Raw genomic sequence first — 288,358 nt, forward strand, 5'->3', positions numbered from 1 at the left:
CTCCTCTCTCTCTTGGATAGAGGGCATCCATCCACACTCTCACAATCACTACCAGCCATGATTTCAACCAACGTAGATTCCAAATTAGCATTCACCAAAGCAATAGTGGCTAATTTGCAAGTCATATTCTCTCACCCGAGTGTTCACCACCAGATCAGAGACTGGGTCAGGTTTGGACTTCTTCTTAAGTGCATCTGCATTGTCTCTCACTTGGGCGACAATGGTGTAGCACAACCTTAATAAACTGTTTAGAGCAAAGCTAGTAGTAGTACTTCGAATCTCCAGATCTTTCAATTTAGATGCAATATTACATTTCACACAATCATTATTAGAGCCCAGAGATACATTATCTTGTGTTTCACATTCAGCTGCGCTGTCAACCAGGCCCGTGAGTCAAGGAGAACAGGAAAGTCTATCGGTGGTCACAGTGGGAGGAGTACTAGAGATAGTTCCTACAGACCCTGGAACAGTGGAGGAAGTGACTACAGTCTCATGAACAGAACCTAGGGCCTTCAGCCTCTCCATGTTAGTAATTTGTCCTTCAAGGCTGTAACACAGGTTCAGCAGAGAGTTATTATTAATAAATTCAGTTGAAGTGCATGCCACATCATGGGAAGATATAGAAGCCTCCAACGGTTCCGTATGTATCTGTGCAACCGCCATTTGGTCACCAAAAAAGTCGGTAATCTTCTTATCTTTGGAGACCACTGTTTGTGTACTGGTTTCAGCCTTATCCACATCTTGAATATCATTCCTGCTCTTTTTGCCACCTTTAAGTTTGCTTCTGAGCTTCATAGTAAAGCAAAAGAATACCTATAAAATAGTTCAGTAAAATGTATATTCTGATCATATGAGCACAGTCTGGCTCAGAAAGTTCCACAGACACCAGAAATGGCAAAAGTGGGAATAGAAAACCGGCCTCAGCGCGCCGATTTACATGTGGTCATAAAGGATCCAAGTGGGAGCAACTGGCTGAAAGATCAAAAGAAGATCCACAGTGACCAGTCACGCCCGGGGCCAGGGACAGAGCTACCAATACACACTATCCCCAGCACAAAACTATGGGACAGGGTTAGAGTTTATAGCACGAAAAGAGCAGAGGCAGAGGACCAGCTCACTGCGACTCAATGGTTGTTACTGGCAGTGCGACCCAGACCGTTTCACAAAGGTCGCGGGGGTCACGATGATCACAGTGAATTCGGCAATGGGTCTCAGTCACCGGCTCACGCAGCCCACTTCCTTCATAGCGCAATGTGCAATGCTGGGATGAGCTATAACTAACAGGACACAGGACGAGAGACTGAGCCTGTCAGCACAGCATTCAGCACTTCCGGGAGGATCCGTGTGCAAGCACATCCGCACGTTAAACCGCACCTCAAATATCACAATTACAATTTGTGTACATCGTTCACGACCGTATGGATGGACTTCTAGTAGTCATTAGTCAAAATGTTGTATTCCCCCACAATGGTTTGTAATTCTGTTGCTTGCAATTATTTGAGATGATGTTCAACAATAACTTGAATTCCGGGTTAATCCCTTTATGCTCTACAATATAAACATCATATACCAACTTCATAATTATTACATTCCTGCTTATGCAACCATCTCGCCAATTGTATTATAGAATGTTTTTTTTTCTAATTATATTCTAATTGCCCCATATGCTGCATAGTATTTCACTTATAAATATAGCCAATGGCTATGTAACACCACAAACATTGTTGGTATTATGTTTGCCAGACTAGACCTCCTGCTTCCACTAGTCATCCAATAAAATGAAAGGGTAAGAGCCCTTGAGCTTAATCATTCCTCCTAGCTTTGCATAATGCATGTACCTCACCCATGGTCCAGTGACTCCTAGTTATGCCTATTCAGATTTTGGGAGCATAATTCTCCACACGCGCTCGGTCATAATCGAAACAATCACACTCTGGCTATTACAAATTTGTAATATAGTCCTCCACACCTACAAGGTCATGCTTAAAACATCTTTGTATTACCCTCACGTTTGGTAAACGTATATAGTACTTAGCAGAAGTTACAAAACAAACCAACTGATGATCAGGCCCTGGTGCCCCTGCACTCCCCTGAAATAACAGAGCTTAGTTCTCTTCGTGGCCACGATCCTTGTAAGAATCGCGGCCGCCATTTTGGATGGAAATAAATACAAATCCGGCGGCCGTAAGCCCTGCCCATTGTAAGAGCATACCAAGTTAGATAGGGGTTGTTAATGCCTACGCAACCGTATTAGTAATGTTGCATAAAGCTTAGAATGAGATGAATGTGCCCAACATAGTAATGGAATTTGTAGAAGTGTTTACTATTATTAAACACTATAACAAGTGTGCTTGATCAGCAAAAACTATTATAGTGAATGAGCTGAAAATCGTGCACTTAAATTGCACCAGTTATACATCCGTCATTTTACTCGCATAGATTTATTTTTAAAAATAGTGAAAAAGTGATGATTGGCAATTAGAGAAAGTATACTTTTATCTAATATGATATATCCCTTGTATTGTCAATATATTATATTTGACCTACACATTTAATGCACAGCATCTACTGGTAAGTACTAGAGTACACCATAACTCAGAGACACCGCATACAACCAGTGACTCTGCCCAGAGCCATTGGGAACCCCAGGGTGCACAGAGACAGTCAAGTGAATGAAATATGCGAGATTGATATTATGGACAATGCTCAATGGCAATCTAAACACAGACAAAACCTAATGTTAAATCAATGCTTTAAAAGAATGAAAATATGAATACAGACAAGAAAAAATACAACAACACAATTTGAACAAATACCTATGAACAAACACCTATGCATGAGATGTCAATGTGGGAAGAGCTGAAACAATTGTTACCCTATGTAGATACATTGAACAGAACAAAGTAAATGCTAATGGGAAATCTTGAAAAGGACTGTAAAACTAATAAGTCCTGGTAAAGGGAAGACAGCAGGCAGCTGACATTTGGGGAAATATACCTGGCAGGGGAGTATACTAGGTAATCCATCAAAGTTGTGTAAAGACTTTAGCATTGTGGCAAGATACCTGGCAGGGGAGTCTACAAGGGGTTCTAGGAAGTCTGTAAACAAAGTCCCGAGAGTCAAACGCACCAGGCATTGGAAACTATAAAATAACTCTATCATTCGTGGAAGATACATGGCAGGGGACCAGGGGATCTGAAAAGCCCCATGAGGGGATTCTTGGTATAGGATTATACCAGGCAATCCATCAGAGTTGACAAAGAAAGTTTAACAGTGATACTAATTACCTGGCAGGGAAGTATACCAGGGAATCTGAAAAGTATATGACAGAAGTTCTGATATGCAAATGTACCAAGCCTTTGAATGTCTATGAAGACTCTAAAACCTTTGGGGAAATACCTGACCTGGCATGGGAGTATACCAAGAGGTCTAAAAGGCCTGTAAGAGGATTTCTGGTAGAGGAGTATACTAGCCAATCCTTCTTATGGAATTTATTGAGTGAACAAGAACTTTCTGAATCCATTGTAAATTTCTCAAGGAATTATTGCATAAAGAGACACTCTCGTGAGACAAAGAAACTGTTGTTCAAAAGAGCCACTTTTGCCATCCTACATAACAATCGAAGGGGAAGGGAAACACCCTCTGGATTCAAGGTTTTCTCCTTGTAAAATACTTTTGGATTTATCTTTGTTTTGATTACAAACCTTTTCCACTAAACATAAGTCAGAGACATTCCCTTGCACCCATAGTTGTTTGTTTCTAGTGTGAGGGTCAGTTTAGAATGTGTTGGACACAAGGACGGGCTTTAAGTTGCTAATCAATTGACACAGACTGATTCTTAGTTTTAGCTTCATATGTAGGGAACCTCTTTCTTTAGGATAGTGGTAGAAAGGCGTTTTTCCTACCCATTTATGTTAAATAAAAATAAGAATATTACAACTTTGTGTCTGCCTCTCATTTCTGATGACTCACAGTCGGGTATGAAGGATGTTCCAAGGGCATACCATACAAGTTCAACTGATGAAAAGAAGCAATGAAGAGTGTAAACACGCCCACTCTTAAAGATGGAAGGAGTGTTTTTCGTGAACAACAGATGGACAGAGGGAGTAATAAGCTGTTCAGCAGGGGGCCTGGCAGGAGTTGATGAAGGAGAAGTATGGCACATGAACAAGAACTGTGTTGCGATGCTGGAGACATATGTGTTGAAGTTGACATGGATAGAATCAAAGGAAATCCCAGCAAAGATACAGGCCGTGTCAGAGTATGCTTTTTGTTTCCAAGGATATGGCACCATACCTGTGGGAACTAACAGTTGCTGCAACAAAAGACTATTCAATCTAGATCTTAGTAGGGGAACAACAGCTCTTATGGACATATTCTTAGTCTGTGACCAACAAGCATACATCCATCTCCCACCATCATGGAGAGACACTTGTTCACTAGGATGATCCTTTGCATCGAGACTTCTGAGGTTTCCAGCGTGAAATGGAGAAACTATTTGCACGGCTTACTCAAGGGCGGGCTCTGGACAATGAACTGTTATCACTACAGCAGGGTAATCAAGACTTACTAACATATATCACTTCCTTCAATCATCTGATAGCACAAACTAACTAGCCAGAGGAGAAAAGAACTATGCTTTTTTACCGAGTCTTGCGAGAGGAACTTAAGGACGTATTAGCCCAAGTAGTAAATCCCCCGTAAAGATGTGCTGAATACATTGACCTGACAGTGCAGCTCGATCACAGATTGCATGTTCGGAAGATGGATCGGGCCAAGGCCGAGGGGTGGTTGGTCTACGTGCGACCCCGTGAGAATCAAACCAAATCACACGATCAGTCAGAGCCAATGCAAATCAGAGGCTTGCGGAGCCCACTTACCAAGGCAGAAAGGGAGAAAAGGAGACAGCAGCAGCTTTGTGTGTACTTTGGTAAGGCAGGTCACTATCTCCGAGAATGCCCAGTGAAACCACCCAGGAAATCAGTTGGAGCAACTGACAAGGGTGAAGAAGAAGAACAGGACTCGGGAAACTCCAATGCCCGGCAAGCGCAGGGGTCCAATTGTCGAGCGGTGAAAAGGAACATATACAGACCTCACATCTAGTCATCCCTGTGCTCCTGGTAAATCACAAGCAACCATCGAAAATACATGCTTTGGAGGAATACATTGACAGTGGGGCTGTGGGAAATTACATGGACCAAGATCTGGCTACCCGGATTGGCTTTCCTCTCCGACAGAAGCAGGTTTCAGAAAACGTCACAGCAGTTGATGGATCTCGGCTATCATCCAGCCCAGTGACACATTACACAGAGAAGGTCACGCTTCTGTGTCAGGACGGTCACCAAGAGGACATCACCTTCGATCTCATCGGCACTACTCAGTTCCAGATGATATTGAGAATGCCCTGGCTGGAGACCCACAATCCCAGGATTGACTGGCATAAACGAGTTCTGACCTTTCCCCAAGACTGTGGCGACACCTGTTATAGCAAGGGATTCTCATTAAAAGGTCTTACCAACCCAGGTTCGTCGAAGAAAGAAACCATACTGTGCCTCACCAGTTCACTACCACCTGACTACCTGGATTACCAAGATGTCTTTCAAAAAGAGCAAGCAAACACCCTACCTCTGCACAGACCGTATGACTGCCAAATTGATCTGGTTCCTGGAACTCAAGTTCCTTGCAGCCGGATTTACGCCCTAACAGAACAGGAAAACCAGCATCTAAAAACCTACCTCGATCAGTATCTGGCAAATGGCTTCATTCGTCCGTCCAAGTCGCCTCATCCTCACCCCTCTTTTTTGTGCCTGAAAAGGAGGGAGACCTGCGAACTTGCATTGACTACAGAGCACTTAACCAGATCACAGTAAAAAACAGTACCCGTTACCGCTTATCCCCGAGCTCTTGTATCAAGTCAAAAATGTTCAGATATATACAAAACTAGAATTACGAGGGGCCTACCATCTAGCAAGAGTCAAAAAAGGAGACGAGTGGAAGACGGCCTTTTGCACAAAATATGGCCTTTATGAATATCAGGTTATGCCCTTAGGACTATGCAATGCTCCATCTGTGCTCTTGTCTATATTGATGACATTCTTATCTATTCGACCACAAAGGAGGACCACGTCACCCATGTCCGGGCAGTTTTGGGGAAACTGCGGCAACACCGGCTATATGCCAAACTGGAGAAATGCTTCTTTCATGTGACTCAGGTAGAATTCCTCAGCCTTATTCTCAAACCACGGTACGTACGCATGGACACGCGCAAGGTAGACTCTATCCTTAACTGGCCCTCACCGACATCCATAAAGGGAGTACAGAGTGCACTCGGGTTCGCCAACTTTTATCGCCGGTTCATTCTCGGGTTCTCCCAGATCGTCCACCCAATCACCTCTTTATTACAGAAAAACAAAAAATTTAATTGGTCTGCAGAGGCAGAGAAAGCCTTCCAGGAGCTAAAACAAGCATTTACCACAGCACCAATTCTACGGCATCCTCGACCAGAACTACCATACGTGGTCGAAACTGATGCTTCCAACATAGCAATAGGAGCAGTCCTGTCACAACGAGACCCCGAAACAGGACAGTTGCATCCTGTGGCATCTGGTCTCGCAAGTTTTCAGCCCCTGAATTGAATTATGCAATCACTGATAAACAACTGCTAGCAATTAAGGCAGCGTTCAAAGCCTGGAGACATTATTTTCTTGGAGCTAGACATACAGTCACCGTCGTCATGGACCATCGCAATCTACAATATCTGAAGACCGCTAAAGCGCAATCATCACGCCAACTCCGCTGGGCTCTCTTCTTTGCGGAGTACAACTTCGCATTCACCTATAGTTCCGGAGTATGCAATGGAAAAGTGGACGCCCTGTCTCGCATGAGTGAGGGAGAAGAGGCATTCACTACACCAGACCCTGCGGCCACCATCCCGGAAGGACAAATCCAAAGCATGATTGCCGCAACCACCACTCTAGATAACTTAAAATCTGACCTGCAAAACTCGATGAGTCCACCAGCGCAACAGGAATGGCTAGGGAAGGGAGACAATATACGATCGTGGACAACCTACCATACTACATCACGGATAAGAAATTACAGAATCAAATCATCGCAAACTATCACGATTCATTAGTAGAAGGGCATCTGGGAATAGCCAAAAGCCTAGCTAAAATAAAAAAAAATTACTGGTGGCCAACTTGGCGAGAGGGCATTGTCCAGTTCATCGCAACCTGTGGCACCTGTGCACAACACAAGTCCCAAAAACAAAGTCCTACAGGTCTGCTACGTCCTTTAGAAGTACCCCCAGCACCTTGACAAACGCTATCAATGGATTTCATTACAGACCTTCCCTCCTGTAACAGATACAATACCATCTTAGACGTCATAGATCTGTATTCCAAAATGGGCCACTTTATTCCACTGAAAGGTCTTACAACTGCTTCTACTCTGGCTACCGTGTTTTTGGAACAGATTGTCCGGCTACACGGGTTCCCATTGTCATGATGCCTACCCCGGACATCCAGACCAAGTCCATCAGTCCAGGGAGCAGGCATCCAGACACCTATTGAAAACCCAGCCACCCCGGCTAGGGGCTATCTGGGTTCAGTCCTGGCACCGTAGGCGCCAGGCTCATATATGGGATCAGTCCTGGCGCCATAGGCGCCAGGCTCATATGAAGAAACTTACCTCATGCAGACCATGCTGCAAAGAATCCAAGCCAACGTGAGGCCTGGAAGGAACTACTTTGTTTCAGGGACTATTTTTTACTCGGGTGTGGTCTTGGGGAACTTCTTACCTGGGACTACTTTGGAGGTTATTTAAACCATGCCCGATGAGCAGCACACGCTTCGCGTTATTCTGCATCCTGCAGCGTAATGCTCACCGTGCCTGTCAGTCCAGTCTTCTGCCACGCCCTCCTCGAATCCGGAGCTCCTAGAAAGAAGGGAAATAAGAAGAAAAGGTTAGAGCAAGAACATTACCTTCATTCTTCATCTGATCCTGGATCCTTCGTGCATCCGAACGAGGAAAAAGACTTTATTTTGTGCGCATTGCACCGCCAGCTGCAGCGCTGCGCTATACTTACCAGTCTTCACAGCACCTCCTCGACCCGGCGCTGCTCCATCATTCATCGCCGAACTCCCGGCACCTAAGGGAACGAAGAAAGACAATAAGGTGAGCCGAGAAAACCAACAAAGACAATTTCTATTATTATTATAGACTTACCGATTTACCGCCGGAGATATTATTCTTCTGCAAGCCACATCGTCGTACGTTGCACCTGTAAGGAGAGAGAAAGCAACAGGTCAAGCACTGGCATTTTCTACCGGACAGTGTTGGGTAACACAGACTCTTACCTAAACGCAATCAGCTGCTACGGGACAACATCCTCTCGAATCAAGCTGCAAGACAAAGGAAGGAATTGGACAAGAGTGAATAACAGACATTTTGAACTCTTAAGAACCAAATACTTACGGCTCCTAGCCACTTACCTCAGAGTCAATATTCGTCTGGATCTCACCCAATTCCTTCGGACCAGTGAAGTAACTGGTTATCTATGCGCCCCTGCACTCCACACAGGATGGAGAGCTCATCATTCAAAACCATAAGGCGAGACTGGTGAAATGGAATATCGGAGGTGATTAGAGGGAGACCGGTGGGGGTGTGCTCGCTCAATCCATGGGTGGCTAATTCCTTTTCTCCACTTTCAGGAGAATACTCCTACGGGTCAAGCAGACGTAATTGAGCAGGCCAGTCCAGTCAGTCATCTCTGACCTACAATTCACGTTGGTGGAGGCCGCAGCTATCCAGTTCCGACCGTCGCCCCTGTGGGAGCCAGGTGAGCATAACAGAACGCAAAGCCTCCCAACAAATTCCCACCCGGGCTTTATGGAGACCTCAGAAACTGACCAACTGGCCCAATTATTAGGGGAACTTAGGGCAGAAGTACATTCCGCCCGCCAAGAAACTAATGCTCTCAGGAGAGAACTGATTGTGTCTAAGGAACGCATTGATGATCTTGCTAGGCAACTGCTGCAAAACCAAGCTGGGCAAACACCCTTACCTGGACTCGGGGGGAACCCAACTCCTGCTCCATCAAGCAACCCTGTGCAAATAGTTTTACCTGGAAATATTCCTTTAGCACCACCCGAACGCTTTGCCGGAGACCCAAAAGGGTTCGCCGTATTTATGAACCAATGCCGCTTGCACTTTTTATGTAGATCTGGAGCCTTTCCTAACGATCAAGCCAAAGTAGCCTTTGTACTATCGTATCTCAGTGGCAGCGCAGCTGATTGGTCAATTCCACTAGTTAACCAGGATGACCTTCTTCTTCGGGATTTTCAGGGCTTTCAAACAAGCATGGAAAGACTATTCGCCCGACATTTACAAGGACAGGCCTTGGATAAAGAACTTTTGTCCCTGCGACAGGGTAACCAGGATCTGCTCACCTACATCGCAACCTTTAATAGGTTGGTGGTGGAAACCGGATGGCCTGAGGCAAAACAAATTACGTTATTTCATCGTGGACTCAGAGGAGAACTCAAAGATGTGTTAGCTCAAGTAGTGAATCCACCCCAGGATTGTGCTGAATATATAGACTTGATGGTCCAGTTAGATCACAGACTTCAGAATAGAAAGACTGATCGAGCTAAATTTGAGAATCGGGTATTTATTAAACCCAACGTTACCCCCAAGGGAACAGATGCATCAGAACCCATGCAGATCGGGGGGAGGGGTTATAGGACCCTTGATTCAAAAAGAAAAAGAAAAGAGACGACAATTGCAATTGTGTCTGTACTGTGGAACTTCGGGACATTTTCTGCGAGATTGCCCTGTTAAACCACCTAAGAAGGTGGTAGGAGTTGCGGACAAAAGCCACATAGAGCCTTACTCGGGAAACGACCACGCCCGACAAGCGTAGAGGTCCGCTTGCCGAGCTTAAAAAAGGACACTCAGACCTCGCACCTAATTGTGCCAATGGTCCTTATTGATCCAAGGCAGCCATCACGTATGCACGCAGTGAGAGCATACATTGATAGCGGGGCCATCGGAAACTACATGGACCACGAATTGGCTACAAGGATGAACCTGCCTCTTTGCAAAAAAACCACAACTGATGTCATCACCACTGTCGATGGGACTGAAATTGCCTCTGTGCCAGTAACTCACTCCACTACAGAGGTGAAGCAGTTGGGTCAAGATGGGCATCGAGAAAGCATTGTGTTTGACTTAATCAAGGCCCCGCAGTTCCAAATAATTCTGGGAATGCCGTGGTTGGAAACACACAATCCTTGTATTGAATGGCGAGAGAAGAGAATAACCTTCCCGGATTGTGCACACACCTTTTACCCATAAAAAACCTTGAATAAAGGCTTGGCCACAGTCGTTACTCCAATTGTGCAGTTACCTCAGAAATATCAAGAATTTCAGGATGTTTTTCAGAAAGAACAGGCAAACACATTACAGCCTCACAGATCAAACGATTGCCAGATCGATCCTTTACCCGGTGCACAACCTCCATGCAGTAGGATCTACGCCCTTACGGAGCCCGAAAACCATCATCTACGACAATACCTGGATCAATAGCTTGCTAATGGATTAATTCGTCCATCTAAGTCCCCCACAGCCTCAGCTTTATTCTTCGTGCCCAAAAAGGAAGGTGACCTTAGAACATGTATAGATTACCGCGCATTAAACCAAATTACGATAAAAAACCGATACCCATTGCCTCTGATCCCCGAATTACTGGACCAAGTAAAGGATGCTTGTATCTACACCAAGTTAGATCTCCGAGGGGCATATCATCTGGTACGTGTAAAGAAAGGCGACGAATGGAAGACTGCCTTTCGCACCAAGTATGGATCGTTCGAATATCAGGCGATGCCTTTCGGGTTGTGCAATGCATCGGCAGCCTTCCAGTATTTTATGAATGATGTCCTTCGAGAACTCATTGACGTCTGTGTTGTTGTATACATAGACGATATCCTTGTGTACTCCTCCTCAGAACCAGACCATGTTAAGCACGTTCGTGCCATTCTTGAAAAACTACACCAGCATAAGTTATATGCAAAATTGGAAAAATGCGTTTTTCACTCTACAGAAGTTGAATTCCTTGGATTTATCCTGACCCCAAAAGGAGTTCGAATGGACTCTCGAAAGGTGGACGCAATCCTCAAGTGGCCATCACCTAGTTAAGTTAAAGGAGTACAAAGCATGCTTGGATTTGCTAATTTCTACCGCAGATACATTCCAGAATTCTCACATATTGTACACCCCATCACAGCACTCTTGCGAAAGAATAAGTGCTTCCTATGGACCGAAGAGGCTGAACGGGCCTTCCAAGAACTAAAAAAGAAATTCACGTCTGCACCTGTTTTAAAGCACCCACGCCCTGAATTTCCATATGTAGTTGAAACTGATGCATCCAGTTTAGCCATGGGGGCTGTTCTTTCCCGGAAGGATCCTGAAACCGGCCAACTTCATCCAGTAGCATTCTGGTCAAGAAAATGTTCGGCATCCGAATTAAACTAATCAGTTACCGATAGGAGTTATTGGCCATCAAATCTTCATTCAAGGCTTGGCGGCATTATCTTCTCGGTGCCAGGCATACCATCACTGTAATCACCGATCACAGGAATTTACAATATTTGAAGACAGCCAAGGCCCAATCATCACGTCAACTTAGGTGGGCCTTGTTCTTCGCGGAATTCGATTTCGTGATTAATTATTGACCAGGTTGTAAAAATGGCAAAGCAGATGCCTTATCTCGTATAGGAATGGGAGAAGCATATTCGAACCCTGAACCGGTGCCTATAATTACATAGAAATGAATCCTTGGTATAACTACTTTACAAACTCTAAAAGACATTCATTTAAAGATCAAACAACTTTTCGATCCAGCTGCCTTGCAGGAATGGCTAAAGAAAGGCCAAGATATCCGGAAGATGATTACGACGCCCATTCCACCAGCTTATCAGATTTTTTCAACAAGACCTGGCACAGGAAAGTCAAATCTTCTAGAAGAGTGGAAACAACGCATGGAACAGACTCTAGCCCGTGCCGATTTAAACATTGACGATCTGATAAAGAGACCGCAATCAGTGAAAAAAAGTTTGGATTTTCGTGTTGGATTCAGAATAACGACCAATGTCTTAAGATGGCATCTACACTAGACTCTGGAATAGGCGAACACAAGTTGGGTGTTCCATGTAGCTACCTAACAAACTGTCCGTCTCGACATCACTGTGAACAGTTCTTGCGAATTCGTCTAAATGCCATAAACACCAGGGTGACGCTGTGGCTTTGTCACTCAAAAAAAGTAATTGACAACAAGTGTCGCTTCTACCTGAACGAAATTGAATCATTAGAACATCTTTTAACCAAATGTACGCAGATCACGTCAAAACGGATCCTGTACCTGGGAAATTTTAGACCCACGAGCCCTGAGTCTCGAGACTGGTGGTCACATGCCATGGCTGGCAGTTCTGTGAAACTATGCTGTGCTATAGTTGACTTTGTAGTCTCACTAGAGTTGGAGGCAAATGCTTAACTGTTACAACTTTTGTCTCTTTAACTAAGATGTTAGTGAGCGACTGAGTGCTTCGTACTGGCTGTTTTTTAGGAAGGAATCAACATGATCATCATGTCGTAATAAAAGTCTGATGTCACAGTGATAGCGCTGTGACATATTAGATTGATGTTTCAATAAAACATTTTTTTTAAAAAAGGCCAAGATTATTCAGTCATCGATGAACTACCTTACTTTCAAGGTCGTCTATTCCTACCACAAAAGGAACTACAAGAACTAGTTATCTCCAATTATCACGATGCTTTGATTGAGGGACACCCAGGAATTGCAAAGACAGAGGCCAAAATTAAAAGACAATTCTGGTGGCCCACCTGGCGAAGAGACGTAAAGTCATTTGTGCAATCTTGTGGTATCTGCGCCCAAAACAAGAGTCTGAAGAAGAAACCAGCTGGTCTTTTACAACCTTTGGATATTCCGCCTACACCATGGCACACCTTGTCCCTAGATTTTATTACTGACCTTCCCCCATGTAATGGATTTAACACCATTCTAGTTATAGTGGATCTTATTTCGAAAATGGCTCACTTCATTCATTTAAAAGGATTACCTGCAGCTTCAATTTTGGCCAAGGAATTTCTTGAAAACATTGTCCGAATAAATGGATTTCCTTCTGTGTTGGTCTCTGACTGAGGTAGTCCGTTTATTTCGCAGTTTTGGAGGAAATGCTGTCAATTGGCGCAAATCGACGTGAGGTTATCAACCAGTCATCATCCCCAGACCGATGGTCAAACCGAGAGGACCAACCAGACTCTCGAGCAATACCTACGTTGCATGCTACATCAAACCCAAGGCAATTGGAAGGATATTTTATGGATTTCCGAATACGCATACAACTCTGTACATTCAGGAACCGGACAAAGCCCATTTTATACCATATATGGGCATCATCCTCGGACCTCAGAACTCGACTCGCCCCAACACTTGGAAATGCCCGCAGTGAACCATCTACACGCTACTATTACACAAGCCTTTAAGGAGGCAACTGAACATTTGAAACGAGCAAAAGAAAAATACAAGAAAAATGCAGATCAACATAGAAGTGAAGCCCCACAATACCAGGTTGGGAATCAAGTTTGGCTAGCTACAAGAAACCTACCTCTAAAAGGAACTTGGACCTTTAACCCTAGATATTTGGGACCTTACACCATTAAGGCCATTATCAACCCGGTGTCCGTCAAATTGGAATTACCTTCCAATATGCGAATTCATCCCGTCTTTCACGTTTCACTTCTGAAGCCAGTACAACCCGGATCCAAGTTAACCAAACCACCCGACCCCATCCTAATAGACGGGGAACCCGAATTCGAAGTTAAAAATATTCTGGATTCTAAGATGGTCAAATCACAACTTTTTTATTTAATTGACTGGAAGGGTTACGGGCCACAAGAAAGGTCATGGGAGCCTAGTGACCACGTTCATGCACCTCGATTGGTGGAAAGATTTCATCGGAATTTCCCAGACAAACCAGGACCAAGGGGAAGAACGACCTTAGGAGGGGCCTTGGGGGGGAGTGCTGTCATGATGCCTACCCCCGGACATCCAGACCAAGTCCATCAGTCCAGGGAGCAGGCATCCAGACACCTATTGAAAACCCAGCCACCCCGGCTAGGGGCTATCTGGGTTCAGTCCTGGCGCCATAGGCGCCAGGCTCATATATGGGATCAGTCCTGGTGCCATAGGTGCCAGGCTCATATGAAGAAACTTACCTCATGCAGACCATGCTGCAAAGAATCCAAGCCAACGTGAGGCCTGGAAGGAACTACTTTGTTTCAGGGACTATTTTTTACTTGGGTGTGGTCTTGGGGAACTTCTTACCTGGGACTACTTTGGAGACTATTTAAACCACGCCCGATGAGCAGCACACGCTTCGCGTTATTCTGCATCCTGCAGTGTAACGCTCACCGTGCCTGTCAGTCCAGCATCCAGTCTTCTGCCACGCCCGCCTCGAATCCGGAGCTCCTAGAAAGAAGGAAAATAAGAAGAAAAGGTTAGAGCAAGAACATTACCTTCATTCTTCATCTGATCCTGGATCCTTCGCGCATCCGAACAAGGAAAATACTTTATTTTGTGCGCGTTGGACCGCCAGCTGCAGCGCTGCGCTATACTTACCAGTCTTCACAGCACCTCCTCAACCCGGCGCTGCTCCATCATTTATCGCCGAACGCCCGGCACCTAAGGGAACGAAGAAAGACAATAAGGTGAGCCGAGAAAACCAACAAAGACAATTTCTATTATCATTATAGACTTACCGAGTTACCGCCAGAGATATTATTCTTCTACACGCCACATCATCGTACGCTGCACCTGTAAGGAGAGAGAAAGCAACAGGTCAAGCACTGGCATTTTCTACTGGACAGTGTTGGGTAACACAGACTCTTACCTAAACGCAATCAGCTGCTACGGGACAACATCCTCTCGAATCAAGCTGCAAGGCAAAGGAAGGAATCGGACAAGAGTGAATAACAGACATTTTGAACTCTTAAGAACCAAATACTTACGGCTCCTAGCCACTTACCTCGGAGTCAATATTCGTCTGGAACTCACCCAGTTCCTTCGGACCAGTGAAGTAACTGGTTATCTACGCGCCCCTGCACTCCACGCGGGATGGAGAGCTCATCATTCAAAACCATAAGGTGAGACTGGTGAAAGGGATTATCGGAGGTGATTAGAGGGAAACGGTGGGGGTGTGCTCGCTCAATCCATGGGTGGCTAATTCCTTTTCTCTGCTTTCAGGAGAATACTCCTACGGGTCAAGCAGATGAAATTGAGCAGGCCAGTCCAGTCAGTCATCTCTGCACTACAATTCACGTTGGTGTAGGCCGCAGCTATCCTGTTCCGACCGTCGCCCCTGTGGGAGCCAGGTGAGCGTAACACCCATCGATATTGATATCAGACCGAGGAAGTCAGTTTGTCTCTGCATTCTGGAAAAGGTGTTGTAAAATTGCCAAAATCGACCTCCGGTTATCTACAAGCCACCACCCTCAAACCGATGGCCAGACCTTACGGACTAACCAGACCCTCGAGCAATACATGAGGTGTATGCTGAGACAAAGCGAGGATACCTGGAAGGACATACTTTAGTTAGCAGAATACGCATATAACAACTCCATTCACACCAGTACGGGACAAAGCCCATTCTACATAGTGTACGGTCGACATCCATGGACATCCGTTTTCGACCCACTCGAATCATTAGAAATGCCCGCTGTAACGACCTTACACAAAACGATCACCCAGGTTTTTAAGGAAGCAGCAGAGCATCTTGCCAGAGCCAAAGAGAAACAGAAGCAGTTTGCGGATCGGCACCAAAGTGAAGCTCCCAACTACCAAGTCGGAGACAAGGTTTGGTTAGCATCCTAAAACATCCCCCTGAAAGGACCACGGGCGTTCCGTCCCAGATATCTGGGACCCTACACTATCAAGGCTGTGATCAACCCTGCGGCCATGAAATTAGAATTAACCGCCCACATGCGGATCCACCCAGTGTTTCATGTCTCCCTCCTAAAACCATTAAGACCAGGTACGTGGATCGATACGCCACCGGATCCCGAAATAGGTGAAGTAGAACCAGATTACGAAGTTAAAAGGATCCTAGACTCTAAAATGGTCCGGTCCAAGTTATACTACCTTCTATTGATATTGATATTGATATTTTAGTTCTATCGCCCTCATACACAAGTGTTTCAGAGCGCGACAAGGCAAGGGAAGGGGAACAGAGGAAAAACAAAAACAACGATCTTACTAGGCCCAGTGACATTGCGAACGTGCAAGTGCATGGTAGAGGGGGAGAGGGAGAAGTGCATGGAAGGGGGAACAAAAGGAGAGTGCGGAGCAAGGAGGAAAAAAACCCATAAATAATAATAAATAAATTCATAAATAAAAAGTCGACAAACAGAGGGAGTGCAGCCAGCAAGTGGAAGTGCTGGGTTTAAGGCAGCAGGCTGGGTAGGCCTGATAAGTGCAGGAAGAACAAAACAAAGGGGTGGGGGCTGTATGGGTACAGATACAAACCCCAGTGCAAGGGGTGGCCCGGAGGCAGTGCGTGCGGGTGGCAAGAGGAGCAGGTACCTGGGCCCGGAGGAAAGAGGGTGGCCAGGTGCATGGTGCTGAGGGAGAGTAGAGTCAGCAGGGGCGAGGGGGGGCAAAGGCAGAAGCAAAGAGGAAGGTCTTGAGGTGCTTCTGGAACCAGATATGGTTCTCCTCAAGTTTTAGAGTGGCAGGGAGGCTGTTCCAGAGGGAGGCCCCAGCCGAAGACAGAGATCTGCCCCCAGTTCGTTTCTTTGAGAAACGAATGACCCTGAGGGAGTTAGAGGTAGAGGAGCGGAGGGCTCGAGATAGGAGGTATTTGAGGAGGGATAGCTGAAGGTATGTTGGACCCAGGCCCCAGAAAGCCTTGTGGACAATGCAGAGGGTTTTGAATTTAATCCTTGCATCCACTGGGAGCCAATGGAGAGATTTCAGAGCTGGAGAGATACGATCCCAGGGATTGAGGCCAAGGACAAGTCTTGCAGTCCTGTTCTGGATAAGCTGCAAAGGGCGGAGAGTAGAGGTAGGTAGATTAAGAAAGAGGCTGTTGCAATAGTCCAACTTAGAGAGAACCAGAGCTTGGGATACAGTGAGCTTCTGGGGGAATGAGAGGAAAGGAAGAGTACCTCTGAGGAGGTGCAGTAGGAAGTTTGACTTTTTTGATACATCAGCGATGTGGGCGGAGAAGGAGAGTGTGGAATCAAAGGTGACACCAAGGTTCTTGGCCTCGCAGGTAGGAGGGCCAAGGGAGGCCGGCCAGAGAGTGAGGGGAAAGGAAGGTGACTGGGAAGGTTATGGACTTCAAGATCGGACCTGGGAACCCAGCGAGCATGTCCATGCTCCATGATTAATCAAGCAGTTCCACCGCAATAACCCCACTAAACCAGGGCCAGGGGGGAACCACCCATGAGAGGGGCCTTGAGGGGGAGTGCTGCCATGGCAACAGGCCCCAGAGCACAAAAACCACACCATCTAGCGATGGGGGCAATGGGTCACTTGACTCACTTATGTCCCTTTGGGACCTATAAACACAGGGGCCCCGGCTGGACTCAGTCCTGGTGCCTTTGGCGCCAGGCACATATAGAGATGTGAGCAGGAACACTTTATTTCAGTGCAGGAGTGCTTTTACTTTATTTCAGTGCCAGAGTGCTTTTATTTTACAAGAACTTTCCATGAGCTGAAAGCCTTTATTCCAGAGAACATCCTCATGTGCTGGCTCATCGGGTGTGGCTCCCTAGGCCTGGTCTTCATGTACTGGCTCATCGGGTGTGGCAGGGTGTGGCAGGCAGGCTGAACCTGGTGGGCGTGGCTTCAGAAGCTCAGCTATATAAGCTGCTCCATCCTTAAGGCCAGTGCTTCGCGTTACTGTGCACTCGCATGCAACGTGACGCTCACCGCCGCTTAGACCAGTTTACTTACCTTTGAAACCTGTCGTCCTCCTGCATACTCACCTCCAGGAAACCTGTGCTTCATCGCTTCATCTGCAGACTCATCTCCTGACATCCAGTGATCTTGATCCCGACACCGCAGCACCGCACTCCGCATCCACGAACTCAGACCCTGTGAAGAAGAAGAAAGACAAGGTTAGAACATCCATTCTAGGACCGCGCCGCATTTAAACCCAGTGTGCCCCCTAGTTAACAATTTACCAGCTACTGTACCACTGCAGCTTCAGTCCTCATTCCCTCCGGCTGTTGCCTCGAGCTCCGCAGCTTCTGCCGGGCCGGCAACATCACCTGCAAGGGAAGAAAGCAAAAGAGCAAACATCAAATGTGGAACGGACAGCAATACAAGACAATGGGCCTCATTATGAGTTTGGAGGTAGCCATGCCCTTAATAAGGGCATGGCTGCCTCCAAACTCGGGTCCGGGTTCCCTGAATGGGGAAATACCAGGCCATTCCGACCTTGGAGGGCCCGGTATTTCCCCATTCAGGGAACCCGGACCATTCCAATTCCCATTTCAGCCCCCATAGGGCTCAATGGGAATGGGGAGCGAGCTAACAACGGGCCTGTTAATAACGGGCCCGTTGTTAGCTCCCTGGTCCCCTCACAGGACCCGCAAAGGAAGTCTGGTCCGACCAGACGTCCAGAGCGGGTACCGCAATGGAACCTCGTAATAGGGCGGAATGGGTTTAACAGCACCGGCACCTTTACCAGCGCCGTTAAACCCATTCCGCCCCACCTCGTAATGAGGCCCAATGAACTTTACAATACAACAAAAACAGACGAGGAAAGACAAAGGCAAACAGGAACACTTACCTGAAGTATAGTGGCTTAGTCGCAGCAGGACTGGACTACCACGTGTAAGGGAACAGTGAAGGAACTTGGTCCAGATCATACAAGCGCCCCTGCCAGAAGCGGCAGGATGGAGTGCTCGCCAAAACTAATCAACAGGAGCAGTCCCGAGCAGCATCACCTATTACCACCAGTCACAACATAAGTGCAGAGTGCGAAGTCGGACCCAAGCGACCTCACCCCCGGGAGGGCTGCAACCGTGCCCCAACACCTCCGCAGAGATCAGGTGAGCGTAACACTGTCTAGAAATCAGATTTCATTACATAAACCTTTTGAATTAGTTTATTCACTTAAACTATCCAGGATTTTTAGTTTTCTTTTGTAACTTTGTCTTTAAATAACTCGTAGCATTGACTTGACAAACCGACTGCCTAGTTCATTATTCTTGAAGAAAATCGTGTTCACGAATATTACCTTCAGTTTCCGAATAATTTTCAAGAAATGGTAAATAATTGTGTTTCTCAACTTTGCCTTTTAATTTCATTCTGGTCACGTATCTTAGTAATTAACTTCTTAACTTCCCTTCTGCTCTGCTTTAGGTTTTATATGCGCATCTAAAAACTACCACTACAAACTGAAATCAAAATGGCCACTGGCGCCGTGAAGAGCACTCAAAACGACTACAAAGCTGACTGCTGCCTGTGACTGCGCCTCAGCAACCCAGAGGATTAAAAAGCGGCGTACTGAGCGGGGAAGAAAGATACGTGAAGAAGTATTTTTTCTTTTAAAAATGTAGGGCCTCATTACGAGTTTGGAGGTAGCCATACCCTTAATAAGGGCATGGCTGCCTCCAAACACGGGTCCGGGTCCGTGTTCCCTGAATGGGGAATTACCGGGCCATTCCGACTTTGGAGGGCCCGGTATTTCCCCATTCAGGGAACCCGGACCATCCCCATTCCCATTTGAGCCCCCATAGGGCTCAATGGGAATGGGGAGCATGCTAGCAACGGCCCTGTTAATGACAGGCCCATTGTTAGCATGCTGGTGCCCTAGTGGGACCCGCAAAGGACGTCTGGTCTGTCCAGACATCCAGAGCGGGTCCCGCAAGGGGACCTCGTAATAGGGCGGAATGGGTTTAACGGCACCGGCAGCTCTACCGGCGCTGTTAAACCCATTCTGCCAGGGTCGTAATGAGGCCCGTAGTCTCCTATGCTACGTGGGATGTAAGAACATCCAAAAGTCTTCCTCAGCTGCTTTTTCGCTAACAGGAGTAGTGCAGCAATAATAAACATTAATTATCAGTTGTTAGGGAGAATTCTCTGTTAAGGCTAATTTCCCAAACCTAGTGAGTCCCCCAGCAGCTTTGCTGGATTTTTGGGGTTTATTTTTTTCTTCTGCTAAGAGTGAGACTCTTTTTCTCCCACTCTTAGACATGATTTGAGATAACCTTTGACTTTGAAATGTGTTTTATGGGCTATGGGGTCTTTTACTTCATAGGGTTTCATGTGTTTTTGGTAAGTGTGTTACACAGCACCCCCAGTGCAGTAACACAGGGGTGTCATAGTGACCCCCAAACATAGCCTCCATACCCTGGGACTGAGTACTGTCTCTGAGGGCATGTAAAGTCACCATTGACTTTACTAGTCTTAAATTGTGAACAGAACCAGTAGAAACCATCATATTGTGGAAGTACTGGTAGGAGTAATTAGATTGCCCCTGGGTCTGTTTTTCGAGGGGGCACTGTGCAGTCCCCCCTCGTCGAGTTTCTGGCTGGTGGCAGTGGTTACCACGCAAAATATTCCACCGGAATATTTCCTATGGGATTTCCCATTCATTTTAAACGCACCACTTTTTTGGTGCAATGTTAAAGATACCGCCGGGTTATTTATTTAATATTTATTCCCGGTTGGGTCTTTTTGCCAGGACTCGGTTTTAAAATGGCGTTTGTGTTCGCCTCTGTAACTCCAACCCAAATCGAGCCCTTTGTTCCACTTTTTGGCGGGCTTCTACACAGAAGCCTCCAAAAGTGGTGCCACTCTGTCTGGGTCTACAGGATGTGTGGGAGTGGGGTTACGGCACCCTGGACTGAGTTTCCTCTACAACTCAAGTCGCACTCTTGTGTGATTGGCCCAGTGGTGAGCCGCCCGGCTCACCACTTAGCATGTTTGAGTGACAGCTATGACTGATGAATGGGGGTTTTCTACATAAAAGCACGGCTTTGGGGCCTGGAACTTCAGTAGTCGCCACAGGACCAAAGAATCCGAAGAGGGAGAAGCTGAGCCGACCTGCAACGACGACACCACCGGTGGAGCCCTGCTGAACCGTCTCACCACTTCCCAACGACAGAAAAGATCTTCATTCCGGAGAGTCTTCTTCCTCTGAACTTGTGGGGATAACCAGTTTGCCCTCTTTTCGCCTTCCTGGATCGTCTCGTGGTCGAATCGCCCGTGCCAAGCACCCCGGCGGCTGGATAGCCACGCTTCACCACTACCGCAAATAAAAGGGTAGTACCTTTTAACCGGGAAACACTGCGGCTGGTTTCTTCCCTGGCAGTGCAACGACCTCCAACTTTCCTCCACGTTGAGATCTTCTCTTCCCTTGAACGAAGCACCGACTTGCACCCGCTGCCAGGAACAACTACCCCCGCTGGAGCTTTCTCACCATTTCAGGTACTGTGTCTGGCCTGGTCTCCCTTGCAACAGACTGTTCAAGGTGTCCCGTAAATCCTTGACTTTCTATCCTGGGGTGACTTGGGACCTGCTAACTAACTTTTTCTGAACTGATCTAACCCTTTTTGAACTATCTGCAACAACTCTTTAAAGTACTATTTAACTGTGTGATCTTGGACACATTCCGCCTTGCTCTCTCCCAGAGTGGGCCTGGTCTATGACTTTCTTGCTCCTCAGTAGACTCTGCCTTTTCTGACTTGCTCTGGTTCTCTTAAAGTGTTGGTATTGTGTATTTTCCTAATTCTGCCTTTTTCCCTCCCTTTTTAACTAACTTATTGGAGTGCCATCTTAGGTTAAGCGCTGACCTCTGTCTGTAAATAAGTGGGGTTTTAACTAAGACTTGTTCAATAAGTAATCAGGGATGTATATATATTAATAGTGACTGTGTTTGAACTTGCTTGCCATATTAGTGTTAGTGTATTTTACAAAGTGTGTTTTTAAATAAATAATTATACACTTTTATACCCAAGCTCTGGTCAGTGTTTGCTTGTGCTACTGTATTTTAGTACCTATCTTGTATACTCTATATACTGTCTAATTCTTCTTGAGAGAAGTCTGGCTGCTCAGCCACAGCTACCAGGTAAATCTGGGTGGTACAGACTGCTACCAATTGGGTTTACTGCCAACACCTGTAGTCCTAAGCCTTTTGCAGTGGTCCCTAAGGGAACTGCACAGGTTTCTGCCTAACATCAGTCGCATAAATGACCATTGTTTAAATAGGTGAAATAAAATGTAACACATCCTAATTTTATCTGAGCTTCCAAACTTTGACTTCACTTTAGCTTGCTCAGAGCTGAAGGCTCGCCTAAACGCTGCTCTCCCACCAATTTTAGAAGTTCTTCTCAAACTCCACAGAAAACGTCTTGCAGAATATTTTTTTCAAAGTTTTCTTCAGATTTTGGGCCTCTTTTGCGGAGACCCTGCATACACGTCCTATCTTCTTAAGGGAAATGGATGAAAGGCAGTTTAGAATGGTGAGAACTCAAGATCAGTCCCAAGCATTCTATTTTGGATTTCTGCTGTGATATTCCTCCATCTTGGCCTGGGTTTGAGCCCAAACCACCGTCTTGTGAAAAGTAATCTGCAGATCTCTGCAAAAGACCATTAAGGAAAAAAGGAAACACCTTAATAATTCTGTTATCCTTCCTACCAATCACTGAAAGACTCCTTCCCAGCCTATGTAACGTCGCCCCAAGTCTGAATGTGGCCGCAATCCCTCTATAGTCCCTGACCGTGACAACTCTCAGTGAGTACTTGCTCTACCACCAAAGTCAAAACTGTTGAACTAGGCAATTATGATAAAGCCTCAGGGCCTGATTCAGAGGTCTGTGTAAAAATGGAAATTTGTTGTTCCAACCCGGAACAACACATCTCTTAACTGCACCATATTCTGACAGGGAAAGAATGTGGTGCAGGGGCATGAACGCCTCGACTTTTGCATGAGCCTGATTTACAACTTGACAACAGCCCTAGCAACCATGAGGGATGCAGGGCAGCCACATGGAGGGGATTCTCCTCCCAGCAGCACTGGTTTAGCACGTCAATAAGAGGAGTTAAAATATGACACATCTGAGGTGCCGTTAAACTCCACTGCACACTCTTCCCCTTTATAAACATAGCATTTCTTAGACTGCAGCAGAACTTTTCTAGTTTAATGAAAGTTTTAAAAAACGTTCTTTAATTAGAAAAGTGGCAGTATTGAAAGAAATGCTTGCAATGCCACTGGAGCACATGTTCCCCCACAACGTGTGATTTTAACAGCTTTTGCTGCTGGAAAGCACAACATCTCCCCTCCAATATTTACACCCATCTCAGAATGCTGGTGCTGGAAACTGGAGGGGAGAATGTCTTATTTCCACACACTTTTTATCACGAGCTCAGAATCAGGCCCCCAGACACCCTTGTACAGAACTTGGACAAAGGAACAATTCCAGAGAGATGGACAATCCTAAATAAACCCTTGGCTCTGTGCCATTCTTCTTGCCAATCTTACACTTTCAAATTACATCTTATTTTCCTAATTGTTCTACAACAGCGGCAATACAACTGGCGCAGCAGAATGACATCCTGATGCTGGAAGGTAGAGTGCAGAGAAGCCTTGAAGGTTGAATATGTTCAGGGTCAATTTAGTAGCCTCTGTCTACAGTGGAACAATGAAAGAGAAAAGATTGGGGATTAGAAAAAGTAAGTGGATTAATCACAGGATCACAATTGCCCAATATAGACGCAAGATTAGGAGAAGTGCATGTCATCGAAGATTTACATAGTATCACACAAACAGTATTAACAAGTCTAATATTTAACATCACAATTGCAGGTCAAAGGATTGAGAAGGGCATTGCTTACGGAGCAGTGGAAGTTTACCTGCACGACCATCTCAGATTAACCTGTGATGATTGCTAGCGCCAGTCATGGCCTAAGGCATTAGATGAAGATTCAGGAGTCTAAGGGATGCTGTGGCCCTGAAGGAATGCGTGGAAATGGTCCAAATGGCACTGCAGCATTGAGACGGGAGGTGTTCCTTCAACAGCTAAGCTTCAATGCATCGGACAATGCTGGGCATCTGGGTGAGCTGAAGATAGGATGGGGTGGTCCTTTGAGACATCTGGCAATTGCAAGTTCCAAGAGAATCCAATTGTTATGTGCTCAGCCTTCCCCAAATTAAGAGATATTTGTGGATTGTAATCGCAAACATCATGACATTGCGGCTGAGAGAGCCCCTGCATATCTAATGTACCACCATGGTGAAACCAGGTCCTATTCTGACTGTCGAAGATCCAATTGGCTGGGAAGAAGTTGCCAAAGGTTTAATGCTCAATGTACCGAAAATAATAGTTTCATGGACCTGAAGAAAAGACTTGGACTTGATGTGATTTTCCCGTTATTGACTGTAACTGAAAACCATGACATCTTCTGGCCAGGAGAACTGACATTTGAAATTAATTTAAAAGACGATGTTACATTTAATTGGTTTGCCATTGTTTCCTATCTGTTTGATAATTTATTGGAAATTTTGGTCAACGTTCAGAGACTGTTATAAAGAAGGAACTATATGTATTGCAAGTTACATTTAACATAAAAAGAATGCTATTGAACAGTCACCCTCTGTACTATACTGGATGTGTTGTGACCCTTGTGATGAATCTGATAGTATTGATCACTTCTCTCCCTGAGGGAGCCTCTCCCTATGTGGCCAGGGGACGGCAGCTGCTACCTGATCCTGACCCTGGGGGCGACTATATGAGGGAGGACACTTGGGGAGAGGTGACCATCTGGGGAGAGACATGACATCTTCAGGGGAAAACATGTATCCCCCATTCCGCTTTAGGGATGTTCCCTCCTTTCCTTAAGACTTAATGGCTTACTGCACCACTAATCCTCATCCACGAACCAAATCCAGTATTAATATTCCCCAATATGACAACCGGAGTAATACATTAATTACTAAGATGATGAAGACGGAGCAGTAATGATTACTCCTGAGATAATCCCATGCCAGCTTCCTCAACAGCGCAAGGAATCTTCCATCAACTACTGAGACGAGGAAGAGGCAAAGAACAGTAAAGATCACTAATGCCGGGAAACCTACGCTGCGGTCTAGTCTTTAGAAACTCTTTAATCAGACTGGGAAGCTTAAAACACACACAGCCGACAGCAATCAGCGAGAGCTGCAGATGCTGAGCAGCGCTGTAACCTGCCGGGCACAGGACAGAACGTTGGGCGAGAGACGCTGCAGGAAACACTACCGAAGCTAATCGGACCAGCAGGATACGAAACTGCAGTGCAAAGGACGCGCTGCCCGAGAGGCAAAGGCGGCAGAAAACGAAGACCGGCACAGCAGATGCGCAGATGATGACTAGTCGCCCACCGAGCCCACAACGCAAAGCAAACAGAAGCCGAGAGGCGCTAGTGACACTTGGAGCATCTGGTAAGCCAAAGGAAGCAGAAAGGGGTGCCGGATTGCCTGAAAGTGTGTGCTGCTCCAAAGTAGCTATCCGTAAGCAAACTGAAGTATGTGAAGAAGCTAATGACATCTTCAGGGAAAATCATGAATCCCCCATTCCCCTTTCAAGATGTTCCCTCATTCCTTAAGCCTTAATGGCTTACTGCACCACTCATCCTCATCCATGTACTGCATCCAGTATTAATATTCCCTGATATAAAAACCAGAGTAATACATGAATTACTAAAATGATGAAGACAGAGCAGTAATGATTACTCCTGAGATAATCCCATGCCAGCTTCCTCAACAGTACAAGGAATTCTCCATCAACTACTGAGACGAGGAAGAGATAAAGAACAGTAAGGATCACTAATGCCGGGAAACCTACGCTGCGGTCTAGTCTTTGGAAACTCCTTAACCAGACTAGGAAGCTTAAAAAACACACAGCCGACTGTTAGGCAGAATCCTGTGCAGTTCCCTTAGGGAACACTGCAAAAAGATTAAGACTACAGGAGTAAGCAGTAAACCCAATTGGTAGCAGTCTGCACCATACATATTTACCTGGTAGCTGTGGCTGAGCAGTCAGACCTCTCTCAAGAAAAGTAGGGCAGTATGTAGAGTATACACAATATGTATAAAAAGTATAGTTATTTATTTAAAACACACTTCAAGCAATACACTAGCACTCTCAATGAAAAGTAAGTTAAAACACAGTCAGGTAAAGTATACACACCTCCCTTGATCACTATCAGACAAGTCAGGGTTAAAGCACTACTATTTGTTAAGACAGAAGTGAGCGCTTAACCTAGATGGCATCCAATAGTTAAGTTAAAAAGGGAGAGAAAAAGGCAGAGCATAGAATAAAACAGTTCCCAACACTTTTAAGAGTTCAGAGCAAGGGAGGAAAGGCAGGTTATACTGTAGAGCCAAAGTTCATAGGCCAGGCCCACTTTAAATGGAGCAAAGAAAAATGTGCTCAGAATCACACGGTTTAAAGTGCACTAAAAGTCTTGGTTGAATGTTCAAAAGAGGTTGGAGTGATTCAAACGATATAGTTAGAAGGTCTGGAGCCAACCCAGTATAGAAGCCAAGGATTTAAGGGTCACCTTTAGCAATCTGTAGAAAGGGAGGCCAGGCAGGACACAGTACCTTAAAGAGAAAGGAAGCTCCAGTGGGGGAAGTTGTTCCTGGCAGTGGTTGAAGTTCGTGTATCCAACCAGGGGAAGAGAAGATACCGTCGAGGAGGAAACGTGGAGTCGTTGCACTGCACAGAGATGAAACCAGCCGTGCAGCTCCCGATTAAAAGGTGCAGTCCTTTTATTCGCGGTCAAAAGTGGTGAGCTTGGCTATCCGGCCGTCGGGGTGCTTGGCATGGGCGATTCGACCAAGAGACGTCTTTGGAAGGCAAAAAGGGCGAACTGGTTGATCCTACCAGCTCAAAGGGAGAAGACTCTCCAGCAGACGATCTTCTCTTGTCGTTGGGAAAGTGGTGAGTTTGTTGCAGCAGGGCTGCACCGGTGGTGTCGTCATTGCAGATGCTCAGGTTCTTCCCTCTTCAGATTCTTAGGTCCTGTGGCGACTTGGGTTGCCGACGTAAGGCAGTCCAGGGTGCCTATTCCCCTCCACCCCTCCTGTGAAACCCAGACAGAGTGGCACCACTTGGAGGGCTTCTGTAAAGAAGCCCGCCAGAATAGTGGAACAAAGGGCTCGACCTTGATCAGTGTACAGAGACGGACACAAACGCCATTTTGGAACCGAGTTCTGGCAAAAAGACCCAACCGGGGAATTAATATGAAATAAATAAACTGGTGGTATCTTTAACATTGCACCAAAAAGTGGTGCGTTTAAAATCAATGGGAAAATCCCATAGAGAATATTCCTGTGGAATATTTTGCGTGGTAACCACTGCCACCAGCCAGAAACTCGACAAGGGGGGACTGGACAGTGCCCCCTTGAAAACAGACCCAGGGGCAATTATATTAACCCCTTCCAGTACTTCCACAATATGATGGTTTGTACTGGTTCTGTTCACAATTTTGGACTAGTAAAGCCAATGGTGACTTTACATGCCCTGGGAGACAGTAGTCAGTCCCAGGGTATGGAGTCTATGTTTGGGGGTCACTATGACACCCCTGTGTTACTGCACTAAGGGTGCTGTGTAACACACATAGGAAAAACAGATTATACCCTATGGAGCAAAAAGGCTACCCCAAAGCCCATAAGCACATAACAAGTCAAAGACATACTTCAAATCATGCCTAAGAGTGGGAGGAAAAGAGTCTCACTCTTAGCAGGAGAAAAAAACAAACCCCAAAAATCCAGCAAAGCTGCTGGGGGACTCACTAGGTTTGGGAAATTAGCCTTATAAGAGAATTCTCCCTAACACCGACAGCAATGAGAGAGAGCTGCAGATGCTGAGCTGCGCTGTAACCTGCACGAGCACTGGACGGAACGTTGGGAGAGAGAGTTGCAGGAAACACTACCGAACCTAATGGGATCAGCAGGATAAGAAACCGGAGTGCAAAGGACGCGTTGCCTGAGAGAAAAAAGACAACAGAAACTGTAGACCAGCACTGCAGAGGCGCAGGGGATGCTTAGTCGCCTGCCGAGCCCACAACGTGAAGCGAACAGAAGCCAAGTAGTGCCAGAGACACTTCGAGCAACCGGTAAGCCCAGGGAAGCGGAAAGGGGTACCGGATTGCCTGAAAGTGTGTGCTGCTCAAAGTAGCTATCCGTAAGCAAAGTGAAGTATTTGAAAAAGCTAAGACCCATAAACCTTTTTTTAAAAAGAAAAAATGTATTAATTATATTTGGTTTAAAATCTATAAACAAATATATACAAACCTTTACAATCTGATACAATCAGAATCTTCATATTCCATTTATACAAAAAAAAATAAAATCAGATGTCATTAAAACACACAAAACCCCAGAGACCAAACCCTCTCCCCACATTTAGAGAGGGAAAGTATAACTGTGGGGAGTGCAGGTACCGCCCACCTACATTAGTAGGTGGCTACACCTTACCACCCCTCCACATTTGGATCCCCCTCCCTCTATACCTCTGGATCTTTTAGAACTTTCCCACCTAGCGGAAAACGGTTTTATAGTAGTGGAAGGAATATTCACTTGGAGCCCTAGGTCCCCTAAAATCCCCTCCCGCGATGTAAAATGTTCTTTTACAGAAGAAGGTTTAGGGCCCTCACCTCCTCCACCACTGCAGCTGTCAGTTGGTCTTTATGCCCCGATATCATTCTGTACCACATATTCTCTGTTGTTAACCATTCCCTCCTTTCCACAAATCTTCCTTGCTTTTTTACCCTGAGGGACCATGTCCCTGCGCACTCCATCAACAGGTACCTGAGGGACTGATTTGCTGGGGCCTCACAACCTTTGCAGTATTTTACCGTCTTGGCCCCTTACTTTTGGATTTCTAGAACCTCTACAGTGGGTAGTATGTTAAGCCTGAAGCTAAGAAAGTTATTCCTAATCTTACCATCTGGAAACTTTACCAGATATCGTGGAAGGAACCCTAATTTGTTATCAACGACCAAAAACCTATTCTGTGGGAATGATGTCCTGACTTTAGCGATGGTGTCTATCCAGTCCATTAATTCCAACTCTCGTTTTACCTTCAAGGGGTTTCCAATCAAGGATTCAATATCTAGACCTATTTACGCTAGCTCTGTTTCCACTCTACCTTCTAGGCTCTGAAAGTCACTCGATTTTAAGAGCTCAAAGTGCGCCTTGATATCCACATATAGTGATTCTGGTCTCGGACTAATGATCTCTCTAAAGAGTGACATGGGTGCTCCAGGGTAGATTTAAAGCCCCCTTCCATATTCTGCCCTCCGACTTTGACCAATTAAAGTCCCAGAGTTGTGGTTTGGCTTCTAACCCATACAGTACTATTGGGACAATTTTAGCAGAGTAATACTTTCTCATTGGAATGATAGAGAATCTGCAGTATTTGGAGTGGATTTTTTTTAAGTGGGGAACTAAAGAGAGTTATTTGCTCACAATATCCTGTTTGATTTTATAAGTTGCTGGACTAGAATAGACCTTATTCCCCGGATATACTAGTTCTTCAATTTGTGGGATTATTTGGCCTTCAAGTACCCAGTGTTTAAATTTGATCTTCTTCAAGGGTGCTTAAACACCATGATCTTTGATTTACTTGGGTTTATTTTTAGGCCTTTTTTTTACAGCGTAGTCGCCTAGCCCTTTCAACAATCTCTGTAAACCTATAGCGGTTTTATCTAGCAGGTCGATGACGTCGGCGTATGCCAACCAAAAGATATTTCTACCATTTAATTCCGGGCTGGCTAAGGCCGATGACATCAGATGATCCCCTAAATCCGCTAAAAATAGATTTAAGAATGTGGGCGCTCCCAAACAGCCCTGCCTTACCCCTCTTTCCACTGGTATTGAATTTGATAAATGCCCCTTATTATCTAATCGCACCCTAGCTGTATTTCCCTTGTGAAACTCCATAATCATCGAGAGCAATGTTTCCGGGATCCCTTTCCCCCTTAGCTCGTACCACAGCTTTGACCTATCAATATGATCAAAGGCCTTGGAAAGGTCAATCTAGGCCCCATATAATGGTGTGCCTCTCTTGGCTAGCGTGATTTCACTAAGCAGGTTTCACACAATGCCATTCAGTACCATTGATAGCCCTCTTCTGAAACTTGTCTGAAAACAGGAAAGAACCTTCTCCCCTTTTACCCAGGCCAATAGCTAATTCAACAACAACCTCCTGAAAATGTTACTCTCAATATCAAGGAGGGTGATGGGAGAATAGTTGGCCGGATTTGTCCTGTCGTCGTCCTTGAAAAATGGTATTACCGAAGTAGTTTTCCAGGACGGAGGGAGCTGTCTTTTCCGTAAAATCTCTTTATAGAGTTGTTTTAATATTTTTGCCCAGCAGTGGCTCTTTTTTGAGAACCTGATATGCAAGGCCATTAGGGCCTGCTGCTCTCGAGGATGAGGCCTTCTTTATTATATCCTCAATTTCTGCCTCTGTAACGCTCACCTGGTTCCCACGGAGGCGCGGCGTCGAAGGCGCAGAACTCTGAAGATGGACAGGAAGGGCTCCTCTATCCTGGCTTCCCTGGCTCGTTGGATACCCTCCTGTGCGTGAAAAGGGAGTATTACCAACTGTGGAACAATGTTCAAGCCTCCCACTCCCTTCCAACCCTCCACGATACCTCCTCCACGATTCCCCGTGAAGCCTCACCTTAGGGTTTGGAAGGATGAGCTCTCCATCCTGCTTCTGATGCAGGGGCGCGTTGAAACCCAGTTACTTCACTGGATTGAGGATTGATGGGAGTTCAGGTAAGCTTGACTGTTCAGGTAAGGCGCTGTAAAAGTTCTGTTCAAAAGTTCAAGCTTAATAATAATGTTCGTTGTCTAATTGCAGCAAGCGCTAATGCTTATGTCTTTTTCCCCTTAGGGGCCGGGGTTCAGAGTGCCGGAGATATGGCGCCGACCCGAAGTGAAACAGTTCTGGATGAGCGCTCAGGTAATGTCTTTGCATTCGCTCATTCAATGTCTTTGTCTTTTTTCCCCATAGGGGCCGGGGTCCGGAGATGCCAGGAAGCGGCAGGACCCGAAATGCAGTGGGAATAATCCAACAGGTAAGACTTAAAAGGAAACTGAGCTTTCCTTATTCCTTTTCTCCCTCTCACCTTTGTTCTTGTCTTTTTTCCTCTAGGCGCCGGGGCGTAGCAGAATCCGGAAGATCGCTGCTGAAGATGGAAGCGCCTTGCAAAGGTGAGTAAAATGCAGCGCTGCAGCGATCGAAACGAAATGCCTTTAAAATGATGTCTTCCTTTTCAGGGCCGTTGGAGAAATGACTCCGGGATGCAGATTTAGCAGGTAAGGGCTTTTCTTCTCCTATTCTCTTCCTTTCTCCCCTTGCAGGTGTTCCAGGGTGCTGGCAGGCATGGCTGAAGTTAGGATGCAGGAGCTGACACGGTGAGCGTCCAGCTGCTAGGTGCAGAACAACGCGAAGCACGTGTGGCTGTTCGGGTGGGGTTTAAATAGCCTTGGAAGAAGTTCCTGGTATGTATCCTTCCACCAATCAGGTATGTATCCTTCCCCGACCACACCCGGGTGGTGAAGTAGTCCTACAGGTAAAGTAGTCCCATTCAGGCCTCAAGAGGGCCTGGATGAAGCAGCAAGGTCTGCATCAGGTAAGTGTGCACCCAAGCACTTAAACACATATCCTCTTCTATGAGCCTGGTGCCTAAGGTGCCAGGACTGGGGTCCGCTATGAGCCTGGTGCCTAAGGCGCCAGGACTGAGTCCAAAGGGCCCCGACTTGGGCCCGCTGAGACTTCCCTGGGGAAAATGATGTCTGCCTCTGGGGTTGCTGGGCCCGGCCTGGCTCCTTGGAGGTAGGCATCATGACAGCCTCCTCCAGGCCTAACTCCCACCCATGATCTAACAGCCTACAATCTAGCTCCCCCTGCGGTTTCATGAATATACCTGTAAGATGTTCTACCCATACCCTTTCAGGGACCAGGTTACAAAGCGAACTGTTAGACTGAGGGTCCAGCTCATTTAGTACTGACCAGAGGCTTCTCGATTTTGACTCTAAGGCCAACTTCAACATATGCTCCCCGTCTCGTTGCTGATGAATAGCTTTCTGGCTCTTTGTCCAGGCTTTATATTTATTTCTAATCAACTTTAATTCAGCATTGTAATCTCTTTAGTTTGACTTTAAGGCCTTAAGATTGCAGATATGTTTTCTCAATAACCGCTTTCTTACCCAGATTTCCTCGTCAAAGCTGTGAACATGCTTATAATGTATTTTATCTGCAGGGAATTTTGGGGGAACCAGTGCCCAGATGGCCTTCTCAAACTTGTCCGGTTGACAAAGCTCTCTGACTATATGGTCTGGGATGTTATGCAATTTTCTATTTAACATCTTCCTACCCAGTCCATACTTTACTAGTCTTAGTTTACCCTTTGTCCCAGACAGTGCTTGACTGTGTGTTGACTTTGCGGACAGCAGCAAATCTATGAATGCAAGCTCCAATCTCGAATGGTCACTTCCCCCTTCCTGATTGACATCTAGCCTTGGAGAGTAGGCAAATAGTCACTCACTGACAAAGACATAATCTAAGACGGAGACTGAATTGCCTCTGTGCCAAGTCATGCAGGGGGCCTGTCTCCCTGTGTCACCACGTTTAACATGTTCAGGTCCCAAGCGTTCATAAATTCAACCCAGGCCTTCCCCTTGTTAGATATTTTCTGTAGGCCACCACCGTTAGACCCCTTTCTTTGACATACACACTCAGCATTGAGATCCCCTGCTAACAGACTATTCACTCCTTCCCATTCTGCCTTAATTCTCTCCAATAGATCTGATAATTTGCCCAGGAATATCTGGATCTCAGATAGGGCAAGGTTCCAGTAGATGTTTATCACAATCCATACAGGGTTACCTAGATTAGAAGCTAGATGTTCTTTACAAGTTAGAATGCCTAGTTCGTCTTTAAAAATTGGGGTCACAAGTTTAACAGAGTTACTTTTGAAGGCCATTAGCAACCCCCCGCAGGGCAATCCTTGGCTTTTTGACTGGCTGGTAGGCAGTGGCTCACAAACCCTTCGATCTCTATTGGTTGACTAACCATGTTTCCTGAAATAACAATATGTCAATTTCCCCAACAGATATTCTCTTGTGTCCTTCGCCCTAAAAGTGCTAGAACCCTGTGTATTCCAGCTCACCATGTTGAGCCTCTTTTGACTAAAGGCCCTGAATGCCCATACCCAGGCTTCTGAGCACTTGTGACAGAATATCTGATAAGGCCACCAATGTTTTTTCTTGGCTTAAAGCCTCTTGAGTTTTTCCCACCACCCCCATGCCACATAGTCCATGCGGGCCTCTTCCATCTCGTTCCAGAGAGTCCCCTTGACTGCCATTGGAGTGGGGGAGGTCAACCGGGAAGGTACTAGGAGGGGTATTGAGGACCATTAGACCTTCAGATTCAAGGACTCGAGCAGCCTTTAGAACTGCGGATTGGGCTTTTGTTGAGCTTAGTCCTATTTCCACAATGGACCGGTGGTTCCGAACTGGGAACTTGACGTAGTCAATGTCATTAGTAGAAAACAAAAAGAGACATTTAACTTTTTTGAATGTGGACAAAATCACTGATCTACTCAATGACTTAAATTGGGGTGGTTTGGTTAATATTTTCAACCAAAGTTTTGGTATTTCAAAGCCAGTGGTGCTCTCCTGCAAAATGATCGTACCATTGTTCTGGGAACCCTGGGTCTCTGTAGTTTTGGGACCCTCGGGTCCCCCCTGATTTAACCTCCCATGAGCCACTTCTGAATCTGGAATAGTATTATATTCCCCTTTACCCAAGTTCATAATCAGAGGTGGTGGGGTCTCTTTTTGGCCAACCAGTTGAGAATTTGGCTCATCTTTTTTTGTTCCCACAAATATTGAGGCTAATTTAATGTTTGCTCTACTGTTGTTAATAGTTCCAGCCCCTAACGGCCTGGATGCCCCGGCAAGGCTTTCTTCTTCTGAGTGAATATTGGGGAAAGTTTCCACCCTTTCGCCCCTTGAGCTCTACTGGTGCTATCTGCGCTTGATAGTTCCTCAGTTTGCAGACCAATACTCACTTTCACCACTTCAGGTTTGCTGTTTTGGTCCAATTGGTAGGTTTTTACTTCCCCTTTCTGATTTTGAGCAGGACTATCTGGGTTACTGGCTTCACCTTCTAAGCGGATCTCCAGCTCCTTTCCTGGTGATTTTGGCATTTTTTTTCTTTCCCAGAGCACCTTGTTCATTTCCATTGGTAACATGTTTGTGGTTGTTTTTTTTTTGGTTTTTAGATTTTTTTCTCTTGCTTTTTTGCCCTTCTGTCTTTTTTTTATCTTTCTTCTACCTTTGGTTACTTGGCTCGGTCCAGTTTAGGGCAGATCCATTTAGGGCTTCTGCGGCCTCTTCCCCCAAGGTTTGTTGATTGTCATTTGTGCTCACAACCTGGTCCTCTGATATTTGGACCGTCCTCATTAGTTCTTCTATTATTGATTCCGACAGGGGTGTATCTTCCAACGTTCCATGATTTAGCTCCCCAGTTTCACTCTCTACTTCTCTCAATTGAGGCTTGGCCTGCCAGAGTCTCAAGATTTCCTGTAGATGGTTTCTTGCATTTTTTTCGTCTTTCCCAGTCTTGTAACAAAGGGCTCAAAGGAGCTCAATATTTTCAGTTTGTTTTGTAGCCTCTTTCTTGATCTCCAAAACTGCTGGGGTTAGTGTGACATTAATCACGTTGCTAAAACCAACCATAGATGCGTCACTTTTCGCCATCTCATTGGTTAGTTCCAACAGAATCCCTGCTTGAGATTGAACTTCTCCTCTTAACAAATCAAAGACAGAGACTAGCGAGTTTAGGACATAGTTAAGAGCCTTTAGGGTTGAACCACTTGGGCAGGGAACTTCAGCTAAATCTTCTCCCCGTCCTTCTGAGAGATCTCTATTGTGTGTACCTCCTTCCATATACATTTCTCTTCCAACTTCTTCCTCTCCACTCGTACTGTCTCCATTCCTCCTCAAGGTCAATGTCTAATCGTTGCACTTCTGCCGGTAGATTTCCACTTTCTCTCCCAATTATTGTAACACCACCCCAGTTTAGGTCTGGTTGTTCCTTCAATTCATCCAAGCTTCTGCTTCTTCTTTTCCCAAAGTATTTATTAATTTTCATTTGAATATTCTTGGTGGTCACCGTGTATTCCAGCCCTCTTTTCCAGTGGTTTATCTGCTCATTTTGGCTCTCCTTTTCAGTGTTCTTTTTCTCTGGATACTGTTCTGTAGTATGAATTTGAGCCATAATTATCAGTGAGTTTTGGGCTTGGCTCACTGCTGTGCCACCTGACATGGGTGTCCCTGTTGTAGTTGACTGTGCCACTGGTTCTATGTATGAGCCATCCCATTCTGGCACTTTTGACAACTCTAAATGATCTCTGCGCTTTAATTTCATTATTGGAGCCTTGAGATTAGTGATCTGTAGTTGTTTCTCCCTTCTGTTTGTCCTCAAAGGGGTACTTTTCCCCGAAGTATAAGCCTAAGGGAGGCCTAAATCAAAGGGTAACTCCAAAAGGTGCACCCCCCCTGCCCCTAGGGGTGTCCAATCAGTAACAACACTGTCCGCACAGGCCACAGAGGTCAGCAGTAGCAGAAGAAGAAAACCGCCACCAAACAATCACCGATATGTGTAGAAACCCAGAGGTCCAGAGCAGCAGACCGTAGACAAGGAGCATGGTTCAAATGGTTCAAAGGAGCAAGTCCTGCAGTCACCGTAGCTCCGAACCCAGAGAACTAACTAGGCGTCCTCAATAGAAACGTCTGTTTCAATAGATCCAGACCTTCTCCACTGAGCGCAGTATGTAGTTGTTATTGCTTTCAGAATACTGCCCGAACAATAGTGCAACTACAGTGCGGAACAGGACAGTTCCCAACCAAGTACCCGCTACACAAAAGTCACGGCTCCAAGGAACCTGCCCTGTTGGCAGATTATCCGCATACAGATTTTGTCATAAATTAATAGTCTTTTCCTTAAGCCGGCAGAACCAGCCTACGGTTCCAGGAGCTTACCACTTTAGGCAACGACGGCCAGCCTCTGGTGCAGTCACGATTTGTGGAGGCAGGCAGGGAGTCACCGGAGTCCCGGGAACAGAGGAACACTCTCCAATTCACTCCGCAATACACTCTGCTATGGAGCTTGGTTTTAAAGTTTCACGTTGCACGTTGTCCTCTGCACGCCGTATAGTTGTGATGGAAGAAGGACTTCCTCCATGAGCAGTCCAAACAATCAAGCTAACAGAGTATCACAGGAACACTCTCCAATTCACCCATAAGCTATTCTACGAACGGGTCGTTGAACTCGCACCTTAAAGGGGCAGAGAGAGAAAACCGAGCAACGGTGAACGAACTTGATGGGCAAAAGCCAAATATGTGATAGGGAGAACCATTCAAGAAATTATACCCTAACAATGGGCTGCTATTGTTTCATGCGTAAAAGAGAATTGTAAAGACATGATATGAAAGTACTGGCAGGAGAGTACACCAGGGGAAGAGAATTGTAATTCAGTTATGGTATGGAAGTCCTAGCAGGAGAGTACACCAAGCGAAGAGAAATATTGTATAGATATCCTGGTAGGAGGAAAGTTCCAGGTAAAATGAATAAAAGACTGTAAAGAGGTCCTGGCAGAAGAAGAGACCAGGCCAAATCAAGTATGTGTATTAAGTTGCAAGAGAATCTCGAGGAGGATAGATTCCCTTGAAATTGAAAAGTAAAATAAGAGTAAAGAAGAGCCTGGCAGGGGAGTATACAAGGTGACCTGCGAGTCTGGACCCGCATCCAAATTGTAAAGTGAAAAGGAGAATCCTTAGGAAGTCCCATGCCCTAGAATATTGAACTATTTGAAACCTGATTCTTTGTGTTGAACTGATTTGCTAAAAGGAACCTGGGAAGGCAACAATTTCCCTGAGAACTGTGTGTGCGACCAAGAGGGAGAAGTGAGAAACGTGCATATTGGTAACAGGAACCATTGCCTGGAATTGTGAACATTGTCCACTTGAAACTTTTTGGTTGGAGTTATATCTTTTTCCTTGAATTGGAACATTTGTGCACCTTGAGATCCAGAGAGAATACCCTTTACACCTTAGAGTTACGTTTTAGAGTGTCAGGGCCAGAGAGGATTTTGGAGAAAGGACGTACTTTTACTTTGGACATCTTGACAACAGACAGACCCCTTAGTTTCTTCTCTTGATTTATGCGTCTCATTCCTGGCTCCTCACACACCCCACTAAGATATAACATCTGGATGATTCATATAATGGATAATCCTGACTGCAGTACATGCAGTTACTTTTCTATTCTGTTGGTGGTGCAGCTGCCAGAACAGCGTTGAGAACTCTGTGCATGTACATAATGAAAGGATGCTGCCCATGCTTATTCAAAGCAGTGATGATGAAAACCACATAACCAGAGCGGGAAGTACATAACATTAGGTCTATACAATACTTGGTATGTTATGTTATTGGGCGCTTGTATAGCGCCTTTTTTACCATTGGTATGATCTCAAAGCCCTGTGGGATGAACACACTTTGGGACCGTAGTCGAGGTCAGTGGAGAGAATAGGGTAGTAAATAGTGCTTGGGTGCACTCAGTATGTGTGCAGCAGGGTGGTTTGCGTGGTGTGTGGTTGTGTGAGATCAGTAGATTGTGTGCAGCAAGGCTGATTTGACTTGGGGGTGGCTGCATTCTGCCGGTGGTGGAGCTTGTGTTTGAGATTATGTGTGCAGCTAGGCCGATTTGTTGGTGGGGTATAGCTGCGTTCTATAGACTGTTGAGGTGTTCATGGAGGCGTATAGGTATGTGTGCAGCTAGGCCAAATTAATCGAGGAGTATAGCTGCATTCTATTGTTTGTTGTGTGCAGAGGGGAGAATTAGCATATTGGTATGAGTATCTGCGCGGACTGGAGGGAGTCCCCTGTTCCTGATTGCCTTCCAGTGCCTGCCGAGGTGACCCTAGCTCCCTATTTTGGAGGTTCAGAGCTATAGTTCTCCAAGAGATATTCCTGGTCTAGTGTGGAGTTTGTTCTGTTTACCAAGCTTGAGCGTGTCTTTCCCTGCTTGACAGTGTCATCAGTGATGAGTTGCCCGATTCCGAACCTTTACTGGGCAAAGCGATTGCAGGTCTATGGTCATCCATGTGTCTTGTGATGAAAACGTGTCATGCACACTTAAACAAATAACAGTATATAGTATTAAAATCATGAAAATGCATAATCAGGATCAGGGAAGAAAGGTATGATGAGACCCGGGTTGAAGATAGTAAGTGTCACAGATGCCCTTAACACACCAACTCTCCAAGGCAGTTAAATGTTTTTATTATTAAAGACAGTGCAAAGGGGATCACTAAGGGCCTTCCCTCTCTCTCTCTCTCTCTCTCTCTCTCTCTCATCTAATGTGGGCAGTGCCCTCCCTAGCCCAGGCATCCCCCAACCCCAGGATGGGCTCTAGAGATCGGTGACCCCAAATATAATGTCCACTAGAAGAGATGCCTTCCAGACACTCGGGTCCTGTTTGGTATTTTCCTTTCACGTCCTTGTACTCCTGGCCCTGATGTTGTACTCTCTCTCTCTCTCCTCCTTCTGTCCCACTAATGTTGTCTTGCTACTCCCATTCTCCTCCTCTTTCTACCACTACTCTCCACACTACTACGACTCTCCACTCCACTCACACATTTTCGCAAATTCACTCTCTGTCAACTTCTCATTCACTCTCATTCACCCTATCGCTAACATTCTCACTTGCACGCTTTGCGTGCACATTCACACCCAATCCTTCTCCACTCTCACTCACCCTATCGCTAATATTCTCACTTGCACGCTTTGCATGCACATTCACACCCAATCCTTCTCCACTCTCACTCACCCTATCGCTAATATTCTCACTTGCACGCTTTGCATGTACATTCACACCAATCCTTCTCCACTCTCATTCACTCTATCGCTAATATTCTCACTTGCACGCTTTGCATGCACATTCACACCCAATCCTTCTCCACTCTCACTCACCCCATCGCTAACATTCTCCCTTGCACGCTTTGCATGCACATTCACACCAATCCTTCTCCACTCTCATTCACCCTATCGCTAACATTCTCACTTGCACGCTTTGCATGCACATTCACACCTAATCCTTCTCCACTCTCATTCACCCTATCGCTAACATTCTCCCTTGCACGCTTTGCATGCACATTTACACCCAATCCTTCTCCACTCTCATTCACCCTATCGCTAATATTCTCACTTGCACGCTTTGCATGTACATTCACACCAATCCTTCTCCACTCTCATTCACTCTATCGCTAATATTCTCACTTGCACGCTTTGCATGCACATTCACACCCAATCCTTCTCCACTCTCACTCACCCTATCGCTAATATTCTCACTTGCACGCTTTGCATGCACATTCACACCAATCCTTCTCCACTCTCATTCACCCTATCGCTAATATTCTCACTTGCACGCTTTGCATGCACATTCACACCAATCCTTCTCCACTCTCACTCACCCTATCGCTAATATTCTCACTTGCACGCTTTGCATGCACATTCACACCAATCCTTCTCCACTCTCACTCACCCTATCGCTAATATTCTCACTTGCACGCTTTGCGTGCACATTCACACCAATCCTTCTCCACTCTCATTCACCCTATCGCTAACATTCTCCCTTGCACGCTTTGCATGCACATTCACACCCAATCCTACTCCACTCTCATTCACCCTATCGCTAACATTCTCCCTTGCACGCTTTGCATGTACATTCACACCCAATCCTTCTCCACTCTCATTCACCCTATCGCTAATATTCTCACTTGCACGCTTTGCATGTACATTCACACCCAATCCTTCTCCACTCTCATTCACCCTATCGCTAATATTCTCCCTTGCACGCTTTGCATGTACATTCACACCCAATCCTTCTCCACTCTCATTCACCCTATCGCTAATATTCTCACTTGCACGCTTTGCATGTACATTCACACCCAATCCTTCTCCACTCTCACTCACCCTATCGCTAATATTCTCACTTGCACGCTTTGCATGCACATTCACACCAATCCTTCTCCACTCTCACTCACCCTATCGCTAATATTCTCACTTGCACGCTTTGCATGTACATTCACACCCAATCCTTCTCCACTCTCATTCACCCTGTCGCTAATATTCTCACTTGCACGCTTTGCATGCACATTCACACGCTGTGCCGCTTGCAGGGGCGTTCGGCGGCTGTTGGGCCTGAGGCCGCTGGGCTTGTGGCGAACTCATTTCGTGGCTGTAGGGCGCGGTCTGCGCGGTGCGGGTGTGTATTGGGCAAACCCACCTCTAAAGTCTCGCGGGCTTCGTACAGCACTCCTGCTCGGAGAGGGCGAAGGGCGGGCTCCGGATGATGTTCGGCGCCGTCTCGTGGCTGCTCGAGGTGTGGAATGTGCTGGGAGGCGTAGGCCTGGTAGCTCGCTGGAAAATCGAGCCGGTCGATGTGTAGAGGAGGAATCGGGCCTGGGATCAGGCGCGTGCTGGACAGCGTGGCCGGATGGCTCGCTGAAAATCAAGTCGCGGAAGTGCGATCGACGTGTACAGGAGGAGTCGGGCCTGGGATCAGGCACGTGCGCTGGGCCGGAAGGTGCCCGCGGCGCTGGATTAGAGCAGGACCGGTAAGCCAAGGAGGAGGAGTCGGTGGTCTGGTAAGTCGCCTCGTCGCCAGATGTTAGGCCCGGACTGGGCCTGTGAAAGGAGGACAGACACACCGAGTGGAAGGTAACTCTTTCTTTATTCAGGTACATACATGGACTGGCGTGCTTCTATCCCTTCCCCCTTTATAACATCCCTGCTCCCGTGACGTGTTCCCACGTGGTACGGGCTTTACATCTTAAGGGGGACGCGGTCCCTGTAGCGGTGTTGGACCGTAACACCGTCCTTCCTCCGCTTTGTCTTTTGTTCCTCCTTCTCCTCCCTTGACTTCATCCGAACAAACCGCACCATCGTGTTTCATGGATGCCTTTTTATCCTCCTCCTTCCCCTCCATTGGGTCACTCCCGGAGCTGGTTCCCTGGGCCACCTGCTGTCTTTCTTACCCCCCCCCACGGGTGGCATAACAGTTAAGCATAGACATATAATGCGTGTTAAGCACCGTCCCCCTTTTATGAATGCAGGTCTGCCTTATTCAGGAATGGCGGCCCACTCTGAACAGAGGCAATGTCGGAGTTTGTAATACGCTGAGCATTGTGTTTGCCGCTTTGCTGTGTGGACCTCTCTGCGGCCCCGTTGCAGGGAGATGGAATGTCTGAGGCATGTAGAGCGCTGGGATCGCCGCGTCGCTAGGATGACCTCTCCACGGCCCCGTTGCAGGGAGATGGAATGTCTGAGGCATGTAGAGCGCTGGGATCGCCGCGTCGCTAGGATGACCGCTCTGCGGCCCTGTTGCAGGTGAGCAGAATGCCTGGAGCGCACAGACTGCTGGGATCGCCACTTCTCTGCCAGGCAGCGCCACAGTCCTGCTGAAGGTAAAATGCATGTCTGTGTCGCGTAGAGCACTGAATTATTACTCTGATGTGTGGAATGCCACTCTTGTGAATAAAAAGATTTTTTAGGATGTAAAAAAGTAAATCCCATACACAGCGGGGGTATTTTTCAAGCAGAGAAAATATGTTTTAATCTAAAATATGTTTCTTCTTGTAATCCATACTGGTTTGAACCTAATAGTTCATGCAATTAAAAGGTGTATTTTTACCTGACATTTGCACTTCAGATTAGGCTGTAATAATATTACAGCTCCTTCCTGTGGCCCTGCTCTGCTGGGGCCCCTGATGCAGACATATCCGTGGATCTGTGTGGGGTCATTCTTCATAGGGAGTAAAGGTGGAAGGTCTGCCGCAAATCTGCAAGGCTTAATTACTACGTCAGTGCATTTGTATCTATAATGTATTTTCTTTATATTCTGTTCCATTCATTCTTTGTGTATTTCATCTTTTTCTTATTTCTCTTCTATCTTTCCTTTCTCCCCTCTTGCTTTCCTGGTATTTTTCTTTTTTCAATTACTCTGAAGCTTTCTGGGCCGTTCATTCTTTTGCTCACTCTCTGCACCGCCATTTTGTTTTCTCCACTATCTTCCTTTCAGTTGCCCTCTGTCCCGTTTGCTCGTACTCGCCTCTTGCTTTGGGGCCTTATCTTTATGAGGGCTGGAGCCACTCCTACCCCGTGGCACCTGCAGTATGTGGGGACTTTGCACAGACCTCCCTCTCCCTGGCACCGAGTGGGGCTTGTTCTCTGATAGACGTCCCTTTCACCATGTCGGTCTCTAGACTGTGGCGCAGCACAGGTGTGGCTGCTAAGCGTCCTCTGACAGACCTCCCCTTCTGGCACCGAGTGGGGCTTGTTCTAGACGTCCCTTTCACCATGTTGGTCTCTATAGACTGTGGCGCAGCACAGGATGCTAAGAGGCCTCTGACAGAACTCCCTTACCCAGACACTGAGTGGGTCTGTAGACCGAAGCAATGGCTGCTAAATTCCCTCTGACAGACCTCCAGCAAGATGCGCTTCCATCTGCCAGACGTTTTACAAGGACCCCGTGACTATAGACTGCGGGCACAACTTCTGCGCCGCCATTTTGTTTACTCTATCTTCCTTTCAGTTGCCCTATGTCCCGTTTGCTCGTACTCGCCTCTTGCTTTGGATCATTATCTTTATGAGGGCTGTAACCACTCCTACCCGGTTGTACTTGCAGTATGTGGTGGACTTTGCACTGACGCATCGAGTGGGACTCCATAGTGCAGCTCAGCACAGGAGTGGCTGCTAAGCGTCCTCTGACAGACCCCCCTTTTCCTGACACTGAGTGGGCCTCTAGACTGTAGCTCAGCACAGGAGTGGCTGCTAAGCGTCCTCTGACAGACCTCACCTTCCCTGACACAGAGTGGGTCTCTAGACTGTAGCTCAGCACAGGAGTGGCTGCTAAGCGTCCTCTGACAGCTGACTTCCCCTTCCCTGACACTGAGTGGGGCTCTAGACAGTAGCTCAGCATAGGAGTGGCTGCTAAGCGTCCTCTGACAGCTGACTTCCCCTTCCCTGACACTGAGTGGGTCTCTAGACTGCAGCTCAGCACAGGAGTGGCTGCTAAGCGTCCTCTGACAGACCCCCCTTTCCCTGACACAGAGTAGGACTGCATAGTGCAGCTCAGCACAGCAATGGCGGCTCGTCACCCCTTTACAGACCTCCAGCAAGATGCGCTCTGTTCCATCTGCCAGGAGTTTTACAAGGACCCCGTGATTATAGATTGCGGGCACAACTTCTGCTGCGCCTGTCTCACCAAGTACATGGAACAGCCGGATTTATCCATATCCTGTCCAGAATGCAAACAGAAATTCAACAAGAAGAATCTAAAGTCAAACAAGAGATTGGCAAACATGGTCGCAAACATTGACCGGCTGCAAGAGGATTTTGTGCACCTTCCAGAAGGATGTCTCTGTGGAGAACATGGAGAGGCTGCACGCCTTCCAGAAGGAAGTCTCTGTGGGGAAAATGGAGAGGCTGCACGCCTCCCAGAAGGAAGTCTCTGTGGGGAACATGGAGAGGCTGGACGCCTTCCAGAAGGAAGTCTCTGTGGGGAACATGAAGAGGCTGGACGCCCCCCAGAAGGAAGTCTCTGTGGGGAACATGGAGAGGCTGCACGCCTTCCAGAAGGAAGTCTCTTTGTGGAACATGGAGAGGCTGGACGCCTCCCAGAAGGAAGTCTCTGTGGGGAACATGGAGAGGCTGGACGCCTTCCAGAAGGAAGTCTCTGTGGGGAACATGGAGAGGCTGGACGCCTCCCAGAAGGAAGTCTCTGTGGGGAACATGGAGAGGCTGGACGCCCCCCAGAAGGAAGTCTCTGTGGGGAACACGGAGAGGCTGGATGCCTCCCAGAAGGAAGTCTCTGTGGGGAACATGGAGAGGCCCTGCGGCTCTTCTGTGACACGGATGAGACACTAATCTGCGTGGTGTGCGGGTACTCCCGTGACCACAAGGAACACCGTGTGCGGCCCATCCAGGAGGCCTATGAGGACTACAAGGTAAGAGGGTGGCGAGGGGGAAGCTACAGCAGGGGGCTATTCAACCTGTGGCTCTCCAGATGTTTTGGACCATAACTCCCTCCCTTTGGCCCTAGGCAGCAGAGTCAATGGTAATGCAGGATGGGAAGAGTAGTGCAAGGCATCTGCTGAGCTGGAGGATGCAGGCCCCTTATCTACTGCAAGGGCACAGGTGGGAAGAAGGTCCAGACACAACCTTCTGTGGTAGGGCTGTAGATGCACCTGTTCTGCTCTCTGTATACACAGCGGTGGCCCCTGCTCCTGCCTGCAGGACACTTCAGACTCTTCAAATGAACCCTCTTCTGGGAATCAAGCACCACCAGGAGTGGGGAAATGGTCTCTGCTGTGCCCCCTTAAGCCCCCATAGGAACCGGCCGTGTGTCTGCGGGAGGGGCTATTTCTAATTTTAAGGTGCCACCATCTTATGATGTGCACTCCCCTTATCCCGCGGATGTGGAAAGGGGTGAGAGGGCTTGCATAAGACCTTCATTTATCACACTGAACAAGTCGTTTTACTATTTATTATCTCTATGTTTAATCTAACAATTTGAAAAACCTAACTGGCACATGTTTCCAAACATTCAAATGGTCTCCACCTGGTATATGGGCACTATTTGAATACTTTTTGTCAATTTATAGCGCATTTTGAAATGGTGATGCTACCTTCCAGGAATGAGCTGCAGTTTGACAAAGTGCTCTTAAACAAAGGCCACGTGCACATACCCCCTAAGCACCTTTTACTACTGATAAAGGCATGCAAGGCAAGATTTCCATGCCATTATATTATGCAGAGACGCAGTGTAAACACCTATTGTTGGCCGCATTGAAGAGAAGTCTTTTTACCTTGTCTATGAATGGCATGTTGGGGCAAAGCCATCCCCGCTGTGTCCTTGCAGGGGAACGTTCTGTCATTTGGGGGCAAAGCCTTCACAGTCGTGGTGTTGCAACACCATCATGGATGTACCCTGACAGCAGCAAGACTGCCATTCTTTATTTGTTGGTGTCTATGCAGAACTGACATCATTAGTATTATTATTTGTACTGCCAGTCTGGCAACTGTTTGCTTTTCTGCATGCCCACTGCATGATTATTATTTGAGGAGTTACATGTCTCTAGTTGCCCTTGTTTTTCGCTCTGGCACATCCTTTGGCGGAAGACATTGCGCCCTATGAATGACTAGAAATTACAAAACCGAACAATTCTAAAACTATAATATTTATGTATTTATGTGTTGGCACCTTGCAGTGGCATTGCCACTTGATTTGTCTCTCCTGAAACCCGATTCCATGGATATCCTAGGTGGAACCGGTTGTTAGTCTGCTGCTCCATGAGGGAATAGAGTGCTTGTGATGAGTCTATTGCCTGCAGGATTGTGTGTGGAGTCAGGCACAAGCTTCGCTGCTCCAGGAGGGAATAGAACGCTTGTGGTGAGTCTATTGCCTGCAGGATTGTGTGTGGAGTCGGGCACAAGCTTCGCTGCTCCAGGAGGGAATAGAGCGCTTGTGGTGAGTCTATTGCCTGCAGGATTGTGTGTGGAGTCGGGCACAAGCTTCGCTGCTCCAGGAGGGAATAGAGCGCTTGTGATGAGTCTATTGCATGCAGGATTGTGTGTGGAGTCGGGCACAAGCTTTGCTGTTCCAGGTGGGAATAGAGCGCTTGTGATGAGTCTATTGCATGCAGGATTGTGTGTGGAGTCTGGCACAAGCTTCGCTGCTCCAGGAGTGCTTGTGATGAGTCTACAGAGCGCTTGTGATGAGTCTATTGATTGCAGGATTGTGTGTGGAGTCAAGCACAAGCTTTGCTTGTGATGAGTCTATTGCATGCAGGATTGTGTGTGGAGTCGGGCACAAGCTTTGCTGTTCCAGGTGGGAATAGAGCGCTTGTGATGAGTCTATTGCATGCAGGATTGTGTGTGGGGTCCGGCACAAGCTTCGCTGCTCCAAGAGGGAATAGAGCGCTTGTGGTGAGTCTATTGCCTGCAGGATTGTGTGTGGAGTCGGGCACAAGCTTCGCTGCTCCAGGAGGGAATAGGGCGCTTGTGGTGAGTCTATTGCCTGCAGGATTGTGTGTGGAGTCGGGCACGAGCTTCGCTGCTCCAGGAGGGAATAGAGCGCTTGTGGTGAGTCTATTGCCTGCAGGATTGTGTGTGGAGTCGGGCACAAGCTTCGCTGCTCCAGGAGAGAATAGAGCGCTTGTGGTGAGTCTATTGCCTGCAGGATTGTGTGTGGAGTCAGGCACAAGCTTCACTTGTGATGAGTCTATTGCATGCAGGATTGTGTGTGGAGTCAGGCACAAGCTTCGCTGCTCCAGGAGGGAATGGAGTGCTTGTGATGAGTCTATTGCATGCAGGATTGTGAGTGGAGTCGGGCTCAGGCTTCGCTGCTCCAGGAGGGAATAGAGCGCTTGTGGTGAGTCTATTGCCTGCAGGATTGTGTGTGGAGTCGGGCACAAGCTTCGCTGCTCCAGGAGAGAATAGAGTGCTTGTGATGAATCTATTGCCTGCAGGATTGTGTGTGGAGTCGGGCACTAGCTTCGCTGCTCCAGGAGGGAATAGAGGGCTTGTGATGAGTCTATTGCATGCAGGATTGTGTGTGGAGTAAGACTCAAGCTTCTGTCGTCCCCGTCTTGGAGGTCATGGGTACACCGTTGATAATGGCTGCCCCTTCTCCTTGGCAAGGTCGCCATGAGCAAGTTGTCAAGTTGCTTTTGAATGGTGCGGCACTGCTGGCTGCTCTTCTCTCGCTTATAAGCTATGCATGTCCCACTAATCCACGTTCAACCCCTTAACTCCACTCCTTCTCCTCTTTCAGCCAATGACTTTGCTAGCTTATTCTCCTACAAGATATGCAAGTTATGCTCGGACTTCTTATTGTCTGTAAGACTCTCTCTTGTCTCGCCCCCTCCCCACTGTACCTATCTGACTCAATCTCCCCATACCCTCACCCTCGCAACCTTCACTCACAGCCATCCTTGACATTACTGTCACCGTCCAACCTGTGCTGGTTCTGAATTCTGTTTCTTCACTCTGCTGGCACACCACCACCTTAACTCTTGACCTCGAGGATTCATAGTCGCCCCATTCTATCAGGGTTCAAATGTATATGTTTATCATTTAAGTGTGTTCCACCGCTTCTCCATGTATATCCATATGTATATCCACATGTTCTGGCTCTATCGCCCACTCCGTGACATCCTGTTTCCAAGAAAGATGCCAAAACTGAATGTTGTTTATTTGGTACTTGGTTAATTAGGGGACTATGTACAAATAAGGGCCAAATGCAAAAGGGGAACTTCCCAGAAGAAATAATCAGTAGAATGAGAGCACATGTCATGATGGTCTCCTCCCAAGGAAATGTCTTTTCCTGCTGAGTGGGAGTTTCAGCATCCGGCCCCTGAAGCGAAGGCTTGAGTCTGTGCATTTCCTCAGGGGTTGCTTTGTATCCCCACTTTGATGTTGTTGGTTTATGGGGCTCCCAAAACGTCTTCTTCTGTCATTGAGGGGTTCCCAGGTCTCGTTTCCCAAGACTCACTCTGGCACCAAGTTCTGCAAGTAGACGGGTCCACGGTCACTACCAGCTGAGAGCTGGAGAGAAGTCTCTGGGTTGGACTGGCCACACTCTAGACTATTTTTCTTTTCCCGTCTCTAAGGTAACAGTAACCCCCCTGCTCAGGTCTTGCTTCTCCTTCCACCATCTGGGCCAGCCTAGGGCTGACCTGGCCTGCTGGACCCTTCCTAAGCTCGCTCTCTAGGTCCTGGAGTCAATCTCTCTCTCTTTTTCTCCCTCCATCTTTGCCCTTCTTTGTGGCCTTCCTACCAGCTGTGTGCCACTCTCTCCATCTGACCTGACTGTTTATATGTCAATCTTGGACCTATGGGTGTGCACTAGTCCCTGGTACATATGGTCTTCCTCATCCTCTCCACTTCTGATTTTCACCACTTCCCCTCTGTGTGGAACCCGGCAATGGGCCTCATCATGAGTTGGGTTGTAGCCCTTAAATGCGGCGGTAATGCTTTCACTGCTGCATTGAAGGGTCCGCCCAATCATGAGTTGGGTGTTAAGTGGGAGTTTTACCTCCAGCTTCTTGCTGGAGGTAAACATTTCCCCTTACCGCCTGTTTTCGGCGCTAATTGTGCCAGAGCTAATAGCGCCAGGTAACCCCCATTGGGTCCAAGTGACCCAATGGGGAATTAAAGACAGACCGCTACTCGTGATCCAGCGCTAATAGCGCCGGACCGAGTAACGGTTACGCTATTTGCTTTGGGCGGTATCCCGGCGCAATTACTGCTGGAATACCGCCCAACTCATGATGAGGCCCAATGTCACTCCCTCCAATTCCTAGACTTTCCCAGCGACTGCCTTTTTCTGTTTCCTTTCCACTCTTGAGTTTCCCACCGCCTCCATATGTCCAGTCTCCACTCTTAATGCTGTAATGTTGTCCTGGGGCTCCCCTATTACCACCACGCCCTTCGATTCACACTCTCCTCCTCATGTTATCACCTCCTTTCAGATCCTTCCTTCTTCCCCCACCTACTTCTATTCGCTCTCATTCCCTTATGTTACGACTTCCTCTTGGATCTCTGCTGCTGCCACCACTCCCTCCTGCTCGCTCTCCTTCCCTTATGTACAATTTCCTCTTGGATCTGTACTGCTGCCGCCACCTCCTCCTTCTCACTCTCCTTCCCTTATGAACGACTTCCTCTTGGATCTGTACTGCTGCTGCCACCACCTCCTTCTTCTCCCCCTCCTTCGGTTATGTTACGGCTTCCTCTTGGATCTGTACTGCTGCTTCCACCACCACCTCCTCTTGCTCGCTCGCCTGCCCTTATGTACGCCTTCCTCTTGGATCTGTACTACAGCTGCCACCACCTCCTCCTGCTTGCTCGCCTTCCCTTATGTACGACTTCCTCTTTGATCTGTACTGCTACTGCAACCGCCTCCTCCTGCTCACTTGCCTTCCCTTATGAACGACTTCCTCTTGGATCTGTACTGCTGCTGCCACCACCTCCCCCTGCTCGCTCTCCTTCCCTTATGAACGACTTCCTCTTGGATCTGTACTGCTGCTGCCACCACCTCCTCCTGCTCGCTCTCCTCTGTTATTTATTTTATTTGCATTTATAAAGCGCACAACTGCCCTGGGGCATCGTGGCGCTGTTACAGAAGGCTTACTTGGTTACATAAGTGCTTGCGGGGGCACCAAAGTACAGGCCTCACCTCGTGATATGGTAGGCTTACATACGAGGTGTAGTATGTTCCCTTATGTTACGACTTCCTCTTGGATCTGTACTGCTGCTGCCACCACCTCCTCCTGCTCGCTCGCCTTCCCTTATGTTACGACTTCCTCATAGATCTGTACTGCTGCTGCCACCACCTCTTCGCTCTCCTTCCCTTATTTTACGACTTCCTCTTGGATCTGTACTGCTGCTGCTGCCACCACCTCCTCCTGCTCGCTCTCCTTCCCTTATGTTAGGACTTCCTCTTGGATCTGTACTGCTGCTGCAACCGCCTCCTTCCTCTCCTTCCCTTATGTACGACTTCCTCTTGGATCTGCACTGCTGCTGCCACTACCTCCTCTTACTCGCTCTCCTTCCCCTTGTTTTACAACTTCCTCTTGGATCTGTACTGCTGCTGCCACCACACCTTCCTGCTCATTCTTCTTCCCTTATGTTATGACTTCCTCTTGGATCTCTGCTGCTGCCACCACCCCATCCTGCTCGCTCTCCTTCCCTTATGTTACGACTTCCTCTTGGATCTGTACTGCTGCTGCCACCACCCACTCCTGCTCACTCTCCTCCCCTTATGTTACGACTTCCTCTTGGATCTGTACTGCTGCTGCAACCACCTCCTCCTGCTTGCTTTCCTTCCCTTATGTATGACTTCCTCTTGGATCTGTACTACTGCTGCCACCACCCCCTCCTGTTCACTCTCCTACCCTTATATTACGATTTCCTCTTGGATCTGTACTGCTGCTGCAACCATCTCCTCCTGCTCACTCTCCTTCCCTTATTTTACGACTGCCTCTTGGATCTGTACTGCTGCTGCCACCACCTCCTCCTGCTCGCTCTTCTCCCCTTATTTACGACTTCCTCTTTTATCTGTATTGCTGCTGCCATCATCCCCACCTGCTCGTTCTCCTTCCCTTATGTTACCACTTCCTCTTGGATCTGTACTGCTGCTGCAACCACCTCCTCCTGCTCACTCTCCTTCCCTTATGTTACGACTTCCTCTTGAATCTGTACTGCTACTGCAACCACCTCCTCCTGCTCGCTCTCCTTCCCAAATGAACAACTTCCTCTTGGATCTGTACTGCTGCTGCCACCACCTCCTCCTGCTCGCTCTTCTCCCCTTATTTACGACTTCCTCTTTTATCTGTATTGCTGCTGCCACCATCCCCACCTGCTCGCTCTCCTTCCCTTATGTTACCACTTCCTCTTGGATCTGCACTGCTGCTGCCACTACCTCCTCCTGCTCGCTCTCCTTCCCCTTTTTTTACAACTTCCTCTTGGATCTGTACTGCTGCTGCCACCACCTCCTTCTGCTCGCTCTACTTCCCTTATGTTACGACTTCCTCTTGGATCTGTACTGCTGCTGCCACCACCTCCTCCTGCTCACTCTCCTTCCCTTATGTTACAACTTCCTCTTGGATCTTTACTGCTGCTGCCACCACCTCCTCCTGCTCGCTCTCCTTCCCTTATGTACAACTTCCTCTTGGATCTGTACTGCTGCTGCCACCACCTCCTCCTGCTCACTCTCCTACCCTTATGTTACGGCTTCCTCTTGGATCTGTACTGCTGCTGCCACCACCTCCTCCTGCTCGCTCTCCTTCCCTTATGTATGACTTCCTCTTGGATCTCTACTGCTGCTGCCACCACCTGCTCCTGCTCGCTCTCCTTCCCTTATGTACGACTTCCTCTTGGATGTGTACTACTGCTGCCACCACCTCCTCCTGCTCGCTCTCCTTCCCTTATGTACGACTTCCTCTTGGATCTCTACTGCTGCTGCCAGCACCTCCTCCTGCTCGCTCTCCTTCCCTTATGTATGACTTCCTCTTGAATCTCTACTGCTGCTGCCACCACCTGCTCCTGCTCATTCTCCTTCCCTTATGTACGACTACCTCTTGGATCTGTACTGCTGCTGCCACCAACTGCTCCTGCTCGCTCTCCTTCCCCTATGTACGACTTCCTCTTGGATCTGTACTGCTGCTGCCACCACCTCCTCCTGCTCGCTCTCCTTCCCTTATCTTACAACTTCCTCTTGGATCTGTACTGCTGCTGCCACCACCTGCTCCTGCACGCTCTCCTTCCCTTATGTACGACTTCCTCTTGGATCTGTACTGCTGCTGCCACCACCTCCTCCTGCTCGCTCTCCTTCCCTTATCTTACGACTTCCTCTTGGATCTGTACTGCTGCTGCCACCACCTCCTTCTGCTCGCACTCCTTCCCTTATCTTATGACTTCCTCTTGGATCTGTACTGCTGCTGCCACCGCCTGCTCCTGCTCGCTCTCCTTCCCTTATGTACGACTTCCTCTTGGATCTGTACTGCCGCTGCCACCACCTGCTCCTGCTCGCTCTCCTTCCCTTATGTACAACTTCCTCTTGGATCTGTACTGCTGCTGCCACCACCTCCTCCTGCTCGCTCTCCTTCCCTTATGTTATGACTTCCTCTTGGATCTGTACTGCTGTTGCCACCACTCTTCCTGCTCGCTCTCCTTCCCTTATGTTACGACTTCCTCTTGGATCTGTACTGCTTCTGCAACCACCGTCTCCTGCTTGCTTTCCTTCCCTTATGTACGACTTCCTCTTGGATCTGTACTGCTGCTGCCACGACCCCCTCCTGCTCACTCTCCTCCCCTTATGTTACGACTTCCTCTTGGATCTGTACTGCTGCTGTAACCACCTCCTCCTGCTCACTCTCCTTCCCTTATGTTACGACTGCCTCTTGGATCTGTTCTGCTGCTGCCACCACCTCCTCCTGCTCACTCTCCTTCCCTTATGTATGACTTCCTCTTGGATCTGTACTGCTGCTGCCACCACCTCCTCCTGCTCGCTCTTCTCCCCTTATTTACGACTTCCTCTTTTATCTGCATTGCTGCTGCCACCATCCCCACCTGCTCGCTCTCCTTCCCTTATGTTACCACTTCCTCTTGGATCTGTACTGCTGCTGCAACCACCTCCTCCTGCTCACTCTCCTTCCCTTATGTTACGACTTCCTCTTGGATCTGTACTGCTGCTGCCACCACCTCCTCCTGCCCGCTCTCCTTCCCTTATGTTACGACTTCCTCTTGAATCTGTACTGCTGCTGCAACCACCTCCTCCTGCTCGCTCTCCTACCCATATGAACAACTTCCTCTTGGATCTGTACTGCTGCTGCCACCACCTCCTCCTGCTCGCTCTCCTTCCATTATGTTACAACTTCCTCTTGGATCTTCACTGCTGCTGCCACCACCACCTTCTCCTTCTCACTCTCCTTCCCTTATGTACGACTTCCTCTTGGATCTCTACTGCTGCTGCCACCACCTGCTCACTCTTCATCCTTGATGTTACCACCTCACATGTATCTGCACTGTCCCACTACCACCACCTACCTCTGCTCACTTTCCATCACTGATGTGATCACCTACTCCAAGATCTGCCCCAGTACCACCACCTTCTGGTTGCTCTCCTTCTCTTATGTACGACTTCCTCTTGATTCTGTACTGCTGCTGCAACAACCTCCTCCTGCTCGCTCTTATTCCCTTATGTACGACTTCCTCTTGGATCTGTACTGCTGCTGTCACCACCCCCTCCTGCTCACTCTCCTTCCCTTATGTTACGACTTACTCTTGGATCTGTACTGCTGCTGCCACCACCTCCTCCTGCCCGCTCTCCTTCCCTTATGTAACGACTTCCTCTTGAATCTGTACTGCTGCTGCAACTATCTCCTCCTGCTCGCTCTCCTTCCCTTATGAACAACTTCCTCTTGGATCTGTACTGCTGCTGCCACCACCTCCTCCTGCTCACTCTCCTTCCCTTATGTATGACTTCCTCTTGGATCTGTACTGCTGCTGCCACCACCTCCTCCTGCCCACTCCCCTTCCGTTATGTTTCTACTTCCTCATAGATCTGTACTGCGGCTGCAACCACCTCCTCCTGCTCACTCTCCTTCCCTTATTTTACGACTTCCTCTTGGATCTGTACTGCTGCTGCCACCACCTCCTCCTGCTCGCTCGCCTTCCGTTATGTATGACATCCTCTTGGATCTGTACTGCTGCTGCTACCACCTCCTCCTGCTTGCTCTCCTTCCCTTATGAACAACTTCCTCTTGGATCTGTACTGCTGCTGCCACCACCTCCTCCTGCTCGCTCTCCTTCCCTTATGTACGACTTCCTCTTGGATCTGTACTGCTGCTGCCACCACCTCCTCCTGCTCACTCTCCTTCCCTTATGTTACAACTTCCTCTTGGATGTGTACTGCTGCTGCCACCACCTCCTCCTGCCCACTCTCCTTCCCTTATGTTACGACTTCCTCATAGATCTGTACTGTTGCTACCACCACTTCCTCCTGCTCGCTCTCCTTCCCTTATGTTACGACTTCCTCTTGGATCTCTACTGCTGCTGCCACCACCTCCTCCTGCTCAATCTTTATCCTTGTTGTTACCACCTCACATGTATCTGCACTGTCCCACTACCACCACCTACCTCTGCTCACTTTTCATCACTGATGTGATCATCTACTCCAAGATCTGCCCCAATACCACCACCTTCTGTTTGCTCTCTGCCACTCATTCTATCACTCCCTCCTGGATCTGTCCCGCTATGACCACCTCATTCTGCTCATTCTCCACCACTCTTTTTTTCACCCCCTGTTGCATCACTCCGGCTACCACATCTACTTCGGCTCTCCACCCATCAACCATGATGTTATCACTGCCTCCTGCACTCTATGGCCACCATCTCTCCAGAATCCTCTGCCTCTTCAGTCTCTAGTCCTCCCTTTGCTCTCACATTTCCGGCCTCCTCCAAAGTTGAGCCTCTGGGGCCGACTGTATTTATACTGAGTTACCTCTGCTCCCAAGAGTCGGGCTTAGTCTGAGAGTCTGCACCTGTCAGTGCTGATTGAGTCAGGGCTGGGATTGTCTAACTTCCCTGAGCACATCTAGGACTGGAGTGTGGGTTTCTGTACGAGTGTCTCCACACAGAGCGAGTTGCAGACCTGACACAAGGTTTTCAGAGAACCGTGGTGTTCACTGCAGACATTCATAGAGTTGTGTTGGTGTACCTGGCAAACTAGATATAGTAGCACTGCTCTCACTAACCTTTGATGACCGTATGGAAACGTGCTTCCTCAAAGGTAAATGGGCCTCAATTCAAGTTTGCCGGTATCTTGTCGGTAAATATGCCAGGATACCAGCAAACAGAAATACTGATATCGGCACTCTGTCCAGCGGTGTAACTGCTGGATTACAAGTGCCGGTGTTGGTGGTAAATCCCCATTCCATGGAGTCCCAGTTATATGGGTGCCGGTAATTCCTCCACCCTACCGGCAAACGTTTAGTTGGCCGGTGCGGTAAGGTGCCGGTATGTGTTAATAGCGACATGTTATAACTGCACCGGCCAATGTATAATGAGGCCCAATGGGTAAACTGCCGGTGCTACGGTGGGTTGCCGCTGGAGTCGTAAAATCGTTTCCACCGCCTGACATCCCGGTACCACCGGGACATTAAAAGTCTCGGCAACCCGGGATGCCAGACGGCGTAAAGTGTAAATCCCCATTCTCGTGCAGTCCCATAGGACTCCACGGGAATGGGGGCATGGAAGCAGCGGCACCGTTGCCAACAGTGCCGGTGCTTCCGTGAGAGACTTGCCGGTAGGGGCAAGATTTCCCGGGAGATCAGACCTGCCCGGAGATCCGTGCCCCTACCGGCATTCTCATAGTGCGGCGGTCCAGAAAGGGTGCTGGTACATTGCTACCAGCACCCTTATTTCTGGACCGCCATACTTGTAATGAGGCCCAATGTATTTAATTTGCATGTGGGAGACTTGGGTCTGGCTAAGTTGAGCTTTATACTCTTTCTCTGATGAAGCGGAAGTCTTTCTATTGGCATATAGATTATTGTGAAGGTCTAGAGCAGAGGCCGGGTGGGCTTAGCCACATGGGTCAATGGGGTACGTCAGGAGAGAAGCTTATGACAGCACTGTGGTGAGACAATAGGCCTCATCAGGTGTTGAGTGGAGTGGCAAAAATGCAGCGGTAATGCTATTTCTGTCGCATTACCACTCTGCCCAATCCCGAGTTTGGGCAGAAAGTGGGAGGTTTACCTCTATCTTTTTGCTGGAGGTAAAATTCTCCCCTTTCTACCCATTTGTGGCACTATTTCTGTGGCACTAATACCACCGACTATGGAGTCTACAAAAAATGGGGAGTAACAGCTTTACCACAACTTGGGATCTGGAGCTAATAGCGCCGGACCGAGTTGCAGTAACGCTATTTGTGTTGGCGGTATCCCGGCGCATTTACTGGCGGGATACGCCAAGGCTGTCATGAGGCCCAATGTGACTGTCCTCTGCCAAGCGCTGGGGCCCAGTGCCAAGTTGCCAGGGGACCCTCCCTATACTGCCACTGGGTCCAACCAGGCTGGGGAACGTGTCACAGTACCAACAATTAGTATTGCTCTGTACCAATATATGCTTCATGTATAGTACTTCTGGGTGAAGCAGTCTCCTCCACAATTTAATGAATGCAAATAAAGAAATACTGCCCCAGTCAGGAACCTTCTGTCACGATCTGGCTGGCAGTGCAGAACAACTTGTGAAGTCCCTGAGCCTTACTGAAGTTGAGGGTCAGCCTCCTGTTGTGATACCTAAATGCAATCAGGCATCAGAATTTGCATGGCTGCTGTCACATTTAAAAACAAGCATTGGCAATGCCAATAGTTTTGGCGTTTACTGGTGTTCTTTGCATTATGCACTTATAGGCACCAGGGTGCAAAGAGGAGAGTGCAAAGTTTCAGAGGAGGATGTGGTGAGAATTGTAAACGAGGGCTTACATTTTCCTTGGAAGATTATACAGACGATGGAAACCTTGTAGCTCATCATTTACAGTTATGTTGCATAATCTCTTTTGCATTAAACGCGACAGGGTAATATTAAGAGCACACAGAGTGCTCACCTTTGGATTCAGGTAAAGGCTGTGTGATATCCCTTTGTGTAATATGAAGAGCACTCAAAGTGCTCACCTCTGGATTCAGAGTGCTCACCTTTGGGTTCAGAGTGCTCACCTTTGGATTCAGGTAAAGGATGTGTGATATCCCTTTGGGTAATATTAAGAGCACTCAGAGTGCTCACCTTTGGGTTCAGGTAAAGGCTGTGTGATATCCCTTTGTGTAATATTAAGAGCACACACAACGGTCACCTTTGGGTTCAGGTAAAGGCTGTGTGATATCCCTTTGGATAATATTAAGAGCACTCAGAGTGCTCACCTTTGGATTCAGGTGAAGGCTGTGTGATATCCCTTTGGGTAATATGAAGAGCACTCCTCACCTTTGGATTCAGGTAAAGGCTGTGTGATATCCCTTTGGGTAATATTAAGAGCACTCAGAGCAGTCACCTTTGGATTCAGGTAAAGGTTGTGTGATATCCCTTTGTGTAATATTAAGAGCACTCAGAGGGCTCACCTTTGGATTCAGGTAAAGGCTGTGTGATATCCATTTGTGTAATATTAAGAGCACTCAGAGTGCTCACCTTTGGGTTCAGGTAAAGGCTGTGTGATATCCCTTTGTGTAATATTAAGAGCACTCACAGCGGTCACCTTTGGGTTCAGGTAAAGGCTGTGTGATATCCCTTTGGATAATATTAAGAGCACTCAGAGTGCTCACCTTTGGATTCAGGTAAAGGCTGTGTGATATCCCTTTGGGTAATATGAAGAGCACTCAGAGTGCTCACCTTTGGATTCAGGTAAAGGATGTGTGATATCCCTTTGTGATGTCCTTGGGCATGAATGGGCCTTTGACATCACTTCTGCGCCTCTTGTGATTTGGGTGAAATGGTGCCACTGGCAGGGCAAGGATTCTTTCACCGCCACACTGTGTGCATTGAGCTTGCCCAGACAGGTGATAATGCAGCTGCATGCGTTAATCATTGGCCTCCTCTTATCATGGAACATAGCACACTTGCACCATAGATGCACACTGCAGCCTGACCTGCCTCACTGCTAGACACAGCTGCAGGGGATCCAACAAGGGGGCTTCCAAAACAATTGTGTTTTGGAACAGACAGCACTCCAACAGGAGTTTAAGCACACACAAAGAAACTCTTGTGTTCATGCATACATGTGTATTTGTGTGCGTGTACGTATGTGTGTGCACGCATGCATGCACGTGTGTGTCTAAATGTATTTGTGCATGCATGCGTGCATGTATATGTGTTATGTATCAGCGAGCATCAAACCTCTGGGATGTGTCAGAATAGCACCCCTCCCCAGCACGCCATCTCTCCCCCTAATAGAAGGATAGCTTGCAAACCTATGTTTGATAGCTCTTAATTTGGAGAATTGTTTTGGTAGTCAAAGCTAAAGTAGGAAAGCTTGTTACCCTTGCCTCATATTTAGGGGAAAATCACAGGTTTTGGGAAAGTTGGAACATATTTGCTAGAAGTTCTGGGGGTTTTTCTTTTTTGGTGATCTTATAATTGTGACGATTGTTTTCAAGGCTCTAACCATTTTGAAAGGCAGCCGGTACGCCACGTGCGAACATTTTGGGGCCAGCCGTTTTACCGCAGCCCTTTGGCCGCAGAGCCCGTTTCAGCACCGGCCAGAGTGGCGCGAAAGTCAATTCAGCGCCAGCCATTTGGCGTGAGGGCCGTTTAGATGTGGCTGACATTGCAGCCTATGTGTAAACGGCCCTTGTGCCGAATATCATTACCTCCACCTCCACTCTTCCTCGTCCCAGCACTTAAAAATGAGGTGTCCCACCTCTTTACAGGAACCCTCTTTCTACTTCTAAATCCATCAGGCACCGCCCCCACCACCTCCGGGCATAACAGCCCACCTTCCCCGAGACCCAACAGTTCGGTTTTTTCCTGCCTTTGCACAGGGACTCTGTACGCTTCTGTTCCCACCCATGCCCCCCCGGCATAGCCTGGGGGGGTGGGATTTCGGTCTTTTTCCCACTTTATGTCAGGCCCAATAGGCATTTTATTGTTTCTGTCCGGACCACGGCTTCTTGCTGTTGGTGTTGGTCGCCATGGGGAAGCGCACTTCCATGTCTAGGCATGTGGAGCCTCGTTCTCCTTTGCCGGCCTCTTCTTCCTGTTCCGCTCCCCCTACTAAGAGGAGATGGGGGAGTAGGGTGCCAGAGGACAGGCTCCTGCGCATTTTTAAGAAGGCCCTGCAGGAGGAGGGGATCCAGACTCACTATAGCAGGGGGATGTGCCCTTCCTCTTCCTTCTGCTCAGATGCCTCTTACTACAGCCTGGGTGATTCCCAGAGGTCGACTGACTTCAGGGGCAGGTACTTGGACAAGCAAGCCACAGCGGATGTTCTTCTTCAGGTGTCCCATTATATGGGGTTTCCGGACTCTGAGCCCCCATCTACTCTAGCTGGGGGGGGGGTTCGGCCCCCTCCGCCCCAGTTCAAGCGCATCTCAAGAAGAGACTCCTGCTTCTCTGACATAAAGACTGAGATTTTGAGGGAGTGGATTGATCCGGACAAGTCAGCGGTCCCCAGGTTCCTTGCGAAGCTGTATCCCTTGCAGGGGAGGAGATGGCCCTGCTGCAGGTGGTTCTGGTAGATGACATCATTGCCAGTCTGTTGGGGAGGTCGTCCTTGGCCTCAGACGGGGTCTGAAGTGCACCCTGAAGGTGTCTGGCGAGGGCTTGGATCCTGCCTCCCTTCTATGAGCCATCAAGACTCAAGTGGAGTTTTTGTCAGACTTGGCGTATGATGGTGTAAAGGCGGCCACCGTGTCCATGGGTTCCATCGTGGGGGGTCATCAGCACGTTCTTACCAGGGATTGGAAGACGAACGCCCAACAGAAGTCTACTGACATGAACATTCCCTTTGAAGAGCGGATGCTGTTTGGGGATTCCCTGGAGGACAAGGTCCATAAGGTCTTCAAGGCGGACAAACATGCTGGCCAGGGTGATGTTACCCTGTGGCAACTACCCCAGGTGTTCAACATCAGAGACACAGGTAACCTGGGGCCCCGGCGGGTCCGATGGATGAAGGAAATTCAAGGTGTACGTAGGGGCTCCATGGATGAAGAAAGAAGGAAAAACATTCTTACTTTAGCAGTGGGGGCTGCTGTCAGAGACTTCCTCTACGAATTGGTTGATGAGAAAAAGGCGACGTACCAGGCAATTCGAGAGGCACTTGACACCTATTTTGCCCCACACAGCAGAATTCAAACGGTAATTGCTCCAGAAACAGAGGACCCTTGACGAAATCTTAGCGATGGCCCGCACCAATTCAGCAGTCATGCAGCAGGTGGTCGGCCTGGGACGGGTGAAGATCTCATCGGACACCCAAGATCAGGAGGCTATCAAAAAACTGACACCAGCTCAGCACGACAAACCCACCCAGTCAACGAAATCGTGCTACTTCTGCGGCTACGAAAATCCCCATGAAGGCACATGCCCGGCACTCAGACAGAAGTGCGCAGCATGCAGGGGTGATGACCATTTCAGAGCAGTCTGCAGAAATGCCCTGACACCACCTGCGGCGACAGCCTCCTGAGGAGCAGCAGACGCCATCCCGCTCACCGACCAGATGACAGGAGAGCAAGCTGCGAGCGCAGAAGGTATCGCCCCGCGGAAAGCGAGGGCAACTGCCAACCGCCCAGAAGATTGCTCCGGTCCCCTGACAGGAGAACCACTCACAGGCCCCGACGGAGCATCTGCTACATGGAGATACAATCACCGTCAGGGAGTGATTCCTCCTCCTCACACACTAGTCAAAGGACGAAAGGACACGTGTGGGCACTTGGGAACGAGACAGTGAAGGAACATAGCCCCATTCTAACACTCCAAGTACACAACACACCAACAGAGTTTCTCATCGTCACAGGCACAACTGTCAATGTCCTGAGCGACGAGGCCTATAAGCACCTTCCTCACCAGCCAAAACTGCGACCCGCACAGGTCGACATTTTTCCTTATGTCTCCAACACACCCCTGCCCTGCAAGGTCACTTTTACCACGGTCTGCGCACACTAATCGAACACAGCCCGCATACAACTATATGTCCTCTCCCAAGAGGCCAACAGCGGAGGCATTTTGAGTTTCAAGATGGCCGTCAACATGGGACTTGTCCACATCTTATATAACATGATGGCCCACAAATATATGTCCCCTGAAGGAGACGTCACGAAAACATATCCGAACCCCTTCAAAGGTCTCGGCAAACTGCGCAACTGCAAAGTGAGGCTTCACATCGATCCGGAAGTCAAGCCGGTTGCCCAACACTACAGGGGCATCCCGATAAACTTTCTAAAACAGGTGGAAGAGGAGCTGAGACGCTTACCAGACCTCCACATCATTGAGCCGGCGGTGGGGCCCACTCCATGGGTCTCCCTGATTGTACCAGTGCCTAAGAAATTGGCTGAGGGCTCCATTTTCCTGTGCGTAGATATGCGCTGCCCCAACATGGCAATCCAACGAGAGTGACAGCAAGCCACGCGAATAATGGACCTGATCCACCTCCTCAGTGGTGCAACCATGTTTTCAAAGCTAGACCTCAACAAGGACTACCATCAGCTGGAGCTAGCGTGGGAGTACCATACATCACCACCTTCGTGACTCATATGGGGCTTTACCGCTAAAAGCGCCTGAACTTCGGCGTATCGGTGGAGATCCTCCAGGAGGAGATCGCCAGGTGATCAAACATGTTCCAGGGTGTCTGAACTACAGCAACGACATCCTGGTGTTTGATAAATCAACCCAAGAACACAGCGACAATCTCCACATGGTTTGCAGGGCCCTAAAAGCAGCCAATGTCACGCTCAACAAGGACAAGTGCGAATTTGGAAACCGAACTCTCAAATTCTTTGGCCACATATTTTCTCGCCAAGGCATGCGGCCGGACCCGGAGAAAGTGAAGGCTCTACAGGAAACGGCCAACGGACGTGTCGGACCTCAGGTAATTCCTGGGGCTTGCAAGTTACTGTTAGCGCTGTTAGGCAGAATCCTGGGCAGTGCCCATAGGGACCATTACACACAATTAAGACTACAGGTGGAAGTACAATTTCACCTTTGGTACAAGCCTGTACTACACAGTTAGAGTGGTAGCAGTAGCGGAGCAGCCAGACTTATCTCAAGAGCAAATGAGCAGTAGTAGAGATTACACAAAGGACTATAATTACTGTGACTCAAGCAAATACTGACTCAAAGTTTTTGGTTAAGAAGTAAAAGTACATTTATTTTAAACCATCTGTTCACAAAACACTTCACTTCTATTAAATTAAAACCACATTTCAAATACACTACACACAACCAATTCCCCTTGTGCAGCACAATTCAGGGTAAGTACCTTTGGATTAGACAGACCGGTGTTGTGAAACAAAGATGTTACCAGGGGTTATTACGTGATCACTTTTTGACAGTAATGACAGTTCGGTCTTACGAAAGAGAAGCGTACCCGCGAGCAGAAATGTTACCGTAGTCAAACACACTTAGCACATGAATTAACACAAGAGAGTTGGGGATAAAAATCATAGGCAATACTTTTGTCAAGGCAGATAGAATCAAGAAACACTTTCTAAAACGTAGATAAAAGTCAATAGGCCTGTGCCAGTGTCAATGGGACAGGAGTCCTGTTGTCGAGGATCACAAGGTTAGAACAGTTCACGATTCGAGATTGCCAGGAGTACTTGGATATTGTCAAAAGGGAAGCAAAAGTTATAAGAGGGAAGGAAGATAAGGACAAGCCTTTGGTGAGGAGAAAAGGGATTCACCCTAGTTCCTCCAAGTCGGACACAGTACCTTATTCGTATGAAGAGGAGCTGGTGCCACGGCAGTTGTTCCTGGTAGTTCCTGCAGACTCACGGTTCCTGAAGCGTAGGTCGTGGGGACAAGAAGGAGGACGTCTGGAGCGGTCTGCACTACCCAGGGATGAAGCCAGCAGCAGCAAAAGCAACAGTGAATAAAAGGTGCGCTCCTTTAAAACAGGAGAGGCTCTTCAAGTGGCTATCCGGACCACTACAGCTGTGTGCAGCAATTTCGACCAAGAAGAGGATCCTCTCCCTGTGGAAGGTGAGCTGGTTGATCCCACCAGGCTCAAGGGAAGAAGACTCCGGACTGGATCTTCCCTTGTCGTTGAAGGGTAGATAGCTCAGGACTGCAGCAGTGCTTCACCGGGACTTGGGAGTTGCAGCAGCCGTTTTCTTCTCCGCTTCTCTTCGGTTCCTTGCAGTTCCAGTGGTGACTCTGACTTCCAGCTCAAGAGACCTGCCTTTTATGCCAAAATCCCCCATTCACACAGCCTGGCTGCCAATCACTCAGCAGGGGGGTTGTCCGGCCCGGACAACCACCTCAGCCAATCATGACAAAGTGCGACTTGGGTCTCCAAGGAGACCCTGTGCAGGGGGTGACTACACCCCTCCCTCACATTCAGCCCACCTAGACACCCAGACGCCAAAGGAGGGCTTCTGGACAGAAGCCCGCCAAAGGTCGGCGAACAAAGGAAGCAAACCTGGTTTGCCGCGCAAAGTAAAACACAAGAAGGACTTTAACAAAAAGAAATAAAACCCAACCGGAGCCAAAATAAAAAGTATTTGGTCAAGCGGGTTTAAGTTCGAGGCTAATATAATAGCCTAAAACAGTACCACGTGTATATAGTATAATCGCGGTAGAAGAGTTAGGGTAGATACCACTGCCACTAGCCAAGTCTTAGGGCCTCATTACACGGACGGCGATAGGGGTTTACCGGTACCCGTAAGGGCACCGGTACCGGTAAACCCCTACCGCCTTACTACGAGGTCCCTTTGCGGGTTGGATACTTTAACGCCTGTTTTTTGCAGGCGTTAAAAACCAACCCACAAAGGGACCAGGGTGCTAATTACGGTACCACAATTTGCGGTACCGTAATTAGCGCCTTCCCCATTCCCATAGAGCCCTATGGGGCAAAAATGGGAATGGGGAAGGACAATGGGGGAAGGGGGAATTACCGCCCCGCAAACCTTGGAATAGGGCAGTATTTCCCCTTTCCTCCAAGGCGGTGCCGGTATTTTACCGGCATGGACCAAGGTGCTAAAAGCACCTTGGTCCACCGCCTACCGTGTAATGAGGCCCTTAGTGTTAAGAGAGCAAAACAAAGCTCAGAGAGGCACAGACAAAATGGGATAGGAATTAACCCTTTCCAGTACTCCATGTAAGATGGGGTGTACTGGGTCAGTAGTTTAAAGTGACTATGGGCCTCATTAGGACTCCGGCGCTAAACCATGGTGCTGTTAGCACCATAGTCCATGCCGGAGTCCACCATGGCGGAATGGGGAATTACCACCCTATTCCGAGGTTGGTGGGACGGTAATTCCCCATGCCACCATGGCCATTCCCCATTCCCATTTTTGCCCCATAGGGCTCAATGGGAATGGGGAAGGCGCTAATTACGGTACCGCAAATTGCGGTACCGTAATTAGCACCAAGGTCCCTTTGCGGGTTCCTACTTTAACGGCTGGTAAAAACCAGCCGTTAAGGTCGGGTCCCGCAAAGGGACCTCGTAATTAGGTGCTAGGTGTTTAACGGCATTTTTTGTCCACTGTTTTATACGGAAAACATTCCGGTTGTTTTTACATGAACTGATTAAAATGTTTTTCTCTATTTCTCCTGTTTGGATCTTTTGACCAACATGATAAGTAGCACTTGTTACAACCAGGCACACCTTGTGCGTGTATAGGTGGGTAGCTGTTTGTGGTACCTCCCTTATATATGCTGATGAGGCAGCAAGATTAGGCCGGCCGCTTCGGAGCTCGAGTGTCCTCAAAATACTCCTGCCCAGCGCAGCACTCTATGGAGTTAGTCAGGTTAGACACCACTTTTCAGAATGTAAAATAAACAAGCCACCTCCGCCTCGACGGCAAAACAAATGCCATTCCGTCTTGAGGACCTCATTAAAGCACGTGGAATGGCGGAAGCAGAAGAAAAAACAAGGCCCAGCTGGTGCTTCGGCCATTTCATCACCAAACTCAGGCAAATTGCCAATGGCGACGCCATACACTGCTCCCAAACTCCCCTTTCTCCTTTCTCTCACATAGTACCAATGTTTTGGCGGTATATTTGGTGGCTGCTTATGCCACCAAACAGCATCAAGGGAGTTGAAATGACCTTCACGTGCACTGCAAACCCCCCTCACACCTATGCCAAATGGGTGCCGGGGGCTGGTGTTGGTCACAACCGCTGCGGCATTCAATATTTGGCGCAGGCTCTGAAAGATAAATTGACAATCTTTTGATTAAATATGAATTGATATTTTATCACCATATAGCAATGATTTTAGTCTGATTACGTTTTGATATAGAGCTCTTACCCTTTTATTGGTTCAGTTTAAATGGACACTGGAATTGTACTTTACTTATCTTATGTGTGTAATATTATGCTTTCATGCATTGTTTTTAACTGTCGTGTGAAAGGTGGACTACAACCATAAGCACTTAATAAAAAATAAGTTATGTCCCTGCAAGGGACAGAACTTACCTTCACGTGCACTGCACCCCCCCTTACACCATTGCCAAATGGGTGCGGGGGTCTGGTTTTGTTTCTTGGGCCTTCCAAATTGCGCAATCTGTAAATCGGGGTGTGCTTTGGGAATGTGGAGGAATGCTCCCCTGCACCCAACCCTCACTTGGCGCAGTCTATTGTGCACACGTTCCCAGCCCCTTGGGGCATTGGGCACAGCCGGTCTTCACGCGGGCCACGTGACTTGCAGCTTTCATAACAGCAAAGAGTAGACTTCAAGTACCAGAATGCACAGAATAAAAGCGGGCCCGGATGGGTTGCTATGCTCATACCTGACATGGCGCCGGCTTAGAGGGCCCCACCCGCTGGCGATTGCCGGTGGGGGGGGGGCTCACAGGTGAGCTGCACATGTGTCTTTCTTTGCCCTGGTCCCAGTCCCAATCACAGTGGCCTTTCCTTGACACCACTCATCTGACAACGAATACCTTTGCGAGAGGGTCCTGATGAAGCAGGACAGGGTTCATTTCCATCATTCTGCTGAAACATGCTCGTGTGGACCAGATAGCTTGAATAGTGTGCATATTTTCTACATTTTTATATTTTGCATATAATTAGTGATGGCAAATGTTAGATTATTTGTTTGATTTTCCAGTTTTCACGTTTTGTTTTCTGATTGCTTTTTCTTTGGTTGTTTTGCATATTTTTTAAATGTTCTGTTAATCTATAAAAATGACTTTCCAAGTAGATTCTGTGACACGCATCACAGCTGCCAAGCACGGTCTGTCTCTCTGGGCATGGGCCAGCATTCATATATCCGGAATCAGAGCACTGAACAGTTAATTATCCCTCCCCTCGCCCCTCCCAATCAGCGATTCAGTGGCCACACATGAGCTGTATGGTAGTTGTAGCAGGGAGACTCCGCGGCGGGGTGCGAGGGGGCGGCCTGGGAGACAAGACACTCCTTCGAATGGCGCTGGTGAGGCAGACTCAGGCAGGGCAGAGCGCTGTCTGGGTGGAGCGTGCTGGGCTTGAGGAGGCAGAGCGGACTCTTGAGGTGGGTGCAGGGGGTGAGTGTGTTTGGAGGAGGTGGTAAGGATGGATAAGGGGAAAGGGAAGGTTGGAAAGAAGAGGGAAGTGGAGGAGGAGGGGCCGAAGAGGGAGGAGGGGGCGAAGAGGGAGAGGACGCTGATTGTGAAATCTACATCTGTGGAGGGGGGGAAGAAGGGAAGTGAGAGGCAGCATCACAGCAGGTCTCCACAGAGGGATGAAGAAGGGGGGCTGGACAGGGGCAACTCTGGGTCGGGGGTCCAGGAAAAGTGCGCTTTGAAGGTGCTGGAGGCTTCAGGGAGCGGAATGTCTGGAGAAGAGAAGATGCAGTGTGACAGTGTGTGGAAGGTGGTGTTGAAATCAATTAGTCATGAAAAGACGTTCCAGGGGGAGAATCCGATGGTGATTGCTGGGTGGGTGAAGGCAGCAGTGGGGGATATCACTCGGGTACAAGTGGTGGCTGGGGCTCGGTTGTTGGTGGAGGGAACGGATGCTGGTAGTAAAGCTAAGATTCTGGGGGTACATTGTCTGGGAGAGCTTGAGGTGCGAGTGTTTTATCAGAGCGGTGTGTCGTGTAAGGGAGTGCTGTATGGAGTTTCGATGTCTATGGATCTGTCTGAGATGGAAGAGCAGCTGGCGGAGGTGGGGGTTGTGGAGGCGTGGAGGTTGGGGAGGAGGGACGAACATGGGAAAGTGATGTCTACAACTGTGGCGGTACGGTTTGCGAGGGCGGAGTGTCCGGAGGTAGTGATGTTGGGTTTTCAGAGGTTTCGTGTGAAAGTTTATGCGGCGTTGCCTTTGAGATGTTATAAGTGTCAACAGTTTGGGCATGTGGCAAGAGTGTGCAGGAATGAGAGACACTGTGGGAGGTGTGGTGGGAATCATGATATCAAAGAATGTAAGGTAGAGACCCCGGAGAAGTGTGTGAATTTTGGGGGGGGGGGACCCTGCTGCATTTAGGGGGTGTGAGAGTCACTGGGTGGCGAGTGAGGTGGTGCAGGTGAGAGTGGCGGAAGGATTGTCTTATGCAGAGGCTGTGGCAAAAGTGAAATCAGTGCGGGTGGTGAGTGAGGTGGGTGGGAGTGATCCGGTGGTGGGTGAGGCGGTGGAAAAGAGAAGTGTGGTGGGGGCGGTGAAAGGCATGGAAATGGTGGTTGTCCCGAAAACTGAGTTTATGTATTTTATGGTGAGTGTGCTGGAATTGGTTCAGGGGAAATTATCAGTCAATATGTCGGATGTTACAAAAGGAGTGGTGGAAGCAGGGAGGAAGTTTTTGAATGTTGTGGATGTGCAAGAATAGGATGTGTTCAAGATGGTTGCTAAAGTGCGGAAGCAGAGTGGGATGTCGGCTTGAGGATTTTGCAGTGGAACGCGAGGAGTTTGTTGAGAAATGGGGAGGAGTTGAAAGCGGTGTTGTGTGGGGAATTGAGTGTTGATGTGGTTTGTATTCAGGAGACATGGCTGAGGGGTGATCTGAGGTTCGTGATTCCATGTTTTGAGCTGTTTCGTAAGGATAGGCTGGTGGGAAGAGGGGGGGTGTGGCTTTGACAGTCGGAAGGGGTTGGTTGCAAGGGAGATTGTGGTGGATGGAGCAGTAGAAGCAATCGGGGCAGGGATTCGGGTAGGGGGGTCGGAAGTATTGGTGTTGAATTATTATAATCCGTGTGAGGTGGTGGAGGTGGGCGTGCTGTCTGGAGTGATTAGGGGACATGTGGGACCTTGGGCCTCATTACACGATAGGCGGTGGACCAAGGTGCTATTAGCACCTTGGTCCATGCCAGTAAATTACCGGCACCGCCTTGGAGGAAAGGGGAATTACCGCCCTACTCCAAGGTTGGTGGGGCGGTAATTCCCCCTTCCACCATTGCCCTTCCCCATTCCCATTTTTGCCCCATAGGGCATAATGGGAATGGGGAAGGTGCTAATTACGGTACCGCAAATTTGCAGTGCCGTAATTAGCACCAAGGTCCCTTTGCGGGTTGGGTTTTAACGCCTGCAAAAAGCAGGCGTTAAATTCCCCAACCCGCAAAGGGACCTCGTAGTACGGCGGTAAGGTTTAACAGTCACCATTACCATTAACGGGGACCGTTAACCCTTACCGCCGTCCGTGTAATGAGGCCCCTTGTTGTGGAGGGTTTTGACCCATGTGGAATCATTAGACGGGGTAAATATGGGGATTAAGCTGTCGCTGCCCATCATTTTACCCCAGAACAAAAATAAATCATTGGAGTGGGTAAAGATGGGGATGCGCTGTCGCCGCCCATTATTTCATCCCAGAATCCAGGAGAGCTGCGCAGTTGTGCGCACACCAAAATGGTTACCTAACTTGCCACCCACCAGTGTAAAGAAAGGTCTTTGTTAACAAAATCCACTGTTACTGATGTCAAAAAGTTGCTGAAATCGTGACTCATTGGACCACTTTAAAGATTCAACCCTTTTGTGGGGTTCCACATAACCATTTTACTGTAAGGAGCCCCAACAAAACAATGTTAAGCAAGGATTTACTACCATGTAAGAACCATTCCTGTTTAGAATGCATTAATCCAAGAAAATCCCAAAATTGCATGCAGTACCAACAAAATCCTCAAGGGGGCGCTAGCGGTCTAAACTCTGACAGGAGAACTGAGTGCAGTTGCTGACAAAGGGATTTGAGTCAGCTGACTTCAAAGGCTGCATTTTAATTAAAAATTAGCCACATGCTGTTCCCAGAGGCCTGAAGCCTGGGAAACCCTCTCACCTCCAGAGCTTCACACCAGGAGTTAGAATCTCACATGACCTCTTGATTGATAGAAGGCAGACTGGCTGGGAGCTTCCCAGAGACCACACAATGGCCCCTTTCCTCTGAAAGGAATATGTTGATTTTGACTGTTTAATGTCAACAAAGCCCTGCCTGCCCAGAGGACTGACCCACCCAAGTCTTGGAGGCGGACTCCAACAGTCTGAGAACTGAATTGAAAGAAAAATATATATTTTACAAAAACACTGATAACTCTTTGTAATCAAATGACAGAAATGTATAACTTTGAGAGCCTTAATTTAAAAAATGTACCTTCAATTCAAGCCCAAACTCCAATTTGTGTGATGTTCTGGGGGCAAACTAGCAGTTAAGAGGATATTACTCAAAATGTGTGCATGTGAAAAATCTGACACTTCGTCAACTAATGTCCATACTCCTTGCGCACATGTGTGTAAATTTGGGTTAATGTCCGGTATTGCAAACCAGTTAAAAATGCAAAATATTGCCATTTCTGAATGCAAGCTCTCAGGAAGAGCAGAGTTTGAACAGGGGATACCTACTGTGATATGTGAGGGGTGCATGTAATTTTAAACAAATGTTTACCTGTGCAAATATGTCTTTTTATATCAAATATAGATTGTGTGCAATTTGACAGGGGAGTGTCCTCTCTGCAAGCCATAAAATGACATCGCTCTGACTCACAGTTCCTTCCCCAATCAAGTGAGAAATGGAAATTTGACCAATGGCAAGTGGAGAGGGGTAGGGTCTAGTGATGCTCACACACACCCATTTCAAAACACATAAAAGCAGAGAGACAGGACAGATAGGGACCTTCAAATCCATTTGCTGCGGGACGCTCTGCCGGGAAAATCCATACTTTACCTCCATCAATCTCCAGAGAAAGCTGTGCAGAAAGACCCAGAGAAAGCAGAGCAGTATCCAAAACCAGAGAGAGCTGAACCGGAGTGCAGTCCAAAACCTGACCAGATCCGTGGCAAGGCATATTTCTAATATATTGTGAGTACCTAGAAAACTGTGCAGAACCAATCTCCTAGTTAAAATAATATAATCCAAGCTATTTTAATCTGAGTAGAACTGTCTCCTAACTGTCACCTGTCATTTGCAAAGCTGTCACCTGTCATTTTCTAGTTGCAAGCTGCACTTGTCTTTTTGAACTTTAAAATTTCAAATCTGAAAAACGACCTTTATTCAATCGCTCATATCTCCGCGACCGTTTGTGCTAGAGACTTGCAGTAACTTTCATCTGGAAGCTGAGATCCTAGGCTTTCATAGGACCCCAAAACGATAGTGATAGTCCTTGTAGTTCCTCTGTAATCGCGGAACACACATTCGCGAATTTTGCCGCGATTTGCAAATTTCTTCACGTGTAAAAAGCTGCTGCTGCTTGCCTTCCATTTGCCAGAAATTCGTTTAACCTGCTAATCATCCCCGAATCATTGCTGGTGTGAGCCTGGACTAATATTAACTAGATACCACTCACCCTGAACTTCTAGAGGGAATTAAAAGCATTTTAACATATTTTCACTCCATTGCCAGCACATATCAAAGCATTTTGCCTGTGTTTTCAACTTCTGTAGTCTAAGTTGCTGGGGTGAACTGAATTACATTTAATTGCATTTCTGAGAACTGTGTGCCTTCCTTCCATTTCCTTGCATTGCATAAAAGGGGGGGGGGTGAATTATACAAGAAAGTGATTACATTGTTTTGCTGAAATCCTATCAAGTTATTTTCTGTACTGCATTTCATTCCACATTGCATCCATTGGAAACCATAAAAGTATTGTTGCTATCTTATCCATTTCATGTCAACTCCTTAGTGATTATCAAGAAGTGTGCTAGTGCCAGATTCTCTGTTGTTAATCTTTATCATACCAGATTAAGTGTGATATTCAATTATTAATTTATTATAAAGTCTGATATATATATCTATTGTTTAAATTATCAAATAAACCTTTTAACTTGCAAAACAGAACTACTTCTTGGCTCAGTGGGGTCAGGAGGATTCCAAGAGAGGGGTGTTATATAGGGGTAGTCATCCAGAACGCATGAACTGGACATAAAGATATATCAATAAGGGTTTTCATTCAGTATTATAGACTAGGCGTTGACTTAGCTGTAGTGTTGAATTGAATCCTCTTACAAATTGGGGGCTCGTATCCGGGATTCTGGGTTAGAATACCACTTGTGCGGCTTAATACAGTGTGCTAACTGACGGGATACATACATCCAGTCGGATCACCACGCTGCATTACGCTGTGAAGCATTCCTCAAAAGGGACACTCCAAGAAAAGTTCTGTTCTGCAAAAATAAAATACTAACTTCTGTAAGTCAGGACAGAGACCAATCTCTAGAATGACGACCTTGGTAGATATGAAAATAGCCAGAGAGCACTTCTTACATAAACTATTTGTGAGAGGTGAATGGGCTGAGCAGGGCCAGGATGCCTGGTTGCAGGCCATCACGCGACAGGTCACTGAAACAGGGTCAGACTTATGGAGAGATCAGGGTCCATTACATGTGGCCCTGAGTGAACTATATATGGCTCCTAAGGCCAAAGATGAACACGACAAGATCGTTAGGATAGCGGCATATTTATATTTATATATGGGAGCCATACAGAATAAATGTGCTGAAGGCCATGATCTGGCAAAAAGGCAACAGATGGCGTTAGAGAAGGCCCAATCTGATCTGGACTCTTCTGAGCAAAGGCTGCACAGAAGCCAGGAGTCAGAAAATGAGACCAGACAGTACATCACTAAAATAAAGGAGGATATGGATGTGCTGCAAAAGGAAAAGTCAGAACAGGATACCAGATTTCTGGCCTTGCAGAAGGAACACCAAGAAGGTTTGGACTCCCTACTGCAAAGCCAGAAAAAGCTGGAGCAACAGCTAGACTTCAATAGGGCATGTGCTGAGCAGGTAGTCACCCTGCAAAGCCACCTAGATAGGGAGAAGGCAGAGAGCAATAAACTGATTCTGAAAGACCTGGATACCCAGGCAGAGTTTGATCAGGAGCGCCAGAAAGCTGGTGCCTTCCAAAGGCAAAGGGACGACCTGACGGTACAGATGCAGACTCTTAGTCAGGAAAGGGACACCTTAGGCCAGGAAGTCTGCCACTTAAAAAGAAAAATGGAAGAAAATCACCTGGCCCACCAGGGACTGGGTGACCTCCAAAAAGAACACCAGAACTTGCTAGAGCACACCAGGAGGGTGGAGGATGCTCTAGCAAGAAAGGTGCAGGCCAATAGGGACACAGCTCAGGAGGTAACCCTCCTGCAGCAAAGACTGGCCCAGTTCTCCAGGACCAACCAGGAAGCACGGAGGGAAAATGAGGCTCTCTGCCAGCACAATGAGAGGCTCCAGCAACAGGTAGCGATGCAGGAGAAACTGATAGAGTTGAGTAAGGCCTTAACAGAGGAACTGAAAGCACAAATGCAGGCTCTTGCATTGCAACAGGGAGCAGGGGCGGATAGAGATGAGGTCCGCTGGGAAAGAGAGATTCCTGACCATAACCGCAGGAGCCCTAACACCAGGGGCCTTCATCTCCCCCAGTCCCTGGACTCTACCACCCCCATGTCCCCTGGCGCACATGAGCACAGGGCCACAGGGATGGCAGATTACTATCCAGCTAAGAGTATGGGGCTCATAGGCCAGTACCACTCAGGAATGGAGGGGTGGGCATCCGGGTATGGGCACCCAAGTACAGTACAGTTCAATGGGGAACCCCAGGAGAGTAGGCCCATTAAGGGCATCCTGAAAACCTCTGCCCAGTTAGGTCAGTGGAGGGGGTACCCATCAAATCCTGGCAGCAAGGAGGAATCTGAAGACTCCTCTGAACTGCGCAGGACACAGGAGACCAGGTCCCCACATTCTGCCAGCCATTCCCAGGCTCGCAGAATCCGGGAAAACCTGGAAGAACAGACGGGAACCTCTGGGAGCAGTGCCTCTGAATCCGAGGACGAATGGACAAGGGTTACCCGAACCAAAAAGGCCAATAAGGCAAAAAGGGCCTTGCTTAAGGACCCCTTAAAGCAGATTAAGGCGATCAGGAGCGTCATCACGCCTTACCATAAGAACGCTAAGTATTCTGTTTGGGAGCACTTAGAGTTGTTTGAACAAATGATGGAGACTTTCCATTTGAAGGACAGCCAAAGCTGTATTCAATATGTAAAGTGGACCTTCTCCCCGGAATACTCCAGTTTCTTTGCGGGGCTGGAGGACCAAAATCATTTAAGATGGTCCACCTATAAGGCGGCCATCTTGAAACATTTTTCTGTTCACAGAAATCCTCAAGAGGCTCGCAAGGCAGCCTACAATTTGCAATGCGGGGAGGATCAGGTCCCACAAGAATTTGTGCAGGAGTTAAAGCGTGCTTTTGCACAGACCACAAGAAGGGTGCGCACGGATAGCAGAGAATTTATTAATACGTTTTTCCATGCCTTGCCCAAATATATCATGACCCAGCTCGTGAGGGATTTTCACGAGAAAAGATCTTTAGACTGGGTCATTGAACAGGCTACCCGGATCTATGAGGTGCAGAAACCGATAGATAGCAAAAGTAATGCCCAGAAAACCCCCAAAGCCAACAGCACCCCTGCTGCTGCCAAGGTGGCAGAGGTAAAGGTCACCCCCATTTTGGATTTGGAGATGGGGGGGCCTAAAAACCTACCTGCACCTAATAATGCTAGGCCCAGGAGGTCCTCGGGTCAGTCACAGACAGGGAGCCAAGGAGGCAGCCCCACAAATGGGGTCCCTCGCTCTCCTGATTATGTAAGTCCCCGTTACAAGGGAAATCGACCCATCCTGGGTTATGTGTGGACTCCTCCAGCCCAAGGGGGGGGATCCAGCCAAGCACCTAACCCAGGGAACTTCCCTCCAAACTTCCCACAGGAGGGCAGAAATTTACCAAACCCGGGGCAGAACTTTTTCCCCAGATATCCACCCGACTTTCAGCCCCAAAACCATCCATCATTCTTTCCCCAATTCCCTGAGCCCAGACCACTGAATCCGGGAGAGGGGAGGCCAAGGGTGGAGGGGTACCCAAATCTTCCCAACCCGGGGTATTACCAGAGGAGGGACAGCTACCCTTCCCGGGATCAGCCCAGGGGAGAAAACAGGGCCCCGTATCAGCCTGAGCGGGTTTCCCAGTTAGAGCGCCAGGTTCAAAACATGGCGCGGGATCTGGGTCACATACTGAGGGCTCAGCAGAACCGGCATGCCGGCGCAGAACGCACCCAACTCTGGACCTGGTGCCCCAGAACAATGACGGGGGCAGCACCCCGATAACTCACCGGTTCCCAGGGAGGAGGCACAAAGGGAAGGGGGGTGTAAAGCCTTGGAGGAAGCTTCCTTCCTCACTTGTAAACAGCCCCTGGAAACCCAGGAACCGGAAACAAAATCTCTTGCCCCTGAAAGTCTGCCTCCTAAGGAGGCAGGAGGGGGGGTAGGAGAAACAAAAGACCCAAACAGACTCAGTTTGAGGAGGAGGTACAGATCTTCCAATTTGAGGGAGAGGGATCCTCAGAGGATCCTGGGAAAAGGATCTTCTCCTTCAGAGAGGGGGGAACTCCTCCCAAAGAAAAATGGGTCCCTAGGGATGCAAATCCAGACTGGGGAGATGTGGAGACTGAGCTACCGCCGCCCACCATCTCATCCCAGAACCAACAGCAAGAAAATCCCCTGGTTCAAACCCATCCTGGTGACTGCCTCCAAAAAGGGGGGGGGCGGCCCAGAACCGGAGCCAGGGGAACCCACAATGGCTCTGATCTCCAGTTGCCAAATTTTTCTTTCAGATTCCCAAGGCTCTCCACAGAATTCTGCCCAAATCTCTTCGCTAGCGATGTCCAAAACCAGAAAATTAGCCCACCAGTTGTCCAAAAATGTACATTATCTGTGCCCCCTTGAGGAGAAGGAGGGAAGATATTATGCCCCGGTACAAGTACAGGGGCAGGGTACAATCTTGGCACTGGTGGACACTGGATCTCAAGCTACCCTTCTGTCCAGAAGGGCCTTTGACGAACTGAATGCAGGGAGGGGAGAGAATTACCAAATTCCTCTCACCTCTCTTCCTGGACAACTGCAGAACTTTGACGGGAAGGAAATTCCCGTTGAGGGGACTGCAGACTTGGACATTAAGATCGGGCGACACAAGTTGAAACACCCAGTCATAGTTGTGACTCCAGAGGGCACCCTTTGTTTACTAGGGAATGACCTCCTGAGAAGGTTGTCACCCCTAATAGATTGCGTAAACAAGGTCCTCTGGACCCAGACTAGCCGACCCATAAAATTAAAACAGAGTGTCAACCATGTTAGTTTAAACGGCACCTGCCACATGGTTGAACAAAAGTCTGACCAAGTAGAATTTCACTTCCAGAATAGCCAAATTCCAGACGTGACAGTAATAGCAGTAGGACAACAGACTGGTGATGGGGGGTCATCTCTATTTCTGAAAATCAACCTTCCTTCCAGTCTAAAGTGGTACTCCACGCTGGAAGGAAACACTCTGAGATTCTATACTAATCCCCAATCAGAAACTCCCACTCCTATAGTCCAAAAAGATGTGAAATCAGCTCAGAGCCTGGCTGATATTCAGCAAATTGGAGAGCAGTTGTTCATCCCTGTTCAGTTAAATGATGGGAAGGACTCTGTTCTCGCTCGAGTGTGTGTGAACAACGGTAAGAGCTTCATCAGCGAAGCCATGTTCCGCCAACTCCCAAAAGATCCAGCCATTCCCACCTTCAAACTGATAGACAAGTGGGAAATGGACCTGGAAGCACCTACTTCCAAACATCTCCTGCCAAGCAGGTGTATGCTCAAAATCTCCATTGGCAACAAGAGCATAGTCCACAATTGTTGGGTCGTGCGAGACGTCCCTGCCGCCTTTTACTTAGGCAGTGACATTCTCAATCGCTTTGCCATTAGTTTGGACCTAATAAACTTCAAAGCTTGGTCCCGATTAGCGGATAATCCCATGGGCTTTGATGATCCAGAAAAAGCATTTAGGTCAGCTCAATTGCTACCTTATGCAGTTGAAATTCAGATTAAAGAGGAAGTCACCATCCCAGAAAGGACCCGACAATTCTCCCTGGAAGTGAAAGTTAAAATGGGACAAGAGTTGAAAAACCCTGATGCTTACATACATCTAAATGCTTCTCTCCAACAGCAAGGGTTGGGGGTAAACCCAACTCCATTAGTCAACATAGAACATGACACCATTCCAATAACAGCGACTTAAAGAGTATTACTCTCGCCGCAGGCACCATTATTGGAATGGCGGTTGATGACCGACATTTCTCCATTGATCTTGGAAATGAACTGTTAGGACCAATCCCCAAGGACTGTTTTGACAGTGACAGTGATGACAACGCAACACCAGACAGAATTTTTACCCGGCATGGGGGGAACTTCCTGGTGTACACTTCTTGCCCTTATGGTAAGGAAGATGTGACTTCTGACTTCAGGAGGGATGAGGTGATTTTCCAGGTCCATGAGGGCTGCCTTTCCCACCTGAAGCCTCCAGTCCAAATCAGCACTCTGACCAGGGACTTCTCCACCCAGCTGGAGGAGGCCGCTGAGATAGCCAAACCAGAAGCCTTTCCAGGCTTCAGGCAGATGGTGGAAGAGAGAGTCAACCTAGCTGATGCCTGTATGACTCTGGAACAGAAGCAAAAGTTGAAACAAGTTTTCTTGGATTTCCAAGATCTCTTTGCGGTAGACTCATATGACTGTGGTCGCACTGACATCCACACAACAACAATCCCCACGGACCCTGGCATGACTCCTGTATTTGTGAAGCAATATCGTTTGCCTCTCGCATCAATGGAGTCCCTTACTGAAATAATTAAGAACCTTGAGTCCCGGGGAATAATCCGTCCAGTCCACAGCACCTTCAATAATCCGGTGCTGGGAATATTGAAGCCAAACGGCCAGTGGAGACTCTGTGCTGACCTTAGGGAGCTCAACAAACGGGTCCATACTTCCCGATGGCCACTGCCCTACATTGACCAAGGGCTGGCCCAGATCCAGGGGTCACAGGTATTCACTGCAATAGACCTGACCAATGGATACTGGACCGTGCCTGTCAGTAGGGAGGACCAATACAAACTGGCTTTTACCTTTGGGGGCCAGCAGTACACATGGACCCGGACTCCTTTCGGATACCTCAACTCCGGCAATGAATTCAACATTTTCCTACATAAGGCCATGCCCGACCTGGGTGCGAGGGGTAACCTGGCTTATGTAGATGATGTCCTCATCAAAAGTTCATCTGTGGAGGAACACATAGCAGAGATCCGTTATGTTCTGACCCAGTTGAGGGCCGCCGGAGCAAAACTTTCCTTTCAAAAAGCACAGTGGTGTAGAACCCGTGTTAATTTCTTGGGGCATGAGATTACTCCTCAGGGTCTCTGTCCCCAGGAAAAGAAAGTGGAAGCACTTCAGAAACTGAAAGACCCCACAACTCTGCGGGAACTAAGGAGCCTCCTTGGACTGACTAATTACAGCAGAAAGTTCATTGAGGGCTACGCAGAGATTACCAGACCCCTGATTCATCTCCTGAAGGGGGGGGTCAAGTGGGAATGGGGTCCAGAACAAGCCGAGGCAGTAAAACAACTCAAAAGAAGCCTCTCACAAGCGCCTTGCCTAGCTTACCCTGTCAGAAACAAGGAGCTCTTCCTGGAGACTGGGTTCTCTAATACGTGCTTGACGGCAGTATTATACCAAAAGCATGACAAGGTCAATAAAGTAATCTCCTATGCGAGCAAAACTTTATCCTCTGTGGAGGAAAAATTCAACGATTGTGAGAAGGCACTCCTGGCAACGGTGTGGGCATTGAAGAATTACCGCCCGTTTATCCAGGGGGAACACATCATAGTGGAGACTCCACACCAGCCTCTGCAATATCTCCAAAGTGATAGAATCCGGACCGGAAATGTCAGTAATTCCCGAATTACTTCCTGGATTCTGTCAATGCAAGGCTTTCCTGTGGAGGTCCGATATGGCCAAAACAAGAAGAGTCCCCACGCGCAAGGTCTGGCTGACTTGCATGATTGTGCCAGAGAAAACTGTCTCGAGGACGAAAGTCTAAAAATCAAGGACAACACGGAGGCATACCTCAATTCCCCACACAAAGTCTTTGAAGAGGACAAGTGTGAGGGAATGCCCACTGTCTATGTGGATGGATGCTCGTACCATGTTGACAACAACGGGGAGAAAGAACTGGTGGCCGGCGTAGGGAATGCATGGGTGAATGAGTCCCCAGAACCCTCCGCTGGATAACAAATTGGTCCCCGAAGTAGTCAGGTGGCAGAATTGATGGCTGTGCATCAGGCCATCCTCACTGCTGTCCAGCATCAACTCCACGAACTGGTTATAATCACAGATTCGGATTATGTACGGAATGGGTTCGTGGAGCACCTGGTTAATTGGAAAACCAGAGGCATGTTATGTGCTAACAACAAACCCTTGAAACATGGGAAGTTGATCCAAAACATTGATGATCTGGTCACCTCGAATGGGATGACCATCTATTGGAAAAAGATTAAGGGTCATTCCAAAGTAGAGGGACCAGACAAAACTGGAAATGACTTAGCTGATCAGCTGGCCAAAACTGGGGCCATCCAAGGGGATCTAATTGAGATTGAGTCCCTGTTGGGGGAAATCCAGGTCACTGCTATCACTAGGTCCCAGACAAATGCTCACAACGACCTTTCAATTGTACAATGGAGTAAGGAGACCCCTGATGCTGATTTGATTACCGCTCAGAAGGGGGATCCAATAATTGGTAAATTTTACCAGCACCTTGAGGACCCTGAGAACTTTCCCCTGACGGATACCGATTACATTGGGAAAGAGGACCTAAGAGTGTTGATGAAGTGTCCAAAAATGTTCCGGATCCAAGACGGTTTGTTGGTAAGGAAATCCAAAGCTGGCCACGATCAGTGGGTGGTTCCTACCTCATTCCGAAGCCTGATGTTAAGTCACGCCCATGATGCGGCCACCGCCGGTCATAGGGGGTTTCACACAACACTGGAAATCTTAAGAGAGGTTGCATACTGGCCACACATGGGGCAGGACCTCGACCAATACTTGAAGGGGTGTCTTGTGTGTGCACAATTTCAGCCATCATCCCTCACGCACCGTGCGCCTCTCCAAAAGAGGGGGATGACACTGCCATGGTCAGATTTACAAATCGACTTTGTAGGCCCCGTGATTCGCTCTGCTAGGGGGAATAAGTACATGTTGACTGTGACATGCTTGTTTACCAAGTGGGTGGAATGTCTCCCAGCCCCAAATTGCAAGGCAGAAACCGCAGCTGCCTTGATGATTAACCACATATTTTCCCATTTTGGTCTACCTCAAAGGATTGAGTCAGACAGAGGTAGCCACTTCACCAGTGAAGTGATGACAAAAATGTGGGAGATACTGGGGGTCAAGAGAAAGCTGCATATTGCTTATAGACCAGCTTCTTCTGGAGCAGTGGAACGCTACAACCGGACAATTGTGAGCATCTTAAAAAAGTTTGTGGCAGATTCTGGGCCAAGTTGGGATATCCGATTACCTCTGGTCCTAATGGCCATCAGATCTACCCCTTCATCTGCAACCAAAATGTCACCATTTGAGTTGATGACTGGGCGCAAGATGGTGCTTCCGCAGCATTTGCTCTACAGGACCCAAGAGCAGACACTAATAAATGCCTCCACTACTCATGAGTATGTAGAGAATTTAAGGAAACACCTCCAACATGCTTTTGCTTACGCTCAGCGGAATCTAGAAAGATCAGCTGATAGCATGAAGACCCACTATGACCTGAAAACTTCCAGGAAGGAATATCAGGTGGGAGACCGGGTCTATCTATACAACTTCCAAAGGAACCAGGCCAAGCAGCGCAAATTTTTGCCTACATGGAAGGGACCCTTTGAGATCATCGACAAGATCTCCCCTGTGGCCTACAAAATCCACATCCCCAAAGGTCCTTTGGCAGTGGGGGAAGACAAGTGGGTCCACATAAACCAGTTGAAATGTTGCCATCCCAGGCACACTCTGCAACAACTGGAGGAATCCTCTGGAATCCTAGCGGGTACTGTCTCAGACTAATTCAGTTCCAATCATAAAACATACCACATCTAGTCTCTAAAATATTGTGATTTGCATGAAACTGTCTCTTAGTTATACTGTTTTTTATCAAAATAAGAATGTAATGTTTCGTTATGATGAAATGCATATGCCACCCCACTATCTCAACAGGGGAAGAAATGTCCATGAATAGGTATTGCCGCTCTTCCTTTGTCGTCCTAGGAGAAAGAAAACCGGGAGACGGGCCAAGGAGGATGATCCGGAGACCGGGAGCAGAGACGCAACGGGCCCGGGGTACCGCCCAATCTTCCCATCAGGACCGGCGAGGAGAACTGATCGATCTGACCGGATGGAGAGGAAGATGCTGAACTGTGCCATCTACAGAATTGGAAGAAGATAATGTGGACGTACCAGCGCCAGGGTTCAAAACCTCCCTTGCAACCGACTCCCCCTCGACTCAAGTCAAAGCGCAGTCGGGCGGGGGGGTTTGTGGAGGGTTTTGACCCATGTGGAATCATTAGACGGGGTAAATATGGGGATTAAGCTGTCGCTGCCCATCATTTTACCCCAGAACAAAAATAAATCATTGGAGTGGGTAAAGATGGGGATGCGCTGTCGCCGCCCATTATTTCATCCCAGAATCCGGGAGAGCTGCGCAGTTGTGCGCACACCAAAATGGTTACCTAACTTGCCACCCACCAGTGTAAAGAAAGGTCTTTGTTAACAAAATCCACTGTTACTGATGTCAAAAAGTTGCTGAAATCGTGACTCATTGGACCACTTTAAAGATTCAACCCTTTTGTGGGGTTCCACATAACCATTTTACTGTAAGGAGCCCCAACAAAACAATGTTAAGCAAGGATTTACTACCATGTAAGAACCATTCCTGTTTAGAATGCATTAATCCAAGAAAATCCCAAAATTGCATGCAGTACCAACAAAATCCTCAAGGGGGCGCTAGCGGTCTAAACTATGACAGGAGAACTGAGTGCAGTTGTTGACAAAGGGATTTGACTCAGCTGACTTCAAAGGCTGCATTCTAATTAAAAATTAGCCACATGCTGTTCCCAGAGGCCTGAAGCCTGGGAAACCCTCTCACCTCCAGAGCTTCACACCAGGAGTTAGAATCTCACATGACCTCTTGATTGATAGAAGGCAGACTGGCTGGGAGCTTCCCAGAGACCACACAATGGCCCCTTTCCTCTGAAAGGAATATGTTGATTTTGACTGTTTAATGTCAACAAAGCCCTGCCTGCCCAGAGGACTGACCCACCCAAGTCTTGGAGGCGGACTCCAACACTCTGAGAACTGAATTGAAAGAAAAATATATATTTTACAAAAACACTGATAACTCTTTGTAATCAAATGACAGAAATGTATAACTTTGAGAGCCTTAATTTAAAAAATGTACCTTCAATTCAAGCCCAAACTCCAATTTGTGTGATGTTCTGGGGGCAAACTAGCAGTTAAGAGGATATTACTCAAAATGTGTGCATGTGAAAAATCTGACACTTCATCAACTAATGTCCATACTCCTTGCGCACATGTGTGTAAATTTGGGTTAATGTCCGGTATTGCAAACCAGTTAAAAAGTGCAAAATATTGCCATTTCTGAATGCAAGCTCTCGGGAAGAGCAGAGTTTGAACAGGGGATACCTACTGTGATATGTGAGGGGTGCATGTAATTTTAAACAAATGTTTACCTGTGCAAATATGTCTTTTTATATCAAATATAGATTGTGTGCAATTTGACAGGGGAGTGTCCTCTCTGCAAGCCATAAAATGACATCGCTCTGACTCACAGTTCCTTCCCCAATCAAGTGAGAAATGGAAATTTGACCAATGGCAAGTGGAGAGGGGTAGGGTCTAGTGATGCTCACACACACCCATTTCAAAACACATAAAAGCAGGGAGACAGGACAGATAGGGACCTTCAAATCCATTTGCTGCGGGACGCTCTGCCGGGAAAATCCATACTTTACCTCCATCAATCTCCAGAGAAAGCTGTGCAGAAAGACCCAGAGAAAGCAGAGCAGTATCCAAAACCAGAGAGAGCTGAACCGGAGTGCAGTCCAAAACCTGACCAGATCCGTGGCAAGGCATATTTCTAATATATTGTGAGTACCTAGAAAACTGTGCAGAACCAATCTCCTAGTTAAAATAATATAATCCAAGCTATTTTAATCTGAGTAGAACTGTCTCCTAACTGTCACCTGTCATTTGCAAAGCTGTCACCTGTCATTTTCTAGTTGCAAGCTGCACTTGTCTTTTTGAACTTTAAAATTTCAAATCTGAAAAACGACCTTTATTCAATCGCTCATATCTCCGCGACCGTTTGTGCTAGAGACTTGCAGTAACTTTCATCTGGAAGCTGAGATCCTAGGCTTTCATAGGACCCCAAAACGATAGTGATAGTCCTTGTAGTTCCTCTGCAATCGCGGAACACGCATTCGCGAATTTTGCCGCGATTTGCAAATTTCTTCACGTGTAAAAAGCTGCTGCTGCTTGCCTTCCATTTGCCAGAAATTCGTTTAACCTGCTAATCATCCCTGAATCATTGCTGGTGTGAGCCTGGACTAATATTAACTAGATACCACTCACCCTGAACTTCTAGAGGGAATTAAAGGCATTTTAACATATTTTCACTCCATTGCCAGCACATATCAAAGCATTTTGCCTGTGTTTTCAACTTCTGTAGTCTAAGTTGCTGGGGTGAACTGAATTACATTTAATTGCATTTCTGAGAACTGTGTGCCTTCCTTCCATTTCCTTGCATTGCATAAAAGGGGGGTGGGGTGAATTATACAAGAAAGTCATTACATTGTTTTGCTGAAATCCTATCAAGTTATTTTCTGTACTGCATTTCATTCCACATTGCATCCATTGGAAACCATAAAAGTATTGTTGCTATCTTATCCATTTCATGTCAACTCCTTAGTGATTATCAAGAAGTGTGCTAGTGCCAGATTCTCTGTTGTTAATCTTTATCATACCAGATTAAGTGTGATATTCAATTATTAATTTATTATAAAGTCTGATATATATATCTATTGTTTAAATTATCAAATAAACCTTTTAACTTGCAAAACAGAACTACTTCTTGGCTCAGTGGGGTCAGGAGGATTCCAAGAGAGGGGTGTTATATAGGGGTAGTCATCCAGAACGCATGAACTGGACATAAAGATATATCAATAAGGGTTTTCATTCAGTATTATAGACTAGGCGTTGACTTAGCTGTAGTGTTGAATTGAATTCTCTTACATTGTGTTTTGTGTGGCGATTTTAATAGTGCCAAAACGTTGTTGGGTAGTGACCGGACAGATGCGAATGGGGAACTGTTGGAGGACATGGCAGATGAATTGCGTCTGTTTTTGCTGAATGATGGTTCAGGTACGCGGTTGGATGTGAGGACTGGGAAGTTGTCATGTTTGGATTTGACCTGGGTGTCTGCTGCGATTGCGGGAGAATGTGATTGGGAGGTGTGTGAGGATGGGGATATGGGGAGCGATCACTCTGGTATTTTGGTGACTGTGAGGGGAGAGGTAGGGATCAGGCCACAGATGTCTGGGAGTCGGTTGAATTTTAGGAAGGCTGATTAGGAGGTGTATAAGGGAGTGTGTCGGGAATTGATTGTTCCTCAGGGTAGGGATGGGGGGTGGATGAATGGAATGAGCATCTGGTGCAGGGAATGAGAACAGCGTCTGTGGCGGCAGTTCCGGAGATTGAGAAGGGGAAGGGTGGGAAGGTCGAGGTTCTTTGGTGGTCGGTAGAATGTTCGAGAGCTGTGGCGGCGCGTAAGAAAGCTAGGGCCAAGGCGGTAAGATCGGGAATGTTGGTGGATTTGGTGGCATATAAGAAGGCTAAGGCGGTGGTGCAGAGGGTGATTAGGGAAAGGAAGCGTGGATATTGGAGGGGCTATTGTGGGTCCCTCGGGAGAGATTCTGGTGTGGGTGAGGTTTGGAAACAGTTCAAGCGGATGTCCGGATTGATGAGGCCGCAGAGTGGTATGTCTGTGTTGTTGAAAGGAGAGGAGGTGGTCAGTGAGGATGTGGAGAAGGCGAATTTGTTGGGGGAGTATTTTGCAGGGGTGCACAGTTCAGGGAACCTTCCAGAAGCGATGAGGATAGGTATGGGTGTGGTTGAGGAGGAGATGCAGGAGTTGTTGGCGGATGTTGGGCCTTGGGAGGAGCAGTATGAGGTTCTGTTTTCTATGGTGGAGTTGGATGGGGCGATTCGGAAGGGGAAGTGGTCTAGTCCAGGGGTGGATGGGGTCATGTATGTGTTTTTGGAGAAGTTGCCGGTGGAATGTAAGTTGGAGGTATTGGCACTGTTCAATGAGATCTGGAAGAATGGAGTTTTACCGAAGTTGTGGAAGAGAGCGATAGTGGTGGCGATTTTGAAGGGCGGCAAGGTTCCTACGGAGTGTAAGTCATATAGGCCGATTGCGCTGACTGTTGTGCTGTGTAAGGTTATGGAACAGATGGTGGTTGAGCGATTGAGGTTTTATTTGGAGTCAAATGGGTGTTTGAGTGATTTTCAGAGTGGGTTCAGGAGGAATCGGTCAGTGGCTGATCCGTTAGTGAGGTTGGTAACTGGTGTGGAGGAGGCGTTGTGTGATGGGGAGTTGGTGGGAGCGTTCTTTTTGGATTTGGAGAAGGCATATGATATGGTGTGGAAGAGTGGGTTGTTGGTGAGACTGTTGGAGATGGGTGTGAAAGGGAGGATGTTTCGGTGGATTAGGGCGTTTTTGGCTGATAGGACCTTTCAGGTGAGAGTGAGGGGGGTGCTGTCTGAGGTTTGGAAGATGGAGAATGGGACGCCGCAGGGGAGTGTGATTAGTGCAATGTTGTTTAATGTGATGGTGGATGGGTTGATTTGGGCTTTGGCGGGAATCGGGTGTCAGGTGGATTTCTTCGCGGATGATGGTGTGGTATGGGTAAGAGGGCGGAGTTTGTTGTTGGTGCAGAGTCGGCTGCAAGCTGCGATAGTGCGTATGGAGGAGTGGTGTGGGAAATGGGGCTTTTCGGTGTCTGTGGATAAAAGTGTGAGTATGGTTTTCTCGAGGAAAAGGGTACAGCAGGAGTTGAACTTGGTTTTGAAAGGTGTGAGGGTGAAGAGCGTAGAGGAGTTTCGGTACTTGGGGTTGATTTTGGATAGGAAGTTGAACTGGGATTTGCAGGTGGATGGTGTGGTGGATAAGTGTAAACGTAGGTTGCATTTGTTGCGGGCGGTGTCTGGGAAAGAGTGGGGTGCGCAGCAGAAGTGTTTACGAATGTTGTATAAGGGGTTGATTTTGACTGTGATGGATTTTGGATGTCAGGTGGCAGTGGGTTTCACAGCAAGTCAGAAGTTGCGGTTGGATAGGGTGCAGGCGAGGGCATTGAGGGTGTGTTCGGGTGTGATGAGGTCCTCTCCAGTGAATGCGGTGCAGGTGCTTGTGGGGGAGATGCCGTTGAGGTTGAGGAGGGATGCATTGAATATGAGGTGGTGGGTGAAGTGCAGTGCGAAGAGTGTGGCTCATCCGGTGCGTGAATGTTTGAAGTATAATTGGAGATTTGACTACTATAGGGATCGGTGGAGGAGGAAAGGGGGCACTTTGGGGTTTCACATGTGGGAGAAGAGGGTGCAGTGGGGTTTGGGCGAGTTGTTGGCTGTGACGGGCACGGATTTGGTGAGATGGCCAATGTGGATGATGGGGTCTCCAAAGGTGTGTTTAGAGTTGGCGAATGTGGTGTCGAAGAAGCGGGGTTTGCGGGGTGAGATTAAGGATTTGGGTCAGGCGTATGTGGCAGGGAAGGAAGGATGTAAGGTGTTCACGGATGGTTCGAAAGATCCTGTGTCTGGGAGAGTGGGTATGGCATATTATCTAGAAAGCACTGGGGAGTATAAAGTGGGGCGACTGACGAATGATGTATCTATTTGTACGGCTGAGTTGGTGGCGATTGCATTGGTGATTGATAGGGTGTGCGAGTTGGGGTATGAGAAGGTGGTGGTGTTCACAGATTCATTGAGTGGGTTGCAGGCGATTGTGGCAGGGGATGGTGATAGGAAGGATGTGATTTTGGACATCAGGAGGAAGATTGATCGGTGTGTGCGTGGGGAAATGGATTTGGAGTTGGTGTGGGTCCCCAGTCACAGTGGCATTTTGGGTAATGAGTTGGTGGATCTGGCGGCGGGTGAGGGTATGAGGAGGGGAGCGGTTGATGTGAGGTTGCCTTTGAGTGTGGATGAGGTGAAGGCTGTGATGGTGAGACGAGTCATGGATGAGTGGCAGGAGAGGTGGGTGAGTGAGGTGAAGGGCAGGTGGATGTTTGGTGTCCGCGGGAAAGTGTCGGTGAAGGTGGATTCGGGGAGTCTGGAATGGAGGAGGGGGTAGGAGGTGATGATGAATCGGTTGAGGATAGGGCATGTGGGGCTGAATGACTGTCTGTTTCGAGTGGGGAAGCATGAGTCAAGGGACTGTACGGTGTGTGGGGTGCCTGAGACTGTGAGACATTTTCTGCTTAGGTGTGAGAGACATGTTGAGGGGAGAGAATTGATGAGGGTTCGAATGTCTGCGCTGGGTGTGGCTGAGCTGAGTGGGAAGGCTTTGCTGGGAGGTGACGGGGAGAGAGGCAAGAGGAGGAGCAGTGTGTTGTTGGATTTTGTGAGGCAAACGGGGCGGTGGGAGGAGTTGTGAGTTTATGTGGGCTGTATGTTGATTGGTGGGTTAGGTGCACATCATCCTTTTGGGTGGGGAAGCGCCTGCGTGGGTCCGCCCACGCATTCGATAATTAAGAAGAAGAAGTGTCCACACACCCCCGTTGCCAGCGTGCTCACGCGAGATGTAGCTGATAATGAGCTGACACTTTGACCCCGGATTCGGGTCTCGTGAGAAAGAAGCGACCAATGTGCAGGAGTTGGGGGGAGCAGGCAGGGGAAAGTCTGGTGCCGGGCTGGGTGGAGCAGGCAAATCATACATGTTTATCCATCACACTGACTCAATTATCGAACACACCCACAATATGAAACACGCATAGGCAAAGCCAATCGATTTGGCATTTGCTACTGTTCTCTGCATTTCTAGGCACCAGGGTGCAAGGAGGAGAGTGTAAAGTTCCAAAGGATGAGATATGAGTGAGAAAGGTTGAGAGTGAGAGGGTAAGAAATAAAGCGAGAGTGTGAGAGGAACGATCAGAGATGGTAGAGAGTGGTGGTTGGGTGGGTGGGAGTAGAGAGGGTGGGGGTAGGCTATGTGGGGTACAGAGTGTGGGGGTAAAGACGGTAGGGGTAGAGTGAGTAGGATGGCTGGTGGTAGAGATGGAGGGGGTAGGGTGGGTGGACTTAGAGAGGGTAGGGTGTGTTAATAGGGGTAGAGTGGGTGTGGGTAGAGAGTGGGGGTATTAAACTGAGTGGGGGTAGGGTGGGTTGGGTAGAGAGAGTGGGGGTAGGGTGGGTGAGTGGGGTAGATAGAGCAGGGTAGGGTGGGTGGGGTGGTAGGGAGCAGGGGTAGGGTGTGTGGGTAGGGGTATTGAGTGGTTCGTTGTATAGAGAGTGGGGGTAGGGTGCTGGTAGAGCATGTGGGGGTAGGGTGGGTTGGGGTAGAGAGAGTGGGGATAGGGTAGGTGGGGTTAGAGCAAGGGAGGGGGAGGGTAGGGATGGGTGAGGTAGAGATGGTGACGGTAGAGAGGGTGGTTGTGGGTAGAGAAGGTAGGGTGAATGGGGTAAGAAAGAGTGGCAGTAGGGAGGGTGGGGTAGAGAGTGATGGTAGGGTGAGTGCAGGTAGAGACAGTAGGGGTAGGGTGGGGCGTTCAGGTGTAGAGAGTGTAAGGGTTGGGTTGGGTGGGTTTGAGAGTGGGGATAGGGTGGGTGGAGTAGGGGGTGCATGTTTAGGAGTACAGAGAGTGGGGGTAGGGTGGGTGGGGGTAGGCAGAGTAGGAGTATAGTGGGTTTTCTAGCGAGGGTGGGTAGGGGTAGAGTGGGTGGGGATTTGGTGGGTGGGGGTAGAGAGATGGGCTAAAGTGGGAGTATTGGGATAGAGAGAGCGGGGATAGAGTGGGGTTTAGAGAGCCGGGATAGGATGGGTGGGTGTAGGGTGGCTATGGTAGCGAGAGTGGAGGTAGGGTGCGTGGGTTGGGGTAGGGTGAGTGGGGTTAGAGAGCGGTGTAGGGTGGGTGGGGTGGTAGAAAGAAAGGTAGGGTGTGTGGGTAGGGGTAGAGAGTGGTTGGGTTCAGAGAGTACTGGTAGGGTGGTGGTAGAGCATGTGGGAGTAGGGTGGGTTGGGGTAGCGAGAGTGGGGATAGGGTAGGTGGGGTTAGAGCGAGGGAGGGGGAGGCGTGGGGTGGATAGAGATGGTGAGGCTAGAGAGGGTGGGTGTGCATAGAGAGGGTACGGTGAGTGGGGTTAGAAAGAGTGGGGTTAGAAAGAGTGGGGGTAGGGTGGGTGGGGTAGAGAGTTATGGTAGGGTGAGTGCGGGTAGAGAGAGTAGGGGTCGGGTGGTGCGGGCGGGTGTAGAGAGAGTAGGGGTAGGTTGGGTGGGGTTGAGAGTGGGGGTAGGGTGGGTCGAGGTAGAGAGAGTAGGGGTAGGGTGGGGTGGGAGGGTGTAGAGAGAATAGGGGTAGGTTGTGTGGGATAGCGAGTGGGGATTGGGTGGGTGGTAAACTCGTTGGGGGTAGAGTGGGTGGGGTTTGGGTGGGTGGGGTAAAGAGAGTGGGGGTAGGGTGGGGTTTAGAGATCCGGGATATGATGGGTGGGAGTCGGGGTGGGGTGGCTATGATAACGAGAGTGGGGGTAGGGTGGGTGGGTTGTTATAGAGAATTGGGGTAGGGTGAGTGGGGGTACAGAGTGGTTGGGTGTAGAGAGAGTAGTGGTAGGGTGGTGGTAGAATGTGTGGGGGTAGGGTGGGTTCGGGTAGAGAGAGTAGGGGTAGGGTGGGGTGGGAGGGTGTAGAGAGAATAGGGGTAGGTTGGGTGGGATAGCAAGTGGGGATTGGGTGGGTGGTAAACTGGGTGGGGGTAGAGTGGGTGGGGATTGGGTGAGTGGGGTAAAGAGAGTGGGGGTAGGGTGGGGTTTAGAGAGCCGGGATATGATGGGTGGGGGTTGGGGTGGGGTGGCTATGATAGCGAGAGTGGGGATAGGGTAGGTGGGGTTAGAAGGAGGGGGAGGTGGGCAGGTGGGGTAGAGATGGTGAGGGTAGAGTGGGTGGGTGTGGGTAGAGAGGGTAGGGTGAGTGCGGGTAGAGAGAGTAGGGGTCGGTTGGGGCAGGCGGGTGTAGAGAGAGAGTAGGGGTAGGTTGGGTGGGTTTGAGAGTGGGGGTAGGGTGTGTGGTAGACTGGGTGGGGGTAGAGAGGGTGGGGATTGGGTGGGTGGGGTAAAGAGAGTGGGGGTAGGGTGGGTGGAGTAGAGCGTGATGGTAGGGTGAGTGTGGGTAGAGAGAGAAGGGGTCGTGTGGGGCGGGCAGGTAGAGAGAGAGTAGGGGTAGGTTGGGTGGGTTTGAGAGTGGGGGTAGGGTGGGTGGTAGACAGGGTGGGGGTAGAGAGGGTGGGGATTGGGTGGGTGGGGTAAAGAGAGTGGGGGTAGAGACGGTGGGGATTGGGTAGGTGGGGTAAAGAGAGTGGGGGTAGGGTGGGTGGGGTAGAGAGAGATGGTAGGGTTGGTGGGGGTAGAGAGAGTAGGGGTAGGGTGGGTGTAGGGAGAATAGGGGTAGGTTGGGTGGGATAGAGAGTGGGGTAGGGTGGGTGGAGTAGAGAGTGATGGTAGGGTGAGTGTGGGTAGAGAGAATAGGGGTCGGGTGGGGCGGGCGGGTAGAGAGAGAGTAGGGGTAGGTTGGGTGGGTTTGAGAGTGGGGTTAGGGTGGGTGGTAGACAGGTTGTGGGGTAGAGAGGGTGGGGATTGGGTGGGTGGGGTAGAGAGAGATGGTAGGGTTGGTGGGGGTAGAGAGAGTAGGGGTAGGGTGGGTGTAGGGAGAATAGGGGTAGGTTGGGTGGGATAGAGAGTGGGGATTGATTGGGTGGTAGACTGAGTGGGGGTAGAGAGGGTGGGGATTCTGTGGGTGGGGATAAAGAGACTGGGGGTAGGGTGGGAGTATTGGGATAGAGAGAGTGGGTGTATATAGAGCAGGGGTAAGGTGAATGGGTAGGGGGTGCATGTTTAGGGGTACAGAGAGTGGGGGTAGGGTGGGTGGGGGTAGAGACAGTGGGGGTATGGTGGGTGGGGTAGAGATTTGGGGTAGGGTGGGTGTGCGTAGAGAGAGTAGGGGTATAGTGGGTTTTCTAGAGAGGGTGGGTAGGGTAGAGGGGGGTGGGGATTTGGTGGGTGGGGGTAGAGAGTTGGGGTAAAGTGGGAGTATTGGGATAGAGAGAGCAGGGATAGGGTGGGGTTTAGAGAGCCGGGATAGGATGGGTGGGGTAGGGTGGCTATGATTGTGAGAGTGGGGGTAGGGCGGGTGGGTTGGGATAGAGAGAGTTGGGGTAGGGTGAGTGGGGTTAGAGAGTGGGGTAGGTTGGGTGTTTGGGGGTACAGGGAGTTGGGGTAGAGTGTGGCTGGAGAGTGTGAATGGGGTGGGTGGCTTAGAAAGAAGAGGGTAGGTTGGGTGGGTTAGAGAGAGTAGGGGTAGGATGGGTGGGGTAGAGAGTAGGGTAGGATGGGTGGGGTAGAGAGAGTGAGGGTGGGCTGGGTGGGTTGGGATAGAGAGAGTGTGGGTAGGGTGTGGGTACAGAGAGCATGGGTAGGATGGATAGGGTAGAGATAGGGGGTAGGGAGAGTTGGGGTAGGTTGGATTGGTGGGGGTAGCGAGAGTGAGGTAGGGTGGGTGGGGCTAGGGTGGGTATTGGTAGAGAGGGTGGGATTGGGTAGGTGGAGGTAGATGGGTAGGATATAGAGAGCACAGGTAGTGTGTGCAGGGGGGTACCAAGAGCTGGGGTAGGTGTGGGCAGGGATAGAGAGGGCATAGGGTGTGGGTGGGGGTGGAGAGAGTGAGGCTGTAGGGTGGGGTGGTGGTATGGTAGACAGTGGGTATAGGGTGGGTGGGTGTATGTGATAAATCGCCCCACTGCGACGCACTCTTTTGAGCCGTAAATCATACATGTTTATCCATCACATTGACTCAATTATAGAACACACGCACAATATGAAACAAGCATTGGCAAAGCCAATCGTTTAGGGGTTTGCTACTGTTCTTTGCATTTTGCATTTCTAGGCACCAGGGTGCAAGGAAGAGAGTGCAAAGTTCCAAAGGAGAATGAGATATGAGTGTGAAAGGTTGAGAGTGAGAGGGTAAGAAATAAAGCAAGAGTGTGCGAGGAACGATCAGAGATGGTAGAGAGTGGTAGTTGGGTGGGTGGGAGTAGAGAGGGTGGGGGTAGGCTAGGTGGGGTTGAGAGTGTGGGTGTAGGGCAGGTGGTGGTATAGAAGGTAGGGGTAGAGTGGGTAGGGTGGATGGTGGTAGAGAGGGAGGGGTTAGGGTGGGTAGGGGTAGAGAGTGTGGGTTGCGGTAAGGTGGGTTACGAAAATGTTTTTATGCCAGGGTGTCTATTTTCTTACCTTCCCTGTCCGTAGGGAGAATGGAAGTTGATGTGGATGGTCTAGTATTAACGGAGTCGGCTTGTACGACCAGCCCCTGGGGCTTAGGATGGGAGGGTAGGAATATTGGGTCCCCTCTTGCAGGCTTATACTTCTTCGTGAAGAAAGAATTCACAGGTGCTGTGGTACAAGACTTCTGCCACAAGATGGTGATGGGGTCAGCAATGGCCATATTGAAAGGCATGGCTCTTTCTGTAGGGGCTCCCTCATCTAAAATGTCAGTCAGATCATATCCTGACAGAGGTCTGACTGGGGCACTGCAACCTAGGGCATCCACTCCCCGCCACTGTGGAATGATACTTTGCACTTGCATGGCCATAAGGGTGGGCTTGCCAAGTCTCCACATCAGAGGAAGTGTCCAGGCCACGTACATCTCAAAGCCCCTCTGCCACGGCCATCAAATCAGCCACATCTGAGAAAAGATCTTTGCCTCCATTGCCTGAATATGCGAGATCAACGTCAAACGGTTTGTGGACATCATCATCACAGAACATCGACAACATAGTGCAAAAAAAAACAGATCAGCACTGGGGCATGTACGATCAGTCGGACATCGACGCCGGCGAATCCACACCAAATGGCACCAGATGGGACCGATAGCTGCGTCAACGCTTGCCAGCAGTCGGCACCGAGGGTTCAGGTGCCAACACGGTTTCCTTGGGGCCGGGCAACACTGGAGCCGATGGAGCATGCTGCTTCGAGGAGTCACCCGTACCTGCAGCTGCTTTCTTAAACATGACAAGCATTTGCTCTTCAAAAACCTCCCATTCGGTCCTAGATGTAGGCCCTGAAGCCGACTTAATGTGTACATCAGAGGAACCAGAATCGTACATTTGTCGATGACGCCATTTCTTTTTATGGGAAGAGGAGGATGAGGAATGACTGCGCAAATGTGATCACTTTTTGGTCTCTTTATGGTGCCTAACATCCTGGGCCGGAGTGGGCCCCTCTGTTTTGAGCTCCGACGACCAGGCGGTCAAGCAGGCCAGAGATTTTGACAGGGGTTAACTAAACGCAAGTATCGCAGCCCTCTTCCGCAGTGATTTTGGGTTCATCTTCATGCAGGAACCGCAGTTCTCATTGACGTGACCAATGACGCAGACACTGTGTGGGTCGGTAATGAAAATCTTGGAACTACAATCCTTGCAGCGCTTGAAGCCTGACACCTTAGGAGCTGACATAATGTTGAAACCGCTTTGAATAAGATGAGAATTCATAGGTTGAAAAGAATATTTCTCTGAGAGAAAGTGATTTGTACCGATAAGCAGCATGCTGTGCGCGTGGGAATAAAGAAACTGAGGGATAAGGGCATAGTGACGCGTTATATGTGGGCGACTGACATCAGATCTGGAGTCGACGACGCCGCATCGAGTCAAGAGGGATCGACAGCCAAGTCGAGGTGCACTAATGCCCCATGTCGAAAAGTTTGCAAGCAGCTGACACTGGAATGGATATCTATCTGATGAGGAATCTGTGGGAAAAAAAGCTATCCATTGAAATATATTTTGCATAAAAATAGAACTTGGTAGCCATACTCTCTCCCTCTCACTCTTTCACTCCGTTCCATGATCTTATGCCTCCTTACTCTCTACTTTTGTCTTCTACCTCTCTCAAGTCTTACCCCCTTACCAGGGGAGTTGCTAGGTCTGGAAAAGACCCGGGGCTAAGCTGATGTCGGGACTGTCGGGACTGGGGGCTAGCTAGTCTTTTGGCTGTAGCTCCTGAGATTCTATACGGGGCTACAACCAAAAGATCAGGGGCTATAGCCCCCTTAGCCCCCCCTAGCAACGCCCCTGCCCCTTACTCTCCCACCTTATCTTACTACCCACTTTCCATTCCCTCCTCCTCCTCTCTCCCTTTTCCCTATCTCCTTTCACCTCTTTCCTCCTCTGTCCATTCGCTTTTCTCAAACTCCTCACTCTTTTATCTCTCACACTCCCCTCCTTCACCTATGACAGTCTCCACCCCTTTATCTGCCCCTCTATAACTCCTGCCTATCCTTTGCCCTCTCTAGCACTCACTACTCCCTCTACCACTCACCTCTCATTTCCACTTTAACCCTCTTCAACCACCTGCACACCACAACACTACCACTCCATCTCACATACACTCACAATCACAGCTCCCTCTGGAGTCACTGGTTACGACTCCCACAGAGAGTGCACGCAAGTCCTCCACAGATTATTCAGCACATGGTTCCTCCTTCTGTGCACCTCACTGATCAAAAGGTTTTGGAGCATCTAGGAAGGGGCTAGAGGATGCATTTACATCGCTTAAGGGGTACCAGAGTAAATCTAAAACAGGATGACCACTTGTGTTAGTGTGAATTACCCGCAGAAATACAGGGTATGCAAATTACCATATGTGTGTTCAGGCCATGATATCTTGCACCCCCAGAATCAAAAGGTATGGGTGTGTCCAGGGGCTAGACGGTGCCTATACATTGGTTGGGACAAGAGCAAATATAAAACAGGATGACCACTTGGGTCAATGCAAATTAATCCCAGGGAGGAAGGGGATGTGAATTACCATAGGTGGGCTCAGGCCATGATATCTTGCACCCCCACAATCAAAAGGTATGGGGGTGTCCAGGGAGGGGCTAGATGGTGTCTATACATTGGTTGGTACATGAGTAAATATAAAACAATAAAACAGGATGACTACTTCTGTTGCTGCGAATTACACCCAGGGAGCCTGGGGATTGAAATTATAATGGATGTGTTCAGGCCATGATATCTTGCATCTCCGCTTTAAAAAGGTGCGGGGGTGTTCCGGAAAGGGCTAGATGGTGCATATACATTTGTTCGGACCAGAGTAAATATTGGATGGAACTGGAAAGAGTGGATGGAACTGGACAGAGGGGATGGAACTGGACAGAGGGGATGGACTAGACAAAGGGGAAGGAACTGTACAGAGTGGATGGAACTGGACAGAGTGGATGGAACTGGACAGAGTGGATGGAACTGGACAGAGTGGACGGAACCGGTTAAAGCACACTGAGCGGATGGAGCTGATGGAACAGATAGATGGAATGGAATGGATAGAATTGACAGAACAGGTGGAACAGATGGAGTAGACGGAAAGGATAGAACAGATGAACTGGAATAGATGGAATGGATGAATTGGATAGAATGGGCAAACTGGATAGAATGGGCGAACCGGGTAGAATGGATGACCTGGATAGAATAGACAAACTGGACTGAATGGATGAACCGGATAGGAGTGAAGGAATAGGTAATAGATGGATGGAACGGATAGAACAGATGGAACGGCTAGTGTGGATGGAACGGCTAACGTAGATGAAATTGATGAATAGACAAAGTGGAGGGAATAGACAGAATCGGTAGAATAGATCGAATAGATAGAATGAATGGAATGAATTGAGTGAACAGAATATGTAGAAAAGATGACATAGATAACATGGACAGAATAGATAGAGTAAACGAAGCAGAAGAAATGGACAGAGTGGACAAAATGAATTGGGCAGAATGGAATGAGTTCTATCATTCTGCACCCTATACCCCGTGTTGTTGCTATACATCTGTAACCACCCAATATATGCTATATATCTGTAGCCCCATATATACCTGTATCGACCCCTGTCCCTATATATCTGTATGTCGCTATGTCCCCACCATCCTGTTTCACGTGCCTGGTCTCGGGCGCTTTACACATAACCACCATATCACACCTCTACGCTCACTCTCTACTATACACCATCATTCAACTAGACCACATCTATACCCCTGATTATTCGGCCTAGCTGTTCACATACAAATACGAACCCATGAACACCTCATCACCCTAATAAAACACAACTAGCTGAGCACATTCTAGACTAGTTGCTCACATAAGCGTTCCTCAGGCCTAACGCAGCCAGAACCCAGCCTGGGTGTCCACCCACCAGACTGCACACATCCAACTGATATCCTCAGCACCACCTATGGCTAGGAAGCAGCTACCATCCGACAATTACACCACGCACCTTACGACTCCATCTCTCTCTACTGACCTGAACTACGGTTCCCGAGGGAGTTCAACCTACCAGTGCTTTGAGGTCATAACAATGATATATAAAGCACTATATAAATGCCAAGTAACATAACATAACAGGATGACCACTTGTTTCAGTGTGAATTAACCCCAGGTAGGCAGGGGATGCAAATTACCATAGGTGCCTTCAGGCCATGATATCTTGCACCCCCACACTCAAAAGGTATGTGTGTGTCCAGGGAGGGGCTAGCTGGTACCTCTACTACGGTTGGGACGAGATTAAACATAAAACAGGATGACCACTTGTGTTAGTGTGAGTTAACCCCAGGGAGGTAGGGGATGCAAATTACCATAGGTGCCTTCAGGCCATGATATCTTGCACCCCCACAATGAAAATGTAGGGGGGTGTCCAGGGAGGGGCTAGCTGGTACCTCTACTACGGTTGGGACCAGATTAAACATAAAACAGGATGACCACTTGTGTTAGTGTGAGTTAACCCCAGGTAGGCAGGGGATGCAAATTACTATAGGTGTGTTCAGGCCATGATATCTTGCACCCCCACAATGAAAAGATAGGGGGGTGTCAAGGGAGGAGATATTTGGTGGCTCTACATTGATTGGGACCTGAGTAAATATAAAACAAGACCACTTGTGTTGGTGTGAATGAGAAATAGGGGATGCAAATTAACATAGGTGGGTTCAGGCCATAATATCTTGCACTCCCCACAATCAAAAGGTAGGGGGTGTCCAGGGAGGGGCAAGCTGGTACCTCTACTACGGTTGGGACCAGATTAAACATAAAACAGGATGACCACTTGTGTTAGTGTGAGTTAACCCCAGAGAGGCAGGGGATGTGAATTACCATAGGTGTGTTCAGGCCATGATATATTGGGATCGGTATTGTACGAACGGACGGAAAATAAAGGTCCGACCGTACAAAATGACCGAAAAATGCTACCACCAAAGGTTCGAACACCAAAAGTTCCAACCTTTGGTGGTAGCATTGCAGGTAAGTAAAAAAAAAAGGGGTGTCCCCCGCAACACCCTGCTCACTATACTGTGTGGCATAGTGAGCGGGGTGTTGCGGAGGACACCCCCGCAAAAAAAAGAACAGGGGCTGCAGGGGTGTCCCCTGCAAACCCCGCTCACTAGTATAGTGAGCGAGGGATGCGGGGGAAACCCCTGCAGCCCCCGTAGTATGTAAGTGTGTTCGCATGAGAAAGGTGAAAAGTTTTGGTAGTTTGCACCTTTCTCATGCGAACTTTCCGGCCGCGGCAAAATCAGCCACGGTCGAATCACTTAGAATCATTGGGATCTGCGTGATTTTTTGTCACAGAAAAGTCAGTGACGGAAAAGTTTGCATGGGAAATGTACACACCACCAAAGGTTCGTACATTTCCCATGCGAACAAACACTGCAAGTCACACATACCCACACCCCCACCCACAACTCAACACACCCCCACCCCCAACATAAACAAACCCTACTTACCTTTTCTTCTTGCTGTGTCCCTGCAGTGCCAGTTCCCTTTCACTTCCGTGATTGTGAACCGGCGCCGCAGGTCCTTTTCTTTTTTTTTTCGTTCTTTTTTTTTTTTTTACGGTCAGCTGCAGGGATTTTTCCTGCAACCCCCGCTCACTATACTGTAAAGTACAGTGCGCGGGGTGTTGCGGGGGACATGCCCGCAGCCCCCGTTTTCTAATTTTTTTTCTCGGGTGTGATTCGGGGGTGTCCCGCGCAACACCCCGCTCACTATACCACACAGTATAGTGAGCGGGGTGTTGGGGGGGGGACCCCCGCAGTCCCCAGAGTCTTTTTTACTTACCTACAACGCACGCCACCAAAGGTTCGAACTTTTGGTGTTCGAACATTTGGTGGTATGCATTTTTCAGACTTTTTGTGCGGTCAGACCTTTTTTTTCGGTCCGTTCCGACAATTCCGATATATTGCACACTCAAAAGGTATGTGGGTGTCCAGGGAAGGGTTAGATGGTACCTCTACTTCGGTTGGGACTAGATTAAACATAAAACAGGATGACCACTTGTGTTAGTGTGAGTTAACCCCCGGGATACGGGGGATGCAAATTGCCATAGGTGCGTTCAGGCCATGATATGTTGCACCCGCCACAATCAAAAGGTATGGGATGTCCAGGAAGGGGTTGGATGGTGCCTCTACATTGTTTGGGACTAGATTAAACATAAAACAGGATGACCACTTGTGTTAGTGTGATCACTCCTTTCCTGGGCAAACTCCTGGAAAAGCTGGCCATCTCCCTGCTTATTTTATTCACATACTCAGAATGCAAGAATTGTGCCAGACTTGTAATGTTGTGTTATTCAAGTTTTAATTTATGCCCATACTGATGACACATGTTTCGGCTACTGAAAGCCTTCCTCAAATCAGGGCTAATATTACTTTCATGACTGCTCACAAGACAATCGATAACAATTGATAAATAAAAATAACAAAATTAGAAATCAAAACAAAGAAACACAGAGATTCGGGGTTGGAGAAAGAGAGGATTTGTAGGGTGTTTTTTTTTGGAAATTGAAAAACGTAGCAAAAAGACAAAAAACAAAATATAAGGGTCATATTTTCACAGTGTACACAATAAACAAATAACAATCCATATTAAACTCATATGGGTATGTAAACTGTTGGTGCTCCACGTTACCTTTGTAGTGTTGTTTAAAGTGGCAAACGTTGTTAGGTATGAAACCTAGTATAAGGGTCCGATCCCTGTGGATAAATATCATAATACTGTGTTCAGTCCCTATTGGTCTGTTGTCAGAAAGTTCAAGTAAAAACAACCTTGGAATTATATGCACTCTTATTAAGGCAATCCATTTGATCTGTTTCCATTCTTATAAAATGTGCATTCCGTCTTCTCATGGTTAGCTTTTATCTAAATTGTATCTAGTCCGGTTCAAGTATTCTAATTAATTGCATGCATACTTATATTGCTCACGTTCATATCCTCTATTCCGGAAATTCCAGTGCTCTTTTTACATCATTACTACTGGAGATCTACGAGCATAATTTGTTTCTTCTCTGAGTAAAAATGCACTCGTATTGCATTATGAGTATACTGCTATTTGGTCATTGCATAGTATTGTCTGTGCCTTTGTACCACCCTAATCGCTTACTCGGGTAGCTTAGAACAAAGCTTCCCTGTTTTTAAACCATATATTTCCTCATTTCATTTGCGTGCGATTGATTCCTTAGCCGTGCAGTTACGTCTATCTACAATCATTGCGCTGCTCGTAAAGCGGTTTCATTATAAAATGCTGATGTTGCTCCACGTTTTCTTAGCTAATCCCATTACATTGACGGTCTCTTACCTGTTGAGTGTGCCCTCCGGCGTCCCTCGCGTTGGCTCTGTGTTAGCTCTCGCGTTCTAGTGAAGCTAATACAGACTTTCCTCCCTGCGTTACTCGGGCAACGGTGGATGCCTGCGTCCTACCTTTGTGTCTGTTGTTATTCCGGCATATTACGGCCGCCATCTTTTGGGGATGCATTTACCTTGTGTTCAATGTAACCCAATTGCATATCCCCCATTCTTGAAACATTACGTGTAAAATATCATTGCATATTTATGTTAGTGGTTTTAGAGTTACGAGCCGCATATTTCTATGCTTAGAACATCATTGTTAGTAGAACTGAATTAGAGTACGTATTTGGTACTACGCATAATTAATGAATGCTAGTGTTGTTAGCATCATAAATTGTGGGAATGCATTATTGCCCTGCATATTGGTGATTGAAAAAGGGCGTTTAGTGATTAGGGTCCAATCAGGTGTATATATACCCCTGAACCAAGTCATAGGCCCTCATTACAACACCGGCGGTAACCAATGGCGATATTAGCACCATGGTTGCTGCCGGTATTGTAACGAGTCCGCCAATGGTAAATGGGGAAATACCGCCCCATTCCAAGGTTGGCGGGGCGTTAATTCCCCATTTACCATTGGCCCTTCCCCATTCCCATTTTTGTCCAATAGGGCTCAATGGGACTGGGGAAGGTGGTAATTACAGTACCGCAAATTGCGGTACCGTAATTACCTCGAAAGTCCCTTTGCGGGTCCCTAATTTAACGGCTGGTCCACACCAGCTGTTCAGGTCGGGAGCCGCAAAGGGACCTCGTAATCAGACGTTAAGGGTTTAACGGCGCCGACACCTTTTACGGCGCCGTTAAACCCTTAACGCCAGGGTCCTAATGAGGGCCATAGTGTGTTAGTATTTTTAGTGCCATATGGTGGTTCGTTTAATCTCCATTATGCATGTTATAAAGGTACATTGCAATTGTTAACTTTTCTTACTCCACAAGTCTAAGAACTATACATTCAAGTATCAATTATATGCATTTAAAATACATTTTGAGAAATGACACCATCTTATTATCAGAGTTCAGTCCAGTTACAGTACTGTTAAGTCTACAGATGATTCTGGCTTCAGAAGGCAACAGGAATATCCCACAGAAGCAGGTCCGTTTTCAATTACCAACAAGCACCCTACCAACACAACCTGCACCAGAAGGAGAGGAGGGAGGGGGGGAAGAAACCAAGAAAACCCAATGAGCTCAGAAAATGCCAATAGAAGATTTACCAGAGCCAGCGTAAGAGAAACCAACAGAAACAAGTAATAACAGACCTGATACTCAACCTATCCAAAAGATTCCTTACGGAAGAAGAAAAGAAACTACTTAGAAAAGGTCTTTCCTTTGCTCCAACTGCAACATGCAATTATATTGACTTACATATTGACCTGTACAAATTTGTCCTCAAATTCAAATTGAAGAAGTTCTTTGCAACTCGGGTCCCTGCGATGTTTGTGAGAAAGGACAAGGAACAACCGAGTGAAACCACTATACAGGAAATAGAAGATGTACACCTTCTCAGATCCTTAGGAGAATTAGAAACCTTCAGTATAGAAGATGTTCTAAGGGAACTGAATATCCAGCAAGAACATATACCTATGAAAGTGTTGAAACCTCGATCCAAATTTGTTCCTCAACTACCCCCTGACAATGTTATAGACACTTTCTATAAAGTTGTAACTGAAGATTTCTACAAATTATTGGAAAAGAAAGGCAAACTTCCGAGCAAATTCAATTTAACATTGAAGGAGTATATATCCATTCAAAACCTAATGGAAGATACATCTGTGGTGATCAAAGAGGCCGACAAAGGGGGCAACATAGTGATCATGGAAAGAACAGACTACCTACAAATGGCCAAGAATCATTTAGACAGTCCAGGATGCTATAGAAAAATACCAACCAAACCAAAGAAAGATATTGTATTGGAGCTGGGGAAAATGATAAGCAAATGACATAAGGATGGCCTTCTGACAGATGATAAAAGTAATTTTCTAACGATAAAAGAACCTGTCACATCAATCATGTATTTTCTGCCTAAAGTCCATAAAAACTTTGACAACATACCAGAAGGCAGACCCATCCTAAATGGTATAGGCTGGGCTACGGAAAACATCTCAGAGTACTTCGACCATGTGCTGAGACCCAGAGCAAGCACACTCAAATCATATATCAAGGACACCACAGATGTTATCATCAAACTCAAAAATATTCAATGGAATGAAGGACTCAAACTGGCTAGTCTAGATGTCAAAGCCTTATAAACATCTATTCACCACCATTGGGCAATTAAAACAATCGAGCACTCATTGAAAGATGAATCTGTATCTACAAATTGAGATGATTAAGAGTATGTTGAAGGCGACATTAGAGTATAATATTTTCAATTTTGACAATGACTTTTACCAACAACTAAAGGGTGTAGCAATGGGCACCAAATATGCCCCTGCACTGGCAAACTTATTTATGGGGCTATTTGAGGACAAAGTTGTCTATGAAGATACAGTTTGCCCAAACCAATTGAGTCAATGGATGAGATTTATCGACGATGTGCTGATAATTTAGAATGGTACTGAAGAAGAGTTTAAAGATTTCACCAACAGACTAAACATCAACCAATTTGGCATCCAATTTACTGGTACTTGTGACTCAAAAACAATTAACTTCCTAGATCCTACAATTTATGTGGATAACAACAGTCTCAAAACAAGAACCTTCAGGAACTTAACTCTGCATGCAAGCTGCTGTCATCAGAAGTCTACAATACTCAATATCCCCATGGGGGAATATGTGAGGGCGAGAAGGAATTGCTGTGGACAGAATACTTTTGAAGAGGAATGTACCCTATTAAAGACCAGATTTCATGAACGAGGATACCCGGACAAATGTGTGACGAAAGCATATAATAGAACTAAAACATGGACACAGGAACAAACACTCATTCCAAAGAATACAATAACTAGGAACTCTGATCCCCAACGACAAGTGGGGTTCATAACCAAATATAATAAGGAAAGTCACAAGATCAACAAGATACTCCACAAACATTGGCATCTTTTGAAATTAGATGAACACATTAGACCCCAGGTGGGGGACAAACCAAAAATCATCTTCAAAAAAGCAGATACTTTAAAGACTAAACTGAGCCCATCACTCCTATCAGAGATTAAAAAGAGCAACACTGGAACATGGATTCTACCACCTATCAAGGGCTTTCGAAAATGTGGAAACTGCACAATGTGCAAATTTGCGAGTGAACCAACTGACACTTTCAAGGATCTAAATGGCAAAGAAATCACAATCAAACAAGCCATCAACTGCCGCACGAAGTATGTAGTCTCTGGTATACTATGTGTGTGTAATATGGTATACATAGGCAGCACAATCAGAGAGTTGCGGATCCGAATAAGGGAACACCTGGCAAAAATTGGGACCCAGGATATTCGCTTGCCCTTAGCAGCACACTGGCAGAAATGCCATCAAATGGAGAAGAAGAGTAACCTTAAATTCAATGGTCTACAGTATGTCCAAATGGGCAAAAGAGGAGGAGACAGAGAGAAAGCACGGCAACAAGCCGAAGCCAGAATCATCTGTAGAGTTAACAGTACTGTAACTGGACTGAACTCTGATAATGAGATGGTGTCATTTCTCTAACTGTATTCTAAATGCATATAATTGATACTTGAATGTATAGTTCTTAGATTTGTGGAGTAAGAAAAGTTAACAATTGCAATGTACCTTTATAACATGCATAATGGAGATTTAAAGAGCCACCATATGGCGCTAAAAATACTAACACACTATGGGCCTCATTACACGGATGGCGGCGAACCATGGGGCTACCGGCACCGCCTTGGTGGAAAGGGGAATTACCGCCCCATTCCAAGGTTGGCGGGGCAATAATTTCCCCTTCCACCATTGCCCTTCCCCATTCCCATTTTTGCCCCATAGGGCATAATGGGAATGGGGAAGGCGCTAAGTACGGTACCGCAAATTGCGGTACCGTAAAAAGCTCCCTGGGTCCCTTTGCGGGTTGGTTTTTAATGCCTGCAAAAAGCAGGCGTTAAATTCCCCAACCCGCAAAGGGACCTCGTAGTAAGGCGGTAAGGATTTACCGGTACCGGTAAAATACCGGTACCGGTAAACCCTTACCGCCATCCGTGTAATGAGGCCCCATGACTTGGTTCATGCGTATATATACACACCTGATTGGACCCTAATCACTAAATACGCTTTTTCGATCACCAATATGCTGGACAATAATGCATTCCCACAATTTATGATGCTAACAACACTAGCATTCATTAATTAGGCGTAGTACCAAATAAGTACTCTAATTCCGTTCTACTAACAATTATGTTCTAAGCATAGAAATATGCAGCTCGTAACTCTAAAGCCACTAACATAAATATGCAATGATATTATACACGTAATGTTTCAAGAATGGGGGATATGCAATTGGGTTACATTGAACACAAGGTAAATGCATCCCCAAAAGATGGCGGCCGTAATACGCCGGAAAAACAATAGACACAAAGGTAGGACGCAGGCATCCACCGTTGCCCGAGTAACGCACGAAGGAAAGTCTGTATTAGCTTCACTAGAACGCGAGAGCTAACACAGAGCCAACCCGAGGGACGCCGGAGGGCACACTCAACAGGTAAGAGACCGTCAATGTAATGGGATTAGCTCAGAATACATAGAGCAACATCAGCATTTTATAATGAAACCGCTTTACGAGCAGCGCAATGATTGTAGATACACGTAACTGCACGGCTAAGGAATCAATTGCGCGCAAATGAAAAGAGGAAATATATGGTTTAAAAACAGGGAAGCTTCGTTCTAAGCTCCAAAGTGAGCGATTAGGATGGTACAAAGGCGCAGACAATACTATGCAATTACCTAATAGCAGTATACTCATAATGCAATACGAGTGCATTTTTACTCAGAGAAGAAACCAATTATGCGCGTAGATCTCCAGTAGTAATGATGTAAACAGAGCACTGGAATTTCTGGAATAGAGGATATGAACGTGAGCAATACAAGTATGCATGCAATTAATTAGAATACTTGAACCGGACTAGATACGATTTAGATAAACGCTAACCATGAGAAGACGGAACGCGTATTTTATAAGAATGGAAACAAGATCAAATGGATTGCCTTAATAAGAGTGCATAGAATGCCAATGTTGTTTTTACTTGAACTTTCTGACAACAACAGACCAATAGGGACTGAACACAGTATTATGATATTTACCCACAGGGATCGGCCCCTTATACTAGGTTTCATACCTAACAACGTTTGGCACTTTAAACAACACTACAAAGGTAACGTGGAGCACCAACAGATTACATACCCATATGAGTTTAATATGGATTGTTATTTGTTTATTGTGTACACTGTGTAAATCTGACCCTTACATTTTGTTTTTTGTCTTTTTGCTACGTTTTTCAATTTCCAAAAAAAAACACCCTACAAATCCTCCCTTTCTCCAACCCTGAATCTCTGTTTCTTTGTTTTGATTTCTAATTTTGTTATTTTTATTTATCAATTGTATCGATTGTCTTGTGAGTAGTCATGAAAGTAATATTAGCCCTGATTTGAGGAAGGCTTTCAGTAGCCGAAACACGTGTCATCAGTATGGGCATAAATTAAAACTTGAATAACACAACATTACAAGTCTGGCACAATTCTTGCATTCTGAGTATGTGGATAAAATACTATTTGTAAGGTGGTTTAGTAGACTCTTTTTCCACCTAACTCAGATAAGACACGAGAGTATGTATGGATTTAAATAAACTGTAAAACAGGAGGACTAATAAATTAAGTGTCGCCTGACAGACTAGCCTCTTAAAAGGAGTACAAGTGTACATATATCATCTACCAGCTTAATCTTCACACTGAATCTGTTGGTTGTCTTCATGAACATCAGTCTGGCTTTAGAGCTGCCAGAAGCACAGAAACTGCTCTCCTGAACATCCGTGAAGACCTGCTCTCAAACCTTGATTCCAAACCCCCTGTGTCCTCATCTTACTTGATCTCTCTCCTGCCTTTGACACAGTCAACCATGCCATCCTGCTCAACCGTCTCCGTGATAACCTGGGTATCACCGATCAGGCCCTGGCTTGGCTGACTTCTTTCCTCTCTGATCGAGCCTCCCAGGTCCAACTTGGGTCCTTCCTCTCCTTTATCTCTATCGCTACCTGTGGTGTTCCCCAGGGATCTAACCTTTCTCCCTGGCTGTTTAAAAAATACCTGGCACTTCTTGCCCACTGCATTGCAGCTCTCTGCCTAAACTTTGAGTGCTATGGCAATAACACACAACTCATTTTCAGTCTCCCCTCCGTCACCTCTCCTTCGTCTCTCATCTCTGACTGTCTGTCTGCTATCCAGGAGCGGTGTGCCGCCAATGATCTCTGCCTTAATGCCAGTAAGACCGAGATTCTCCTCATCCGCACACGTGCTCCCTCCTTTCATGTCACTCTCTGGCCCGCCTCACTTGGCCCTCTTCCTTCTCCCACCTATGAGGCTAAAAACCTCGGGGTCATCTTTGACTCCACACTTTCCTTCTCTCCTCACACCTCTGACGTCTCTAAGAAATCACACTACCAGCTCCACCTCCTCAGAGGTGTTCTTTCTTTCCTCTCCTTCCCCCAGAAGCTCACTGTCTCCAGAGCTCTGGTTTTCTCTAGGCTGGACTACTGCAACAGCCTCTTTCTAAATCTGCCTGCCTCTACTCTCCGCCCTCTGCAACTCATCCAAAACAGGACTGCAAGACTTGTTCTTGGCCTCAAGCCCAGGGATCGTATCTCTCCAGGACTGAAATCTCTGCAATGGCTCTCAGTGGCGGCGAGGAATAAGTTCAAAACCCTCTGCATTGTCCACAAGGCCTTCTGGGGCCTAGGGCCTCAATACCTTCAACTCTCTTCCTAAATAACTTCCTTCTCGAGCTCTTCGCTCATCTGCCTCCAACTCCCTCAGGGTCAGTCGCTTCCCCAAGCAACGAGTTGGTGGTAGATCTCTTTCTTCTGCTGGGGCCTCCATCTGGAACAGCCTCCCCGCCTCTCTGAAACTTGAGGAGAACCATCACCGTTCCGGAAGCACCTCAAGACCTTCCTCTTTGTTTCTGCTTTCTCTCCTCCTCTCTCCTGGCTGAAACTGAAACTGCACTGGTAACCTGGCTACCCTCTGATCTCTTGATAAGATCCCCTCCCTGCCAGTTGCACACCTGGACTGCCCCCCTGGCAACTCTTGCACCCGGGGGACTGTTTCCGTATCCCTACAGTCCCCTATCAGCACTTGACACCTGATGTCTGCACTTACCCCTGCACTTGCCACCAGCTGGCCGCCCATTTATTTATTGTCTTTATTTATTTTACTGTTATCCTATGTACTGCACTGTCCCCTCCCCCTCTACCCCTGCACATTTCTCTCAATGTCACCTGGCCTAGTAAATTGTTGTCTCTGTCCTCCCTATGTTCCCCCTCCCTTGCCTCATCGCGTCTTGAAACACTTGTGTATAGGCGCGTTATAAATGGCATCATATCATATCATAACCCCAGGGAGGTAGGGGATGCGATTTACCATAGGTGTGTTCAGGCCATGATATCTTGCACCCCCCACAATCAAAAGGTATGGGGGTGTTCCGGGAGGTGCTAGAGGGTGCCTCTACATTGGTTAGGACCACAGTAAACATAGAACAGGATGACCACTTGTGTCAGTGTGAGTTAACCCCAGCAAAACGGGGTATGTGAATGACCATAGGTGTGTTCCGGCCATATCATGCACCCACACAATGAAAAGGTATGGGGGTGTCCATGGAGGAGATAGATGGTGTCAATGCATTGGTTGGGACCTGAGTAAATATAAAACAGGATGACCACTTGTGTTAGTGTGAATTACCCCAAGCAAAATAGGATAGGTGCAATCAGGCCATGATATCTTGCACCCCCAACAATCAAACGGTATGGGGTGTCCAGGGAGGGGTTAGATGGTGCATCCGTTGGGACCAGATTAAACATAAAACAGGATGACCACTTGTGTCATTGTGATTTAACCCCCTGGAGACAGGGGATGCGAATTAACATAGGTGCGTTCAGACCATGATATCTTGCACCCCCAAAGTCAAAAGGTATGGAGGTATCCAGGGAGAGGCTAGATGGTGCCCTTACATCGGTTGGGACCAGAGTAGACATTAAACAGGGTAACCACTTGTGTCATTGTGAGTTAACCCCCGAGAGACAGGGAATGCGAATTACCATAGCTGTGTTCAGGCCATGATATCTTGCACCCCCACAATCAAAAAGCATGGGGGTGTCCAGGGAGGGATTAGATTTATTTAATAAAATTGTTATAACGTGCCACACATCCATAGGTCTCGGGGCGCACACAGAAGACAAAAAAAAGCTGAATCAGCAGGAAAGCAGGTTCAGTTTATGCAAAGGTTAAAGAGGTGAGTCTTCACTTTTTTCTTTAAGTCCACCAGAGACACTGTCTTTCTTAGGTTGGGAGGGAGCGTTTTGCAGGCCAACGGGGCCTGGACATTGAATGAGGTACCGCCAAACCCTTTCAGTTTGAATTTAGGTTGTTGAAGGCTAACCTGATCAGCTGACCGAAGCGAGCCGCCAGGTTGGTAAGCCCTGGTACGTTCACAAAGGTAAGAGGGGGCCTGGAGATTGAGGCATCGTTAGAGCCTTCTGAGTGACGCAGTGTTTCACCGGGAGCCAATGAAGCACCATCCTTGCATGAGTAATGTGAACTCGTCTGGCTAAGCACTTCACAGCCCGGACTGCCCCATTCTGAATCACCTGCAGTGCTGCCAACTTTGCCTGGGAAGTACCCAGGAACAAACTATTACAGTAGTCCAGGCATGAGTTAACCAATGATGATGCAAGAAGGGACATGTTCCCAGGAGTAAAAATTGGCTGAGAAGTTTATTAATATAGCCACAAAAAGCCCTGAGAAGGATGACGTGAGATTTCATAGTGAGCTCAGCATCGAGTGTGACCCCTAGGGTCTTAACACTTTTTGCCACTGGAATGATAGTGCCTGCTATGTTGAAACTTCGGAAAGCAGCTGGTAGTTTTTTCAGCCGAGGCCCTGTGGCAACAACCAGGAGCTCAGTCTTGTCCTTGTTCAAGACCAACGTGTTGGTTGCCACGCATGCCTGGATAACGCCATAGACCATATTGATAGCTGCCGAGTCTTGTTTGTGGATGCCGACAGCTTCAAGACCACCTGGGTGTTGTCAGCATAGTTAGCATACTGTACACCCAGGTCATCGAGAAGTGTTAGGAAAGGCAGGATGTAAATATTAAAGAGAGTCGGCGAGATACAGGATCCCTGTGGTACACCAGAGGAAGTAGCCTCCAGGATGGATCCTGCATCACCAACCGCGACCCTAGCATTGCGGGGTCCCAGAAAGGATGCAACCCACCGAGCAGCCTCATTGGAACAACCTGCCACCTCTCGCAGCCTAGTGACCAGGAGGGATTGATCCACGAGATCAAAGGCTGTAGAGCGTTCAATAGCATAAGCAAGGTAGGGTGGCCATTTTCCACAATGAGAGAAAGGTTAGATTTCAAATCGAGAAGTGCAGTTTCTGTGCCATATTTAGCTCGAAAGCCAGACTGGTGTGGGCCGAGAATATTATTTATCTCAAAGTAGCTCTGGAATTGTAGGAAGGCTGCTCGATCCAACACTTTGAGCAAAAAAGGAACATTTGTGATGGGACGATAATTGCCAGCTTTAAATGGATCTAAGCTGCTCTTCTTGAGAAGTGGCGTAATCCAGGCCTCCTTCAGAAACTTAGGTACCAGGCCTTTGGGAAAAGATAAATTCACCAACTTATTAACCCTTGGGACTAAGATGTCTGAGCAATCTTTAAACACCCTTGAGGGACAGATGTCCCCATGGCATACGGTGGGTTTCAGAGAGCTTATGATCTTTGAAACATCATTCTCAGAGAGGGGGAGAAGGTGAACTCATTACTTTTGAGGGTTGGGATGGGCCTAGGATTATACCCGGAGATGGAAACATCCGCTCCCGCAGGTGGGATGGCCTTCCTATAAGCACTGATAGCCTCCTGATGTTTACATTTATTTTGCTTTTTGCTTACATTCATCGTGGATTGCCTGACACCACTTTGAATCCTTAGTAGGAGTAGGTCCCATGACTGTGAAAAGCTCTCTAGAGCTAGACTTAGCCTGAGAAATCCTATGATTGAAGGTAGTGGTTTTAGCGGCCATGTTACCTGCCTTTAGTTGATGTGCAGCTTGTTTGTACAAGGCCAATGTAGATGGCGAAGGAGATTTGCACCAAATTCTTTCTGCTACCCTTTTAGAGTCAAGAACCAGGAGTTCTTGATGGAAGCTGGTTTAATTACTCTGGTTTCAGGCGGGGCAAGATGATTGGCAGCTTTGTTAAAGGTGTCCACAAGAAAGAGGGCCAGGTCACTGGCCTTATCAAATTGTTCGAGCCCAATGAGCTTAGTTTTAAGGATGGGCACTAGGTTCTCAGGAACAAGTTTTTTAATGTTTCTTGAGATTGTAGTGAGGTTAGGAGGTTAGGAGTAGTATTAATCCTCAGAGGAGGGGCAGGAGGATGAACCAGTGAGGACACAAGCAAGTGATCAGACCAAGGACAGGCTCGACCAGAGATGTCAGACACCGACAAGTGGTTGTGGAGAGGATCCAATCGAGTGTGTGTCCAGCGATGTGTGTTGGTTTGCTCACTGCTTGGGAGCACCTATGAAGCCCAGCGTGGCCAGCAAGGAGGAGGCCGGTTTGTCCAAGCGGACATCTGCCCAAAGGCTGAAATCACCAAGGACAATAACAAGAGTACTGGCTTTAGTGAGTTTGTTTAAAAGGCGGATGAATTGTTCCTCAAATGATGGCATAGCTGTAGGTGGACGGTACAGAGCAAGTATGGTAAGGGATATCTTGTGGTTTGTTTTAACTTTCATCGCCAGGCACTCACACTCATCAGGCACCACACAGGGGATCACATGACAATTGAAGAGTCTATTGAAAAAAGTGCAACCCCCCAACCTTTTGCCATGCCTGTCACGCCGTACTAAGTCATACTGTGGTGAGCAGGCATTGGAGGGGCAGGCAGAATCTAAACACAGGCATCTCTGCTTAAATCACATGCCTAAGAAGAGAAATGAAACTTTAAAAAAGGTGTAGGACAGGCGTGAAGGAGGAGTGAAACTGCACCTTGATTTAAATGGGAGAAATACATTGTATTGCATAAATTGGACAGCGTACATCGCACGCCGGTCATTTCAGATTTTTACTAAAGGTGACAGTCACTGCCTTGTAACCATGTTAACACAATGTTGGTGGGATAAACATAACTAAATTTATTAATGAAAATGTGATTTGGACCTTCCCTTGTTTCTGGGAGAGGGGAAAGTTGGTAGGTGCGTGCAGGGCATCATTAACATGGGAGCTGTAAAGTGGAATATTTTTCACTGATATGGTTCCTGAGTAAATTAAGAAAAACTGTATATCGGTATAGAAAGGGTGTGCAGATTTCAGACTAGTCTTATATGATTCGCTTTAAAATGTAGTTCTCAAAAATGTATCCCTACATGGAAAGATTTGAAAATTCAGGGTACTTGCCATGATGAGATATTTTGTGAGCTCAATGCAGACCAAGCACATCTGTCAAAGTGGGATGAGGAAGTTTCCTCCTCCCACAGCTATCCCAAATCACTCCCCCATCCCCTTGCCCTATTATCACACACGGCGAGGTGGGTAGTGAACATTAACCAATCCCTTTCGAGGGAATCATGACAAGTCTGTGATGTCATTTGCCCTATAAATAAACCTGTTTGCATGAGAACTGGACTTCTTCCACTAATTCCAAGAGGCGACCTTCTGCCAGAATCTGGCGAGAAACATCCCAGCAGAGAGGCTTAAATCTTGCAGTGGAGACAGGAGCCAGGAGACATAGAAGCTGACTGGGACCCCTTGGAGGAAAGAGAGAAGATCCTTGACTGACCCCCTTGCTGTACCAGCGGTGTGTCTTGATGTTCCATGATGCCATGTTCCAGGCCTTTCCTGTAAGTAAAACTACCCAAAATCCATAGACTGTGTAAGCCCTATATTTGTCCAGCATTATTTTAGTCATTCCCCCATAGAAAGATATCCTGTTTGTCTGTGAAGATCCCTAGCATATTTAATCAAAGTAAATCAATTAATTCCCCTATAGAAATCACAGGTGGTGTTTGTTGGCATTCAAAACTAACAAACTCTTCGCAGTGTGTTGTGAGCTTGTATAGTCATAAATATTTGCCAGAAGAATTAACCCCAAAGCCCTGTTCCATGTGTGTGCGCAGGGTGTAAAAATGAAATTCCCCCTAGCCCCCTTCATTTTAAATCAGAAGTGGGAAGCCTAGTAGTGCCTTTGCACATGCAAGGTGCTAAACGAAATTGCCCCGGTGTCCCCATTGTGCTCTGCAAAACGAATTTCACCTTGCTTTTCATTCTGTCACATTACAGCTGTGCTTCTATCCCAAAACCGATTTTCTCATTGTGCTCTGCAAAACTAATTTTCCCTTGCTGTTCATTCTTTCACATTGCAGCTGTGCTTCTATCCCAAAACCGATTTTCCCATTGTGCTCTGACTAAACCCCTAAAGCCCTACCTGTTCTTGTTAGGTGTAGCAAAACAAATTTTCCCATTACTTTTCTGTCTCCCATTGATTTTCCCACTGTGTTCCCACTCCCTGCCACTGCCTTCCATTCAAAGGAGTCAAGCCTAATTGATGTTTGGAGGGTGAGGGTTGCTCGGAGGAAAGGGATCATAACATTGTGTTTTCAATCTGCACTCACTGTGTGTCTTGAATTGTTATTTTCTGTATTGGTTTACGATTAAAAAAGAAACAATTGTAACTGCATATTTTAGTGTCATCTCTGTGTTGGTACTTTATAGAAGTTATTTTATTCTTGTGTTGCCACAGTATTGGTGGCTGAGGTTCCTCTATTTGTGATATTTAATTCAAATAAATAAATAAATCTACATTCTTAATACACACCGGCCTGGTTCCTAGTCCATTGTGGCACCGGGTACTTGTTGGGGGTGGGTGCGAGGTGGGTTGGAGGCCTCACCAAAAAGCACCTGAATGAAAAACTGAAAGTGCGTTATAGAGTGCCACAATCATTGTGGGGAAAGGAGCTCCCTGACTTGGGTGTGAACGCATAATAAACCGCAACAGAATGTTCAAAGTTCAATGTTCAATTGCTGCACAGTAAAAAACAGTATGCTGATAACAAGCGCTCGTGCACACAGTTTCACAAGATGCAGACGCCCTCACACAGGAACCGACAAAACACAAACACAATATCAAAGTGCTTTGGGGAAGAGGAGGGCTTATGGACCGGTGAAAACCGGCCTGGCCAACACGCTGGCACTTACGCGCCGCCGAAGGAGTTAAGTTGCAGCTAAGCAACTTGGGAAATGTAGTATATTGTTAGGCAGAAGGGGAACACTACAGGCAATTAGGACTACAAGTATAAGCACCATTTCTCCTTTGTTACAAGCCCATACTACACAGTAAAGTGGTAGCTGAGCAGCCAGACTTATCTCAAGAGTTTAAGTGAGCAGTAGAACAAGTTACACAAAGGACCAACCAAAACAGTGATTCAAGTAAATACTTACTCAAGGTTTCTTGGTAAAAGAATATACATTTATTTACTCAGTCAGTTATAAAACATTACTCTAGAATAAGCAGCTCAATATCACACACTAATACAACACAAAAATCCAACCGGTAAGTAAATGAACAAGTTTAGCTCCAAAATGAAGTGGGAGCAAAATGGTAATTCAGATACTTAATAAAGGAGGAAAAAGACAAGGTTTTAAGAATAGACAGCCCAAATACATTCATAGGCAGGGCAAAGGGTTTCACTTAAATACAACCAGCAATTCTTCTCAATAGGCCTGGGCCAAAGTCAATGGTTCAGATTCTTTTGTATAGAGTAGCACAGTTCTGGTATATAACAGTTAAGTCTTTGCCATGGATTTTTAAAGGATTTGGCTAGGCAAAACGTTTGACAAATGTTTAGGGAAGGACAAGCCTTCGTAGTTGAGGAAAGTTTCATGCACTTGCTCGATGGCCGAAAAGATTTCCGGACCGCGTTTGCACAGTACCTTGTCAATGAAGAAAGCTGAAGCTGAGGCAGTTGTTCCTGGCAGTTCGAGCAGATCTCGCTGTTCCTGAGCTTCAGTAGTGGGGACAAGAAGGAGGACGTCGGGAGGTTCCTGCAATACCCAGGGAAGAGGCCAAAATCTGTGGCAAGACGTCGGTTTAAGGTGTGAGTGCCTTAAAGTCCACGAGCTGGTTTCCTTCCCTCTGGCTATCCGGTTTTCAACAGCACTCTGATGAAAATTCGACCAGAATAGGACGGTGTCCAGGTGGCTTGCGAGTTGGTTGTTCCCACCAAACTCAAGGGAAGAAGTTAACCTTTAAGGGGTTCTCTGTCGTAGGAGTTTCAGGCAATTCGGACCTGCAGCATGGCTTCATCCGTCATCCAGGAGTTGCAGCAGTCCTCTTCCTTCCTCTTCGGTTCTTTCGTTCCAGTGGTCGACTCTGCTTTCCAAGTCCCAGGGACCTGCTTTTAAACAGTTTTCCCCATTCATTCCAGCCTGGCTGTCACTCACGCAGTAGGGTGGCTGTCTTTGCCGGAAAGCCAGTTGGCCAATCACGCCAGGGTGCATTCAGGTCTCCTAGGAGACTAAGCACAGGGAGTTTCGGGCACCTCGCTCACATCCTGTCCACCCCAGACACCATGGCGCCTGAGGAGGGCTTCAGCACTGAAGCCCGCCAAAGGGCAACGGACAAAGGGACCAAACCTGGTTTGGCGCGCAGAGACAAACACAAGCAGGACCTTTCCTAAAAGAAATGTCGAAAAACGATGACCGAAGTCTCTTTTTACAGATAGGTCTTGGGCGCCATATTGAAAAACATGGCTGACCCGATTTTTAGCTACCATTGTTAGCGGTAGGGAAAAATCATAGTAGTTTGCTCTAAACCACTGCCACCAGCCATTTCAAGTAGGAAAGGGTTACATTTTACTGTTACATGAGTGTTTTGACTTGGGGGAAGCTAGGCAACCCCTCCAGCACTCTATAGTAAGATAGTGTGTGCTGGGTCAGTAAATTTAAAGAGACTAGTAAAGCCAATTTAACTTTACATGCCCTGGGAGACAGTAGTCAGTCCCAGGGAAGGTATTTAAACCTTGGGGAGTCTGAAAGACACTCCTGTGCCACTGCACTAAAGGTGCTGTGTGACACACAGAAAAGGATGATGCCTATGGAGTTGTGTTTAAAACTCCATAACCAAAGAACACAAAAGTAAAACACACATCAAAATACATGAAAGAGTGGGAAAAAAGGCTCACACTCTTTCTGGGTAAAAAATCAAATCTTAGAAATCCAGCAAAGTTGCTGGGGATCTCAAAAGGTAAGGGAAATTAGCACATATTGAGAATTCTCCCTAACATATATCAAAACTACAAGCAGCTCACGATTGGCAGTGAGCAGTTAGAATATAACAAGCCGGCTGCAAGGATACCGAATGTCAGGGAAGCATCGGACTAGGCTAACACCAACGGTCAATCTAGCTGAGCTAACTAAAGTATTTGAATGTTCAAAGTTCAATGTTCAATTGCGGCACAGTAAAAAACAGTATGCCGATTACAAGCGCTCATGCACAGTTTCAGAAGATGCAGACAGCCTCACACAGGAACCGCCAAAACACAAACACAATATCAAAGTGCTTTGAGGAGACGAGGGTTTATGTACCGGTGAAAACCGGCCTGTAGATGGTGCTTCTTCATTGGTTGTGACCAGATTAAACATAAAACAGGATGAACACTTGTGTTAGTGTGAATTAACTCGAGGGAGGCAGAGGATGCGAATTACTGTAGGTTTGTTCAGGCCATGATAACCTGCACCTCCACTATCAACATTGTTTGTATTGTTCTTGTAAGTGTATGAATGCTGCACCTCTGGTACGTGTGTATAGTATTCAATGCTGTGATGTGCGGTATGAGCCATGATTTGCCAGGGCACCATTGTTTCGATGCAGTGGTGCATATAGGTCAGATAAAATGTCCTCTATAAACATAATGGAATATTCTCTGCAGACCCAGGTGAAGATGTGTGGGGGACCATTTCAACATGGTGGTTGGGGGCTCCCCTTGCTTAGAGCAGAAAGCAGTCTGAGGCTCCTGTGGGGAGAAAGGCCCTGCCGCCGTCCCTGATTCTCTGATAATGTGCTGTCCTTATTGCTTACTAGCAAAGTATACAGCAAACATGGCTGGGAAGAACCTAGCAGCTACGCACCAGGGCTATAGAGCCGTAGAGTCCTGTTAGCATAAAATGATAAGTTCATAACTGGTTTATAAATAGACATGTACAAACTGAGCTAAACTCTTCCACAGACCTGGATGTGGACCTTTGGCAGTAGATGGTGCTGTTGCAGAGCTTGCTTGGTGCCCCCATCTTTCCTCCAAAACTAGCTTCTGGAGTTTAAGTAAAAGGTATTACGTGCAGACGTAATGTTCTAGCCCCTCTGCACTGTTTTTTTAAGGACTATTCCTGGCACCTTTGCTCCCAATGTCTAGTCCAACTCTTAGAGGCAATTCTTGATTTAAGCCGTTTCATAGTAAGCAGATTCAGATCTGCGTGCAATATGCAGTTTTATGTTCACATCGGCAGAGCAATGGGCTTGCAGTTCAGAAGTAGTGCAGCCGTCTCCATGCAACGCCGCCCCTTGCCCCCACCCCTGCCCCCGCCCCTCCCACCTTGGCCCTGGGACATGAACCGCACACATTGTGTGGCCCTGAAACTTACAACGGCAAGCATAGAAAAAGCAGTCACCAGTTCCCTCACTCTAACATGGGAAGCCGTATATTATACATACAGTGTGGTATTCAGCTTCCCACCAAGAGTGAAGGCCCTGAAGCCACGCACACCTGGTAGCTCTGAGGGCGGTCTACTGGGTGGACAGAGTGAAGGCCCTGAAGCCACGCCCACCTGGTAGCTCTGAGGGTGGGCTACTGGGTGGACAGCGTGAAGGCCTTGAAGCCACGCCCACCTGGTAGCTCTGAGAGCAGGCTACTGGGTGGTCAGAGCGAAGGCCCTGAAGCCACGCCCACCTGGTAGCTCTGAGGGCAGGCTACTGGGTGGACAGAGTGAAGGCCCTGAAGCCACGCCCACCTGGTAACTCTTAACAGGCTACTGGGTGGACAGAGTGAAGGCCCTGAAGCCACGCCCACCTGGTTACTGGGGACGGGCTACTGGGTGAGCGTGGCTCAGAAGATTACGAACACTGCCTCCCTCATGCTGCCATGGGGATGCAGGATATCATACAACACCTCACTCATGCTGCCATGGGGATGCAGGATATCATACAACACCTTCCTCATGCAGCCATGGGGATGCAGGATATCATACAACACCTCCCTCATGTTGCCATGGGGATACAGGATATCATACAACATCTCATGCTGCCACGGGGATGCAGGATATCATACAACACCTCATGCTGCCATGGGGATGCAGGATATCATACACCACCTCCCTCATGCAGCCACGGGATGCAGGATATCATACAACACCTCCTCATGCTGCCATGGGGATGCAGGATATCATGCACCTCCCTCATGCTGCCATGGGGATGCAGGATAGCACACAACACCTCCCTCATGCTGCCCTGGGGATGCAGGATATCACACACCTCCCTCATGCTGCCATGGGGATGCAGGACATCATGCGACACCTCCCTCATGCTTCCATGGGGATGCAGGATATCATACAACACCTCCTCATGCTGCCATGGGGATGCAGGATATCTTAGACCTCCCTCATGCTGCCATGGGGATGCAGGATATCATACAACACCTCCCTCATGCTGCCATTGCGATGCAGGATATCATACACCTCCCTCATGCTGCCACGGGGATGCAGGATATGATACACCTCCCTCATGCTGCCATGGGGATGCAGGATATCATACAACACCTCACTCATGCTGCCATGGGGATGCAGGATATCATACAACACCTCATACTACTACGGGGACGCAGGATATCATACAACACCAAGAGGGGCAGCCATGACAGTGTCACATGACACATCCTGCCAGCTGGATTATCGGCAGGGATTGGCAATCAGAGGTAAAGCACCTAATAAAATCACTCAAGGACGTTCTTCACAATAATCTGCTAGCAAAGATGCATACACTTTTGATTTCGCACTAGCCTGTGGCTGCTTGCACGGGAGTTGACGACGTGAATTAAATGGAGGAGGTGCCCTGATAATGTGGGCAGCGTCCTCTCCTCCCTCTCCCCTGGGTAAGGAGGAGGTGTGTAGGAAGCAGCTGGAGGGGCGGAGAGCCTGCGAAACCGGGTGAAATGCATGCGAAAAGAGTCAATGGGAAGGGGCGGGCCTGTTGCTTGCAAGGAGAGGATTTGGCAAAAGGAGGTTTTCGAGATCTTTTCCCTGTTAGACATGGAGCCTGCGGGGATGGGGTTATGTGAATTGTCAGAGAAGGAGAGGGAGAAGAAGGATAGAGAGAAAGCCAAAGTGGAGGAAAACAACCACAATTGGTTGGCAGCTTTCAGGATGCTGGCATCCATCATGATAGAAAAATTCCCTCAGGATGAGGGGCCTTTCTTTGCATATGAGCAGTATGCCCACACATTACACTTGAACTATGGCAATGATGCCTGTTTAAAGTATGACAGGGGTTTCAGGCTTCTGATGCAGGTTTGGCCTGCTATGTCCTGGGACGAGGTGGATGTGGGGTCGTACATTGAGAAAATGGTACCTTCAAGGGAGAATGGAGACAAAGCACAGGGCGAGAAACCTCATTATAAAAGAGAGAGATGGTTTTACGGGGACTGGAGAAGGGGCTCCTTTCGTGGGCGCTCCTCTTGGAATAGTCGGCCCAGTTATCAGGGGGAGCAGTCAGTCTGCTGGAAATTTGAGCAAGGCTATTGCCCTTTTGGCAACATTTTCAGATTTAAACACACAGGTGGCAGAAATGCAGGGAACCACAGCTCTTCTCCAGCGAGGGGAAGCAGAGGGGTAGTGCTAAACCCAAAGAGAAGGCCAAGCATAATTAAGACTCAATTACCCACGCCCATACTCCAGCATAAATTGATTCCTTTCCTGAATACATATCACAATAGCACCAACGCTAAATTGCTCTGGGAAGGTTTCAGGTGGGGGTTTAGGATCCACTATGAGGGGGATTTGGGGAGCAGGGAAAAAGACAATTTAAAGTCAGCTGTGGGAATGCCGAAAGTAGTGGCACAGGAGGTTGCTAAGGAGATCAAGTTGGGTAGGGTGGCGGGCCCATTCACTTCCCGCATTGGAAAATGTTGTAGTCTCACCCCTGGGCTTGGTACCAAAGAGGGAGGAAGAGCAGTTTTGCCTCATACAGCATCTTTCCTTCCCCGAGGGTGTGTCAGTTAACGACGGCATAGCTGAGGATAAGTGCAGGGTTCACTATTCTTCTTTTGACGATGCAGTAGAGCTTGTGAGGTCGTCAGGGAGAGGCACACTGATGGGGAAGGCTGACATTGAGTCCGCCTTCAGGCTACTGCCAATTCACAAGGAAAGCTATCATTTGTTGGGCTTCAAGTTAAAAGACTCTTACTTCTACAACAGGTGCTTACCTATGGGTTGCGCTATTACCTGCGCTTACTTTGAAAAGTTTCGTAACTTTCTGGAGTATGCTATGAAACAAGGGCCCCAGGGCGGTTGGGGTAATGCATTACCTTGACGATTTCTTGTTCATTGGGAAAGAGGGGACAGATTAGTGTGGGTCACTCATGAGCAGGTTTCAGGCATTGATGGAGGAGATGGGGGTCCCCTTGACCAAGTGGAAGACAGTCGGCCCCCTCACAAGGCTTACATTCCTGGGAATAGAGATAGACTCTGTGGAAGGAAAGTGTAGGCTGCCCAAGGACAAGGTGGTGAAGCTGAAGGAAACAATCAAGGAATTGAGGGGCAGGAGTAAGGCCACGCTGAGGGAGCTACAATCATTGGCTGGGAACTTAAACTTTGCGGGTAACGTTATCCCGGCAGGGAACATTTTCGCCAGGAGCATTGAGCTCAAAACGGTATAGTTGCAACACGCTTCACAAAATATGCGGCTGGGGGCAGTGGTGAAGGAGGATCTCAGAATGTGGGATGGTTTCCTGGATAAGTTCAATGGGATACTACTGTGGCGGGAGCAGTGGGCCACTAGCGAATAGCTCAAGCTCTTTACTGACTCTTCGGGCTCACACAGTTTTTGGGCCATTCTGGGGAGCAACTGGTGCGGCCAAGCCTGGCCGGCAGCATGGCATCAGGAAGGGAATACCGGGGTCATCAACCTACTGGAGCTGTTTCCTATCATGGTGGCTTTCAAACTGTGGGGGAGTCATTAGCAAATAGGAGAGTGGTGCTCTAGTCGGATAATCTGGCAGAGGTTCCAATCATCAATCAGGGAACGTACAGCAATATAAGGGTACTGAGTTTACTGAGAGAGCTGACGACATGCTTGCTCAAACTAAACATGGAGGTAAGAGCGCATCACATTCCTGGAGTAAAAAACGTAGCCACTGACACTCTCTCTCGTTTACAGTGGTAGAGGTTTCGGGGGAACTGTCCAGAGGCAAGCAAAAGGATGACCCCATTCAAGGAGCGGTGGTGCGGCATGATTGGTGGGATCTGAGCTATTTAATCCACACTGCTCTGGCCCTGGGCACAGCAAGGAGATTCAAGGGGGCTGGGAGCGGTTCCTGGCCTTTCAAGAAGAAATGTTGGCGGAAGGGCAAAGGAGAGCGCCAGTGCGCGCCTTTGTAAGATGGGGTTGGTGGTCTGGGAAGACCAGATCCTGGATACCTTGTCATTTGGCGGCAATAGCGCATTACTTCAATCTGGGGGAAGCCCGATCCTACCAAAGAGCATTACATTATAATGGCGATGAAGGGGTGGGCAAAGCATACAGAGAGGAAGCCGGATGTAAGGCGACCCATTGATATTGTATAATTGCACAGTTTAATTGCAACCCTGCGGACTGTTTGCCATAACGAAGGGGAGAGGGTTTTGTTCTCAGGGCCTTTTCATTGGCCATATTTGGAGTCTTCAGAGTAAGCAAGCTAGTGCCCAAGAATAGAGAGGGACGGGGCTTGGGGTTTTAAAGGTTGGAGGATGTGCAATTAACTAAAGAGCGTGTGTGCATTTATTTAAGAAAGTCCAAGACCGACCAGAAGGGAAAAGGGAGGACTGTTACCCTGCATGGCATACCGGGGAGCATAGTGTGTCCAGTAGCGGGGCTAATGGCTTACCTCCAAGGGAGGCTGCAGGTGGGGGCAGGGTCCCCCCTATTCTTGCACAAGGACGGGTCAGCCCTGAGCAGGTTTCAGTTCAGTAGGATCATGGATATGGCTTTGAAAGGGATGGGGGCGACAGGTGGGGTGTTTGGTACACACTCCTTTAGGATAGGGGCGGGCACATCAGCGGCCGAGCTGGGCATGGGACCTGGAGCAATCATGATTATTGGGGGATGGAAGTCGGGTTGTTTCAAAAGGTACAGAAGGCTGGACAAAATGTAGTTTAATGATCACCTTCTCATCTCCTTCCAATTAACAACAGCTCGAAGAAGGAGAGGTCCGTTTGGGTAGTGGGGCATTCATTTGTGTCTAGGGCCGGGGCCCACTGGACGGCAGAAAGAGAGAGGATGACCGCCAGCGAGTACTGGATCTGGTGGCACGGGGTGCCCGGCATGAGATAGGCACAGTTGCAGGGGGACATTGACAGATTGTTGGGTAAGCAGCACAAGCCCAACGCTTTGATTGTACATCTGGGTGGCAATGAAGCTTGGGTAGTGGGGGCCTTGATGAGGGAGATGATGTTCACGTTACAAGAGTTGTCCTTGCAATTGGGCGAGACTGAAATTTTGTGGTCTGAGATCATTCCAAGGCAGGAATGGAGGGGTGCTGAAAGCCATTCAGCAGTAGAAAAATCGAGGAGGAAATTGAACAGGGCAATGGCTAAATTCTGCACGGGCAGAGGTTTCCCCCAGGTCAGGCACGGGCTGATCAATTTGAAATCACTGGAATCCTATTTCAAGGACGGAGTGCATTTGTCATCAACGGACATGGTTTATGGTCATTTCATCCAAAACCATTGCATCTAATGCCATTCCATCGCAAATGTTTCCATCTAAAAAATGTCCATCTAATGCATTTTTGTTTATTCATATTTTTTTTTTATTTTGGGGTGGGGGGTCCCCCCGAAACCCCTGTTTTTTACCCTTTAAAATGCACCTGAACAAAATTAACCCTTTACCCCCCAAAAATATGCATTAGATGGACATTTTTTTAGATGGAAACATTTTTCTGGAATGGCATTAGATGCAATGGTTTTAGATGAAATGGCCAGATACCTCGGGCATGGATCTGTGCTACTGGAATATGTGCACAAAGCTGCTGGAATTATAAAAAGAGGAATGGGGAAGCCACGGTGGGTGTAGACCCACCTTCGGCATGGCTGTGTTTTGGTGACCAGTGGCAAGATACAGACTACTAATGAGCATTGGGACTCTTCTCTGGACCAGCGCTCCTTGGGGGCCTAAGCGGCAGGGGCGCTGGATGTAGCAATGAGGGCTCAGCTTCCCCCGACAAAACGGCACTTCCCCAGCCCAGGAAAACCTGCAAGGGCAGGCGGGGCTCAGACAAGAATGGTTGGGGGAACTTTGGCCTGCAGTGGACATGGTTGGGAAAGGGGGACGCAAGGTTGGCCACGCAGCAGTGGGCGGGTCGCTGCACCTTCAGAACTAATTTCACTAAGTGTGCTTGCAGTGTTTTGAGTTATTATGTCGTCAAAATAAATCTGCAGACTTTTATGCCAACAAAGAAAGCATGTCTCATTCTGCACCTTTCCTGAGTGGGGTATAGAAAGGAGCGAATAGAATGAGCGTGTTGTTACAGGCTGGACAAATGCCCAGGTTATGCTGCTATGGCAACGAGTGTCAGGAGGAGCTGTGGTGCAATCCAAAGACATGCCAACATTCTGAAGCCCCTGAGAGGGAGATTTCAGCACCGAAATCGGGAGAATGCATTTTCCCCATAGGAATGCATTGGGGATAGTGTTATTTTAGGCGGGAGACAGTGCAAAATAGCACTGTTTTAACGAAAAAAATCGGGAGTCTCCCGCCTAAATCGGGAGGGTTGGCATGAGTGCATTTGCACAATAAAGAATCTAAAAATGAGGCAAATGTGCTTCAAGGTGCTATGCAGTGTTACATACATAACTCTGGACAGTGCTCTGAAGCAGCTCTACTAATCATGGCGACTGAAAACACACCGACAAAAAGAAGACTTTATAGGAAAATACCAATAAGGAAAAAAGTGCTTGAAAAAATTGTTTGAAACTGCATTTTAAAAGCTTTATGCAGGGGGAACCCCTCGAAATCCTCCCTCTTCCAGGGATTGCTTTTGCCTACTCGATGTAATGAGGTGGGGGGGAGCTCTTGTCAAGTATTTTCCAAGGGCTCTTTTTGTTCCAAGGCCACACCAGTGCCTGCTGAACTGAGGACACGCCCATCCAGCTTGATAGGCATGTCCCACAGCCAGTAAATACCTCGCGCTCCTCCAGGGTGTATAAGGAAGGAGAGGGGACTGACACGCCCCCTTCAGGGTCTCTGATGAGAAACGAAACTTAACTTCACTTTTTTTGTTATAGCTGAACATGGCCGCAGCCGCCCCGCTCCAGAGCCTGAAGGAGGAGGCCACCTGCTCCATATGCCTGGAATACTTCACAGAGCCGGTGTCTGTGGAGTGTGGACATGCCTTCTGCCTGTCCTGCATCACTCAGTGCTGGGAGGGACTGGAGGTAAACTTCCCCTGCCCTCAGTGCAGGAAAACTTCCCAGAGCAAAACCCTCCGACCCAACTGGCAGCTGGCAAACATGGTGGAGATGTTAAAACAGCTCCACCTTCCCAATACGACCCCCCAGGAGGAGAATCTGTGCAGAGAACACGAAGAGAAACTGAAACTCTTCTGCGAGGATGACCAGAGACCCATCTGTGTGGTGTGCAGCATGTCACGTGATCACAAGCCCCACACAGTGCTCCCCATCCAAGAAGCAGCCCAAGAGTACAAGGTGTGTGTGCTATAGGGACATGGGCGTGTTCTTACACAGTGCTCCCCATTCGAGAGGCTGCCCAAGAGTACAAGGTATGTGTGCTATAGGCACATAGGTCAATTTACCATACAGTGCACCCCATTCCAGAGGCAGCACAGGAGTAGAAGGTAAGTGTGCTGGCTGTAGGTACATAGGGGTGTTCTAACACAGTGCTCTTCATTTCTGGGGCTGCCCAGGAGTACAAGGTATGTGTGCTATAGGGACATGGAGGCGGATGGGTTCTTACAGTCCTCCCCATTCCAGAGGCTGCCCAGGAGTACAAGGTAAGTGTGCTGTAGGTATGAGACATGAGGGGTTCCCACCCAGTGCTCTTCATTTCTGAGGCTGCCCAGGAGTACAAGGTATGTGTGCTATAGGGACATGGAGGCGGATGGGTTCTTACAGTCCTCCCCATTCCAGAGGCTGCCCAGGAGTACAAGGTAAGTGTGCTGTAGGTATGGGACATGAGGGATTCCCACGCAGTGCTCTTCATTTCTGAGGCAGACCAGGAGTACAAGGTATGTGTGCTGTAGGTCTGGGACATATGTGGGTTCTCACAGACTCTTAATTTCTGAGGCTGTCCAGGAATACGTGGTTTGCACTATAGCTCTGGGGCGAAAGGAGGCGGTGCATAATGCTTCCTATTCCAGACACTAGCGTCCAGGATTACACAGTATGTGTGCTGTATGTAGGTCGAGGAGAATAGTGGGGGCCAGCCTCCCAGAGGAAGACGGGTAACGTTGTGGCTACGATGGCACAGACACTCATTATAGCCACAGTGAAAACCTAAAGGTGGAGGTCCAGGACGTGCAGCTGCACAGTGAAGAGAACCACACACCTGAGTGTGTGGCAGGTATCTCTGCAGCATAGAGCTCACACAATGTGTCCTATGAAGAAGGGCCGAAGAGCACACTGTGTGTGACTTGACTGGTGGCAAAAGGCACCCTCCCTTTACCCTCTTAAGGGTGCCCAGAAGCACAAGTAGAGTATGTAAAAGGCCAGGAATCAAATAATCTGTCCAAAAAGCCACCGTGTGCATTATACAGGTCTGGGACCTTAGGGTGCACATTATATAGGAGGCTGACTAAGTGCACACTATGTATATTATGTGACGGCTCTGAGCTCACAAAGCTCACACCTTGTGTCGTCTCTAGTAAGATAGTCAAGATCGCACAATGTTCATATGGCATGCTTGGGACCAAAGGTTTGTCACAGTATAAGGCTGACCAAATGTACAAGATGCATATGTGACCAGACAGGAGCCACATTTCCCACGATGCCCTCGTCCCCAGAGAGCACACATGCCATGGATAGAACCTATGTACATGATATGCCTTGGTTTCAAAATCAGGTGCTGGGTGGGGACTGCCCAAGTGTACATGGGGCATGTGTAGTATGTCTTGGGACCCTAAATCTCTTTCTGAGATTGAGGCTGATCAACAGTACAATGGTGTGTCTGGCATGTTTGGGACCTTGAATCTCATACTGTGTGGAGGCTGCCACAGAGTACAGGGTGTGTGTGTGGCATGTCTTGGTCAGTAATGCACTGCACGGCTGCTGCTATGCCCCATTATGGAATCCCAAAGGACATGCAGTAATTCTGCATGGACAGTTGCTGCAGCTTTACATGTCAATATTAACTCCATGTCAAAGCAGAAGATTGTTGGTGTGGGTTCCAAACCCATAAACTGGCAAAGCGGTGACCTCACTTCTAATGAGGCCCTTCCTTTAAGGAAATAAATAAATGGAGGTTGTTCCCGAATTAACCCTTAAAATCTCACTTCTTTTGACTGCAGATCCTCTTCTGACTCCCGACCTCTTTCCCCACTGCTCGACTGCAGCCCCCACTGCCCCCCCACTTCACCCAATGGCGAGCTCTCTGCAGATGGGCAATGGTTGGACCTAGCCCCTCACTTCACCTAAAGGTGTGCTCTCCGCAGATGGGCAATGGTTGGACCCAGCCCTGGGGCGCACCCCCATCACATGCGAGGCTGGTGCTGCTCGACTGCAGCCCCCACTTCATCCAATGGTGAGCTCTCTGCAGATGGGCAATGGTTGGACCCAGCCCTGGGGCACAGCCCCATCACATACTCGACTCTGGAGGAAGAATAGACCAGTTCGGCTCAACTCTCATAGGACGGAGGATAAGCCTTTTCTGGGCTATTGGGGGTTGTACACTTTTCTACACTTAGAAAGCCAGAGCTACTGGCTTTGCCAGTGCTTCGTTCTTTTTGTGTACATCTCACAGTGACAGGTGTTTAAGTGTAAATCATTGTGAAATGTGTTCTTATCAAGGAGGTGGTGCTGGGAGTCTACTGTACATTAATGTCAGTAGCAGATGCAATGCCAGTGGCTTCACTGCTGGCCTATAATGAGGGTGTAGGCCGATAATGCATTTTAAAGCCTCCCCCCTGGGTTGCCTTTTCACAGTAAATCATAGTTAATGTTAAGGTTTCGCCTTAAACTTTACTCTCTGATTAGTGCAATGCACGTAACGTGGCATGTGCCCAGTATGTGACCTCACACACGTGTGCAATGTGTTGATATCCCAAGCCTCCCTGTGGGTGCTCCTGCTGAGGGTGCAAGTTCTGGGACCATAAGTCTCCCACTGTTTGAGGGTCTGCTGAGGAGAACTAGGTGTGTTTGTGGCATTTCAAAGATCTCAGATCAGGTTACATATGTGTCGTCGGTGGTGTCAACATTCATATTTAATGGGGGAAAGGATATGAGGATTGATGACCTTAGGACCTCTATGAGCAGAGTGTATTCCAAGATGGATGAGCTATGGATTGTAAACCAGTCTATGGGAGCAGTTAGAAGACTGAGGCAGCATTCTCTATAGACTGTACATTAGCCTATGGGGAGCAGCTAGAAGACTGAGGGAGCATTCTCTATAGAATGTACATTAGCCTATGGGAGTACCTAGGAGTCTGAGGGAGCATTCTCTATAGACTGTACAATAGCCTATGGGGAGCAGCTAGAAGACTGAGGGAGCATTCTCTATAGAATGTACATTCGCCTATGGGAGCAGCCAGGAGTCTGAGGGAGCATTCTCTATACACTGTACATTAGCCTATGGGAGCAGATAGAATACTGGGGGAGCATTCTCAAGTTGTCTAAGAAGATGCAGGGCTCTATTCGAATTATCAGACCGTTGGGGGCAGCATGGGCCCTCAAATATTCGGTCATAAGTGCTCAATGAAGCTCGGAAAGAAGAAGGTCAGGAAGGACTGGTCGTTTATTGCGAAAAAGTGTATACGTGATTGGTTGGTACTTATAATAAACACTGCCAAATCGGTTACGGACAAGTTAATTAAAGAACTGACCGAGAAAAGCGATCCCTTAAAAACCAAGATCGCCTTAGACATCTACACTGCTAAACTAATTTCTTTTGAAGCTTCCCTTAAAGAATTCAAAGACACTAATTTGACTAAAAATATCATCAAATTGAAAAAGGATTTACAGGCATTTACACACATTAAGATCTGTCCGTATGTGACAGAGGAATACTTCACAGAAGAATCTAAGCAAGCAAGACGCAATGCTGCCAAACTCCGGTTTCAGAACTCCCAAAGTGGCTAAAACAGATCCTAGGCAGCCTCCAGCACCAATTCGAGCAATAGCTTGGGTAGCTACACACGACCCAACCGACGGGTCCAATTCACCGGACCTGGTCCCAATAACCCCTCTGCAGTTCCTTTTTTAGGACAGCGCGTAAGAGGGCAACAGCAACAATGCTGGCAGAACCAACAACAGTCGCAGGTGGTTATCCCCAGCAGAGGACTCAGCACGAACCCTCCGCTCCTTTCTCCTTAATAGTTAATCAGTCCAAACATACCTTCACTAGATCAGAAGAAGAAATACTTCAAAAAGGGTTGTCCTTTATGCCAACAGCAAGATACGATCCCTTTCAAACTAGGGTTGAGTGTACACAATTGATGAGAAAGATACGCTTGAAACAATTCTATGCTGACATCCTATGAACGGCAAGACGTGACAGGTCTTCGCCCACCCTCTCATTTTCTTCCACCATCTTGTTCCAATTCTGTAGAATCTTGCACATTTGAACAAGCTCTGCTGAAAAAAATATGAGACTTCAAAAGAAACATTCCCTTCATTCATAATAACTGCACTCCCAAACAGCTGGCTGCCTTGACGGACTTAGCTAACAACACAGAAATCACAATAGAGCCTGCTCACAAAGGCGGGGCGATTGTTATCCAAGATACCAGGGAATACAACAAGATGGTACAACTACTGCTTAATGACGCCATCAGCTATAGAATCCTCATTGCCGACCCTACTCCGGCAATACAGCTCCTCATTGCTTCCATCATTGAGGAGGCTGAGTCAGAAGGCTACATTAGCTCTAGGGAAGCAGCTTTCTTCTTGACACCAGCACATCCACGTACACCAGTGATGTATGCTTTACCCAAAATACATAAGGGCCTTCTGCCACCTCCAGGCCGCCCTACTGTGTCTGGGATCAACTCCATTCTCAAAACCCCTGTCACAATACGTGGATTTCTTTATCAAACACGAGATTCCCAAAATGAAGTCATTTGTCAAAGACTCAACAGCCATGCTTATCCTCTTGAATGGCCTCCCTTTTGATCCAGAGCAAGACTGGTTGGTAAAAATGGACATAGAATCCCTCTACACCAAGATCCTGCAGCAAGATACCTTGCATATGCTGCGCAATTTACTAACCTCAGGTATAGAAATCTATGGTGTCCCGGTCGAGTTTATAGCACAGCTAGCTGAACTAGCACTGACTAGAAACTTCTTCCTGTTTAACCAAACCTTTCACCAACAGATCTCGAGGACGGCAATGGCAGCGACTTTCGCTCCCAGTCTAGCCAATTGTGTGTTGACTTCTTTGAACACACTAACATCTATCCACTTACCTATCCATTATATAACCACCTACTAACTTGGCGCTGCTACATTGATGACATTTTTGTGATCTTTAGAGGCAGTAGAGATGATTTGCTTACTTTCCACCACTGGCTTAACGGTTTGAACCCTAATCTCATATTCACACTAGAGATGGATAAACAATAAACCCATTTTCCTGATCTAGCGATTTCTGCATCCAACGGGAGTCTCATCTCCAAGGTCTATAAAAAAAGTATGGACAGGAACTCGCTATTGAGCTGCTCAAGCTACCACCCAAGGGCCCTAAAAGACAATCTTCCGTTCGGCCAGTTCCTCCGCTACCGAAGGCTGTGCACCATCACCACTGACTATACTTCTCAGACCAAAGCCCTAAAAAAACAACTTACAGAATGGGGTTATCCTTGCAAGAGTGTACAACAAACATACAAAAGGGCCAAGAACATCCCTAGATCAGTCACTTTGGAACAGCACAGAAAAGCGGAAGATGAGACATACATTACAGCTATATTCAGCTATTCACCTTTGCTGAATAAAATCAAAAGAGAAATCAAAAAACTATGGCCCATTCTGAACACTGGGACTGGTACCCTACCAGAACCTCGATTCGCTCTCAAAAGATGATCCAATGTGAGGGATAAACTTGTTAAAAGCCTTCCTTCACCCATTCCTGGTCCAATCACACAGGCTGCACTATGGCACTCCAACCCACCAACAGGACACTCTCCCTGTGGACAGTGTTCTATGTGCAACCAGACCAGAAGATCAACCAGCATCGAGATAGGCTGGCATACCCCTTGGGTGCAGAAAGCATTCACCAACTGCAACACTAAAGGTGTTATATATATATGATCACGTGCCCATGTGGGCTAAAATACATAGGAATGACAGCTCGAGCAGTTAAAACCAGGATGATTGAACAACGGTCCTGTATTAGAACAGGCAAAGCAACAGCTCCCTTGGTCCCCCACTTCTTAGCTGAGGGGCATACAGCAGACAGTTTTGAATGGACCATCTTAGAAAAATTAAAACCACCAGCAAGAGGTGGGAACTACCATGACGTTCTGTTTAGATTTGAAAAAAAATTGATTTTCAAACTAGACACTTCAAGGTCTAAACGAATGTATTAAGTGTCAAGAATTGGCAAACATTCGATGACTGCAACCATGCGGTCTGCCTTCATTTGCCCTTTTCTTTCAGCGACTCAGCTGCGAATTCCACCATGCCGCTGCTAGCATGACCCTCTGACCATACCAGCAGTGGTTTTTTGTCTTTGATTTCTGACTTTGCTACTTTTTCTTTGTCATTTTGATGTGACTAGTTGTTGCTAAACCTCCCCCCCCTTTTTTCCTCTTTTACTCCTATGGCTCAGCAGCAGCCAACACTCCACTGCCAGACTTTGTGACCACACTATCGTGTAATCCCCCTGAGTGCCCGTTTTTCACTGCACATCTAGCCTTTTCTTTTGGCACTAGGATGTGTCTCAGTTACAGACACCCCTCCTTCCCTCATCCTTCATGCTCTCCCTCCCCCCTCCCCACCCTACCCCCCCTTGAGTGTTCCGGATTCACCTTTCATTCTTTGGTCTGTGCAGCGGGCCATTACAACCCACTGTTTATTCCATCCACTACACATTTACTTTCTCTCTGACACGCTCAGCCCCCACTACCCGTGGATGCCATCTGACACCCATGGGCTCAGCCACCAGTCATTACGTGGCCCCACGTGCAATTGTGACAATGTGCTCTCTGATCGGCTCACGGCAATCAAACCGCCTCCTTGCACGCGCAACCAGGAAGTCTTGCTGCCCAGTGCGCGTACTCGCAGAAGATGCGCATCAATCCCGCGCTGCGATCCGCAGGCTGCTATCCTCAGTCCCTGCACCATCTACACGCAGGTGAGCCCCCGAATCTGATCAATAGATGCGCAGTGCGCACACAGCGTTTCACGCACCCAGTGCAAGCATGCTTTGCCAGCCCTCTATGGGCACAGAGACACACTTGACACGCTGTTTCCGATATTAAAACACTTCATTCTTCTTTGCAGTACCTGTTTGGCCACAAGAGCCTCTCTCCTGGCTGAGCACCTTTATTGAACGCTCTGCAAGTCACCAGCAATTAAGGTGGGCATTCTTGATACTTGCCATTTGGGGTGGGTCACCATTAAGCTCACCTAGCTTGCACATATTTTGCTTCCCATGCACTGCCTCACCTTCTCACCCCCCTGACCCCCTGTCCAAGTAGTGTTAGGCACAGCTGTTTTGGCTATCCAGCAAGCAGCCCCACATATTTTTATGGTTCTCCCTTGTGACTTGAGGCACTTATTGCAGTCCCCCCATGCTCTCTGATGTTCAACATAGTTGTGAATTACATCATGAGTCAGCCCATTGGGTCCACTGATTACCTCCCTTTAGTCTATCCATTTTTTGTCTCCTCTACAGGAGACGGAGCAGCCCATCCATATTGTGCTCCATACTTTTTGGCACGTTTTGGAAGACAAATTTGATGATTGATTGAACAAATGGTCCTGAAGAAGATGGTCTGAACATCCTACTCCATCGAAACCGGTCGACCCTCTTGGCCATGGGTGGTACCATGGCCATCTTGTAGATATCGCCAATAACAAGGGGTGATACCTTACAAATAACATTCCACGCTCTTTACTCACATTATGTGAGCCTTTTAAAGTGTATTACACTCACAGACATTGATGTACCAACACCAATTGCCCTTTTAGATGTTAAGAAGATTTACCACTTCAACATGAGGCTTAACCAATATTTCCTTAGGGTAAATAAAACATATACAGAAAATCCCACGGTCATTGGAACACTCATGGAAGCTATTTAGCTGTGCCGGGCAGTGATTCAATTAGCAGCTCTGCCGCACTAAGATATAGTGGAAGTGGTATGGTGTTGTTTTTTATGGTTGCTCCTCATTGCTACATCCCGTGTCCAGAATTCTTCAATGCAGGTCGGGGCGCTTACATTTTTGGTAGATTAAGGGACAGTTTTCTTCATACCCTATCCCTATTAGATAGGAGTTGCACCATTCACTGCCTAGGGATAGGCACCCCTGAGTAGGGACAGGGTGTTCTTCTAGTAAAGGCTAGATAGCTACATAACGTTGGTTCCCGATTCCCCCCACCTACACCCAGTTCTAACCAGCATCTCTAGACACCAGTTTGCTATATCTTTTCTCCTATGAACCGTTTGCATTGTGTTATCAGTCTGAGGAAGCATACATTATAGACTGCCCCTTAGCCTATGGGAGCAGCTGGGAGTCTGAAGGAGCATTCTCTATAGACTGTCCATTAGTCTATGGTTGCAGCTGGGAGTCTGAGGGAGCATACATTATAGACTGTCCATTAGCCTATGGGAGCAGCTGGGAGTCTGAGAGAGCATTCTTTATAGACTGTCCCTTAGTGTTTAGATGGATTTCTGAACTCTGACCTGGTGGGCAGAGGTTCAGAAGGCCAGCCTTGTTTCTTTGAACAGGGTAACCTTCTGGACAAGCCAGACCAATCAAGGTAGGATTGGCGGCGGTCAACACTAGGTCTCAGGAGTGGTGAGGGTGATCAAAAGCCCAAAATGAGCACCCACAGCAAGGACACTACAAATTACTCTCTGTCAGGTTTATATCAAAAATACATATACATTTATTAAAGGCCTTTTAAATCAAACACAAGCAAAGATCAGTAGCAATACTTAGACCTACACAACCCTACTATAGAACATATATACAGTTACAGTTGGCCTAAAGGAATGGCACGTAGTAAGAGTCCACAACCTGTAAGAGAAAGGGGCATACAGTGCGGATACACTTTAGGCAATCCTTCACTTATCAAATCCCTACGAAGAGTGGAGCCTAGCGCTCAAAAGTACTTTCAGTGTAGACACACGTGATCATGCAGTAGAGCGAAAAACAGGGTCTGTTGCAGGGGCTGTAGCGGCGCAGGAAGGTGGGTGAGGCAGGGAAGAATAAGTTCCCACTATTTGCAGAGGGTCTCCCCAAGAGAGCAGCACAGGTTCCTTGAGTTGGGAATAGGACGGTAGCACAGGCTACCTCGAGAAAGGGGGGTGGCCTTCAGGAGACACTCGTCTGTAAAAATTGATGCATGCGCCAGGGGCCACCGGTAAGTATTGTAAGTACTCACTGACCCAAGGCGCGCTATGAAAAATAACAGCTGCCACCAGCTCTGTCCAAGGCATATTTGCACTTCTACCAAAAAATCCTTTGAGGGCGTCTAGGGTCTTTGGAAACGAAAGGAAGACCCCAGCGCACTGTACTGTAAGGCACTGGTAACTTGTTGCAAAGAAAATGCAGCAATAGGAAGGACTAAGGGAAACAACGTCTCCCAGTACTGACTGTCTTTAAGGGCATGTCAGTTTCCCCATAACAAAGGGAGTGAATGCCCAGCAGAGTGCAGCAGAAGGCTGTGCTCCACTGGCAAAAGTCAGGCTAGGCTTGTCAGACAACAGCAAAAAGTTAGTTGGGGGGTTCACAACTGGAGGGAATATTACACATACATGGGAATCTTTGCTAACACTCACCCCTGCCAGACCAAGGACAGGGGGAACTAATCCACCCCTGGACGAGTCTCATGTTCACGTCGGTTGTTGAACACCTGGCCTATGCTCAATAGTAAAGTCAAACCGTTGCAGGCTTATGGACCACCTGAGCAATTTAGGATTCTCTCCCTTCATGTTCATGAGCCACTTTAAGGGCTTATAGTCAGTTTGCACAGTGAAGTGGGGCCCATAGAGGTAGGGTCTCCACTTCCTTAGGGTCCACACAACAGAGAAACATTATTTCTCTACAGCTCCTATCCCAGTTTCAGAGGCATCTGTCTGCACAATAAAAGGTATTTGGTAATCAGGGGCCCTTAGAACAGGGGCCTGGCACAAGGAGTATTTTAAGCCTTTGAAGGCCTTCCCACTATCCTCAGACCGAGAGACCTTCTTGGGTTTCTTTGGAGTTGTGAGAGCAGTCAGAGGTGCAGCTATGATGTCATAGTCTGCAATGAAGTTTCTGTAATACCCTGTGAGTCCTAAAAAGGCTCTCACCTGGGTTTGTGTAGTAGGGGTAGGCCAGTCTTGTACTGCTTGTACTTTACTGGGTAGAGGCTGTATCCTCCCTCCACCTACTTCATGCCCAAGGTAGACCACTGAACCTTGACCAATCTGCTCTTGGCCTTTATGGTCAAGTGGGCCTTCTGAAGAGCCTGCAACACAATTCTAAGGTGTTTCACATGATCCTCCCAGGTGACACTGAATACTGCTATATCATCCAGATATGCTAGATGGAATTCAACCGATATGGTAGACAGGATTCATCCATCCCATTAAGGACATGATTCACAAGCCTCTGAAAAGTGGCAGGTCCATTCTTCAACTGAAAAGGCATTACCCTGAACTGGTGAAGACCCTCTGGAGTTCAGAATGCTGTCTTCTCCTTGGCATGTTCTGCTAGGGCTATTTGCCAATAGCCTGCAGTGAGGTCAAATCTGCTGAGGTACTTGGAGGCACCCAAAGTATACACCAGCTCATCGGTTCTTGGCAAGGGGTGTACATCTGGCTCAGAGGAACCTGCTTTTGGAACCAAAACCACAGGGTTGGACCAAGGACTGCTGGAGGGTTCAATCGCCCCAAGATCTAACATGTGTTGACCTCTGTCTTGATGTAAGATCTTACCTTGTTTGACATCCTGTATCCCCTACATTTGGTAATTACACTCTCCTCTGTGAATGCCATGTTTGCACCAAATTGTCAAACCAGGAGATAGGGAAAACAAGGGGGAGAATTGCCTCAGCAAACTTCTCACCTCAGCTTGTTGAACATAAATAAGATGAGGGGCCACTTTGACAACCTCAATGCAGATGTCTGAAGGACTGCCCTGGAACAGATCAGGAAGAGGTTCTGACTCTTCCTCCTCTAAATCTGAAGCCAACAGCAGTGTAGCTATTTCAACTCTTGGGATGAAAGCCTTCAGCCTATTTACATGTAACACTTTTGGAGCCTGTCCTGCCCATCCAAGGTCCACTAAATGGTTACCCTCACCTAGTGACTCCACCACTGTGTAAGAGCCTGACCATTCCTTATAGGATTCATGATCAGGACTTGCTGGCCTGGTGGGAAGTCCATCAGGGAAGCTTTATGGTCATACCAATGATTCGCCAGAGCTTGCTCAGCCTTCAACTTCTCACTAGGCTGACCCATCTGGAGTACCATTCTTTTTCTGAGTCCTAGCACATCGTTCACTACATTGGTAGTGATAAGGGGAGTAGGCATCTCCCACCCATCCTTGACTACAGCCCAGTGTCCCCTCACAGGGTGACCAAAAAGATGCTCAAAGGGGCTGAAGCCAACACCCTCCTAGGGTACCTCTCTTTAGGCAAACAACAAGCATGGCAACAGAAGATCATATTTTCTTCTTTGGGGCTCTTCCCGAGCCCCTATCATGCTTTTGAGAGTTATATTAAACCTCTCAACTAGACCATTGGTTTCGGGGTGATATGCTGAGGAAAACTTGTAAGTAACCCCAACGTCCTTCCACATTGTCTGCATATACTTTGACATAAAGTTCCTGCCCCTAGGCGACAGAACTTCTTTAGGGAAGGTAACTCTAGTAAGTATGCCAAGTAAAGCTTTTGCAACTGACTTGGCAGTCAAAGTCTTCAATTGGATGGCCTCAGGATACCTGGTGGCATGGTCGACCAGCACCAGGATAAACCTATTGCCTGAGGATGTTTGGGTTTCAAGGGGACCAACAATGTCAATCCCTACCCTCTCAAATGGTACCCCCACAACGGATTGTTGTGCCACTTTTTCCAGATACCTGGCATGTGGCACAACTCCTGCAGTGACTTTCTACTTGCACCCCCATCTTGGGCTAGTAGAAGTGCAGTGCATGGATAACCTTGCCTTGGTTCTCTTGATACCAAGGTGATATCTAATATCAGCCTAAAAAAGGCTAATGCTCTCAGTGAAGGCAATATTCCCGAATGCCAGGAGTACACCAGATGCCCCACAATCCCGGAATTCTCATTTTCTGCAATTACGCTAGAAGAACAGACGGAGGTGGTCAAACATCTGAAAACAACCAGCTGCAGAGGCGATCCATTCTCTGCCATTATAATTAAAACATGCCCCCTTCACTGTTAGAGGCCATTCTCCAATTTGTAAATGCCTGTCAGAAAAACAGTTGTTTGGGGCAAGAAACAGCGCGTTACAGCCAGAAAATAGGCTGTTCTGGGATTAAACTACATTTCCCAGCATGTCTAGGGAATTCAGTAGACCGGGGTTTTCGCGCGATGCAGCAGCTGGCAATTAGGAAGGAATAAATCTCCAACCGCCCGTGCCTCGGTGCAGATAATTAATGATTATGTGCACGGGCGGCAGTGTGGAGAGTTTGTGAACCAGGTTATTTTCTCGGTCGCCGGAGGACTGTTGGGCGTCAGCACGGATTCCAGAATCAAGATAAGCATGCATCCCGGGCCGCGGTGGTGATTTACAAGCGGCTTGGACGTGCTTTGGAAGCAACAGTCTTCAGGGCTCGGGTGTCCTTGTGAGGCGCCGGGCCATCAGCTAAGTGCATTTTCCATGGTGTTCTATTTTATGGCTACGAAACTTTTGAAGTCATTAGTTATGTGTGCGATATAAAGCAGGCTGAATTACTTTGTTCAGGAAGGTCAAGTGTTTCACTAAAAACCAGGAATTAATGTCTAAGCATATGAAAATAAGGACACTGGGTTTGTTTGTTGCATGTATTTCCTGTGCAGCATTTGTTCGTTGCTTCGTTGTGATAATGGGGCCATGAGTCCAATGTGCTTCATCCCAGTGTGTGCTACCATGCTTTATGTGCTAAAGTCTGTTTGGAGCATAAGTGTTCCTAAAAGTTGTGTTCATTACGTTTGAGTTTCTAACACCATGTACGTTGTGTTTAAAGTCAGGTTATGTGTTCTTGCTTATGAAAAGATACTATGAATATGCATATACAGTTTGAAGGACAGGTCAGGTGCAGGATTTATTATATAGTTTTCAACGTACTTATTTAGAGCTATTGTTATAAGTTGTATGTTGTGTTTCCCCCTCCTTTCCTTTGTCATTCCACCCCCTTTCCCTAACTCCTTCTTCCCCCCATTGGCTGCCACGTGGCTCCTTGTGTTACTAGTTCAAGCGCCCATGCTAACCAAGGTGGGAGGGTCGAATCTATTCGGCTTCTGTGGTTCGGGAGAGAGGGTCGAGACCCTTATCCCTTTGCTTGCATTGACAATGCCTCTCTCAAAGAAAGGGTTGTACCAGATGGACTCAAACGCTCTTGGGTTACACCCTTATTAAAAAAAAACAGGTCTCTCTAAAGAGGATCCCTTGAATTATAGACCTATCACGAACTCGGCTTTTCTGATTAAGATCCTGGACCGAGTTGCCTATAAACAAATAGCCAAACACATATAAAGCTACCCTATTCCAAACTGCCGGCAATCAGGCTTCAGAGCACGGCATAGCACGGAAACTGCCCTTCTGGAATTAAAATCTAGGCTCCTTTCTAACATAGATAAGGGAGAAACCACCATGCTCATGCTGCTGGACCTCTCAGCCGCATTCGACCTGGTTGACCACACGTTGTTGGTCACCAGGCTCGAACAAGTGGCAGCATTCTCACCCGAAGCCTCGGAGTGGGTAGCTTCTTTTCTCAAGAATCGGGTTAGTTGTGTTTGCTCAGACACGGCTGAAGCGGACACAATTCCGATCGAGTATGGAGTCCCGCAGGGAGCAAGCCTCTCGCCCTGTTTTTCCAACATCTTCACTGTCCCCTTTTTCTCTATGTTGGTACATGAAAACATCTGGTTCACCAACTTTGCGGATGATACACAATGTATCATCCCTCTGACGGGAGATCATACCTGCGACGAAGAGTGTATGAATAAAGTCTACACCTGCATTGAGAACTGGATGGTGCAAAACGGACTAGCTCTAAACAGAGCAAAAACAGAGCTCATGATTGTGGGATTCCCCAATCGGATCTCCAAGCTTGACCCCAGGTACAGCAAAATCCAGCTTGGTGAAGTTAAAATAGACACACTCAAGAAAGTTAAGTTGCTAGGGGTGATTCTCGATCAACACCTCTCCATGAATGCACATGTGGGAAGTGTATTATCTGGCGCGGCTTATTACTTACAACTCTTTACATATCTCAGACCCATGGTTCCCCAGGCTAATGCAGAAACCTGGCGAGAGCCATAGTAGGTGCCAAAATGGATGACTGTTGAGTCTGCTGACCGGTATCAGCAAAAAGGAAATCAGCAGACTGCAAGTCATTCAAAACGGCGCAGTGAGGGTGGTCACGGGTCTCTCCAGACGGGACCATGTTACACCAGCTAGAAGAGCCCTGCATTGGCTACATGAAGAGGCCAGAATTCAGTAAATCCTCATCCTTATCACTTTCAAGAGCCTCCTGGGTACCATGCCCTGTTACCTTAATGAATTGATTCTGCCCAAGAGTTCCTTACGGGTCCTCAGGTCACAGGAGACAAAAATGCTTATAATCCCGAAAAGCAAGTCCAGGAACGCAGAAAAAGGAGCCTTTGCTATAGCAGCCCAGACTGCCTGGAATCGCCTACTTCTGGACCTAAGGCGGGAAACTGCTCTCTAGGCCTTTAAAAGAAAGCTTACAAATGGCTTTTTGACTAAAGATCATCTGAATTGTAGCTTGACATCCTCAGTCTGCTGACTCTTATTTGTTTCTCGTTGTTTAGTCTTGTCCAGGGCATCATGCCCAAGGGTTCATTGTTGCACAATACAAATGTATTAAAGTAAAGTAAGGTAAAGGGGGACTTCATGTGCCAACTGCAAAAGGATGGGTCATACAGTAAAGGGAACCACCAACATCCCAGGGTCTCCTACTGTAGACTCTGTGGGCTCACTGTAGAGGAGCCCACCTTAACAATAAATCCTGTGCTTCCCAGGAGGTTCACCCTCAAGCTGGGAGCAGGCCTGTCTCCTTACGCCTTCCAAAGATGGGCACTCACGGTGGCCCTTACTGAACTCAACCCTATCAGGACCACCTTCCACCAGCAAACTCTGGAGTTCAGGATGGTCATTTGGATTGAGAATTTCAGGCAACACCTCTTCCTCGTCAGGTTCAGGTGTTTGACCAACAACCTCTATCTCAGTGGTAGGTGAGTTAGGTGGAATGTTCTCTTTCCCTCTTCTCTTTTTTGACTCCTTTAGCCTTGGTTTTCCCCTTTGGCTTGGACTTGGCTTTGGTCTTGTCCAATGCAACCCTTGTTTGTGACCTTGCGCATGGTCTCTCTGCTGTGTCACCCACAAGACCTAAGTCTCTAAGTTCATTCCCTAGCAGGACCTTACCTGGGACTTGTCTCTGAATGCTCACTGGAATCCTGACCATAGTACCATTGATAGTAAGATTTACAGGCATTACTGGGAATTTGAGTAGGTGGCCATCAGCTAACTTGGTGGGTATCAAAGGAGCTGTGGCAAGTTCCTCTTGGTCTACCAAGGTAGAATCCACCACTGTTCTGCTGGCCCCACTATCCCTAAGGGCAGGAGTATCTACTCCATTGGTCAGCACACTGTCCGTAAAGTAGTGCTTGGTATTGTCAGGAATGCTAGCATAAACCTCTGAGACTTTAGACTCCAAGGAACCCAGGGAAACTAGGACTACGTCAGATTCTGTCCCACTGGGGAAGGAGTTTGAGGAGAAGGATGCCCCTGTGATCTCTTCCTCCTTATTGGAGGGGAAGGCCAGACTCACAGAGTGGATCCCCAAGGTTTTGACCTTACATCTGGGATCTCCCTTTACATGGTCATTTGCTCCACAAGCCACACAAGATCCACTGGGTCATAGTGAGGCGTATTATAACCAGAGTTCTGTTTGGAAGGATAACTTCCACTACCTGAACATTCTCTTGGGACTTAACTTTGAATTTGTTTTTGTGGCCCTTTTGGGAGGACGTTTTATCAGATTTCCCCCACACTCCTTATCTCTGGACTCTCCCCACACCCCTCCCCCTCCCTTATGGGACACTGTGTGACACCCATAAATCTGCCAGGGCCAACTCCTTAGGATCTAACTCTTTTGAATTAGCCAAATGCTGCTTAAGCTCAGGGGAACAAGATGCAAAAATATGTTCAAGCTTGACTAAGGAAATCATACTCTCAAAGGTGGAGACCTTATAGCCTTCAACTCAGCCAGTGAAGTTCTTCAAGGAATCAGTAACATAGGACAGCCAAGTGTTACCTTCTTTCTTTGTGTACTCTCTGAATCTTTTTAAGTATTGGGCAGGAGTCTTCCCAAACTTTAAGATGAGAGTCTGCTTTAATTTTGCAATGTCTACTCTTTCAGCCTTTGACATTTCCCTAATAGCATTGCAGCCAGAATGGGGTAGTCGTATGAGCAACCATGCAATCATGTCAGCATCCACAAACTCCTGAACTTCACATGCATACTCAAATGCAGTCAACCAGTCCATAATGTCATTCTTCTCATCATATACACTGAGCAGATCTTTAGGAAACCTTGGATGAGAGTAGGACTCAGACCCATGTCCAGATCCATTGGATGAGCCAATTGAAACCTGAAGCTTGTCCAGTTCAAACTGGAGATCCCTGTCCTTCTGTTTTTCTACCCGCTCTACTTAAAGCTTTGCCATTGTGAATTCAAGCTCCTTCCCCTTAAGCAGTTCTTGCTTCTTGAATTCTAACATGGCCTCAGCATCAGAGCTGGCAGAGGAAACTTGGGACATCACATCATCTCTGTCATCATGGGCACCATAAACAAGTGCAGCGACAGAACTGTCAGTTCTGTCAGTGAGTGCAGCCCCACCACCTTCTTCACTGTCGTCTGAGGTGATGACCTTGAGTTGTGACTCTTGCCAATCCATGATCCTTTGGATCATTTCACTTTTTGTACCTTGAGCAAAACCTCTCTCAGTACACAGCATTCTCAATGTTTCCGATCTAGAAGCTTTTAAGGTTATGTTTGTAACTGTTTCGATATTGTAAGATGGGTCGTTTTCCCTTTACAGTACTTTACTACTAAGGTCACTATGTGTCCTGGGTAAGTATAATCTGAGCACCATTGCCAGTGTGCAACACTGGGTACCTTCGATCCTATCCCACCGCTGTACACCAATTTGATAAGATGGATTTCTGAACTCTGACCTGGTGTTCAGAGGTTCAGAAGGCCAGCCTAGTTTCTTGGAACAGGGTAACATTCTGGACAAGCCAGACCATTCGCATTGGCGGTGGTCAAGACTAGGTCTCGGAAGGGGTGAGGGTGATCGAAAGCCCACAATGAGCTCACACAGCAAGGACACTACAAATTACTCCCAGTCAGGTGTATATAAAAAATACATATACATTTATTAAAGGCCTTTTAAATCAAACACAAGCAAAGATCAGTAGCAATACTTAAACCTACACAACATTACTATAGAACATATATACAGTTACAGTTGGCCTAAAGGAATGGCACATAGTAAGAGTTCACAACCTGTAAGGGAAAGGGGCATACAGTGTGAATATACTTTAGGCAATCCTTCACTTACCAAATCCTAACTCGGAGGCAGTCCAGTCCCTACGAAGAGTGGAGCCTAGCATTCAAAAGTACTTTCAGTATAGACACGCGCAATCGTGCGGTAGGGCGAAAAACAGGGGCTTTAGCGACTCAGGAAGGTGGGTGAGGCAGTGAAGAATAAGTTCCCACCATTAGAGGAGGGTCTCCCTAAGAGGGCAGAACAGGTTCCTTGAGTAGGGAATAGGACGGTAGCACAGGCTACGTCGACAAAGGTGAGTGACCCTCAGGGGTAAAAATGGATGAATGCGCCAGGGGCCACCGATAAGGGTTGCACGTACTCACCGACCCAAGGCGCACTCCGGACCAAACTTTGGCAGTCGAGTCCACTTCGGTTGCCGGTTCAAATGCTGCAATTGTGCGGCTCCGCGGCTTTCAGCTGCTGAGTTCCAGGGAGGATTCTGTGGCGGGACAGTGGCGAATTCTCCTCTTCTGGTGAAGGAATCAGCTTGATTTCACTGCAGCACGTCTCAGGGCAGAGGGGGGCACAGCAGCAGCGCACCCTCGAAGTTCATCACCACGACTGGGTGACACAGTGACCGTGTGCACTTGGGTTCAGGCGTACTCTCCTAATTCCAGACCTAGGGCGCCTAGGTGTATGCAACTCGGCATTAGAGTGCCTTGGACCCAGTGTTTACGATCTCCAAATTCTCAAGTGTCAACTCGAGACGGCAGCGGTTCCAGAGCAAATGTCCTGCGCAAGCTGGTCAGTTTACTGGTTGGCCTAGGAACACTTCTGAGAAGGATCGCTTGCAAGTTAGGATGGAGGTGCCGTAAATAGTTGGTCCCACTATTCAAATGGGTCGAAGCGCCTTTGCAGACCTCCTAAATTCGATCAGAGGGGTCCTGCGGGACAACAGCGGGCTCAGTGTGACAAACCTTCCAGAGGGTCACCAGCGGTTCCTCCACTCGGCTTCTTGGTTTCAGGATGCTTGGATCCTATCCTAGGTTCAGTGAGAACTCAAGAGATCGACCTGGTATGGGTGTTAGGAGCCTTCTCTTTTCCAGAATCTCCTTTGCGCAAAAACGAAGAGAACCCAATGGGAGATCTGCTCACATACAGGCACACCAGACCTGGACCAATCACAGACCACGGTGGTCCCAGTCATTCCCAGCACACCAGAATCTCTGGCACCCAGGATGTGTATTGTAACTAGACAGTCCAGCCCACATCCTGGAGGTACACACACAAGGCATGCAGAAGCCTGCAAAAGCTTTTGGTTTTGCAGGAAAGTGCATGACCAAATGAGGATTTTCCCAGGTCTGCTCGGCCTGGGGAAGGCAAAGGGACAAGATGGCCAAAGGACATAACGAGCGACCTCGTAGAATGGCCATTTTGGGGCCAAGCTACTGTCCAGGGCCAAACGCAGTAAATGCGAAATGGACCACAAGAAAGTGTTAAAAATCTATGAAAAATAACAGCTGCTACCAGCTCTGTCCAAGGCACATTTGTACGTCTACCAAGAAATCTCTTGAGGGTGTCTAGGGTCTTAGGAAACGAAAGGAAGACCCCAGCACACCATACTGTAAGGTACTTTATGCACTGGTGACATGTTGCAAAGAAATTGCAACAATGGGACGGACTAAGGAAAACAAAGTCTCCCAGTACTGACTGTCTTTAAGGGCATGTGAGCTTCCCTCTAACATAGTGATTGAAAGCCCAGCAGAGTACAGCAGAAGGCTGGGCTCCACTGGCAAAAGTCAGGCTAGGATGATCAGACAACAGCAAATAGTTGGGGGCTTCACAACTGGAGGGTACACATACATGGGAATCTTTCGTAACACTTAGCCTATAGAAGCAGCTGGGAGTCTGAGGAAGCATATGTTGTAGACTGTAAGTGAGTTTAAGTGAATATATTCTTTATAGACTATATACAAGCATAGGGAACCGGCTTGGATGTCATGGGAGCCTTCTGCCATGTTCTGCAGAAATTATTCATTTGCAGGAAATCTTTTGACTAACCAAATGATTTTATTCCTTTAGGATAAACTTTACAGCCACATGAAGCATCTGAAAAAAGAGCTGAAGGACCTGCAGGAGTGGGGAGAGGAAGAAAGCAGGAAAGCATCCGAGCTTGAGGTGAGAGCAATGGCTTCATATATGTGTAGAGAGGCTCAGGGCAGAGAGGCACGAGGGTGCCTATGAGAGTCCATGGAGCAGTGCTGGAGGGGATAGATATGAGACATCCTGAGAGTACAGAGAGCAGAGCTGGAGAGGAGAGGTATGAGACATCCCGAGAGTACAGAGAGCAGAGCTGGACGGGAGAGATACGAGACATCCCCTGAGAGTACAGAGAGCAGAGCTGGACTGGAGAGATACGAGACATCCTCTGAGAGTACAGAGAGCAGAGCTGTAGGGGAGAGAAACGAGACATCCCCTGAGAGTACAGAGAGCAGAGCTGGAGCGGAGAGATACGAGACATCCTGAGAGTACAGGGAGCAGAGCTGGAGGGGAGAGATACGAGACATCCTGAGAGCACAGGGAGCAGAGCTGAAGGGGAGAGATACGAGACATCTTGAGAGTACAGAGAGCAGAGCTGGAGGGGAGAGATACCAGACATCCTGAGAGTACAGAGAGCAGAGCTGAAGGGGAGAGATTCGAGACATCCTGAGAGTACAGGGAGCGGAGCTGCAGGGGAGAGATACAAGACATCCTGAGAGTACAGAGAGCAGAGCTGAAGGGGAGAGTTACGAGCCATCCTGGGAGTACAGAGAGCAGAGCTGGAGGGGAGAGATACAAGACATTCATTGAGAGTACATCCGACATGGGGCTCCTATGAAAGTAACAAAAAGCAGAAATGGGGGTCAGAGACCAAGGGCCCACCCGAAAGTTACAGATAATGGAACAATAGCACAGAGACCTGCTTTGGATCCCATTCCTTAGTAAGCACATTAGGGGGTGTATATAAGCCCTCTAATAGTGTGCAGTGAGTGATAGAGGTGAGTCATGGGGGCAATGATGAGTGACGCTCTTGCACTATGTCCCAGGTCTATAGGTTGCTGTTCATCCTGCGAGGACCTTTACATAAGTGGGTGCTGCCCACTTAGCCTGAACCCAATGCTGGCTCCAGAAGTCTCCAAAGTCGCACCTTCACTTCTGTTTGTAGGGTCACTGCTGCTTTGGGATTCCATATTCTAACACACTGTATTTGGGAACATGTGAGAGAACCCACACTTTCACCAGGGCCACTTGCATTTACTCTGATGCTTGAGAACTCTCTTGATCCTGGAGAGAGAGCATCTCCTACACTTCCAGACTTTCCTATGGATCTGCTGGTCAGATCTATATGGGTTTTATTCAGTGACACATGGTTGCCTGTGTTTCCGCAAGGCTAATGGGATTAAACTTGCCCTGGGTGCCGAGTCCCAATAGTGCTATAGCCTGTCTGTGAGACATCCAGAGCCTCTGAAGCCAGTGGCAGGAAGCACAGTCTGTGAATGTCTCTTCTTTCAGTGTTGGGGAGATTCTTGTGTCTTTGCATGGTACCATACCCCAGTCACCCCACCTTTCCCCCTTCCCAGTCTCACTTTCCAGTCCCTATGGGACGCATGTGTTTTAGCTGTGGGGCTTGAAGCTGGCAAGTATGGGCATGTCCCAGTCACATATGTACATAGGGGCTTCCCAGACACCAGTCTATTTAAATACTGCAGGGTCTGGGGAGGATGATGAAGTGACCTCTACACAGAATCCAGGAGAATTTGCTTCTAAACTCCCAGTTCAACAAAAGAAGTTTATAGCACACACACTAACCTGCTGAGTAGACTGAACTCCGAGAAGGGTCAGTCCTGCATCCCGAGGGGGAGAGTAGGGGCAGCAGCTCACATCTCCACACAGAAAAGAAATCCAAAATGGCAGCTTGCATAGTTCAAGACTTCTATCACAAGCCCAGGACTACACAACATTCGTGGCAGTGAGCTTGCTCAGACAAAGCAGCTGACTTGTCCAGCCACTCGGGGAGAAGCTACACAGTTCAGACCCTTATTTAGGCCAGTTTCCCAGGCAACAGTGATAGAGTGTATGGGAATAAAGAGGTGGTGTGTTGTCATTTAGAGAGCCGGGGAACTGGTGGTTAAGGAGACCAGGAAAGTGGAGTGGAGGCGACTGGGTTTGTTCAAGGGGTCAAGGGGCAGGGAGGGTGGTAATATGGGTAGTTGCACATGCACAATTGCAGTTCGGTACACATCTTGACTTAACAGCAAGGCAAGGGATCTCACACCTGGGAAAAGACAACGCAGAGGCACATGGCACAACACGGAACGATGCAAGGAGAACATATGACGGTGAAATGCCTAACATGGAATGTTAATGGCCTAAATGATGAGATTAAGAGGGGGCTGGTGGCAAAGTATTTGATGAGGCAGAAAGCCTGCATTATACTATTGTAGGAAACACACTTGATGGCTCAGAGTGTAGGTTTCTGGGCAGGGGTCAATACACGGTGGTGGAACATGCGGGATACTACAGAGGCTCCAGGGGGGTTGTGGTCCTCATCAGTCGTAGCATTCCATTCCAGTTGGGTCAAGTGGAGAGAACGATATCTGGTAGTGACCGGGGGAATTATGGGGGGGAAGCAATTACCATACTGAACGTGTACGCACCTCCACCATTACAACCGGACTTACCTATCAAGATACAGGCGATACTGACAACACATGGTGCAAATGTAACCATAGTGGCAGGCGACTTTAATGGTGTCCTTCACGGACGAATAGATGTCCTCAGAGGGGGGAACATCCCAGAGGGAGACGTGCACCAAGCTGCCAACCTTTTTGGAGGCAACAGGATTACAGTATGTCTGTAGAGGGTTACACCGCGGTAAAAGACAGTTCTCATACTATTCCGGAGCACACAACTCGCTGTCTCGCTTAGACTACTTTTTGGTTCAATGTACCATCAGCAGGAGGGTAATAAAAACAGAATACCTGACAAGAGGGATATTGGATTATGCCCCGCTGTATATTACAATAAGAGGGGAGGGGCTGAAGAGGCAAGGGGTGTGGAGACTGAACACATACCACCTAGGGATCGAGACAACATCGGAGATGAAAGACTGTACAGAGAAATACTTTGAATTGAATGAGGGAACGGTGAAGAGTGGCTGCACACTTTGGGAAGTATAAAACCGTATTCAGGGGCAGGGCAGAGGTGGCAATAAGGTGATATTGGAAAGAAAGATGGGAAAAGCTGGAGACACTAGAAGAAGAGGTGGCTAGGATAGAAAAGGCACATAGACGAACAAACAAAAGAATCTAAAATAGAGATGCTAAAAGTCACCAGGCAATACATAGCACTGGTGAAGGACGAGACAAAAAAGGCATTCTGGGCGACGAAAGCCAAAGTGTATGAACTCGGGTCCAAAGGTGGAAGGTTGCATGCATGGTTGGAGAAAAGGGAGGAGGAGTCCAGATGGGTTAGGGGCAATGTTCTGCCTAAACTGTGTGCATGTGTACTTGCCCAGCCTCCACTCAGATGAGTTTTAGCAGCGCGCGCAGACAGTTCCCACCATCTCAAGCCACAGCAGTTACCTGACATTGGTTTCCCTCTTAATAAAACTGAATTATAACAACTAGGAATTCTGCTCTGGCCTATTTACATGACCATACTATGTAAGTGTGACCTTAAAAGCCTAAACACAGAAGACACCTTGAAGAGGTTAAAACGATTATAAAAAGTGGCTCCATGAGTAGAAAATGTAACTAAGATCTGCCTGCACACCGTAACCAAATATCCTTCCCTTCCAACCCATGATTCCTATACTTGATTCTACCACACATACCCTGGCACTGTAACTTTTGCCCCAGGCTGCATTTAGATATTAGTGGATAACCTTGCCTGTGCCTACCTTGGCTTTTGCGAAAGGCTACCAGACTTGCACATACATCCACCTGCTTTATGTTTGTTGTAATATGAGTCGTGGTGCCTTAGCAAAATCATCAACCACACTATGCAACCCGAGTGTCAGCTCAATATTGGATCCTGACTGTCAGTAAGCAGGTTACGAGGACGTGTAACCTCATCCCATGCTTCCCATTCTTTCTGCATATGCCAAACTATGTAACCCGAGTGTCAGCTCAATATTGGATCGTGACTGTCAGTAAGCAGGTTACTAGGACGTGTAACCTCATCCCATGCTTCCTATTCTTTCTGCTTATGCCACACTATGTAACCCGAGTGCCAGCTCAAATATTGGATCCTGACGGTCAGTGAGCAGGTTACTAGGACGTGTAACCTCATCCCATGCTTCCTATTCTTTCTGCATATGCCAAACTATGTAACCCGAGTGTCAGCTCAATATTGGATCCTGACTGTCAGTAAGCAGGTTACTAGGACGTGTAACCTGATCCCATGCTTCCTATTCTTTATGCATATTCCACACTATGTAACCCGAGTGTCAGCTCAATATTGGATCCTGACTGTCAGTAAGCAGGTTACTAGGACGTGTAACCTCATCCCATGCTTCCTATTCTTTATGCATATTCCACACTATGTAACCTGAGTGTCAGCTCAATATTGGATCGTGACTGTCAGTCAGCAGGTTACTAGGACGTGTAACCTCATCCCATGCTTCCTATTCTTTCTGCATATGCCACACTATGTAACCCGAGTGTCAGCTCAATATTGGATCGTGACTGTCAGTAAGCAGGTTACTAGGACGTGTAACCTCATCCCATGCTTCCTATTCTTTCTACATATGCCACACTATGTAACCCGAGTGTCAGCTCAATATTGGATCCAGACTGTCAGTAAGCAGGTTACTAGGACATGTAACCTCATCCCATGCTTCCTATTCTTTCTACATATGCCACACCTGGTAACCCGAGTGCCAGCTCAATATTGGATGCTGACTGTCAGTAAGCATGTTACTAGGACGTGTAACCTCATCCCATGCTTCCTATTCTTTCTGCATATGCCACACAATTGCTTTGAAGCAGTGCCCTTGCAAGTTAATGCATTATGACAACCAAATATTATTTTGCCCTCTAAGGACTTTGAGTAGGCAAATGCCATGCTCAGTGTGTCCTACTTTAGCATTGGTAACATGACCCTTTATATGGAGAGAAGCATTGGAATATCATTTACTTGGCATGCAAGTGATAATGGGTATGGACTAGGCCTGTCATTACTCATGCATAGTATGAGGGCAACAGATATTCAGACCACTAGAACGCTTCTCACAAAATGTGCATCCATTCCAGGTTTTCAGAGTTCCATTGGGCATAGAGCTACAGCATGATATGGAAATCTTTGCTCTACAGAACAGTTTCACTGAGCACTTGCATAATCCTACCTATTAACATTAGGGTGGGGTATTTTGCAAACAATCTTGTATGCACTGCAAAATAATTGTGTACATGCGATTCATGACATTTCCGTAAACTGCCCATAATGTCCTATTGAGGCTTTAGATATATTTTGCTTGAAAAGTATGGTGTGTATGTAAATATCCTGGTGGGAGTTTTGCTGCTGCAGTCCTTCATGTTTTACAGAACCCTGTCAAATAGTATTGGAGGGGCTGGGATGGGTGGGGTGGGGGGTGCACATGAGCACACTCCTTGGGTGTGAAGAACAAATCAGCAACATCGGCAAAGAGTAGAGTAAAGCGAGGCACAGGAATTCTGATCACCATATTCTGTGGTGAAGATATTCTGATGCAATTATTATCCTAATGCAATTCATGAGAGGCATGTTCTCCTGGCCTTTTCTGACCCGTTCCTTTTAGTTACCCTTATTCCATCTGCAAATATTGTATCCTGTCTGAATTTGTTGCCAGCCACATCAGTTATGCTAAGTGACATTTGTTTTTTTTGGAATACAAATGACGAGTGTTTTTTCCAGTGGCATAAAACACTTTCTCCGTTCGAGCAGTGTTGGCAAATAAATAGCCACAACTAATCCTATTGTTCATACTAAGCATTCAATATTATTTTTGCGTACACATTGGGCCTCATTACGAGTTTGGCGGTAGCTGGGCCGGTAAAACCGGCACGGCTGCCGCCAAACTCGTCAAAATACCGGCAATGAGGAATTACTGAGGTATTCCGACTTTGCCAACTCAGTAATTCCTCCATTGCCGGTATATGTCAGCCCCATACCCATTTGAGCCCTGTAGGGCTCAATGAGAATGGGGACGTTGGATGCACCGGCACTGTTTACAATGGTGCCGGTGCATCCGACATGCTGTGCTCACGGCTGCCGCTCTGCCCGGCAGGTCAGACCTGGCGGGCAGCCAGGCACCCGCAAACACATCTCGTAGTATGGCGGTACGGTAGCAACGGTGCCAGTAGCTTACCGGCACCGTTGTTACCGTACCACCATACTTGTAATGAGGCCCATTTTCTCTTAGTAGGAGTACATTTGGTAGGTACTGTGGCCGATCTTGAAGTCTTGGACTGGTTGATGAGCTCTCTTTATAATCGCATATAAGATATTTGATTTTTTAGACTATATCTTTGGAAAAAGTGCTGTAAAATGCACCTTTTAATAATGATTTGTAAAGAATTGCATTGGGTGGGAAGGGGACATTCCCTTCCAAACTCTCTTCAGAGATGATAGCTCACTTACTAGGCATGCTCACAAAGTCGCTTACCTCGTCATTTGTGCACATGGAAAATAATGTGCGCACGAAAGGCAACCATTTTCCCACTCAGAGAACAAAAATGTGAGGGAACGTTAGTTCGGGACATCAGTAATGATGAGGGAACAATCTACACGGAAGGGGATGAAATAGTAGACGACTTTGCACACTTTTACCAGGGGCTATACAGTGCGGTCGCAGGACCTACAGAGATCGTAATTGGGAGATACTTAGATGGGGTAAACCTGCCGCAGGTAGATGAAGAAATGCGACAAGTAATGGATAAAGAGATGACGATGGAGGAAGTATAAGAGGCAATTAAGAGCTTAAAATCCCGACTGAATTTTGGAAACAAATGGGAGACAAGCCAATGTGGGACATGTTCATGGAAGGCTGTGCACAAGGCACACTCCGACGCGACGTGAGAACGGCTACAATAGTGGTTATACACAAAAAAGTAAACCCACCGATAAATATGCCTCGTACCGTTCTATATCTTTGCTGAATGGAGAGGCAAAGATCCTAGCCAAGATACTAGCAACAAGGCTAGTAGGGGTAATACGCAAGCTAATTAACTCAGGTCAGTGTGCTTTTGTTCCAGGAAGAGCAACAATGATTTTTTAAAATATATTTTATCAGGTATTTCTCAAGATATAACAAGTTATTTGAATGGTACATCTCCAATATTTTGCATACAAACATATCTTAATTCCCTGTCCCATCCCAACCCCCTCCCTAACCCCAATACAAACTGTAACTGTAAGCACGGTATATGACTTTACGAGAGTCTGAACCTCTTGGGTCATTGTAGCCTTTGCTAGGGTGAGAAGCACATGGCTTTATTCATGCGTGTCCATCCATGATCACTTATGAGTGTTAATCTGAGGGTGCTGGTTTCAGGGGGGTTTGTCATCTGGGGAAGTGAACATTCTTGTACGAGTGTATTCCCTGATATGATGTCTTCAGAGCTTTCTCTTCTGCCTGTTTTAAGTGCTTCATACCATACTGCTGCCTCTGCCATGGACCATCTTTCCAGATCATTCCACCACGCCTCTATACTCAGCCCCTTTTTAGTCTTCCATGTCATCGCTATTCTCCTTTTGGCCAGTACCCATGCCAGATCTATAATTTTCCTCACTACTCTATCACTTCTGGGGTATTTGTAGATCCCTAGGAGACATGCTTCTGCTATCCATTCCTGGCACTTTATCCCTCGTTGTCGTAATCGCTTTTCAATTTCCTGCCAGTATTCGCGGATTTCTGAGCAGGACCAGAACATGTGTCCCATATCTGCTTTTTCTTCCCCACATCTTGGGCAGCTCTTTATTCCTGCCCCAGGAAATTGCAATATTTCTTGGGGTGTCATGTACGCCACGTGAAAAGTGTAGAATTGGGTGAATTTCAGCCTAGCGTTTCTCAAAACTATCTATGGGGTATAGCATTGCCTTAGACCACTCCTCTTCTGTAATTTCCCTTCCTATCTCTAATTCCCATGACTGCTTCCCTCTGTTTAAGTCTTTGGGTATTGCTTCCAACAGTGCCTGGTATATTCTGGAGACCATGTGTCCTCCCTCAGATACATCATATAGGAAGAGCAACAATGATGAACCTGAGAAGTGTACATAACACTCTAGCATTATCGGACTCGTTGGAGGGTCCCCATGCAATAATGGCACTAGACTCAGAGAAGGCCTTTGATTCGGTGTGATGGGAATTCCTGTGGGCAGCAATGGAAAAGTTAGGCCTGGGCCCCAACTTCATGAAAGTTAGAGTGAATGGGCACACATCCCGTATCTTCTCGCTCCAGAGGGGCACGAGACAAGGATGTCCACTGTCGCCGCTGCTATTCCTAATAGCAATCGAACCACTAGCCGAGCGCATTAGAGGGGATTCAACAATTCAAGGGTTCCGATGGCCCAGGAACTGGGAAGATAAAATCTCTCTATATGCAGACGATCTTCTGATATATCTAGGGGATCCCAGAAGAACGGGCCCGAGGGTAATGGATACCATACAGGAGTTTGGAATTTACCGCGGTCTCGAGAGTTAATTGGGAGAAATCAGTCATAATACCAGTACAGGGGGGAAAGATGCAGTTCATGAGGAATGCCCCCTCTGGGTGGAGCAAGGGGGATTTAAGTATCTGGGTGTATTAGTGCAAAAGGAAGAACATGGGTTTCTTTAAAATAATCCAGAACCAATAAATCGCAGACTACAAGAAGACGCTGAACATTTGGGCAACCTACCTATAACACTGCTCAGAAGGGTCAATTTATTAAAAATGATGCCACTGCTCAGACTGCTATATGTCTTGCAGAACACTTCGGTGAAAACACCCAAGATACAGTTCACAAGCATCAAAGCTATAAAGAGGAATATTATGGGGTGACAAGAATCCACGCATAGCCCTGCGGATGCTCTCAAAAGCGGTAGGTGACGGAGGGGTAGAACTGCCGGATATATGGAAATACTACTGGGCGGCCCATCTGCTGGTAGCAAATGAGTGGGTATTTGGAGGAGGAAATCTAGCTCACACAAGACTGGAACTGTCACGAATGGAAGGCCGAACACCCTTACAGATACTGTACGGAAGCCGGGGGAAGGGTGCTCTTCCCCAGCTGGACCGAGATTGGTGCAGATCAGGAAGGAAGTCACACACGCAATGGGATGGAACGGAAAAGCTACCAGACAGTCCCCAATGTGGGAAAATCCCAATATTAAAGAGATACAAAAGCTAGGGAGGCAGCCACATTGGGTGGGAAAGGAAATATGCAGACTGGGGGATATAGTGGATAATAGAGAGATAACCCATTCCAACAATGCAGGAAAAATATGGACTCGGCCCAGAAGAATTCTTCACATGCATGAGACTAAAACACGCTGTAGAAGCTCAATTTGGAGGGGAATTGGACTTCCTCGAACACACATTCATGGAGATGAATCTGTTTACAGAGAAAATCGAGGGGAAAGGGATAACAGCACTATATCAAGTCATAAATAAAAACACATCCCCCACATGACACACCTGAAAGGGAGATGGGAAAGAGTCCCAGGAACAATAAAGGAGGAAAAATGGATAGAAGCGCGAGTGGCTTCAAGAGAGGTTAATGTATCATCCAGGATGAGACTCATACAATACAACGTTCTGCACAGAGTATACCATTCCAGAGATAGACTGCATAACAGGGGTAGAGTAACGCATGGCCGGTGTCTCAAATGTGGAAGGGAAGTGGGAACATTCCTAAGATGATGTTACTGCATATAAGAGGGGAAGAGACACTGATACACATACCATCGATGGTGGTAAAAAGGGACCTAGTGGCAAAATGGGGGACCTAGGAAATGCCCACTATGGGAAGCTGAGAGATTGGAATGGGCCATTTCAGTAGAATGGAGCAGATCACATACAGGAATAAGGGGGGTGTCCATGAGGAAGTATCAGAAGATATGGGGGAAATGGGACATGGATGCCTGAGAGAAGGGGCACATCTGTACGAGATACTACAGGAGGGGGGAGGCAGGCGATAGAGAGCAAGGGAAGGAAGGGGTTATAATGAGCGAGAGGAAGGAGGAATGGGATAGGATGAATGGTCAACACTAAAAGAAATGTGTATTTGAACAAGGATATGATGAATAATGTTGGAATATGGAAAAAACTTAATAAAAACTGGTTTATAAAAAAAAGGAAATCATTGGCAATCGGTAATTCACGTGTGTTAGGTTTATGATTTTAAGAGTTATTGAGAGGAAACCACTACAGATGTTACATGTAAGATATGTTATGATAGTTAATATAATAATCAGAAATGTAATATGTGTCTTGTTTGTTTGAATCTATTTTTTAGGGAACCATTATGAAACAGAGAGAGAAAATCCTTAGTACATTTGATCACTTGAAGCAGCTTCTGGAGAAGGAGAAACAGCAGCTGCTCAGCAGACTGGAGAAGAAGCAAGAGGATAAGATGAAGAAGATTCAGGGGAAACTGACCCGACTGGAGGAACAACAAAGCACCCACAGGAGCCTGATCACAGAACTGGAGAGGAAGTTGCAGCAACAGGACGTGGATCTTCTGAAGGTGAGAGGGGATCAGAAACCTATAGAACTAGATCAGCAATCCACCCACAGGGGCCTGATCCCAGAGATAGAACAGAGGTGTCAGCAGCAGGACAGGGAGCTACTGAAGGTGAGGTGGGAATCTATAGACCTGTAGGAGCAGCGATCCACTGCCAGAGACCTGAACACAGAGCTGGAGAGTAAGGGCCAGCAACAGGACGTGGATCTACTGAAGGTGAGAGGGGATCAGAAACCTATAGAACTAGAGCAGCAATCCACCGACAGGGGCCTGATCCCAGAGATAGAACAGAGGTATCATCAGCAGGATACGGAACTACAGAGGGGGAGACAGGATCAGGGATCTATGGACCTGTAGGAACAGCAATCCACTGCCAGGGACCTGATCCCAGATATCGAACAGAGGTGTCAGCAGCAGGACAGGGAGCTACAGAGGGTGAGACGGGAATCTATAGACCTGTAGGAGCAGCGATCCACTGCCAGGGACCGGATCACAGAGCTGGAGATGAAGTGCCAGCAACAGGACATGGATCTACTGATGGTGAGACAGGATCAGGGATCTATGGACCTGTAGGAGCAGCAATCCACTGCCAGGGACCTGATCCCAGATATAGAACAGAGGTGTCAGCAGCAGGACAGGGAGCTACAGAGGGTGAGACAGGAATCTATAGACCTGTAGGAGCAGCGATCCACTGCCAGGGACCTCACCACAGAGCTGGTGAGGAAGTGCCAGCAACAGGACGTGGATCTACTGAAGGTGAGAGGGGATCAGAAACTTATAGAACCAGAGCAGCAATCCACCCACGGGGTCTGATCCCAGAGCTAGAACAGAGGTATCGGCAGCAGGAGAGGGAGCTACAGAGGGTTAGACGGGATAAGGGATCTATGGCTTACCAGGTGTAAGCATTTCCTCCATAGGGACATCATATCAGCACTATAGGGGATCAGACAGATATAGAACCAGAAGTACAGCATTTCCTTCATAGGGACGTCACAACCGCACTATAGGGGATCAGACAGATATCGAACCAGAAGTACAGCATTTCTTCCATAGGGACGTCACATCAGCACTATAGGGGATCAGACAGATATAGAACCAGAAGTACAGCATTTCCTCCATACGGATGTCATATCAGCACTATAGGGGTTCAGACAGATATAGAACCAGAAGTACAGCATTTCCTCCATAGGGAGGTCATATCAGCACTAGGGGGGATCAGACAGATATAGAACCAGAAGTACAGCATTCCCTCCATAGGGACGTCATATCAGCAGTATAGGGGATCAGACAGATATAGAACCAGAAGTACAGCATTTCCTGCATAGGGATGTCATATCAGCACTATAGGAGACCAGAAAGATATAGAACCAGAAGTACAGCATTTCTTCCATAGGGACGTCATATCAGCACTATAGGGGAAGTGTCAACAGCACGACGATACGATAAGATCACCCCTTGAACTTCTTTGATAGCAACTCAGGAGATGTATAAAAACCCATCTGTTGGCAACTGGATCCAAAGAAAGCATTTGGAAATAGTCAGCAGGAATGTACACCAGAGCACTACCTTTAAGTGAAGAACTCACAACTGCAGAGGATAATTGCAGCAAGGGTGGCATATCTCACTCGCTGCATGCCAGCTCCTACTAAACACAGTTGTGGCTTTTGGACAGTGAGGTATTTTAACCAAAATATATATGAATGTAATTATGTATATCGAGATATTAAACAATAACATTAAAAATGTAATCAATACAATATAATCACCACTAGAATTTCCTTCATAGCAATTCAGTAGATGCTCAAAACAACTCAATTGCTAGTAAATTGATAAGATATCAAACAGCTGCAAATGGTTTCTACTGGTCCTACTTGCTGACATACAATGTCATATATAAAATGCTTAGGATGTCAGTGCAAAAACAGTTCACACTTTCACCAGTAGATGGCAGAAAAGTGTAATGGTGATGGTCTGTGATGCAATGAGCAAGAGACTGATGTAGGAGGGAAAGTCCAGTTTCTATTAACTCTATACTCACTGTTATTACCCTGGCCCCACCTCTCATCGGTCTCTCTTGTCCCTCTGGTCCTGCAGTCCTTGGGCCGCCCAAGGGTAGCACAGCAATGGGTCTCATCTCACTATTGGTCTCCTGATACAGGACATCTCTCATCCCCTCCACACTTTCATCTACATGCAGGATTTAAGGGTGCTGGGGATCTGCGTAGGCCAGGGCTGGTGCTGTGGTGAGGTTCCACTTGAGCTCCTCAAAGGTCTGCTGACATCAGTCTTTCCATCTCTCACCAAATGTGCCCCAAGGATGATGTTAATGTTGTGGGACTGATGATACTCCTTTTGCTCTTCTGGGTAGACTAATATCCCTTGGTGAGGTCCCCAAGCGGTCGAGTGATTTTTGGCAAATCTTTCCACGAACCTCCAGTGGTATTTGCAGAACTACAGGTAATGCTGCAGCTTGCAGTGAGGACTCTCACTGCTGTTGACGTTGGACCTGTCCACGGCCTTTGACACGGTTGATCATCGTATCCTGCTTGACCGCTTAAGAGCAGTAGGCAGGATCTCCGAACATGCCATCAGGTGGTTTAACTCATTTTTCGCCAATTGTCAACAACAGGTCAAATTTAGGGAATATATATCAGAGCCCATCAGAATGAGGTGTGGAGTCCCACAAAGGTCTTCGCCATCACCCATCCTTTTTAATTTGTATCTGCGACCAATGATGGAGATTTTGAAGAGGCATGGTGTGAATTACCATTCCTATGCCGACGACACGCAGCTCTTTTTAAAGTTGGTGACATAGAGGATACCTTTCATAAGGTTAAGCAGTGTTTGGAGGATGTTAGCAAATGGATGTCTGAAAACCAATTACAATTGAACAACATTTGTTGATTTATTTTTCCTTCAGTAATTCACACGTAGGTTGTCACTCTTGTGACCAACATATTCTCTGCTAAAACTTCATATGTAGTACAGAGTATGTGATATACTTTTATTCCATTCGTGCCGACACGTGTTTCAACCTTTGAGGTCTTTCTCAAGGCTGCATATTAGTGACATGAGTGACAGTGTGCATGGTGAGGAACATCCATCATTATTACATTAAAGCCCATAATTGGTTGTCAGTATTTGACGGTGAGACCATAGTTGACAAGTTCATAAACAATGTTAATAGTCGCGTGACATTTGTCAGGTGTGACATGTTAGCAATGCATTTGTGTGTGTGTTAGTTGGTCACGTGGGTTAAATTGCCATTGCATTTTACCATTTTCAGTCAGTTATAGTCATATTATACAATTGTTATTGTTTCATTCCATTATTAGCAAAATACAATGGGGAACATTTTTTGATTAGTTTGGGGAGGTAAAATGGGAGAGAAAAAGAGAGAAATTGCTCTTTAGTTGCCTTATTTGTTGGTCTGATTAAGATTTGCGTAAGCTTATGAGGTTGGTTGAGTAAAGCTTACCAAATGTAGGGTTAGCGTGTTCCCGGATGGTTGGAATTGAATTCCTATGTACAGCAATGGTAGAGGGTGAAACCTATGTGGAAAGAGATTGAGGTAGTAATGAATTCTCCTATCTTGGTCCTAATGCTAATAATTCCAAGGTTGGCTCTGGTTTCTTGGTGCATCCATTAGGTGCAATTCACCGGATTTAAGAGAAAGGGGGCACAAGGCCCGGTCATGCCACCGATCAGTGTGGCTGTGCTCGTGGGTTAGTTAGCTAGGGAGGTAGCGTGCCAACATAATGCAGTGATAAGTAACTATCCAGTGCCCAGTACATACAGTATGAGGAGGTTCCTCCATAGCGTTAATGGGGTTCCATGGTGCGTTAACCTATCGCTCCTGTGGAGAGGATCTTGTGTTCGACCGATGCAGTGAATACTATGTAACCAGCAATCAATATTAACAATGTGTGGAAGTTCCTTCATGACGTTTTTTGCGCATTAGAATAAATGGTCCTGTGCTGATGTAAGTGTGTTGCCCACTCCCGTTAGTACGTGTCAGTTTCAGTAAATAGTTAAGTTGTTGTGGGCGCCTCTATACTGTAGAAATAGGCCCATTATCTTGCCCAAATAGTTGAATGTAGCCGCAATGATTATGGCATAAATGCTGTGCTGGTTCAGCTTTACGTAGGTCATAAAAAACACACGTGGTTTTAAATAGTGTGGTTTTCAATTCATCACTTGCCTATAAGCGCTGTAATCATTAGCGTTGCATAAATGACAAGGTGCCTCCTTAATTTGAGAGTTCCAAGGTACCAGTGTTACATATCCAGTGCTCAGTACATACAGAATGAGGAGAGTCCTCCATAGCATTATTGGGGTTCCATAGTGCGTTAAACTATTGCTCCTGTGCAGAGGAACCTGCGTGCCCGACCGATGCAGTGAATACTATGTAACCAGCAATCAATATTTACAATGCGCGGATGTTCCTTCATGGCGTTTTTTTGGGGGGGTCCCAGGTGTGTTAAATTAAGTGGTCCTGTGCTGAGGCAAGAGTGTTGCCCACTCCCGTTAGTACGTGTCAGTTTCAGTAAAAGGTTAGGTTGTTGTGGGCACCTCTATACTGTAGAAGTAGGCCCATTATCTTGCCCAAATAGTTGAATGTAGTCCCAGTGATTATGGCATAAATGCTGTGTTGGTTCAGCTTCACGTAGGTTACAAAAAACAACACATGGTTTTAAGGAGTGTGGTTTTCAATTTATCGCTTGCCTGTAAGCGCTGTAATCCTTAGCGTTGCAAAATGACAAGGTGCATATATTAGTGCCCCTTTCCTAGTGCATGTTGATGTGTGTGCGACGTGACTTGTTAAAAAAGGTGAAGGAGAGAAAGGGGTTGCAATGGACACAAACTTCAGTAATGTTAGGTTAGGTCTCTATCATAGGGAGGATCTCTAGTTGTGACCAAATGGCGCTTTTAAATAAACTACATGTTGGGCCCAGACTTGTTGGCAGTCTTACCTCTTACTCTCGAGTGAGTGTCCGTGTAGTCTCCTGGTCTCGTGGTGATATGCTTCAGTGAGCGGCACCGCAAGACTGCAAGAATGCCACCATTAAAGTGTAAGCTGCCCATCCATTGGTCCCAGCCAAAAAGCGTTCCTATTGGTCAATGACCAGCTGCATGGGATGAGCCAATGACGCGGCTCAATTGCTCCCCTCATTGCACTGGGTAGTAATTGGGGCCCATTTGTGCAAGGAAGGCAAGGTTTTGGCAAATCCCCTTATCGTATTAGAAAAAGGGGAGAGAAAAGAGAGAGGAATTGTGTTCTGTTTGGAATACTCATTAGTTTCAAACACGGCTCCTCCGGTAGCTTGTTTCAAAATATTTGTAATAAAATTGCAAAGATGATGTGCGTCACAATACGGGTGTTTGGGTGTTCCATTAGTCCCACAAAGAAGGTGTTCCATAGACCCATGGTGAAACCTAACACTCTGTAATTGAATGGGTCAGTAATTTGTGTCTGTGGCCACACTAGATGGTGGGTCAACATCTCTAGTGATTGCTGTCGTTAGGTGGTCTCTGAAGAAAGGTTCACATTGTTAATGGGGGCATATATGACATGTCCTCTCCACTGGTTTACCAGCCAGAGGAGGCTTAAGGTGTTCTCAAGGAGGTTAATATATAAGTTAAGGAACATCCATCATTCCATTAAAAACTTTCAAATCACTGTAGTCATCTTAGTGACCATCAACTCAGTTCACAGTATTCATAACGTATCAAAGAAACACATTTAGTTCATGTTCCGTGTTTAGGCCAAGCAGTACATTTCTATATTTACAAATGAGTTTGGCCTCCCTTTGGCGTAGTCTTAGTTCACGGTCCCCTCCTCTGGGCTCTGGCCTGATGATTTCCAGACCCACGAATCTGACGTCCTTCTTTCTCTCCAGTTGGTGTTGTTCCTGCCAGTGTTGTGCCAGGGGGATTTTGGCATCCTGTGACTTCAGTGATCCTATATGTTCACGTATCCTTACTCGCAGTTCCCTGATCGTACTGCCTATATAGATGAATTTACATACACATTTTATTACATATTTAACATACTTGGTTTTGCAATTCACAAAGTCTGTTATATTATGTTTGAGGTTGTCTCGAAAGATTAATGTTTTGGTGTCCTTAGCAAAACTGCACATAGAGCATGTGCCACATTTGTAAAAACATTTTGGTTTTGCTGCTGATAGCCAGTTATCCCTTCTTGTTCCTCCGTTCTCATATATGATGGGCTCAATAATGTCTTTAATGTTGGTGCTCTGCTGTAAACCATGAGTGTCTTGTCCGTTATCCATGTTCTTAAATCCTCATCGATTTGGAGTAGGTGCCAGTGTTTGGCTAGAATCTTCTGGATCTTGTGGCTCTCTTGTTGATATTGCGTGATATATCTTAATTTGTTGTCAATGCTCTTGGTCCGATCTTTTGGCTTGAATAAATCCTTCCTTGATGTGTGTTCAGCTTTCTTGAAGGCTGTTGTTATGGGCTCTTGCAGGTAACCTCTTTGCGTGCAGCGCTCTCTGAGTAGTTCATTGTGAATGCTGTCTCATTGTTACAGTTCCTTCTCGCTCTTGTATACTCACCTTTTGGAATATTGTTGATTGTTGCTTTTCCGATGGCAACTAGTTGCATGTAACACAGAGTTTACTTTGGTTGGTTTCCTAAACGTCCTAGTGAGGATTGTGCCTTGTTTGACTGAGATGTTCAAGTCCAGGAATTCTATTTCCTCCGCACTATGCGTTCCTGTGAATTCTATTCCGAACTGGTTCTTGTTCAGATATTCCTTAAAGTCAGCTAATTGTAGCTCAGTACCTGACCATATAATTAGTACATCGTCTATAAATCTGTGCCATGCATGTACATGTGCCATAAAGTCCTTGTTGGAGAAGACATGCACCTGTTCAAGTGATTCATAAATAGGCTTGCAAGAGATGGCGCATACGTAGCCCCCATTGCTATCCCCTTGGTTTGGCGGTAAAAGGTTCCATTGAATAGGAAGATAGTGTTGTTAAGTGTGAACTCCAAAAACTCCTTGGTCATTTCTATGCGGTAGTAGTAGGAGGCCGACGTTTTGCGAAATGTGTAGTCCACCGCTTTCAGTACCAGATGTTGTTCAATTGACGTGTATAGCGCTTTAACATCCAATGTCACAAATAGGTACTCTTCCTTCCAATCTATTTCTTCCAAAATCTGTAGGGTATTCATACTTTCCCTGAGGTATGCGGGTATCTTGCTGACCTCAGGTCCCAGAACATTGTTAATGTACTTGGCGAATGCCTCCGTTATCCAACCTATAGCACTTAGTATTGGCCTGCCCTCTGGGATGGTGTCAACCGTCTTGTATACCTTTGGCAGGAAGTCAATTGTAGGTATACGTGGTCGTTTGGGTTTCAAATAGTCGCGCTCGTCGTCCGTGAGTTGTCCCCTCTTGTGCCATTTCGTTATCAGTTCCATGGCTTGTTGCTCTATTGTCTGAGTCAAATTGCTTGGTATCTTGCTGTAGCATCCTGGTGTTTGTAAGTGTTGTGTTGCCATTTTGATATAATCTTCCTTATCAAGTATCATGATGTTCCCACCTTTGTCAGCCTCTTTGATAATTATAGTTTTGTTCTCCTTCAAAGTTTTGAGGACCTTGACTTCCTCTGGTTTCAAATTGCCTTGGGTATAGTGTTTCCTGGTTTTGGACTTATCCTACAACTCATGCAGGTCTTTAGTTACTGCTAGTTGAAACATATCAATGGCATTGTCCCCATATAGTACCGGGGTGAATTTGGATTTTTTCCTAAATGCTGGTATATCCAAATTTGATTCTTTAATGTTCAGTTCCTTCATTACAGATGTTTTAGCTATTGTGTCTTCCGTAGTTTCTGTCTCCAAGTTCATCAGTAGGTGAGTATGGTTCAGGTTCTCTAGATCAATGCTGCTTATGATTTGGTATTCTGAAGCTGTTGTTTGCCAGTTGACTTTTTTAGCAAAAATGTTTTTCAGTTTCATCTTCCTAGTGAATTTAAAGAGTTCAATGTGTGCTTCCACATGGTCCAGGTTTGCTGTCGGGGCAAATGATAACCCTTTGTTGAGAATGTCAATTTCAGTGTCACTTGGTGTATATTTGGATAGATTCTGTACCACGTTTACCTTCTTGAGCTTCGTTGCTCCAGTTGTGTCTTTGATCTGGTGAGCATAACTGCGTTTTCTTGCTCTTTGCTTAGGTTTCTTGATCCCTCCTCTCGTGCCTCTCGTGGTTGGTTTACTCTTGGTCCTTGGTTTCCCACTAAAGGGTCCTGGAATATCACCTTCTTGGTGTTTTGCAGTGTTTTGGTACCCTTCAGATATCTTTTGATCTCTCGTGGTTGGTTTCCTCTTGGTGGTTGGTTTCCCACTAAATGGTCCTGGAATCTCACCTTCTTGGTGTTTTGCAGTGTTTTGGTACCCTTCAGATATCTTTTGATCTCTCGTGGTTGGTTTCCTCTTGGTGCTTGGTTTCCCACTAAAGTGTCCTGGAATCTCACCTTCTTGGTGTTTTGCAGTGTTTTGGTACCCTTCCGATATCTTTTGATCTCATCTAAAAAACAATATCCTTTGGTATAGCTTGGTTCCGCAGTGGCTGTTTCCCCAGAATTCTTTTCCAGGTTTGTCTCCGGTTCATTTTGTACAGTGTCTGTTGTTAATGTGGCGGGGTCCGATTCCTCATTGTTAGTTATCCAAAACAAGCGCTGAAACATACACTCGGCGGATGTCCATGGTACGTCGAAACTTAAACAAATATATACGTTTTAAAGCATGTGTCGAAAACATTTTAAAAACCAAATCCAACAAAATCAATGGATCTTTCCACGCCCGTTGATAGCACGTTGAAAGACACACATTGCACGCCTTCAACTTCAACCTTGACAGAAGCTCTACACTCTCAGGGCAAGGATCCCACAGATGCTTTTTAGTTTCAAGATGTCCACATCTCTAGTCAGTGGACATGGGAAAGGTTTGAAAGGACCATGAAACAAATGTCATGCTTTGTAGACTTTATGGACAAGCACCCTGACCAATTTACAGACCCACAGGTGGCAGGAGAACCTCCTGTTAGAACACAAAGGTTACACTCATTGCACCCCCCTGACACATCTTCGACTTAGACTGCCCCTACACATGGCCAGGACACATTAGATGATTTATACATCGTTGATAACCAACAATAGGGAGACCAATATTCTCCAGATGACCAATTCACAAAGGATCAATAGTATGATGACGATGTTTGTTTGTTTGTTTGTTTATTGATTTTGTATGGCGCGCCAAACCCAAAGGTAACAGGGCGCAACAGAGAACAGGAAAATATGAATACATAAAAGCTTAGTTACAGGATAAGGCACAATATGAGTATAGAAAAGAACATTACATTTCGTTGAATCAGGTTAAAAGATTTACATATATACAGATAGTAAATTACATTTCGGCAGATCAGTTAAGGAATGTACTTATATACAGATAGTAAATTACATTTCGGCAGATCAGTTAAGGAATGTACTTATATACAGATAGTCAATTACATTTCGGCAGATCAGTTAAGGAATGTACTTATATACAGATAGTCAATTACATTTCGGCAGACCAGTTAAGGAATGTACATATATACAGTCGGATTAGATAGGAACTGTCAGTGTAAGAGGGGCAAGGTTAGTCATAGGGGTCATTGGAGCGTAGCCAGGTGAGAGTGTTCCGCCTAAAACTGTAGTTGGATTGGTCTGTTCTGATGTTGAGTGGGAGAGCATTCCAGTGTTGGGCTGCCTTGACTGGGAAGCTGCTGCCGCCCGTTTTTTTTGTCTAAATTTGGGTACCTGAAGGCAGTAGTAGTTGATCATTCTGGTAGGGCGGATGGAGGTTTTTCTTACTATTCTGGCTGTGAGATAGGGGGGGCTGTGTTATTTAAGCATTTGAAGGTGAGTGATGACGTTTTGAGTGAGATTCGGTCACAGATTTTGAGCCATTTGTGTTCTCTTCTTTTGTTGGAGATGTGTTCCTGCAGGGTATGTTTAAGGCTGTTCTGAGGGCGCTTGTTTTGCAGTGTTTGAAGTTTGTCAGTGATGTATTTATTGGCTCCCAGATACAAGGCGTTACAATAGTCAAGTTTGGAGAGTATTAGGGCGTTAGCGATGATGATGCAGCTAGCTTGGGAGAGGAATACTCTACTTGCCCTGATAAGCTTGCACGTGTAAGCGGTAGAGGATGCTAGTGAGTTCACTTGTTTCTTTAGTGTCAAAGCTGAGTCAAGGTGAAAGCCTAGTGTTTTCACTGTTTTAGCAACTGTAATAGTATTGCCATCAATGTTGAATGCCATGTAGTTGGAACTGAGTTTTTTTAAGTTGGCGTCGGAACCGAGGAGCAGGATTTCGGTTTTATCATCATTCATGGATAGGCCACGCGTGGCCATCCATGCCTGAATGATGAGGTATATTTTGTTTACCAAGGCCGTATGTGAATGAAAATTGCCCGAAAGGGGTATGAGGATCTGGGTGTCATCAGCGTAATTAGTGTATGTGACACCCAGACTGTCCAACTGTCGAATAGGGGCTTGGTAAAGATGTTGTATAGGATTGGGGAGACACTGGAACCTTGGGGTACATCGCAAGTAATTTTGATTGCGTCTGCTGAATCTGATGAGGAAAAGACTCTCCTAGTTCGATTGTCCAAGAATGATTGGATCCAGGTTATGGCTTCCTTTGAAAAGTGGGCAGCCGAGGCAAGGTGTTCGCACAGGACCGTATGATCTACCAGGTCAAAAGCCTCTGACAGATCAAGGAGGAGTAGCATAGTGCTCTTTCCTTTGTCGTTGATCTCATTGATCTGAGTTTTAAGATCAATTAAGGCTGTCTCAGTACCGTGCTGCGGTCTGAATCCAGATTGGCGGGCACCTAGGAGTTTGTGAGTTTCTAGATATTGCTGGATTTGTAGGTATGCTACTCTGTCTATTATCTTTAGCAGGAACGGTACCGTGGTGATGGGCCTGTAGTTAGTGGGAATAGTGGGGTCTAGAGTTTGCTTATTGAGAAGAGGCAGAACCCAGGACTCTTTTAGATTGCTTGGGATGGTGTTGGAGGAGAAGGATGCGTTAATCAGTTTGGATATAAAGGGGGCTAGGTCCCTGGCAGCTTCCTTGATTAGCTGGGATGGGCAATTATCGCCTTTATATTTGGATGGTTTGAGTGATGTGATAACCCTTTCTGTTTCTAGGATGGAGTTTTTGGCGAATCTGAATAGATCCGGGCCTGATGGGTTAGTTATTCTAGCATGAGTGCTAGGAGGTGACTCGTTGGTAGTTAGGGAGTCTTTTTTTAAGGCAATTTCAGTTTGGAGAGTTTTGATTTTGTTTGTTAGGCGTTTTGGACGCTGGTACACCATTGTTTGTCTTTAGTTATGTTATCTGGTGGGGGTTTGGGGGATTCCAGCTCCCTTAGCATAGCAAATAATTCCCTGGTGTTGGAACTGGACTTGCAGATTCTTTCATTAAATAGGTTTTTTTTTGTGAGTAGGATTTCTTTTTTGTAGTTATTGGCGAAGAGTTTAAGTTTCAGTTTGTTCTCTTCCGTAGGGGTGTTGTGCCATTGAGTTTCTAGTTTCCTTTTTTGCATTCTTAGTTCTTTTAAGTGGGGGGGGGGGTGAACCAGGCATTTAGGTGAGCTTATTGTTTACTTTTTTGCAGTTTTAGAGGGGCAATAATGTCTAGTCCTTTCTTCATAGCGTTGTTGTAGCTTTCTACTAGGCACTCTGGATGCAGGATATCAGGATATCAGGGAGAGCATTCATGGTTGGCATCAGTAATGGCAGGAGGTTGTCTGGAGTTATATATTTTTTTTGCTCTAGTGGGCAGGGGTGGTGCCATAATTTTTTCTTTACTGATTTGTTTATTGAGAGATAATGTGAAGTCAATAAGTTAGTGGTCTGTCCAATGTTGGGGAGTGGTTTTGGTGATGGTTGTATCGCAGTTCAAGGTGGCGATCCAGTCCAAAGTCCTTCCTTTATTGTGGGTACGGGTAAGAACTTTTTGGGTTAGGCTGTGTTCAGCTAGCATGTTGGCTATAGCTTGTGCTGGTTTGTCATCAGGGTCATTCAAGCCAAGATTCAGGTCGCCTAGTAGTAGGATTTGAGAGGTTTTTTTTGTATCATTGGCTAAGAGGTTGGATAAATCTGCCTCGAAGGATCCAATGGGGCCGGGTGGCCTATATATTAGGTAAATGGTTAGGGTGCAGCAGTTGGAGATAGGCAATTTGGCTGTGAGGAGTTTGCAAGATTTGAGAGGTGGTTGAGCTAGTGGTCTTAGCGCGAGATTGGTTTTTGCTATAATGGCCAGACCACCTCCTCTACTATTAGGTCTGTCCATTCTGATTATTTGGTAATTTTCAAGGATGGCTAGAGAGAGTGCTGGTCCTGCCGCTTCCTGCAGCCATGATTCGGTAATTGCCAGGAGGTCGAGGTTGTTGGAGGATAAGGTATCAGCTATTTCCGTGGCATGGGCCACTAGGGATCTGGCGTTGATCAAGGCTCTGGATAGAGTAGTTGTGTTAGGTGTGTTCTGGACTGTTATAGGGATTAGTTTAGGTTGGTTGGTGCTATTGCAAGGAGTAGTTAAGTTGGGGCATACCTTTGGGTGCAGTGAGGTAGGTTTCAGTAGAAGATTGAGGACCTTGTTATGGCAGGTGGGCTCATAAAGACGGGGTAATCTGGCTCAAAGCCTATTGTTTCTTTCCATGGTCGGACAAGGTACATTTTCTGTTGGGGACATGGTTAATGCAACAATAAATATGGTGAGGTGCAGTAAGGGTATGAGGAGGCACAGTAAGGTGGCCGTCTGACTCTTATTAAGGCACATCGTACAGTATTTGGCAGTAAGCTGTGGTGATGGACTAATTCCCAAAAAGGCACATAGTGGCTGGCAATGGACAGTTTCAGGGTCCTCAGTGATTGACACTAGGTTAGTTAAGTGTGCCTCACAGGGGGTATGGCAGGCAGGCTAATTTGGTGGGTTTGCTATAGCCGGCAGTAAACAAAGGCTGATTTCACAATAGTTAGCAACTTGTGACGCATAGAATTGGCAAGGATGGCAGGCAGTTTCAAGTGGCTAATAAGTAGTTATCACATATGTCTGGTAGAGACAGTAAAGAAATTTCAATTACACAGAGGCATTAGGCAGTACTAACGTGATTATGGCGGCATTTGGCGCAATGAACATGCAATAATACTGTTAGTGTAAAATGGTAAAAGGTCCTCAGAGCATGGAGTGGCCTTGCTAGGGCAGAGTTTACATGGGTTAGAAGTTGCAGTTAAGTCATCACACATAACACAGGTAGGGATTGCTAGTGAGATTCAGAGGGGATAGGCTTATCTGTGGCTGTTAAGCAAATGGGTTGTATTCATACATGCAAATGTGCATACATCTATGCGTTTGTGGCAAACGGATGACTAACTCCAATAAGACAGTGTATAGCGTATAGGCTAACATGTGGAGTGGGCATAGAGGCCTGTGTGCAGTCAGGGTTTAGTTGATAATAGTACCCTTTACAGTGGGTCAGCGGTCCCCGCAGGTAGCGTATACAAGGCGCTATATTCGATGGGTAAGCAAGCGGCTAACTTTACTTTATTGGTACTTACAGCAGAGATATTGTCCAAAGGTAAAGTCTAGTGATGGTCATCATGCACCGTACAGGAGCAAACAGGGCCTTAGATGGCCTTTGATGAGGCGGATGCGGGGCAATTGGTGAACGCTGGTTGCTTAGCAACCGCGAGGACGCCTAGCCTCGTTGTGGCGCAGCATCGCGCCCGACATTTTGTTTTCCATTTTTAAATGTCGGCGCTGATGCAGGCGAGAGACCCGGGCTGCCCAGGGTGAAAATGGGGTGCTGGATGGTCGCACTATGGCAGGACCTGGAGGTCAGTGGATATCAGAGGGGAGGTCCACGTCAATGGGGTGATTCTCCTTCGATCTGCACGGCACCGATCTCCTTCGGTGCTGAAGAGGTGGGGGCTCCTGTCCTCGGTGCTGTAGAGGTGGGGGCTCCTGCCCTCGCCACCAGATAGGGAACTGACAATTACAGGGGCAAACAGGGCCTTAGATGGCCTTTGATGAGGCCGGCTCTTCCGCCTGCCGGTGGATGTGGGCAATTAGTGAACGCTGGTTGCTTAGCAACCATGAGGACGCCTAGCCTCGTTGTGGCGCCGCATCGGGCCCGACATTTTGTTTTCCATTTTCAAATGCCAGCGCTGATGCAGGCGAGTCCCAGACATTTATGTCTTACCTTCACCAGAAGACCAAGACCAACCCATTGCTGATTCCCGGATAGATAATCAGCTACAATATAATGAGCTACTTATTAAAGCAGCAGAGCATTTTAAGATGGACACTCAAGAAGCCCTGCAGGACACAGACTTTGTGGATGACATTTTAGGGGATAAAAAGTCTGTCATACGGTTTATCCCTTTACTTCAATCGGTACAAAGATGCATTCAACCATCTTTGCTAACTCCATCATTAACCAGAGCCGTTAACCCTAGAATCAAAAAAACGTTAAAGGTTGCTCCTGAAGACCCCCTCTACATTAGAGCACAACTCAAACCTGATTCCCTGGTTGTGGCAACCACAAAGAGAAAGGGCAGGTACCCGACTAGCATCCTCAGAGGCACCTCCTGAAAAAGGCAGTAAAAAACTACACACATTAGGCAGGAAAGTGGCTACATCGGCAGCGTACCAGACGCGCATTGCCAACAGTACCACCTTGTTGGCAAGCTATAGCTGCCACCTATGGGACACTGTCCAACAACGATTGGATACAGTCCTGAGCCCCCGAAATCCCAGATTTAAAATCAGTGTCTGAGGGCAAGCAAGTTGCCAACTGCATTCTCAAGAACAACTTAGATGCAGCAGACCATGCTGGCCACATTACTGCAGAAGGTGCACTTTTAAAACTTAATTCTTCGCTACGCCAATCAGGGTTCACACTAGAGACACAAGCTACCTTGGCTAAATATGCCCATTGAGCCCAATGTTTTTTTTGGGTAAAGCGTTGATGATGCACTTAAAAGTGGAAAGAGAAAACGTGAAACCCTAAAATCATTAGGTCAAATAACAACCAAACCCTAGTTACAACAAAGGGGTTTTAACACACAACACTCTTTTTCCGAGCATGGATTCCTACGCTCACAGGGTTACAGTCAGGGACAGCCCTCTTCTTGGGTCTGAGGGCCAAAGGGGCTATAGAAGGTCTCAGGGTAGAGGTAGAGCCCCCACTGCTAGAGGCACCGCCGCCTCTAAGCAATGACATTCCCGTCCAGGGTCCCTTCCATGCCTCTCCAGTAGGAGGACGCATTACTCTATTCACCCACGCATGGGAGGGAATCCAGTCAGATCAGTGGGTGTTATCTACAGTGGTGGTGGGGGGGGGGCGTTGTTACTCAATCGAGTTTCTGGTGAAACCCCAGCATCATCCACCAAGACTCAGGAAGATGTCTCCACAGCATCAAAAGATCCTACAAGAAGAAATCAAGTCTCTTCTTCATAAGGCGCAATAGAGCTAGTTCCAGCTCACAAGGTAAACAAGGGCATCTATTCAGTGTACTTCCTAGTGGCAAAGAAAGATCCAGCTCACGAGGTAAACAAGGGCATCTATTCAGTGTACTTCCTAGTGCCAAAGAAAGATCCATCTCACGAGGTAAACAAGGGCATCTATTCAGTGTACCTCCTAGTGGCAAAGAAAGATCCAGCTCACGAGGTAAACAAGGGCATCTATTCAGTGTACTTCCTAGTGCCAAAGAAAGATCCAGCTCACGAGGTAAACAAGGGCATCAATTGAGTGTACTTCCTAGTGCCAAAGACAGATCCAGCTCACGAGGTAAACAAGGGCATCTATTCAGTGTACTTCCTAGTGCCAAAGAAAGATCCAGCTCACAAGGTAAACAAGGGCATCTATTCAGTGTACTTCGTAGTGCCAAAGAAAGATCCAGCTCACGAGGTAAACAAGGGCATCTATTCAGTGTACTTCCTAGAGGCAAAGAAAGATCCAGCTCACGAGGTAAACAAGGGCATCTATTCAGTGTACTTCCTAGTGCCAAAGAAAGATCCAGCTCACGAGGTAAACAAGGGCATCAATTGAGTGTACTTCCTAGTGCCAAAGACAGATCCAGCTCACGAGGTAAACAAGGGCATCTATTCAGTGTACTTCCTAGTGCCAAAGAAAGATCCAGCTCACGAGGTAAACAAGGGCATCAATTGAGTGTACTTCCTAGTGCCAAAGACAGATCCAGCTCACGAGGTAAACAAGGGCATCTATTCAGTGTACCTCCTAGTGCCAAAGAAAGATCCAGCTCACGAGGTAAACAAGGACATCTATTCAGTGTACCTCCTAGTGCCAAAGAAAGATCCAGCTCACGAGGTAAACAAGGGCATCTATTCAGTGTAATTCCTAGTGCCAAAGAAAGATCCAGCTCACGAGGTAAACAAGGGCATCTATTCAGTGTACTTCCTAGTGCCAAAGAAAGATCCAGCTCACGAGGTAAACAAGGGCATCTATTCAGTGTATCTCCTAGTGCCAAATGATCCAGCTCACTAGGTAAACAAGGGCAGTGTACTTCCTAGTGCCAAAGGATCCAGCTCACGAGGTAAACAAGGGCATCTATTCAGTGTACTTTCTAGTGCCAAAGAAAGATCCAGCTCACGAGGTAAACAAGGGTATCTATTAGTGCCAAAGAAAGATCCAGCTCACGAGGTAAACAAGGGCATCTATTCAGTGTACTTCCTAGTGCCAAAGAAAGATCCAGCTCACGAGGTAAACAAGGGCATCTATTCAGTGTACTTCCTAGTCCCAAAGAAAGATCCAGCTCACGAGGTAAACAAGGGCATCTATTCAGTGTACTTCCTAGTGCCAAAGAAAGATCCAGCTCACGAGGTAAACAAGGGCATCTATTCAGTGCATCTCCTAGTGCCAAATGATCCAGCTCACGAGGTAAACAAGGGCAGTGTACTTCCTAGTGCCAAAGGATCCAGGTCACGAGGTAAACAAGGGCATCTATTCAGTGTACTTCCTACTGCCAAAGAAAGATCCAGCTCACGAGGTAAACAAGGGCATCTATTCAGTGTACTTCCTAGAGGCAAAGAAAGATCCAGCTCACGAGGTAAACAAGGGCATCTATTCAGTGTACTTCCTAGTGCCAAAGAAAGATCCAGCTCACGAGGTAAACAAGGGCATCAATTGAGTGTACTTCCTAGTGCCAAAGACAGATCCAGCTCACGAGGTAAACAAGGGCATCTATTCAGTGTACTTCCTAGTGCCAAAGAAAGATCCAGCTCACGAGGTAAACAAGGGCATCAATTGAGTGTACTTCCTAGTGCCAAAGACAGATCCAGCTCACGAGGTAAACAAGGGCATCTATTCAGTGTACCTCCTAGTGCCAAAGAAAGATCCAGCTCACGAGGTAAACAAGGACATCTATTCAGTGTACCTCCTAGTGCCAAAGAAAGATCCAGCTCACAAGGTAAACAAGGGCATCTATTCAGTGTAATTCCTAGTGCCAAAGAAAGATCCAGCTCACGAGGTAAACAAGGGCATCTATTCAGTGTACTTCCTAGTGCCAAAGAAAGATCCAGCTCACGAGGTAAACAAGGGCATCTATTCAGTGTACTTCCTAGTCCCAAAGAAAGATCCAGCTCACGAGGTAAACAAGGGCATCTATTCAGTGTACTTCCTAGTGCCAAAGAAAGATCCAGCTCACGAGGTAAACAAGGGCATCTATTCAGTGTATCTCCTAGTGCCAAATGATCCAGCTCACTAGGTAAACAAGGGCAGTGTACTTCCTAGTGCCAAAGGATCCAGCTCACGAGGTAAACAAGGGCATCTATTCAGTGTACTTCCTAGTGCCAAAGAAAGATCCAGCTCACGAGGTAAACAAGGGTATCTATTAGTGCCAAAGAAAGATCCAGCTCACGAGGTAAACAAGGGCATCTATTCAGTGTACTTCCTAGTGCCAAAGAAAGATCCAGCCCACGAGGTAAACAAGGGCATCTATTCAGTGTACTTCCTAGTCCCAAAGAAAGATCCAGCTCACGAGGTAAACAAGGGCATCTATTCAGTGTACTTCCTAGTGCCAAAGAAAGATCCAGCTCACGAGTTAAACAAGGGCATCTATTCAGTGCATCTCCTAGTGCCAAATGATCCAGCTCACGAGGTAAACAAGGGCAGTGTACTTCCTAGTGCCAAAGGATCCAGGTCACGAGGTAAACAAGGGCATCTATTCAGTGTACTTCCTAGTGCCAAAGAAAGATCCAGCTCACAAGGTAAACAAGGGTATCTATTCAGTGTACTTCCTAGTGCCAAAGAAAAATCCAGCTCACGAGGTAAACAAGGGCATCTATTCAGTGTACTTCCTAGTGCCAAAGAAAAATCCAGCTCACGAGGTAAACAAGGGCATCTATTCAGTGTACTTCCTAGTGCCAAAGAAAGATCCAGCTCACGAGGTAAACGAGGGCATCTATTCAGTGTACTTCCAAGTGCCAAGGAAAGATCCAGCTCACGAGGTAAACGAGGGCATCTATTCAGTGTACTTCCTAGTACCAAAGAAAGATCCAGCTCACAAGGTAAACAAGGGCATCTATTCAGTGTACTTCCTAGTGCCAAATGATCCAGCTCACGAGGTAAACAAGGGCATCTATTCAGTGTACTTCCTAGTGGCAAAGAAAGATCCAGCTCACGAGGTAAACGAGGGCATCTATTCAGTGTACTTCCTAGTGCCAAGGAAAGATCCAGCTCACAAGGTAAACGAGGGCATCTATTCACTGTACTTCCTAGTACCAAAGAAAGATCCAGCTCACAAGGTAAGCAAGGGCATCTATTCAGTGTACTTCCTAGTGCCAAGGAAAGATCCAGCTCACGAGGTAAACGAGGGCATCTATTCAGTGTACTTCCTAGTACCAAAGAAAGATCCAGCTCACAAGGTAAACAAGGGCATCTATTCAGTGTACTTCCTAGTGCCAAATGATCCAGCTCATGAGGTAAGCAAGGGCATCTATTCAGTGTACTTCCTAGTGCCAAGGAAAGATCCAGCTCACGAGGTAAACGAGGGCATCTATTCAGTGTACTTCCTAGTGCCAAAGAAAGATCCAGCTCACAAGGTAAACAAGGGCAACTAATCAGTGTACTTCCTAGTGCCAAATGATCCAGCTCATGAGGTAAGCAAGGGCATCTATTCAGTGTACTTCCTAGTGCCAAAGAAAGATCCAGCTCACGAGGTAAACAAGGGCATCTATTCAGTGTACTTTCTAGTGCCAAATTATCCAGCTCATGAGGTAAGCAAGGGCATCTATTCAGTGTACTTCCTAGTGCCAAAGAAAGATCCAGCTCACAAGGTAAACGAGGGCACCTATTCAGTGTACTTCCTAGTGCCAAAGAAAAATCCAGCTCACGCGGTAAACAAGGGCATCTAATCAGTGTACTTCTTAGTGCCAATGAAAGATCCAGCTCACAAGGTAAACAAGGGTATCTATTCAGTGTACTTCCTAGTGCCAAAGGATCCAGCTCATGAGGTAAACAAGGGCATCTATTCAGTGTACTTCCTAGTGCCAAGGAAAGATCCAGCTCACGAGGTAAACGAGGGCCTCTATTCAGTGTACTTCCTAGTGCCAAAGAAAGATCCAGCTCACAAGGTAAACAAGGGCATCTATTCAGTGTACTTCCTAGTGCCAAATGATCCAGCTCATGAGGTAAGCAAGGGCATCTATTCATTGTACTTCCTAGTGCCAAAGAAAGATCCAGCTCACGAGGTAAACAAGCGCATCTATTCAGTGTACTTCCTAGTGCCAAAGAAAGATCCAGCTCACGAGGTAAACAAGGGCAGTGTACTTCCTAGTGCCAAAGAAAGATCCAGCTCACGAGGTAAACAAGGGTATCTATTCAGTGTACTTTCTAGTGCCAAAGAAAGATCCAGCTCACGAGGTAAACAAGGGCATCTATTCAGTGTACTTCCTAGTGCCAAAGAAAGATCCAACTCACGAGGTAAACAAGGGCATCTATTCAGTGTACTTCTTAGTGTCAAAGAAAGATCCAGCTCACGAGGTAAACAAGGGCATCTATTCAGTGTACTTCCTAGTGCCAAAGAAAGATCCAGCTCACTAGGTAAACAAGGGCATCTATTCAGTGTACCTCCTAGTGCCAAAGAAAGATCCAGCTCACGAGGCAAACAAGGGCATCTATTCAGTGTACCTCCTAGTGCCAAAGAAAGATCCAGCTCACAAGGTAAACAAGGGCATCTATTCAGTGTACTTACTAGTGCCAAAGAAAGATCCAGCTCACGAGTTAAACAAGGGCATCTATTCAGTGTACCTCCTAGTGCCAAAGAAAGATCCAGCTCACGAGGCAAACAAGGGCATCTATTCAGTATACCTCCTAGTGCCAAAGAAAGATCCAGCTCACAAGGTAAACAAGGGCATCTATTCAGTGTACCTCCTAGTGCCAAATGGTCCAGCTCATGAGGTAAGCAAGGGCATCTATTCAGTGTACCTCCTAGTGCCAAAGAAATATCTAACTATGCGCCCTGTGTTAGACCTGCGTCCAGCAAACACATATGTGAACCCACAAAGGTTTCATATGACAACACTGCAAGAAGTAATTCCCCTCTCAGGACAGGGGTATTACATGGCAATATTGGACATGAAAGATGCATACTTTCATATTTTGCCAGCACACCGAAAGTACTTGTGCTCCCAAACTAGGAAATACCCACTATCAATGTTCAAGGTGTTCCCCTTTGGCATTTCATCAGCGCCAAGCGTGTTCACTGAAGTACTTGCAGTGGTAGCAGCAAACCTGCCAAGGGAATCCATCCCAGTGTACCCTTATCTAGATGACTGGCTCATAACAGGAGAAACACCACAAATATGGCAAAAGAACACTCCTTGGTACAGGCTCATCATGTGGCCGGTCATCTGATAACTGTGCGCAAGGCAATGCGCCTGCTCGGAATGATGGCTTCCTGCATATATCTAGTCCCACACGCGCGTCTGTGCATGCGCCCAGTACATGAGTGGCTAGCGTCAATGGTCTCAGGCAAGCTGTCAGTGGGACGATCTAGTGTTTTGCAAACCTTGGTACAGGCTCTACGCTGGTGGTCGAAAGAGAATATGTTAAAAGGGAAACGCTTTCGCAACCCTCCAGAGAAGGCCACTCACAACAGATGCCTCACTCTCAGGGTGGGGAACACATTACCTTCATCACACTGCAAACGGCGGGTGGACACGGTCAACAGCAAAAAATCACATCAACCTATTAGAATTGCTAGCAGTCCTCAAATTCCTTAAAGCTTTTCAACAACACTTAGCAGGGCACACCATTCTAGTCCTCACCGACAGTACCACTGCCATGTTCTATCTCATCAAACAGGGTGTAACACACTCTCCTAAGTCTGTCCAGGTTAGCCTAGAAGATTTGGAAATGGTCTCTCAAATGCAACATGTTCCTATTGTTCCAACATGTTCCAGGGGAACATAATTCACCAGCAGACACTTTAAGCAGAAGTCTACAGCTCCCGCAGAGCATGAGTGGCAAATTCACGCACATATTTTATACAACATCTTTGCACAATGGGGGCATCTACAGCTAGATCTGTTTGCAACACAGAAAAATGCACAATGCCTCTAAAGAAGATTCATAGGTGGGTCAAGCGGTAATAAGACATCTATTTGCACTGTACCTTCACACAACCCACCTCCTCCAGGTACTGCTCACTAATCTATGCAAAGCATGTGATTCTAAGCAGATCCACAAATCTCAGAAGGCATAGATCGTATTTCTGATGCTTGTATCTGCTTAGATTCACATGCGTCCACTCTTCCTCCCCTCCTGGAGTGGAAGGTGCATAGATGTCTTTCACCTTTATCTTTTCTACTTTTACTTTCTTGTACTCACTCAAACACTTCATGCTCCATAATTTTAGAAACAAAACAATCTGAGGGACCTCAACGTGTGAAGGACCATGGGTACAGTACACGTCACACAAGAGATAGCATTACAAACACACCCAGTTGACATCCCTTTTTGAATTCCATGCAATACTCTGCGACTACCACTAGATGTCTAAAATCTAAGCAGATACAAGCATCAGAAATACAATTATGGTAAGTAATGTATGCCATATTCTCACAGCATACAATATAGGAACATCACATGCTTATCTCCTTCAAGGCACCATATTTTACTTGCACATTGAAAGCTAATGCTTGTTCTACTATTATGAAGGGGTATTCTGAAATGAGAGGGTGTCTCACCTGTTGCTCCTACCCCTCAGGGCAGAATGGGGTGAAATATCATGGCACCTTCACTCAAATGACAAATATCCGGCTGCAACTCTGTCCTTTAAATGAACAAAATGCCATGGGCAGCTCTTACCAAGTACAGGCGGCCAGGCTGTGAACTCAAGCTTATTTTTGGCCTTCCACGATAAACTGAAAATATTCTCTCCTCCTCAAACCGGGCGGTCAGGTTAGCAAGTACTTTGATGCCCGAGTGTGGCCGTTAGCACTGTCCAAATTACACAACAAACAAAATCTATCAACAAAGAGAGAGTAGGAGAGAAAGAGGGACAAGGGAAAGAGAGAGGCGGCAGAGAGAAACAGGGAATAGCGGGAGAGGGGCATAGGGAGACGAGGACAGATGGGGAAGGAAGGAGGGGAAAGATGGAGGTGAAGGGGGATGGAGGGAGTGTTAGGGAGGGACAGGGAAGCAGAGGGATGGAGGGATATATACAGAAGGAGAGAGAGAACTAGACTGCACTGACACTGAGGGAAAGTGCACACCAGACTACACTAGTGCTATCTTGCAGGTTCTGTTCTCTAACCGAGGGATAAACCACACTGACTTAGAGAACCAGTGTGGGCACACCACACTGTCCAGACAGAGAGAACCAAGAGAGTGCACTTCACAATACACCTCCGAGAGAGAGGGACAGCATGAAAGACCGCTCTCGCCCACTGGCACACCACCCTGCAGAGAGCGGGCACACCCACAGAGCTGGACAGGGAGAGAGAAAGAGAGAGCGGCACACCTGTAGAGCTGGACAGAGAGAGAGAGAAAGAGAGAGCGGCACACCCACAGAGCAAAGGACAGAGAGCAAGATACGGTGATAGAGCTAGGAGAGAAAGAGAGAGGGAATGATAGGAGGAGGCAGAGAGAGACACACAGAGCGAGGGAGAGCGATGTGGAATGGGGTGAGAGAAAAACAGACTGCACTGATGGAGAGAGAGAGCAAGAGAGGGAGAGAGAAAACCTGTACCATACAAGAGATCTAGAGAGAAATTGTGGGAGAGACCGCGCACAGAGAGATATCGCTAGGTCGCTGAATGATGCACTGTGACAGCTAGTCTACCCCAAATGCCCCAGTAATGCCCTCTAATGTTGAGTGCAGTATGTGCAGTCTCACGTTTGTGCAGTTGTTGCCATCATATGCAAAGTGCAGCTTCAAACTCCTCTAATGCCAGTTAGTGCCTGGCATGCCTGTAAAGTCACTGTATGTCATGTTCATTCCCATGTGTGTAGGTGCTGCAGATGCAAAGTGCCACCTCAGCACCTCTCAGTAATTTATTTTATTTATTTATTTTGCAATTTATATAGCACACCCAACCCGGAGGCATCTGGGCGCTGTTCTTACAGCAATGGTTATGCATAGGTACATGTTGCATCATTACAGGGTTACAGTTACAGAGTAGCAAGTTACACAGTTATACAGTTGTCAGTCATCTGGCAACAATGCAAAATAATGCTCCTGTGGTTACATAGTGAAGTCAGCTAGGGAGAGAATAATGTGCGCTGTTCGGAAGTTAAGGTTGGCTTGAATGTGTTGTTTGTGTTGCTATCTAGCGGGTGGTTCAGGGAGACTTCGTTTTGTGTATCCAGCGAGAAGAGCCATGTTTTCTTTTTTTTTTTTAAACTTTTATTTTTGAACGGCAGAAGTACACAAGGCACACACAAGGCAGTAGGTACATAGCATTAACATCTTGGAGAAACACATCAAAAGGGATACAGCAATCACAACATGAACAGCCGGGCGGTATCTGAGAAGGAGCATAGCAATCCAAAGACAAGGGAACAGGGTGGGGGCTCACCCAGTGGGATCAGAGCCCGACGGGGCAGGAGACAGACCAGATTCGGGGGTGGCCTCGTCCCGGATACTGAGGTAGGTGTTGAATGCAGCCCAAATGTTCCTGGGGCGAGACTGGGCGGGGAGCATGGACAAGTATTCTTCTTCGCAGTTGCGCGACCAGGTGAGTAAGCGCAACCATTTCTGAAAGGCCGGGGGAGCGGGGCTTTTCCAGCTCTGGAGTATGCAATTTTTAGCAATCATACAGCCTATGTTTAGGAACTTAGCTAGGCGCCTGGTTCCATCAGTTTTCCAGACCCCGAACAGAATCGACAAGGGGTCAGGATCAACCACAGTTTCAGCTATGTCAGAAAGCGTTTTCAAGATGCATTCCCAGAACCCAGATAGCTCCCTGCAGAACAGAAACATGTGCACGTGATCAGCCCCCTCAGATCCACAGCGAGGGCACCCGGTCGCAGTGGCCCGGGCGAATGCCGAGGTCCTGTGTGGAGTATAGTAGAGCCTATTGAGAAGTTTGTACTGTATGGCTCGGTAGCGGAAATTGAAGGAGACTTTTTGAGTATGTAGACACATTGCGCCCCAGTCGCCATCAGACAACTCCAGGCCCAGCTCATTTGCCCAGTCGTCACGCGCCCTAAGTGCTGGAGTTGTGATGGACTCCTGAAGGATCCTATATAGTGAAGAGACGACACTACGGGCGCCGCCTGAGTTGGCAATGTATGCGATCGCCGGGTTATCCGGGGGCTCATCGGGAAATGAGGGCCATGCAGTGCAGAACGCTGCCCGTAGCCTATAGTACTGGAGGGTCTCCAAGGCGGATCTAGTGTGGCCCTGTTTTCATGTTTGGGGGTCAATGAACTTGCCCTCTGGGTAGAAATCGGACAGCGCTTGATACCCCAGCATTCCCCAGTGTTGGGCCAGGGCGTTATCGTGTGTAGGTTCCAGAGCAGGCAGGCGCCACACCGGGAGCCATCTATAGTAGGGAGGGGACCCGTCCGTCGGACTTAGCAAGCGTTCCCATGCGTGGATGGTCGTGGCGACAGGGTCAATGGGTGAATCAGGTGTGTAATGGCGATGTAATATAAGGGACATCATGTTGGTACCGGCGGCTGCTAGTCGCTCTAACTTGACATGTGGTCGCTTTGGGGAGCCCGGGTACCAATGGGTGGCATGTTGAGCCTGGGCCGCAGTCCAGTAGAGTAACAGATTCGGAGCGGTGAACCCCCCTTGTTTATAGGTGAGCGCCATGTCAGACCACTTCTTACGCACTGCACCGGAGTGCCACAGGAACTGAGCGCATAGTGTATGCAATTTAGTGAAGTAGGCCTTCCCAGGCCACACGGGAACGTTGCTAAAAGTGTAAAGAAGCTTGGGGAGCAGGATCATTTTAATTAGGGAGAGACGACCAGCCATGGATAGTGGGAGCGACCGCCATCTTAACATCTTGGCCTCAGCAGTTTGCGCTGCGGTGGAGTAATTGTCGGTTATCAGAGTAGATTTGGTCAAGGATATCTGCACCCCCAGATATCTGACACCGTCAGGAGACCAATGAAGGGGGTACTCAGTGGTAGGTTGTTGGGTAGATTTCGTGAGCGGGAAGATATCCGACTTTGAGTAATTGATCGTGAAGCCAGAGTAGGTGCCAATACGGGTGATGTCCCTAAGTATGGGGTCAATGTGGGTCGCGGGCTCTCTAATGTATAATAGCACGTCATCTGCATATAAGGATATGATTTCGGGGTCATCCTTCAGCCGTATCCCCTTGCGGGCATGCCGAGCACGGACATAATCCGCCATTGGCTCAATTGCGAGGGCGAAGAGGATCGGGGAGAAGGGGCAGCCCTGCCGGGTGCCCCTGAAGAGTGGGAAGGGGTCGGATGTCAAAGATTTGGCTCTGACCCGGGACACAGGGGAGGCGTATAGTAGCTTAATGAACCCGATCATGTTTGGGCCAACTCCCATCGTCTCCAGCACCAGCCACGTGTAGTTCCAGGAGACCATGTCAAAGGCCTTCTGAGCATCCAGAGTGACCGCTACGGCCTGGGCCTCTTGATTTATACGAGACATGACATTGAACAGTCTTCTTATATTATGTGAGGTGGACCTGCCGGGAACGAAGCCCGCTTGGTCCTCGTGGACCAGATATGGCATAATGGGGAGAAAGCGGTTAGCTATGGTCTTAGCAATGATTTTCGTGTCTAGGTTCATGAGGGAAAGGGGCCTGTAAGACCCACATTCGTCGTCCGGTTTGCCAGGCTTGAGCAGTACCGTGATGACGGCCTCACGCATGGACGGGGGAAGAATAGAAGAGCGGAGCGCTTCGACCCAGACCTCGAGCAACTTGGGAGCCAGTAAGGACACGTGTTCTTGGTAAAACTCAGCCGTGAGGCCATCAGGTCCCGGCGCCTTGCCTTTGGGCAGGTTAGATATGGAGGTTACTATTTCGTCCAGCGTTATCGGGGAGTCCAGCTGGTCGCGGGTAGCCGGGGAGATTTCGGTGGTGGGGATCTGAGTAAGCAGCTCGCGCATGTGTCGTTCGGAGTGTTCGGGAGGCTGGGAGTAGAGAGACCTGTAGAACTCGGTAAATATCTCCAAGATCTGTTGGTCAGCCCACTGTGCATTGCCAGATGCATCTTTGATGGAGGTGATCTGAGCTCGGCCAAATTCCCCCCTCACCACTCCTGCCAATGTCTTCCCCGGTCTGTCCCCCTCGCCATATTTCCTGGCAGCCTGTGGGCGGCTGAAGTACTGGACTTCATTGGTAGCGAGCGTATTATATGCCTGCAGTTCCTCGCTGATTTGGAGAAGTAAGGCGGGATCGGCGCCAGTGGAGCATTGCTGCTCCAGCTGTTTCAGTTTAGCTTCAGAGCGATCGAGGCTGGCTTGGATAGCTTTCAGTACCCCAGCCTCCCGCGAGATGGACATCCCCCTAATGTATACCTTAAAAGCCTCCCACCGAACCGCGGCTGAGGTGTCCTGAAGAGAGTTGTGGTCAAAAAAGGATATAATGTCTGCAAGTATATCAGCCCTAAAGACTATGTCCCTGAGGGCCTCAGATTTGAAACACCAAGTGTTCAGAGTCGGAGTGGGTATACCCAGCCTCACAGAAAGTGCGATTGGAGCGTGGTCAGATAAAGTACGGGGGAGAATCCAGGACCCCTCCCATGGTTTCCTTGGACACTAAGAACAGGTCTATACGAGACGAGCTGTCGTGGACCGATGAGTAATAAGTGTACTCCCGGGACACGGGGTGTACTGTCCTCCAGGCGTCGCAGACATTGAGCGTCTGCATATGGCCACACAACCTGCGTGCAGCACTTGTAAGGGCTCGGGAGGACGTGCCAGTCCTGTCCAAGACAGTGTCAAGAATAAGGTTTAGGTCACCCCCCCATATAATCTGGACCCCCACATAGCCCAGTAGTATGGCAGTTACCGCATCAAAGAACTCAGGAGAGTCAACTTTGGGGCAGTATGTGTTAACAAGTAGGTATTCTCTATTCACCATCGTGCAGTGTAATATGATATAGCGACCCTCGGGACACACGTAACTTTTGTGCAGGATGAATTTGATCGATTTGTGGATCATTGTGAGGACTCCCCTGGATTGGGAGGAGTATGAAGTGAAGAATCTATTGGGACCCCACGACGGGGCCATGGTGCCCGGAATGTGAGCATTGGAGTGTGTCTCCTGCAGGAGTAGTATCCTGCAGCCATGTCTATTAGCAAAGGCCATGATCTTGCGGGCCTTGGTGTGATTGCTCAATCCGCGAATGTTCCAGGACATTATAACGGTAGACATGTCAATGGCGGATCTCTAATCCCGGTGTACCCGTATCAGTGAACATCCCAGGTGTAGCAGCAGTGTTCACTGTCGGGGTTGAGGTCGGGAGTGCGCTTATGTATTGCCAGAGTGCGTGCCGTGAGCCCTAGTGTGCCGTTTTTTTCAAATACCCCATCACCGCCCCCCACCCTCACCGCTGACCCAACTACAGCAGTGTAAACAATACCCACCCTCGACTGTGCAGAGCCGGGCCGACCCCAACATGGCCCAGACTGCGCAAAGGCCCAACAGGGGCTGGCCCACAATAAGGGCGTATACAAAACCAGTGCAATCGCAGTGGGGTGCGCCGTTGCCGTGCGGGAGCACGCTAGGAACCATTGGTTCCATTACAAAACGAACATTGTTAGCGGGCAATACTTTGATACCCCAGTCCCGCCCCATGGAGCGCAGCGAGCAACACACATATCACATAGATTTAGCAACCCAGCCCAAGCGGAGCTATGAGAGGAACCACCTTCTAGTGGTCGTGGATAGAGGGGAACGGTTGCGGCCAGACCACGGGAGCTGTGCATATTAGAAAGCAGCAGGAGTAAGTGTGGCAGGGTGACTTGGACGAGGCGACAGTTGCTCCTCAAGGAGCAATACTTAAGCCCACATAGGAAAGCATTGCATACAAGTGGATACTGAGGTGTGATCGCTCGCGTGCGCAAACCGAGAGAGGCGGGACTCAGTCCACACATTAGCATAGTATCAAGGCATCACAAGGCAATTATAGAGTTCACTCGTTATTCATGTTGTCATCAGCTGGAGGATGGAGCGGAACATGTGCCTCGATGAATTTAACCGCCTCAGAAGGCACTGTAAAAAAGTATAGTTTATCGTTGAACGTGAACTTCAGGCGTGCAGGGAAGAGAATGGCATATGGGATGTTCCTTTCCCTGAGGAGTTTCTTCACTCCAAGGAACTGGCGACGTTCCTGCTGAACTCCGGTGGAAAAGTCGGGGAAGATCCTGATGACCTGCGAGTCGAAGCGTAGCTCGCCTTTCTCCCGTGCGAGGCGAAGAATTAGGTCGCAGTCTTTGAAGCTCAAGACCTTGGCAATGATGGGTCTCGGAAAGTCACCGGGTTTAGGCCGAGGTGAGAGCGCCCTATGGGCCCTTTCAATGGTGAAGAAGGGAGACATGTCCGGATTACCCAGTAGTTCCTTCAGGAGTTCCTCGACCGCTAGTTCCAGTCGACCCTTCAGCGCATTTTCAGGGACACCCACAATGAGTATATTGTTCGTGCGTGACCTAGATTCGAGGTCATCACATTTGGCTTTGACCGCCTTCATATCCGAGACCAGAGTGGACACCGTGCCCTGGAGTGTAGATATATTATCCTCATTGGTGCCAATCCTGTTTTCGGTCTCCGTGATTCGGGCCCCCTGCTGATCCAGTTTGGCTCTCAGTGAGGCTACATTGGCATTAATGTCATCGAGCTTTTCATGAAAGGCCGTAAAGTTTCTAGCCATGGACTCCATTATCGTTGTGAGGTCAGTAGTGGGTGCCTCTGCGCCTGCCTCTGCGCCCGGCGGTTCATCAGCAAGGTCGCATGGTGCGTGGGCCAAGTCGGGTCTCAGGGCGGCTTTAGCGAATTTGTCCATGGCCCCGGTTTTATTGTTATTCCTCGATCTGTTGGACATCGTGAATGTTGTGGCGGGGCCCCGAGCGGCCAAAGTGAAGACTCGTGTGGGAAGAAGCAGGAGAGGTTCAAGGCAGATGACAATGGTACAGCTTGCCAATTCAAGCAGATCCCGACATAGGTGATGGGAGCTGCGGCGTCAGGAAGGTATAGAGTAGCAGCAGGGATGGCGCGATCTACCCGCTCTGGAAGGTGATGCTGGTGTCCAGAACAGGCCCGGAGTGAGCACCATGGAGAGTACCAACCGCAGGAGTATGGGCCTTAGTACTTATGCGGGTGTTGCATGGGGCCGTGAAGATGAAGGTGAAGACCAGCAGGCCGCACCAGAGTGTGGGCCCCAGTGTTAGTCCGGGGTCGCCGCGCCCGGAGGGTGGCGGGAGCGGACCGACCCGAGTCCGCCGGGATGTAGGGACGCGGGCCCGGAGAGCGATCAGAGTGGCGCGGGAGCCAGCCGGGACCGCCCGGCGCGGGGACCGAGGCCCAGGACGGGGATGGTCTGTAGCGGTAACGGGGGCCTCAGCGCGCCGCAGCCCCTCACCTGGTATGTAGCCCGCAAGTGTCCAGTCGGGAAGTAGGTGTAGCTTCTCAGGTCTTCGGGTGTCGCCGGAGGTAGATCCGATCTCGGCAATGGTGCAGAGCGGAGGTCGTAGGGCGCGACAAGGCTGCCAATGTCAGACTAGCGGGCCCCAGTCAAGCGCCGCCGCAAAACCCGGCAGTGGGCGCAGCTCCCCCCAGAGAGGCGCGCCGTCCAAGTGTCGAGTCGCGCTGAGGAGAGACAGCCAGGGGCCTTCTAGTGCCGGGCCTCACGGTCGGGGAGAGAGGGCTAAGCGAAGCCCAAAGAAAATCCAGGATGGTCGGCAGAGGGCCCGGCCCGAACAGCGGGCGCCAGTCCGGCGAAGAGTGCGACCCAGTCCGCGGCGCTCCCGGCACAGATCACAGGCCCAGCGATGTACGTCTCCGCAGGCGGGCCAGTGGAGGGATGCGGCGGGGTAGGCTCGAGGGCCTCGCAGAGTGGCTCTCCGGTTCCCAAGGTCCGATCCGAGTCAGGATCACATCGACACGTAGCTACAGCTATAGGGATGCCAGTGGGTCGGTCGATTAGTCGCAGCACTGCATTAGCCCGCAGATGTCATCGGATGAAGAGCGGCTGTGCACGGAGCTCAAGAGCTAGGCAGCCATCTTGACGGCTGCTCAACAGCGCCCCCCAGAAGAGCCATGTTTTCAACTGTTTTCGGAAAGGTCCAGAACGAGTCTTGGGACCTGAGTTTGGCAGGCAGAGTATTCCAGTGTCTGGCGGCTATAGAAGGGAACCTACTGCCACCACCAGCTTTCTGTAGTTTAAATCTGGGTGTGGAGAGCAGGTGCCGGTGAGCAGAGCGTGTAGGTTTGCTGGATTGGGATCTAGCCACTTTGTCAGCCAGGTACATAGGGGCCGTGTTATGGAGGCATTTATGAGTCAATGTGAGGGTTTTAAATAGGACACGCTCTTGGACAGGGAGCCAGTGTGCGTTCCTTCTACTCGTAGAGATGTGTGAGTTTCTTGGTATGTTTAGGGCTGCCCTAAGGGCGTTGTTTTGTATCACCTGTAACATTTTGATGTTTTGGGTCTTAGTTCTGGCGTACAGTACATTACAGTAATCCAATCTCGACGAGATGAGTGCTCTAGCTAGTGTGATACAGCTGTCAGGTGAGAGGAATGGTCTGCAAGCATTGATCAGCTTGGATATGTAGGCGGCAGCTGATGCTGTGGCATTAACTTGTTTGGTAAGGATCAAAGGAGAGTCCAGGTGGAAACCTAAGGTTTTTACAGCCTTAGACACTTGAATCGTGTTGCCATCTATCTTGAAGGCTTTAAAGGAATCATCAAGTTTGTTGAGATGGAGTTGCAACCCAAGGAGGAGGAGTTCTGTCTTCTCGTCATTCAATCACAGGCCATTGTGGGCCATCCAAGTTTGGATGGTGTGATAAATAGCGTTGAGGGATGCCGAGTCCGTGTCATGTGAGCCAGTGAAGGGGATGAGGATTTGAGTGTCATCCGCATAGTTAGTGTAGGTGACACCCAGATTATCCAGACAGTCAAATAGTGGTTTCGTGAAAATATTGTATAGTGTCAGAGAGAGGGTGTGCTTCTGCATTAGGTGAGAATACTCGAGTCGATCTGTCCGAGAGGGAGGATTGTATCCATTGGAAAGCTTTTGGGGAGAAGTTGACTGCTGAGGGGAGATATTTACAGAGAATGTTATGGTTGACCAGGTTGAACACTGCCGAAAGGTCAAGTAGGAGGAGCAGGGCCAGGTTACCTTTATCTTTGAGCTCGTCCATTTGCATTTTCAGATCCAGGAGTGAAGTTTCTGTGCCATGCTGGGGGCGGAATCCTGACTGACGTAGGCCAAGGAGGTTATTGACTTCCAGATGGTCTTGGATCTGGAGATACGCAACTCTATCTGGGATTTCGAGTAAGAAGGGTACTGTAGTAATCAGTCTATATTTAGTCGGAATGTTGGGGTCAAGTGATGGTTTTGTTAGTAGAGTTGGCACCGACACGTTTATGAGGTTGCATGGGACAGTACTGCTTTTGAAGGAGGCGTTAATAAGACTTGTAATCAAGGGGGTTAGGTCAGGTGCACAATCCTTGATCACCGCCGCAGGGCAAGCATCACCTTGATACATTGATGGTTTGAGGCTAGCAATGATTTTTAGGTCTTCATCGTTAGAGACAGGGGTACATTCAAATTGTGGAGCTGAATTCTTCTTCAAATGAGTGGGAGATTGTGGCAGAGATAACATGTTTAATGGTCTTTTTTTATATCGATTTCAGATTGAAGGAGGGCGATTTTGTCGGAAAGTGCATTTTGAATGTCAGTGCACCAGTTTGCATCTTTGTTGCAGATTTCTTGTAGTGGTACTGGAGATTCTAGTTCTCTCAGGATAGCAAATAGTTCCTTTGTACCTGATTTGGCGTTAGTTATACTATTGTTGTAAGTGGAACTTTTCGTTTGGTTAACTGCCTGTTTGAAGTTTTTGGCTGCTGTAGTGAATTTCACTTTGTTTAGGTAATTTGGTGCTTTGTACCAGTTAGCCATGGCTGTTCTTTTAGCATTTCTCAGAGCTTTTAGTGTTGGCGTGAACCAAGAGTTGAGGTGGGCTGCTGGTTTGGGTTTACGCATGGATAGTAGCGCAACTTTGTTGATGGCTGCCAGTACAGTTTGGTTGTAGAGGTCAACTAAAGTAGATGGTTCATTGTTGTCTTGGTTTAGATGGGCTGTAATTGGTAGTAGTGGTAGTATGTTATTAGCAGTGATGTTCTGTTTGTTTCTAGATAGGGCAGCTGGGGCCACTAAGGGGGCCTTGTTGGTCCCTAGGTTATTGGTGATATTGAAGGTGATGCAGTGGTGGTCTGACCAAGGGCAACAGGTATTGAACGTTACGTCAATATGGCAGTTAAGGTTGGCTAACCAGTCGAGGGTGCGACCTTTAGTATGTGTTGTTTTTTTTATCCGGTGTGTGAAGCCTAGGGCCGAGATAGTTAGCAAGCGCTAGGGCACTGTTGAGGTTAGGATCGTTGAGACCTAAATTGAAGTCCCACAGAAGGAGGGTTTGGGAGGTAGGTTTAGTATTGGTTATTGGTTGAGAGGAGATGGGCCACATCGTCCTCAAAACATAGTGTAGGGCCCCGGGGCCTGTAGATCAAGTGCATATTTAGTGTGGTTGTGTGTGATAAAGTCATTTTGGCTGAGAGTATTTCGCCCGAGTGGAACTCGTGTTAGGCATCTCTCTAATGTTGAGGGTATTTTTAGCGATAATAGCTACTTCCCCTCCTTCGGCCGTGGGTCTGTCTGATCTATAGGTCATGTTGTTTTCTGGGACCGCTAGCGCAAGGCAGGGTCCTGCTGCAGGGTGAAGCCAAGTTTCGGTAATTGCCATAAAGTCCAGTTTCTCGGTTGTGATGCAGTCTGCGGTGTCTAGGGCATGTGTGGGGAGAGACCTGGCGTTAATGAGTGCTCCTCGTATTACCTGGTTTACTTTGCTGCGGTTATTGTGCTCTTGAACTTTGATGGTTGGGCTGGCGCGCCGAGTACAGGTGTCAGATGGGTTAGGACTCGAGGAGGGGCATTGCGCAAGTCTGTAGGGCAGGAGTTTGGTCTTAGACTTGGTGACGTTCGATTTGGTAGTCTTAGTGGGGGTTCTAATGATTATATGGCTATGGTAGTAGTTTCTTTTGCTCGTTGTAGGGATGATGGCTAGGGACGTGGCCTTGCTGAACCTGGTTCGCAGTGCTAGTCTCCTATTTCTAGTGGTGAGTTGGCATGGTCGGCTAGGTGCTTGGAGGAATGTCAGTGTTGGGCATTGGTTGGTAGTTGTCTCCTTATGGGAGAGATAGGCTGTGATGTTCCTAGCTTGTAGTTGGTGCGAGTGGATGAGAGGTGGAAGGAAGCAGGGGGGTGTGATTGAGTTGAAGTCTGGGAGTACGTGAGGCATAGATGGAAGGGCCATGCATGTAGTGGAGATTTTAGTATGAGTGGGCATGTTAGTGGCATAGAACTGACCTGCACAGTGGTGAAGGTATAAGGTCAGGTGTGGAGGGCCACAATCATTTATAGCAGGGTCTATTACGTGTCAGGTAAAAAGGTAGGTGGCGTGGAGATATCCAGGGGCAGTAAGATAAGCAGTGTTGGAACCTTTAGGTTAGTCAACAAGGTGCTCACTATCACATTTGAGCCATGGAGATCGTGCTGTTGTCTATTTCGCCATTGGGCGTGCAGTGAATTGGCCGAGGGGTGGTGCTGAGTCGGGTTCAGAAATCACTGGCTCGAGGAGGTATGGGGGCTGTTAATGTGGGCTAGTAGTCTCAATAGATCACAGGTGAGTCTGCAAGAGGTACCGTGGCAATATCAGTTTGGGCTCAGTGGAGGTGCTCAGACAATGGGCCAGACAATGAAATGACATTGGTCATGTGTTGGGACATAGTGCAAAAGATTGGCAAGGACATTCAATGATAGCTAGGGCAGCAGGTAGGCAGTGTTAGCATGAAACAGTTCAATGTAATCAAGTAATAAAGTGGTCACTCAGGCAATAAAGGGAGATGGACGTTCAAGCAACACATTAGAAAAGCCAAATAGCGATGATTGTGTTTCACAATCTAATGTAATGCCATCTAATCGCAGTTAATGCCTTGTATGTAGTCACTACAAGTAAGTGCAACATCACATACCCCAGTAATGTCAGGCTCTGTGCCGCTTGTAAGAGCCAAATGTTCCTCCCCCACTCCTTTAGTTCACAGTGGCTCCAGTTCCCAGTGCAAGCAATGCAGTAATGGCTCTGGCACCAACAATGTGATCGCCAGGTATAGATGCCCCGCACTTTCGCTGCAGGCTACTACTCTGCTTCCCGGACGCCATGTCTGCGACGTCAAGGTGATATGTGGCAAGATGGAGCCTTGTGCCTTCTCTAGAACTTTAGCAACCATTAGAAACAGGGACAAACAGCATGACTCCTTGTGCATCTCTATGACCTACACACACGCAGACACACACACAAACATGCACACACACCCATTGAGCATCTACCTTCCTACACATGCACACTTGTGAACCTGCAACGCACACTGCACTGAGTACAGGCAACCATGTCCAAGCTAGCAGAGTGTGTCAACAAAACCAGCAGCTCAGAAGAAACTGTAAAGAAACCCCAGGATATGGCTTTAAAGCTTGGACTGTAGGTCACCTTCAAGGTTTTGGGTGACGTTTTGCTTCCATTACTCAGAAACACTTGATAGGGAGTGGGTCAGTGTCTGTTTTTGTGACACGCAGCTTGACATTGTCTGACCAGAAACTTTCCTGAAGGCTCAACTGATTCCTAGACTAGATAATGCAGCAACCTAACTGTTTCCTTGAATCACAGCTCAGGGTCTCTGTAAAATGGAAATCAATGTTTAGAACAATGTGGGATGACTTTTTATCTTGTCCTCTTTCTCTTTCTTTCTCTAGGATGTGAAGAGTGTCTTGAGCAGGTAAGTCTCCTCTTGCCTTGATGTGCCCTCAATGTGGACTCACTTTTATCCCAGTGGTTGTCCTCTGTTCCTCACATGTATTACACACTACAGACCCTGGCTCCATCTTAACTTCTGGGAGATTTAGCATTTCTATGTGTGATTTTAAAATAGAGACTCTGGGTTTTACATCACCCCTTGCAAGCCTCTCACTCCTCTATGGAAGCTCACAGGGCAGGGCCCCTCCTTCTCTATAACCCTATATACCCCATATAGACTCTGTACTATTCCCCCTTGCAAGCGTCTCACTCCTCTCTCTAAGATCACAGTGCAGGGCCCCTCCTTCCGTCTAACCCTATATAACCCATATAGGCTCTGTACTATTACCCCTTGCAAGCCTCTCCCCCCTCTCTCAAACTCAGTGTGGTCTCCTCCTTCTGTATAACGCTATATACCCCATATAGACTCTGTACTATTCCCTTATGACCCCTTGCAAGCCTCTCACTCTCTCTCTAAGCTCACAGAGCAGGGTCCCTCCTTCACTCTAACCCTATATACCCAATATAGACTATGTGCTATTACCTCTTGCAAGCCTCTCACTCCTCTCTCTAAGCTCACAGTCCAGGGCTCTTCCTTCAGTCTAACCCTATATACCCCATATAGACTCTGTACTATTACTCCTTGCAAGCCTCTCCCTCCTCTCTCTAAGATCACAGTGCAGGGCCCTTCCTCCAGCCTAACCCTATATACTCCATGCAGACTCTGTACCACAACCCCTTGCAAGTCTCTCGCTCCTCTCTATAAGATCACAAGTGCAGGGCCCTTCCTTCAGTTTAACCCTATATACCCCATATAGATCTGTGCTATTACCCCTTGCAAGCCTCTCTCTGTTCCCCCAGCCCGCCACCCCCTCTCCTACCAACCACCACCTCAGTGAAAAATCGGCAGTAAACAAATACAATGAAAAATATATGGCTAAAAGTGATCTGTCTTTTAATCACCTACTAAAATCTCACCTGCCCTAAAAGTCGTCTTGAAATGATCACCTACCTAAATCTCGACCTCATATACTCACACTTAATCTACCAAAATACCAACCCCCCAAATCTTGCCACTAGTATTTAAACATAGAGATATGAAAGTGAAGCAATACAAACGGGGCAATCCTCCCTTTACCCCCAATTTTATCAGAATGTAGATATCCCGAGCCCACCTTCTCCTCCCACGGCGTCTTCCATTCAGAACAAATCCAAAAGTAGAGATTCACAAACCCACCCTCTCCTCCCTGGTGGTCTCCCATTCAAAATGTATCAGAATGTAGAGATTCCCGAGCCCACCCTCTCCTCCCTGGGGGTCTCCCATTCAAAATGTATCAGAATGTAGAGATTCCCAACCCCACCCCCTCCTCCCCAGGGGTCTCTCATTCAGAATGTTGATATACCCGAGCCCACCCTCTCCTCCCCGGGGGGGTCTCATTCAGAGTGTAGAGATTCCGAAGACCACCCTCTCCTCCCCGGGGGGGTCTCATTCAGAGTGTAGAGATTCCGAAGACCACCCTCTCCTCTCCAGGGATCTCTTCTTCAAAATGTATCAGAATGTTGGATTCCCGAGCCCACCCTCTACTCCCCGGGGCTCTCTCATTCAAAATGTACCAGAATGTAGAGATTTCCAAGCCCACCCTCTCTTCCCCAGGGGTCTCTCATTCAAAATGTATCAGAAAGTCGAGATTCCTGAGCCCCCTTCCCCTTCCTGGGGCTATGTCATTCAGAATGTATCAGAATGTACAGATTCCTGGGCCCACCCTGTCCTCCTGGGGGTCTGTCAGTCAGAATGTATCAGAATGTAAACATTTCTAAGCCCACTTTTAGAAACCTGAGGGTATTCTCCCCAGCAAACTTCGAGAAACCCTTATTCAGGTGGCCAAAGAAAGGCTGACATGCTTTGATCCCAACCTTGGGGCCGAAAGAGCGAGAAAGGCTCACCTGGAAGGGGGAACCCGGAGTTGTACTCGGGGGAATGACCCAGGTGAGACGTGATATTTTACCAGAATAGAAGGAGAGGAGGGTGAGATCTCTGAAACCTTTGTAGGCTGTATTACATCTGCCTCCCTTCCGCCCATTAGTTCTCTCCTGATAAAACCTGACGACCCCTCCATATCTGGAAAATACTATAGGTGCCCAAACCCTGTTGCATTCCACAACCGCAACTCTCAGAATCCCTGTTTTTCTGTTCCCTACCCGAAAAACCCCAACCATTTTTTTCCATGTCCCTCTGATGATTCTTTTTTAAACACCCAGTCTACCTTAACCAGACACTACCATTCCCACAAACCCCCCTGTCCGTCTCACAATAATAATCCCAGTCATTCCCGCCTGTTTCACAAACCCTACCAATCTCCCCCTTCTTAGGTCATCAACCCTCCCGATATGAGGGTTGTAATTCCCTATAACACCCCTTCCCCATCCTACCGCATAGGATACTCTGACACTCCTAAGCTCCCCACCCCCTTTTCCGACATGAACACTTTCGCACACCACAGACAATGGACTAATAAAACCCTGTACCTGACATGTCCCAACCCAAGGGCCAGGCAGAGTCAGGCAATTAACCAGAATCACACACACCTGACAGCGCTTTCCTTTCGCCACAGGGATAAAAGGTGGAGCAAGAGAGCAAAGTTTGAGCAAGGCAACTGCATGACGAGACAGCTAATCAAGCATGGCAGTTCAAGATAAAGGAGAAAGGCAGCGAGAATCGAGAGGGGGACAAGGAGAGAAGCGACCTTGCCCTTTCCAAACCAATCCTGCAGAACCTTTGTGGAAGAAAACGTAAGCCCAATAGCCCAAGTGTGTTGCAGGAGATGTCAACGGTACACGGAGCACGCCTACACTGATAAGCAGGACCGAGGGTGACTCCTGCTACAGTGGTACCGGCCTTGACTCCTGTTACAAAGAAAGCCAAGCGGTTCATCGCAGCCGGTGAGTCGCAGGTGGAACCGATAAGAAACTGAGCTGTGTTGAATGAAAGTCGCAAAGTGGCATATTGAGAAGAGTTCAAAGAACTGTAAATAGGTGAAGACCAGCTGCAGAGGGGACCGGCATCACGTGGGTGCTGACTCGAGAGACTATGGTCGATTCTGGGTTGATTGAAACTACTGCCAAGACAGGTCAACGTGGTCATACAGGGGTCGAGCAAATTCCCCGTACAGTCGAAAGCCTTTGACCGAAGAACTGTTGTGAAAGCAAGGGAAGTGAATCCCACATCGAGAGAAAGCAAGGTAAGTAAATCATGTATCGAGAGAAAGCAAGGGAAGTGAATCCCGCAATCATTGAAAACAAAAGGAATTGTGAAGTGGCAAGAGTGAACCCTGCGGAGGGATGCAGGTAAAGAGGGGCGAATTCTAAAGTCCCAAGAAACAGTGTGTTCACAAAAGTGAACCCGGCAGAGGGATGTCTACGAGAACTGTTTAAAAAGACATTAAGATTTGTGAATACTTTGAAAAAGGCCATAGTGAACCCGGCGGAGGGAGGCCGAGATTTGAGAAGGGTCTGAGCGCGGCCGAGGGGGTCCATGGGTGAAAGCCGTCACCCAGCGACACGTGGAATAAAAAAGCCAGAGTGAACCTGACGAGAGGGAGGCTGATATTGGAGGGGGGTCTACGCCCGGAAGAGGGGGACCCAAGGGTAACGAATCATCCCAAATACCAGCTAAAAAGAACTTTTACTTGTTTATTATTTGAATCTATCATATCCTCGGAAGCAGGAGATACAACTTCCGAAGATCTAGATATTGATAGGAACTGTTGCAGGCGTCTGCGCCCGGAAGAGGGGGAGCCAGGGGTGTAACCACCACCCAATGTATATTTGAAACAGAACATGTGTTTGTTATTTTACCGCCCCTCGAAGGCAAGAGACTTTTGTTGAAAAGAGACTTGGCTATCGAAGCTTCTGAGAAGTTAAAACCGGAACCGTCCTCGCGTGCTGGGGAAAGCTTGAGAAGTGTGCTGTGCTCAGAAATTCCACCTTATCCCGTGCTCAAAACGTGGGGAAGGGAGACCCCTGGCAACCTGCATCCTGACTTTCTTTATTGAAAACCCTATCCCACACTCTTTCCATATTTAGTTGTAAGGATCTGGCAATAGATTTGGTCATAGCATAGGCCCTTTACTTTGACAAGACGCCACAAGGACTGCCTTATTTTTCATTTGTTGGTTGAAACTTGCTCCCATCTTAGATTTAGGTTTAGATTAGGTGTTTTTCCATCCTGCATGCAGTGTAATAAAGACCCTTCAACTGTGATCACTTGTACTTGTCTTTACTGTTGCCACCATGAGTTCCTTACACCACCCTCTCCTCCCCGGGGGTCTCCCATTCAGAATGTATCAGAATGTATCAGAATGTCGAGATTCCAGAGCCCACCCTCTCCTCACCGGGGTTCTCTAATTAAAAATGTGTCCGAATGTAGAGATTCCCGAGCCCACATGTGGAGATTCCCGAGGCCACGCTCATCTCCCCAAGGGTCTCTCATTCGAAATATATCAGAATATAGAAATTCCTGAACCCACCCTCTCCCACCCGGGGGTCTCTCATTCAAAATGTATCAGAATGTAGAGATTCCCCAGCCCACCCTCTCCTCCCCGGGGGTCTCTCATTCAGAGTGTAGAGATTCCCCAGCCCACCCTCTCCTTCCCGGGGGTCCCCCAGTCAGAATGTAGAGATTCCCCAGCCCACACTCTCCTCCCCAGGGGTCTCTCATTCAGAGCGTAGAGATTCCCCAGCCCACCCTCTCCTCCCCGGGGGTCTCTCATTCAGAATGTAGAGATTCCCCAGCCCACACTCTGCTCTCCGGGGGTCTCTCTTTCAGAATGTGCCCCCTGTAGTGGCTCCTTTGCCCTTCCTCACTCCGCTGCCGGTCTCTTGTTTCTCATTTATCACACGTGTGGTCCTGTCCCTCTGTTTTATGGGGGAAGTGCCTCCCCTCCCTTTTGTGCCTGTTGATTCAGAGCCTTTCTTTCCCATCTTTAGGAATGGGGTCTCTTTTTCCTCCCCTTATCTCACCGTTTAGACCCCCTTTACTCTTACTTGTCACTGGAGGCTGAGGGTTATATACAGCATCTTTCTACAATTCTCAGGTGCAGTGAAGTGAAGGCTCTGAAGCCCCAGGAAGATGACCCTGGAATAGAGACGATGCTGCTGAGAATCAGACGCCATGCCCAGCTGCTCGCAGAATTAAAAGGTAGGGGGAGGGGCAGGGAGTGGGAGTGCAGTGGTGGGAGCTGGAGGGGAGGCATTAGAGGAAGGGCAGGGAGTGGGGGTGCAGTGGTGGGAGCTGGAGGGGAGGCATTAGGGGAAAGGCAAGGAGTGGGGTTGCAGTGGTGGGAGCTGGAGGGGAGGCATTTTGGGAAGGGCAAGGAGTGCATGGTGCAGTGGTGGGAGCTGGAGGGAAGCCATTGGGGGAGGGGCAGGGAGTGGGAGTGCAGTGGTGGGAGCTGGAGGGGAGGCATCAGGGGAAGGGCAGGGAGTGGGGGTGCAGTGGTGGGAGCTGGAGGGGAGGCTTGGGGGAAGGGCAGGGAGTGGGGGTGCAGTGGTGGGAGCTGGAGAGGAGGCATTATGGGAAGGGCAAGGAGTGCATGGTGCAGTGGTGGGAGCTGGAGGGAAGCCATTGGGGGAGGGGCAGGGAGTGGGGGTGCAGTGGTGGGAGCTGGAGGGGAGGCATCAGGGGAAGGGCAGGGAGTGGGGGTGCAGTGGTGGGAGCTGGAGGGGAGGCTTGGGGGAAGGGCAGGGAGTGGGGGTGCAGTGGTGGGAGCTGGAGAGGAGGCATTAGGGGAATGGCAGGGAGTTGGGGTTTCAGTGGTGGGAGCTGGAGGGGAGGCATTAGGGGAAGGCAGGGAGTGGGGGTGCAGTGGTGGGACCTTTAGGGGAAGGACAGGGAGTGGGAGTGCAGTGGTGGGAGCTGGAGCAGAGGCTTTAGGGGAAGGGCAGGGAGTGGGAGTGCAGTGGTGGGAGCTGGAGCAGAGGCTTTAGGGGAAAGGCAGGGAGTGGGGGTGCAGTGGTGGGAGCTGGAGGGGAGGCATTAGGGGAAGGGCAGGGAGTAGGGGTGCAGTGGTGGCAGCTGGAGGTGAGGCATTGGGGGAAGGGCAGGGAGTGGGGGTGCAGTGGTGGGAGCTGGAGGGGAGGCATTAGGGGAAGGGCGTGGAGTGGGGGTTGCAGTGGTGGGAGCTGGAGGGGAGGCATTAGGGAAGGGCAGGTAGTGGGGGTGCAGTGGTGGGAGCTGGAGGCGAGGCATTAGGGAAAGGACAGGGAGTGGGAGTGCAGTGGTGGGAGCTGGAGGGGAGGCATTACGGGAAGGGTGTGGAGTGGGGGTGCAGTGGTGGGAGCTGGAAGGGAGGCATTAGGGGAAGGGCAGGTAAGTGGGGGTGCAGTGGTGGGAGCTGGAGGGGAGGCATTAGGGTAAGGGCAGGGAGTGGGAGTGCAGTGGTGGGAGCTGGAGGGGAGGCATTACGGGAAGGGCGTGGAGTGGGGGTGCCGTGGTGGGAGCTGGAGGGGAGGCATTAGGGGAAGGGCAAGTAAGTGGGGGTGCAGTGGTGGGAGCTGGAGGGGAGGCATTAGGAGAAAGGTAGGGAGTGGGGGTGCAGTGGTGGGAGCTGGAGGGAAGCCATTGGGGGAGGGGCAGGGAGTGGCAGTGCAGTGGTGGGAGCTGGAGGGGAGGCATTAGGGGAAGGGCGGGGAGTGGGGGTGCAGTGACGGGAGCTGGAGCAGAGGCTTTAGGGGAAGGGCAGGGAGTGGGGGTGCAGTGGTGGGAGCTGGAGGGGAGGCATTAGGGAAAGGACAGGGAGTGGGAGTGCAGTGGTGGGAGCTGGAGGGGAGGCATTACGGGAAAGGCGTGGAGTGGGGGTGCAGTGGTGGGAGCTGGAGAGGAGGCATTAGGGGAAGGGCAGGTAAGTGGGGGTGCAGTGGTGGGAGCTGGAGGGGAGGCATTAGGGTAAGGGCAGGGAGTGGGAGTGCAGTGGTGGGAGCTGGAGGGGAGGCATTATGGGAAGGGCGTGGAGTGGGGGTGCAGTGGTGGGAGCTGGAGGGGAGACATTAGGGGAAGGGCAGGTAAGTGGGGGTGCAGTGGTGGGAGCTGGAGGGGAGGCATTAGGAGAAAGGCAGGGAGTGGGCGTGCAGTGGTGGGAGCTGGAGGGAAGCCATTGGGGGAGGGGCAGGGAGTGGGAGTGCAGTGGTGGGAGCTGGAGGGGAGGCATTAGGGGAGGGGCAGGGAGTGGGGGTACAGTAGTGGGAGTTGGAGGGGAGGCATTAGGGGAAAGGCAAGGAGTGGGGGTGCAGTGGTGGGAGCTGGAGGTGAGGCATTAGGGGAAGGGCAGGGAGTGGGGGTGCAGTGGTAGGAGCTGGAGGGGAGACATCAGGGTAAGGGTAGGGAGTGGGGGTGCAGTGGTGGGAGCTGGAGCGGAGGCATTAGGGGAAGGGCAGGGAGTGGGGTGCAGTGGTGGGAGCCGGAGCGGAGGCATTAGGGGAAGGGCAGGGAGTGGGGGTGCAGTGCTGGCAGCTAAAGGGAAGGCATTAGAGGAATGGCAGGGAGTGGGGGTGCAGTGGTGGGAGCTGGAGCGGAGGCATTAGGGGAAGGGCAGGGAGTGGTGGTGCAGTGGTGGGAGCTGGAGGGGAGGCATTAGGGGAAGGGCAGGGAGTGGGGGTGCAGATGTGGGAGCTGGAGGGGAGGCATTATGGGGAGGGCAGGGAGTGGGGTGCAGTGGTGGGAGCTGGAGGGGAGGCATTAGGGGAAGGGCAGGGAGTGGGGGTGCAGTGGCGGGAGCTGGAGGGGAGGCAGGGGAAGGGCAGGGAGTGGGAGTGCAGTGGGGGAGCTGGAGGGGAGGCATTGGGGGAAGGGCAGGGAGTGGGGGTGAAGTGGTAGGAGCTGGAGGGGGGCATTAGGGGAAGGGCAGGGAGTGGGGGTGAAGTGGTGGGAGCTGGAGGGGGGCATTAGGGGAAGGGCAGGGAGTGGGGGTGCAGTGGTGGGAGCTCGAGGGGCGGCATTAGGGAAAGGGCAGGGAGTGGGGTTCTAGTGGTGGGAGCTGGAGTGGAGGCATTAGGGGAAGGGCAGGGGGTGGAGGTGCAGTGGTGGGAGCTGGAGGGGAGGCATTACGGGAAGGGCAGGGAGTGAGGGTGCAGTGGTGGGAACTGGAGGGGAGGCATTAGGGGAAGGGCAGGGAGTGGGGTTGCAGTGGTGGGAGCTGGAGGAGGCATTACAGGAAGGGCGGGGAGTGGGGGTGCAGTGGTGGGAGCTGGAGGGGAGGCATTAGGGGAAGGGCAGGGAGTGGGCATGCAGTGGTAGGAGCTGGAGGGAAGGCATTGGGGGAAGGGCAGGGAGTGAGGGTGCAGTGGTGGGAGCTGGAGGGGAGGCATTAGGGGAAGGGCAGGGCGTGGGGGTGCAGTGGAGGGCCCTGGAGGGGAGGCAATAGAGGAAGGCCAGGAAGTGGGGGTGCAGTGGTGGGAGCTGGAGGGGAGGCATTGGGGGAAGGGCAGAGAGTGGGGGTGCAGAGGTGGGAGCTGGAGGGGAGGCATTACGGGAAGGGCGGGGAGTGGGAGTGCAGTGGTGGGAGCTGGAGGGGAGGCATTAGGGGAGGGGCAGGGAGTGGGGATGCAGTGGTGGGAGCTGGAGGGGATGCATTGGGGGAAGGGCAGAGAGTGGGGGTGCAGAGGTGGGAGCTGGAGGGGAGGTATTAGGGGAAGGGCAGGGAGTGGGGGTGCAGTGGTGGGAGCTGGAGGGGAGGCATTGGGGAAGGGCAGGGAGTGGGGTTGCAGTGGTGGGAGCTGGAAGGGAGGCATTACGGGAAGGGTGGGGAGTGGGGGTGCAGTGGTGGGAGCTGGAGGGGGGCATTAGGGGAGGGGCAGGGAGTCGGGGTGCAGTAGTGGGAACTGGAGGGGAGGCATTAGGGGAAGGGCAGGGAGTGGGGGTGCAGTGGTGGGAGCTGGATGGGAGGCATTAGGGGAAGGGCAGTGAGTGGGGGTGCAGTGGTGGGAGCTGGAGGGGAGGCTTTACGGGAACGGCGGGGAGTGGTGGTGCAGTCGGTGGAGCTGGAAGGGAGGCATTACGGGAAGGGCGAGGAGTGGGGGTGCAGTGGTGGGAGCTGGAGGGGAGGCATTAGGGAAGGGTAGGGGGTGGGGGTTGCAGTGGTGGGAGCTGGAGGGGAGGCATTGGGGAAAGGCAGGGAGTGGGGGTGCAGTGGTGGGAGCTGGAGGGGAGGCGATGGGGGAAGGGCAGGGAGTGGGTTGCAGTGGTGGGAGCTGGAGGGGAGGCAGTGGGGAAGGACAGGGAGTGGGGGGTGCAGTGGTGGGAGCTGGAGTGGAGGCATTAGGGGAAGGGCAGGGAATGGGGGTGTAGTGGTGGGAGCTGGAGGGGAACCATTAGGGGAAGGGCAGGGAGTGGGGGAGCAGTGCTGGTAGCTGGAGCGGAGGCATTAGGGGAAGGGCAGGGAGTGGGGGTGCAGTTGTGAGAGCTGGAGGGGAGGCATTAGAGGAAGGGCAGGGAGTGGGGGTGCAGTGGTGGGAGCTGGAGGGGAGGCATTAGGGGAATGGCAGGGAGTGGGGGTTTCAGTGGTGGGGGCTGGAGGGGAGGCATTAGGGGAAAGGCAGGGAGTGGGGGTGCAGTGGTGGGAGCTGGAGGGGAGGCATTAGGGGAAGGACAGGGAGAGTGGGTGCACTGGTGGGAGATGGAGGTGCGGCATTAGAGGAAGGGCAGGGAGTGGGGGTGCAGTGGTGGGAGCTGGAGGGGAGGCATTAGGGGAAAGGCAGGGCGTGGGGGTGCAGTGGTGGGAGCTTTAGGGGAAGGGCAGGGAGTGGGAGTGCAGTGGTGGGAGCTGGAGCAGAGGCTTTAGGGAAAGGGCAGGGAGTGGGAGTGCAGTGGTGGGAGCTGGAGCAGAGGCTTTAGGCTAAGGGCAGGGAGTGGGAGTGCAGTGGTGGGAGCTGGAGCAGAGGCTTTAGGCTAAGGGCAGGGAGTGGGAGTGCAGTGGTGGGAGCTGGAGCAGAGGCTTTAGGGGAAGGGCAGGGAGTTCCGGTGCAGTGGTGGGAGCTGGAGGTGAGGCATTAGGGGAAGGGCAGGGAGCGGGGGTGCAGTGGTGGGAGCTGGAGTGGAGGCATTAGAGGAAGGGCAGGGAGTGGGGGTAAAGTGGTGGCAGCCAGAGGTTAGGCATTAGGGGAATGGCAGGGAGTAGGGGTGCAGTGGTGGGAGCTGGAGCGGAGGCATAAGAGGAAGGGCAGGGAGTGGGGGTGCAGAGGTGGGAGCTGGAGGGGAGGCATTAGTGGAAGGGCATGGAGTAGGGGTGCAGTGGTGGCAGCTGGAGGTGAGGCATTAGGGGAAGGGCAGGGAGTGGGGGTGCAGTGGTGGGAGCTGGAGGGGAGGCATTAGGGGAAGGGCAGGGAGTGGGGGTGCAGTGGTGGGACCTGGAGCGGATGCATAAAGGGAAAGGCAGGGAGTGGGGGTGCAGTGGTGGGAGCTGGAGGGGAGGCATTAGGGGAAGGGCAGGGAGTAGGGGTGCAGTGGTGGCAGCTGGAGGTGAGGCATTGGGGGAAGGGCAGGGAGTGGGGGTGCAGTGGTGGGAGCTGGAGGGGAGGCATTAGGGGAAGGGCGTGGAGTGGGGGTTGCAGTGGTGGGAGCTGGAGGGGAGGCATTAGGGAAGGGCAGGTAGTGGGGGTGCAGTGGTGGGAGCTGGAGGCGAGGCATTACGGAAAGGACAGGGAGTGGGAGTGCAGTGGTGGGAGCTGGAGGGGAGGCATTACGGGAAGGGTGTGGAGTGGGGGTGCAGTGGTGGGAGCTGGAAGGGAGGCATTAGGGGAAGGGCAGGTAAGTGGGGGTGCAGTGGTGGGAGCTGGAGGGGAGGCATTAGGGTAAGGGCAGGGAGTGGGAGTGCAGTGGTGGGAGCTGGAGGGGAGGCATTACGGGAAGGGCGTGGAGTGGGGGTGCCGTGGTGGGAGCTGGAGAGGAGGCATTAGGGGAAGGGCAAGTAAGTGGGGGTGCAGTGGTGGGAGCTGGAGGGGAGGCATTAGGAGAAAGGTAGGGAGTGGGGGTGCAGTGGTGGGAGCTGGAGGGAAGCCATTGGGGGAGGGGCAGGGAGTGGCAGTGCAGTGGTGGGAGCTGGAGGGGAGGCATTAGGGGAAGGGCGGGGAGTGGGGGTGCAGTGACGGGAGCTGGAGCAGAGGCTTTAGGGGAAGGGCAGGGAGTGGGGGTGCAGTGGTGGGAGCTGGAGGGGAGGCATTAGGGAAAGGACAGGGAGTGGGAGTGCAGTGGTGGGAGCTGGAGGGGAGGCATTACGGGAAAGGCGTGGAGTGGGGTTGCAGTGGTGGGAGCTGGAGAGGAGGCATTAGGGGAAGGGCAGGTAAGTGGGGGTGCAGTGGTGGGAGCTGGAGGGGAGGCATTAGGGTAAGGGCAGGGAGTGGGAGTGCAGTGGTGGGAGCTGGAGGGGAGGCATTATGGGAAGGGCGTGGAGTGGGGGTGCAGTGGTGGGAGCTGGAGGGGAGACATTAGGGGAAGGGCAGGTAAGTGGGGGTGCAGTGGTGGGAGCTGGAGGGGAGGCATTAGGAGAAAGGCAGGGAGTGGGCGTGCAGTGGTGGGAGCTGGAGGGAAGCCATTGGGGGAGGGGCAGGGAGTGGGAGTGCAGTGGTGGGAGCTGGAGGGGAGGCATTAGGGGAGGGGCAGGGAGTGGAGGTACAGTAGTGGGAGTTGGAGGGGAGGCATTAGGGGAAAGGCAAGGAGTGGGGGTGCAGTGGTGGGAGCTGGAGGTGAGGCATTAGGGGAAGGGCAGGGAGTGGGGGTGCAGTGGTAGGAGCTGGAGGGGAGACATTAGGGTAAGGGTAGGGAGTGGGGGTGCAGTGGTGGGAGCTGGAGCGGAGGCATTAGGGGAAGGGCAGGGAGTGGGGTGCAGTGGTGGGAGCCGGAGCGGAGGCATTAGGGGAAGGGCAGGGAGTGGGGGTGCAGTGCTGGCAGCTAAAGGGAAGGCATTAGAGGAATGGCAGGGAATGGGGGTGCAGTGGTGGGAGCTGGAGCGGAGGCATTAGGGGAAGGGCAGGGAGTGGTGGTGCAGTGGTGGGAGCTGGAGGGGAGGCATTAGGGGAAGGGCAGGGAGTGGGGGTGCAGATGTGGGAGCTGGAGGGGAGGCATTATGGGGAGGGCAGGGAGTGGGGTGCAGTGGTGGGAGCTGGAGGGGAGGCATTAGGGGAAGGGCAGGGAGTGGGGCTGCAGTGGCGGGAGCTGGAGGGGAGGCAGGGGAAGGGCAGGGAGTGGGAGTGCAGTGGGGGAGCTGGAGGGGAGGCATTGGGGGAAGGGCAGGGAGTGGGGGTGAAGTGGTAGGAGCTGGAGGGGGGCATTAGGGGAAGGGCAGGGAGTGGGGGTGAAGTGGTGGGAGCTGGAGGGGGGCATTAGGGGAAGGGCAGGGAGTGGGGGTGCAGTGGTGGGAGCTCGAGGGGCGGCATTAGGGAAAGGGCAGGGAGTGGGGTTCTAGTGGTGGGAGCTGGAGTGGAGGCATTAGGGGAAGGGCAGGGGGTGGAGGTGCAGTGGTGGGAGCTGGAGGGGAGGCATTACGGGAAGGGCAGGGAGTGAGGGTGCAGTGGTGGGAACTGGAGGGGAGGCATTAGGGGAAGGGCAGGGAGTGGGGTTGCAGTGGTGGGAGCTGGAGGAGGCATTACAGGAAGGGCGGGGAGTGGGGGTGCAGTGGTGGGAGCTGGAGGGGAGGCATTAGGGGAAGGGCAGGGAGTGGGCATGCAGTGGTAGGAGCTGGAGGGAAGGCATTGGGGGAAGGGCAGGGAGTGAGGGTGCAGTGGTGGGAGCTGGAGGGGAGGCATTAGGGGAAGGGCAGGGCGTGGGGGTGCAGTGGAGGGCCCTGGAGGGGAGGCAATAGAGGAAGGCCAGGAAGTGGGGGTGCAGTGGTGGGAGCTGGAGGGGAGGCATTGGGGGAAGGGCAGAGAGTGGGGGTGCAGAGGTGGGAGCTGGAGGGGAGGCATTACGGGAAGGGCGGGGAGTGGGAGTGCAGTGGTGGGAGCTGGAGGGGATGCATTGGGGGAAGGGCAGAGAGTGGGGGTGCAGAGGTGGGAGCTGGAGGGGAGGTATTAGGGGAAGGGCAGGGAGTGGGGGTGCAGTGGTGGGAGCTGGAGGGGATGCATTGGGGGAAGGGCAGAGAGTGGGGGTGCAGAGGTGGGAGCTGGAGGGGAGGTATTAGGGGAAGGGCAGGGAGTGGGGGTGCAGTGGTGGGAGCTGGAGGGGAGGCATTGGGGAAGGGCAGGGAGTGGGGTTGCAGTGGTGGGAGCTGGAAGGGAGGCATTACGGGAAGGGTGGGGAGTGGGGGTGCAGTGGTGGGAGCTGGAGGGGGGCATTAGGGGAGGGGCAGGGAGTCGGGGTGCAGTAGTGGGAACTGGAGGGGAGGCATTAGGGGAATGGCAGGGAGTGGGGGTGCAGTGGTGGGAGCTGGATGGGAGGCATTAGGGGAAGGGCAGTGAGTGGGGGTGCAGTGGTGGGAGCTGGAGGGGAGGCTTTACGGGAACGGCGGGGAGTGGTGGTGCAGTCGGTGGAGCTGGAAGGGAGGCATTACGGGAAGGGCGAGGAGTGGGGGTGCAGTGGTGGGAGCTGGAGGGGAGGCATTAGGGAAGGGTAGGGGGTGGGGGTTGCAGTGGTGGGAGCTGGAGGGGAGGCATTGGGGAAAGGCAGGGAGTGGGGGTGCAGTGGTGGGAGCTGGAGGGGAGGCGATGGGGGAAGGGCAGGGAGTGGGTTGCAGTGGTGGGAGCTGGAGGGGAGGCAGTGGGGAAGGACAGGGAGTGGGGGGTGCAGTGGTGGGAGCTGGAGTGGAGGCATTAGGGGAAGGGCAGGGAATGGGGGTGTAGTGGTGGGAGCTGGAGGGGAACCATTAGGGGAAGGGCAGGGAGTGGGGGAGCAGTGCTGGTAGCTGGAGCGGAGGCATTAGGGGAAGGGCAGGGAGTGGGGGTGCAGTTGTGAGAGCTGGAGGGGAGGCATTAGAGGAAGGGCAGGGAGTGGGGGTGCAGTGGTGGGAGCTGGAGGGGAGGCATTAGGGGAATGGCAGGGAGTGGGGGTTTCAGTGGTGGGGGCTGGAGGGGAGGCATTAGGGGAAAGGCAGGGAGTGGGGGTGCAGTGGTGGGAGCTGGAGGGGAGGCATTAGGGGAAGGACAGGGAGAGTGGGTGCACTGGTGGGAGATGGAGGTGCGGCATTAGATGAAGGGCAGGGAGTGGGGGTGCAGTGGTGGGAGCTGGAGGGGAGGCATTAGGGGAAAGGCAGGGCGTGGGGGTGCAGTGGTGGGAGCTTTAGGGGAAGGGCAGGGAGTGGGAGTGCAGTGGTGGGAGCTGGAGCAGAGGCTTTAGGGAAAGGGCAGGGAGTGGGAGTGCAGTGGTGGGAGCTGGAGCAGAGGCTTTAGGCTAAGGGCAGGGAGTGGGAGTGCAGTGGTGGGAGCTGGAGCAGAGGCTTTAGGCTAAGGGCAGGGAGTGGGAGTGCAGTGGTGGGAGCTGGAGCAGAGGCTTTAGGGGAAGGGCAGGGAGTTCCGGTGCAGTGGTGGGAGCTGGAGGTGAGGCATTAGGGGAAGGGCAGGGAGCGGGGGTGCAGTGGTGGGAGCTGGAGTGGAGGCATTAGAGGAAGGGCAGGGAGTGGGGGTAAAGTGGTGGCAGCCAGAGGTTAGGCATTAGGGGAATGGCAGGGAGTAGGGGTGCAGTGGTGGGAGCTGGAGCGGAGGCATAAGAGGAAGGGCAGGGAGTGGGGGTGCAGAGGTGGGAGCTGGAGGGGAGGCATTAGTGGAAGGGCATGGAGTAGGGGTGCAGTGGTGGCAGCTGGAGGTGAGGCATTAGGGGAAGGGCAGGGAGTGGGGGTGCAGTGGTGGGAGCTGGAGGGGAGGCATTAGGGGAAGGGCAGGGAGTGGGGGTGCAGTGGTGGGACCTGGAGCGGATGCATAAAGGGAAAGGCAGGGAGTGGGGGTGCAGAGGTGGGAGCTGGTGGGGAGGCATTAGGGGAAGGGTAGGGAGTGGGGTTGCAGTCCTGGGAGCTGGAGGGGAGGCATTAGGGGAAGGACAGGGAGTGGGGGTGCAGTGGTGGGAGCTGGAGGGGAGGCATTGGGGGAAGGGCAGAGAGTAGGGGTGCAGTGGTGGGAGCTGGAGGGGAGGCATTGGGGAAGGGCAGGGAGTGGGGGTGCAGTGGTGGGAGCTGGAGGGGAGGCATTAGGGGAAGGGCAGGGAGTGGGGGTGCAGTGGCGGGAGCTGGAGGGGAGGCAGGGGAAGGGCAGGGAGTGGGAGTGCAGTGGGGGAGCTGGAGGGGAGGCATTGGGGGAAGGGCAGGGAGTGGGGGTGAAGTGGTAGGAGCTGGAGGGGGGCATTAGGGGAAGGGCAGGGAGTGGGGGTGAAGTGGTGGGAGCTGGAGGGGGGCATTAGGGGAAGGGCAGGGAGTGGGGGTGCAGTGGTGGGAGCTCGAGGGGCGGCATTAGGGAAAGGGCAGGGAGTGGGGTTCTAGTGGTGGGAGCTGGAGTGGAGGCATTAGGGGAAGGGCAGGGGGTGGAGGTGCAGTGGTGGGAGCTGGAGGGGAGGCATTACGGGAAGGGCAGGGAGTGAGGGTGCAGTGGTGGGAACTGGAGGGGAGGCATTAGGGGAAGGGCAGGGAGTGGGGTTGCAGTGGTGGGAGCTGGAGGAGGCATTACAGGAAGGGCGGGGAGTGGGGGTGCAGTGGTGGGAGCTGGAGGGGAGGCATTAGGGGAAGGGCAGGGAGTGGGCATGCAGTGGTAGGAGCTGGAGGGAAGGCATTGGGGGAAGGGCAGGGAGTGAGGGTGCAGTGGTGGGAGCTGGAGGGGAGGCATTAGGGGAAGGGCAGGGCGTGGGGGTGCAGTGGAGGGCCCTGGAGGGGAGGCAATAGAGGAAGGCCAGGAAGTGGGGGTGCAGTGGTGGGAGCTGGAGGGGAGGCATTGGGGGAAGGGCAGAGAGTGGGGGTGCAGAGGTGGGAGCTGGAGGGGAGGCATTACGGGAAGGGCGGGGAGTGGGAGTGCAGTGGTGGGAGCTGGAGGGGAGGCATTAGGGGAGGGGCAGGGAGTGGGGATGCAGTGGTGGGAGCTGGAGGGGATGCATTGGGGGAAGGGCAGAGAGTGGGGGTGCAGAGGTGGGAGCTGGAGGGGAGGTATTAGGGGAAGGGCAGGGAGTGGGGGTGCAGTGGTGGGAGCTGGAGGGGAGGCATTGGGGAAGGGCAGGGAGTGGGGTTGCAGTGGTGGGAGCTGGAAGGGAGGCATTACGGGAAGGGTGGGGAGTGGGGGTGCAGTGGTGGGAGCTGGAGGGGGGCATTAGGGGAGGGGCAGGGAGTCGGGGTGCAGTAGTGGGAACTGGAGGGGAGGCATTAGGGGAAGGGCAGGGAGTGGGGGTGCAGTGGTGGGAGCTGGATGGGAGGCATTAGGGGAAGGGCAGTGAGTGGGGGTGCAGTGGTGGGAGCTGGAGGGGAGGCTTTACGGGAACGGCGGGGAGTGGTGGTGCAGTCGGTGGAGCTGGAAGGGAGGCATTACGGGAAGGGCGAGGAGTGGGGGTGCAGTGGTGGGAGCTGGAGGGGAGGCATTAGGGAAGGGTAGGGGGTGGGGGTTGCAGTGGTGGGAGCTGGAGGGGAGGCATTGGGGAAAGGCAGGGAGTGGGGGTGCAGTGGTGGGAGCTGGAGGGGAGGCGATGGGGGAAGGGCAGGGAGTGGGTTGCAGTGGTGGGAGCTGGAGGGGAGGCAGTGGGGAAGGACAGGGAGTGGGGGGTGCAGTGGTGGGAGCTGGAGTGGAGGCATTAGGGGAAGGGCAGGGAATGGGGGTGTAGTGGTGGGAGCTGGAGGGGAACCATTAGGGGAAGGGCAGGGAGTGGGGGAGCAGTGCTGGTAGCTGGAGCGGAGGCATTAGGGGAAGGGCAGGGAGTGGGGGTGCAGTTGTGAGAGCTGGAGGGGAGGCATTAGAGGAAGGGCAGGGAGTGGGGGTGCAGTGGTGGGAGCTGGAGGGGAGGCATTAGGGGAATGGCAGGGAGTGGGGGTTTCAGTGGTGGGGGCTGGAGGGGAGGCATTAGGGGAAAGGCAGGGAGTGGGGGTGCAGTGGTGGGAGCTGGAGGGGAGGCATTAGGGGAAGGACAGGGAGAGTGGGTGCACTGGTGGGAGATGGAGGTGCGGCATTAGAGGAAGGGCAGGGAGTGGGGGTGCAGTGGTGGGAGCTGGAGGGGAGGCATTAGGGGAAAGGCAGGGCGTGGGGGTGCAGTGGTGGGAGCTTTAGGGGAAGGGCAGGGAGTGGGAGTGCAGTGGTGGGAGCTGGAGCAGAGGCTTTAGGGAAAGGGCAGGGAGTGGGAGTGCAGTGGTGGGAGCTGGAGCAGAGGCTTTAGGCTAAGGGCAGGGAGTGGGAGTGCAGTGGTGGGAGCTGGAGCAGAGGCTTTAGGCTAAGGGCAGGGAGTGGGAGTGCAGTGGTGGGAGCTGGAGCAGAGGCTTTAGGGGAAGGGCAGGGAGTTCCGGTGCAGTGGTGGGAGCTGGAGGTGAGGCATTAGGGGAAGGGCAGGGAGCGGGGGTGCAGTGGTGGGAGCTGGAGTGGAGGCATTAGAGGAAGGGCAGGGAGTGGGGGTAAAGTGGTGGCAGCCAGAGGTTAGGCATTAGGGGAATGGCAGGGAGTAGGGGTGCAGTGGTGGGAGCTGGAGCGGAGGCATAAGAGGAAGGGCAGGGAGTGGGGGTGCAGAGGTGGGAGCTGGAGGGGAGGCATTAGTGGAAGGGCATGGAGTAGGGGTGCATTGGTGGCAGCTGGAGGTGAGGCATTAGGGGAAGGGCAGGGAGTGGGGGTGCAGTGGTGGGAGCTGGAGGGGAGGCATTAGGGGAAGGGCAGGGAGTGGGGGTGCAGTGGTGGGACCTGGAGCGGATGCATAAAGGGAAAGGCAGGGAGTGGGGGTGCAGAGGTGGGAGCTGGTGGGGAGGCATTAGGGGAAGGGTAGGGAGTGGGGTTGCAGTCCTGGGAGCTGGAGGGGAGGCATTAGGGGAAGGACAGGGAGTGGGGGTGCAGTGGTGGGAGCTGGAGGGGAGGCATTGGGGGAAGGGCAGAGAGTAGGGGTGCAGTGGTGGGAGCTGGAGGGGAGGCATTGGGGAAGGGCAGGGAGTGGGGGTGCAGTGGTGGGAGCTGGTGGGGAGGCATTAGGAGAAGGGCAGGGAGTGGGGGTGCAGTGGTGGGAGCTGGAGGGGAGGCATTACGGGAAGGGCGGGGAGTGGGGGTGCAGTAGTAGGAGCTGGAGGGGAGGCATTAGGGGAAAGGCAGGGAGTGGGGGTGCAGTGGTGGGAACTGGCGGCATTAGGGAAGGACAGGGAGTGGGGGTGCAGTGGTGGGAACTGGAGGGGAGGCATTAGGGGAAGGGCAGGGAGTGGGAGTTGCAGTGGTGGGAGCTAGAGCAGAGGCTTTAGGGGAAGGGCAGGGAGTGGGGGTGCAGTGGTGGGAGCTGGAGGGCAGGCATTAGGGGAAGGGCGTGGAGTGGGGGTGCAGTGGTGGGAGCTGGAGGGGAGGCATTAGGGGAAAGGCAGGGAGTGGGGGTGCAGTGGCGGGAGCTGGAGGGGAGGCAGGGGAAGGGCAGGGAGTGGGAGTGCAGTGGGGGAGCTGGAGGGGAGGCATTGGGGGAAGGGCAGGGAGTGGGGGTGAAGTGGTAGGAGCTGGAGTGGGGCATTAGGGGAAGGGCAGGGAGTGGGGGTGAAGTGGTGGGAGCTGGAGGGGGGCATTAGGGGAAGGGCAGGGAGTGGGGGTGCAGTGGTGGGAGCTAGAGGGGCGGCATTAGGGAAAGGGCAGGGAGTGGGGTTCTAGTGGTGGGAGCTGGAGTGGAGGCATTAGGGGAAGGGCAGGGGGTGGAGGTGCAGTGGTGGGAGCTGGAGGGGAGGCATTACGGGAAGGGCAGGGAGTGAGGGTGCAGTGGTGGGAACTGGAGGGGAGGCATCAGGGGAAGGGCAGGGAGTGGGGTTGCAGTGGTGGGAGCTGGAGGAGGCATTACAGGAAGGGCGGGGAGTGGGGGTGCAGTGGTGGGAGCTGGAGGGGAGGCATTAGGGGAAGGGCAGGGCGTGGGGGTGCAGTGGAGGGCCCTGGAGGGGAGGCAATAGAGGAAGGGCAGGAAGTGGGGGTGCAGTGGTGGGAGCTGGAGGGGAGGCATTGGGGGAAGGGCAGAGAGTGGGGGTGCAGAGGTGGGAGCTGGAGGGGAGGCATTACGGGAAGGGCGGGGAGTGGGAGTGCAGTGGTGGGAGCTGGAGGGGAGGCATTAGGGGAGGGGCAGGGAGTGGGGATGCAGTGGTGGGAGCTGGAGGGGATGCATTGGGGGAAGGGCAGAGAGTGGGGGTGCAGAGGTGGGAGCTGGAGGGGAGGTATTAGGGGAAGGGCAGGGAGTGGGGGTGCAGTGGTGGGAGCTGGAGGGGAGGCATTGGGGAAGGGCAGGGAGTGGGGTTGCAGTGGTGGGAGCTGGAAGGGAGGCATTACGGGAAGGGCGGGGAGTGGGGGTGCAGTGGTGGGAGCTGGAGGGGGGCATTAGGGGAGGGGCAGGGAGTCGGGGTGCAGTAGTGGGAACTGGAGGGGAGGCATTAGGGGAAGGGCAGGGAGTGGGGGTGCAGTGGTGGGAGCTGGATGGGAGGCATTAGGGGAAGGGCAGTGAGTGGGGGTGCAGTGGTGGGAGCTGGAGGGGAGGCTTTACGGGAACGGCGGGGAGTGGTGGTGCAGTCGGTGGAGCTGGAAGGGAGGCATTACGGGAAGGGCGAGGAGTGGGGGTGCAGTGGTGGGAGCTGGAGGGGAGGCATTAGGGAAGGGTAGGGGGTGGGGGTTGCAGTGGTGGGAGCTGGAGGGGAGGCATTGGGGAAAGGCAGGGAGTGGGGGTGCAGTGGTGGGAGCTGGAGGGGAGGCGATGGGGGAAGGGCAGGGAGTGGGTTGCAGTGGTGGGAGCTGGAGGGGAGGCAGTGGGGAAGGACAGGGAGTGGGGGGTGCAGTGGTGGGAGCTGGAGTGGAGGCATTAGGGGAAGGGCAGGGAGTGGGGGTGCAGTGGTGGGAGCTGGAGGGGAGGCATTAGGGGAAGGGCAGGGAATGGGGGTGTAGTGGTGGGAGCTGGAGGGGAACCATTAGGGGAAGGGCAGGGAGTGGGGGAGCAGTGCTGGTAGCTGGAGCGGAGGCATTAGGGGAAGGGCAGGGAGTGGGGGTGCAGTTGTGAGAGCTGGAGGGGAGGCATTAGAGGAAGGGCAGGGAGTGGGGGTGCAGTGGTGGGAGCTGGAGGGGAGGCATTAGGGGAATGGCAGGGAGTGGGGGTTTCAGTGGTGGGGGCTGGAGGGGAGGCATTAGGGGAAAGGCAGGGAGTGGGGGTGCAGTGGTGGGAGCTGGAGGGGAGGCATTAGGGGAAGGACAGGGAGAGTGGGTGCACTGGTGGGAGATGGAGGTGCGGCATTAGAGGAAGGGCAGGGAGTGGGGGTGCAGTGGTGGGAGCTGGAGGGGAGGCATTAGGGGAAAGGCAGGGCGTGGGGTGCAGTGGTGGGAGCTTTAGGGGAAGGGCAGGGAGTGGGAGTGCAGTGGTGGGAGCTGGAGCAGAGGCTTTAGGCTAAGGGCAGGGAGTGGGAGTGCAGTGGTGGGAGCTGGAGCAGAGGCTTTAGTCTAAGGGCAGGGAGTGGGAGTGCAGTGGTGGGAGCTGGAGCAGAGGCTTTAGGGGAAGGGCAGGGAGTTCCGGTGCAGTGGTGGGAGCTGGAGGTGAGGCATTAGGGGAAGGGCAGGGAGCGGGGGTGCAGTGGTGGGAGCTGGAGTGGAGGCATTAGAGGAAGGGCAGGGAGTGGGGGTAAAGTGGTGGCAGCCAGAGGTTAGGCATTAGGGGAATGGCAGGGAGTAGGGGTGCAGTGGTGGGAGCTGGAGCGGAGGCATAAGAGGAAGGGCAGGGAGTGGGGGTGCAGAGGTGGGAGCTGGAGGGGAGGCATTAGTGGAAGGGCATGGAGTAGGGGTGCAGTGGTGGCAGCTGGAGGTGAGGCATTAGGGGAAGGGCAGGGAGTGGGGGTGCAGTGGTGGGAGCTGGAGGGGAGGCATTAGGGGAAGGGCAGGGAGTGGGGGTGCAGTGGTGGGACCTGGAGCGGATGCATAAAGGGAAAGGCAGGGAGTGGGGGTGCAGAGGTGGGAGCTGGAGGGGAGGCATTAGGGGAAGGGTAGGGAGTGGGGTTGCAGTCCTGGGAGCTGGAGGGGAGGCATTAGGGGAAGGACAGGGAGTGGGGGTGCAGTGGTGGGAGCTGGAGGGGAGGCATTGGGGGAAGGGCAGAGAGTAGGGGTGCAGTGGTGGGAGCTGGAGGGGAGGCATTGGGGAAGGGCAGGGAGTGGGGGTGCAGTGGTGGGAGCTGGTGGGGAGGCATTAGGAGAAGGGCAGGGAGTGGGGGTGCAGTGGTGGGAGCTGGAGGGGAGGCAATACGGGAAGGGCAGGGAGTGGGGGTGCAGTAGTAGGAGCTGGAGGGGAGGCATTAGGGGAAAGGCAGGGAGTGGGGGTGCAGTGGTGGGAGCTGGCGGCATTAGGGAAGGGCAGGGAGTGGGGGTGCAGTGGTGGGAACTGGAGGGGAGGCATTAGGGGAAGGGCAGGGAGTGGGAGTTGCAGTGGTGGGAGCTAGAGCAGAGGCTTTAGGGGAAGGGCAGGGAGTGGGGGTGAAGTGGTAGGAGCTGGAGGGGGGCATTAGGGGAAGGGCAGGGAGTGGGGGTGAAGTGGTGGGAGCTGGAGGGGGGCATTAGTGGAAGGGCAGGGAGTGGGGGTGCAGTGGTGGGAGCTAGTTGGGCGGCATTAGGGAAAGGGCAGGGAGTGGGGTTCTAGTGGTGGGAGCTGGAGTGGAGGCATTAGGGGAAGGGCAGGGGGTGGAGGTGCAGTGGTGGGAGCTGGAGGGGAGGCATTACGGGAAGGGCAGGGAGTGAGGGTGCAGTGGTGGGAACTGGAGGGGAGGCATTAGGGGAAGGGCAGGGAGTGGGGTTGCAGTGGTGGGAGCTGGAGGAGGCATTACAGGAAGGGTGGGGAGTGGGGGTGCAGTGGTGGGAGCTGGAGGGGAGGCATTAGGGGAAGGGCAGGGAGTGGGCATGCAGTGGTAGGAGCTGGAGGGAAGGCATTGGGGGAAGGGCAGGGAGTGAGGGTGCAGTGGTGGGAGCTGGAGGGGAGGCATTAGGGGAAGGGCAGGGCGTGGGGGTGCAGTGGAGGGCCCTGGAGGGGAGGCAATAGAGGAAGGGCAGGAAGTGGGGGTGCAGTGGTGGGAGCTGGAGGGGAGGCATTGGGGGAAGGGCAGAGAGTGGGGGTGCAGAGGTGGGAGCTGGAGGGGAGGCATTACGGGAAGGGCGGGGAGTGGGAGTGCAGTGATGGGAGCTGGAGGGGAGGCATTAGGGGAGGGGCAGGGAGTGGGGATGCAGTGGTGGGAGCTGGAGGGGATGCATTGGGGGAAGGGCAGAGAGTGGGGGTGCAGAGGTGGGAGCTGGAGGGGAGGTATTAGGGGAAGGGCAGGGAGTGGGGGTGCAGTGGTGGGAGCTGGAGGGGAGGCATTGGGGAAGGGCAGGGAGTGGGGTTGCAGTGGTGGGAGCTGGAAGGGAGGCATTACGGGAAGGGCGGGGAGTGGGGGTGCAGTGGTGGGAGCTGGAGGGGGGCATTAGGGGAGGGGCAGGGAGTCGGGGTGCAGTAGTGGGAACTGGAGGGGAGGCATTAGGGGAAGGGCAGGGAGTGGGGGTGCAGTGGTGGGAGCTGGATGGGAGGCATTAGGGGAAGGGCAGTGAGTGGGGGTGCAGTGGTGGGAGCTGGAGGGGAGGCTTTACGGGAACGGCGGGGAGTGGTGGTGCAGTCGGTGGAGCTGGAAGGGAGGCATTACGGGAAGGGCGAGGAGTGGGGGTGCAGTGGTGGGAGCTGGAGGGGAGGCATTAGGGAAGGGTAGGGGGTGGGGGTTGCAGTGGTGGGAGCTGGAGGGGAGGCATTGGGGAAAGGCAGGGAGTGGGGGTGCAGTGGTGGGAGCTGGAGGGGAGGCGATGGGGGAAGGGCAGGGAGTGGGTTGCAGTGGTGGGAGCTGGAGGGGAGGCAGTGGGGAAGGACAGGGAGTGGGGGCTGCAGTGGTGGGAGCTGGAGTGGAGGCATTAGGGGAAGGGCAGGGAGTGGGGGTGCAGTGGTGGGAGCTGGAGGGGAGGCATTAGGGGAAGGGCAGGGAATGGGGGTGTAGTGGTGGGAGCTGGAGGGGAACCATTAGGGGAAGGGCAGGGAGTGGGGGAGCAGTGCTGGTAGCTGGAGCGGAGGCATTAGGGGAAGGGCAGGGAGTGGGGGTGCAGTTGTGAGAGCTGGAGGGGAGGCATTAGAGGAAGGGCAGGGAGTGGGGGTGCAGTGGTGGGAGCTGGAGGGGAGGCATTAGGGGAATGGCAGGGAGTGGGGGTTTCAGTGGTGGGGGCTGGAGGGGAGGCATTAGGGGAAAGGCAGGGAGTGGGGGTGCAGTGGTGGGAGCTGGAGGGGAGGCATTAGGGGAAGGACAGGGAGAGTGGGTGCACTGGTGGGAGATGGAGGTGCGGCATTAGAGGAAGGGCAGGGAGTGGGGGTGCAGTGGTGGGAGCTGGAGGGGAGGCATTAGGGGAAAGGCAGGGCGTGGGGGTGCAGTGGTGGGAGCTTTAGGGGAAGGGCAGGGAGTGGGAGTGCAGTGGTGGGAGCTGGAGCAGAGGCTTTAGGGAAAGGGCAGGGAGTGGGAGTGCAGTGGTGGGAGCTGGAGCAGAGGCTTTAGGCTAAGGGCAGGGAGTGGGAGTGCAGTGGTGGGAGCTGGAGCAGAGGCTTTAGGCTAAGGGCAGGGAGTGGGAGTGCAGTGGTGGGAGCTGGAGCAGAGGCTTTAGGGGAAGGGCAGGGAGTTCCGGTGCAGTGGTGGGAGCTGGAGGTGAGGCATTAGGGGAAGGGCAGGGAGCGGGGGTGCAGTGGTGGGAGCTGGAGTGGAGGCATTAGAGGAAGGGCAGGGAGTGGGGGTAAAGTGGTGGCAGCCAGAGGTTAGGCATTAGGGGAATGGCAGGGAGTAGGGGTGCAGTGGTGGGAGCTGGAGCGGAGGCATAAGAGGAAGGGCAGGGAGTGGGGGTGCAGAGGTGGGAGCTGGAGGGGAGGCATTAGTGGAAGGGCATGGAGTAGGGGTGCAGTGGTGGCAGCTGGAGGTGAGGCATTAGGGGAAGGGCAGGGAGTGGGGGTGCAGTGGTGGGAGCTGGAGGGGAGGCATTAGGGGAAGGGCAGGGAGTGGGGGTGCAGTGGTGGGACCTGGAGCGGATGCATAAAGGGAAAGGCAGGGAGTGGGGGTGCAGAGGTGGGAGCTGGAGGGGAGGCATTAGGGGAAGGGTAGGGAGTGGGGTTGCAGTCCTGGGAGCTGGAGGGGAGGCATTAGGGGAAGGACAGGGAGTGGGGGTGCAGTGGTGGGAGCTGGAGGGGAGGCATTGGGGGAAGGGCAGAGAGTAGGGGTGCAGTGGTGGGAGCTGGAGGGGAGGCATTGGGGAAGGGCAGGGAGTGGGGGTGCAGTGGTGGGAGCTGGTGGGGAGGCATTAGGAGAAGGGCAGGGAGTGGGGGTGCAGTGGTGGGAGCTGGAGGGGAGGCATTACGGGAAGGGCGGGGAGTGGGGGTGCAGTAGTAGGAGCTGGAGGGGAGGCATTAGGGGAAAGGCAGGGAGTGGGGGTGCAGTGGTGGGAGCTGGCGGCATTAGGGAAGGGCAGGGAGTGGGGGTGCAGTGGTGGGAACTGGAGGGGAGGCATTAGGGGAAGGGCAGGGAGTGGGAGTTGCAGTGGTGGGAGCTAGAGCAGAGGCTTTAGGGGAAGGGCAGGGAGTGGGGGTGCAGAGGTGGGAGCTGGAGGGCAGGCATTAGGGGAAGGGCGTGGAGTGGGGGTGCAGTGGTGGGAGCTGGAGGGGAGGCATTAGGGGAAAGGCAGGGAGTGGGGGTGCAGTGGCGGGAGCTGGAGGGGAGGCAGGGGAAGGGCAGGGAGTGGGAGTGCAGTGGGGGAGCTGGAGGGGAGGCATTGGGGGAAGGGCAGGGAGTGGGGGTGAAGTGGTAGGAGCTGGAGGGGGGCATTAGGGGAAGGGCAGGGAGTGGGGGTGAAGTGGTGGGAGCTGGAGGGGGGCATTAGGGGAAGGGCAGGGAGTGGGGGTGCAGTGGTGGGAGCTAGAGGGGCGGCATTAGGGAAAGGGCAGGGAGTGGGGTTCTAGTGGTGGGAGCTGGAGTGGAGGCATTAGGGGAAGGGCTGGGGGTGGAGGTGCAGTGGTGGGAGCTGGAGGGGAGGCATTACGGGAAGGGCAGGGAGTGAGGGTGCCGTGGTGGGAACTGGAGGGGAGGCATTAGGGGAAGGGCAGGGAGTGGGGTTGCAGTGGTGGGAGCTGGAGGAGGCATTACAGGAAGGGCGGGGAGTGGGGGTGCAGTGGTGGGAGCTGGAGGGGAGGCATTAGGGGAAGGGCAGGGAGTGGGCATGCAGTGGTAGGAGCTGGAGGGAAGGCATTGGGGGAAGGGCAGGGAGTGAGGGTGCAGTGGTGGGAGCTGGAGGGGAGGCATTAGGGGAAGGGCAGGGCGTGGGGGTGCAGTGGAGGGCCCTGGAGGGGAGGCAATAGAGGAAGGGCAGGAAGTGGGGGTGCAGTGGTGGGAGCTGGAGGGGAGGCATTGGGGGAAGGGCAGAGAGTGGGGGTGCAGAGGTGGGAGCTGGAGGGGAGGCATTACGGGAAGGGCGGGGAGTGGGAGTGCAGTGGTGGGAGCTGGAGGGGAGACATTAGGGGAGGGGCAGGGAGTGGGGATGCAGTGGTGGGAGCTGGAGGGGATGCATTGGGGGAAGGGCAGAGAGTGGGGGTGCAGAGGTGGGAGCTGGAGGGGAGGTATTAGGGGAAGGGCAGGGAGTGGGGGTGCAGTGGTGGGAGCTGGAGGGGAGGCATTGGGGAAGGGCAGGGAGTGGGGTTGCATTGGTGGGAGCTGGAAGGGAGGCATTACGGGAAGGGCGGGGAGTGGGGGTGCAGTGGTGGGAGCTGGAGGGGGGCATTAGGGGAGGGGCAGGGAGTCGGGGTGCAGTAGTGGGAACTGGAGGGGAGGCATTAGGGGAAGGGCAGGGAGTGGGGGTGCAGTGGTGGGAGCTGGATGGGAGGCATTAGGGGAAGGGCAGTGAGTGGGGGTGCAGTGGTGGGAGCTGGAGGGGAGGCTTTACGGGAACGGCGGGGAGTGGTGGTGCAGTCGGTGGAGCTGGAAGGGAGGCATTACGGGAAGGGCGAGGAGTGGGGGTGCAGTGGTGGGAGCTGGAGGGGAGGCATTAGGGAAGGGTAGGGGGTGGGGGTTGCAGTGGTGGGAGCTGGAGGGGAGGCATTGGGGAAAGGCAGGGAGTAGGAGCTGGAGGGGAGGCATTGGGGAAAGGCAGGGAGTAGGGGTGCAGTGGTGGGAGCTGGAGGGGAGGCGATGGGGGAAGGGCAGGGAGTGGGTTGCAGTGGTGGGAGCTGGAGGGGAGGCAGTGGGGAAGGACAGGGAGTGGGGGGTGCAGTGGTGGGAGCTGGAGTGGAGGCATTAGGGGAAGGGCAGGGAGTGGGGGTGCAGTGGTGGGAGATGGAGGGGAGGCATTAGGGGAAGGGCAGGGAATGGGGGTGTAGTGGTGGGAGCTGGAGGGGAACCATTAGGGGAAGGGCAGGGAGTGGGGGAGCAGTGCTGGTAGCTGGAGCGGAGGCATTAGGGGAAGGGCAGGGAGTGGGGGTGCAGTTGTGAGAGCTGGAGGGGAGGCATTAGAGGAAGGGCAGGGAGTGGGGGTGCAGTGGTGGGAGCTGGAGGGGAGGCATTAGGGGAATGGCAGGGAGTGGGGGTTTCAGTGGTGGGGGCTGGAGGGGAGGCATTAGGGGAAAGGCAGGGAGTGGGGGTGCAGTGGTGGGAGCTGGAGGGGAGGCATTAGGGGAAGGACAGGGAGAGTGGGTGCACTGGTGGGAGATGGAGGTGCGGCATTAGAGGAAGGGCAGGGAGTGGGGGTGCAGTGGTGGGAGCTGGAGGGGGGGCATTAGGGGAAAGGCAGGGCGTGGGGGTGCAGTGGTGGGAGCTTTAGGGGAAGGGCAGGGAGTGGGAGTGCAGTGGTGGGAGCTGGAGCAGAGGCTTTAGGGAAAGGGCAGGGAGTGGGAGTGCAGTGGTGGGAGCTGGAGCAGAGGCTTTAGGCTAAGGGCAGGGAGTGGGAGTGCAGTGGTGGGAGCTGGAGCAGAGGCTTTAGGCTAAGGGCAGGGAGTGGGAGTGCAGTGGTGGGAGCTGGAGCAGAGGCTTTAGGGGAAGGGCAGGGAGTTCCGGTGCAGTGGTGGGACCTGGAGGTGAGGCATTAGGGGAAGGGCAGGGAGCGGGGGTGCAGTGGTGGGAGCTGGAGTGGAGGCATTAGAGGAAGGGCAGGGAGTGGGGGTAAAGTGGTGGCAGCCAGAGGTTAGGCATTAGGGGAATGGCAGGGAGTAGGGGTGCAGTGGTGGGAGCTGGAGCGGAGGCATAAGAGGAAGGGCAGGGAGTGGGGGTGCAGAGGTGGGAGCTGGAGGGGAGGCATTAGTGGAAGGGCATGGAGTAGGGGTGCAGTGGTGGCAGCTGGAGGTGAGGCATTAGGGGAAGGGCAGGGAGTGGGGGTGCAGTGGTGGGAGCTGGGGGGGAGGCATTAGGGGAAGGGCAGGGAGTGGGGGTGCAGTGGTGGGACCTGGAGCGGATGCATAAAGGGAAAGGCAGGGAGTGGGGGTGCAGAGGTGGGAGCTGGAGGGGAGGCATTAGGGGAAGGGTAGGGAGTGGGGTTGCAGTCCTGGGAGCTGGAGGGGAGGCATTAGGGGAAGGACAGGGAGTGGGGGTGCAGTGGTGGGAGCTGGAGGGGAGGCATTGGGGGAAGGGCAGAGAGTAGGGGTGCAGTGGTGGGAGCTGGAGGGGAGGCATTGGGGAAGGGCAGGGAGTGGGGGTGCAGTGGTGGGAGCTGGTGGGGAGGCATTAGGAGAAGGGCAGGGAGTGGGGGTGCAGTGGTGGGAGCTGGAGGGGAGGCATTACGGGAAGGGCGGGGAGTGGGGGTGCAGTAGTAGGAGCTGGAGGGGAGGCATTAGGGGAAAGGCAGGGAGTGGGGGTGCAGTGGTGGGAGCTGGCGGCATTAGGGAAGGGCAGGGAGTGGGGGTGCAGTGGTGGGAACTGGAGGGGAGGCATTAGGGGAAGGGCAGGGAGTGGGAGTTGCAGTGGTGGGAGCTAGAGCAGAGGCTTTAGGGGAAGGGCAGGGAGTGGGGGTGCAGTGGTGGGAGCTGGAGGGCAGGCATTAGGGGAAGGGCGTGGAGTGGGGGTGCAGTGGTGGGAGCTGGAGGGGAGGCATTAGGGGAAAGGCAGGGAGTGGGGGTGCAGTGGTGGGAGCTGGAGGGGAGGCATTAGGAGAAGGGCAGGGAGTGGGGTTGCAGTGGTGGGAGCTCGAGGGGAGGCATTAGGGGAAGGGCAGGGAGTGGGGCTGCAGTGGTGGGAGCTGGCAACGAGGCATTAGGGGAAGGGCGGGGAGTGGGGGTGCAGTGGTGGAAGCTGGAGGGGAGGGATTAGGGGAAGGGCGGGGAGTGGGGGTGCAGTGGTGGAAGCTGGAGGGGAGGCATTAAGGGAAGGGCAGGGAGTGGGGGTGCAGTGGTAGGAGCTGGAGGGGAGGCATTAGGGGAAGGGCAGGGAGTGGGGGTGCAGTGGTGGGAGCTGGCGGGGAGACATTAGGGGAAGGGCGGGGAGTGGGGGTGCAGTGGTGGAAGCTGGAGGGGAGGCATTACGGGAAGGGCAGGGAGTGAGGGTGCAGTGGTGGGACCTGGAGGGGAGGCATTAGGGGAAGGGCAGGGAGTGGGGTTGCAGTGGTGGGAGCTGGAGGAGGCATTACAGGAAGGGCGGGGAGTGGGGGTGCAGTGGTGGGAGCTGGAGGGGATGCATTAGGGGAAGGGCAGGGAGTGGGCATGCAGTGGTAGGAGCTGGAGGGAAGGCATTGGGGGAAGGGCAGGGGGTGGAGGTGCAGTGGTGGGAGCTGGAGGGGAGGCATTACGGGAAGTGCAGGGAGTGAGGGTGCAGTGGTGGGAACTGGAGGGGAGGCATTAGGGGAAGGGCAGGGAGTGGGGTTGCAGTGGTGGGAGCTAGAGGAGGCATTACAGGAAGGGCGGGGAGTGGGGGTGCAGTGGTGGGAGCTGGAGGGGAGGCATTAGGGGAAGGGCAGGGAGTGGGCATGCAGTGGTAGGAGCTGGAGGGAAGGCATTGGGGGAAGGGCAGGGAGTGAGGGTGCAGTGGTGGGAGCTGGAGGGGAGGCATTAGGGGAAGGGCAGGGCATAGGGGTGCAGTGGAGGGCCCTGGAAGGGAGGCAATAGAGGAAGGGCAGGAAGTGGGGGTGCAGTGGTGGGAGCTGGAGGGGAGGCATTGGGGGAAGGGCAGAGAGTGGGGGTGCAGAGATGGGAGCTGGAGGGGAGGTATTAGGGGAAGGGCAGGGAGTGGGGGTGCAGTGGTGGGAGCTGGAGGGCGGCGTTGGGGAAGGGCAGGGAGTGGGGTTGCAATGGTGGGAGCTGAAGGGGAGGCATTACGGGAAGGGCGGGGAGTGGGAGTGCAGTGGTGGGAGCTGGAGGGGAGGCATTAGGGGAGGGGCAGGGAGTGGCGGTGCAGTGGTGGGAGCTGGAGGGGATGCATTGGGGGAAGGGCATAGAGTGGGGGTGCAGAGGTGGGAGCTGGAGGGGAGGTATTAGGGGAAGGGCAGGGAGTGGGGGTGCAGTGGTGGGAGCTGGAGGGGAGGCATTAGGGGAGGGGCAGGTAGTGGGGGTGCAGTGGTGGGATCTGGAGGGGAGGCATTGGGGGAAGGGCAGAGAGTGGGGGTGCAGAGGTGGGAGCTGGAGGGGAGGTATTAGGGGAAGGGCAGGGAGTGGGGGTGCAGTGGTGGGAGCTGGAGGGGAGGCGTTGGGGAAGGGCAGGGAGTGGGGTTGCAGTGGTGGGAGCTGGAGGGGAGGCATTACGGGAAGGGCGGGGAGTGGGGGTGCAGTGGTGGGAGCTGGAGGGGGGCGTTAGGGGAGGGGCAGGGAGTGGGGGTGCAGTAGTGGGAACTGGAGGGGAGGCATTAGGGGAAGGGCAGTGAGTGGGGGTGCAGTGGTGGGAGCTGGAGGGAAGGCATTACGGGAAGGGCGGGGAGTGGTGGTGCAGTCGTGGGAGCTGGAAGGGAGGCATTACGGGAAGAGCGAGGAGTGGGGGTGCAGTGGTGGGAGCTGGAGGGGAGGCATTAGGGAAGGGCAGGGGGTGGGGGTTGCAGTGGTGGGAGCTGGAGGGGAGGCATTGGGGAAGGGCAGGGAGTGGGGGTGCAGTGGTGGGAGCTGGAGGGGAGGCAATGGGGGAAGGGCAGGGAGTGGGTTGCAGTGGTGGGAGCTGGAGGGGAGGCAGTGGGGAAGGACAGGGAGTGGGGGGTGCAGTGGTGGGAGCTGGAGTGGAGGCATTAGGGGAAGGGCAGGGAGTGGGGGTGCAGTGGTGGGAGCTGGAGGGGAAACATTAGGGGAAGGGCAGGGAGTGGGGGAGCAGTGCTGGTAGCTGGAGGGGAGGCATTAGGGGAAGGGCAGGGAGTGGGGGTGCAGTGGTGAGAGCTGGAGGGGAGGCATTAAAGGAAGGGCAGGGAGTGGGGGTGCAGTGGTGGGAGCTGGAGGGGAGGCATTAGGGGAAAGGCAGGGAGTGGGGGTGCAGTGGTGGGAGCTGGAGGGGAGGCATTAGGGGAAGGACAGGGAGAGTGGGTGCACTGGTGGGAGATGGAGGGGCGGCATTACAGGAAGGGCAGGGAGTGGGGGTGCAGTGGTTGGAGCTGGAGGGGAGGCATTAGGGGAAAGGCAGGGAGTGGGCGTGCAGTGGTGGGAGCTTTAGGGGAAGGGCAGGGAGTGGGAGTGCAGTGGTGGGAGCTGGAGCAGAGGCTTTAGGGGAAGGGCAGGGAGTGGGAGTGCAGTGGTGAGAGCTGGAGCAGAGGTTTTAGGGGAAGGGCAGGGGGTGGGGGTGCAGTGGTGGGAGCTGGAGGGGAGGCATTAGGGGAAAGGCAGGGAGTGGGGGTGCAGTGGTGGGAGCTTTAGGGGAAGGGCATGGAGTGGGAGTGCAGTGGTGGGAGCTGGAGCAGAGGCTTTAGGCTAAGGGCAGGGAGTGGGAGTGCAGTGGTGGGAGCTGGCGCAGAGGCTTTAGGGGAAGGGCAGGGAGTTGGGGTGCAGAGGTGGGAGCTGGAGGTGAGGCATTAGGGGAAGGGCAGGGAGTAGAGGTGCAGTGGTGGCAGCTGGAGGTGAGGCATTAGGGGAAGGGCAGGGAGTGGGGGTGCAGTGGTGGGAGCTGGAGAGGAGGCATTAGGCGAAGGGCAGGGAGTGGGGGTGCAGTGGTGGGAGCTGGAGTGGAGGCATTAGAGGAAGGGCAGGGAGTGGGGGTAAAGTGGTGGGAGCCAGAGGTTAGGCATTAGGGGAATGGCAGTGAGTGGGGGTGCAGTGGTGGGAGCTGGCGCGGAGGCATAAGAGGAAGGGCAGGGAGTGGGGGTGCAGAGGTGGGAGCTGGAGGGGAGGCATTAGGGGAAGGGCATGGAGTAGGGGTGCAGTGGTGGCAGCTGGAGGTGAGGCATTAGGGGAAGGGCAGGGAGTGGGGGTGCAGTGGTGGGAGCTGGAGGGGAGGCTTTAGGGAAAGGACAGGGAGTGGGAGTGCAGTGGTGGGAGCTGGAGGGGAGGCATTACGGGAAGGGCAGGGAGTGGGAGTGCAGTGGTGGGAGCTGGAGGGGAGGCATTACGGGAAGGGCGTGGAGTGGGGGTGCAGTGGTGGGAGCTGGAGGGGAGGCATTAGGGAAAGGGCAGGGAGTGGGAGTGCAGTGGTGGGAGCTGGAGGGGAGGCATTACGGGAAGGGCAGGGAGTGGGAGTGCAGTGGTGGGAGCTGGAGGGGAGGCATTACGGGAAGGGCGTGGAGTGGGGGTGCAGTGGTGGGAGCTGGAGGGGAGGCATTAGGGAAAGGGCAGGTAAGTGGGGGTGCAATGGTGGGAGCTGGAGGCGAGGCATTAGGAGAAAGGCAGGGAGTGGGGGTGCAGTGGTAGGAGCTGGAGGGGAGGCATTAGGGGAAAGGCAGGGAGTGGGCGTGCAGTGGTGGGAGCTTTAGGGGAAGGGCAGGGAGTGGGAGTGCAGTGGTGGGAGCTGGAGCAGAGGCTTTAGGGGAAGGGCAGGGAGTGGGAGTGCAGTGGTGAGAGCTGGAGCAGAGGTTTTAGGGGAAGGGCAGGGGGTGGGGGTGCAGTGGTGGGAGCTGGAGGGGAGGCATTAGGGGAAAGGCAGGGAGTGGGGGTGCAGTGGTGGGAGCTTTAGGGGAAGGGCATGGAGTGGGAGTGCAGTGGTGGGAGCTGGAGCAGAGGCTTTAGGCTAAGGGCAGGGAGTGGGAGTGCAGTGGTGGGAGCTGGCGCAGAGGCTTTAGGGGAAGGGCAGGGAGTTGGGGTGCAGAGGTGGGAGCTGGAGGTGAGGCATTAGGGGAAGGGCAGGGAGTAGAGGTGCAGTGGTGGCAGCTGGAGGTGAGGCATTAGGGGAAGGGCAGGGAGTGGGGGTGCAGTGGTGGGAGCTGGAGAGGAGGCATTAGGTGAAGGGCAGGGAGTGGGGGTGCAGTGGTGGGAGCTGGAGTGGAGGCATTAGAGGAAGGGCAGGGAGTGGGGGTAAAGTGGTGGGAGCCAGAGGTTAGGCATTAGGGGAATGGCAGTGAGTGGGGGTGCAGTGGTGGGAGCTGGCGCGGAGGCATAAGAGGAAGGGCAGGGAGTGGGGGTGCAGAGGTGGGAGCTGGAGGGGAGGCATTAGGGGAAGGGCATGGAGTAGGGGTGCAGTGGTGGCAGCTGGAGGTGAGGCATTAGGGGAAGGGCAGGGAGTGGGGGTGCAGTGGTGGGAGCTGGAGGGGAGGCATTAGGGAAAGGACAGGGAGTGGGAGTGCAGTGGTGGGAGCTGGAGGGGAGGCATTACGGGAAGGGCAGGGAGTGGGAGTGCAGTGGTGGGAGCTGGAGGGGAGGCATTACGGGAAGGGCGTGGAGTGGGGGTGCAGTGGTGGGAGCTGGAGGGGAGGCATTAGGGAAAGGGCAGGTAAGTGGGGGTGCAATGGTGGGAGCTGGAGGCGAGGCATTAGGAGAAAGGCAGGGAGTGGGGGTGCAGTGGTGGGAGCTGGAGGGAAGCCATTGGGGGAGGGGCAGGGAGTGGGAGTGCAGTGGTGGGAGCTGGAGGGGAGGCATTAGGGGAAGGGCAGGGAGTGGGGGTGCAGTGACGGGAGCTGGAGCAGAGGCTTTAGGGGAAGGGCAGGGAGTGGGAGTGCAGTGGTGGGAGCTGGAGAGGAGGCATTAGGGGAGGGGCAGGGAGTGGGGGTGCAGTAGTGGGAGTTGGAGGGGAGGCATTAGGGGAAAGGCAAGGAGTGGGGGTGCAGTGGTGGGAGCTGGAGGTGAGGCATTAGGGGAAGGGCAGGGAGTGGGGGTGCAGTGGTAGGAACTGGAGGGGAGAAATTAGGGTAAGGGTAGGGAGTGGGGGTGCAGTGGTGGGAGCTGGAGAGGAGGCATTAGGGGAAGGGCAGGGAGTGGGGTGCAGTGGTGGGAGCTGGAGCGGAGGCATTAGGGGAAGGGCAGGGTGTGGGGGTGCAGTGCTGGCAGCTAAAGGGGAGGCATTAGAGGAATGGCAGGGAGTGGGGGTGCAGTGGTGGGAGCTGGAGCGGAGGCATTAGGGGAAGGGCAGGGAGTGGTGGTGCAGTGGTGGGAGCTGGAGGGGAGGCATTAGGGGAAGGGCAGGGAGTGGGGGTGCAGTGGTGGGAGCTGGAGGGGAGGCATTAGGGGAAGGGCAGGGAGTGGGGGTGCAGTGGTGGGAGCTGGAGGGGAGGCAGGGTAAGGGCAGGGAGTGGGAGTGCAGTGGGAGAGCTGGAGGGGAGGCAATGGGGAAGGGCAGGGAGTGGGGGTGCAGTGGGGGAGCTGGAGTGGAGGCATTGGGGGAAGGGTAGGGAGTGGGGGTGAAGTGGTGGGAGCTGGAGGGGGGCATTAGGGGAAGGGCAGGGAGTGGGGGTGCAGTGGTGGGAGCTGGAGGTGAGGCATTAGTGGAAGGGCAGGGAGTGGGGGTGCAGTGGTGGGAGCTGGAGGGGAGGCATTAGGGGAAGGACGTGGAGTGGGTGTTGCAGTGGTGGGAGGTGGAGGGGAGGCATTAGGGAAGGGCAGGGAGTGGGGGTGCAGTGGTGGGAGCTGGAGGGGAGGCTTGGGGGAAGGGCAGGGAGTGGGGGTGCAGTGGTGGTAGCTGGAGGGGAGGCATTAGGGGAATGGCAGGGAGTTGGGGTTTCAGTGGTGGGAGCTGGAGGGGAGGCATTAGGGGAAGGCAGGGAGTGGGGGTGCAGTGGTGGGACCTTTAGGGGAAGGACAGGGAGTGGGAGTGCAGTGGTGGGAGCTGGAGCAGAGGCTTTGGTGGAAGGGCAGGGAGTGGGAGTGCAGTGGTGGGAGCTGGAGCAGGGGCTTTAGGGGAAAGGCAGGGAGTGGGGGTGCAGTGCTGGGAGCTGGAAGGGAGGCATTAGGGGAAGTAGGGGTGCAGTGGTGGCAGCTGGAGGTGAGGCATTAGTGGAAGGGCAGGGAGTAGGGGTGCAGTGGTGGCAGCTGGAGGTGAGGCATTAGTGGAAGGGCAGGGAGTGGGGGTGCAGTGGTGGGAGCTGGAGGGGAGGCATTAGGGGAAGGACGTGGAGTGGGTGTTGCAGTGGTGGGAGGTGGAGGGGAGGCATTAGGGAAGGGCAGGGAGTGGGGGTGCAGTGGTGGGAGCTGGAGGGGAGGCATTAGGGAAAGGACAGGGAGTGGGAGTGCAGTGGTGGGAGCTGGAGGGGAGGCATTATGGGAAGGGCGTGGAGTGGGGGTGCAGTGGTGGGAGCTGGAGGGGAGGCATTAGGGGAAGGGCAGGTAAGTGGGGGTGCAGTGGTGGGAGCTGGAGGGGAGGCATTAGGGTAAGGGCAGGGAGTGGGAGTGCAGTGGTGGGAGCTGGAGGGGAGGCATTATGGGAAGGGCGTGGAGTGGGGGTGCTGTGGTGGGAGCTGGAGGGGAGGCATTAGGGGAAGGGCAGGTAAGTGGGGGTGCAGTGGTGGGAGCTGGAGGGGAGGCATTAGGAGAAAGGCAGGGAGTGGGGGTGCAGTGGTGGGAGCTGGAGGGAAGCCATTGGGGGAGGGGCAAGGAGTGGGAGTGCAGTGGTGGGAGCTGGAGGGGAGGCATTAGGGGAAGGGCAGGGAGTGGGTGTGCAGTGACGGGAGCTGGAGCAGAGGCTTTAGGGGAAGGGCAGGGAGTGGGGGTGCAGTGGTGGGAGCTGGAGGGGAGGCATTAGGGAAAGGACAGGGAGTGGGAGTGCAGTGGTGGGAGCTGGAGCGGAGGCATTACGGGAAGGGCGTGGAGTGGGGGTGCAGTGGTGGGAGCTGGAGGGGAGGCATTAGGGGAAGGGCAGGTAAGTGGGGGTGCAGTGGTGGGAGCTGGAGGGGAGGCATTAGGGTAAGGGCAGGGAGTGGGAGTGCAGTGGTGGGAGCTGGAGGGGAGGCATTATGGGAAGGGCGTGGAGTGGGGGTGCAGTGGTGGGAGCTGGAGGGGAGGCATTAGGGGAAGGGCAAGTAAGTGGGGGTGCAGTGGTGGGAGCTGGAGGGGAGGCATTAGGAGAAAGGCAGGGAGTGGGGGTGCAGTGGTGGGAGCTGGAGGGAAGCCATTGGGGGGAGGGGCAGGGAGTGGGAGTGCAGTGGTGGGAGCTGGAGGGGAGGCATTAGGGGAGGGGCAGGGAGTGGGGGTACAGTAGTGGGAGTTGGAGGGGAGGCATTAGGGGAAAGGCAAGGAGTGGGGATGCAGTGGTGGGAGTTGGAGGTGAGGCATTAGGGGAAGGGCAGGGAGTGGGGGTGCAGTGGTAGGAGCTGGAGGGGTGACATTAGGGTAAGGGTAGGGAGTGGGGGTGCAGTGGTGGGAGCTGGAGCTGAGGCATTAGGGGAAGGGCAGGGAGTGGGGTGCAGTGGTGGGAGCTGGAGCGGAGGCATTAGGGGAAGGGCAGGGAGTGGGGGTGCAGTGCTGGCAGCTAAAGGGGAGGCATTAGAGGAATGGCAGGAAGTGGGGGTGCAGTGGTGGGAGCTGGAGCGGAGGCATTAGGGGAAGGGCAGGGAGTGGTGGTGCAGTGGTGGGAGCTGGAGGGGAGGCATTAGGGGAAGGGCAGGGAGTGGGGGTGCAGAGGTGGGAGCTGGAGGGGAGGCATTACGGGGAGGGCAGGGAGTGGGGTGCAGTGGTGGGAGCTGGAGGGGAGGCATTAGGGGAAGGGCAGGGAGTGGGGGTGCAGTGGTGGGAGCTGGAGGGGAGGCAGGGGAAGGGCAGGGAGTGGGAGTGCAGTGGGGGGAGCTGGAGGGGAGGCATTGGGGGAAGGGCAGGGAGTGGGGGTGAAGTGGTGGGAGCTGGAGGGGGGCATTAGGGGAAGGGCAGGGAGTGGGGGTGAAGTGGTGGGAGCTGGAGGGGGGCATTCGGGAAGGGCAGGGAGTGGGGGTGCAGTGGTGGGAGCTAGAGGGGAGGCATTAGGGGAAGGGCAGGGAGTGGGGGTGCAGTGGTGGGAGCTGGAGGGGAGGCATTAGGGGAAGGACGTGGAGTGGGTGTTGCAGTGGTGGGAGGTGGAGGGGAGGCATTAGGGAAGGGCAGGGAGTGGGGGTGCAGTGGTGGGAGCTGGAGGGGAGGCATTAGGGAAAGGACAGGGAGTGGGAGTGCAGTGGTGGGAGCTGGAGGGGAGGCATTATGGGAAGGGCGTGGAGTGGGGGTGCAGTGGTGGGAGCTGGAGGGGAGGCATTAGGGGAAGGGCAGGTAAGTGGGGGTGCAGTGGTGGGAGCTGGAGGGGAGGCATTAGGGTAAGGGCAGGGAGTGGGAGTGCAGTGGTGGGAGCTGGAGGGGAGGCATTATGGGAAGGGCGTGGAGTGGGGGTGCTGTGGTGGGAGCTGGAGGGGAGGCATTAGGGGAAGGGCAGGTAAGTGGGGGTGCAGTGGTGGGAGCTGGAGGGGAGGCATTAGGAGAAAGGCAGGGAGTGGGGGTGCAGTGGTGGGAGCTGGAGGGAAGCCATTGGGGGAGGGGCAAGGAGTGGGAGTGCAGTGGTGGGAGCTGGAGGGGAGGCATTAGGGGAAGGGCAGGGAGTGGGTGTGCAGTGACGGGAGCTGGAGCAGAGGCTTTAGGGGAAGGGCAGGGAGTGGGGGTGCAGTGGTGGGAGCTGGAGGGGAGGCATTAGGGAAAGGACAGGGAGTGGGAGTGCAGTGGTGGGAGCTGGAGCGGAGGCATTACGGGAAGGGCGTGGAGTGGGGGTGCAGTGGTGGGAGCTGGAGGGGAGGCATTAGGGGAAGGGCAGGTAAGTGGGGGTGCAGTGGTGGGAGCTGGAGGGGAGGCATTAGGGTAAGGGCAGGGAGTGGGAGTGCAGTGGTGGGAGCTGGAGGGGAGGCATTATGGGAAGGGCGTGGAGTGGGGGTGCAGTGGTGGGAGCTGGAGGGGAGGCATTAGGGGAAGGGCAAGTAAGTGGGGGTGCAGTGGTGGGAGCTGGAGGGGAGGCATTAGGAGAAAGGCAGGGAGTGGGGGTGCAGTGGTGGGAGCTGGAGGGAAGCCATTGGGGGGAGGGGCAGGGAGTGGGAGTGCAGTGGTGGGAGCTGGAGGGGAGGCATTAGGGGAGGGGCAGGGAGTGGGGGTACAGTAGTGGGAGTTGGAGGGGAGGCATTAGGGGAAAGGCAAGGAGTGGGGATGCAGTGGTGGGAGTTGGAGGTGAGGCATTAGGGGAAGGGCAGGGAGTGGGGGTGCAGTGGTAGGAGCTGGAGGGGTGACATTAGGGTAAGGGTAGGGAGTGGGGGTGCAGTGGTGGGAGCTGGAGCTGAGGCATTAGGGGAAGGGCAGGGAGTGGGGTGCAGTGGTGGGAGCTGGAGCGGAGGCATTAGGGGAAGGGCAGGGAGTGGGGGTGCAGTGCTGGCAGCTAAAGGGGAGGCATTAGAGGAATGGCAGGAAGTGGGGGTGCAGTGGTGGGAGCTGGAGCGGAGGCATTAGGGGAAGGGCAGGGAGTGGTGGTGCAGTGGTGGGAGCTGGAGGGGAGGCATTAGGGGAAGGGCAGGGAGTGGGGGTGCAGAGGTGGGAGCTGGAGGGGAGGCATTACGGGGAGGGCAGGGAGTGGGGTGCAGTGGTGGGAGCTGGAGGGGAGGCATTAGGGGAAGGGCAGGGAGTGGGGGTGCAGTGGTGGGAGCTGGAGGGGAGGCAGGGGAAGGGCAGGGAGTGGGAGTGCAGTGGGGGAGCTGGAGGGGAGGCATTGGGGGAAGGGCAGGGAGTGGGGGTGAAGTGGTGGGAGCTGGAGGGGGGCATTAGGGGAAGGGCAGGGAGTGGGGGTGAAGTGGTGGGAGCTGGAGGGGGGCATTCGGGAAGGGCAGGGAGTGGGGGTGCAGTGGTGGGAGCTAGAGGGGCGGCATTAGGGAAAGGGCAGGGAGTGGGGGTCTAGTGGTGGGAGCTGGAGTGGAGGCATTAGGGGAAGGGCAGGGGGTGGAGGTGCAGTGGTGGGAGCTGGAGTGGAGGCATTACGGGAAGGGCAGGGAGTGAGGGTGCAGTGGTGGGAACTGGAGGGGAGGCATTAGGGGAAGGGCAGGGAGTGGGGTTGCAGTGGTGGGAGCTGGAGGAGGCATTACAGGAAGGGCGGGGAGTGGGGGTGCAGTGGTGGGAGCTGGAGGGGAGGCATTAGGGGAAGGGCAGGGAGTGGGCATGCAGTGGTAGGAGCTGGAGGGAAGGCATTGGGGGAAGGGCAGGGAGTGAGGGTGCAGTGGTGGGAGCTGGATGGGAGGCATTAGGGGAAGGGCACGGCGTGGGGGTGCAGTGGAGGGCTCTGGAGGGGATGCAATAGAGGAAGGGCAGGAAGTGGGGGTGCAGTGGTGGGAGCTGGAGGGGAGGCATTGGGGGAAGGGCAGAGAGTGGGGGTGCAGAGGTGGGAGCTGGAGGGGAGGCATTACGGGAAGGGCGGGGAGTGGGAGTGCAGTGGTGAGAGCTGGAGGGGAGGCATTAGGGGAGGGGCAGGGAGTGGGGGTGCAGTGGTGGGAGCTGGAGGGGATGCATTGGGGGAAGGGCAGAGAGTGGGGGTGCAGAGGTGGGAGCTGGAGGGGAGGTATTAGGGGAAGGGCAGGGAGTGGGGGTGCAGTGGTGGGATCTGGAGGGGAGGCATTGGGGGAAGGGCAGAGAGTGGGGGTGCAGAGGTGGGAGCTGGAGTGGAGGTATTAGGGGAAGGGTAGGGAGTGGGGTTGCAGTGGTGGGAGCCGGAGGGGAGGCATTACGGGAAGGGCAGGGAGTGGGGGTGCAGTGGTGGGAGCTGGAGGGGGGCATTAGGGGAGGGGCAGGGAGTCGGGGTGCAGTAGTGGGAACTGGAGGGGAGGCATTAGGGGAAGGGCAGGGAGTGGGGGTGCAGTGGTGGGAGCTGGATGGGAGGCATTAGGGGAAGGGTAGTGAGTGGGGGTGCAGTGGTGGGAGCTGGAGGGGAGGCATTACGGGAAGGGCGGGGAGTGGTGGTGCATTCGTGGGAGCTGGAAGGGAGGCATTACGGGAAGGGCGAGGAGTGGGGGTGCAGTGGTGGGAGCTGGAGGGGAGGCATTAGGGAAGGGCAGGGGTGGGGGTTGCAGTGGTGGGAGCTGGAGGGGAGGCATTGGGGAAGGGCAGGGAGTGGGGGTGCAGTGGTGGGAGCTGGAGGGGAGGCGATGGGGGAAGGGCAGGGAGTGGGTTGCAGTGGTTGGAGCTGGAGGGGAGGCAGTGGGGAAGGACAGGGAGTGGGGGGTGCAGTGGTGGGAGCTGGAGTGGAGGCATTAGGGGAAGGGCAGGGAGTGGGGGTGCAGTGGTGGGAGCTGGAGGGGAGGCATTAGGGGAAGGGCAGGGAATGGGGGTGTAGTGGTGGGAGCTGGAGGGGAAGCATTAGGGGAAGGGCAGGGAGTGGGGGAGCAGTGCTGGTAGCTGGAGGGGAGGCATTAGGGGAAGGGCAGGGAGTGGGGGTGCAGTGGTGAGAGCTGGAGGGGAGGCATTAGAGGAAGGACAGGGAGTGGGGGTGCAGTGGTGGGAGCTGGAGGGGAGGCTTTAGGGGAATGGCAGGGAGTGGGGGTTTCAGTGGTGGGAGCTGGAGGGGAGGCATTAGGGGAAAGGCAGGGAGTGGGGGTGCAGTGGTGGGAGCTGGAGGGGAGGCATTAGGGGAAGGACAGGGAGAGTGGGTGCACTGGTGGGAGCTTTAGGGGAAGGGCAGGGAGTGGGAGTGCAGTGGTGGGAGCTGGAGCAGAGGCTTTAGGGGAAGGGCAGGGAGTGGGAGTGCAGTGGTGGGAGCTGGAGCAGAGGTTTTAGGGGAAGGGGTGGGGGTGCAGTGGTGGGAGCTGGAGGGGAGGCATTAGGGGAAAGGCAGGGAGTGGGGGTGCAGTGGTGGGAGCTTTAGGGGAAGGGCATGGAGTGGGAGTGCAGTGGTGGGAGCTGGAGCAGAGGCTTTAGGCTAAGGGCAGGGAGTGGGAGTGCAGTGGTGGGAGCTGGAGCAGAGGCTTTAGGGGAAGGGCAGGGAGTTGGGGTGCAGTGGTGGGAGCTGGAGGTGAGGCATTAGGGGAAGGGCAGGGAGTGGGGGTGCAGTGGTGGGAGCTGGAGAGGAGGCATTAGGGGAAGGGCAGGGAGCGGGGGTGCAGTGGTGGGAGCTGGAGTGGAGGCATTAGAGGAAGGGCAGGGAGTGGGGGTAAAGTGGTGGCAGCCAGAGGTTAGGCATTAAGGGAATGGCAGGGAGTGGGGGTGCAGTGGTGGGAGCTGGAGCGGAGGCATAAGAGGAAGGGCAGGGAGTGGGGGTGCAGTCGTGGCAGCTGGAGGTGAGGCATTAGGGGAAGGGCAGGGAGTGGGGGTGCAGTGGTGGGAGCTGGAGGGGAGGCATTGGGGGAAGGGCAGAGAGTGGTGGTGCAGTGGTGGGAGCTGGAGGGGAGGCATTGGGGAAGGGCAGGGAGTGGGGGTGCAGTGGTGGGAGCTGGAGGGGAGGCATTAGGGGAAGGGCATGGAGTAGGGGTGCAGTGGTGGCAGCTGGAGGTGAGGCATTAGGGGAAGGGCAGGGAGTGGGGGTGCAGTGGTGGGAGCTGGAGGGGAGGCATTAGGGGAAGGGCAGGGAGTGGGGGTGCAGTGGTGGGATCTGGAGCCGATGCATAAAGGGAAAGGCAGGGAGTGGGGGTGCAGAGGTGGGAGCTGGAGGGGAGGCATTAGGGGAAGGGTAGGGAGTGGGGTTGCAGTCCTGGTAGCTGGAGGGGAGGCATTAGGGGAAGGGCAGGGAGTGGGGGTGCAGTGGTGGGAGCTGGAGGGGAGGCATTGGGGGAAGGGCAGAGAGTGGTGGTGCAGTGGTGGGAGCCGGAGGGGAGGCATTGGGGAAGGGCAGGGAGTGGGGGTGCAGTGGTGGGAGCTGGTGGGGAGGCATTACGGGAAGGGCGGGGAGTGGGGGTGCGGTAGTGGGAGCTGGAGGGGAGGCATTAGGGGAAAGGCAGGGAGTGGGGGTGCAGTGGTGGGAGCTGGTGGCATTAGGGGAAGGGCAGGGAGTGGGGGTGCAGTGGTGGGAACTGGAGGGGAGGCATTAGGGGAAGGGCAGGGAGTGGGAGTTGCAGTGGTGGGAGCTAGAGCAGAGGCTTTAGGGGAAGGGCAGGGAGTGGGGGTGCAGTGGTGGGAGCTTTAGGGGAAGGGCAGGGAGTGGGAGTGCAGTGGTGGGAGCTGGAGCAGAGGTTTTAGGGGAAGGGCAGGGGGTGGGGGTGCAGTGGTGGGAGCTGGAGGGGAGGCATTAGGGGAAGGCAGGGAGTGGGGGTGCAGTGGTGGGAGCTTTAGTGGAAGGGCATGGAGTGGGAGTGCAGTGGTGGGAGCTGGAGGTGAGGCATTAGGGGAAGGGCAGGGAGTGGGGGTGCAGTGGCGGGAGCTGGAGAGGAGGCATTCGGGGAAGGGCAGGGAGCGGGGGTGCAGTGGTGGGAGCTGGAGTGGAGGCATTAGAGGAAGGGCAGGGAGTGGGGGTAAAGTGGTGGCAGCCAGAGGTTAGGCATTAGGGGAATGGCAGGGAGTGGGGGTGCAGTGGTGGGAGCTGGAGCGGAGGCATAAGAGGAAGGGCAGGGAGTGGGGGTGCAGAGGCGGGAGCTGGAGGGGAGGCATTAGGGGAAGGGCATGGAGTAGGGGTGCAGTGGTGGCAGCTGGAGGTGAGGCATAAGGGGAAGGGCAGGGAGTGGGGGTGCAGTGGTGGGAGCTGGAGGGGAGGCATTAGGGGAAGGGCAGGGAGTGGGGGTACAGTGGTGGGAGCTGGAGCGGATTCATAAAGGGAAAGGCAGGGAGTGGGGGTGCAGAGGTGGGAGCTGGAGGGGAGGCATTAGGGGAAGGGTAGGGAGTGGGGTTGCAGTCCTGGGAGCTGGAGGGGAGGCATTAGGGGAAGGGCAGGGAGTGGGGGTGCAGTGGTGGGAGCATGAGGGGAGGCATTGGGGGAAGGGCAGAGAGTGGTGGTGCAGTGGTGGGAGCTGGAGGGGAGGCATTGAGGAAGGGCAGGGAGTGGGGGTGCAGTGGTGGGAGCTGGTGGGGAGGCATTAGGGGAAGGGCAGGGAGTGGGGGTGCAGTGGTGGGAGCTGGAGGGGAGGCATTATGGGAAGGGCGGGGAGTGGGGGTGCAGTAGTGGGAGCTGGAGGGGAGGCATTAGGGGAAAGGGAGGGAGTGGGGGTGCAGTGGTGGGAGCTGGCGGCATTAGGGGAAGGGCAGGGAGTGGGGGTGCAGTGGTGGGAACTGGAGGGGAGGCATTAGGGAAAGGGCAGGGAGTGGGAGTTGCAGTGGTGGGAGCTAGAGCAGAGGCTTTAGGGGAAGGGCAGGGAGTGGGGGTGCAGTGGTGGGAGCTGGAGGGGAGGCATTAGGGGAAGGGCGTGGAGTGGGGGTGCAGTGGTGGGAGCTGGAGGGGAGGCATTAGGGGAAAGGCAGGGAGTGGGGGTGCAGTGGTGGGAGCTGGAGGGGAGGCATTAGGAGAAGAGCAGGGAGTGGGGGTGCAGTGGTGGGAGCTGGAGGGGAGGCATTAGGGGAAGGGCGGGGAGTGGGGGTGCAGTGGTGGAAGCTGGAGGGGAGGGATTAGGGGAAGGGCGGGGAGTGGGGGTGCAGTGGTGGAAGCTGGAGGGGAGGCATTAAGGGAAGGGCAGGGAGTGGGGTTGCAGTGGTAGGAGCTGGAGGGGAGGCATTAGGGGAAGGGCAGGGAGTGGGGGTGCAGTGGTGGGAGCTGGCGGGGAGACATTAGGGGAAGGGCGGGGAGTGGGAGTGCAGTGGTGGAAGCTGGAGGGGAGGGATTAGGGAAAGGGCGGGGAGTGGGGGTGCAGTGGTGGGAGCTGGAGGGGAGGCATTAGGGGAAGGGCGGGGAGTGGGGGTGCAGTGGTGGAAGCTGGAGGGGAGGCATTAGGGGAAGGGCAGGGAGTGGGGGTTGCAGTGGTGGGAGCTGGAGTGGAGGCATTAGGGGAAAGGCAAGGAGTGGGGATGTAGTGGTGGGAGCTGGAGGGGAGGCATTAGGGGAAGGGCAGGGAGAGGGGGTTGCAATGGTGGGAGCTGGAGGGGAGGCATTAGGGGAAAGGCAAGGAATGGGGGTGTAGTGGCGGGAGCTGGAGGGGAGGCATTAGGGGAAGGGCAGGGAGAGGGGTGCAGTGGTGGGAGCTGGAGGGGAGGCATTAGGGGAAGGGCAGGGAGTGGGGTTGCAGTGCGAGGGGAGGCATTAGGGGAAGGGCAGGGAGTGGGGGTGCAGTGGTGGGAGCTGGAGGGGCGGCATAAGGGGAAGGGCAGGGAGTGTGGGTGTAGTGTTGGGAGCTGGAGGGGAGGCATTAGGGGAGGGGCAGGGAGTGGGCGTGCAGTAGTGGGAGCTGGAGGGGAGGCATTAGGGGAAGGGCAGGGAGTGGGGGTGCAGTGGTGGGAGCTGGAGGGGAAGCATTAGGGGAATGGCAGGGAGTGGGGTGCAGTGGTGGGAGCTGGAGGGGAGGCATTATGGGAAGGGCAGGGAGTGGGGGTGCAGTGGTGGGAGTTGGAGGAGAGGCATTAGGGGAAGGGCAGGGAGTGGGGTGCAGTGGTGGGAGCTGGAGGGGAGGCATTAGGGGAAGGGCAGGGAGTTGGGGTGCAGTTGTAGGAGCTGGAGCGGAGGCATTAGGGGAAGGGCAGTGAGTGGGGCTGCAGTGGTGGGATCTGGAGGGGAGGCATTTGGGGAAGGGCAGGGAGTGGGGTGCAGTGTTGGGAGCTGAACGGGAGGCATTAGAGGAAGGACAGGGAGTGGGGGTGCAGTGGTGGGAGCTGGAGGGTTGTGGGAAGGGCAGGGAGTGCTGGGTTATGTTTAACAGTAAAAACATTTGTGATCTAATGCATCACTGGTTTTTCTTTTACTGCAGAAACATTTCCTGCAGAAATGGGTAAGTTTGATTAATGGTAATAAATATATTTAACATACTTTAATGTCTTGCTGGTTTGTCTGATTTCACAAACCCTTAATTTTCTTCTTACTTTCAGATTGGAGATACGTGAAATCTTGTGAACGTGAGTACTTGTGATTTATAAATCCCAAACTCTAACCCTCCATGGGTCCTCCTGGATCTCATAAGTCACTGTGAGGTGAGGAAGCTGGAGTACCCTGCAGTGACGCTCGGTCATAGGAAAGGAACATGAGTCACAGAGTGTCACCAGTAGGTGAGGTGGCATGAGTCCCCTGCAGTGACACTCATTCATTGGAACGGAACCTGAGTCACAGAGTCACCAGTAGGTGAGGTGGCATGAGTCCCCCGCAGCGACACTCGGTCACAGGAAAGGAACATGAGTCACAGAGAGTCACCAGTAGGGGAGGTGGCATGAGTCCCCTGCAGTGACACTCATTCATAGGAAAGAAACATGAGTCACAGAGAGTCACCAGTACGTGAAGCGGCATGAGTCCCATTCAGTGACACTCGGTCACAGGAGGGGAACATGAGTCACAGAGAGTCACCAGTAGGTGAGGCGGCATGAGTCCCCTGCAGCAACACTCGTTCATAAGAAAGGAACATGAGTCACAGAGAGTCACCAGTAGGTGAAGCGGCATGGGTCCCATTCAGTGACACTCCGTCACAGGAGGGGAACATGAGTCACAGAGAGTCACCAGTAGGTGAGGCGGCATGAGTCCCCTGCAGCAACACTCGGTCATAGGAAAGGAACATGAGTCACAGAGAGTCACCAGTAGGTGAGGCGGCATGAGTCCCCTGCCCATTTTGCAATTGAATGTCCACAAATCCATATCTGCGGCAACTCACCACTCCTCTGTGCCACATCTGCAAAAGAAAACATGTTATGAGTCGCTCTCCACCACTGCCAACTCCCCCCTGCCCCTTGCTCTTGTTCCGGTCCTAACTGGCCCCTTTTCCAAACTCTCTGATGCACCCCTTGTACTTTCCCGATTTCCAGCACCCCAAACTCTTAACCTCATCCTCCAATAGCCCCGTTCTGCTACCTTCCAATGCTGCCCCCATCCTGAAAGAATGAGTTCCAAAATCCTCTGCTCTCCCCCCCAAGGCCAACAATGCCCTCCTCATTAGCCTTTAGCCGACTGCCTCTTAAACACATTGACCACTGCCTGGTTATCGATATTAAAATTCACTTTCTTGTTCCCCAACTCTCCGCCCCACAACTCCATTGCCACCAGCAAAGGGAAACATTCCAAAAAGGCTATGCTTCTACCTCCTCTCTGCCACTGCTCCGACCACCTTTCAGCACACCACTTAACCCCCAAAACACTCCAAAACCTCCTGAGCCAGCCGCGTCCGAAAAAACTTGAACTTCCCACAAAACTGGATCACTCTGCAGCCGCATGGACACCCCATTGAACTCTTCCAGAAATCGTAGCCAAATCCTACAGTCCTCCCTGACCGCTCCTGACAACCTCACTGTGTGAAGTGGGCACTTATCCCCCGCCATAGACCGTGCTATTTTTCTACAGAAGGTGCGACCGGGTGCCACTACCCGACATGCGAAAATGAGATGCCCCACTAACCTCTGCATGTCCAACAATGTCATTTTGCCGACCGCTATTGCCTTCTCAAGCAAACCTACCAGCCTACACACCTTGTCGTGCGGCAAGCGTGAGGTCATGGCCACCAAATCCAACTCTATCCCTAGAAAGGTCAACACCACCACCTGCTCCTCAGTTTTATCCTCTGCCAATGGCACTCCCAAATCCTGCATCAATGTCTGAAAAGTCTCCAGCATCCTCCGACATTCCGGTTCTTTTCCCGCCCCACTAATGAAAAGAAAATCATCCTAATAAATCAACTCTCCTCCACAACCCGAACTGTAAGTGAAAAGCCACTGCAAAAAGGAGCTGAAACGCTCAAACAATGCCCATGAAATTGCACAGCCCAGAGGCAGAGCTTTGTCTATATAAATGTGTCCTTCAAACTGCATCCCCAGCAGCCAAGAATCTTCTGGATGCACCGGTAACAAACAAAACACCGCCTTGATGTCGCACTTGGCCATGAAAGCCCACAACCTTCCTTCCTCACCAAACCCACTGCTTGGTCCACACTGGCATAGGACACCCCGCAATCCTCCTGTGAAATAAAATCATTCACTGACATGCCCTCTGGCCATGATAAATGGTGAATTAGTCTGAATTCTCCTGCAACCTTCTTAGGCACGACCCCCAACGGGACACCACCAAGTCTCCCGGCAAATCCTTAAACGGCCCTACCACTCTCCCTGCTGCCACCTCCTTGTGCAGTTTCACCCTCACCAATTCCACATTCTCCCGTGCCGACTTCAATTTTTCTGCCCACCGCCGCAACCTTGGACCCAGATAACCCAACCTAAAACCCTCGCGAAAAACCTTCAAACAAAATCTTGGCCCCTTCCCTGTCTGGGTAAAAACAGAGGCACTTCTCTAAAACTGCAACTGTGACTGGAGTATAGACCGTTCCCCACAACTCCCCTTCCTGCACCCCGCGCCCTCCCTCTGTGTCCTTTTGAAAACATTACGTAAACGGATGCCATTCTGCGCATCTGCTACACTCTTGCCTATATTTGCAAACTGTTCTTGTGCAGCTTTCTTTAATGAACGCCCAACATGCTGCTGTTGGCTGCCCCCTGCCTCCTCTCCCCTCTCCTCCAAGGCAGGGCGACCATGAAAGGGCCAGTAAGGCACAGGTAAACCACTCACTGTATGCAGCGTTGGTGCTGGACGCGTAGGCGCCATCCATTGTAGTCATAGATCCATGTCAATCTCTCCCCTTACTGTTAGGGAGAATTTTCCAAATGTGCTAATTTCCCTTACCTTTTGAGACCTCTGGCAACTTTGCTGGATTTCTAGGATTTCATTTTTTACCTGGGAAGAGTATGAGCCTTTTTTCCCCACTCTTCCATGTGTTTTGTGTGTGTTTTACTTTTGTGTTCTTTGGTTATGGAGTTTTAAAACAACTCCAGAGGCATCATCTTTTTCTGTGTGTCACACATCACCTTCAGTGCAGTGGCACAGGGGTGTCTTTTCAGACTCCCCCAAGGTTTAACTACCTTCCCTGAGAATGACTACTGTCTCTCAGGACATGTAAAGTTAAATTGACTTTACTAGTCTCTTTAAATGTACTGACCGAGCACACCCTATCTTACTATAGAATGCTGGAGGGGTTGCTTAGCTTCCCCTGAGTCTAAACACTCATGTAACCGTAACATGTTACATTTTCCTATTTTGGCTGGTGGTAGTGGTTTAGATCAACTACCATGATTTTTCGCGACCGCTAACAACGGTTATCTTTTTTCACCATTTCTTTTAGGAAAAGTCCTTCTTGTGTTTGTCTCTGCGCGCCAAACCAGGTTTAGTCCCTTTGTTCGTGCCCTTTGGCGGGCTTCTGTGCTGAAGCCCTCCTCTGGTGCCAGAGTGTCTGGGGTGGACAGGATGTGAGGGAGGTGCCCGAAACTCCCTGTGCTTAGTCTCCTAGGAGAACTGAATGCACTCTGGTGTGATTGGCCGGCTGGCTGTCCAGCAAGGACAGCCAATCTGCTGTGTGAGTGACAGCCAGGCTGAATGAATGGGGGAAAATTGTTTAAAAGCAGGCTTCGGGGACTTTGAAAGCAGAGTCAACCACTGGAACAAAAGAACCGAAGAGGAGAGAAAGGAAGAGGACTGCTGCAACTCCTGAACAACCAGTGAAGCCCTGCTGCAGGTCCGAATTGCCTGAAACTCCGACAACAGAGAAGCCCTTCAAGGTTAACTTCTTCCCTTGAGTTTGGTGGGAACAACCGACTCGCAAGCCACCTGGACACCGTCCTATTCTGGTCGAATTTTCAGCAGAGTGCTGTTGAAAACCGGATAGCCAGAGGGAAGGAAACCAGGGGGACTTTAAGGCACTCAAACCTTAAAACGACGTCTTGCTACAGCTTTTGGCCTCTTCCCTGGGCAGTGCAGGAACCTCCCGAAGGCCTGCTTCTTGTCCCCACGACTAAGTACAGGAACAGCGAGATCTGCTCGAACTGCCAGGAACAACTGCTTCATCTACAGCTTTCTTCATTTAAAAGGGTACTGTGCAAACGCAGTCCGGAAATCTTTTCGGCCATCGAGAAAGTGCGTGAAACTTTCCTCAACTACAAAGGCTTGTCCTTCCCTACACATTCGTCAAACTTTTTGCCTAGCCAAATCCTTTAAAAATCTGTGGCAAAGACTTAACCGTTACTTACCAGAACTGTGCTATCCTATACAAAAGATTCTGAACCATTGACTTTGGCCCAGGCCTGTTGAGAAGAATTTCTGGTTGTATTTAACTTGAACCCTTTGCCCTGCCTATGATTATATTTGGGCTGTCTCTTCTTATAACCTTGTCTTTTCCCTCCTTTTCTAAGTATCTAAAGTGCCATTTTGCTCATACTTCATTTTTGAGCTAAACTTGTTTAGTTACTTACCGGTTGGATTTTTGTGGTGTATTAGTGTGTGATATTGAGCTGATTGTGCTAGTGTAATGTTTTATAACTGATTGAGTAAATAAATGTATATTCTTTTACCAAGAAACCTTGAGTAAGTGTATACTTGAATCACTATATTGGTTGGTCCTTTGTGTAACTTGTTCTACTGCTCACTTAAACTCTTGAGATAAGTCTGGCTGCTCAGCCATCGCTACTACTTTACTGTGTAGTACAGACTTGTACCAAAGGTGAAATTGTGCTTACACTTGTAGTCCTAATTGCCTGTAGTGTTCCTTAAGGGTACTGCAGGTGATTCTGCCTAACACTGGTGTGCAGCAGTGAGGATAAAGTATACTTGTTACATTTAGAGTGCTACTTTTACTTCTGTTCAAATAATCCTCCCAAGGCAAAGCAACACTAGTAAAGCAATTGTTTTATCATGACTGATAGGGAAAGCTACAGACAGGAGACCCTAGTGACTTTGACCGTTGATCAATTGAGAGATATGTGTAAAGCTAGGAATCTCACTGTAAAAGGCAAAACGGTTGAATTGATAGAAAAGTTGTTAGAATACCAAAGTCTGAGGAGTGGGTCTGAATCCCCCACACCTGCAGCAAATGTGGAAAATGTTGATGAGGATGATAATGTTTCTGAGAGTAACTCAAATGTATTGGGTGAGTTAAATGAGGAAGAAGAGTCTTCAAATGTAGGCCCTGTCTTACCTCAATGTGCTCATAGGCCTCAACCCCTGAGCACAGGGACCCCACCAGGTCCAACATTAAGTCCTGAATTTGTCTCTTTAGAAAGAATGAGACTTGAGTTAGAGTTTAAAAGCATCCAAGCTCAAACTGAATGCAAACATCAAGAACTTAAACTCAGAGAGATGGAATTGAGCCATGCACTAGAGATGAAAATGTTGTCTGTTGAAACTGGTTCTCTCCCAGAGTCTTCTAGGTCTTCCAATCCTAAGAGGCCTTTTCATGCCCAAAGATATAGTAAGTATGTATGAGGTTAAGCTTGATATTTTGGATTGGTTGGCTGCTTTTGAATACAACCATGTGATTCAAGACATTTCAGGGAATCAGTTGATTCCTTGTTTTTTTCTAGGCTATCCCCTGTTGCAACTGATGTGGTAATAGAGTTGGGGGATATAGAAAGAAATGAGTATGAAACTGTGAAGCTAGCTTTGATAGCTATATTTGGGAAGACCCCCTTCTCAGTATCTTAAGAGGTTTAGAACCTTCAAAAAGCATGATGGTACCCTTTGGGCTACCTGGGTGACTGAATGTTTGAAAAACTTAGATGGTTGGGTTAAGGGTTACAGAGTGAACACTTATGAAGGTATGAGAGATCTGTTCATGTTGGAGTCTATTTATGATGCCTGCTCTCCAGAGCTGAGATGGCACCTGGCTGACTCTAAGGAAATTGATCCCAAGAAGTTAGCAAAGGCTGCTGACTTGTGGGTTGTCAACAGGGCTACTCACAAGTATTCTGGGGCCACTCAGAAAAAGGATGAGGGGAAGCAGCACAAGAATGACAATACAGAGAATTCTAATACCTCCAATCCAAAAGAGGGCCACAAACATAACAAGGGTAAGCCACAGGGAAAACAGAATCAGGCTAGTGTACCTTCTGGGGACAAACCAGGAGAAGGTCAGAACAAACCCCCATTCATCAAAACATTTGGTAAATGTTATGCTTGTGGATCAACTGACCATGTGAAAGGGGATCCCAGATGCAAGGGTAAACCTCTCGCACTGTCTCGTTAGCCTTCTCCCCAGTGAATGAAGTCCCAATGGCAAGTGGAAACTTTTACTTACTGGCTGAGGAACCCAGGAAAGTCTCAGCCAGTGTCTCTTTAGTGTCCCTGGGTCTGTGGGAACAACAGAATTTAGATGTGTATAACTCTATCCCATATAATACTAAAGAGTATTATAAAGACAGTGTTCTTGTCAATGGTCAGGAGACCCCTGCCATTCGAGACACTGCAGCCAGCATAACTGTAGTTGATGAATCATTTTTCAAGGTTGAGGATGTTGCTAAGGCACCCACAATCTTAACTAAGCTTGCTGGAGGCCCTGTCCAAATGCTTCCACAGTTACCAGCTCTAATCCAGTGTAATGATATGACTGTCAAGACACCTGTAAGTGTGCAGAGTACCCGGGAGAGTCCTGTTGGGGAATGACTTAAACGCTCTTGGCGTTGTATCAAGCACCCCCAGGCCTCCCAGCAAAAGGAAACAGGAGCAGACTAGGAAGGCCAGAGAGAGTACCTTAAGGGGCTCTCCCGAGAAGATTATAGAGGAAACTATAACTCCCAGTCCACAGGACTTACTGACTTCAATTTCTACAAAGAAGGAGGAAAAGGGGCAACCTAAAACCTCCAGGAAGAAACCAGCCAGCACTCCTGTGCTACCAACAAGGACATCCCCCAGAGGACTGTCCAAGATCACACCTGTGTCCCTCCACCAGCTGAGGCTGAGTGTGTGTAGCAACCTTGTGTATTGAATCAGCTGCTGAAGAATCAGAGCTGGAAGAGGACCTTGCTCCTGTTGGAGATATGGATCCTGCAAACCATCCTGAGCTGCAGTCTTTAATGGCAGAATGTGGACCCTGTAGGTCAGACTTCAGCAGAGGTCAAAGAGAGTGTACTACTCTTTGAAGGTCTTCGCCAACAGGCAGCTTCCCAGCTGGACGGGCAAGAGCCAGGGAAGCATAGGTTATACTGGGAAGATGATCTCTTCTACAGTGAACCGACTGAGTGTATCCCAGGGGACTACAGAAGACTAGTTGTGCCTCTTGAAAGCAGACTCCAGTTTCTATAGTTAGCCCATGAGATACCTTTGGCTGGTCACTTAAGCTTTAAGAAGACCAAGGAAAGGCTCTCTTTATATCTCTACTGGCCTAAGTTAGGGTCTGACATAGATAAATTCTGTAGGAGCTGTCACAATTGCTAAACTCTGGCAAGAGTGGAGCTACGTATGTGGCACCCTTGGTGCCTCTCCCAGTGGTGGGAGTTCCTTTTGAGATGGTAGGAATCGACATTGTTGGTCCCTTAGACCCTCCCATATCTCCAGGAAACAGGTTTATCCTGGTTGTAGTAGACCATGCTACTAGGTATCCTGAAGCCATACCTATGAGGAGTATTACAGCTCAGGCTGTTACTAAGGCCCTAATTGGTATTTTTACCAGAGTAGGTTTTCCCAAGGAAGTTTTCTCTGACAGGGGATCCAATTTTATGTCCCACTACATGCAGGACATGTGGAAAAACTGTGGAGTAACTTACAAGTTCTCAACTGATTACCATCCTCAGACAAATGGATTGGTAGAGAGGTTCAACAGTACAATGAAGAGCATGATGGATGCTTTAGAGGAACCCCTTAGAAGAAAGTGGGACCTTCTACTGCCATGCCATCTATTTGTATATAGAGAAGTCCCTCAGGAGGGAGTTGGATTTAGTCCCTCTGAACTTCTTTATGGCCATCCAGTTAGAGGCCCCTGGGCCCTAATTAAGAAGGGGTTGGGGAGTGCTCCTTCCCCCAAGCCAGTGAGAGTCACTGACTATGTGATAGGTCTCCGGAGGAGAATTTCACACATGATGGCAGAAGCATCAGATAACGTAAAAGCAGGTCAGGTTCTGGTCAAACATTGGCATGACCAGAAGGCCAACATGGTTGAGTTTACTCAAGACCAGCAAGTTTTGGTTATGGTACCTAGAAGGCAGAGGACCTTACAGGACAAGTTGTAACGCTCACCTGTTCTTTCCCACGGGGACGTCTCCAGGCGCACTCCTGAGGGCTCTTTCCTATTCCTCTCTCGTCCGGAACCCCTGGATAAGCGGATTCAGCTCTAGAAGACAGGAGGGGCAGCTTAGATAATGTCCTACTAGGTCGCCCACCTCCCGCATTCCCGTGCAGGTTCCCTAAGGACGAATCTCACCTTTGTGATGTTAACGGTGCACTTTCCGTCCTGCCACTCGGGGCAGGGGTGCGTCGATTTGGGCCCGTACTACTGAGTTACTTCACTGGCGAGGGCTGGAGTTCAGACCGGCTGCAACTCCTTCTTCAGGTAAGTCTTAATGTAAAGTCTTTATTGAAAAGTATAAGTCTTTGGCGTGAGATAACTCTTGTCTTCGTTGCAGGTGGTGGAGGTCACGAAGAAAGCCAAAGACTGTTCAAGCAGGTAAGCTGAGTCACCTTGCGGCGCTGGAGAACGTCCTAGCAAGTGACTAACCTGCCAACTTTGTCTTGCAGACCTCGGCGGCTGGAGGTGAAGGAACCCCCGAAGGTATGGAGAAGGCAGAGGCAGCGCATTTAGGGCGGCCTTGAGGAACAGATGAAGCAGCTGACGAAGAGAGTTGAGATGATACCTGCTTCGGACGGCTAGGAAGCCGCTGGATGCTGCGAAGTGGTAAGTAGGCGATGACCTTGCCTTGGTTACTCTGAGGTCGAAGGATGCTGCTGAGGTGGTAAGTATGGCGATGGTCTTGCCTTGGTTGCTCTGAGGACGGAGGATGCTGCTGAACTGGTAAGTATGGCGATGGTCTTGCCTTGGTTGCTCCGAGGTCGGAGGATGCTGCTGAACTGGTATGGCGATGGTCTTGCTTTGGTTGCTCCGAGGTCGATGGAAAAGCCGAGCAGGTAAGGATGCTGAGCAGGATGAGCATCATGCTGCAAAGCAGAATAACTCGAAGCGCGTGCTCTAGATCGGGCGTGGTTTAAATAGCTAGGGAATGTCCCAGGTGCCTTTGGGGCGGGGCCCCACCCTGAAAGCTAGACTGCAGCATACAGTTCACTGGTATTCCGCATGGGGCGGCCATGGTTACCCATTGGCCATAGGAAGCCCGTCCCAGTGAGCGTCTCCTATGCCAGCAGCGCCAGGACTGGCTCCAGGGCATCCGAGGGGGACCCAATAGGGTTCGCAAGGGCCCGTGCCCCCTTGAGGGGGATAAGGTTGTGACAGCACTCCCCCCTAAGGCCCCTCTCAAGGAGATTCCTTGTCCTGGCCCTGGTTTCGAAGGGAAGGTCCGGTGAAAACGCTGGATCAAGCGCAGGGCGTGAACACATTCACTGGGTTCCCAGGACCTCCTGAGGTCCATATCCTTTCCAGTCCACTAAATAATAGAGTTTCAATTTCACCACCTTAGAATCCAGGATGTCTTTTACTTCATACTTCGGCTCGCCTTGAATGAAGACCAGTTCTGGTGGGGTTGTTACACAGGTCCCTGGTTTGAATGGTTTCAGAAGTGATACATGAAAGACTGGATGTATTTGCATGTTCGTAGGTAATGTCAGTTTCACTGCTGCCGGATTAATGATAGCTTCCACTGGATATGGTCCCAGGAACCGTGGATGGAATGTTTGTTTCCCCTTAAGTGGTACGTGTTTGGAAGCGAGCCATACCATATCTCCCACCTGATAAACCGGAGCCTCAGAGCGGTGCTGATCAACAAATCTTTTCTGACGAGTCTTAGCCTGACGTAGGTGTACTTGCGCCTTGGCGAAGGCTTGGGTGATGGTATTATGTAGGGTCTCGACTGCAGGCATTTCCTGGGTTGTGGGGATGTCTAGCTCCGAGGTCCGAGGGTGCCGCCCGTAAATTGTAAAGAATGGAGTCTGACCAGTGCTGTTATGTAGCGAATTATTGTAAGCGTATTCGGCAATCCATAGGAGTTCTCTCCAGTCTCCTTCGCCCCGGTGAAGCATGCAGCGCAGGTATTATTCTAAAGTCTGGTTGGTCCTCTCGGTTTGGCCGTCGGTTTGAGGGTGGTGGGTCTTGGACAAACGGATATCTATCTGGGCCAGGGAACAGCACTTCTTCCAAAAGCTGGATACAAATTGAGACCCTCGATCTGATATCAGGACTGAAGGAAATCCGTGTAGGCGAACAACTTGTTCCAGGAAAGTCTTGACAAGGCCAGAGGCAGTGGGCATTCCTTTGAATGGAAAGAAGTGAGCCATTTTTGAAAATAGGTCCACAATCACCAAGATGGTGTTGAAGCCTTGACACGGGGGAAGATTCGTAATAAAGTCCAACGACAATGTGTGCCAAGGGGCCGGAGGAATGTCTAACTGTTGAAGGAACCCTGCTGGTTTCTGCTTGCTGGATTTGTTTTGGGCGCAAACTCCACATGAAGACACAAATTCGGTAACATCCTTGCGCCACGTTGGCCACCAGTAATTGCTTTTGATTTTGGCTAGAGACTTGGCAATCCCTGAATGGCCCTCCATGAGGGAGTCATGGTGTTCGGAGATAACCTGTCCCTGCAACTCGTTTACAGGAACAAATAACCGGTCCCGGTAGTATGGCAGCTGCCCTTTCACGCTGTAGTGCTTTCCTCGAGAGGCCCACTCCTGTAGCTGCTCCTGGGTGAGGACCTGTTGAATCTTGTAAATAAGTTCACTCTGGGTCATGGTGGTGGTAATTCCTAAGACCCGATTTTCTGGTATGAGGGCCACTGAGTCCGGTGGTGAGTGTGCCATTTCGTCCGTGCCCATACGGGAAAGAGCATCCGCTTTGCCGTTCTTGATTCCTGGTTGCTAGGTGATCACAAAGTCAAATTCGGCAAAGAATACGGCCCACCGCAGTTGTCGAGATGATTGGGCCTTTGCTCCTTTCAAGTACTGGATATTCCGATGATCTGTTGTTATAGTGACGGTGTGTCGGGCTCTGACCAGGTAATGTCGCCAGGCCTTAAAAGCGGCCTTAATGGCTAGCCACTCTTTATCAGTGATGGCGTAATTTAGTTCCGCTGTAGTACATTTTCATGACCAGAAGGCCACCGGATGCAATTGACCAGTCTGAGGATCTTTTTGGGACAGGACTGCCCCCATGGCAAGACTGGACGCATCGGTTTCCATGATGTAGGGGAGTTCTGGGCGCGGGTGTCGCAAAATCGGGGCGGAGGTGAACCGCGCCTTTAGCTCTTGAAAGGCTCTTTCCGCTTCTTCGTTCCACTGAAACGTTTTGTTAGTCTTTCTGAGCAATGAAGTAATCGGGTGCACGATTTGGGAAAATCCGGGGATGAAGCGCCGATAGAAATTTGCAAACCCCAGCATGCTTTGAACTCCCTTAATGGAAGTGGGAGCTGGCCAAATAAGAACTACGTCCACTTTATGGGCGTCCATTCGAATGCCTCGGGGAGAAAGGATGAACCCTGGGAACTCCACCTCAGTGATATGGAATGAGCACTTTTCAAGTTTCACGTATAGGTGATGTTCACGAAGCTTACCCAGAACAGCCTGCACATGTCCAATGTGTTCTTGTTCAGAGGAGGAGTACACCAAGATGTTATCGATATATACGAGAGCACAGACATCAATGAATTCTCAGAGGACGTCATTCATAAAATACTGGAACGCAGCAGGGACATTGCATAGGCCAAACGGGATGACTTGGTATTCAAACAGGCCGTACTTGGTACGGAAGGCCGTCTTCCATTCGTCCCCTTCTTTTATACGCACCAGGTGATAGGCCCCTCTCAGGTCCAATTTGGTATAGATCTGTGCTTCCTTAACTTGGTCCAATAGCTCTGGAATTAGGGGTAGATGGTAACGGTTTTTCACAGTTATCTGGTTCAATGCACGGTAATCAATGCACGTTCTCAGATCCCCCTCTTTTTTCAGTATGAAGAATAACGGCGCTGCGGCCGATGAATTGGACGGGCGAATAAAACCATTGGCCAGGTATTGCATTAGGTAGGTCTTCAAATGCTGATTCTCGGGTTCTGTAAGCACGTAAATGCGCCCGCGTGGAACTTGGGCTCCCGGCAGGAGATCGATTTGGCAGTCGTAGGGCCGGTGAGGTGGCAGCGTATTCGCCTGCTCCTTCTGAAAAACATCCTGGAAATCTTGGTAATTTTTATTTTATTTATTTTTTATTGTTTAATCAAAAAATAATATTTTACAATACGTTTTGTAGAACAGTTCGTCAGGCAGTCGATAAGAAACAAGGCAAATTTCAATGATGCTTTCGTCGAGCTCCCACAAGTCTTTTGGCGAGAAATTTGCGAGGCTTTGCTGTAGCCTGGTAATAAGTCGCAGTGCAGCTGGGTGCGATGCTTATGTAACTGTTTAACTGTTTATTGATCACTTTTGTCGTTTAGCAGCTTGTTCTCAATATATTCAGTCATTTTGGCCATTGCAATTTGCCATGCAGTTTTTTCACCTCCTATCAATCGATACCACCATGTATCCTCTTCGGCCAAGATGTCGATGCCTACCATGCATGCTAGATATCTTTGTCTGATGGAACTGGTAGCTGAACAATTCAAAATCAGATGCCTTAATGTTTCTTTTGGTGGATGCGAATCATGTTTGCAGAATCGGCAATTGTAGGTTAACGCCTGGCCTCGAATGTGTAGGATCTCATTTGTTTTATAAACGTTCAAACGTGCTCGTAATATCAAATTACGGGCCTGTTTACTTGGACATTGTTTTACGTAGGCTTGCAGCTCATTTCTTTTTACCATATTGCTTGGTAAGTGGCTGGTGAGTTTTAGCTTTGCGGCAGCATCTAGTGTAGAGGCCCAGTCGTTATCTTTTATTCTTTTTAGGATTTTACACGGGTTGGATATAAGTTCCTCTTCATTTGATGCGATGCTGTTTAGCACCATTTGATTTTTGTTTTGCCAATTTTTTAGCATCTTGCAATTCCTACTATCCATTTCACATCTTATCAGTGTGAAGATCTCATTACTATGTACCATTCTCCATTTTCTATAGAGCATCATCGAATTGCACATTACGGAGCATTCTAATGATTGCAGACTTAGTTCTCGTTTTATTGCTGCCCCTGATGTTGATGTCGGTAGATGTAATACTTTACGCCAAAACAGTGCTTCCAACTTGGCCCATAGCTGTTTTGGAATTGTGGGCATTGCTTCTACACCGTATGTTACTGTAGGCACCACTTTCATTTTGTAGAAGTTTATCGTGGGTACTAAGGAACATTTTCCGAATTTGCCATCGATGACTTTGGCTTGGGCAGCTAGTTTTTTAGTTTTTGAGTACAATTCTGCTTGCATGGCAATTTCTTTTTCTGAGCTATCCATAATCACTCCTAGATATTTGAACTTGGCAACGGTTTCAATGTTGGCTTCACCTAGATGCCATTTAAAGTTGGATATTTGTTTCATCCCACAGTTCTGGATGGTCATGACCTTCGTTTTGCTCGTGTTAATTTCAAGATAATTCTCTACGGCATATGTTTGCAGAGCGTTGAGTTTTCGTTGTAGCCCAATTTCTGTTTGATCAAATATTGTCATGTCATCTGCGTACAACAGATGTCCGATCTGCAGTGGACCCAGTTTTGGTGGAAATGCCCTAGTTGATTTTTCTATGCTTGTAATGTCACCGATGTAAGAGAGAAACAACGCTGATGCTAACGGGCACCCTTGTTTGACCCCTCGTGCGCTTTGAATTTCGTCTGATAGCGCGCCTTCCCGATTTAGTCGTACTCTCAGAGAGGTGTTATGGTGTAATGCTTGAATAGGGGCTAGTATGTTCTCTGGACAGTCCCAGGCCTTTAATTTGTTCCAGAGTACCTGTCTCTCCATTCGATCAAAAGCCTGAGTGAAGTCAATGTATACTACGAACAGGAGTTGCTTGTTCTGGCGTGTTTTGGCTTTTAGTATGCTGCATGCTAGGATATTGCAGGTTGTTCCTGCATTTTTCTTAAAGCCCGCCTGATAGGGGTCATTACATTTAGCTCCAGCTGCCCAGGTTTGAAATTTGTTCATAAGTAGTGACGCGTATACCTTGCCCATTACATCAAGTAAAGCAATTGGTCGAAAGTTCTCAGGATTTGTTAAATTACCCTTTTTGTAGATTGGAATGATTATGGCTTTGGTCCATGATTGTGGAATGGATCGCGTTTCAGCGCATCGCCGGAAGATCGCGCTCATCAGGCTAGCCCACTCGTCAGGATGACTTTTCAATTCTGCATTAGAAATCCCATCTGGGCCAGGGGCTCTCGAGTTTTTTAATTTCCTGATGGCGTCTATTATGTCTTCTTCTTTGTCTAGGTTAATCCAGGTGGGTCCATACTGTTGCTGTTCTTTCTCCTGGTAGCTGACCACTGACTGAAATACTTTTGTGAAATGTTTCTCCCAGGTGTCTTGATTTATGTTATTTAAGATTTGGTTATCCAATGTTTTGTCTGCACCCCGTATTAGAGTCCAGAAGTTGCTGCTGTTGTTAGTAACAAGGGTTTTAGTTATTTGTTCGGCGTCAGCCTGATGTAATTTATACCTGTGGAATCTCACCCACTTCTTGTATCTTTTTCTTATGTCCTTGATGTCCACTGACATGTCTCTGTTCGACACCTTGTAGGCAGATCTTAGCGCTCTTCTGTATTCTTGTCTTTTCTCGACCAGTTCTTTGTTATAGACATGTATGCTGGTTTGTTTTGAAGCGAACTCAAGGTGCCTTTTTTGTTGGATATACGGGATTAGTAATGGTTGGTAATCTATGCCATCAGTCGCTTCTGAGTATGTGTTTGTGTTATACTCAGTAGTCACTTTGCTAATGTCCGCAGCATTTAATCTTAATCTTGTTCCTTGCGCAGTGGACTCAACCTGGGTGATGTATTTCGGACTTTTATGACTGGTTATGTTCCAGGCAGTTTCGAGCAAGTTGTGATCGCTCATGGGGGTGCGACGCACCTTGAAGAATTTTGTGATGCAAAGTAACGACTGTAATACAAAGATGTGGTCGATAGTTGTGACTGATGGTGGACGTTCCCACTTTGGTAGTCTGTCTGCTGCAGGGAAAGCTTCATCTAGATTGTGTAGCCTGTGTGATTTACTAAAATTTGTCCATTCTTTGCCTCGTTGTACGGATGCTTGTTGGGCAGCTGTTGTTTTTTTTGGCTCTTTACAAATAGCATTTAGGTCTCTGCACATGAGTACGGCAGTAGTTGGATATTCGGTCGTAACTGCTATAAGCAAATTTTCACATTGTTCAATGAATCTTTTTCCAGATATAGTCGCTGGATTCCAAAATAAGTTGACTATGATAACATAGCCAGATTCAAGTTTGGAATTTGTCGGATCTGTCACGGATATTAGCACTGCCAACATCGATTGATTGGCTGTAAATGTTTTTTCCACTTGCACTCGAGTTCCATTGCGACAGGCTATCAACAGACCAGATGTTGGACGCCCTTTGTTGCCCCTTACTGCTGGTGCTAAGATGATCTGGTATCCCTCCATCGTAGGTGCTTGCTGGAGCCAAGTTTCCTGAAGACAGATGTCAAATTCTCCTAGGTTTGGCTCTCCTGGAGTTGTTAGATGAAAGAGGCCCCGAGTATTCCAAGAACAGAGGGTTAGTTGTGTTACGCCATCTTGGGGCATGCCGCTTGTCGCTGTGGCGGTGTTCAAGGGTGGCTACTTCGAGCGATGTGTGGTAAGAGCTTTTGGCAGCCAGGCCCATAGTCCTGTTTTGTTGTTGCCGGAGGGGTCCTTTTTTTTCTGTGTGCTCTGTGTCGTATCCGTTACGTGTTTGCTTATTTTTTTTGTTAACCTTATGGAGTTGTCTGATCGTTGTTCTTTTGCTTCTTGACTTCTTTCTCTTGTTTTGTGAGATGCCTGTTTGTGTGCAGGTGTGCAATATATTCTCTTCTTTTCTTCATAGCTGTCTTTATTGTTTAGTAGATCTAATACGGCCACTTTCTTTGAACTGGGATTTTCCTTATGATATGTCTTTGTGTTTTTAAACCGCGATTCCCTGTGTACTGATTCCTCACATCTAGTTCTTGTTGAGGTCTGATGTTTTCGTGATGATACATTCTGGCTTTCCTGAACTTGGTGATCAGATGCGTCCTCGATATGGAATCCGCGTCTGTGGATGACATGCTTATGTTTTAAGATCTTGCTGTGCACGGTCCGGGAGCTCAAATGGAGCAGCGTGGCTGCACCTGATCGATTATGCCATGGTTCCACAATTTTTATGTCTGTCGAGTGCATATCTTGAAGTGTCTCAATGGAACTGAATATGGCCATGACAGATCTTCTATTTAGGATGATGTCATCAGTGTTGCAGTTTCTTTGAGTCATCTTTACTAGCCACCTGTACCTTGTTTGTCTATTGGATGTATTGTGCAGCTCTTTTACTGTTTGGCCTCTTGCGCCATTTTCTTCATGTTGTCTCTTACTTGACTTATTTAGTTCTGTTCTGTCCGCGCAAGCATTTTGATCTCTGTCTTGATAATGTTGCGTAGTAATTCTGTTAGGTTTTTCCTTTTTTATACTCATGAGGGATGTTACGTGAGTCGCAACGTGATTTTTGTGATTTCTTCTGTTTTGACAGGGTTTCTCCTGGATTCCTATTTACTTCTTCTCTTTCCCTCCTAGGGTTCTTGTCTTGATGACTTTCGATTTTGTTTCTGTTTGGTTCCCTGATCTTGGAATCCTTGTTAATTATCGTCGTTTTGTGATTTGCTTCACTGTAACATGTAACTGACTCACTATTTTGAAAATGGTATGTCAGACGGTTACGTCGTTCCTCTAGGGTTTCAAAATCACGCTCCTTTTGAATTTTATTGCTTCCTCTCATATTTGTCTTTGATTTTTGGTTTGAGTGATGTCTACTTTCGTTGTCTTTTGGGACACGCTTCGTGGATTCATTTAGGTTTGTGTCATCGTCAGGATAAACACTAAGATTAATTAATTCATCTTCCGTGTTTAGTTCTGTTGGTTTGGTTCTTTCCCCAGAATGCCTTCTTATGTGATGACTTTCATCTGTCTCGTTCGCTCTTGTCGATGTAACGTTGCTAGTATGTGGTTTTAAGTTTGTATCTTCTTTTGTTGCCGTTATTCCCGCTATTGGCCCTTTTCTGGCAATGTCGTTGTTGAAACTCATTTTTTGGGATGAGTTCTTCTTTTCTTGAGCAGTAAGATTCCTGTTTGTTGTTACTGGAGCGAGTCCTACGCTCTGTTTTTCTTTGGAGATGGTTGGTTCGAAGATTGCGTAGGTTAATTCTCGTGTTTCAGTATCTTTTTGACTATTTGGTTGCGCGGTGCTGAGTACCAGCATTACCTTTGTTGGCTGATTTTGGGGTTTAGAACTCGGTTTAGGTTTCTGGTTACCTGTACCAGTTTGATTTAGAATTTTTGTAGGAACTGTCTCCTTGCCAGATTAACTCTTATCTGTTGTTAGATCAATTACTATTTTAGTCTGTGTGCCAGCTTCGTTTGTGTCTTTAACTTTGGGCATCATTGCTACATCAGACAATGTGGTCGTTTTGTTTGTGGTGTTGATAAGATGCTGATCTATTGTCTCTTTGACGCTTGAGGAATTTTCTTTTGCTGTGATGTAGCCCTCAAGATGTAAAACCTTAGTGAGGATCATGGCTAAAATGACCTGTTGATCTTTAACAGACCCGTCATAGTTTCGTACAATTTGCAGAAAGGATTTAAGGCTATGGTTATAACTGACATTATTCCTTGTAAATCTGCTTTGCTCGATGCTGACTCTTGAGCTGCAGTTGAATGGTGAGGAGTTGTGTTAATGATAGGCCTCTGGCCAGGTTCGTAGTGCCTTTTGATCGGTGTTTGAGGCCAGTCTGTGCCTCCTCCCATTTCAGTCGGCAACAGATTTGATTTCATTGGTGGACGAAGAGCGTCTGACTTTTGTCGGATGGCTGCCGGTTCTTTAGCTGTAGTGGTTAGCTCATCGACGGTTGTCGTACTGTTTCCCGTGGGAGAGTCAAATTGCGAAGTCAGTTGCTCCCGTCCAACAGAAGCCATCTTTTCACGATTATCTGGCATTGGAGTTTGCGGAGAGTGCTGTTCTTCTTGCAATGGTAGCTCCGCGATTGTCTCCTCAAGTAAATTTGTGTTTTTATCATTTGTCTCGAAAATATGTGGGTTGGACGACACTGTCTCCACAGTTGGAGTGGGGGTAAAATGGGATTGTTGTTAGACTGTATTGAGTTCATCATTCGATTCTACCCTGTTAACCTCCTCGAGGTGATGGTATCTGTTCAATTTCTTTGCTGTACTGTCGCTTTCGACTACTCGTGGCTTTGCTGCGTTATGTTCTTTTGGCAATGGAGTTACATTAATGTTAGTTGGTCTAAGCATTTCTGGGCTCTGCATGATAGCAATTTCATTCGTGGTTGTCCCACTTTCTGCTTGCTCATGCGCTTTCCTTTGTTCTTTCGTGTTTAGTTGTTCTTGTTCTTCATCCGTCATAGATTGGGATTGCGAGATACGTGATGTGTCCTCATCTCTTGATATATTTCTTTAATTGAGCGTTAAATTCTTGGGAGTATCAGCAGGCTGTGGATCTTCGACCTGTTCATCCCTTTGTATCGTCGGTCGATGGAGTTTTCTTTGCTTTGTCGGAGGCATCAAATCCCACACTGCCTCGAGCATTTCAGCGTCGGAGACTTCTGCAGGGTGATTGGATTTTGTTAATGGTTGTATTGCAAAAAAGTCAGTCAATATACGCCGTGTGTGGTTTTTCCGTAGGTTTGCATACGATAGATTGTTGAACGTGTTACTGCTGGTTAGTTGTTGTACTTTCCCCTTTTGTATGTTTGCTTTGCCTTTTGTCAGTTTATTGTGTTTCATGATTTGTTGTTTTTTCCCGAATTGGGAACTCTTCTTAGTGTTTGATGCACATGTTTCTCGATCTCTCTTTTTTTGATTTTCCGCAGTTGATAGTGTATTTACTAGCTCGGAATTTTCCTGGTGCTCTGGCGGTGCAATGGTCCGCTCATCTCCAGCTGGAGTTTCATTTCCTTCACTGGGGACGTGAACTTGGGCAATGGTATTTAATGCAGATACCACGCTTAATGCCTTACTTTGATTGTCCTTGTGACGCTGCGCCTGGACAGCGTCCTGTAACAGATGTGTTATCGCTGTGTCTGCTTGTTGGGGCATAGTGACATTTTTCCGCCCTAGTTCAGTAGAGCATGTGTCAAGGCCCTGAGAGTCAGGCTTCTCAGCAAGCTCGTAGTGACAGCTAATGCTTTGCCTGGACCCCCCTCCGGGAGACCATGGCTTGGCAAATCCGGCTGCGCTACGCCCTGCTGCGGTATCCGTTTCTGCTGTTTTGTTCAGCTTGAGCTCTAGTGGCGGCATTCTCACTTCCTCCGTGCTAGCCACGACCTCGACCTCTACTTCAGATGCAGCTCGGTTCATTACAGTTTTGGGGGGGTGTCGGGGGACTATTTCCGCTGGTCGCAGTGTCAATCAACCTTTTCTGTGCCTGTGGGCGCTGCTTAGTCATGGTAGGGGGATGGGAAACATATTGTTTATCAGACCTCACGTCTTCATTTTGTGCATTCCCGCGCCCCCTTGTTTCGCACTGCGTAGGCGCATATGTTCCTCCATGCAGAAAGGAGAAAGCATGCAGCAGATATGTTGTTCCCTACTACAAGTTTGCAATGTGTTATATGGAGCGTGTTGGCTTACCGCATGCGTCTGTTACGTGCTTGTCCTCCGCAGACCGCAAACTCCTCCGGACCACGCAAGATCGCTTTGTTCCACTTCCACTCCCTCCAGGCACCACCAGCGCGCCTAACAGCCGCACAACAGCTGTTGCCCTCTACTCCTTCCGGGCTCAACGCCGCGAGGGTGAAAGTGAATGTGTTTTCAGGCTGATTTGGGTCACGTGACTCCTCACGTGATCAGCAACAAGGCTCCGCCCCTCCTGGGAACGAAGCAACACGCTGCGGGTGTCTTGAGCAGCTAGATGTGGGAAATTCGCTGTGCAGCCTCACGATCAAAATGCTCAGATGAGCAGAAAATCCTCTGCACAGGCAATCTTGGTAATGACTCGGCAAAGTCGAAACCCCTCCAAGGGTATGAGCCAAGCCTTCCTGCACCGGGGATGTTGCAAGCTTGTTCTTCCACCCCTTCGGGTAACAGGTGTGCGTGCAGCTGTGGGCGAAAACTAACTCGCGAGCTCGCCAGTTGATTCGGGGGTTATGGGCCACCAACCATGGCATACCCAGGATCAACCCAATCTGAGGAGCTTTAATCAGATCAAAGGCTATGATTTCGCGATGTCCATCTTCACACAGAAGAATGAGTTCCGAGGTGCACTCTGACACTGGACCAGAAGCGATTTCGGTGCCATCAACTGTGGTTACGGTCTCTGCGGTTGTCTTGGAGCACAGGACTAGGCCCATCTTTGCTGCGAGATCTCGATCAATATAGGTCTCAACTGCCCCGCTATCTGGGTGTGCTTCTACAGAGTGCATCTAAGACGACTGTTGGTGGGGAATAAGGATCACAGGTAGTGCAAAATTGGAGGTCTGAAACTGGATTGCCTGGCTCGACAATTTGACCCCTACAATTGCTGGGCTAGGTCGTTTCCCGACTCCTCCTCCGGAGTTTCCTTATCTGTGGCACCAACTGCTCGCCTGGGGGGCTTGGCTGGACAGTCCTTTAAGAAATGGCCCGCTTTACCGCAATACAGGCACAGTTGCAACTCCCTCCATTTTTCTCTTTCGGCTTTGGTTAAAGGGGGCCTAACCCCGCCTATCTGCATTGGTTCACTGGTTCCATCAGAGCCCCGTGGGGTGTGCTCCTTGGGACTGACGAACAAGGGACGCAAATCTGACCTTCCTCGATCATTCTTCCTGTCCTGCAGGCGACGGTCCAACTGAACCACCAAACCTATGAATTCAGCACAATCCTGGGGTAGATCCACCACTTGGGCCAAAACGTCTTTTAGCTCCCCATGGAGACCCCGATAAAACAACGTGGTCCGTTTATCCTCAGGCCAGTCCACTTCGACCACCAGTCGATTGAAGGTTGTAAATTAGCAGGTCCTGACTCCCTTGGCGGAGCGACACAAGTTCGTTATCCAGGGCTTGCCCATGGTGGCGTTGGGTGAAAAGTTTCTCCAGTTCCCGTTGGAATCCCTCAAAATCTCACAGAAGAGGGTCATCACGGCTGATGAATGGAACCGACCAGTCAGCCGCATTCCCACTTAGGTACGAGAGTACGAAAGCCACATGTGCTGGTCTGTGTGAAACGCCCCCGGCCTACACAAGAAGTGGAGGCGGCATTGATTCATGAAAGTGGCATATCTGCAGGGGTCCCCCGCAAACTGTTCCGGAGGAGCCAGAGGAACAGTCCCAGGAAGGTTAATCTGAACAGGACTGTTCACGGAAGTCGAAGTGGAGGGACTTACTCTGGGTAACTGGGCTTGTCCTGCCTGTGACTGGAGGAGTTGTCTCCCAAGGTCGTCTGCCCTTTCCTTGGCAACAATCACTTCTCTGCGCAATGCATTTGTCTCCTGCCGAGCGGAATGGACTTCCGCGCGCAATTGCCCCAGCAATTGGGCCAGCTGGTCAGTTTCCGACGTTTCCATAATTGATGCCCAGGGGGGTTTATGTGTTAGGGCTTCACGTTCTGTAACGCTCACCTGTTCTTTCCCACGGGGACATCTCCAGGTGCACTCCTGAGGGCTCTTTCGTATTCCTCTCTCGTCCGGAACCCCTGGATAAGCGGATTCGGCTCTAGAAGACAGGAGGGGCAGCTTAGATAATGTCCTACTAGGTCGCCCACCTCCCGCGTTCCCATGCAGGTTCCCTAAGGACGAATCTCACCTTTGTGATGTTAACGGTGCACTCTCCGTCCTGCCACTCGGGGCAGGGGTGCGTCGATTTGGGCCCGTACCGCCGAGTTACTTCACTGGCGAGAGCCGGAGTTCAGACCGGCTGCAACTCCTTCTTCAGGTAAGTCTTAATGTAAAGTATTTATTGAAAAGTATAAGTCTTTGGGTGAGATAACTCTTGTCTTCGTTGCAGGTGGTGGAGGTCGCGAAGAAAGCCGAAGACTGTTCAAGCAGGTAAGCTGAGTCGCCTTGCGGCGCTGGAGGACATCCTAGCAAGTGACTAACCTGCCAACTTTGTCTTGCAGACCTTGGCGGCTGGAGGTGAAGGAACCCCCGAAGATATGGGGAAGGCAGAGGCAGCGCAAGTAGGGCAGCCTCGAGGAACAGATGAAGCAGCTGACGAAGAGAGTTGAGATGATACCTGCTTCGGACGGCTAGGAAGCCGCTGGATGCTGCGAAGTGGTAAGTAGGCGATGACCTTGCCTTGGTTACTCTGAGGTCGAAGGATGCTGCTGAGGTGGTAAGTATGGCAATGGTCTTGCCTTGGTTGCTCTGAGGACGGAGGATGCTGCTGAACTGGTAAGTATGGCGATGGTCTTGCCTTGGTTGCTCCGAGGTCGGAGGATGCTGCTGAACTGGTATGGCGATGGTCTTGCTTTGGTTGCTCCGAGGTCGATGGAAAAGCCGAGCAGGTAAGGATGCTGAGCAGGATGAGCGTCACGCTGCAAAGCAGAATGACTCGAAGCGCGTGCTCTAGATCGGGCGTGGTTTAAATAGCTAGGGAATGTCCCAGGTGCCTTTGGGGCGGGGCCCCACCCTGAAAGCTAGACTGCAGCATACAGTTCACTGGTATTCCGCATGGGGGCGGCCATGCTTACCCATTGGCCATAGGAAGCCCGTCCCAGTGAGTGTCTCCTATGCCAGCAGTGCCAGGACTGGCTCCAGGGCATCCGAGGGGGACCCAATAGGGTTTGCAAGGGCCTGTGCCCCCTTGAGGGGGATAAGGTTGTGACACAAGTGGATAGGACCCTTCAAGGTTGTGGGTAAACCTGGAGAGGTCAACTATCTGGTGGAGTTAGGCAATCCTAAGGAGGCTCCCAGAGTCTTTCACACCAACCGTTTAAAGGCTTATGTCTCAAGACCAAAAGTGGGAGCTTTGCTTCTAGCTTCAGCTCAAGAGGATGTTAGAAGAACTCCTAGAAGCCTATGGAGACATTGGAAGTTAAATCAACCACGATATACTCAGTGGAATCCAAGATGGCGGCTCCTTGAAAAGATCTCTATCCACTAACAATACAGGTCTAGTCTTTTTCTTCCACTTTGTCTGTCTTCTCTTTCTACCAATTGTTCGTACTTATTCCCCGCGAACAAACTGGTAACTGCGTTGCTACTCTGTTCGCATTGCTCCCTTGTTGGTGCTCGCTCGTATCTCTTGGTACCTGCTCCCACTCAGACCTCCTTGTGAGTCTTTCCTCCTCCTTTTCCCTTCCTTCGTTTATTACCGTTTCTTCGTTTTTTTCCATTTCCTTTCATCCCGCTCCCGACTATTCCGCTCGGAGCCTGTCGCCTATTAGCCGTCCTCGGCACTGTTTTCTGCTCTCTGTCTTTTCCGCCGCCCTTGGCATCCTTTCCCTCCGTTTCCTTTTCGCCGTCGCTTGTGGCCTCTGTTTTTTCCAGCCGTTTGCGGCTATTTCTAGCGCTTACCTTTTCTGCCGCCCTCGGCATTTCTTTTCCTCGGCTTCGGTAGCCTCCGCTTGCAGCTTCTGTTTTCAGCCGCTCGCGACTTGTTTCTGCGCTTACCTTTCCTCTATCTCCGCTTTGACTTACCTAAACATTCTTCTTCACGACTCCAGCTGTCCTTCTCTCTCTCCTTTCATTCTTCTGTCTTTCCTCTGTCTCTTTATTCTGCTGCCCCATTACTTTCCTTCTTGCTACGGCCGTCCACGCATTCTACTGCATTCAAGAATCTTCAGTCATTTTGCACCGATTGGATTGGAATCTTCTTCATCCTTCTACCTGACACTACGTACATTGTGCATCTGATCCTCCTCTACACCTGCATAGTCTGGGTTTTCTTCCCCGAGAGGGTTTCCCAGGGGGTGCCCCCCTGGGGAGCACAGAGCACAGATTATCTGGCCTCTGGACCTCCGGGGGGACGCTTCTTACCTCTTCACGTCAGATCTTGGATTCCGAAGAGCTGTGAGTACCCCGTCTGAGTACCAAAGTTGTAAGAGGTTGTAAGAGATAGCAACGCCCTAAAAATAGAAGCATGGATCAACAAATCCAGCAGTTGATGGCTGCGGTGCAGACTTTGAATACAGAAATGCAGGGATTACGGAATGAAAACACCCTGCTCCGCCAAATGGCAAATACAAGGACTGAATTACCTCCAGGACCCTTACCTATGGGAAAATATGAAGGTAACCACAGGAAGCTTAAAGAATTCATAGATTCTTGTACAGTACAATTTACGCTGAAACCGGGATTTTTTCCTACAGAACGGTCCAAGGTTAGTTTTATTAGCTCTAACCTCTCTGGTAGTGCTCTAGCTTGGGCTACTCCCTTAGTCACCACTAACAATCAACTCTTAGACTCTTTGGCAGGGTTTCTCAATAGTCTACACGCCATGTTTGGTCGCAGAGAATTAGTGGTTACAGCCCAGGAAAACCTTCTTGATTTAAAGCAAGGAACCATGGAACTAATGTCTTTTATAACACAATTCAAGCACTTGGCTAACGAGACAGCATGGTCCGATGATGCCCGCTTAACCATATTCAGAAGAAATGTTAATGAGGAATTAAGGACGAGTTATCTCATCTTCCCCGCCCACATAATCTTGCAGAGATGATCACTCTTGTTCTTCAAATGGATTATCGCATCCAAGAACGAAATTCGGAGAGAAGGAAAGGAAAGGCAAAAGGAATACCATCTTCTCTTAGAAGCGATACACTCAAGACATCCCGTTCCACCGAAGATGAACCTATGCAAATAGGCACTACTCGAGGCCCTCTTACAACTGAAGAGAGGAACAGGAGACGTACTCCGGGGTTGTGCATGTATTGCGGATCCGACAAACATGTACTTAAAGACTGTAACCTGGTTCCTCCACGGCGCTCGGGAAACGCATCCACCCGTTCATAAGGGGAACCGTGAACGGGTCCATTTTGAAGCGTTCCCTCAACTGCGTAACTAATGCCCCGCAAATGGTAGTGTTACCGTTAACCATCCAATTCCAGGACACTATAATCGAAAAGGTACCAGCACTGGTGGATTGTGGTGCGGCAGGTCTTTTTATGGACATTGATTGGGCATACAAACATAAGATACCCCATCTATACAAGACCACCGCTATACCAGTGGAAGGAGTAGACGGAGAACCACTGTCCTCAGGCTTCATCAAAGAAAATACTTCGGTCCTTACGATGAAGATAAACACACATCAAGACGAGGTAATCTTTGACCTTATCAAGGCCGCACATTATCCTATTATCCTAGGAATTCCTTGGTTATCAAAACATAACCCCTATATCAACTGGAAGGCCGGAACTATGTTTTTGGGATCTGAGTACTGCATTGCAACATGCTTACCCCACTGTGACACTGGCCTACATATCTCCCAAGCTCAAGTGGCACCACAGAATTCCTCTTCTGTAGTACTGAATCTAAATCTGCTGCCTGAGAGCTATCATAAATTTCACAGAGTCTTTTCCAACGAGGAATTCAAGGAGTTGCCTCCCCACAGACGAGATGATTGCGCCATTGAGTTGTTACCAGATGCTCAAATCCCATTTGGAAGAATGTATACTCTTTCTAACCCAGAAAAGGAAGCCTTAAGGGAATATTTACAAACCAATGTACGCAATGGATTGATAACCGAATCCAAAAGTCCAGCAGGGGCTTCCCTATTCTTTATACCAAAGAAGGATTGCAAAGACCTTCGACCCTGTATAGACTATAGAGGTTTAAACAAGGTCACTTACAGAGACAGATACCCCTTACCTCTTATCCAAGACATCCTCGAAGCAGTCAGGGGTGCGTCAGTCTTTTTTCGAAACTGGATTTACGTGGTGCGTACCATTTGATTCGGATAAAAAGCGGAGACGAATGGAAAACCACGTTCCGCACAGCATTTGGCCACTACGAGTATCGTGTGATACCATTTGGATTAGCGAACGCTCCTTCAGTTTTTCAGAGGTTCGTTGACCATTTGTTTTCTGATTTACTCCTCCATTCTTTAATCGTCTATTTAGACGATATATTGATATTTTCCAAAAATCTACAAGAACATGTAGGCCATGTTTCCGAGGTACTCCACCGTTTACAGGACAATCACCTGTTTGCTAAATTGGAGAAATGTTTGTTTCATCAAACTAGTATCCCCTATTTGGGTTTTATCCTCTCTGCTGAAGGGGCTTCCATGGATCCACGAAAAGTACATGCCATACTGCAATGGAAGGCTCCTCAAGGGGTAAAGGAGCTCCAAAGATTCCTGGGATTCTCGAACTTTTATCGCAGATATATCCCTAACTTCTCAAAAACCATCAAACCTTTGACCACTCTTCTTCAAAAGGGCAAGAAATATAAATGAACTACCGAGACCCAACAAGCCTTCGACAAACTTAAGACTGCCTTTTCTACTGCACCTATCCTGAGATTACCAGATCAAACAAGACCATTTGTTCTCGAAACTGATGCCTCACATTCAGCTATTGGGGGAGTGTTAAAACAGGCCTCCTTGTCGGGCTTCGAACACCCCATAGCATACATGTCAAAGACCTTACTTCCTTCGGAACAAAACTACACATTGAGAAGGAACTACTCGCTATTAAGAAGGCATGCCAAGAGTGGAGACATCTCTTAATAGGAGCAAGACATCCTATCACCATCAGAACTGACCATAGTAATCTAAAGGTACTCCAAAATTATGAATGTCAGAACAGTCGCCAAGCCCGCTGGGCCTACTTCTTTTACTCCTTTGACTTCATCATTACTCACATTTCTGGAACCAACAATCAATTGGCGGATGCCTTATCCCGGAGTCTACAAACAGAAGAAACCCACATTCAAGAGAAGATACTACCTCAAGCCACTTTTATCTCTTTGGTATCCACCTTTCTTCAGGACATCCGCAAACAGCTCCATGGAATCAATGAAATGGATATCCAAAAGTACCAACTCCAGAAAGAACAAGGATTGTACTACCACAACACAGAGCTTTACGTGCCTACTGAGTCCCTCAGAAAACAGGTATTATACATGTGTCACGACCACAAAATTGCAGGACATAGGGGAATAGCCAACACCCTCGAACGGGTAAATCGACATTTCTGGTGGCCATCTGTTTCTTCGGATGTAAGAGACTACGTTACAGCATGTCCTGTATGTCTTCAAGAAAAGACACCAAGAAGACTACCTATAGGGAAGTTAGTTCAACCTCCCATTCCTAATCAACCTTGGGAAAGGATTTCGACTGACTTTATTGTGGAATTGCCTCCTTCCAATCGCAACACCACCATTATGGTGACCATTGATTCACTGACTAAAATGGCACATTTCATTCCCATGGTTAAACTTCCAATGGCTGCCCAGATGGCATCAGGCTTCCTACAGACTATCTTTCGTTTACATGGCTTACCAAAGAACATCATCTCTGACAGAGTGCCACAATACATTTCCGCCTTTTGGAAGAATCTTTGCCAAGCTTTAGGCATACACCGGAATCTTACCTCAGGTTACCATCCACAAGCCAATGGTCAAACCGAAAGATTAAATCAATCATTAGAACAATATCTCAGATGCTTTGTATCCGCTACAGAGGATAACTGGAATGAGCTATTACCATACGCTGAAATTGCTTACAACAATTCTCAACATTCCGCCATCAAGATGTCCCCATTCTACTGTAACTATGGGTTCCATCCTGTGGTTGTACCCATCACAGCCTCTCGGATAACAAACTCCCCCTCTGTAGAGGAGTGGGTGGCACACATTCAATCTGGACATAACATTGCTCGTACCATCCTGAAAGACACTCAACAGAGAACCAAGGTCCAAGCGGATAAAAGAAGATCCCAACAACCAACGTACAAACAAGGGGATCTCGTATGGTTGTCATCTCGTTATTTACCTAAAAGATTGATACCCTCCAAACTATCTCCCAAATTCTTTGGTCCTTTTCAGGTACTCAAAGCTATTGGAAAGGTATCATATCAGATACAATTACCACCTTCTTGGTCGCGGATACACAATGTATTCCATGTCTCCCAACTAAAGACTCATGTATCTGACAGATTCTGCAGACAAGCAGTGATAGCACCCCCTCCTATTGATACACCAGAAGGACCGGAATATGAAGTTTCCGCCATAGCTGATTCCAGGTATCACAGAGGTACCCTACAATACTTGGTTGATTGGAAGGGGTACGGTCCATCTGATAGAACTTGGGAACCAGCATCTGCAGTTCATGCACCTGCTTTGGTGAGGAAATTCCATCGATTCCATCCCTGGAAACCCGGTCCTTTCCCCCATGGGGAGGGCATACTGTTAGAAGAACTCCTAGAAGCCTATGGAGACATTGGAAGTTACATCAACCACGATATACTCAGTGGAATCCAAGATGGCGGCTCCTTGATAACATCTCTATCCACTAACAATACAGGTCTAGTCTTTTTCTTCCACTTTGACCGTCTTCTCTTTCTACCAATTGTTTGTACTTATTCCCCGCGAACAAACTGGTAACTGCGTTGCTACTCTGTTCGCATTGCTCCCTTGTTAATGCTCGCTCGTATCTCTTGGTACCTTCTCCCACTCAGACCTCCTTCTGAGTCTTCCTTCTTCCCTCCTCCTTTTCCCTTCCTTCATTTATTACCGTTTCTTCGTTTTTTTCCATTTCCTTTCATCCCGCTCCCGACTATTCCACTCGGAGCCTGTCGCCTATTAGCCGTCCTCGGCACTGTTTTCTGCTCTCTGTCTTTTCCGCCGCCCTTGGCATCCTTTCCCTCCGTTTCCTTTTCGCTGTCGCTTGTGGCCTCTGTTTTTTCCAGCCGTTCGCGGCTATTTCTAGCGCTTACCTTTTCTGCCGCCCTCGGCATTTCGTTTCCTCGGCTTCGGTAGCCTCCGCTTGCAGCTTCTGTTTTCAGCCGCTTGTGGCTTTTTTCTGCGCTTACCTTTCCTCTATCTCCGCTTTGACTTACTTAAACATTCTTCTTCACGACTCCAGCTGTCCTTCTCTCTCTCCTTTCATTCTTCTGTCTTTCCTCTGTCTCTTTATTCTGCTGCCCCATTCCTTTCCTTCTTGCTACAGCAGTCCACGCATTCTACTTCATTCAAGAATCTTCAGTCATTTTGCACCGATTGGATTGGAATCTTCTTCATCCTTCTACCTGACACTACGGACATTGTGCATCTGAACCTCCTCTACACCTGCATAGTCTGGGTTTTCTTCCCCGAGAGGGTTTCCCAGGGGGCGTCCCCCTGGGGAGCACAGAGCACAGATTATCTGGCCTCTGGACCTCCGGGGGGACGCTTCTTACCTCTTCACGTCAGATCTTGGATTCCGAAGAGCCGTGAGTACCCCGTCTGAGTACCAAAGTTGTAAGAGGTTGTAAGAGATAGCAACGCCCTAAAAATAGAAGCATGGATCAACAAATCCAGCAGTTGATGGCTGCGGTGCAGACTTTGAATACAGAAATGCAGGGATTATGGAATGAAAACACCCTGCTCCGCCAAATGGCAAATACAAGGACTGAATTACCTCCAGGACCCTTACCTATGGGAAAATATGAAGGTAACCACAGGAAGCTTAAAGAATTCATAGATTCTTGTACAGTACAATTTACGCTGAAACCGGGATTTTTTCCTACAGAACGGTCCAAGGTTAGTTTTATTATCTCTAACCTCTCTGGTAGTGCTCTAGCTTGGGCTACTCCCTTAGTCACCACTAACAATCAACTCTTAGACTCTTTGGCAGGGTTTCTCAATAGTCTACACGCCATGTTTGGTCGCAGAGAATTAGTGGTTACAGCCCAGGAAAACCTTCTTGATTTAAAGCAAGGAACCATGGAACTAATGTCTTTTATAACACAATTCAAGCACTTGGCTAACGAGACAGCATGGTCCGATGATGCCCGCTTAACCATATTCAGAAGAAATGTTAACGAGGAATTAAGGACGAGTTATCTCATCTTCCCCGCCCACATAATCTTGCAGAGATGATCACTCTTGTTCTTCAAATGGATTATCGCATCCAAGAACGAAATTCGGAGAGAAGGAAAGGAAAGGCAAAAGGAATACCATCTTCTCTTAGAAGCGATACACTCAAGACATCCCGTTCCACCGAAGATGAACCTATGCAAATAGGCACTACTCGAGGCCCTCTTACAACTGAAGAGAGGAACAGGAGACGTACTCTGGGGTTGTGCATGTATTGCGGATCTGACAAACATGTACTTAAAGACTGTAACCTGGTTCCTCCACGGCGCTCGGGAAACGCATCCACCCGTTCATAAGGGGAACCGTGAACGGGTCCATTTTGAAGCGTTCCCTCAACTGCGTAACTAATGCCCCGCAACTGGTAGTGTTACCGTTAACCATCCAATTCCAGGACACTATAATCGAAAAGGTACCAGCACTGGTGGATTGTGGTGCGGCAGGTCTTTTTATGGACATTGATTGGGCATACAAACATAAGATACCCCATCTATACAAGACCACCGCTATACCAGTGGAAGGAGTAGACGGAGAACCACTGTCCTCAGGCTTCATCAAAGAAAATACTTCGGTCCTTACGATGAAGATAAACACACATCAAGAAGAGGTAATCTTTGACCTTATCAAGGCCGCACATTATCCTATTATCCTAGGAATTCCTTGGTTATCAAAACATAACCCCTATATCAACTGGAAGGCCGGAACTATGTTTTTGGGATCTGAGTACTGCATTGCAACATGCTTACCCCACTGTGACACTGGCCTACATATCTCCCAAGCTCAAGTGGCACCACAGAATTCCTCTTCTGTAGTACTGAATCTAAATCTGCTGCCTGAGAGCTATCATAAATTTCACAGAGTCTTTTCCAACGAGGAATTCAAGGAGTTGCCTCCCCACAGACGAGATGATTGTGCCATTGAGTTGTTACCAGATGCTCAAATCCCATTTGGAAGAATGTATACTCTTTCTAACCCAGAAAAGGAAGCCTTAAGGGAATATTTACAAACCAATGTACGCAATGGATTGATAACCGAATCCAAAAGTCCAGCAGGGGCTTCCCTATTCTTTATACCAAAGAAGGATTGCAAAGACCTTCGACCCTGTATAGACTATAGAGGTTTAAACAAAGTCACTTACAGAGACAGATACCCCTTACCTCTTATCCAAGACATCCTCGAAGCAGTCAGGGGTGCTTCAGTCTTTTTTCGAAACTGGATTTACGTGGTGCGTACCATTTGATTCGGATAAAAAGCAGAGACGAATGGAAAACCACGTTCCGCACAGCATTTGGCCACTACGAGTATCGTGTGATACCATTTGGATTAGCGAACGCTCCTTCAGTTTTTCAGAGGTTCGTTGACCATTTGTTTTCTGATTTACTCCTCCATTCTTTAATCGTCTATTTAGACGATATATTGATATTTTCCAAAAATCTACAAGAACATGTAGGCCATGTTTCCGAGGTACTCCACCGTTTACAGGACAATCACCTGTTTGCTAAATTGGAGAAATGTTTGTTTCATCAAACTAGTATCCCCTATTTGGGTTTTATCCTCTCTGCTGAAGGGGCTTCCATGGATCCACGAAAAGTACATGCCATACTGCAATGGAAGGCTCCTCAAGGGGTAAAGGAGCTCCAAAGATTCCTGGGATTCTCGAACTTTTATCGCAGATATATCCCTAACTTCTCAAAAACCATCAAACCTTTGACCACTCTTCTTCAAAAGGGCAAGAAATATAAATGAACTACCGAGACCCAACAAGCCTTCGACAAACTTAAGACTGCCTTTTCTACTGCACCTATCCTGAGATTACCAGATCAAACAAGACCATTTGTTCTCGAAACTGATGCCTCACATTCAGCTATTGGGGGAGTGTTAAAACAGGCCTCCTTGTCGGGCTTCGAACACCCCATAGCATACATGTCAAAGACCTTACTTCCTTCGGAACAAAACTACACATTGAGAAGGAACTACTCGCTATTAAGAAGGCATGCCAAGAGTGGAGACATCTCTTAATAGGAGCAAGACATCCTATCACCATCAGAACTGACCATAGTAATCTAAAGGTACTCCAAAATTATGAATGTCAGAACAGTCGCCAAGCCCGCTGGGCCTACTTCTTTTCCTCCTTTGACTTCATCATTACTCACATTTCTGGAACCAACAATCAATTGGCGGATGCCTTATCCCGGAGTCTACAAACAGAAGAAACCCACATTCAAGAGAAGATACTACCTCAAGCCACTTTTATCTCTTTGGTATCCACCTTTCTTCAGGACATCCGCAAACAGCTCCATGGAATCAATGAAATGGATATCCAAAAGTACCAACTCCAGAAAGAACAAGGATTGTACTACCACAACACAGAGCTTTACGTGCCTACTGAGTCCCTCAGAAAACAGGTATTATACATGTGTCACGACCACAAAATTGCAGGACATAGGGGAATAGCCAACACCCTCGAACGGGTAAATCGACATTTCTGGTGGCCATCTGTTTCTTCGGATGTAAGAGACTACGTTACAGCATGTCCTGTATGTCTTCAAGAAAAGACACCAAGAAGACTACCTATAGGGAAGTTAGTTCAACCTCCCATTCCTAATCAACCTTGGGAAAGGATTTCGACTGACTTTATTGTGGAATTGCCTCCTTCCAATCGCAACACCACCATTATGGTGACCATTGATTCACTGACTAAAATGGCACATTTCATTCCCATGGTTAAACTTCCAATGGCTGCCCAGATGGCATCAGGCTTCCTACAGACTATCTTTCGTTTACATGGCTTACCAAAGAACATCATCTCTGACAGAGTGCCACAATACATTTCCGCCTTTTGGAAGAATCTTTGCCAAGCTTTAGGCATACACCGGAATCTTACCTCAGGTTACCATCCACAAGCCAATGGTCAAACCGAAAGATTAAATCAATCATTAGAACAATATCTTAGATGCTTTGTATCCGCTACAGAGGATAACTGGAATGAGCTATTACCATACGCTGAAATTGCTTACAACAATTCTCAACATTCCGCCATCAAGATGTCCCCATTCTACTGTAACTATGGGTTCCATCCTGTGGTTGTACCCATTACAGCCTCTCGGATAACAAACTCCCCCTCTGTAGAGGAGTGGGTGGCACACATTCAATCTGGACATAACATTGCTCGTACCATCCTGAAAGACACTCAACAGAGAACCAAGGTCCAAGCGGATAAAAGAAGATCCCAACAACCAACGTACAAACAAGGGGATCTCGTATGGTTGTCATCTCGTTATTTACCTAAAAGATTGATACCCTCCAAACTATCTCCCAAATTCTTTGGTCCTTTTCAGGTACTCAAAGCTATTGGAAAGGTATCATATCAGATACAATTACCACCTTCTTGGTCGCGGATACACAATGTATCCCATGTCTCCCAACTAAAGACTCATGTATCTGACAGATTCTGCAGACAAGGAGTGATAGCACCCCCTCCTATTGATACACCAGAAGGACCGGAATATGAAGTTTCCGCCATAGCTGATTCCAGGTATCACAGAGGTACCCTACAATACTTGGTTGATTGGAAGGGGTACGGTCCATCTGATAGAACTTGGGAACCAGCATCCGCAGCTCATGCACCTGCTTTGGTGAGGAAATTCCATCGATTCCATCCCTGGAAACCCGGTCCTTTCCCCCCATGGGGAGGGCATACTGTTAGAAGAACTCCTAGAAGCCTATGGAGACATTGGAAGTTACATCAACCACGATATACTCAGTGGAATCCAAGATGGCGGCTCCTTGATAACATCTCTATCCACTAACAATACAGGTCTAGTCTTTTTCTTCCACTTTGACCGTCTTCTCTTTCTACCAATTGTTTGTACTTATTCCCCGTGAACAAACTGGTAACTGCGTTGCTACTCTGTTCGCATTGCTCCCTTGTTAATGCTCGCTCGTATCTCTTGGTACCTGCTCCCACTCAGACCTCCTTCTGAGTCTTCCCTTTTCCCTCCTCCTTTTCCCTTCCTTCATTTATTACCGTTTCTTCGGTTTTTTCCATTTCCTTTCATCCCGCTCCCGACTATTCCACTAGGAGCCTGTCGCCTATTAGCCGTCCTCGGCACTGTTTTCTGCTCTCTGTCTTTTCCGCCGCCCTTGGCATCCTTTCCCTCCGTTTCCTTTTCGCTGTCGCTTGTGGCCTCTGTTTTTTCCAGCCGTTCGCGGCTATTTCTAGCGCTTACCTTTTCTGCCGCCCTCGGCATTTCTTTTCCTCGGCTTCGGTAGCCTCCGCTTGCAGCTTCTGTTTTCAGCCGCTTGTGGCTTTTTTCTGCGCTTACCTTTCCTCTATCTCCGCTTTGACTTACCTAAACATTCTTCTCCAGCTGTCCTTCTCTCTCTCCTTTCATTCTTCTGTCTTTCCTCTGTCTCTTTATTCTGCTGCCCCATTCCTTTCCTTCTTGCTACAGCCGTCCACGCATTCTACTGCATTCAAGAATCTTCAGTCATTTTGCACCGATTGGATTGGAATCTTCTTCATCCTTCTACCTGACACTACGGACATTGTGCATCTGAACCTCCTCTACACCTGCATAGTCTGGGTTTTCTTCCCCGAGAGGGTTTCCCAGGGGGCGTCCCCCTGGGGAGCACAGAGCACAGATTATCTGGCCTCTGGACCTCCGGGGGGACGCTTCTTACGTCTTCACGTCAGATCTTGGATTCCGAAGAGCCGTGAGTACCTCGTCTGAGTACCAAAGTTGTAAGAGGTTTGTAAGAGAGGAGGAGGAGAGATAACCTCTACCTGACCTACTCAGAGGCCAACCTTTAGATGAGAAAGTAGAAGGAGTTAATCTCTCTTCTAACTTGACATCTGAACAACAGGAGGAGTGCAAGTTTCTGTTAAATCAGTTTGCCTACCTGTTTTCACTATCACCAGGCTTGACCCCTTGGGGCCAGCATGATATTCAAACTGGTGACTGTCAAAAACAGAGGTTACAGGATGTCAGATCATGTAAGATCCCACATAAAGGAGGAGGTCGACAAGAAGCTTGATCTCGGGGTAATAGAGTCCTCTACCAGTCCATGGTCTAATCCAGTTGTTCTAGTACCAAAGGCTTGATCCATGGAGTCGAGATTCTGTGTGGACTATAGAGCTCTTAATGCAATCACCAAGAGTGATGCCCACCCTTTACCAAGGACAGATGAACTGGTGGATAAACTTGGTTCAGGCAAGTACCTCAGTACATTTGATCTAACTTCAGGCTATTGGCAAATAGCACTGACAGACCATGCCAAGGAAAAAACTGCATTCTCAACCCAGCAGGCCTCTACCAGTTTAAGGTAATGCCTTTTGGATTAAAGAATGCACCTGCTACATTCCAAAGGATGGTTAATCAGGTCCTGAATGGGATGGAGGACTTCTGCATGGCATACTTGGATGACATTGCAGTGTTCAGCCCTAATTGGGAAGAACATGTTGACCACTTAGGATATGTTTTGCAGGCTCTTGAGCAGGCCCATCTGACCATAAAGGCTAGTAAATTTCAAATTGGTCAGAGTAAAGTGGTCTACCTTGGACATGAGGTAGGAGGAGATGAAATCAGGCCATTACCTAGCAAAGTACAAGCTGTACAAAACTGGGCCACCCCTACTACTCAAACCCAAGTGAGAGCCTTCCTAGGCCGCACTGGTTACTATAGGAACTTCATTGAGAACTATGGGACCATAGCTTCTCCCTTGAATGTAGTCTCCTCTCCCAAATTCCCTAAAAAGGTCAGGTGGAATGAGGAGTGCACTCAAGCCTTTGAAGGTCTAAAGAAAGCCCTTTGTCAAGCTCCTGCCTATAACCAAACCTTCATTGTGCAGACAGATGCTTCAAATACAGGTATAGGTGCAGTCCTTAGTCAACTGGATGAGAAAGGTAGGGAGCACCCCATATGCTTCATCAGCAGGAAGCTGAAGGAACCAGAAACAAGGTGGGCAACCATAGAGCGTGAATGTTTGCCATTGTGTGGTCACTGAAGAAGTTTAGACCATACTTGCATGGATCTACTTTTGTGATTCAGACTGACCACCAACCCTTGAGATGGTTAATGCAAAAGAAAGGGGAAAACCCAAAACTACTGAGATGGTCAATCAGCCTGCAAGGGTTTGATTTTACCATTGAACACAGGTCATGGTGTCACCACCGAAATGCTGATGGTCTCTCCAGGATGTTTGACCGACTGGAGTAAGGAGATTCGGTGTCCAGTCAAATGGTCGACTGCAATTTGGTCGACTGCAATTTGGTCGACACCATTTGGTGGAATGCCAAATGGTCGAATTATTATTTATTTTTTTTATATATGTGTTTTGTGGGTTTTCGTGTGGGGAAAAAAAAAAAGAAAAAAAAGGGGGTTGGGGGGGCCCCCCCCCAAAAAAAAAAAAAAAAAGGGTAAAAAAAAACAAACAAAATTCGACCATTTGGCATTCGACCAAATGGTGTCGACCAATTGTCCTGTCGACCAAATATTTTCGACCATTTGACTGGGAACCAGGAGATTCATCCGGAGTGGATTAAATACTCCTGTCCCTTAGTCTGGGGAGACTGGAGTTAGGGAGAATTCTCCAAATGTGCTAATTTCCCTGACCTTTTGAGACCCCCAGCAACTTTGCTGGATTTCTAGGATTACATTTTTTACCTGGGAAGAGTGTATTATATGATGTGTGTTTTACTTTTGTGTTCTTTGGTTATGGAGTTTTAAAACAACTCCAGTGTCATCATCTGTTTTTGTGTGTCACACAGCACCTTCAGTGCAGTGGCACAGGGGTGCCTTTTCAGACTCCCCCATTGTTTAACTATCTTCCCTGAGAATGACAACTGTCTCTCAGGACATGTAAAGTTAAATTGACTTTACTAGTCTCTTTAAATTTACTGACCCAGCACACCCTATTTTCCTATAGAGTGCCGGAGGGTTGCTTAGCTTCCCCTGAGTCTAAACACTCATGTAACTGTAACATCTTACCTTTTCCTATTTTAAATGGCTGGTGGCAGTGGTTTAGATCAACTACCGTGATTTTTCACAACCGCTAACAACGGTAGCTCAAAATCAGGGGTAGCCAGGTTTTTCAATATGGCGCCCCAGACCTATCTGTCCTTAGAGACCCTGGTCCCATGGATTACCAAACTGGTTAACCTCTCCTTTGATGAGGGTCTGGCGCCGGACCTGCTAAAGTCAGCATGGATCACTCCTCTACTGAAAAAAGAAGGCCTTGACCCAGCCAACAGTGACAATTACAGACCCATAACTAACGTGCCCTATGTTCTCAAGATACTTGACAAACTGGCCTACTTACAGCTACAGGCCCATGTTGAAAAATACGACATCTTGGGTACCCGTCAGTTGGGATATAGAGCTTTTCACGGAACAGAGACAGCTATGCTGGATCTCAAATCTACACTTGCTACCATAGCTGACAAAAACCAAGCTGCTCTGCTCATGCTATTGGACCTCTCCGCATCCTTTGACCTAGTTGATCATAGCTTACTAGTGTCAAGGCTCGGAGAGGTCGCCCATTGCTCTGCAATTGCATCCAAATGGATCGCTTCCTTTCTGGGTCCCAGAATTGTAAGGGTTTGCGTGGGTGATAAACAATCTTCTCCTATCTCTCAGACATGTGGAGTCCCTCAGGGCTCCTGTCTGTCGCCACTGCTCTTCAACCTTTACGTCCGGCCCTTTCTCGATCTTTTGAACAAATTAGGAGTGCAATATACGAATTACGCTGATGATACTCAGGTTGTTATTCAGTTGAGTGGCTCATACAGCATCGATTCGGAAACCATTAACCGAATATATAAGGCCATACAAGATTGGATGGCTTGTAATTCTCCTGCTCTTAATGATAAAAAGACTGAACTCCTTATTGTGGCATCTAAAAACATCCGGGCAAAACTTGATCCTAACTACGCCTCTTTCCATATTGCCAATAACACCATCATAGTTCAAAAGAAAGTCAAAACCTTCGGAGTAGTACTTGATGAAGAACTCTCCATGAAATCCCATATTTCTTGCATTAAATCTAGTTGTGGTGCTATAAACAAGAGAATTAGATATATTCGACCATTCATATCGGAAGAGAACTGTGCTCTATTGTCCACTGCATTGATAAATTCAAGATTGGACTATTGTAACAGCCTCCTGGCGGGCACCACAGCCTGTAACATCCAATCCTTACAAGTGGCACAGAACAATGCCGTGCGTAATATTTTCAATCAGTGACGTCGCACACACATCTCTACTTTTAGGAAAAAACTCCACTGGCTACCCGTCAAACACCGCATAACGCATAAGATGCTTACTACGACCCATGAATGCCTCAGTCTCAGCGGCCCAACCTATCTGTCATCCCGTATAGGCATCAAACCCAACGTGAGGAATCTTCGCTCTTCTTCTGCGGTCACTCTCAATTATCCTAAATTTAGGACAGCCAAATTTGGAGGTACTGCATTTGATGCTCAGGGTCTTCTTTTATGGAACACACTTCCAGCTGGTATACGGCAGATCCAGAGCTATACAGCGTTCAAACGTGCCGTAAAGACACACTTATCTAACCTGGAATAATCTCCTGACTCGCTTCTCCATCTGCCTCTTATGCTTGTTTGTCTTTGTCTTCTTCTTGTTCTTTGTGCACCCTGAGGCCCACGGGCATGTTGGCGCGTTACAAAAATTAAAATAAATAAAATAAATAAATAAATATCTATAAAAACAGACTCAGGTCATCTTTTTTCGCCATTTCTTTTAGGAAAAGTCCTTCTTGTGTTTTTCTCTGTGTGCCAAACCAGGTTTGGCCCCTTTGTTCATGTCCTTTGGCGGGCTTCTGTGCTGAAGCCCTCCTCTGGTGCTAGAGTGTCTGGGGTGGACAGGATGTGACGGAGGTGCCCGAAACTCCCTGTGCTTAGTCTCCTAGGAGAACTGAATGCACTCTGGTGTGATTGGCCGGCTGGCTGTCCGGGAAGGACAGCCACCCTGCTGTGTGAGTGACAGCCAGGCTGAATGAATGGGGGAAAACTGTTTAAAAGCAGGCTTCTGGGACTTGAAAAGCAGAGTCGACCACTGGAACGAAAGAACCAAAGAGGAGAGGAAGGAAGAGGACTGCTGCAACTCCTGGACGACCGGTGAAGCCCTGCAGCAGATCCGAATTGCCTAAAACTCTGACGACAGAGAAGCCATTCAAGGTTAACTACTTCCTTTCAGTTTGGTGGGAACAACCAACTCGCCAGCCACCTGGACACTGTCCTATTCTGGTCGAATTTTCAGCAGAGTGCTGTTGAAAACCGGATAGCCAGAGGGAAGGAAACCAGGGGGACTTTAAGTCACTCAAACCTTAAACCAACGTCTTGCTACAGCTTTTGGCCTCTTCCCTGGGCAGTGCAGCAACCTCCTGATGTCGTCCTTCTTGTCCCCACGACTGAAGCACAGGAACAGCGAGATCTGCTCAAACTGCCATGAACAATTGCCTCAGCTACAGCTTTCTTCATTTAAAAAGGTACTGTGCAAATGCGTACTGGAAATCTTTTAGGCCATCGAGAAAGTGCGTGAAACTTTCCTCAACTACGAAGGCTTGTCCTTCCCTACACATTCGTCAAACTTTTCACCTAGCCAAATCCTTTAAAAATCTGTGAAAAGACTTAACCGTTATATACCAGAACTGTGCTATCCTATACAAAAGACTATGAACCATTGACTTTGGCCCAGGCCTGTTGAGAAGAATTTCTGGTTGTATGTAACTTGAACCCTTTGCCCTGCCTATGAATGTATTTGGGCTGTCTATTCTTATAACCTTGTCTTTTCCCTCCTTTTCTAAGTATCTAAAGTGCCATTTTGCTCACACTTCATTTTTGAGCTAAACATATTTAGTTACTTACCGGTTGGATTTATGTGGTGTATTAGTGTGTGATATTTAGCTGCTTGTGCTAGTGTTATGTTTTATAACTGATTGAGTAAATAAATGTATATTTTTTTACCAATAAACCTTGAGTAAGTGTTTACTTGAATCACTGTATTGGTTGGTCTTTTCTGTAACTTGTTCTACTGCTCACTTAAACTCTTGAGATAAGTCTGGCTGCTCAGCCATCGCTACCACTTTACTGTGTAGTACAGGCTTGTACCAAAGGTGAAATTGTGCTTACACTTGTAGTCCTAATTGCCTGTAATGTTCCCAAAGGGTACTGCAGGTGATTCTGCCTAACACTTACTGCTTGGCTATCCTCCGCCATCCTTGCCCTAAATTCTTCATCGTATCTCACCCATCTGAAACCCCCCAAACTCGTAAACGCCTTCCTTATCATGTCCATGTATTTCAGTAACGGTACACACCTCTCAGGAAACTTCTAGCAATAAACACTTGCATATATAATAAATGCTGATGTCCAATTGTCAATTGTGACCAGCACCTTTGGTCTTGCGGCCAACTCCCGCTCTTCCTACTTGGATGCTTCTTTCGCTTTCACCTCCCTGTGCAGGAGTTTAAAAACATCCACAAACTCACCTGCCCATATTTTTTCTTTTGTCGCCCCTATCAAATGCGCACCCAGCGGCTTTGTAATGCCCATATAAGGCATCCTTTTATCCTTCCTTGCACCCTCCGCAGTCCTCTCCTTAGAAACCTCAATCACCCCCTGGGCCGCAGGCTCTGCCACCTTGTCAGTTTGTACTTCCACAGAGGAGACACTCCTTCCACTCGCCCTCTGCAAGGCCCCCACAGTCAAAGTCTCCATCTCCCCACCTGTCCCCTGTGCCCCAGCTCCCTCCTGCGCGCCCCCACATCGTAACCAAACTGACCCATGCCGCCGACCACTCCCGTTCCTGCTCACTTCTTTCGGCCCCGCCGTCACCCAGCCGTGGCCTCCTGGCCTCCACTCTGACACTCCTCCTCTCCTTTCTCACCGGGCTCCTGCTGCAGGGACAAAAAACATCAGCAGAGTCCCCCAGCCAATTTCTCTGCCATCCTCTTGTGCTTCTGCTCCCCCCAACCCAGCGTCCCCTTCAAACCTTAGACCCCTATTCACCCTAGTTTTCCCCTGCAACCCTTCTTGCTCCTCATCCCTCCACTGTACACCGCTCTCCTCTTCCCATTCATCCTCCCCAGTGAAATACATTGTTGTTGCAAGCGCACGCTTGGGCCCGGCAGCTCCTCCTCGGGTGAGCCCGGGGCGTCCGCCCCGTCGCTCCAGTGACGTCTTCTCAGCGGGGTCGTGCCAACCCCTTCCTGTTCCTCTCTTCTTGGGCGAGGCGGTCTCTCCTCCCCCTGTGTGCAGCCATGCTAGGGGCCGTGCTGCACCCTCTATTCTTTTCTCTACTGCCTTCTGGAGGGGCTGCCCCCAATCCCTCTCCTTCCACTTCATCAGGAACCACAGGGGCCGTACTACACCCTCCGCCTACCACCCTACCAGGCGGGGAGGTTGTGCCGCACCTTCTCCTTTCTTCACTAACCAACGGGGTTAGAGCCCTCCTAAGCCCACCTGCACTATTGTGCAGGTGTTTTCCTCCTCTGCCCCTCTGCACAGCCACCCCTCTTGGGTCCGAGCTGACCCTAACCTCGCCCCTACCTTGTCCTGTGCCCACCTCCACCCCTGTTCCTGCTCCGCTATCGGCCTTCACGGCCCTTTAGCTCCCGTCCCACTACCCAACCCTTCACTGTCTGCTCCCCCACTCCTGGCTGCTCTCCTAGGTAACTCCCTCCTGCTGTGTCTGGTCCCTCTGTCCCATACCTCCCCCCTTCCTGCTGAGGGGCTGCAAGCCACCACCGCTACAAGGGCCCCATCTGATGCCGCTCTGCACTGTGGTCTCCCCTCCGCCCTTCTCCCCCATAGCTTCCAATACTGCCCTCTCTAGCTGGGCTTTAGATACCGTGCTAATAATACCCAGGGCCTCCCTCAATGCCTGGGCGTCCACCAGACCCTTAGCTCCAGCTCCATGCCCTGCCATCCTACTAATTAACTGGTTAATACACTTTAAAACTACCAAACCGTAAACGCCACCCAAGCAGCTGGCCCCAAGCCTGCAACATATATGGCTCCTTGCGGGCCTAACTGTAATCTGTAATATCACTGGAAGTGGCACGTGACTTCCTCAAAATAACCTGCTAAATCCCCCCCCCCGCCTACCTGGAAGTAATTGCGCCAGACAATTAGCCTGCGGCAGGCAAAACGTACCCCCAGTGGAAAATGCCACCCAAACTACTAAATACCAAAGTATTATTCTTTCTTTATTTTTTTTATTTTTTATACTACCCCTATCCTAACACGGGACCGCCCGCGGGGCCACTTGGAGCGTGGCAAAGAAAACCAATGTCCCAAAACAGTGCGAGCCTCAACTGGCTGCACACTGCTCCCGCGTGGCTACCAGCTGCACCTGCAGGCCTTTGGGTGCCTTGCCAGAGGGGCCTGCGCACTGGCAACTATATGGGTGCAACCCCTTTAAGAATGCACACTGCCCCCCATCTCGCCGGCACGCACTCCCCAAGCCTGCAGACGGGGCTACAGCGATCCCCCCAAGACTGGCACGCTCCTCCGCCTCTGACGCCCATGGACCCCCCCAGCCACACAGACCTGACGGGAGGTGCCTGGGACCGCCGAAGCCGCCCTGCCCTCAAAATTCCCCTCAAGACAACGACACCCCCAGGGAGATGCGAGGCGGGCTCGCCGTGCTGGGAGTTGGCTCCCCCAACGTAAGGCGGGAGGTGCTTTATTTACAGCCCTCCCTCCAAATGTGCCGTTATGGCTGCAAATCCTGTCGTAATGAATGTTCTTTTTTTCCTTTTTTTCATATGTCCCACCCACTGCACTAGAATCACTAACCACTGCCGAAACCCTACACCCTACCTCTAGCCACCAACCAGGCCCAACGCAGGGAAGGCTCAGGAGCAGCGACCAGGACAAACGCCAAGTCCTAACCATCGCCTGCTCCCAAACCTTCCCTGACCCCTTAAATACCCCTAAAACGGCGCTCTATGTGCAGGCCAGCCCGCTGGCCTATGCAGCGCCCACAATAACCCCGGGGGAAACGCTTGCGCATTCCCCCCGGCCCCCCACTTCTACTGAGACACGGCACATTTCCATATTAACATGCACCTCTGAATCAGGCCCAGAGACACAGCACTTTTCCATTGTTACATGCACCTCTGATTCAGGCCCTGAGACACGGTACTTTTCCATTTTAACATGCACCTCTGAATCAGGCCCAGTGACACAGCACTTTTCCATTTTAACATGCATCTCTGAATCAGGCCCAGTGACACAGCACTTTTCCATTTTAACATGCATCTCTGAATCAGGCCCAGTGACACAGCACTTTTCCATTTAAACATGCACCTCTGAATCAGGCCCTGAGACCACCATTTTTTTATTTTAACATGCACCTCTGAATCAGGCCCAGAGACACTGCACTTTTTTCAATTTTAACAGGCACCTCTGAATCAGGCCCTGAGATAAAGATTTTTTCCATTTTAACATGCACCTCTGAATCAGGCCCACGTCTGCAATGCAGCTAGCAGGAAAGTGATTCTGCGGTTGATTAAGGCCTCTGCACTGCAAGTGGCTTGTGAATCTAATTCGAGATCAGTGATCAAGAAAATGGCCTTATCAATATTACCTGGATTCCAACTCGCCCTTGGTTTATAGTCATGTTGCTAATGGGGTCACTATCATGAGCCGACTCAGTGTCATTTATATAGGAGAGGAGGGGAACGTGGTCACTTTCTGTTCTTGTTAAGACCTTCATATCTGGGTACATGTTGATGTTTACAAAGACCTACTCGATAGTCGATGCACTGTTGTCAGTCACTCTGGTATATTACTCTGGCGATACACCTGGGCAAAGACCGTTTAGCATGATAAAGCCTCGGGAGTAAATCATAAATGTTGATGATTAATAGAGAAGTTGTATGGCCACACTTCGGGGCCCAATTAATAATAGCAGCAAGCACTGAGTCGCCTGAAGTGCTGATCTTGGTGATTTGACGGAGTCCATAGGGAATCCATTGGGTTTTTGCCAGCATGGAATTGTGTGCTGGTGTTAGACCATGTGCAGTTTTGGGGTGTAGCAAAGATATAGGATGGACAGTGCTATTCTGTCCAGTGCCCCCAGTCTCCTCAAAACAAAAAGAAAATTCCACACATTGGAAAAAAGACAAGATTTTATGTGTAATGCCCGTCTTTACACTTTTTCCCCATGCAGGGTTTGGCAAAATGATCTGCTGTCTTTGTTCCCTACTCTCTCTCTCGCTTTCATTCTCTTCGTCCTCCCTTTTTCCTTCCTCTTTCCAACATTTCCATTGCTGCTTTTTCTTGATGTTCATATTGTCCCATGACTCGCTCTACTTTCTCTGTCATCGCTGCTTGTTACTCCCGGTCTGTCATCTCTGCTTGTTTCTTCCAGGCTCTCATCTCTGCTTGTTTCTCCCGGTCTCCCTGTCTTTCATCACTGCTTGTTGCTCCCTGTCTCTCATCTCTACTTGTTTCTCCTGGTCTCGCTGTCTCTCATCTCTACTTTTTCTTCCCGTCTCTCATCTCTACTTGTTTCTCCCCATCTCTCATCTCTGCTTGTTTCTCCCTGTCTCTCATCTCTGGTAGTTTCACCCGGTCTCTGTCTCTCATCTGTACTTGTTTCTCCCTGTCTCTCATCTCTGGTTGTTTCTCCCGGTCTCTCTGTCTCTCATCTCTGCTTGTTTCTCCTGGTCTCTGTCTCTCATCTCTGCTTGTTTCTCCCTGTCTCTCATCTCTGCTTGTTTCTCCTTGTCTCTCTGTCTGTCATCTCTACTTGTTTCTCCCTGTCTCTCATCTCTGCTTGTTTCTCCTTGTCTCTCTGTCTGTCATCTCTACTTGTTTCTCCCTGTCTCTCATCTCTGCTTGTTTCTCCTTGTCTCTCTGTCTGTCATCTCTACTTGTTTCTCACTGTCTCTCATCTCTGCTTGTTTCTCTCGGTCTCTCTGACTCTCATCTCTACTTTTTTATTTACTTGGTTTAATTGAATTTACAATTTTTACAAGAATATGTACATAATCTCTTCCCCATTGCCAATCCCTCCCTCCAATTCACAATCAGATTTCTTGTTTGCCTCCTTCAGTCTAGGAATGTTATCATCTTGTGATCATGTGTCCTTCTTCTTTGTATATCTCTGTATTTTAAATAAAAGTCTCCCAGGTAGGTGTCTCTAGCCTCAGCTGTTCCATGACAGGATAATAGCAAATGTCAGATTGTTTCAACTTGATCTTCTTTTTTGCAGTAGCGGCACTTAATACTACTAGCTTTGCCTCTTATTGCTAATATCTCGCTCGTTTTTAGGAGGTTTATGCGAGCTCGCATAAAGGTGCCTCGTAGGCCTCTATGTGGGAATTTTTCCAAGTACCCCAAGGATTGATTCACCTTTTTTGTGTTTATCGGAAGATTCATGGTTGATTTATATTTGGATGCCACCTCTAGGGTTTGTATCCAATCCCATTCTTCTAGTCTGGTTTTCACTTTAGTTGGGTTTCTCATAAGCTCATCTTCAGTGCTTCCGATCGCCTCCAGATTTTCTTTGTTCGTCTTTGACCGATTTATCAGCATGTTGTTTTTGCCTCCTGTGATTTCCCTGTGGATAATTTCAAGGATTTTTGTATGTGAGGGCAGTAGAATCTTCCTATACAACATTAGGACATTTCGATCTACGAATTCTTTTAATGATGTGAAAGCTCTTGTCGGATCAGAGCCATGGGAGTTGATGATGGAAGGTTCAACACTTTCTGCCAAAAGTGGCTTTCTAACTTTTGCCAGATTTTTGCCAGTAGATTTGGCATTGCCTCTGCTCTGTAGGTTACTGCTGGTGTCACTTTTACTTTGTAGAAGTTCAGAATTGGTCTGAGTGAGAATCTCCCAAACTTCCTGTCAACCACCTTTGACTGGGAGGTTAATGCTTTGATTTTTTTCTAAGAGTGTTACCTGCATTTCATTTTCCCGTGGGCTGTTGTTCAATGTCACGCCCAGGTGAAATGTCTCACCATTTCCAGCTGAACTCCTTCTGAGTACCATTTCTGTTTTCCGGTGTTCTTTCTTGTTTTTTCAAAGGCCATTATTTTAGTTGTTTCTTTGTTTAGCTCTAAATTGTTCTTCCTTATATACTCTGATAAATTATCTAGTTGACGCTGTAGAACAATCTCCGTTTGGTCTACTAAGATAATATCATCGGCGTATAAGAGTAGCGAAAGTTTTGTACCACCTATAGTCGGCGGGAAGGACCTTATCTCTGTTCTTCTTCTTTGAAGTCTCCCATGTAAGCATTATACAATGATGGCGGCAGCGGGCACCCCTGCTTCACTCCTCTGGCTGTGATAATCTCCTTAGACAGTAAGCCTGCGTTATTCAATCTCACTCTCATCGATGTTTCTGAGTATAAGTCTATTATGGGCACCAAGATTGATTTCAGGCAATTCCACCTTCTCAGTTTCTTCCATAGTAATTCCCAGTTGACTTGGTCAAAAGCTTGGACCAGGTCAATGAATGCCATGAAAACTCTTGGGCTGCCTTCCTTGATGTTCGCTTTCAAAGTGCTCAGTAGGAGGATGTTTGCTGTTGTGCCCAGATTTTTAACAAAACCCGCCTGAAAGGGGTCTGTTCAGTCGGCCCCTCTAGCCCAATGTTGAAAATGTTCTAGTATTAGAGATCCAAATATTTTTCCAATGACGTCCAGCAGGGCAATTGGACGATAATTCTTTGGCTTCTCTTTTCTGCCCCTTTTGTAAATTGGCACCACATTTGCGGTTTTCCAGGATGGAGGTATGCTTCTTGATTGAACACATCTGTGCAATACTTTGCTGATGTGAGTCCATTCCTCTGGGTGGGTTTTTAGATCGCTATTGGTGATACCATCAGGGCCGGGGGCCCTAAGAGCGATTTAAGTAAGAGATTTTCCTTAGGATCGACTCCACATCATGTGTAATCCCCCAGCTGGTTGAAGATTAGGCCCCAGTTTCCTGCACATCGTCATCTGGTTTTTTATATAAATTCGTGAAGTGGTCCACCCATCTCTGTTGTCCCACATTATTTTGTAGTGCTTCATTTGTGTCCTTTTGTGTAGATTTTATTAGAGACCAGAATGACTAATCCCCCACACTAACGTGAGATGGGGGTTTAGATTCTATTAAAGACAAGGAGGCGATTATTATGCATTCTAATCTTTACTCTGAAACCACAGCAGCAAAGAAAAAAACTTTACAAACAAAAAAGTTTAAAACAGAACTAAACAGAGTTCAATGTCAATGCAAGGGGGGACTCCCCAATCCATCATGGAGGACAGGTCATGCCCTGCAGGAGGCCAATGAGCAGGGACCCTTCCTTATATAAGTCCATTACTCTAAACCCAACCCCTCTTTCTGTAGCTGTCTTGAACCAGACGTCCACTGCACAGATCAGATGAGAAACAATGAAGGCAATCCAGCGAAGCTCTCGTACCACGCACTCCATAACTTGAAGCTGTGAGCCACCCTCCTGCTCAAAATCTCAACTCAGAGCCGAAATCACGCACTCCAGAACTTGTAACTGCGATCCACACTCCTGAGCAGAACCTCAACTCGTACCTGTAAGAACAACAAGCAAGAAGGGTGGGTGGTTGGGAAGAACAACAAACCAAAGAATGTTCTCACTTGAACCACCTGTGTACATGCGTATCACAATTGTCATATCATATCATATCATATCCAGGGTGGGTGGGAGGGATAATAATCGCCTCCTTGTCTTTAATAGAATCTAAACCCCCATCTCACGTTAGTGTGGGGGATTAGTCATTCTATGACAAGACAGGAGGCTCATATTATGCAAGTTCAAAGCCCTTGCATCTCATTAGTACGTACAAAATGATCCAATATAATAGATAATATAATAAAATAATAGGAAAGGAAACATTTTTTAAATGCTTTCATTAAATCAATCTGTTGACCAATCAGAGAATTGCCCAAGACTAGGTTGCCCGAAAAGCTGTCTTATAAGGCAAAGTCAAATCCACTGCAAGAAAAACAGGAATGTGCCAAATCCAGCGTTCCTTACAGGCCACCAAAACCAACTGGTTAAAAGAGGGGAAAACATTGAACAAAGTTTTCCTATACTAATAGGTTAGGACAAAACCATCTGAAATAAACACCTATGTTGTTCAATCAAATATTCAAAACACTTAAATTCGTACCATTTTTGGGGACCTAGAAAGCAAACCAATGAAAACAAACACCTAGCTCTCCTGGAGATAAAGAAAAGTGCCCCATAGGGGTGAAAGTCTTATAGGTTCCATCCCATGCATTAAAGGAAGATATCGCATTAGAAACAGGGCATGTCACAGAACTACACTGGGGAACCAAGAGGGAAAGACAAATCTTCAAAAGGGTAAAATGGGAGTAAAAATCATTTTTATAAATTTTGTAATAGGACAATCCATCCTGAGCGGAGCTGAAAAGCAATAGAATTAATCTACAATTGTCTTCAGACATATGTGTATACTAAGGAGGGAAGTCTTCTGGAGGCAGAAGCAGAATGGAAGAGAGGGCCCCACCTGAGAAGCTAAACCCGTCAAACCGCCAACACGGAGACCCTCAGACCTCCCGAACTCTTGAAGAAGGACTCTGCTACCATGACAAAAGGCAGATATTATAAACCTGATCCTTAAGAGGCCAAACTTGGCAAGAAGAAAAAATGTATCCGACATCCAATCACTACCATTATAGTGATATCTAAACTCCTTTGTAGGTATGCCCGGTGCTTGAACCTTGATCCCTCCTCCCTGGTGATAAATCCCCTAGCGGATCAAAAGTAACCGAAGGAGGACACCAAATTTCCAAAATCTTAGCAAGACTCTAAACTGCAAAGAACTGATCACTAAATGGTTAAACTGAAGGTGTACACCAGAAGAGGTCCAACCTATATTTCAGCCAATTTGCAGATCTTTGAAGCTCACAGCACCCTGAGCTGGCACCTTACTGCAAACAAACTCTTGTGAAAACTCCAAAGGTCCACCTGCCATGCAGGTGACTATGATAATCAAGTCATCAACCAAATATATATCCCAGCACTCTGGTAATCGTAGCGGCAGACACCGTCTGAAAGTTAATGTATAGACTCTGGAACGCATCGTGATAGAGGGTCATAACGTGGATGGGGGATAGTATCACTCCCAGACCCCTCTATCCCACCAAGGGATATTGAGCCTTCCCAAAAGAGGAGAAACCTCCCCCACTTATCCAAAGGAAAAACCTTGCAATCCAGAAAGAAAACTACCCTGAGGACCACATTAAAGCCCCGCTTTACACCGTTAAGAGAAATAAATACCCACTAGCGCCTCTAACCAATCCCCTGACTGGACAGACTCCAGTTAACTTATTGAAATACCAGAGATTAGCACAAAGGAAAGTAACAGACGGGAGGGAAATGCTCAGTGCGAGTCTGCACTGGTCACCCGCCAGAACTCCTGTAAAAAGGAAAAAACTGAAACCATTGGATACTCCCAGAGGTGTAATATTATGATGCAATCTCCCCCAAGGATGGCAGGAAGGGGAATGAGGGGGAAAGAACTCTGGACAATTACCAATGCCCTGTAAATGCAAGGTTGAGAAGAAATCTGGGACCACTGTCCCCTCAAACCCTGAGGTCTGAGTCACTGTATTCATGTGAGGCTGACTGGCCACTAAGGGAATCAGGGGAAGGAAAAACTAAGCACATTGTCCATAGCAAAACAGTACTTATACAGTACTACGAACCCTCAGGTATATGAGTGGTGCTTAACACTACTACGAGCGTTGTGTGGTGTGAGGTGTTCACTTATCGATCTCAGCAGGATAAAAGACTGATGTAGACCTTTCCAAAATTAGGAACCTGTATCAGAACGTTCAGCACGGATATGAAAACAGCACTCTAAAGAGGTTAAGCAACGCTCATGAGGGTACAGAAGCCTGCGTGTACTCCTCGAGCAGAGGAGAAGTTGCAACACACTGTTAGACGGTTAGCTGAACCATAGGCCAAGCTTTGGGAGGAAAAACATGAGGCAGGCGCCAGCAAGTTATTATTTGGCAACTCGTCTAACTGATACCATTAAGTGTTTCCAAACACTCCATCCAAGTAAAACATGGTTGCTCAACTTGTCATGTAAAAAACTGAACGGTTACCCTCGAGCTGACCCTGTCTCCACCAGAAACCAAAAGAATAAGGAATGTCCAATGGGACAAAAGTAGGGGAGAACAAACGTCCCCACTAAAGATAGCCTTAAGCCCTACAGACCTCAATAGAGGCATAACGCATCATCTTTATTCTTCCTCATGTTGAGAGAAAATACTGTAGCTTAATCAGCACTGGTATTGGGTGGAGCAATTGAGGTCGGGAATCAAAACCTAAGGAAAGGACTGAGTTGTCCTGAAACTAACTAAAGTAAAGTGTGACAGAATTTTTAACTAAAAGATGAATGATAACACCAGAGAGATGGTTAGAGAGGAAGGTACAACCCCATATGGGTCTGTTTACAACCACTTCCACACTCTTTTCTTTAAAGCACTTAATAAATAAAGAATATATAATATATGAAATATATATAAAATATCCAAAGAAGAGGGGTTACGCCCTCACAGGGGACCGAATCCCCGGCCCTTATATAAGCTGATACTCACTGAGCTTTCTGGGCCACTGACAATTCTGAAAAAACGCAAATGTGTTCCAGTCAACACTTAAACATATTGTTTATCAAAGCGTACACTGAGCAAGTGCACCTCAACTGCTCACCCCAGCAGGGTGAGGCAACCAATAGTACACGAGGGAGCACCTCGCAGTAGGAACAAGGCGAAGCCTGAAACCGAGCAGGTTACTGCACGCCTACAAGACCAAACAATGGCGTCAGCCATATGCAGCACCTAAACAAAGCTGCCGACCTTAAGGAAGGAATACACTGAGCAAGTGCACCTCCAACTGCTCGCCCGAGCAGGGCGTGATAATCAGCAGTACACGAGGGGGTAACCTCGCATTAGAACTCAGGCAGAGCCTGAAACCGAGCAGGTTATGGTGCATGCCAGTTAAGGTAATTACCCAAGTTGCCAACTTTAAGGGAGGAAACACTGAGCAAGTGTACCACAACTGCTCACCCTAGCAGGGTGTGGACACAGCCGTATACAAGGGGACCCCTCGCAGAAACCCCAGGCAACCTTGCCACCGAGCAGGTGACTGCACCTTTCCAGGGAAGATAACCCAAACAAAAGAAAACTGTCAAGTTGAAGGTAGGATACACTGAGCAAGTGCACCTCCAACTGCTCGCCCGAGCAGGGTGTGATAATCAGCAGTACACGAGGGGGTAACCTCGCAATAGAATCAGGCTGAACCTGAAACCGAACTTATGGCACCTACAGTGAAGGCAAAGCACATAACTTAAGAAATAAGTAAATGAATAAATAAACAAAGAAAATAAAATAAAACTGCAGACTGGCAGTGCATCGGGCTCTTGACTTTGACCTAACAAACCCACAGTCTATCAGTAAACATTCTTTCTTTCCAGCACTAAAGGTAAGGAAATGTGTTGTGTCACCAGGGATACGAAATTACAAACATTTAACAAAACCACATTTTTACTATTAAAATGTTTGTGCTATAATCTTTCTGAAGAAGTCATGAACCAACCAAATGCCCATTAGGAAATCCCTGCTCAACTGAGCAAAAAAGGTGACAATCAAATACCTCCACTGTAAAATACAATTATTTAAAATATAACAATTAAAATATCTAATCTTAAAATATACAAATAAACATGCGCTGGTCGGCCGCGAACCCGGGTCTTCCTGCATGGGAGACCTGCAGCTCTATATTTGAGCTAACTTGGCTCAGTACTGAAACAGAGGCTTTTGTTACAAACATAAGCCACAGGGGCAGGCCGGACCCAAAGCCTGCATCACCTGGAATCCCCAGGCGACCATAAATCTGTCAAGGGGCACGAATTCAAACAGGCGAAATGAAGAGGGAACAGTGTAAACAACACTGCTCTCGCGCACGCCGGGAGCGAGTTGATTAATGCACTAGAAACATCTGAGTTTACAAGCGCGAGAAATTTTTAAAGAAGAAATAAATTAGAGAGCTCCCTTGAACTCACAACCTCATGGACGGTAGTCCGAAATTCAACCATTGCACCACTGCTTCAGCTGAAACAGGATGTATGAGCATAATACATATTTTCTTTTTGAAAGACACCAAAATGAAACCAACGGCCGCACGCGGCTATCCAGATACATTGTATCAAATACACAAATTCCTTTATAATAAAAGGTAATTAACACATATTTACCATATATGCCATATTCAAACTAATAAAGCCTACTACTGACAAACAATGTAAGACACAACTGAAAGGGGTGACTTAGCTCTGTGGTGTCAGCAGCAAAGAAAGAGGGGTTGGGTTTAGAGTAATGGACTTATATAAGGAAGGGTCCCTGCTCATTGGCCTCCTGCAGGGCATGACCTGTCCTCCATGATGGATTGGGGAGTCCCCCCTTGCATTGACATTGAACTCTGTTTAGTTCTGTTTTAAACTTTTTTGTTTGTAAAGTTTTTTTCTTTGCTGCTGTGGTTTCAGAGTAAAGATTAGAATGCATAATATGAGCCTCCTGTCTTGTCATAGAATTCTCTTTGTTTTTTCACAGCCACTGCTCGAAGCATGGCTTCTGAGTCATCCTGGTACATTTGTATCCTGTGATTTCCAAACCAGTTGTTATAGGCCTTGACTGCAGCTTTTGCTGTTGTCACATTTTCCAGGGAAGGCTTCTTCTTTGCAGTCTGCTGTAGTTGTCGAGTATTTTTCTCTTTCCTACCAAAGTTGTGTTGTATGTGTGAGTTTTTGGATTCTTACTTTTGGTGTTGGTCCGCCTTTTCGATCTATAGGTTGTGAGTAGTGTCTGATACTCCACTTGTGGTCATTCCCCGATGTTATCATTCGGGTTCCATTTTTCAGTGTATAACTTTGGGATATTAGTGATTGCTTCTTTGGTCTTTCTGAGGCGGGTACCACCATTGCATTCTTTGACCTGCAGCCTCATTGAAGGCCTTAAAGATCTCACAGTTTCCCACTCTGTGATAAGTATGTTATGGTCACTGTGTTTTGTTCCTGTCACTTTAAATGTGCAAATAGCAGGGAGCAGGTCTCTTGAGACGTATATGTGATCTATTATTGCTCCTCGTCCTTCTCGTTCCCAGGTGGACACTTGAGGTTTACACTTGTCTGCCATTAGGTGGAGATTATGGAAATCTCTTACATCCATTAGCGCTGTCCTTTGGTTGCCTCTTTCTGCTGAAGATGACAATGTCGTTTTCAGACTTTGTTGTTTGACCAGTTTTGGGCATGTCGCATTTAAATCTCCACATATTATTGCGTTGTTTATTTGGTGTATAGTGTTAGCCTCGTCTAAAATGTCTGTTATCTTTTTTAAAAAGGTCTCATTCGATATTGCCTGGGGATTCTAATAGCAATTAATTAACAATATGACTCTATCTGCATCTTCTTTTGATGTGTGCTGTGGTCTTTGCCAATTGATCAACACAGCTTGTATAACAGTGGTTGAGGTTAGCGTTGCTATTAAGCTTAGGTCACTTCCAGAGCGGATGGCTATTAATAGTCCGGACTTCGGGCGTCCTTTTAGGCCCTTTGAAGCAGCTGCAATGGTTATCTCATATCCATCTATAGTTGATCTTTCTGTCAGCCAGGTCTCTTGGAGACACAACAGGTCGAAATCTCCCAGGTTTACATCACCGTGGGTTGTCAGGTGGCCAAATCCCCTGGTGTTCCAAGAGGCCATGCTCAATCGGCTATTTCTTCTCTGGTTGAGAGTGGCTCCCTCCCTTTGCAGCTGATTTTGAGACAAGTTTTTTTTTGGTGGCTAGTTATTCATTTGTTTGGATAAGGACTCTGGGATCCAGTCCCACTTCTGGTTTGCCACTTCCTTTTCTTCTTGCTTGTTGTCCTGGTGTCTTCCTCTCGCTGTAATATTGACAGATCTTGGTCAAAGGTTATCTATAAATTCAGTAGCGGCCCCAACGGCTCTCTGCCTATGTTTAAAGGGTCACTGTATTTTCTTTTTGTTTCCGTTGAAGTATTTCTAAAAGTACATTCAGCCTCATCTCTGATGTTATTGATGATTGTTGAGGAATATGTCTGGTCTCTCTGACTTTCATTCTTTTCCCAAGCTCTTGACGGATATGTTTTTAAAAACGTTTTGATGTTATAATCTTTACGTTTTTCTGGCGCCAGTCTGCAGGCGATGATCTATTTTCATAAGTTTTTTGACTTCACCCTCGATATTCTTCACCTCTTTCGTCTGCCTTGGTCTCTCTCAGGTCGTAACCTAGTATCAGTAGGTTTTCTGCTGCCTCTAGAGGCATTCTCTTCACGACTGTTGATTCTATGTGAAGGAACACGTCCAAATTCTACGATCTTTAGATCATTGGATTCCAATCTTCTTAGATTTGGGATATGATTAAACAGCTTGATTATTGTTTTTCTATTCAGAATCAGGTTGTCCCCGTTATCCAGTATCCTTTCCAACTTATAAGTATGTGTACTTGTTAACTGGGGACGCCTCTGCCCGTGTTTTCCAATGCTTTTCGTGGGTGCTAGAGGCTGAATGTTGTGCTCCAACATAGCCTTCCGACGATTGCCCTTTTTCTTCTCTTCTGATGTTCTGTTGAGTTGGCGATTTCTGGCGACTTGAGCATCTACTTCTATTGTAGGTCAACTGTTCGGTGCTTTTTTCACCCTTAGATTTGGATCTTTGTTCCCGGTGTCGATGGTTTTCCCTTGAATGTCTTTCCCTGCGTGGGTTTCGTGGGTTTTCCCACTGCCTTACATCTGCTTTCGTTTTCCCTAATCTTTGTCGTTTTTCATCCAGTGTAAGAAATGGTGGAGAGTCTGGTTTTTCTTTTGTTCTGAAAGTAGCGAATCTTGCTTGTTTGCAGTAACTTTCCTCTTTTGCTGTGGCTTGTTGAAAAGTTCAGATTCAGATTCCTCCACAGTATATTGGGTCAGCAAAAGCAAATCTATGGTTGTCTCTGAATCCTCTATTGAGATAGTGTGATGCTGGAAATGCATCAGAGGGACAGGGCCTCTGAATCCTTGTCCTTTTATTGTGTGTTCTGTGTGTTTTCTGTCCATGTGGGACTCCTGGCAGTGCAGCTATCTCTTTTTGTTTGGTGTACAGACCCATGGGATACCCTTATGGAACCCATGGGTGAGGGTA

General features: G+C 49.7%; 1 protein-coding gene across 1 annotated transcript; it reads left to right on the top strand.

Annotated features, from left to right (window-relative positions):
- The first annotated feature begins 42,939 nt into the window (after positions 1-42,939).
- Positions 42,940-241,570, top strand: LOC138520567 (E3 ubiquitin-protein ligase TRIM11-like). The gene is made up of 5 exons (XM_069632906.1): positions 42,940-44,164; positions 142,298-142,393; positions 152,735-152,965; positions 188,534-188,556; positions 241,480-241,570. The coding sequence occupies exons 1-5, from the start codon at positions 43,301-43,303 to the stop codon at positions 241,568-241,570; spliced, it is 1,305 nt and encodes a 434-aa protein (XP_069489007.1). The 5' UTR covers positions 42,940-43,300.
- The last annotated feature ends 46,788 nt before the right edge of the window (positions 241,571-288,358 follow it).

The sequence above is a fragment of the Ambystoma mexicanum genome, chromosome 13 (genome assembly GCF_040938575.1).
Source record: "Ambystoma mexicanum isolate Mex_15411 chromosome 13, UKY_AmexF1_1, whole genome shotgun sequence".
Lineage (NCBI taxonomy): Eukaryota > Metazoa > Chordata > Amphibia > Caudata > Ambystomatidae > Ambystoma > Ambystoma mexicanum.

Bases quoted from the DNA above. Each gene is read 5' to 3' on its own strand.
- LOC138520567 (XM_069632906.1), top strand. From the start codon at position 43,301: ATGGCGGCTCGTCACCCCTTTACAGACCTCCAGCAAGATGCGCTCTGT. The intron at 152,966-188,533 runs GTGAGAGGGGAT...TTCTTTCTCTAG, and splicing joins AGGACGTGGATCTTCTGAAG to GATGTGAAGAGTGTCTTGAG. The intron at 188,557-241,479 runs GTAAGTCTCCTC...TCTTCGTTGCAG, and splicing joins GTGAAGAGTGTCTTGAGCAG to GTGGTGGAGGTCACGAAGAA.